Source organism: Saccopteryx bilineata, chromosome 9 (genome assembly GCF_036850765.1).
Source record: "Saccopteryx bilineata isolate mSacBil1 chromosome 9, mSacBil1_pri_phased_curated, whole genome shotgun sequence".
Taxonomy (NCBI): Eukaryota; Metazoa; Chordata; class Mammalia; order Chiroptera; family Emballonuridae; genus Saccopteryx; species Saccopteryx bilineata.
In genome coordinates, this window is record NC_089498.1 from 46,475,078 (window position 1) to 46,742,116 (window position 267,039).

A 267,039-nucleotide genomic window follows, 5' to 3' on the forward strand; every position below is an offset into this window, starting at 1 on the left:
ATATGTAAGTAAGGCAGATTTTCTGCTTTACTATTTGGGACTCTGGAGGTGTGTAGGTAGGGCCTATCTTCTGCTTTGCTGTTTGTGACTAGTCAATCTGGATCTACTTCACAGGGATTGGATGCAACCTTACTTGTGAAGTGGGCAATCTTACTCATGAAGTGGGCTCTCCAAAGACTGAGATGTCGGTGGAGAGTTTTGGGTCCTGCCTTAGGCTTATCTGGAACACATCTGGTTGTACTCTGGAAGAGACGTCCATTTGTGTTTGCACATTTATTCGTGCTCTAGGAAGACCATTAGTGGGAACTGAGTTGACCAGGTCAATCAGTTCTGTCTCGGGCTTCCAGAGGCGTCTGTTTGTGTTTGCACATTTGTTCGTGCTCTAGGAAGACCATTAGTGGGGACTAAGTTAACCCTGAACTTCCGGAGACATCTGGTTGTACTCTCAGAGAAAAACCTGAGTGGAGACATTGGTGGTGCCACATTTGGTGGTGCTCTCAGGAAGAGACGTGAGTAGGGACTGAATTAATACTGAGCTGATCAGTCCTGTCTCAAGACTTCCAGGGACACTTTTGTGTTTGTCAAGATCTCATTCTTTGTTTTTATTATTTGTCTAAAACCCCTGAGTCGGGCGCATGCGGGAGTCTGTCTGACTGCCTCCCCGTTTCCATTTTGAGAAAAATACAAAAAAAAAAAGAAAAGAAACTAGTTTCAGATATTCAGATATCCACCTACAGACCAAAAGAAGTTTTACCCATTTGGACTAGTGTGTGAGTAGGAATCTCTGGTGCCCAAGCCTAAGTTCCAGGAACGTGGCTAAAACACCTGAGAGGCCCCTGAGTGATAGGTGTGGGAGTGGGAATCTCTGGAGCCCAAACCTAAGTTCCAGGAATGCGGCTAGGAGAACACCTGAGAGGCCCCCGAGTGATTGGTGTGGGAGTGGGAATCTCTGGAGCCCACTAAGTTCCAGGAATGCGGCTAGGAGAACACCTGAGAGGCCCTGAAAGTGGAACCCCTGCCTTTGACTACTGCGCTGGCTGTGTGCTTAACTAGTAAGTAATCTGTTTTGTCTCTGTTTGTCAGAAAAACCTGTTATAATTTTAATTGGAATAAATAAAGCACACTCATTTAAATTTCTTAATTTGTGTATGTGAAGTCTTTGTTAAATGTCTAAATGTGTCTGTCTTTCTGAGTACTAGTTAATTATCTGTCTTATCCTTCTTACTTTTATTAGTGTGCTGATTCCTGCATTCTTCCAGACAGTTTCAATTTTGTAAATCAGCGCCCCAAACATCAAATATGGGAGGAGAAGGCTGAGGAATGTGCTCCAGGAAGTATTTATCCAGCCTCTGGGGGCAAAGGGCTGGCAAGTAAGCGGTTTGGGTGAGAGAAGAGTGGAAAGCAAGGCTGGGACATGCTATGTGTGGAGCGGCGGGGGGAGGGCGCTAGAGTAAGGTGGCAGGGACAACTAAGGATAGGGTGACTAGAGGAAGTATAAAATAGAAACTAGTTTCAGGGCCCTGGCCGGTTGGCTCAGTAGTAGAGCGTTGGCCTGGCGTGCAGGAGTCCTGGGTTCGATTCCCGGCCAGGGCACACAGGAGAAGCACCCATCTGTTTCTCCACCCCTCCCCCTCTCCTTCCTCTCTGTCTCTCTCTTCTCCTCCCACAGCCAAGGCTCCATTGGAGCAAAGATGGCCCGGGCGCTGGGGATGGCTCTGTGGCCTCTGCCTCAGGTGCTAGAGTGGCTCTGGTTGCCAAAAAAATGCAGTCTTGCCTGACTAGTGGTGCAGTGGATAGAGCATTGACCTGGGACGTTGAGGCTCTGGTTGCAACAGAGCAATGCCCCCTGGTGGGCATGCCGGGTGGATCCCGGTCGGGCACATGCGGGAGTCTGTTTGCCTCCCCATTTCCAACTTCAGAAAAATCCAAAAAAAAAAAAAGAAAAGAACTAAAAAAGGTGAGGCCAAACTCTTACCCCAAAAATGCAGAAGCCTGCTCCCCTAAAATAGTGGTTTTTCATCCACTGATCAGGACACCAAAGGAAGGGAGGCTCCCTAGAAACTCAGGAAAAACAAACCTGACCAGGTGGTGGCGCAGTGGTTAAAGCATCAGACTGGGATGCAGAGGACCCAGGTTCAAGACCCCGAGGTTGCCAGCTTGAGCACAGGCTCATCTGGTTTGAGCAAAAGCTCACTAGCTTGGACCCAAGGTCTCTGGCTCCAAGGGTTACTCGGTCTGCTGAAGGCCCACGGTTAATGCACATATGAGAAAGCAATCAATGAACAACTAAGGTGCTGCAATGCGCAATGAAAAACTAATGATTGATGCTTTTCATCTCTCTCCATTCCTGTCTGTCTGTCCCTGTTTATCTCTTTCTCTGACTCACTCTCTGTTTCTGTAAATAAATAAATAAATAAATATTAAAAAAATAAAAACTCAGGAAAAACTAGGCAGCTGAAGATGCTACCTAAAACCACTGGGGTTTCTAGAAAATTTTAATAACTACTAAGACCCCTGTTGCTAGAGGGTTTTTTTGTTTTGTTTTGCTAAAGTTTTATTTGCAACCAATTAGAAAAAGATTTTGCCAGCAGGAAAGGAATAATTAAAAAGGCCAGACTTAGAATCTATTATAGAAGGCATAATATCTGAGTGTTTAGTTTATGTTCAAGTAAATACTAAGCAAAGTAAGGAAATTGTGAAAAGAAACAGAGAAAGAGGAACTTTCCCAGGTAAACATTTAGAACCAGACCTTAATGAAATAATTAACAGATAAATAGAAGCTTTTCCTACTGGGAGTAGGGCCACAGTGAGAGTTGTTAAAAAGTTGCTGTGTGGAATTCTTTCCAAATTTAGCTTGCCCATTCTTTATTTTTCTTTTTTTTTTTTATTGATTGAGTTTTAGAGGGGTTAGGGGAGAGAGAGTGAGAGAGAGAAAGGGGAGGAGCAGGAAGCATCAACTCCCATATGTGCCTTGACCCGGCAAGCCCAAGGTTTCGAACCGGCAACCTCAGTGTTCCAGGTCGACGCTTTATCCCACTGCGCCACCACAGGTCAGGCAGCTTGCCCATTCTAATGTTAGGCCTGCATTTGTGTCCAAAATCTCACAGCTAGTAGGAAGGGAACCCAATATTAATTAGAAATGAATTTGAAGTTACATTGTGCCCACAGGCTCCAAAGGTTCAGGGCAAATAGAACGCATAAATCAAATCATAAAGGAAACGGAACCACTCCTTCCTTAAATACTTGCAGGGTCTGCAAATTACTCAGCAGGCTGTTCAAAAGACTGTGCAAGAGGCACTTCCAGCACTGCCAGGAGATCCAGTGCATCCTTTTCAGCCTGGGGACTCAGTCCGAGTAAAGAAATACATCACCCAAGGAATGACTTTCATGTGGACAGGTCCACACACCGTGATCCTGACCACTCCCACTGCTGCCAAGGTAAAAGGCATGCCCGCCTGGGCCCACCATCGCCGATTGAAGCCTGCAGTCCCAACAGAGACACCTTCGTGGACAGTGGAGACTGACCCCACCAACCCTTGTAAATTAATGCTGAGAGGGACGACATGCCCTGCTCCAGCCACAAACCGGAAGCTGGTTGTTCTACGCATGGTTAATGCATTAAGAAATTCACTGAGGACCTCCTTTTAATCAGATTTTGAGGAAAAAGGGAAGCAGGGGTAAAAGAAAAGCCAGCCACATTGTCACTAAAGGTTAAGATTTTTTTAAAAATTCTGACTAAAAAGGAAGTGTAGGGCAGATAAAATATGTATTATGCTCACTTTGTTAAAGTGGCGCTGCCCACGTAGAGGCCGTTGCCCAGGTGAAATTAATGTGTGTCTCTGGGCAGGCAGAATCCTTGTAGCCTGGGGCTTGGTTTTGGGATTAAGCCTTTCCCACCCTTTTTGATGTGGGGTGGTACAATCCAATCATGCCTCAGAGAAGTGACTTTGTATTAGAGACTTCCCTATTTTGTATATTGGATTAAGGGTTTGGATTTCTACACTATAAAATGGGGACGGAGCGGGAGCTTGCGCTCTTGGTTCCTGAGATTAGCATTAGAGAGCAGAGAGCAGAGAAAGGCCATGTGGAAGAGGCCAGGAGAAGCAGCCAAGATGGCGGAGTGTTGAGTCAGAGGCCAGTTTGTGCAGTTTGACGCTGGAGAAGGAAGGAGATGGGGAACAGAGGTGAATAAGTCTGGTGAGCTAGAAACCTTTGATTCTAGGAAACTCAGATAAGTCAGTAGCTTTGTGAGCACTGAATGTGAATGGGTTTTGGAGCCCAGTGTGTATTTTTACTTGCCCGCCAGGTGCAAGCTAGAATTAAAGACTATGGCCCATCAGTTTTTGGCTCCACTGTTTCTTTACCGACTGTCCGAATCCAATGCAAACCTGCGTGAGCCAGGCTACTGTGATGGTGGCCGTGGCTTCTGGCTTTACAGGAAATGTATAATTTCAGTAACTAAAAGTATAGAATATGGCCTGACCTGTGGTGGTGCAGTGGATAAAGCATCGACCTGGTACCCTGAGGTCGCTGCAAACCCCAGGCTTGCCTGGTCAAGGCACATATGGGAGTTGATGCTTCCTGCTCCTCCTCTGTTCTCTCTCTTTCCTCTCTCTCTCTCTTTCTCTCTCCTCTCTCTCTAATAATAAAAATGAATAAAAAAAGTATAGTATGTGAAAACACTTTTGAAAGAGAAAGGAAGAAAATTTATAAAATTAAGAATTTATATAAATTACAGAAAATTTGTGCAGGTTGTAAGAAATAAATCAATAGCATGTTTCTTCAGTAGACTGTATTACTATTAATAAAAACATCAAGTCTACCTGATAAATATCTGTTGCATGTTATAGGCTGACATTCCTACTCAACAGCCTCATGCACCTCGTTAAAATGAGTCAAGTGCCTGACCTGTGGTGGCGCAGTGGATAAAGCGTCGGCCTGGAAATGCTGAGGTCGCCGGTTCGAAACTCTGGGCTTGCCTGGTCAGGGCACATATGGGAGTTGATGCTTCCAGCTCCTCCCCCTGTCTCTCTCTCTCCTCTCTAAAATGAATACATTAAAAAAAAAAAAAAATGAGTCAAGGATTTGACTCAGGATATAAAACCAGTGGGGAATGTAGCAAGGTGCCAGAGAACTGTAAAACTTAGTATTGGCAACGCCATTTTAAAGAGGAAAAGTCAGGCTTTCTGTCCCGTCCTTTCTTTGGAAAATGGAGGGAAAAGAATATGAAAGTCTCCTGACTTACAAGGACAACTGGGTCATTTAGTTTTAGTTCTCTGAAAGGATTAAGGTTAGCTGAAGAACTTCCTTTCCCTTTCAATGAGAGACAAAATTTACATACCACCCTACACTGATTTTAGCTCTTCCTCCCTTCCTGGAATCCTGAGATTAACATGTACCTCTAGGCAAAGGAGGAGAGATAGACACTAAAAGGTTTATGAATGCATTTTAATATGTAAAATGACATCACCATTGTGTTACCTTGAAAGTTTTAACGTTTTTTTAAATCCCCTAGGCCAGGGGTAGTCAACCATTTTATATCTACCGCCCACTTTTGTATCTCTGTTAGTAGTAAAATTTTCTAACTGCCCACTGGTTCCACAGTAATGGTGATTTATAAAGTAGGGAAGTAACTTTACTTTATAAAATTTATAAAGCAGAGTTACAGCAAGTTAAAGCATATAATAATAATTACTTACCAAGTACTTTATATCGGATTTTTGCTAAGTTTAGCAGAATAAATCTTTATAAAACAACTTATTATAGTTAAATCTATCTTTTTATTTATACTTTGGTTGCTCCACTACTGCCCACCATGAAAGCTGGAATGCCCACTTGTGAGTGGTAGGGACTGGCCTAGACAAATGTTATAAGTTTGTTAATGATTGTGTCATGCTGTCATGCTCCCCCCAACCTGTGTGTGGTCAAAGGGTATATAACCAGCCTCTGAGATACATTTGGGGCTGCATGATTTGGGTCAGATATGCCCTGTGTTAGTCATGTTATAAAGTACTGAACTCCAGATTCTGAAAGGCACTGTACCTCACTTCATTGAGTCCACGTAGAGACACCCAGTCTAGATGAATTTTGAAGAGTTTTATTGAAGGAGGAGATTTGTTAAATATGCCAGCCACATATGGCTAACACGGGGCAATTGCAGACCCAAATCGTGCGTGCTGAGTATATTTCAGAGGCTGGTTATATACCCTTTGACTACATACAGATTGGGAACATGACAGCATGATATAATCATTAACAAGATTAACATTTAACAAGATTTACGTTACATTAACAAGATTAACATTTGTCTAGGGCAGTGGTCTCCAACCCCCGGGCCGCGGACCGGTGCCGGTTCATGGGCCATTTGGTACCGGTCCGCAGAGAAAGAATAAATAACTTACATTATTTCCGTTTTATTTATATTTAAGTCTGAACGATGTTTTATTTTTTAAAAATGACCAGATTCCCTCTGTTACATCCGTCTAAGACTCACTCTTGACTTGACGCTTGTCTCGGTCACGTGATACATTTATCTGTCCCACCCTAAAGGCCGGTCTGTGAAAATATTTTCTGATATTAAATCGGTCCATGGCCCAAAAAAGGTTGGGGACCACTGGTCTAGGGGATTTACAGAAAACATTAAAACTTTCAAGGTAATACAATCAAAGACATTCACAAATCCTTTCAGTATCTATCTCTCCTCCTATGCCTAGAGGTACATGTTAATCTCAGGATTCCAGGAAGAGAGGGAGAGCTAAGATCAGTGTAGGGTGGTACGTTAATTCTGCCTCCTATTGAAAGGGAAGAAGTTTCTTGGTTAACCCTAATCCTTTCAGAGAACTTAAGACCAAATGACTCTAGTCGTCCTTGTAAGTCAGGAGACTTCTATATTCCTTTTCCTCCATTTTCCAAGTAAAGGACAGGAAAGCCTGACCTTTTGTTCCTAGAATATCAATATTAATTTGCAGCTTTTTGGTACCTTACAACAGTGGTCCCCAACCTTTTTTGGGTCATGGACCGGTTTAATGTCAGAAAATATTTTCACTGACCGGCCTTTAGGGTGGGGCGGATAAATGTATCATGTGACCAAGACAAGCGTCAAGAGTGAGTCTTAGATGGATGTAACAGAGGGAATCTGGTCATTTTTAAAAAATAAAACATCGCCCAGGCCGAGGCTTCCACGGCCATGGGCAAGTGTCGGTGCAGCTTGGTCTGGGCCATGTCTGAGTGAAGTCACCGCTGCCGCCGCCCCTACCCCCGTCCCACCGCGGCCCCGGCCCGGCCTGCCCCGCCACACACCATGGGTTCCATCCTGAGCCTCCGGATCACAGGCGTGAAGGGCATCGACATTCAGGCGAACTCGGCCTATCGCTACCCCCCGAAGTCCGGGCTAGGCTGGGGAAGCAAGAGCCTTGAGGAATGACTCTGACATCGGAACGTGTATCTATGTGTCTTGAAGAACACCATTTTCTCAGGCCTTCATCTTGTTGACTTGGGTCCTCCCCCTTGGTGCTGGGCATTCCTGGGCCAACCTCCCAAGGTGGGCAGACCACCGTGCTGGCTTGACCACTGTAGCTTTCTGTTATTTAGATCTCCTACCCTATGGAATTCATGTTCACTGTGATGTCCTTGAGTGACCAGATTCCCCAGGAAGCCTTTAGGGGGAGTGGAAGGAAGGGCTTGTCCATAGTTCAGTGTTTTAAAAAGTGAATGTGTTCTCTGGCTGGATAGCTCTGTTGGTTAGAGCATTGTCCTGAAGCTCAGAGGTGCCGTTTTGGTCCCCAATCAGGGCACATACAGCAACAGATCGAAGTTTCTGTCTCTCTCTCTCCCTTCCTGTCTCTCTAAAATTAATAAATAAAAATTAGAAAAGTCAATGTAAAGCCAGCGGCCAGGGCCACTATCACAGCCGCCCGGCCCATGCAGGTTCACATTGGATTTGGACAGTCTGTAAAGAAACAACGGAGCCACAAACTGGTGAGCCATCATCTTTAATCCTAGCTTGCACCCGGCGGGCAAGTAAAAATACACACTGGGCTCCAAAACCCACTCACATTCAGTGCTCACAAAGCCACTGACTTATCCAAGTTTCCTAGAATCAAAGGTTTCTAGCTCACCAGCCTTATTCTCCTCAGTTCCCCATCTCCTTCCTTATCCCAGATACAAACTGCACAAACTGGCATCTCACTCAGCACTCTGCCATCTTGGCTGCTTCTCCTGGCCACATGGCCTCTTTCTGCTCTCTGCTCTGCTCCCTCTGCTCTCTCATGCTAATCATCCCAGGAACCAAGAGAGCAAGCTCCCATTCTGCCCCCATTTTATAGTGTAGATTCAAAACCTTTAATCCAATATACAAAATAGGGAAGTCTCTAATACAAAGTCACTTCTCTGAGGCATGATTGGATTGCACCACCCCACATCAAAAAGGGTGGGAAAGGCTTAATCCCTAAACCAAGCCCCAGGCTACCAGAATCCTGCCTGCCCCCAACACACATTAATATTACCTGGGCAACGGCCTCCACGTGGGCAGCGGGCAGCGTTATCTTTTACAAAGTGAGCATAATACATTTTATCTGCCCAACAGTCAAAAAATAAAAAATAAAATAAAACATTGTTCAGACTTAAATATAAATAAAATGGAAATAATGTAAATTATTTATTCTTTCTCTGCGGACTGGTACCAAATGGCCCACAGACCGGTACTGGTCCGCGGCCCAGGGGTTGGGGACCACTGCCTTATAACAGTCATATGCAGCTGGCATATTAATAAATCTCCTTCTTTTAATAAAACCCTTCAAGGCCCTGGCCGGTTGGCTCAGCGGTAGAGCTTCGGCCTGGTGTACGGGGGACCCAGGTTCGATTCCCTGCCAGGGCACATAGGAGAAGCGCCCATTTGCTTCTCCACCCCCCACCCCCTCCTTCCTCTCTGTCTCTCTCTTCCCCTCCCACAGCCAAGGCTCCATCGGAGCAAAGATGGCCCGGGCGCTGAGGATGGCTCCTTGGCCTCTGCCCCAGGCGCTAGAGTGGCTCTGGTCGCAATAGAGCGACGCCCCGAGGGGCGGAGCATCGCCCCCTGGTGGGCAGAGCGTCACCCCTGGTGGGTGTGCCGGGTGGATCCCGTTCGGGCGCATGCGGGAGTCTGTCTGACTGTCTCTCCCCGTTTCCGGCTTCAGAAAAAAGAAAAGTTAAAAAAAAAATAAAATAAAATAAAACCCTTCAAAATTCATCTGGACTTGGTGTCTCTATGTAAACCCGCAGAAGTGAAGTACAGTACTTTACATTTGGGGTTCGGTACTTTACAACAAGGGAGGCTCTACTGTGACCCTGTCTTCATGTTACACCCGTTTCCTCCTGAATGCTGCCCTCCCCATCCCCATGGAGGGTCCACTCAGACTCCCTTCTCCTCAACGTTTTTGCCTGGTCCCCCTGGACTCCCAGCCTCCATTCTTGCCCCCTCCCCACCTTCACACAGTAGAGAGAGATAAAGAGAGAGAGAGAGATGAGAAGCTTTAGCTCATAATTGTGGCACTTTAGTTGTTTATCGATTGCTTTTTATACGTGCCTTGCCTGGGGGACTCCAGCTGAGCCAGTGACTCCTGGCTCAACCTGGCAACGCTGCGCTCAAGCTGGATGAACCTGCACTCAAGTCAGTGACCTTGGGGTTTCAAACCTGGGACCTCAGTATCCCAAGTCAATGCTCTGTACACTGCACCACAACCAGCACAAAGGGATGCTTTATAAGACCCAAACCTGACTGTGCTCCACCTCTCACCTCTTACCTGCTCCACTTCTTACATAAAACCTCAGAATAAAGCTTAAACTTTTAGCCTGACCAGGCGGTGGTGCAGTGGATAGAGCATTGAACTGGGATGCAGAGGACACAGGTTCAAAAACCCTGAGGTCACTGGCTTGAGCTCAGGGTCGCTGGCTTGAGCATGGGATCATAGACATAACCCTATGGTTGCTGGCTTGAAGTCTAAGGTCACTGGCTTGAGCAAGGGGTCACTCATTCTGCTTAAACCCCCTGGTCTAGGCTTATATGAGAAAGCAATCAATTAACAACTAAGGAGCCGCAACAAAGAATTGATGCTTCTCATCTTTCCCTTCCTGTCTGTCTGTCCCTATCTGTCCCTCTCTCTGTCTGTCTCTCTCTCTCTCTCTCTCTCTCACACACACACACACACAGCTTAAATTTTACAATGACTGCCCGATTTAACATCCATGGAACAGCTTCTTTGGTTGACCACTCTGCACCTCTGAGAAAAGTATTATGAACTACAGGGGACAGATTTTAGTTCTTCATGTGCTCTCCAGCCTCTTGGCCTTTGTTCATATGGTTCCTTCTGTCCAGAATGCTGTCAAGCTTTAGGACCTCCTGGCTCATTCTTACCAAACCAGGTTTCAGGCGGGAAATCCCCTCTTCACCAGAGCCTGTTTGTTCCCCAAGTTATGTCAGGTATCCCCTCAGGGTTCCCACATCCCTTCCCGCATCACAGCCCTGGCCACTGTGGGTCATTCTCAGACTCTGAGATCTGAGAAAGCAAGGCTCACAGCTATCTTGGTTACCACTGCATCCTCCAACAGCACTAGTTCCCGAGTACAGCGTAGGTGCAGAACAATGACTCACTAAACTGTGAGAAATAAGGGAATATCCATAAAAATATTACACATAGGGCAGAGATACTGATACACAAAGCCAGAGTTGGGCCTACTAGTAAAATCCTTTTTTTTTTTTTTTCCAAATTATAAGTGATTTTATTTAGAGTTACAGAAGTAGTAGAAGTTAGCCAGCTGGGTTGTGTAGGCCCAGGAAACAAGTTACAGAAGCAGAAGGGTCCTTGGAGGTTAAGAGAGAGAGGGCAAAGGTAACGCACCTGAGGGGAAGGAGAGGGGGAAGGGAAAGGCGCGGTGGAGGGAGAAGACCTTAATTTGAAGCTCATGGCTCAAGATTTATTTCTCTCTTTGTTCCACATTTCCCAGGATGCCGTTCTCCCAAACAAGGACACGGCCCTAGTCGTAACTGTGGGAAACATAGGTGCTATGCCCGTCATACTCATTGGTGGTGAGGCAGCGCAGCATGAAGTGGCCTAGGTCATGTTTGGAGATGACTCTTGAGGGCCCTCGTCCATCCAGGGTCACTGAGTAGGCCCCTGTCAGTGGCTGGTCTCCTGCGAAGTAAAAGATAGAGAGGCCGGGTAAAGATGTTCTTTCTCCATTCCCCAACATATGATCACTACAATGGCGGTCCCAGGGGCCTACAGTGGTATGGTGTAAGAGCAACGATGTGTGAAAGCCTCTTCACATGCAGGGCACTAAGCTATACCCTTTAATGTCTTTTATCTGACAAATCCTTATTGATGTCCTATTATGTGTCAGGAGCTGGGCACCCAGAAATAGACAAAACAGACATGAATCCCCACTCTCAGCATGCAGACATTCGCTAGGTAAAGGCAATTGATAAGAAAGTACAACAGACTATATAAAGCAGAGAATGGGCTAGGAACTACTTATTAACTCTACTTTACAAATAGGGACACTGAATTTTGGAGAGGAAGTCACTCCCCAGTGGGCCTCTCCATCTGGATGCTTTCTGATCTCTGAACCCTTCTGGGAGGACTGAGTGACATGTCCCAGGCATGGGTCTGCATTTTAGTGGAAGAGCACATTTTCCTGACCTTGTGAATATGGAGTTGGTGTGTACTGATGCCAGGGGTTCAACTAGGTTGTTCTTTGACAGACAGGCACTACCTGGCTGTTACAGGGCATCTAGTGGATGCATTAAAATAATTTTATAGGCCTGACCTGTGGTGGCGCAGTGGATAAAGCGTCGACCTGGAAATGCTGAGGTCACCGGTTTGAAACCCTGGGCTTGCCTGGTCAAGGCACATATGGGAGTTGATGCTTCCAGCTCCTCCCCCCCTTCTCTCTTTCTGTCTCTCCTCTGTCTATCTCTCTGTCTCTCCCTCCCCTCTCTAACATGAATAAATAAATAAAATAATTTTATAATAATATCTGCCAGTGACCAACTTAATTTAGGTATCAAAGGCAGCATACTAGTACAGGAACAACTTGGAATTGTGTGCAGTAAGAAACATACACCCTTATCTTTGTGACATTCTGACCAAAAAATGTTTAATCTGCGTCTGTGAGAACACACCAGAAATCTAAAATGTGGGGGATTTAAAAAGACACCAGGCCTGGTTAATATTACAAGAAACATTAAAAAAAAAGAGCTATGAAGGACTGTTCCCGATTTAAGGTGACATGGCAACCAACCACAATGGGTGGTCCTCAGTTGGATCCTGGTTTGGGGGGGAAGAGAACATTAGAAGATGTTTTTGACAATTGGGGAAATCTGAATATGACATGAATACTAAATGATAGGATAGAGTTCATGTCAGTTTCCTTGGTTCAATAATGGTCCTGTGGCTTATACACAAATAATTTTCTTCTTGGGACATGTCTATTGAGGTTTTAGGAGTATACTTTCGAAAGGTTCAGTCAAAAATACTATTTTATATAGATATATAAACATTATATTTTATATATATATATATATATATGAAACATTATATACATACATAGATAATTGATGGCTAGCCAGTTAGCTATAGAAAGATAGGGTAAAATACAAAGAGGGCAAAATGGTAGAAACTGACCCTAGCCCTGGCCAGGTAGTTCAGTTGGTTAGAGCACTGTCCTTAAGTGCAGAGGTTGCCGGTTCAATCCCCGGTCAGGGCACATACAGGAACAGATTGATGTCTTTCCTGTCTCTTCTCTATCTCTTTCTCTCCTCCCCTTCCCCTCTCACTAAAATCAATAAATAAACATTAAAAAAAAACTCACCCTAAATGAAGATTTTAGGTATTCATAAATTTTAATTCCTTCAACTTTTCTGGAGGTTTCTAAGTTTTCATACACATACATTAGGAAAAAAAAACACCTTTAAAATATTCTTTGTTAAATAATTTTTAGGCATGACGTCTCTGGGTACCTGCTCCAAATCTAGCAGACCAAGAAGTAATATGATGAGCCCTGTTTACAGATGAGGAAACTGAAGCTCAGAGGCCAGGTGCTAGAGTTTTCACCCAGCTTCTCCACTAGGCAGCTTCTCCATTGATTCAAAGCTCAGGATCCTCATACCAATAGGGTCATGATACAACCCCTTCATTGAATCTAAACACTGAGTCTTATTTGAACCTCTAGGGTGTGTTGCCCCCATTCCTGTCAGGTACCCCAGAAAGCAGAAGGCAAAACAAAACTATTCTTCCCATGGGCAGGCAAATGTGAAGGAGTCCAAGTGTCTGGCCCTCTCGTCTTTGCATTGCTGTTCCATTATCCCAGTCCTCTCTTCCTCAGACCTCCACCTGACTCCCTCCCTCCCTGCATGAAGCCATCTCCTTAGAGAGCCTATGCTTCATAAAAAGCATTCCATTACTACTCCATTCTGTGTTTGTTTCTTCATTCACTGTAGTACTGCCCACTAGTAATGTCATCATCGATCTTAATCTCCCCTGCTAGAAATTTAAGGCTCATGAGAGCAGAAACTCTATCACCATGCTAGTAATGGTGGGCAGGCCCACAGTTCAAATGCAAGAGACATCTGTTGAATGAATGGCTCTCTCCTTATGTCTGACTCTGTCTCTTGGTGTGGATTTCAGACCTGGGAGGATGAAGGAGGGTACAGGTGATGTTTACTGGTTCTCTCCACAACACCATCTGAGAGGTGGTGCCCTTGTATTAGTTCATCTGACAAATATTTACTGAGCATCTACTATATGTAGGCCCTGTTCTAGGAACTAGGAACACAGCTGTGATCTAAACATAAAAAGATCCATGCCTCCAAAGAGTTGACATCCTAGTGAGGAAGACACACACTAATAAAGATAAAGAAATTATATGACATGTGGTCAAGTCTAAGTCCCCTTCCCCTGAATCTGGGCTTGTCCTAGGAACTGGCTTCTAATAAACAGAATGTAGCAGAAGCAGCATCAAGAGATCTGGCCTGGGGGATGCTGAGTACAGGAGTTGTAGCGACACTGGCATTAACCACCAATGTCCTGGAAGAAGCCTTCTACATGATTCCACTCCCAGCTACTCAGCAACCTTAGGCACAAGCCTCCCCCAGAGCCTAGTTAGCTCCAGGTACTGAGACTGATGGTCTTAATAAATGACAGTGGTTTGTTCAAAAGAGATAACTGAAAAGTATGTTAGAAAAGAGAATAAAGTCAAGCAGGAAAGATAACAAAGTGTGGGGGGAAGGTTTGCAATTTTAGATAGGCCAGGCAAGTCCTGGCAGATGATCCCAGAGGCCAGCAGGGGGCAGGCTAGTGGAGACCTTGACCTTGTCGCTGGGTCCCAGCCCCACTCACCTATGTGGGGAGGCATCACAGCCACATACTTCAGACCTGAATTCTGCAGCACTTTGTGCATCCGGATGTGGTCATCAGTCACATCTTGTAGTCGTGGGGGCACCTTCGCTGGGTCCCATAGCAGGAAGGCTGGGGGGATACAGGGCAGGATCAGCCAAGGCCAGAGGCAAATTTAATGGCGGGCACACCAGATGCACACCGTGGGCCCTGAATTCTGATGGGCCCTGCAAAACTCCAACTTTACATATTTTTCTGACAAGGGGCCCAATATTTTCTTCTGTGCCCAGGGCCTCAACTGACTTTTTTTTTTTTTTTGTGACAGAGACAGAGAGAGACGGACAGATAGGGACAGACAGACAGGAACAGAGAGAGATGAGAAGCATCAATTCTTCATTGTGGCATCTTAGTTTCTCACTGATTGCTTTCTCATATGTGCCTTGACCAGGGTACTACAAGCAGACTGAGTGACCCCTTGCTCAAGCCAGCGACCTTGGACTCAAGCTGGTGAGCCTTGCTCAAATCAGATGAGCCTGCGCTCAAGCTGGCGACCTTGGAGTTCAAGCCTGGGTCCTCAGCGTTCCAGTCTGATGCTCTATCCACTGCGCCACCACCTGGTCAGGCTCAACCGACCTTAATCTGCCTCTGGCCAAGGCACGAGGACTGCCAGGCCAGGCCCTCAGTTTGCCAGTCTTACATCAGGACAAAACCCTGCAAGGGCTCACCGCTGCCTTCCAGTTGCTCCAGGCTCAACTGTCTTTTCTCACAGCCCACATAAGAGCTGACCACTTTCTACCCCACCTGCTTCTGTCTGCTGTTACTTCCTGCCTGGACCATGGCAACCTCCTCCCTGGTCTCCTTGCCTCTGTCCCCACAATCTGTTCCCTCAATGCAGCCAGATGGGGCCTGTGAACTCCCAGAAGGGTTGGAGCTCATCCCTGGCTCCATTTCACTCAGGGTAAAAGCAAAGTTCTCCTCAGGACTCACAAGGCCCCACCTGATCTGGCCCATCAGCCCTCTGACTTCACTACCCAACACTCTCCCCTTCACTAGCTCTGCTGAAGCCACACCCTGGCATCATAGCCTTCACACCTTTTGATCCCTCTGCCCAGCATCCTGTTATCTTACCATGCAGCCTACCCTCATTGCATTTCCCTTTCTGGGAGGCAACTGATGTGAGGGAACAGGTGAGGAGTGTGGACAGTGGAGACAGACAGTCAGGTTTCACACGCCAGCTCTGCAGGCCCAGCTGAGTAAACTCAGGTAAGCCGATAGGCCACCACTGCCTCCACCCATTCCCTTAGCTATACAGGGTAGACAACAGCTACTATTTACTGAGCACCTACTATGTGCCACCATGATTATAAGTACTCACAAGAGTTTAGTGAGGATGAAGTGGCATTCATCCCTAAGATACTCAGATGGTGCCTAGCACATAGTCAGTGTTTAATAAATGCTGTTGGCTTTTTCTTTTCTTTTTTTTTTTTTTTTGTGCTGTTGGCTTTAACTGCTCCTGGTATGTACCCTGTGGCCATCTTTTTGGATTATTTGATTTAAAAAAATTGTTGTTTTTTTTTCAGAGACAGAGAGAGTCAAGGAGAGGGATAGTTAGGGACAGACAGATAGAAATGAAGAGAGATGAGAATCATCAATCATTAATTTTTCATTGTGACACCTCAGTTGTTCATTGATTGCTTTTTCACATGTGCCTTGACTGCGGGCCTTCAGCAGACTGAGTAACCCCTTGCTTGAGCCAGTGACCTTGGGTCCAAGCTGGTGAGCTTTGCTCAAACCAGATGAGCCCGCGCTCAAGCTGGCGACCTCGGGGTCTCGAACCTGGGTCCTCCGCATCCCAGTTTAATGCTCTATCCATTGCGCCACCACCTGGTCAGGCATTGGGGCAACTCTTAAACAAATCATCTGCATAAATGGGAGCTCTGTGAGTGCAGAGACTTGATCTGTGTATCCACAGCTGTTTCTTCCCCTAGAAGGCTCTTTCTGACCTCATCTTAGGCTGGGTTAGGTGCCTCCTCTAGGCTTCCCCCCATCCTGGCCCTGACCCCTCTGTTTGGGCCCCCCATCTTGGTCCTGACCCCTCTGCCTGGGCCCCCATCCTAGCCCTGACTGTTCTGCTGAGCCCCAATCCCATCACAACCCTGACAACTGTGGCCTGCCACTGTTTGATGATGGCTCTGTTTGCCACGTCCCTGTCACCAATGAGATCCTTGAGTGTAAGACCCAGTGCTGTTTTGGTCACCACCATGTCCCTGGCATCGCCCTGCAAGGTTCAGGAGTTCAACTGATGTTCAATAAATGCAAAGTAAATTGGGTGGCTCCAATGCCACCTTGCAAAGATATTGGGCTGCCAATCCAGTTACTAACCCCCCATTCAGCCCCACCCCTATGACCCCACCACCCACCCGAGGTGCAGGCCACGACCTTTTCCACGCCATGGGCTTTCATGGCCGCCACGATATTCTGGGCACCCTCGGACATCACTGTGGTAGGACCTTAGAGGGGACAGAGAGTGGCTGTCACTGGCGGGCGGTGGCGGTGGCGGGGGTGGCAAGGGCGGGGCTGGGGGAGGGGGTGGTGCTGGGGGCCGAGGTGCAGGTGGGGGCCGTGGGCAGAGAGGGGGCCCAGTACTGAGGTCATTGCCGGTGCCCAACAGCACGATGACAGCGTCCTGCCCTGCCACGGTCTTGTCCACATCGGCTGCCTGCCGAACATCACCCACGACCACGTGGGCCGGCTGGGGCCCCTCCGAGGGCAACCTGGAAGGATCCCGCACCAGCACTGTCACCTCATAACCTGTAGGCAAAGAAGGGCAGAGGGGCAGGTAAGTAGGCTGTTTGGCTGGCACTCTTCAGCTCCAGGGGTTGGGTCCTGGAGGGTGCTGTGAATACATCCCTCTGGTCCCCTGTTCTGAGGCATTGGTCTCCAAACATTTATTTATTTATTATTATTATTTTTTTTTGTATTTTTCTGAAGTTGGAAACGGGGAGGCAGTCAGACAGACTCCCGCATGCGCCCTACCGGGATCCACCCGGCATGCCTACCAGGGCGCGATGCTCTGCCCATCTAGGGTGTCGCTCTGTTGCAACCAGAGCCATTCTAGCCCCTGAAGCAGAGGCCACGGAGCCATCCTCAGCGGCCGGGCCAACTTTGCTCCAATGGAGCCTTGGCTGCGGGAGGAGAAGAGAGAGACAGAGAGGAAGGAGAGGGGGAGGGGTGAAGAAGCAGATGGGTGCTTCTCCTGTGTGCCGTGGCCAGGAATCGAACCCAGGACTCCTGCATGCCAGGCCGATGCTCTACCACTGAGCCAACCGGCCAGGGCCTCCAAACATTTTTGATGGCATACCCACAGTTGATGTTCAGCTGGTTGTTAAAATTGGGCCATTTCTTCATGCTGGTTCATAACCTGCACTGATGCTTCCAAGGGCCTCCCTGGACGCCCTGGACACAGACTTCTCCACCCTCTGGCTACTAAAGGGTTAACTCATTTAATGCTCAAAGTAACCTTGGATTTGAATTCCCTACCACTAGCAAACTGAATTAAATTGGGCAATTCATGTAAACTCTTTGGGCCTTAGAAACTTCATTTATAAAGTGACACAAATAATAGTCTCACCCTTATAGAGTTGTTGTAGGTTTTAATACTATAACTAAAAGCTTAATGTAGACCGTTGATTTTTGATAAAAGTGTCAAGACCATTCAGTGGGAAAAGAATAGTCTTTCAACAAATGGTGCTGGGACAACTGGATAACCACATGTAAAAGAATTAAGTTGGATCCTTACCTCATACCATATGTGAAAATTAACTTAAAATGGACCTAAATGTAAGAGTTAAAACTATAAAACACTTAGAAGAAAATCTAGGCATAAATCTTTGTGACTTTCATTTAGACTCCTAGATATGACACCAAAAGCACAACCACTAACAACAACAACAACAAAAAACATAGATACATCCTCATAATTAAATACTAATGTGCTTCTAAGAACACCATCCAGAAAGTAAAAAGACAACCCACAATGTGGGGAGAAAAGTTTGCAAATCATATATCTGATAGGAGACTTGTACTTAGAATATATGTATAAAGACCATCTACAATTTGATCAAGAAAAGACAACCCAATTACAAACTGGGGAAAGATCTGATATTTCTCCAAAGTAGATATTCAAATGGCCAATAAACATATGAAAAGATACTCAATAACATTAGTCATCAGGGAAATGCAAACCAATGAGATACTACTTCATACCCACAAGAATGGCTATAATCTAAAAGACAGATAATAAATGTTGGTGTGCATGTGGGGAAATTGGAACCCTCATACAATGCTGATGGGAATATAAAATGGCACAACCACTTTGGAAAACAGTCTGGCAGTCCCTCAAATGGTTAAACATAGAGTTACTACATAACCCAGGCATTTCACTTTTAGTTAGGTATATACTCAAGGAAAATGACAACATACACACACACACAAAACCTTGTATACAAATTTCCATAAGAAGCATTATTCATAATAGCCAAAAAATGGAAATAATCCAAATGTCCATAAAATGAGTGGATAGATAAAATGTAGTAGATACATACAATGCATTCAATAAAAAGAAATTATATACTGATATATGCTACAACTTGGACAAACCACCTGACCTGTGGTGGCACAGTGGATAAAGCATCAACCTGGAATGCTGAGGTCGGCGATTTGAAACAAGGAGTGTTTACTGAGTATCTACTACAGTATATGCTGGACATGGTTGTAGGCATTTTCCATATATTATCTCATTTAATCATCACAAGAGCCCCAGGGCAAATACTACTAGTTTCATCCCCACTTAACAGATATCTAGGTACACAGACAAGAAGACATTTGGCCACACAAGTGGTTTAAGTGGCAGAGCTGGGGTTTGAATGTGGGCAGGATAGCACCAGAGTCCACTCCTGTTGGAACTCAACCCAGTTCCCCAGGGTGCATTCTGAATTATGACCTGCAGGTGGATGAGCAGAACTCTGTAGAATTCAGATTAAGGAAAATTAGTAAGTAACATGGGAACCCGGATACTCAGGGTGACTCAGCACTTCTTAACTTCTCCTTCTTACCTTCTCCCCCACAAATGTTTATCAGCAAATTTGTTTCTCCCCTCTCAAGATCCAAACTAGGTCTAACTGGGGAGGGGGAGAGCAGTGGGCCTAGTGGAGAACTTTCAGGCAGTCTCTTCAAGGGAGGGCTGGGCTAGGTGACAACAGAGAGTGGAATCCTGGTGGCCTCCTCCCTTTTGGGGCACTCAGATAGTCAATATCTTCAGAGTTACCAAGACCAGTAAGGGTGGGGTCCTATATCTGGAAGTCCCAGGACTGGCTGGGTGTTGATGAATTCTGGACAGCAGGAACAGAAGGCTGTCCAACTATGCCCTTTCTTGTACCCTTTACTGGGGCAACTATGTATTTTCAGCCTCATTCACTTTCCAGGGTCCCCAAGTCTTCACCCATGTCTCTGTGATCCTCTCTCCATTTAATGGTCACAGGATCCTGTCCCAAAGACTTTTTTTTTTTTTTTTTTTTTTTTTTTTTAAGGGAGAGAGACAAACAGAAACATTACTACTGTTCCTGTATGTGCCCTGATTGGGGATTGAACCGGCAACCTCTGTACTTCGAGACACTGTTCTAACCAACCTATCCGGTCAGGACTCTTTTTTTACCTCCCTCAAGACTTTTCAATGTCTAGCCTTAGTGTCCAAGCCAAGATCCGGTGGGCTTTTGGCGGTTAAGAGCACAGGCTGGGTTCAACTCCCAGCACACCTTCCAGCTATGAGACATTGGGCAAGTCATTCTCCTGGCCTCAGTTTTCTCATCTGTGAAGTGAGGTGACACTAGATTCCACCCAAATTGAGTGCTGTGAGAATTTAACACGTGTGAAGATAGGGTGGTGCTGGGAGGCAAGTGTTGCCTGACTTAGTAAGCCCCCTCTGAATGTGCTACCACCACCACCAGGGCCGCCACCAGGGCCACCAACACCACAATAACAGCACGTGTCATAAGCGCTTGGATTAAAACCCCTCATTGGAGTCTCCCCAGCTTCCCAGGGCCAGTTCCTATTCCTTGAACTACTACATAATTGGCTCTTATTGCGTCCCCTACTTCTGCCCCCATGGCCACCTGCTTTGCCCTCAGTCCTTCGGCTGAGACCGAAGGCACTGAAGGCTGCTATCGGTCTCAGCCCGACCCCACAATGCCCCTTCTAGTGCTCTGCTTGTGCACCCCAAGACATCTCCCTGCCCGCCCCAGCTCATGCCTGTTTTCACCGCCTGAGCCAGCGTAGTAAGCCCGGTCCTGCCGGTGGCACCAAAGATGGCAATCTTCTTGACGGCCATGCTGCGAGATATTAGGAGTGAGAGGCCGTGGAGTGTCAGGACGCGCGAGAACGAACTGGCTGGTGTGCCGCGCTCTGCATTCTTCTATAGCGGGAGGGACGGGGTTGGACCGCTCAGAAGACCACACCTCAGCCCGCCCCTGGGCTCCCATCTCAAGGCCAGGGGCGGGGCCAAATAGGCCGCCCCTCCAGCTAGAGAAAATAGGGTGGGCGGGGCAGGAGTCAGTTCACCACCTCCTGCCTTCCAGCACCGCCTCCTCCACCCGCCACTTAGGCTGGGAGGTGTGGCCGTATCTGAGGAACAGGAAAAGGTGGCTACAGTGCCTGGCCTCCGTTCTCGACCCCAGCGTGGGGCGGAGCGAAAACGGGCCACGCCCCCCGGCCTCTCCTATCTCACGCCCCCTCTCCCAGTGTCTGAAGGTAGCTCCGAACTTACACTAAGCCCCAGAGCCTCCACAAGGGAAGAAAGGGTGGGAGGACAGTGTGGTTGTGCAGGTGTGACGCTGTGTAACTGCGTGTCTATGTGTCCGTGTGACTGTGTGACTGTGAATAACCCCAAAGAAAAGCATGATTGTGGTGATACCGTTTGCCATCCTCTGTGTGTAATACCGTGCATTACGGTGAGACATTGTGTGTGACACTACATGTAGCAAGAATTGATGCTGTTCTTGTGTGACCTTGGGGTGACACTCTGGGGTGTCAGTCTGTGATGCTGTATGCATTGACGACTCTAGGGGAAATGGTGTGAGCGTGGGACACGTGAGATGTTATAAGAGTGTGTGACTGTTAGATTATGACAGAGTGACACTGCGTGTGTCATATGAGGATATGTGACACTGTGACCCCATTTGAGTGTGTGGCTGTGGTTGTTACTGTTGTGATGCTGTTTGTGACTTCCTGTGATGCAATGTATGAGTGTGTGATGGTGCAGGATGTGTGACCCCCACATGAGTATGACTGATGTGACAAGTTTGAGTATGGAAAAAAGTATGTGATACTGTGAGATTGTGAAACTGTGTGTGTGATGTGTGAGTATATGGTACTCTGTGACACCCACAAGAGTGTGGGATAGTGTGTGATATGTGTGTTTATGTGACACACCGCATGGGTGGTGGTGACACTACTTCAGTGTCACAGTGTGTGATGCTATCGGGCACTGTGCCTGTGTGGACCTAGTGTGGGCATGTGATTGTGTGTGAGTTTGCATGTTTGAGTTTGTGTGACCCAATGTTAGGGGGTGACATTGCCAGTCTGTGAACATGAATAATGTTTGTGATACTGTGTGACCCTGTATGTATGACAGTGTGGGAGTATGTGACTGTGTGTGATGCTACCTCTGGACCCCGCGAGTGCATGTATCACACGCCGCGGCCGCGTGTGTGACCGCGTGTAGAACCACGCTGCAGGTGTCCGGGGCGGCGGGGGACGCGGGCGGGAGGGGGGTCCCCCCGGCGCGCGAGCGCCGCGGCCGCGCGAGCGGGGGAGGCGCGGGGGCGGCGGCGCATGCGGATCTGATTGAGCAGCGGGGCCGGCGAGGCCCAGTAGAGCCAGGCAGCTCCGGGCCGGGCCGCGGACGCCGACAGGGAGGGCGGTCAGGCGCCGCAAGCAGCGGGGACAGCGGCACCGGCTGCCGCGGGCCCAGGTGAGCGACATGGGGGATGATAGCCCCTCCCTGCAGCATCTCCCCACCTGCCCGAGCATCCCTCCCCCACGCGGAGGAGCGTTGGCTTGAACCCCCAGGGTCTCCCGGGCTGTGGGGAGGCGAACGGTCGAAGGCAGAATGAGCCCCCACCTCCCAACCCAGTCCAGCCTCCACGCCATGCTGCATGGGTCTTCCACCCAGGCCTTTTTCTTCCTTGGCCCCCCTCCTTGGTAATGGTGACTAGACTGCAGAGAGAGAGAGAGAGAGGCGCGGCCTCTGAAAAATTAAAGCATCTGCTCCCACCGTCAGCCTTGCACTCCACCAGCATTTGCTGAGGCCACAGGACACCAGTTTCTACCCTTCACCCTCCATCCACCGCCTTCTTCTTTCTTCCTTCTCCATTCAATCATGTAATGGCCAGAGCTGTTCCCCGCGGTCTGAGAGCTCATGAAATGCTAAGTGCCTCCCCATCCCCAAGTGCCCTCCATTGAGGAAACAATTATGTTCACTATTTAACAGGGAGAGAAACTGAGGCAAAGAGAGGGCAAGCTAAAGATATTGGGTTAAAGATACAGCAAGAATAAAGCAGGACTTGAACTCATTTCTGTCTGACTCCAGTACAAGCCCTTTGATTTACTAAGGTATGTGGCCAGAGGCTGAGAATACTAGCAAGCACCAAGTTTTGAGGTCTCGCAGATACTAGCTATCATGTTCCCTGCATTATTAACTCATTTCATCTTTAAACACCCCTAGGAAGTGGGTACTATTATCATTACCATTTTACAGATGAACAAATTGAGGCAAAAAAGAGGGGAAGTTATTTGGCCAAAGTCACACAGGTGGTAAGTAGCCATGTGCCCACTTACAGCTTTCCATGGAAGAGGGGAAGAATAAAAATGGATTTTGGAGAGTCCATAAAGAGAGACAATCTCCACTACACTGACCAAGACCTAGACCCTGCCTTCCTAGAATCTGGTAGGTTGGCAACTGTCTGAATCTTCTGAGAAGGAAGACATAGATTTCCTCCCAGTTCCCTCCCTTCTTAGCCTGGGGACCTGGAGAGTAGAGATGTATCTTATCTCCCACCCCCTTAAATTTCAAATATACAATCTGGCAGTGTTCTAGAACATATCTCTGGAGGCAGACAATATGTCAGTTAGCTATTACCACAATAATGCTGCATAAGAAACCACCCCCAGCCTGACCTGTGGTGGCACAGTGGATAAAGCATTGACCTGGAATGCTGAGGTCCCTGGTTCGAAACCCTGGGCTTGCCTGGTCAAGGCACATATGGGAGTTGATGCTTCCTGCTCCTCCCTCCTTTTCTTTCTCTCTCTCTCTCTCTCTTCTCTAAAATGAATAAATAAAGTCTTAAAAAAATAAAAGAAACCATCCTCCAAATTTAGTGTGTTAAAACACTTAAGTATTTATATAGCCATGGAGTCTGAGGTCAGTGACTTAGGTTAGGCTCATCTGGCTTATTCACGTTAGGGTGGAGAGAGGGTTGTTGACTGTTGGCTGCCCTAGTTGATCTTGGCTGAAATACCCAGGCCTTTGGCCATGGACTAGCCTTGCAGTGTTTTTCTCATGGCCACAATCAAGTCCAAGCAAAAACCATGCAAGGTCTCTAGAGTCCTAGGCTCAGAACGCATCAGCACTTCCCCATAATTTTGTTCATCAAAGCCCTGTGGTGAAACCCAGAAAAAGGAGGTGGGGCATGTCCCCTTACCCACTCTTCTACCCCTCCCATTGCCACAGTAGGAGAACATTGAAGAGTTATATGACAAAGGGTGTGGCTATAAGAAAGAATTAGAGCCATTAATGAAATCTTTCGATCACAGTGCCGACCTTTTGGATCCTGTCTACTTACTAGGTGTGTGACCTTGGGAAAATGAGTTCACCCCTCTGTGCCTCAGTTTCTTCCTCTGTATAATAGGTTTAATAATAGCCTATTTTTAGGAAATTTGTGGGAATTAAATAAGATAATGCACATTAAGTACTGAGTACAGTGCAAGTGCTCAATAAATGTTAATTATTGTTATTATTGCATTATACATTTCTATTGATAACAATGTTATCAGTCTATCAACAATAACTCACAGTTTGCCAAGTCCCTACCCTGTACCAGCTAGGCAAGGGCCTTTACCACAGTCTTATGTCATGGTTGGTGTGAACATTATGGTCATTATTATGTTCACTTTAAAGATAGGGAAACTGAGCACAAGAGAGGGGACAGGACTCGTAGCCAGTCACTGTTAGAAGTGGGATCTCTGAGCTCAGGGCCTGCTTCCTGCCCTAACCTGCCTTTGCCCATCCCTAGGGCTTACCTTCCCTGATGGCACAGGTACCAGGGGAAGTGGACAACATGGAGGGCCTGCCGGCCTCTAACAACAACAACAACCCTGCAGTCCGCTGGGAGAGCCCGGATCGGGGCTGGGAGAGAGAGCAGCCGGCGGCCTCCACCGCAGCCGCCTCGCTGTTCGAGTGCTCTCGGATCAAGGCCTTGGCAGGTACCTGGGAAAGGGCTGGGGCTGGAGAGAAGGAGAGAACAGCAGAGGTCTGCTGGGGTGTCATCTGTGTACCTCAATGTCTGAGAACCTTGATGGCCTGGAGGGTGGGAAAACAGTTATAGACACTTAGAACTTGAATTTTTAGGCCAACACTGTCCAGTAGAACTTTCCATAATGATGAAAAAATGTTCTCTACCAATGATGTCTGATATACTAAGCACTAGTGCTTGTGGTTATGAGCACTTAAAATGTGGCCACGCAGCTTTGAGCAGTGGCAGTATCGTAGCCAATGAGGTTTATCAGAGGCGCGATTATTGCTAATTGAAAATGTGGCCACGGCTACCTGAGGGATTGAATTAGTAATTTTATTTAGTTTTTATTAATTTAAACTTAAATAGCCACATGTGGCTTGTGGCTACAGTATGGAGCAGTGCAGCCTTAGAGATGCATACAGTCTCAGAAATGTGGAATTTTGTAAGCACGCTTCCTTAGAATCCTGAAATGCTGAAATGCCAGATTTTCGGGTCTTAGAATGTCAGATTTAGATTCTTTGAATCTGAGATTTTTAGAAATTGAGACTTTTATTTTAAAGTGAATTTATTGGGCTGACGTCAATTAAAATAATTATACAGGTGTCAGGTGCCCAATTCTACAACATGGAGACTGTTGTAAATAGAATTTTATAATCATAAACCTTAGAAATTTTAATCATTGGCTCCTAGGATCTCAGAAACTAGAAATCTAAACTTGAATACACATAGATCTTTGGGGCCTTAAAATCCTGTTCCTTTAGAATTTCTGATTAGAAATGTGGATCCTGAGAACTTTGTGACAGAAAGATCAAACTTTCTTTTTTTTTAAATTTTTTTTAATTCATTTTAGAAAGGAGAGAGAGAGGGGAAGAGAGAGAGAGGAGAGAGAGAAGGAGGGAGGAGCAGGAAGCATCAACTCTCATATGTGCCTTGACCAGGCAAGCCCAGGGTTTCGAACCGGCGACCTTTATCCAGGTCGATGCTTTATCCACTGCGCCACCACAGGTCAGGCAAGATCAAACTTTCTTGCTTTAGCACTGAATCCCTCAGGGACAGCTGGGATGCTTATTCATCTACTTGGATGTTTTAGAACAAAATAAGCAAAGACCACATAGAGTTATAGAATCTTAGAACCTTAGACCTTCGGAATTGTAAACCCTTGAACCTTAGGATTGTGTATTCATGGGGCTTTAGAACCTCAGAAAAGTTTAATCATCAGCCTTAAAACTTTCTGAGTAAAATGACCTTTCAGAGATGTGTAACTTAATAATCATAAATCTTGAAAATATCAGACCCTTAGAATCTTTGGCTCTTGGGATGTTAATATCTCAGAAATATGGAGTGTTATACACATAAAATATATAGTTATAATCATGATATCTTGGAACCCTAAAGTCAGAATCAGTTCCCTCAGAATTTCAGAATTTTAGTAACTCAGCATTTGACAATCATGGGATCTTCAGTACTAAGATTTTTTGGAACTTTATAATTATTTTTTAAAACTTTTATTTATTGGTCTTTTAGAGAGAGAGGAAGGGAGACAGAGAGAGAGAGAGAGAAAGAAAGAGAGAGAGAGAAACATTGATTTGTTGTTTCACTTATTCATGCCGTCATTAGTTTATTCTTGTATGTGCCCTCACTGGGGACCGAACTGCAGGATCGATGACCTTGGCATGTCAAGATGATGCTCTAATCAACTGAGCTACCCAGCCAGGGTTTGAAACCTTATAATTAAAAGATGTAGAGCACCATGTCACACTCAAGGACCTCTGGGAAAACAAGTGACTTAAAGGGGTGAGTGGACTGGGGATCATGGTCAGCTGGTGAACAGTGCTCTGGACACCAGCTCTCGCCATAGGGAAATGCAGTCCTAAAGGTGCTAGCTTTGATGTTTAGCTGTAATTTCCCAATTTAAATATACTCTCTCCCCGCTTCTCTTTCTCTCTCTCTCTCTCTCTCTCTGTATATATATCACAAAAATTAGGAAATATTTCAAAATTAATATGAAGCAATAAAAAGGAAGCATTTGATTTTATTTATTAAATAAGAACATTAGAAAAGCAAACGACAAGTCAAAGAAAGTTGTTCGATTATGCAAATGAGATACAAAACCAACTTTTATTTCATTGGTGAAAATGCACTGTACAAAAGGCTGAAAGTAGTGAAGTATCTTCATGTTCCCTGATCCCCTAATTTTTGTGAGCAGTATATCTATCTATCTATCTATCTATCTATCTATCTATCTATCTATCGGCCAAAAGTATGAACCGATTGCCAGCTTCTCCTGATTTAGAAACCTAGAATAGTACAATGGGCCCTGGCCTGTGGTGGCCAGTTGGCTCAGTTGATAGAGCATCAGTCTGGCGTGTGGATGTCCTGGGTTCAATTCCCAATCAGGGCACACAAGAGAAGCGACCATCTGCTTTTCTCCCCCTCCCTCTCCCTCTACTCTCTTTCTTCCTCTCCCTCAGCCAATAACTCAATTGGTTCAAATGTTGGCCCTGGGCACTGAGGATAGCTCAATTGGTTCAAATGCAGTCAGCCTCAGGTCCTAAAAAATAAGTTGGTTGATTTGAGCATCTGCCCCAGATGGGGTTGCTGAGTAGACCAGTCTCACTATCTCCCCTCCTCTCACTTAAAAAAAAAAAGAAAGAAAGAAACCTAGAATGATCTAAACATCTACTCATGGAAACTTAAAATCATACCTTCAAGCCTGACCTGTGGTGGCACAGTGGGATAAAGTGTTGACCTGGAAGTGCTGAGGTCGCTGGTTCAAAACCCTGGGCTTTGCCTGGTCAAGGCACATATGGGAGTTGATGCTTGCAGTTCCTCCCCCCTTCTCTCTCTCTCTGTCTCTCCTCTCTCTCTCTCTCAGTCTCTCCCTCTCCTCTCTAAAATGAATTTAAAAAATATTAAAAAAAAATCAAATCATACCTTCAGGTTCTTAGAAGCTTAAAAACTTGGGAACATACCAACTTAAAATTCCAGAAGTTATTATTTCATCCACAAAATATTTATTTGGTGCCTGCTCTGTGCCTGGCCTCTGCTGAACAATATGAGGAGCGTAGTGGCGACTGAGCCAGCTCCAGTCCTGCTGGTCCAGTGCAAGAGTTAGATTCAGTCAGATAGTGAAGAGAAGGACGGGGGAGAGCCAGGATGGGGGAGGCACAGGCACAGGGCTGTGATGGGGAAGCCCTGGGTGTGGTAGGAGTCCAGATGAAGTGCCTTATTGAGTCTGGAGAGTCAAAGAGTGCTTCCTGGAGGAGGAGCTGTCTAAGTTGAGGCCCAAAGGATAAAAAATAGTGAAACTCTGGTGTGGAGAGTGAGAGATTATTCCAGGCAGAGGAAACAGAGCATGCTTTTGAGAGTGACTTGAGTGATGGATGGAAGGTAAATGATGATGGGAAAGGAGCCAGTAGGAAAATATTGAAGGGCCTTGTAGGCCATCATGAAGGGTATGAGGACACCAGGAAACTGTAGTAAGATTTCAAGCAGAAGTGGGATGTGGTAACACGAAGATCAAGGACTCTTCAAATCTTAGGACCACTGACTCAGAATGTCAGCGCTGGACCTCAGAGAGCATCTAGTCTAGAGAAATGTAGAGATCTCCTTTTAGAAAAAAATATTTTTCATACACTCCCTGTATCTACTTAGGTTATGATAACCGTAGCTTCTTAAATGGGCACAAACACCTGATTCTGTTTATATCTTTTATGCCTACAGTTCTCTACAACTAAAACGCATAATATTGGACTCCAAACCTCAATCACAAAACTGGTATCATTCATATTAATAGTAACTTGGGGCCGCTGCTATTCTGTAAAACCATGTTGCTGCTCAAAATGTTAATATGGGGCCTGAGCTGTGGTGGCATGGTGGATAAAGTGTCGACCTGTAACGCTGAGGTCGCGGGTTAGAAACCCTGGGCTTGCCTAGTCAAGGCACATATGGAAGTTGATGCTTTCTGCTCCTCCCCCCTCTCACTTTCTTTCTCACTCTTCTCTCTAAAATGAATAAAATCTTTTAAAAAATTATTTTTTAATGCTAATTGACCTAGACTGCTAGGATGCATTTCCATTTGCATCCTGCTTCTCTCATTTTTTTTGTCCATTCAAACTAAGGCAAAATCTTTGAGCAGTCCTCCCTAACATGCTTTTGCATGAAGACAGTTAAGAAATTGGATTCATTGCTTGGAGAGTTTTCTTTTGTGTGTGTGTGTGTGTGAGTGTGACAAAGACAGAGAGAGGGACAGATAGGGACAGACAGGCAGGAAGGGAGAGATGAGAAGCATCAATTCTTTGTTGCAGTTCCTTAGTCTCCTTAGTTGTTCATTGATTGCTTTCCCACAAGTGCCTTGATGGGGGGGGGCTACAGCAGAGCGAGTGACCCCTTGCTCAAACCAGCAACCTTGGGCTCAAGCCAGCAACCATAGGGTCATGTTTATAATCCTACACTCAAGCCAGTGACCCCTCGCTCAGGCTGGTGAGCCTCGGCTCGAGCTGGCGACCTCGGGGTTTTGAACCTGAGTCTTGTGCATCCTAGTTCGATGCTCTATCCACTGCACCACTGCCTAGTCAGGCTCTAGTACATAGTTTGTTTTTGTTTTTTGTTGTTGTTTTTTACAGTGACAGAGAGAGAGTCAGAGAGAGGGATGGACAGGGACAGACAGACAGGAAAGGAGAGAGATGAGAAGCATCAATTATTAGTTTTTTGTTGCGACACTTCAGTTGTTCATTGATTGCTTTCTCATATGTGCCTTGACTGCGGGGCTGCAGCAGACCGAGTAACCCCTTGCTCGTCAAGCTGGTGAGCTTTGCTCAAACCAGATGAGCCCACGCTCAAGCTGGCTACCTCGGGGTCTCAAACCTGAGTCCTCCACATCCCAGTCTGACACTCTATCCACTGCACCACCACCCAGTCAGACTCTAGTACATAAGTTTGATGACATCCTTTTCTTCACATGTAGATGATTTTATAAAATGTGCATTGCTAATTAGTGTGCCTGCAGACATATATTTAACTCTTTATTAAAGTATTACAGGCATGCAGAAAGGCAAAAAATCATGAATGTCCAGCATTTCCACAAATGAGCATCCTCTTTCAACCAGCCCCCAGATAAGAAAACAGAATATGACAGCCCAGACAGGCCCCTCTCAGCCACTGTCCTCCCTTCTAACAGCACACATTCCTTTTTGCTAGTGTTTGAACTCCATATAAATGGAGTCATGCAGTGTGCACTGTTTTGTGTCTATCTTCAGTCGCACAACACTCTGCCTGTGAGACTCATCCCTGTTTGCCTGTACTTTTAGGTGTTCTTTCATTGCTGTGTAGTATTCCACAGTATGACTATGTCACAGCTCATCCAGGGACCTGTTGAGGGGCATTTGGGTTGCTTCTAGGTTAGGGCTCTCACAAACTAGACTATTGCAAACTAGTAATTGCTAGTATTGAAAAGGCTCTAATACATCACTGCTCTAAAATTTCTAGAACATGTTTTTGGTGGGCATAAGTGCTCATTTCTGATTGGCTTCGACCCACCCCAGAGTGACAGTGTTGGGTCATGGGGTAGGTGTATATATAATTTAAGTAGAAACTGCCAGGTTATATTAAATATATAGCATTATACACTCCTCCCTGCAGTGTATGAGAGATTGAGTTGGTGTACACCCAAACCTTGCTATGGTCATTTTTTTTACTTTTAGACTTTCTGGTGGGTGTGCTTTCTGTTGTGGTTTTAATTTGCATTTTCCTGATGACTAATAACAACTAATGAGGTGGAGCTCCTTTTCATATGTTTATTATCTATTTGCACATCCTGTGAAGTGCCCATTCAAGTGTTTAGCCTATTTTCCTGCTTTTTTCTGATTATTTTAAGGTGTTCTTATATATTCTGGATCCAAGTCCTTAGATATATGTGTTGTGACTATTCTCTCCCACTCTGTGGCTTGTCTTTTCATTCTCTTAATGTAAGGTGACCAACTTTTTTACAACGAAAAGGAGGACAAAAATAAATGGAAGAAAACAATATTGTAAATAAAAGAAACATTTTATTCATTGCAACAATACACTATAATATGATAAATGCATAATAAAACATTTGTAATATTTTATATTATAATTATGCTTACATGCCTATTAATTTTAATAATAATTCTAAGAAAAAAGTACTCATTTAGATACAAATACGTCACATCATATGCAATGGATCGACTCTGCATCAATCAAATATAGACATTTATAGATTAGTCTTCCAAAATCAAAAAGGAGGACATGTAGGAGGACACTTTTTGAGGGAGGACGGAACTTATGAAAGAAGGACTGTCCTCCCTAAAGGAGGACGATTGGTCACCTTACTTAATGGTGTATTTTGATAAACAAAATTTCTTCATTTAAATGTAGTCTGATTTAATAATTATTTTCTGTATGGCTAACATTTTGTGTTTTCTTTAAGATATATTTGCCTACTCCAATGTCATGGAGATATTCTTTGATGTTTTCTTCTAAAAGCCTTGCTGTATTTCTTTCACATTTAAACTTATTACGCAAATGATATATATTATATTTACTATTGTGTACAGTGCATATGGGTCAAGGTCATTTTTTCCTCCCAAATGGATATCCAGTTGACTCAGCTTCTTTTTTTTCCCAATTTTTTTTTATTATTATTATTATTATTTATTTATTTATTTTTTACAGAGACAGAGAGAGAGTCAGAGAGAGGGATAGATAGGGACAGACAGACAGGAATGGAGAGAGATGAGAAGCATCAATCATCAGTTTTTCGTTGCAACTCCTTAGTTGTTCATTGATTGCTTTCTCACACGTGCCTTGACCGTGGGCCTTCAGGAGACTGGTCATGCCAGTGACCTTGGGTCCAAGCTGGTGAGCTTTTTGCTCAAGCCAGATGAGCCCACGCTCAAGCTGGCGACCTCGGGGTCTCGAACCTGGGTCCTCTGCACCCCAGTTCGACACTCTATCCACTGTGCCACCGCCTGGTCAGGCAACTCAGTTCCTTTTATTGAAAAGACTTTCCTTTCCCTCCTTCTTGGGCAAATAAGTTTGTGAAATTTGTGTTGTTTGGTTTTGCTTACTTTTATCAGAAATGGTGCTGCCCACATTGGGTGGCTAATTGCTTTCATGCTTGGAAAAGGGCTTGGTTATGCTAATGTGTGCTGGGGGAGGGCTTTTGTACCATAAAGTTTTAAAAGGGGAAGAGAGGCCACGTGGTTGCAGAGGAGGCAGGGAGCAAGATGGAGGTGTGCAGAGGGGACTGAGTGAGGCCTTTGATTCTAGGAAAAAGCTGGAGAAAGTCAGTGGCTTTGGGAGCCCTGAATGGAAAGGGAAGTGTTTTCCCGCTGTGTGTATTTTCTCACCCGCTGGTTACGAGCAGGAATAAAGGATGGCCCACCAGTTCTTGGCTCCGTTGATTCATTACGATCTGCCTGAATTAAATGGGAACCTGCAAGAGCCAGGTGGTTGTGATGATCGCCGCGGCTACTGGCTTTACACTCCTGAACTGCTATGTCACTTTGTGATAAATGTGGAAACCTTACATGCATGGGTTTGTCTGTGCAGTTATTACTGACTATTGCAAGTTTTGTCATATTCTAAATTTTTATTTGTTTATTTTTTTTTACAGAGACAGAGAGTGAGTCAGAGAGAGGGATAGACAGGGACAGACAGACAGAAATGGAGAGAGATGAGAAGCATCAATCATTAGTTTTTCGTTGCGACACTTTAGTTGTTCATTGATTGCTTTCTCATATGTGCCTTGGCCGTGGGCCTTCAGCAGACCGAGTAACCCCTTGCTGGAGCCAGCGACCTTGGGTTCAAGCTGGTGGGCTTTTGTTCTAACCAGATGAGCCTGCACTCAAGCTGGTGACCTCGGAGTCTTGAACCTGGGTCCTCTGCATCCCAGTCTGATGCTCTATCCACTGCGCCACCACCTGGTCAGGCTTTTGTCATATTCTAGATTGCATTTTCTGCATGATTTTTCTCACTCATCCTTGTGGTTCTGTATACATCTAATCTGTTATTTCTCACTGCGTGGAGTCCATGTTGTCCATTCATCATATATGACGCATCCCCTTCCAAGTGATGGACAACCAGGCTGTCTCTGTTATAGGGGGAGCAATGAGAACTTGACTTTTTTTTTTCTTTGAGAGAGACAGACAGGAAGGGAGAGATGAAAAGCATCAACTAGTAGTTGCAGCACTTTAGTTGCTCATTGATTGTTTCGTATATATGCCTTGACCAGGGGTGCTCCAGAAGAGCCAGTGACCCCTTGCTCAAGTCTGTGATCTTGGGCTTGAAGGCAGTGACCTTTGGGCTCAAGCCAGTGACCATGGGATTATCTCAGTGATCCCATGCTCAAGCTGGATGAGTCCGAGCTCAAGCCAGATGAGCCCACGCTCAAGTCAGTGATCTCAGCACTTCAAACCTGGGACCTCAGTGTCCCAGGTCAATGCTCTATCCACTGCACCACCACTGGTAAGGTGAGACCTTGATTCTTGTCTTCTTAAGAGAAAGAATTCAGGCCCTGGCCAGTTGGCTCAGCGGTAGAGTGTCAGCCTGGCATGCAGGAGTCCCAGGTTCGATTCCCGGCCAGGGCACACAGGAGAGGCGCCCATTTGCTTCTCCACCCCTCCCCCTCTCCTTCCTCTCTGTCTCTCTCTTCCCCTCCCGCAGCGAGGCTCCATTGGAGCAAAGATGGCCTGGGCGCTGGGGATGGCTCTGTGGCCTCTGCCTCAGGCGCTAGAGTGGCTCTGGACACAACAGAGCGACACCCCAGAGGAGCAAAGCATTGCCCCCTGGTGGGCGTGCTGGGTAGATCCTGGTCGGGCGCATGCGAGAGTCTGTCTGACTGCCTCCCCCTTTCCAGCTTCGGAAAAATGAAAAAAAAAAAGAAAGAAAAAAAAGAGAGAAAGAATTCAGTTTACAGATAAGTGTAGCAAGCAAAGAAAGAATATTGGCCATGCAAGAAGAAAGTTAGAAAAAAGTGGACCTTAGAGACAGGATCAGAGGATTAGCCTGGGGTGAGCTGCTGTTGCCCACTGCTCCTTTGGTTGCAAGTCTCATAGGTTCCCTTAGAGCTTAAGAGGAACAGAGGGGCAAGGAAAACATGCCTGGGGAGAAGAGAGGGGGACGGTATGGCTGTGCTCCCAGAAGGGAGAGCACTCTGGGACCTCAGTCCTAAGGAATTTTAAGGGTGGAGATTTTAGGGGAGAGCCCAGGGAAGGGTCTCAATAGACTATTCATCAGCTCTCCAGGTGTGTCTTTTAGGGTCATGTTCTCCACTGATTGGTCAGCGCCAAGGCAGGGGGTTATTAGTCCATGTAGCTGGTCCTGAGGTCAGCTGTGGATTTCCAGTGTCTGGTTTTGCTGCTTTTCTGGGCCTGGAGCTGAAAAACTTCTGAGGCCTAGATGTTATCTCCAGGGGTTAATGCTGAATTGCTGTTCTCTGGATTTCTTGTTTGTTCCTCCTCTAACGGGTCTAAAACCACATGACTACCAATGTGCTAGGGGAGGAGAGGTCAGAGGAGTGTCTGAATCCCATGACCAGAGATATGAAATCAAGGCATCTAAACTGCATGACCCACTAAGGGGGGAAAGGTCATGCCGGGGGCGAGGTCCTTGTTTTCCCAGTTTTGCCCTTTGTTAGGCACCTGGGGCTCTCTGCCCTGGTGGCCTTTTCTGCCTGGCCTATAGTCCTTGCTCTGCTCATGTCTGTCTACACCTCCAACCCCGAATCTGTTCCCCGCCACCCCATCCCCAAATAGCAGTGCGTTAGACATTCTCCTTCATGCAATGAACCAGTGTAAAAAAGTTTTGGGGCTCTGATCGGTTGGCTCAGCGGTAGAGCGTCGGCCTGGCGTGCGGGGGACCCGGGTTCGATTACTGGCCAGGGCACATAGGAAAAGCGCCCATTTGCTTCTCCACCCCCTCCTCCTTCCTCTCTGTCTCTCTCTTCCCCTCCCGCAGCGAGGCTCCATTGGAGCAAAGATGGCCCGGGCGCTGGGGATGGCTCCTTGGCCTCTGCCCCAGGCGCTAGAGTGGCTCTGGCCGTGGCAGAGCTACGCCCCGGAGGGGCAGAGCATCGCCCCCTGGTGGACAGAGCGTCGTCCCTGTTGGGCGTGCCGGGTGGATCCTGGTCGGGCGCATGCGGGAGTCTGTCTGACTGTCTCTCCCCGTTTCCAGCTTCAGAAAAATACAAAAAAAAAAAAAAAGTTTTGGGAACACATAGGGAAAAGAATTACTGGGTCATGGGGGTGTGCACTAACTTAATTTGATTCCGATTATTTTCAGAATGGTAGTGCCAGTCTATAGCTTGCATCAGTAGGCATGCCCTCATGATATTCCTGTATTTATGATATTCCTGTAGTCCCACCAATACTTGGTATTCTCCAGCTTCCTAACTATTCCCAAACTAAGATTGAAATGTATCATTTACATATTAAGTGTCTCTATATTCTTTCTCCTTTATCAGTAATGGATAAAGGAGTAGTTCTTTCTTTGCTCTATGAAAATCTCAATGTATTAAATATGTGAATAAAGTCTTACTCTAAGGACATGTACTTCACTTGTAATTGGTGATTGCCACAGTGGAGAAGCATATACAAATGATAAAATAACTCAATATGAGCACATAGCAGAGGTAGGACAGTTGTCATTTGGCTCAGAGTCTTGACAGCTAAAGGCATCTGTGCCAGCTAGAGCCCTAACAGGAAGCAGGTGGCCCCTCAAACATCAAAGGGACAAAATAGAGAAGTTTAATAAAGGGGCTATTTATGGAAGTGTGGGCAGTGGGGATCCCTAGAGGCTGAGGCAGGGCAGGTACTGGTGAGATGGGAGAGAGCCTTTCCCAGAGGGAGCAGGGGATGCAAGAGAGGAGTCAGACACCACTGGAAGCTGGTCAGGCAAGGAGGGAATACATTTCTTGGTCTTCCTTCTCTCCTCTCATCTGCCGTCTACATCCAATAGAAAGTCTGAGGCTTTTTTTTTTTTAAGTTTTTGTTTATTCTTTTTAGAGAGGATAGGGAGAGACAGAGAGAGAGAGAAGGGGGGGGGGAGCTGGAAGCATCAACTCCCATATGTGCCTTGACCAGGCAAGTCCAGGGTTTTGAACCAGTGACCTCAGCATTTCCAGGTCGATGCTTTATCCACTGCGCCACCACAGGTCAGGCCGAAAGTCTGAGGCTTTTGAGGGCTGGGGAGCCCCTTCATACAATCTATACAAGAGCAGGTGCAGAAGAGTGGCAGGTAGTGCTAGAAGGGCAAACAGAAGACTCCTTGCACTCTAGCCAGACACACTTACCAATGGTAAACACTTAATGTCATCTTAGGTTAGAAGTGGCACTCAGGGACATGTTTGGTTTCATTTCTGCTGTGTTTTATAAAAGCATAAATCAGTTGCCAACATTGAAGAACCCGGAGATTTTGCCTGACTGGGCAGTGGTGCAGTGGATAGAGCATCAGATTGGGTGCGGAGGACCCAGGTTTGAAATCAAAGGTCACTGGCTTGAGCGCGGACTCACCAGCTTGAGCAAGGGGTCACTGGTTTGAGCGTGGGATCATAGACATGACCCCATGGTCGATGGCTTGAGCCCAAGGTCGCTGGCTTGAGCAAGGGGTCGCTCACTCTGCTGTAGCCTCTGGTCCAGGCACATATGAGAAAGTAATCAATGAACAACTAAGGCAGTAGTTCTCAAACTTTTTAAAGTTGGGCACATTTAATATCCTACAAATAATTGTAGGTGCACTATATACAAATTTCTGAGAAATATGTTATAATAATTAAGTCAAATATTAAAGAAAAAATATAAAGTGCTTTTATGGTAATTAAACAAAATAAATACGACAAAATTAAATTTATTCTGACGTTAAAACAATATTTTTCTGTTACATTTTTTGAGTTATGCTTTTTAGAATTCGTAAAAAAGAGGGATTAAAAAAATGAAAAAATGACAAAAGCCTGGCCAGGCGGTGGCGCAGTGGATAGAGCATCGAACTGGGATGCGGAGAACCCAGGTTCGAGACCTCAAGGTCACCAGCTTGAGCGCGGGCTCATCTGGTTTGAGCAAAGCTCACCAGCTTGGACCCAAGGTCGCTGGCTTGAGCAAGGGGTTACTCTGTCTGCTGTAGCCCCACAGTCAAGGCACATATGAGAAAGCAATGAACAACTAAGGTGCCACAATGAAAAACTGATGCTTGATGCTTCTCATCTCTCCGTTCCAGTCTGTCTGTCCCTATCTGTCCCTCTCTCTGACTCTCGCACTGTCTCTGAAAAAAAAAATGACAAAACAGTTATCTTTTTATATATGTATATACATTCTTAGTAAGATTTAGTAAATTCGGCAGGTCTCGGTGCAAATGTGTTAAGTTTTTTTTATTCTTTTTTTTTTTTTTTTTACAGAGACAGAGAGAGAGTCAGAGAGAGGGACAGATAGGGACAGACAGACAGGAATGGAGAGAGATGAGAAGCATCAATCATAAGTTTTTCGTTGCGACATCGTAGTTGTTCATTGATTGCTTTCTCATATGTGCCTTAACCGTGGGGCTACAGCAGACAGAGTAACCCCTTGCTCAACCCAGCAACCTTGGGTCCAAGCTGGTGAGCTTTGCTCAAACCAGATGAGCCCGCGCTCAAGCTGGCAACCTCAGGGTCTCGAACCTGGGTTCTCCGCATCCCAGTCCGATGCTCTATCCACTGCACCACTGCCTGGTCAGGCAAGTTTTTTGATTCTTGTGTTGATGAGAAACATGAGCCTGATGTGTCCTAGCAATTTCTTCAATGTTTGGGCATATATTTGAAAGGCAAACTCATTTCCTTGTCAATACATTGAAGAATTCCTCTCTTTTTTTTCTTAATTGTGTTGAGTGCATAAAACCCCCACCATACATATCATCTTAACTACACCAAACAAAGGATAGAAGAAACTTGCCTCCAGTCTTTCCAGGGAACATGGCGGGTAGTGTCAACAATCCAGCACCACAGCTTAGCAGCCTTTTGCAACCTAATCAGGCAAGTGAGGTAGGGGGTTGGACAGACTGTTAACTTTCAGTCAATTCCCCACACCTCTGTCCCCCCAAAATCTAAACTCCAAAACCCTCTTGGTTTTTTGGTCCCCAACAGGCACATATTTCTCTGGAAAACCATAGGGCGCACCTGGAAATCTTCTAGGGTGCACCAGTGCAACCTGACACACACTTTGAGAACCACTGAACTAAGGAGCTATAACTAAAATTGATGCTTCTCATCTCTCTTTCTTCCTGTCTGTCTGTCCATATCTGCCCCTCTCTCTGACTCTCTCTCTCTGTCTCTGTCAAAAACAAAACAAAACAAAACAAAAAACAGAACAGGGAGATTTTGTCTTTTTAAAAATCCAGATTTTTTTTTTTTCTTTCTGAAGCTGGAAACGGGGAGAGACAGTCAGACAGACTCCCGCATGCGCCCGACCGGGATCCACCCGGCACACCCACCAGGGGGCGATGCTCTGCCCCTCCGGGGCGTCGCTCTGCCGTGACCAGAGCCACTCTAGCACCTGGGGCAGAGGCCAAAGAGCCATCCCCAGCTGCCAGGCCATCTTTGCTCCAATGGAGCCTTGGCTGCGGGAGGGGAAGAGAGAGACAGAGAGGAAGGAGGGGGTGGGGGGTGGAGAAGCAAATGGGCGCTTCTCCTGTGTGCCCTGGCCGGGAATCAAACCCGGGTCCCCCGCATGCCAGGCCGATGCTCTACCACTGAGCCAACCTGCCAGAGCTCTAAAAATCCAGATTTTTTTTTACAGAGACAGAGAGTGAGTCAGAGAGAGGGATAGACAGGGACAGACAGACAGGTACAGAGAGAGATGAGAAGCATCAATCATTAGTTTTTCATTGCGCGTTGCAACACCTTAGTTGTTCATTGATTGCTTTCTCATATGTGCCTTGACCACGGGCCTTCGGCAGTCTGAGCAACCGCTTGTTGGACCCAGTGATCTTGGGTTCAAGCTGGTGAGTTTTTTGCTCAAACCAGATGAGCCCGCACTCAAGCTGGCGACCTTGGGGTCTCGAACCTGGGTCCTCTGCATCCCAGTCCAACACTCTATCCACTGCGCCACCGCCTGGTCAGGCTAAAAATCCAGATTTTTGACTCCTTGTGGAATATCACATGAAATGGAAGCACCAGGCCACCATCTTTAAGGCTCCGGGCACAGGGGACATGTGGCCACTGACTCTTTGAGGAGGGGCTTGTTTTTTCCATTTCAGAATTTGTGGCCCCTGTGGGCATTTCAGTTCTGGAAATTCCAGTTCAGCTCCATGATAACAAGATTGTAATCACAAAAACTGAGCTGTCACTACATGGTCCTTTATGAAGTTGCCATTCAGTTGGTCCAGGAAGTGTTTCTTTGAATTTTTTTCAGGTATAATCAAAATAAAATATATTCTTATGGATCCCTGTCCTCCAAACGTGAGTCCTAAATATGCAGGCTCTCCCAGGGCCCACTGAAGAAACCCCGATTTATTCCAAACCCCTGTTAGCAATGAGAAAATAGAGGCCTAAAGTAGGAAGATGACCTCACCATGTCCCACAGTCGGTCATCAGAGGCAGAGCTGAATCCAGTTGTCCTCATTCAGGCACCACTCTGGGAATGCACTGAAATTCCACTTTGGTGTCAGCATTGGGCAAATCTACTGTTGACATGGGCGTCAGTGTTGTAAGGCAGGATAACCAGATTCCCAATTCAACGTCTTTTCCATCGTCACTTCCTCATGTGTGATCTTAAAAGTGTGACTACTGAGTTATTTAGTAACAAAATGTAAATAATATCCCTAAGGCTAAGCTGCTGTAACAAAGAGACCCAAGTAATACAGTGGCTTAAAAGAATTACAAGCTTATTTATTTATTTATTTTATTTTTGTATTTTTCTGAAGCTGGAAACGGGGAGAGAGTCAGACTCCCGCATGCGCCCGACCGGGATCCACCCGGCACGCCCACCAGGGGGCGATGCTCTGCCCCTCAGGGGCGTCGCTCTGTTGCGACCAGAGCCCAAGCTTATTTTTCCCTCTTAGCTAGTCCCTCAGTGAACAGCCTAGTTGGCAGAGTGGTGCCATTCCAAGCTGTGAATGTGGATCCCAGGTTCTTCTTCCATCCTGTGCTCTGTGGACCTTGATGTTCAAGCCTGTGGGAGTCAGGGGAAGAGGGAGGAAGGGTAGGCAGCAGTTTCCTTTTTTGGTAAAACTTAAAATTATGAAATAATTATAGATTCACAGGAAGTAACAAAGAGTACAGATAATAAAAAGACAACCCAATTAAAAGTGGGCAAAGCTTCACATAGCTATTTATCCAAAGAAGAAATACAAATGGCCAATAAGATTGTGAAAAGATACTCAACATTGTTAATCATTAAGGAAATGCAAATCAAAATCACATTGAGATTCTATCTGTGTACTCAGTTGGTTAGAATGTTATCCTGACGTGCTGAGGTTGCAGGTTCGATCCTTAGTTAGGGCACATAAAAGAATCAACCATTTGTGGCTTGAATAAGTGGAACAACAAATTGATGTTTCTCTCTCTCTTTCTCTCTCTGTCTCTCTCTGTGTCTCTCTTCCTTCCTCTCTCTCCAAATATCACTTTAAAACAATCACATTGAGATACCACTTCATACCCAATAAGATGTCCATTAAAAAAAACCCAGCCTGACCAGGTGGTGGTGCAGTGCATAGAGCATCAGATTGGGACACGGAGGACCCAGGTTTGAAACCCCAAGGTCGCTGGCTTGAGCGTGGGCTCATCTGGTTTAAACAAAGCTTACTAGCTTGAGCCCAATGTCACTGGCTTGAGCAAGGAGTCACTTGGTCTGCTGTAGCCCCCTGGTCAAGGCACATATGAGAAAGCAATCAATGAGCAACTAAGGTGCCGCAAAAAAGAATTGATGCTTCTCACTTCTCGCCCTTCCTGTCTGTCTGTCCCTATCTGTCCCTCTCTCTGTCTTTCTCTGTCTCTGTCACACACACACATAAATAAAATAAAATTTATACATAAGAAACCCCCAGAAAATGCCCTGGCTGGTTAGCTCAGTGGTAGAGCATCGGCCTGGCGTGCGGGAGTCCTGGGTTCGATTCCCAGCCAGGGCACACAGGAGAAGTGCCCATCTGCTTCTCCACCCCTCCCCCTCTCCTTCCTCTCTGTCTCTCTCTTCCCCTCCTGCAGCCAAGGCTCCACTGGAGCAAAGATGGCTCCCGGGTGTTGAAGATGGCTCTGTGGCCTCTGCCTCAGGCGCTAGAATGGCTCTGATTGCGGCAGAGCCTCGCCCCAGATGGGCTGAACATCGCCCCCTGGTGGGCGTGGTGGGTGGATCCCGGTCAGGCGCATGCGGGAGTCTGTCTGACTGCCTCCCCATTTCCAACTTCAGAAAAATACAAAAAAAAAAAAAAAAAAAAAGAAAAAAAACAGAAAATAACAAGTGGTAGCAAGGATGTGGGGAAATTGGAACCCTCATACATTGCTGATGGAAATGTAAAATGGTACAGCCCCTTTGGAAAATAGTCTGGCAGTTTCTCAAAAGGTTAAACATAGAGTTACCATATGACTCAGCCATATGTATATACTCAAGATACCTACCAAGCATATACTCAAGATAACTAAAAACATGTGTCCACAAAAATACTTGTACCTTAACGTTCCTAGCAGCATTATTCATAATCGCCAAGATGTGGAAACAACTCAAATGTCCCTCAACTGATGAGTGGATAACTAAAATGTAGTATATATACACACATGTAATATCATTTGGTCAGAAAATGGAATAAAGTACTGATACATGCTACAACACCTATAAACCTTGAAAACATTATACTAAGTGAAAGAAACCAGACACACACAAGGACATATATTGTGTGATTTCATTTATGTAATATGTCCAGAATAGGGAAATTAATTGAAACAGAAAACATGGCCCTGGCCAGTTGGCTCAGAGGTAGAGCATCGGCCCGGCATGTGGAAGTCCTGGGTTTGATTCCCAGTCAGGGCACACAGGAGAAGTGACCATCTGCTTCTCCACCCCACCCCTTTCTCTCTCTCTCTTTTTTTCTCTCTCTTCTCCTCCTGCAGCCATGGCTCAATTGGAGCAAACAAGTTGGCCCTAGGTGCTGAGGATGGCTCCATGGCCTCGCCTTAGGCATTAAAATAGTTCAGTTGCTGAGCAGTAGAGCAGTGGCCCCAGATGGGCAGAGCATCACCCTGTAGGGGGCTTGCTGGGTGGATCCTGGTCCTGGTGCATGTAGGAGTCTGTCTCTCTGCCTCCCCACCTCTAAGTAAAAGTTAAAAAAAAGAGAACGAAACAAAATATGTTAGTGGTTGCCTAGGGCTGAGAGACAAGGTAATGAAGAGTGACTTCTATTTGGGACAGGATCTCTCCTTAGGGTGTTGAAAATATTCTTATATTAGATAGTGGTAATGGTTGTACAACTCTGTGAATATACTAAAAGCCACTGAATTTACACTTTATTTACATTTTAAAAGACTAAATTTTATAGTATGTGTATTATAGCTTGTACTAAAGCATTTATTTAGAAAAAGAGTAAGAGAGCTCCCAAACAATTTCTCTGTAAGCAAGTGAAGCAGAAGTTGCACACATTCTTCCACTCCCCACCCAATGGTAAATGAATCAGGAGACCTCACAAAAATTATGTGACAAAGTTTTATTCAAGGGTCTTTAAGATTTACAATTCTTGAAACACTACTAGGTGACACTTAGAGTTCCAAAGAAAAGAAAAAGTTGAGCCTGACCAGGCAGTGGTGTAGTGCAATAGATAGAGTGTTGGCCTGGGATGCTGAGGACCCAGGTTCAAAACACCAAGGTCATGGGCTTATCTGGCTTGAATGCAGGCTCACCAGCTTGAACACAGAGTCACTGGCTTGAGCACAGGATTGCCGGCTTGAGCATGGGATTATAGACATAACCCCATGGTTGGGGGATTGAAGCCCAAATGTCCCTGGCTTGAAGCCCAAGGTCACTGGCTTGAGCCCAGGGTCGCTGGCTTGGCTGGCCGGAGGGCCCCCCCCCCCCATCAAGGCACATATGAGAAAGCAATCAATAGATAACTAAAGTGCCAGAACTCTTGAGTTGATGCTTCTCATCTCTCTCCCTGCCTGTCTATCCCTGTCTGTCCCTCTTTCTGTCTTTCTCTCTTGCTTAAAAAAAAAAAAAAAAAAGAATAAAAGAAAAAAGTTGAGTGAAAAGTACGTTCTTGAGAAGAATCAGTCCTGTCTTCTCAGCTTCTGTATTGGTCTAAATTGGTGATCTTCCAGATGTCAAGTGTCTGGACACATGAACATCATTTTCCCCTAAGTTCTCATGAACATTCTTTTCCAATTTTTTAGAGGTTATTTATAGGATTTATATCTATTTCTAGGCATTGATGCATAGCTGAAAACTTCAAAAAGTTAAGTCCTCAGGCTAAAGTAAAATAAAATCTATTGTTGCCCCGGCCAGTGGCATAGTGGATAGAGTGTCGCCCTGGAGTGCCAAGGTCACTGGTTCAATCCTGGGGTCACCGGCACAATCCCAGGGTTGCTGGCTTGCCCCTTGGTCATAGGTTTGAGCCCTGGCCAGGGCACATGTGAGAAGCAATCAATGAGTGCACTACTAAGTAAAACAATGAGTTGACGCTTTTCTCTCTCTCTTTCAAAAAAAAATCTATTCTTCATATTTGAGCCAATTTAATTTAAATAATTTTGTTAGCTTGGCCGTTGTGACTTCATTTTGTTTTTTTACTCTTTTCTTAGTAGTAACCTGTCTACACCTTGCCCTAGGGATGTGGGACATGCAGTGTCTAGTTAGCAGTCCAGGTGCTACATAGCAGTAGGCAGGGTTCCTGCCCTCAGGGAGCATTAAGTCTAGCATATTCCTTCCTCTTCATTCCCCACAGCCTGTCAGTTGCCAGGTCTTACTTTTCCATCTCTCAATATGCTCTCTTCTCCCATTTCTTCAGCTCTGCCCTCCTCCTGCCTTGTCCTTTCTCTCCCCAGTGCCTTCCGCAATCTCCTCCATGGTCTCTCTTTTTTTTTTTTTTTTTTTTGTATTTTTCTGAAGCTGGAAACGGGGAGAGACAGTCAGACAGACTCCCGCATGCGCCCGACCGGGATCCACCCGGCACGCCCACCAGGGGGCGATGCTCTGCCCCTCCGGGGCGTCGCTCTGCCGCGACCAGAGCCACTCTAGCGCCTGGGGCAGAGGCCAAGGAGCCATCCCCAGCGCCCGGGCCATCTTTGCTCCAATGGAGCCTTGGCTGCGGGAGGGGAAGGGAGAGACAGAGAGGAAGGAGGGGGGGTGGAGAAGCAAATGGGCGCCTCTCCTATGTGCCCTGGCCGGGAATCGAACCCGAGCCCCCCCGCACGCCAGGCCGACGCTCTACCGCTGAGTCAACCAGCCAGGGCCTCCTCCATGGTCTCTTGGCTGCCATTCTTGTCCTCTCTGACCCACTCTCCCTACAGCAGCCAGAGATATTCCTGAAACACAGATGTCATCCTTCCCCTCCCCCATGGGTCCATCCCTAGCTCTCTAGTATATTATCTGCTCCCCAGCTAAACTGAGCTCTATGACAGAAGAACTCTACCTGTATTTAGAACCTAGAACATTGAGGGATACATAGTAGGTGCTCAAATATATATTGAATGAATGAACAGAGCCAACTGAGGTAGGAAACAGGGAAGGCTTCTTGTGGAAGTGATATATCGGGAAAACTTGAAAAGACAAAGGAAGCTTCAGGTGGGCAGCGGAAGGTAAGGGAAGGCGTCCCAGGTAGAAGGAGCCGACTACACAAAGATCTTGTTGCGCAGATCTAGGCCTGAACTGCGGGAGGTGGGGGGCTGGGGTGCAGCTGGAAGGGGTAGTTCCAGGGGAGGTTCCTCGGGGAGGCTGGGGCTCATCAGAACCTGTCCTTCAGATGAGCGGGAAGCCGTGCAGAAGAAAACGTTTACTAAGTGGGTGAACTCGCACCTCGCTCGCGTTGGCTGCCACATCGGGGACCTCTATGCCGACCTCCGCGATGGCTTCGTGCTCACGCGGCTCCTGGAAGTGCTGTCCGGGGAGCAGCTGGTGAGACCTGTGGGGCTGGGGGCGGGAGTGGGGTAGGGGAGAGGATTGGCCCTGGGGTCTTGGGCTGGGCTAGGATAAAGCCTGGCTCACTGCTGGGTCCCTTGCTCCGGTGGGCGGGGCTATAGCATATGGGTGGAGCTTGGTTGTGAGGAGCCCGGAGGCGCCTCTTCGAACAGGATTCTGCCTTGGTTGGGGCGGAACTCTGAGCTCGAGTGGGGCTCGGTTGGAAGGGGTGGGGCTATGAGAAAAGGGAGGAGCTTTATTAGAAGGGCCTCCTGGGTGGTAGCAACAGGCAATGGCTATAAAACGGGGCAGAACTCTTAACAGGGGGTCTGTGGATGAGGATGCGGTTGTCATTGTTGTCATTGGAAGTGGAGGCCTTGGTCGTGGGATTCTTAGGGACCAGACAGAACTCTTGTATGTGTGTGGGTTGTTGTGTGCGTTGCAGTTGTATTTTTGGGCTCTGATGGGGCTTCATCAGGAAGGATGGGGTTCTGATGGAGCTAGAGATTCATTAATGGTCCAAAACCTGGAGCTTAGAAGTCGCGAGGGGCATGGCTATAGAATAGAAACAAACGCCATTGGAAGGAATAAACTACATATAAAAAACCGGAGAGTCTTTGGATGGGGCGGGACTTGATAGGAATGGGCGAGGATCCAGGCAGGGGTCTGAAAGGATGTGGTTATGGAACTAGTGGTTTGGTTTTGGTAGCCTAAGACAATGTTCCAATGGAAGGGCAGAACTGTGGCTACAGGCAGCGGGCGGAGCTTAACTGTGAGAGGTATAGTTATCAGGCCGGAGGGGAACCTTTGGTAGAAAAGATGGGGACTAGGACTTGGATAAACCAAGAAAGGGACCGCCTCCAAGGATTGGGTCTTGGGTCTGAAGGGTGTTGACTGGCCTTGTACATCCAGAGGGTGTGGCTATGGGGCGGACGTCTTCAGAAGGGGTGAAGTCCAGAGCACAGGTGAGGCCCTTCATCTCTCAACACCTGGTGCCCTAGCCAAGGCCCACGCGCGGTCGCATGAGAATCCACTCGCTGGAAAACGTGGACAAGGCTCTCCAGTTCCTGAAGGAGCAGCGTGTGCACCTGGAGAACGTGGGCTCGCATGACATCGTGGATGGGAACCACCGGCTGACCCTGGGGCTGGTCTGGACCATCATCCTGCGCTTCCAGGTGATCCCCAAGTGTGCCCTACCCGGCCGGCCTCCTGCGGTGGGGCCTTATGCGGGTCTCCCCCGCCCACTCAACCATTCGTTTATTCATTCATTCACTCCAAAAAAATTCTAATATGCTCCAAGAACCTTGTTTCAGGTGGTGGAAATGAAAATAATGATAAAAATAATAATCATCACCAGCATCACTATGATCATCATTTATATATTCCAGGCACTGTGTTCCAGGCACTGTTCTATGCACATGACATTTACTTTTATTTATTTGTTTGTTTGTTTGTTTATGACAGAGTTAGAGAGACAGAGAGAAGGACAGACAGGCTGGAAGGGAGAGAGATGAGAAGCATCAATTCTTCATTGCGTCTCCTTAGTCTCTTTTAGTTCATTTGATTGCTTTCTCATATATGCCTTGGGGGGGGCTACAGCAGAGCGAGTGACCCCTTCTTGCTCAAGTGAGCAACCTTTGGCCTCAAGCCAGTGACCACGGGGTCATGTTTATGAACCCATGCTGAAGCCAGCGACCCCTCGCTCAAGCTGGTGAGCCCCTGCTCAACCCTGATGAGGCAACCTCGGGGTTTCTAGCCTGGCTATTCCACATCCCAGTCTGATGCTCTATCTACTGTGCCACTGCCTGGTCAGGCTAAGCACGTGACATTTAATACTCACAGCAACCCTATAAACTAGGTACTATTTATTTAAAAAAAATTTTTTGTCTTTGTTTATCCATTTTAGAGAGGAGAGAGAGAGAGAGAGAGAGAGAGAGAGAGAGAAGGGAAGGAGGAGCAGGAAGTATCAACTCCCATATGTGCCTTGAATAGGCAAGCCCAGGGTTTTGAACTTGCCACCTCAGCATTCCAGGTTAAGGCTTTATCCACTGCGCCACCACAGGCCAGGTAAACTAGGTACTATTTATTACTTCATTTTACCAGTGAGGAAATGAGCCCAGAGGAAATCAGCTCTAGGCTGAGAAGTTAAAAGAACTATGCAGAAGATATTATGATAAATTAGTAGAAGGGATATAAAATGTTAGGTTGATAGTATTGAGATTTTAGACTGGGTAATCAGCCCCTTTAGAGGGGGCTCTCTGAGAAGCTGATTGCTGAATGACATAGGAAGATAAAGGGAAAGAGCATTCCAGGTAGAGATACTACAGATAAAAAAGCCCTGAGGTGTGAATGAGGTTGACATGCTGGAAGTAAAGAAAGACCAGTATGGCTAAAGAAGAAGAGGCAAGGGGTGACAGAGGAGATGAGGTCAGAGTGGTTGCCAGGGCCCAGGTGATTTCTGATAAGCAGTTTGGCTTTTTTTCTATCTGATGTGGGGAAAGATTGAAGAGTTATCAAGAGGAGTGACATAGCCTGACCAGGAGGTGGCACAATGGATAGAGCATTGGACTGGGATGCAGATGACCCAGGTTTGAAACCCAGAGGTTGCCAGCTTACGTGTGTGCTCATGTGGTTTGAGCAAGGCTCATCAGCAAGGTCTCTGGCTTGAGCAAGGGGTCACTTGGTCTGTTGTAGCCCCCCCCCCCCCCCCGTCATGGCACATATGAGAAAGCAGTCAACAAGCAACTAAGGTGCTACAACAAGGAATTGATGCTTCTCATCTTTTTCCCTTCCTGTCTGTCTGTCCCTATCTGTCCCTCTCTCTGTCGCACACACACACAAAATTCACACACACACAAAGAGGAGCGACATAATCAGATTTAGAGGAGTCACTCTGGATTGGGGGTGGTTGTCAGAATTGAGGACTGGGAGCCCAGGGAAGAGACAGGAGCTGTACCTTGCGATGGGGCAGAGAGAAGTGAAGAGGAGGGCAGATAGGAAAGAAGCTCAGGAGGAGAGTGGTCATGCCTTAGGGGAAGGATGGGAAGGTGTCCACTGGATCCTGTGTGGAGCTCAAGAGAATGGTAAAGGCTGGAGACAAGGTATGGGCATTGTCAGTACAGAATGAGGAAAGGAGACCATTAGTTTGGGGGTAGTGGCTGGTAGCTGTAGCCTTAAACCAGGGGCTGAGGCTTCCTGGGAACCTAGTTCTCTACCTCATACCCAAATACCAAACTCAGCTCTTGGTCTAGGAACCAAGTATCAAACACCCACCTGAGGCTTTCAAATCTGCTTTAAATTCTGAGTCATTCAGAACTTTACTGAACGCCTACTATATGTAATTACATGTAGTAGAAACAAAATAGACATTTGTTACCACAGAAAACAAAACAGATAAACAAAAACGTGGTCCTGGAACTTGTACAGGGTAGTGAGTGCATTAGTCTACTAGGGCTACTGTAACAAAATACTATAGACCAGGGGCTTAAAGAACAAATTAATTTTCTCATAGTTTTAGAAGCTAGAAGTTCAAGATCAAGGTGCCAGCAGGTTTGGTTTCTCCTGAGGCCTCTCTCCTTGGCTTGTCAAAGACCATCTATCTTCTCTCTATATCCTCATATGATCTTTTCTTTGTGTGCTTGTCCCTAGGGTCTCTTCCTCTTCTTCTTTTTTTTTGTCTTTTCTTTTTATTTTTCTGAAGCTGGAAACGGGGAGAGACAGTCAGACAGACTCCCGCATGCACCAGACTGGGATCCACCTGGCACGCCCACCAGGGGCGACGCTCTGCCCGCCAGGGGGCGATGCTCTGCCCCTCCGGGGCGTCGCTGGAGCGACCAGAGCCACTCTAGCGCCTGGGGCAGAGGCCAAGGAGCCATCCCCAGTGCCTAGGCCATCCTTACTCCAATGGAGCCTCGGCTGCGGGAGGGGAAGAGAGAGACAGAGAGGAAGGAGAGGGGGAGGGGTGGAGAAGCAGATGGGTGCCTCTCCTATGTGCCCTGGCCGGGAATCGAACCCGGGTCCCCCGCACACCAGGCTGATGCTCTACCGCTGAGCCAACCGGCCAGGGCCTCTTCCTCTTCTTATAAGGAGACCATTCATGTTGGATTAGGGCTTTACCTTTATGACCTCATTTAATCTTAACTAACTTCCTAAGGCCCTAGCTCCAAATAAAGTCATATTGGGGGTTAGGGCTTCAACTTATGAATTTGGTGGTGGTGGTGGTAGGGCACAATTCAGTCCATAACAGGGAGACAGTAAACCAAATGAATAAGTAAAATGTATAGGGGATGATAAATGCTGAGGAGATAATAAGGCAGGGGAGGAGGATGTGAAAGTTAGGTGTACATATTGAGATTTAAAATCAAGTGGTTCAGCAAGTCCTCACTGAGAAGGTGCCATAAGTACAGACCTCAAGGAGGGGTAGAACCTTATGGGGACCTGGGGGTAGGATGTCCCAGGCAAAAGGAACAGCCAGGACAAAGGCCTTGGGGTGGGAGAACACTAGTGATTTGGTGCAGAGGACGGAGGTCTCTGGAGGGGTGTGAACTGCTGAAGATGAGGTCAGAGATAATGAGAGGTGACAGTGAGGACTATTTTTCCCCAGAGTGAACTGGAGCCATGTTTTGAGGATAGGAGGCATGTGATCTGATTTGGGTGTTCACAGGGTCCCTCTGTTACTCAAAGAACAGACTGTGGGGGCAGGGTGGGGAGACCAGCGTAAAGGCCACTGCAGCTGACTCAGGCAGGAGGTGATGGTGGCTGGGGTCAGGGGAGGGGCCCAGACACCAAGGATAGTGGCATCCTTGGAAACTGAGACCCCAATCCACCACTGCCCCCCAACCCGTGTGGATGCTCGGGCCCACTCATGAGCCCACGCCTCAGCCTGAAGCTGCCTCTCCCATCTCCTCTGCCGCATACTACCCTTCCGGGCAGCAGGGAGGGGGTGGGGTCTCCCAGCCTCAAGCCCTCCAGGCCCCAGCAGCTGTGTTTTGTATCCTCACAGATTCAAGTCATCAAAATTGAGACGGAAGACAACAGAGAGACCCGCTCTGCCAAGGATGCGCTACTCTTGTGGTGTCAGATGAAGACAGCTGGGTAAGCCCTCCACTTCCCACAGGCTGGGTCCTAACTTTGGGAGTTTCTTTGGGGATAAGTGCAAGGGGCAGCTGAAATCCTAAGTATCAAAAAGTTAATATAGAATTAATAAACTGGTAAATAAAACACATCTATTCTTCTGACCTTGCCAAGTACACCTGTCTAACAATTTGGAAGGCCAGGTTTCAATTTAGAACTTGAATTTCTCAGAAAGCAATGCTGGAAGGTGGTGGACTGTCCCTAGCCTGCTCCCTTCTCTCTTTCCCAACTCATCCTGCACATCAAGAGGCCTATGTGTACCTTTGTGGATCCTCCAGCTCCGGGTTCCAACCACCTCCCCCTCCACAAACAGCCACCTGTCAGTCTGGCAGGGAACACACCAGGGCTCGAACAGCTTGTGTAGGAAATTCAGGGTCCCGGGTGCCTTCAGTGGGCATGTCTCCTGGACTCCCAACTCTGCCTTTCCGGGCAGTCCCTGGCCTGAAACTCAGGTGCTCTCTGGAGAACAGCTTCTGGGAGGAAGGAGGGAGACTGGGCATTGCCTCTCATCCTCTGGGACTGTCTGTCTCGCAATGTAATCTGTTTCTCCTTGTGTCAGTCCTTACCTCTACATCTGCTTTTCTTTGTTTTTATCCCTCTTTCCCCTTCCCTCTATTCTCTGTCCCCTCCTTTATTTCCCCATCTCTGCATCTTGCTCTCTCTCTATCCCTCCTTCCCTCCTTTCTTTCTCTTTGTCCCTCTGACTCTTTTTTTTACTCCTCTCCTTTATGTCTCAATCTCTCTCTGTCTCTGTCTCTATCTCCCTGACTCACTGTATCATCCATCCATCCATCCATCCATCCATCCATCTATGTCTGTCTCTCCCTCCCTCTCTCTTTCCTCCTGACTCTCTTCATCTCTGCCTCTGTCTCTCCCTTCCATGCTGTTAGTTACCCTGAGGTAAACATCCAGAATTTCACCACCAGCTGGCGGGACGGCTTGGCCTTCAATGCCCTCATTCACCGGCACAGGTACCACGTGGCTTGGGCCAACCCAGCCCTGCCCTCCCCCCACCCCCGTGTCCCTTAGGTACATACTTGTACACATATGTATCTAGACAGTTCACATAGACACAGGACCTAAGCTTCACCTCTGTGCACATATATACACTTCCCTTCATACACACAGGTGCACACACCCACAGAGACCTCTGTCCAGGCCACATACGCTGTACACACATGGAAACTTGTGCCTTCACACAGATGTGTGCACACAGACAGATACTCTTGCACATACACAGCCCGTGCCTGCTCCTTAGATGTCCCAGAGCGGGGAGTACATTTCCCTGTGGATGGTCCACTCAAGTGTGTACATAGTGCCTCCTCTCATCACAGAGTTCTTCCTCCTGGTACACTTCCAGAGCCCCCTTCTGGCTCCCTGCACACCTGCCTAGTCATACCTCAGAACTTGGCACTGACCTGGCTGAGGGGTGGGCACCCAGACAAATCACATTCACATCATTATCGTCCGCATGATAGTTTCAGGAAACTGAGGTCTAGAGGCTGGGAAGGACTTGCTTTGGTGTGGCAGAAGCCAGAACCCATGCATACATACTCATACACACATGGGGAAACCTAGCCACACCTATACACTCTGAAACCCACAAGCTGTAATGGGGTCAAGCTAACAATGGTCACATGTGTTGAGTGCTTTCTGTGGACCCAATATTGTTCTAAGTGCTTTCCAGTAAGTCATTGAATATTCAATGGCCCCGTGAGACAGATGCTATTATTATCCCCATTTTACAAATGAAAATGAGGAAACTGAGGCACAGAGAGATGAAGTAGTTCACCCAAATGACAGCCAGGAAATGGCCTAGCTGGATAAGAGCCAGGCAATCTGGCTTCAGACCTCACACTTCTAATTACTACATAGTACTGAATAGAAACACAGCCGCATAGACTGTGTACATCCAAAGTCTGACGTACACATGCCCTCACACCCACAGAAGATGCTGCACAGACATGTGCCATGACACAGAGCTTTCTGCTTGGTGGGGTCCTGCCCCTCCCACCCCTTGCCCTGGGTGGGGCTCAGACAGGATGACTTTTGCCCGTTTGCCCACTGGCTCTGGAGCCCGCCTGCTGCCTACCCACTCTGTGCCCCTGCCTAGGCCCGATCTCGTGGACTTCAGCAAACTCACCAAGTCCAACGCCAACTACAACCTACAGAGAGCCTTCCGCACTGCTGAGCAGCACCTGGGGCTGGCACGTCTGCTGGACCCTGAGGGTGAGCCTTGCATGGTCCCAGCCCTGACTCCCTCTTTGGGGCTGCCAACCCCAATACCATCCCAAACTCAATTCCATTCTATCCCAACACCATCCCAAAACCCAAAGCCATTCCAAACCCCAGCTCCCTCCCAGCCCCTCCCCTTCTTCATCTCCAATCCCTCCCCCTTCCCATTTTCGTGTCCCTTTCTCTGTCTCCATCTCAAATCCCAACCCATTTCCATTTCTATCTCCAACTTAAGCCCCGCTCTTCCCCAACCCCATTTTAAATCATGTCCCCCAAAACCCACTCCCTCTCTCCTTAACCCCAGCCCCAAAGTCAACACATGCTCCCATCCCTAATCCCAGTTCCCTTTCCAACATTATCTCTATCCCCATCTCCGAATCCCATTTCCAACCCCATTCCTATCCCCAGCCCGTACCTATGTCTGTCTCCATCCACCACTGTCCTCAGCCCCACCTGTTTCCCATTTTCAGTTCATCCCCAGACCCACTGTCTTCAGCCTCATTCCCACCCCTGCTCACACTCCACACCAATCCCTCATCCCTGGACTGCTCCCTTTTTCTGAGAATCTACTATGTACCAAGCACAAAGCTGGGATTTGATCAAAACTGTTCCCTTTCATCCTCACACTGACATAGTTGGATAGGATTAATCAACCCTCTTTTAAAATGAAAACAAAGGCTCAGAGATGTGAAGTCACTTCCCCAGGGTCACACTGAAAACCAGTAAATAAAATAGGACTTCTGATTTCAGCATTCATAGTCTTTTTTTTTTTTTTAAGCGTGAGAGAGAGACAGGAAGGGAGAGAGATGAGAAGCATCAGCTCATAGTTGCGGCACCTTAGTTGTTTATTGATTGCTTTCTCATACGTGCCTTGACCAGGGAGGGGGCTCCAGCTGAGCCAGTGACCCCTTGCTCAAGCCAGTGACCTTGGGCTTCAAGCTAGCAAGCATGGGGTCATGTCTATGACCCCACACTCAAGCCTGTGACCTCTGGATTTTGAACCTGGGTCCTCAGCATCCCAGGTCAACACTTTTATCCACTGTGCCACTGCCTGGTCAGGCCCACCCAGCATTCACGGTCTTAAACATTCCTCTACCTGCCTCATGGAGCTATATGCTGTACTCAGTGCCTGGCATAGGGTAAGCGTTTAGTACAGTGGTTCTCAACTTTTTGAAGTAGGGGCACATTTAAAATCCTACAAATTTGCCCTGGCTGGTTGGCTCAGCGGTAGAGCGCCGGCCTAGCGTGCGGAGGACCTGGGTTCGATTCCCAGCCAGGGCACACAGGAGAAGCGCCCATTTGCTTCTCCACCCCTCCGCCATGCTTTCCTCTCTGTCTCTCTTCCCCTCCCGCAGCCAAGGTTCCATTGGAGCAAAGATGGCCCGGGCGCTGGGGATGGCTCTGTGGCCTCTGCCTCAGGCGCTAGAGTGGCTCTGGTCGCAATATGACGATGCCCAGGATGGGCAGAGCATCGCCCCCTGGTGGGCAGAGCATCGCCCCTGGTGGGCGTGCCGGGTGGATCCCGGTCGGGCGCATGCGGGAGTCTGTCTGACTGTCTCTCCCTGTTTCCAGCTTCAGAAAAATGAAAAAAAATAAAAAATAAATAAAATAAAATAAAATAAAATCCTACAAATTTGTATATCCTACAAAATTGTAGGCACACTATATACTAATTTCTGAGAAATATGTTATAATAATTAAGTCAAATATTAAAGAAAAAATATAAAGTCCAAGCATGTTTTTATGGTATTTAAATGAAATAAATATGACAAAATTAAATTTATTCTGACATTAAAAAACATTTTTCGGCCCTGGCCGGCTGGCTCAGTGGTAGAGCGTTGGCCTGGCGTGCAGGAGTCCCGGGTTTAATTCCCAGCCAGGGCACACAGGAGAAGTGCCCATCTGCTTCTCCACCCCTCCCCCTCTCCTTCCTCTCTGTCTCTCTCTTCCCCTCCTGCAGCCGAGGCTCCATTGGAGCAAAGTTGGCCCGGGCGCTGAGGATGGCTCCATGGCCTCTGCCTCAGGCACTAGAATGGCTCTGGTTGCAACAGAGCAAGGCCCCAGATGGGCAGAGCATCGCCCCCTGGTGGGCATGCCAGGTGGATCCCAGTCGGGCGCATGCGGGAGTCTGACTGCCTATTTCTAACTTCAGAAAAATACAAAAAAAAACAAACCCCAAAACAAACAAACAAACAAACAAAAAACATTTTTCTGTTACATTTTTTGAGTTATGCTTTTTAGAATTCGTAAAAAAGAGGGATTAAAAAATGAAAAAACAACAAAAAAGTTATTTTTTTATATATATAGATACATTCTTAGTAAGATTTAGTAAATTCGGCAGGTCCTGGCGCAAATGTGTTAAGTTTTTTGATTCTTGTGTTTATGAGAAACATGAGCCTGATGTGTCCTAGTGATTTCTTCAATGTTTGGGCATATATTTGAAAGGCAAACTCTCATTTCCTGGTCAATACATTGAAGAATTCCTCTTTTTTTACTCTTAATTGTGTTGAGTGCAGAAAACCCCCACCATACATATCATCTTAACTTTATATCAAACAAAGGATAGAAGAAACTTGCCTCCAGTCTTTCCAGGAAACATGGGGATAGTGTCAGCAATCCAGCACCACAGCTTAACAGCCTTTTGCAACCTAATCAGGCAAATGAGGTGGGGGGTTGGACTGTCCGCTTACAGCCAGTTCCCCACACCTCTGTCCCTCCAAAATCTAAACTCCAAAAACTTTGTTGATTATTTTTGGTCCCCAATAAACACATATTTTTCTGGAATACCATATGGTGCACCTGGAAATCTTCTAGGGCACACCAGTGCACCCTGGTGCACACATTGAGAACCACTGGTTTAGTGGATGTCAGTTTCACTAGGTGGGCTGAGTATAATATTGTGTGTTCAGTGGGTAAATTAAAATGGTCATTAATATTTGTTGAGTTTCTCCTCTGTACCAGGCTATTATTTTTGTTTTGTTTTGTATTTTTCTGAAGTGAGAAGCAGGGAGGCAGAGGGACAGACTCCCACATGTGCCCGACCAGGATCCACCCAGCATGCCCACCAGGGGGTGATGCTCTGCCCATCTGGGTCGTTGCTCCGTTGCAGTTGGAGCCTTTCTAGCGCCTGAGGCGGAGGCCATGGAGTCATCCTCAGTGCCCAGGCCAACTTGGCTCCAATGGAGCCTTGGCTGCAGGAGGGGAAGAGAGAGATAGAGAGAAAGAGGTTGAAGGGTGGAGAAGCAGATGGGCACTTCTCCTGTGTGCCCTGGCTGGGAACTGAACCCAGGACTTCCACATGCTGGGCTGACACTCTACCACTAATCCAACTGGCCAGGGCCATTTTTTTTTTCTTATTCTAAGTGAGAGGAGGAGAGATAGTGAGACAGACTCCTGCATGTGCCCCAACAGGGATCTACCCAGCAATCCCATCTGGGGCCAATGTTTGAATCAACTGAGCTATTTTTAGCACTTGAGGCTGATGTGCTCGAACCAACTGAGCTAAGTGCCCAGGGCCACTGCTCAAACCAAGTGAGCTACTGCTTGTGGGAGGGGAAGAGGGAGAGAAAGGGGTGAGTGGGGAGAGAAACAGATAGTCACTTCTCTTGTGTATCCTGACCAGGAATCAAACCCCAGATGTCCATACGCTGGACTGATGCTTTATCCACTGAGCCACTGGCCAGGGCCAGGCTATTCTTTTGTAATACAGTGTTCTTATGTGGCAAGCACTGTGATTATCCTGGCTGTAATAGGGGGAAACTGAGGCTCAGAGAAGTTAAGTCTGTTTTCTAAGGATGTGCACAGAGGCGGATTTAAGGTGGCCACATTGGGTGCGCGCCCTTGGCCCGACTTCTGAAGGGCCCCACAAAACCCCAACTTTTACACTTTTTTTTAATGACACCAAGTTTGGTTTCATATGTGCAATTTTAATACTAACAGTACATAATATTTTTTATTTATTTAAAAGTATGGTTAACGTGTATTTTTATTTTCCCTGTCTCTCTCTCTCTCTCTCTCTTTTTTTATTCAGAGAAAGAGAGAGAGAGAGTCAGAGAGAGGGATAGATAGGGACAGACAGACAGGAACGGAGAGAGACGAGAAGCATCAATCATCAATTTTTTTGTTGCGACACCTTAATTCATTGACTGCCCTCTCATATGTGCCTTGACCGCAGGCCTTCAGCAGACCGAGCAACCCCCTGCTCAAGCCAGCAACCTTGGGTCCAAGCTGGTGAGCTTTTTGCTCAAGCCAGATGAGCCCGCGCTCAAGCTGGCAAGCTTGGGGTCTCGAACCTGGGTCCTTCGCATCCCAGTCCAACGCTCCATCCACTGCGCCACTGCCTGGTCAGGCCTCTCTCTCTTTTTTAAGGGGCTTAATATTTTCTTCTGTGCCCAGGGCCTCAACTGACCTTAATCCGTCTCTGGATGTGCAGTAAGTCAGTGGTTGAGGTTGGATTCAAGCTCATGCTGCCTCCAAATCTTGTGTCCTTGACCTCACACCTCATAATCCACTCATATTCTTAGTAAATATTTATTGAGCTCCTGCTGTATGCTGGGCATGGCAGGAAGAGTGGTGAAAAAGACAGGTATAGTCTGACCTATGGTGGCGTAGAGGATAAAGTGTCAACCTGGAATGCTTAGGTTGCTGGTTTGAAACTGCCCAGTCAAGGCACATGGGAGAAGCAACTACCTATGAGTTGATGCTTCCAGCTACCCCCCCCCCACCTTTCTCTCTCTCTTCTTTCTAAAATCAGTAAATACAGTGGTATCTTGAGATACGAACAGACCAACATACCAAAAAAAATTTTAAGATACGAGCTGCAACTCGGTCCGTATTTTTGTTCGAGATCCGAGTGAAATTCTGAGATACGATTTGTGATTTGGGAAGCTGCCGCTAGTTGGCGCATTGGCGCACGGGTCCAGTATCAGCAGTTTGATATATGAGTTGACTGACTTATGAGCTCGGTTACAGAATGAATTAAATTCGTATCTCAAGGTACCACTGTAATATCTTAAAAAAAAAAAAAAAGACAAGGCCTGACCAGGCAGTGGTGCAGTGAATAGAGCGTCAGACTAGGATGTGAAGGACCCAGGTTCGAGACCCCAAGGTCGCCAGCTTGAGCGCGGGCTCATCTGGTTTGAGCAAAGCTCATCAGCTTGGACCCAAGGTTGCTGGGTTGAGCAGGGGTTACTTGATCTGCTGTAGCCCCATGGTCAAAACATATATGAGAAAGCAATCAATGAACAACTAAGGTGTCGCAAGGAAAAACTGATGATTGATGCTTCTCATCTCTCTCCGTTCCTGTCTGTCTGTCCCTATCTATCCCTCTCTCTGACTCTCTCTCCATCTCAGTTTAAAAAAAGACAGGCTTAGCTCATTTCTTCATAGAGATTGAAGTGTAAATAAGGACAATCACATAAGTGAATATCTAATTACAAATTATGATAAGAAACTTGGAGCAACTAGGAAGAAATGATAAGATGCTTTGACGAAAGAGTAACAGGAGGAAACCAACTCTCTACAGGGTGAACAGGGAGGTTTGTCTGAGGAAATCTGAGTTGAGCCCTGGAGGATGAGTGGAAGTTAGGCACACAGAATTGGGTACAGTATTTTAGACAGTAAGAACAGTGTGTGCAAAGGCCCTGAGGTAGAAGGTTGATTGGTGTGTTAAAAAATAATTATAAGCCTGACCTGTGGTGGCGCAGTGGATAAAGCCTCGACCTGGAAATGCTGAGGTTGCCGGTTCAAAACCCTGGGCTTGCCCGGTCAAGGCACATATGGGAGTTGAAGCTTCCTGCTCCTCCCCCCTTCTCTCTCTCTCTCTCTCCTCTAAAATGAATAAATAAATAAAAATAATTAAAAAAAAATAATTATAATTTCTCTATTGTGGTCTATATGTGTCAAGCGCTATTTAATCCCATGAGGTAGATCCCCATTTGGCAAATACAAAATTAAGGTACAGAGAGGTTGGCTATCTTGCCCACGGTCACACAGATAATAACAATACCTTCAATCCCTCTGCCCAAGTGCTCACCATTTGCTCCCCTACTTTCCCTTACCCCCCAGATGTCAACATGGAAGCTCCGGATGAGAAGTCCATCATCACATATGTGGTCTCTTTCTACCACTATTTCTCGAAGATGAAAGCTCTGGCTGTGGAGGGGAAGCGGATTGGGAAGGTATGAGGAACCAAGGAATGGGGTGGGTGGGAGCCCGGGAATCACGTGAGAGCATGCCTGGGGTGAAGCTGACCCCAACTTCCTGTGCCGGGCCAGGTGCTGGACCAGGTTTTGGAGGTGGGGAAGATCATTGAACGCTATGAGGAGATGGCAGCTGAGCTGCTGACCTGGATCCACCGCACCGTGGGCCTCATCAGTAACCAGAAGTTCGCCAACTCACTGAGTGGGGTGCAGCAGCAGCTTCAGGCCTTCACGGCCTACTGCACACTGGAGAAGCCCGTCAAGTGAGGTCCTGCTTGGGAGGGAGGGCAGGAGGTGGAGGTGTGGAGGTGGGTTCCTGAGCTCAAGCACCCTCAGGTTTCAGGAGAAGGGGAACCTGGAGGTGCTGCTCTTCAGCATCCAGAGCAAATTGCGTGCCTGCAACCGTCGCCTCTACATGCCTCGGGAGGGCTGTGGCATCTGGGATATTGATAAGGTGAGGGTGAGGATGTGGGGGAGGCAGGGTTGCTCTGTGGGGCTTTGTAGGCTGTGCAGTGCTCAAGGGAGCCATTCCTATGGTAGACACTGTGGACTGGATGTTTATTCTGACAGTTTTCCATCAGTAAAGTGTCATGAGGAAGCAACATGTTTTTCCCAATTTGCACAAAAGTGCTGTTAGTCCTGGGAATGACCTTAGAGAAGCCAGGGCCATTAAACTAGGAAAGTTATTGGATTCTGAATGCTCCCTTCTGTGTCCCTAGGCCTGGGGTCAGCTGGAGAAGGCAGAGCATGAGCGGGAGGCTGCCCTAAGGGCTGAGCTGATCCGGCAGGAGAAGCTGGAACTATTGGCTCAGAGGTTTGACCACAAGGTGGCCATGAGGGAGAGCTGGCTGAATGAGAACCAACGCCTGGTGTCCCAGGTACTGGGCATAGGGCTTGGGAGGGAGGGGGAGTTAATGCTCTGGGACCAGGCAGGGAGACTTGATAAGTAGCCGGTTAGGTGACAAGAGGGTGGGAAGGAGGAATTATTCTTCTAAGTGATTGGTGATAGGGGGAGGGGGAGGGGACCTGATTTCCATGGTAACAGGAGAGTGAAGCTGGTCTCCAAGGTATCTAGAGAAGACAGAATTAGCTTTTTTTCATAAATAGGGAGAATATTTAATTATCTCTTAAGTGACAAAGGAGGTTGTACCTGGTATCCAGGGTAACACAGGAGGATAGAATTGGTCTCTTAGGTAACAAGATAGACTAGACCTGGTCCCCATTCTCTAGGGAAATGGAAGGATGAGGTCTGTTTCCTAGGTAACATATTGGTAACAAGTTTAGGGTTAGAGATGTAAAAGGGAAGAGTGGGGCTGGTCTCCAGGGCAACAGGAAAAGGTAGAGCTAGTCTCCAAAGTAACTGAAGCATGGCAGGCTGGTCTCCAGGGTAACAGTGGAAAGTAGGGCTGGTCCCCAGGGTAACAAGCAGATGGGGGAGTTTTCCAAGTTCACACAGAGTCAAGGTAACAGGTAGTCTGTTGACGCAGCGTGGGTGAGTGTCTGCGGTCTGCCCTGCTTCAGGACAACTTTGGCTATGAGCTGCCAGCAGTGGAGGCAGCCATGAAGAAACATGAGGCAATTGAAGCAGACATTGCAGCCTATGAGGAGCGAGTGCAGGGTGTGGCAGAGCTGGCCCAGGCATTGGCAGCTGAGGGCTACTACGATGCCCGGCGGGTCGCAGCCCAGCGTGACAGCGTCCTGCGCCAGTGGGCCCTGCTGACCGGGTTGGTAGGTGCGCGGCGGACACGGCTTGAGCAAAACCTGGCCCTGCAGAAGGTCTTCCAGGAGATGGTGTACATGGTCGACTGGATGGAGGAGATGCAGGTGGGGGCCAGATTGAGGCCAAGGATGGGTGTGGTGTGCGGGAGGGGAGAGAGACAGAGAAAGAAAGTGACAGAGACAGAGAAATAGATTAAAAAGAGACAGAGACACAGAGACAGAGAAAGACAGGGACAGACCTAGAGAAAAAGATTATTGCAGAGGAAGATGATGATAGTTCAAGAGAGAGAAGGGAGAGGTAGTGCATGCTAGACACAAAGTTAGCAATGGGAATCTGAATGGCTACAGAGAAGGACACATAGAAAGATGGAATCCACTTGAGAAAGACCAACCATAGATAGATAGATAGATAGATAGATAGATACAGAGAGAGATGGAGAAAAGAAGAATGGAAGCAAAGAGAGTGAGGTACAGACACAGAGAGAAAGAGGGATAGAGATGGAGATAGAGAGAGGGGGAGACAGGGAAGTATAAGCGAGATAGAGGTGGAGGCAGAGAGAGGTGGAAGACCATAGAGATGGAGGTATAGAGTAGGAAACACTGTGATAGAGCCCAGAAATGTGGAGCTGATGAGCAATGGAATAGTCAGAGATTCAAAGAGAGACAGATAAGTACAGAGACAAGGAAACTGAGACAGAGATCACTGTTCAAGTAATGGTGTACAAAAGCAGAGGGCTGGTTTGGGCAGTGGGGGTGGGGAAGTAGCCTCAGGGCCAGTGCCAAAAATAATTTTAGTGCTGCCCCCCTTTATAGGCTCAGCTGCTGTCCCGGGAGTGTGGGCAGCACCTGGTGGAGGCCGAGGACCTGTTGCAGAAGCACGGACTGCTGGAGGGAGACATCACTGCCCAGAGTGAGCGGGTGGAGGCCCTCAATGCTGCTGCCCTGTGTTTCTCCCAGCTGCAGGGTGAGTCTGGCATTGGGGCTCAGGGAGAAGACTTTCACGGCTGATGCTATTAGAAGCAGAATGACTCCTGAGAGAGAGAAGGAAGGAGTGAGCTCCCTGTGTTTGGAGGCATCTAAGCACAGATTAGGAGCCCACTCTGTCAGGAATCTATCATCAGAGAAATTAGTGCCTTGACCAGAAGGTTGAACCACATGACTTCTTCCAGCTTTTAGAGTTTGTAGCAATGGCTCCCATTTATCGAGCACTTGTTATATACTAAGCCTTTACAGCTGAATCTCAGTGAATATCATAAAGGGACTGTAAGGTAATGATTTGTCAGGTCCTATTCAGCAGCAAATGATGAAAACTCAATTCAATTAGCATATGGAGGAAGGAGGAATGTATTGGCTGATGTAACTAAAATTTCCAGGGAAGGGGAGTTTGGCTTTAGGAAGGGCTAGATCCAGGCATGGTTGAATGATGCTTTTAAGACTATCTCTTTCTGATTCTAGTCTATGTGTTTGTGTCACTGTTGGGTACTCCCTTCCCCTGTGGTGTAGACCTGGGGTCATTCAGGCCCATCTTTACATCTCAGCAGCCCACCGATCCAGAGGAGACAGATCCCTTATTCTCAATAGTTCTGACAAAAGGTCTAGGGAAAGCCTTCATTAGCCCACTGGGGGTTCCATCCCCATCATTCAGTCAAGCATCATGGCCCCAGACTATGCAGTGATTTAATTGGCCATATTTTTGTGATGGATGTACCCAGGGCCAAGAGTGAGGTCAGGTCCCTCCAAAGACATGGACTGGGAGGGAAGAAGTAAGCTGCCATTACCAGAAACAGGGGCATGGATGCTGACAGGCAAAATAAAGGCTGGCTCTACTAAGGTTCTCATTTTACTGATGTCATTCTCCTCCAGCCAAAGACCACCAGGAACCCCCTGTAGTCAAAACAAGCTGGGTTTGTTGGCTCTTTGTACATACCTTGGGAACCTCAGTAAGAGGCTGTTAAGAAGGGCTTGTTATAGGATGTGGGCTTGTGTCAGGTGACTTGGGGATGATTTTGTGCCTTGCTGCAGAGTGGAGGCTGTCAGGAAGTGGGGGCAATGAGATGATGGCACATCTTAATCATTTTTCTCCGGATGGTCGGAGGAACAGGAATCTGCAGCAGTCATACACCAGCTGAGTGAAGGGTTCACATTTTTGTGGTTGGCAGTGGCTGTGTTTTGGTGTGCCCAGATATCACAATGGTGTGATCTCATTTTGTCCCGCTCTGTCATGGTGGCAGAGCCCTTGTCTGATGTAGTGTCCTGTGGGACTGTGTGTGCTAGTTGTGTACTAACAGCGGTCGGGGCTGCTCTTTTCTTTTCTTTTTTTTTTTAAAAATCCTTTTTTTATTTAATTTTTTTAATTTTATTCATTTTTAGAGAGGAGAGGGAGAGGGAGAGAGAGAGACAGAGAGAGAGAGACGAGAGAGAGACAGAGAGAGAGGTGGGGGGAGGAGCTGGAAGCATCAACTCCCATATGTGCCTTGACCAGGCAAGCCCAGGGTTTCGAACCGGCGACCTCAGCATTTCCAGGTCGACGCTTTATCCACTGCGCCACCACAGGTCAGGCGGGGCCGCTCTTTTCTTTTGTTCTGAGGCCCAGAGCTGCAGAGTGATAACAGTTTTGAGGCTGGTCTGTCTCATGCCTTTATCCATAGCCAGCACCCTTTGGAATCCTAAGGACTTGTTAGAAAAGGAAGAGCCGATTGGCTTGAAGGATGATGGGGAAGTTTCTCATCCTCATAGACTCGGTCATGTCCTAAGAGCAGTGAGGTCTCCTTCCAAGCCCTGGTGTGGATATCTCCATCCGGCTCAGCCCCTCCCATCCTCACCAGAACTGCAGAAGAAGTTGTGGGGACTCTCTCCTGTACCTTAGGGATGTTTGTACCAGGAGGCTCCCCATCTTCTTGTGAGGTCTTGGTGCCTGGTGACAACCAGCAGCACCATAAAAACAGCAAACAGGCTAGTGTGGCGTGTGTATAGTCATGGTGACAGGAGGCATCACTGCCAAGTTGTTCAGAGTGTGGCCTCCAGATCCACTGTGTCATAGCTGATCCTGGGCACAAAGCTTCCCTCCCCGAGTCTCAGTAGCTACATCTGTAAGATGGGCTAGTAAGGATGCTGACCTCAGAGGATGGCTGTGAGGATTAAATGGCATCATGACATCAACCTGGATGCATGGTTGCTGTTTATTACTCAGTTGGATGCCTTGGTATTTGGGTCAATTTCAGTAAAGGTCTAGAATTACAGAAATCCTATATTCCATCTAGGGTAGTGTTGTGATCTGGTCAAAATACATTTACTGCCTGACCTGTGGTGGTGCAGTGGATAAAAGCATCGACCTGGAATGCTGAGGTCGCTGGTTCAAAACCCTGGGCTTGCCTGGTCAAGGCACATATGGGAGTTGATACTTCCTGCTCCTCCCCCCTTCTCTCTCTCCCCCCCTAAAATAAATAAATAAACATTTAAAAAAATACATTTACTTATGACCTAGAGTTCACACACACATGTTTTACACACACCCACCCAATAGCAACTTTTTTTTTTTTAATCAAACAATGCTTCCCCTTACCTGGTGTGTTGCATTCTAATGTTTTCTATTTTGCTCCATTAAAAAAATGCTGGCAGCAGCTCATTAAGTTAAATACACAGTTTTGGCATCACAGACTAAAGGTCTAGTAGGAAAGTGAAATATTTGAAGAAAAAGGGAGTTCAAGTCATTACTGGGGGTTAATAGGTAAGGCACAGAGAATGAGAGAGAACCCAGGAAATAGCTTAAGAGTAGAGTAGTTTCATTTGGTCTAGTTCTGAAGGAAACACAGTTTACACTAAAATATAATGATTCTAGGATCTTCTGAATCTCAGTTTCCATTAATCATTCAGTCAATAAGTCATTTTCATTAGGCTCTGGGTTCCACCCTGTGCTGGACAATGGTGAGTACATGTGTGATGGAGACAGCCCCAGCCAGGCCCTCCCATCAAGGGGCTCCCAGTCCAGAGGGGAGACAAATCAAGCAGTGATAGCCCAGAGGGGTCAGGGCCGAGATGGGGGCAGAGAAGCCTGGGAGAACCAGAGAAGGCGCCTTCTGCAGACTTGGGATGCCAGAGAAGGCTGCCTACAGGAGGGGACTCATAACCTGGCCCGGATGAAGCCTAGCCAAGGGCTGGTCAGGTACTCTGCACCGCCCTCTCCTGGGAGCCTCCTTTCCCGTGCCCAACCTGGGATCCTCCCCTTCTCCTGGCCCAGGCTACCAGCCCTGCGATCCTCAGGTCATCTGCAACCGCGTGAATCATGTGCACGGCTGTCTGGCGGAGCTGCAGGAGCAGGCGGCGCGGCAGCGCGCGGAGCTGGAGGCTTCGAGGAGCCTATGGGCGCTGCTTCAGGAGCTGGAGGAGGCCGAAAGCTGGGCCCGCGACAAGGAGCGCCTCCTAGAGGCGTCGGGCGGCGGCGGCGGCGGGGCGGGAGCGGCGGGAGGCGCCCACGACCTGTCCAGCACCGCGCGTCTCCTGGCGCAGCACAAGATCCTGCAGGGTGAGCTGGGCGGGCGGCGGGCGCTGCTGCAGCAGGCCCTGAGGTGCGGCGAGGAGCTGGCTGCGGCTGGCGGCACGGAGGGCCCGGGAGCCGAGACCATGCACGTGGCGGGCTTGGCGGAGCGCGCAGCAAGCGCGAGGCGGCGCTGGCAGCGGCTGGAGGAGGCGGCGGCGCGGCGCGAGCGGCGGCTGCAGGAGGCTCGGGCTCTGCACCAGTTCGGCGCGGACCTTGACGGGCTCCTGGACTGGCTGCGCGACGCCTACCGCTTAGCAGCTGCGGGTGACTTCGGCCATGACGAGGCGTCCAGCCGCCGCCTGGCGCGCCAGCACCGCGCGCTCACTGGAGAGGTGGAAGCGCATCGCGGAACCGTAGGCGGCCTGAGACGTCAACTGGCCACACTGGGGGGCGCTAGCGGCACGGGGCCGCTGGTGGTGGCACTGCAGGTCCGCGTGGTGGAGGCCGAGCAGCTCTTTGCCGAGGTGACCGAGGTAGCTGCGCTGCGGCGCCAGTGGCTGCGGGATGCCCTCGCTGTCTACCGCATGTTCGGCGAAGTGCACGCGTGCGAGCTGTGGATCGGAGAGAAGGAGCAGTGGCTGCTCGCCATGCGCGTCCCTGACTCACTCGACGACGTTGAGGTGGTGCAACACCGGTAAGTACGCACTGGTGGGACTCCAGAGTTCCTTCCCTCACTCACAGTTTCACCTTCGTTGGTTCTACAGTTCCTGTATTTGCTCAGCTGGAAGCAAGGTTCCAGTACCATGGGAATGATATTAATCCCAACCTCACAGGCTTGGTTGAGAATGAATGAGCAAATAAATAAGTATAGAACATTTAACAAATGCCTGGGGACAAGGAGCAGTCTGGGAGCTTTTATCATTATTACCGTGGGGCTTATATTCAGCTAGCACAAAATTAACCTAAGCTTTTCCAGGGACATCCCAGACTAACCTCTCCTCTGGGACTCCCACTACCATGTACACATGTCACCTCCCTCTCTAATAAATTAGCTTTAGCCCTTATCACTTTGTCTTTTCCCTGCTTTATGTTTCTTCAGAGAACCTACCACCCTATCACATTAGATACTGGTTTGCCTTTTGGCTGCTTTAGGAATAAATTAAATTAGTGGATGAACCCCCTGCACCTCTTTCTCTGAGCACCTTGTTCATCCATTTATTCACTTGGCAGGTACTTACTGCACTGCTGCTCGGTTCTAGGTCATGTGCTGGGATTTGCTGGGAACACAGGTCTGGCCACTGTCCTTACTGTGCTCACAGTTACCTAAGCCACAGCTTTGGGCATGCATTATCTTAAACAAGGGAGGACCTGCCTAGCTTTAAAAAGATCTCCTGGCTGCTGTGTGGAGGGTAGGTTGGAGGGGGTGGCAGTGGTGGCCAGGAGCCCAGAGAGGCAGCTGCGTTGGAAACCCGGGTAAGAGGGTACAGGACTAGACTAGGGCAGGGGACCAAGTGGACAGGCCAGAAGTGGGGAGTTGTCCAAAACAGGGCCCAGGGCTCTGGCCTGAGGGAGAGTGGGGCTGTTTCTGAAATGGGGACCCAGAGGAGAAACAATTGGGGGGAGATATTGAAGCCAGTTTGAGTCACACTTGGAGTGAGGAGGCCCAAGGAGGTGGACAGCAGGCTCTGAAGTTGGAAACAGCTTAAAAGAAAAGAGGTTATGGCAGGAAACTGAGACGTGGGGTCATATGTTCAGGGATGAGGGTTGAGACTGCCGGGACAGGTGGGATGGCCCAGTCACGGTGTGAGGGGAAGCTCAGAGGACCCAGGACAAAGTTCTGAAGAATCTAACATTTAAATAGCAGGTAGAAGGAGGAGGAGCTGGCAGAGGAGCCTGAGAAGGTGAGGTTGGAGAAAGTCCAGGAGAAGAAAGTTTCATAAAGGTAAAAAAAAGTGGGCAGTCTCCAGGGTCCAGGCCTCTCTGAGAATGTCCATCCTTCTGCAGATTTGAGAGTTTGGACCAGGAGATGAACAGTCTAATGGGCCGTGTTTTGGATGTGAACCACACGGTCCAGGAGCTGGTGGAAGGAGGCCACCCCAGTTCAGACGAGATTCGCTCTTGCCAGGACCACCTCAACAGCAGGTAGGTGGAGCCTGTGGCTGGAAGTCCTTCTAGGTATCTCACAACAGTTCTTTCCATCATTCTTTTCCTCATTCACTCAACTGTGAACATCAAGAACATGCAGTTTCAACCCCTTGAGATAATAATGGCCACCTGATAAATCAGCAGTCTAATAAGTTGGAGTCAAACTCAGTTCTGTCTAAATTCAGAGCTGGGGCATATATCAATCTTCCCAGCAATCTTGCGGGGTATAAATTACCCCATGATATAGAGGAGGAAACAGGCTCAGAGAGATGAAGACACTGGCCCATGGCATGGCCATACAGCAAATAAGAGTCAAGCCTGGATTTGAAATTGGATTTGTCTGATTCTAAAGACAGACAAACTAACTTAACTACTGTGCTGTAAGATCCCAATATGCAGTGACTTTACAGCCTTTGTAGCCTTGGCAGTGTCAAAGCATCAGGGCGGAAAATGATACAGCTTTAGTGAGATTATATGCCAAGTGCTTTAACAACATGACTTCCTTAAACACTCGGTGAAGTAGACGTTATTATCCTGATTTTCCAGATGAGGAAACTAGGGAGGGAAATGATTTCCCCAAGGTTACATGGCAAGTCTAGCCAGAGTAGAACTTGAACTTGGGTCCTTCCAATGTCAGAGTTTCAACCTTTGCCCTTGGGACATGTCCATTCTAGAGGGAGCAGAGAGACAGTTAACAAATAAACTAATAAATGAACAAGATACTGTATTCAGAGAATTAGAAGGACATGCAGGAATTAGAGGATAGTAACCTGGCAGTTAGCACAGCTGAGGCAAAGTCCTGAGACAGAGAAAGGCTTGATCTGTTCCAAAGATAATCTCCACTCAGTAAGAGTAGTGAACAGGTACTGTTTGAAACATTTCATAAATCAGAAATCATTTGACCCTTGGAGCACCCCTGTGAAACAAGTGCTATGCTATGATTCTGTCCATTTTACTGATGGGGAAACTGAGGCACAGAGAAGGTTACTAGCTAAAGGGTATCCATTTCAGATTTGACTCCAGGCCTCCCTGCTAGGATTCTATGCTTGTAACCTGGACTACACAACTATAGTCTAGGAAGGGGAACTGAGGCCTAGCATAGTGTCATTATTTGCCCAAGGGCACTGAGCAATACATAATCTTTCCATTAATTTATTTTGGAATAAAACAGGTTTGCCTTTGCACCACTCTGTCCTCGGTATCTGGCTCATAGTAGCCGATCGATTACTAATCGTTGAACCTAACATATTACCTGATGTTGTCAGCTAGCATTTTTCATACTCTTTGATCTCAGAACCTCTTTACATTCTTAAAAACAAGGACCCCAAAAAGCTTGTTTCAGTGGGTTATAATATCAATATTTACTATATTAAAAATTAATAAGTTAAAAATAGTCATTTAAAAATAATCCTATTATGTTAATATTTTTAATGAAAATAACTATTTTTCAAAACAAAAAGTAGTGAGAAGAGTGGCATTGTTTGGCATTTTTGCAAATCTCTTTCACATCTGGCTTAGAAGAAGGCAGCTGAGTTTTCAGATCTGCTTCAAGCACTGGGTCTTTTTCACACAGCCTCTGGAAAACTCCACTGTACACTCTAGAGACAATGAGAATGCAAAGGCAGATGGCATCTTAGCATTATTATGAAGATAGTTTTGACCTTGCTCAGATTTCATTCTGAGAACCACTGCTCTAAGCAAACGTGCAGGTAGGGCTCCATTTTACACAGGCAGAAGCTGGGGCTCAGTAATATAGTCTTAACAATATAGTCAATCAATGGCTGGGTTCTATCCTGGGTGGGTGAGCCCTCCACCCCCAAGAGGAGGCCCTGTCCTGCTCAAGCCACCCTCCTTCCTTTGGGTAGGTGGAACCGCATCGTGGAGCTGGTGGAACAGCGCAAAGAGGAGGTGAACGCGGTGCTGCTGGTGGAGAACCACGTGCTGGAGGTGGCCGAGGTGCGAGCCCAAGTGCGCGAGAAGCGGAGGGCTGTGGAGAGTGCGCCCCGCGCCGGCGGCGCCCTGCAGTGGCGCCTTAGCGGCCTGGAGGCGGCTCTGCAAGCGCTGGAGCCGCGCCAGGTGGCCCTTCTGGAGGAGGCAGAGCTGCTGGCCGCACGCTTCCCGGCGCAGGCTGCGCGGCTGCAGCAGGGTGCAGAAGAACTGGGCGTTGAGTGGGGCGCGCTGGCCAGCTCAGCTCAAGCCTGTGGCGAGGCGGTGGCGGCGGCCGGACGCCTGCAGCGCTTTCTGCACGACCTGGACGCTTTTCTGGACTGGCTGGTGCGCGCCCAGGAGGCCGCGGGCGGCGACGAGGGGCCCCTGCCAGGCAGCCTGGAAGAGGCAGACGCGCTGCTGGCGCGCCACGCAGCACTCAAGGAGGAAGTGGACCAGCGCGAGGAGGACTATGCGCTCATCTTGGCGGCCAGCGAGGCGCTGCTGGTGGCGGACGGCGCAGAGCTGGGTCCAGGCCTGGCACTCGACGAGTGGCTGCCGCACCTCGAACTTGGCTGGCACAAGCTGCTCGGCTTGTGGGAGGCACGCAGGGAGGCACTGGTCCAGGCGCACGTCTACCAGCTCTTCCTGCGAGACCTACGCCAGGCGTTTGCCGTGCTGCGCAATCAGGTGCTGGCTTGGGGTTCACGCGGATTGGGGACTGCTGGGCAGGGAAATGAATGGAGATATGTTTGCGAGGACCGCTGGGTTTGTGGCTTATCGGAGGTGGGTGGGAGTGGGGAGGGTATCTGGTATAGATAGTTGCATTTGTGGATCATCCATTGTAAACATGTGTGGGCATGTGTGTAACAAAATTTGAGGGTTAGGATGGGAAGGTTGGTGTCTTTGCTGATGTGACCAACAGTTTGTAGACCACCCCAAGTGAGTAATGCACTTGACTCTTCATTGGAGTGGCTGCCTGGGTTTGTGAATTACCTGAAAGGAATCTGGTGATGGTCAGTGAGGTTCAAAGAAAATTCTGGTGTGGATAATCTCTATCCCACCAGAGGGCAAAGATTATGAAAGTAGGTAATTCAGGCTGAGAGGTTATTGGGATCAGTAAGGGATTAGGGATTACGAGCTTGTGGGTGCCTAAATTAGCAGATGATCTTCTTATTGGGGCTGGCAGTTTACAGATTCTCGGAGGGGTTGACTGAGTTTGTGGCTTGAGGAATCACATGTGGTGGTTCTCTGATAAAAGCTTATCCATTTTGGAGATCATTCTGGCTTGGGAACCAAGTTTTGGATTTGGGCAATATAAAGCACCCAGTTTTCAGATTGTCCAAGAGTAGGAATCAACTTTTCAAAATCATTTGAGAGAGAGTGACCACCAGTGCTACTTAGAGAGAGCTGAGTCAGTTTGAGGATTATCTGGCAAGACAGACAGGGGAGCCCGAGAATCATGAGGTTACTAAATATCGGAGCTGAGGTGGCTTTGAGAGAGCCTTTCTGACCCACTCATTTTACCAGTTAGAAAACTAACCCCAGAGAGGGAAAGAACTTCTTTGAGGACACACAGGACCCAGTTTAGTCTTTATCAATTAACTAAGTATTTATTGCCTCCTCTGTGCCAGGCACTACTCTGGGCTGAGCACAAACAAGAAAACAAAACACAGAACCTCACTCTCCTGTAGCTGGCATTTTAGTTTGTGTGTATATACATACGGGGGGAGGAGACAATAAATGAGTAGATGCATATATGATGTCAGATATATGCTATGAAATATAACAAAGTGGGGGAAAGGGATATGGCTGGGGTGGAGGGTGATATTTTTGGCAGGATGGTCAGAGATCTGAAGAAAGTGAAGGAGCCAAGCGTGGGGATATCTGGAGGGACAGACTGTTAGGCAGAGGGACCTGATGGGACGAGGCCCTAGTGTGTTTGATGCTAGAAGCAAGGGGGGAAGAAAGTGGTGTGGCAAGCCAAGCTGGCTGCCTTTCCTAGGTCCTGGGATGGGGGGGGGGGGTCTGACCTGTTCACCACCCACCCCTTCCCAGGAGATGGCACTGTCCGGTCTGGAGCTCCCGGGCACAGTGGAGTCGGTGGAGGAGGCATTGAAGCAACACCGGGATTTTCTCACCACAATGGAGCTGAACCAGCAAAAGATGCAGGTGGCCGTGCAGGCTGCAGAGGGCCTGCTGAGGCAGGGCAACGTCTACGGGGAGCAGGCCCAGGAGGCTGTGACCAGGCTCCTGGAGAAGTAGGTCCCTCAGTCCCCAGGGGCACAGGCGAGCGGCGAGGAGACCAGGGTTCTGCTCCTATCACAATTTCTGCTTCTCTGCCTCTCTCTGATTTCTACTTAATTCCACACTGTTTTAGACTTTATTTAAATTGGCATTTTGTGAAAAGGTAACTTGTGGTTGTCAACCCCAAATATACAAGGAAATATGATGAAAAGTTTCTCTCTGGAGCTCCACCCTCAGCCTGGGCTAGCTGGACTGGTTGTTAAAATGTTACCATATTTTCTTGGATGCCCCTCATCTGTTCTGCTGTTCTGTCCCTTCCCTGGAAACCCCAGGACACCCCCAGATCCCCCAGCTAATAGCCAGACACAGGTTCTATTCCAGATTTCCAGGTGGAATGTGTCCCTTGCTGTGCTGATTGTCAGATATTGGGAATGAACATCTCTGCTGGGCCCCAACCCTAGTGCTCTAAGAAGTGGTATGAAGAGTGTATGTTTGTGTCACCATCTGCTTGTCACCACTGCCCTGTCTCTTGACTGTCCCTGTACTAATCAAGCAATGGCATGTTTTGAGCATCTATTGTGTGCCAGGTACTATACTAGACCCTGAACGAAATAACAAAATCTCAGCCCTTAAGTAGTGCCCTTCATAGGGTTTCTTCCAGACCCACTTTGTCACTCATTTTGTCTACTCCTCCTCATGACCCCAGCTTTCCCTTCTGCCCGGAGCCAGGCTGGGAGAGAGCCCCGCACCCCTCCCTGTGTCTTCCGGTCTCTTTTAATAGAAAGCACAGCTGGTTACTCTACCACCGTCCATACCCTATGACCCCAGCCCTTTTCCAGGAGGAAGAGGAAAATTTTATGGGGATTCTGGTGCTGAGGCTGCAAACTCATGGTCTAGTGTCCCCAGCTCCAAGCCTGGACTCTTTCTTCCTTTGTCCCATATTTCTTGAGTTCCTGCAGAACAAGGAGGAGAAGCCTGGAGAACTGGTCATTCTTTGATTCACTCCGCTCATTTTCAGTCATTAGTTGCTCCCTTCATTCTATTGTTTATTCATTTATTCTTCAGCCAATTAAACAGGGAGAGGCTGTACTCTCTTCCAGGCCCTGTGTGGGCAAGAGCAGTGACCAGGACAGGACATGATTGCCATCCTCACAGAGCTTGCATGCTGTCTGACAAGACTGGCCCAGGGTGGTCGGGGCTGGGATGAGGGATTTGCAGGGGGATGTGGGAGCCCAGAGGGTGTATCTGTCCCCGGCTTGTGCTGAGTGAGGCTGGGAACACAGCAGGAATTGAGACAGACCCAATTCTTACACAGCACCGCACCCCCTACCCCAGGTCCCAGTTACTCACTCATCTAGGATTGTTTTCCCACCTGATGAAAGTAATACAACATTTAATGGGGGTGTGGGGGCGGGGAGTGTTGCTGTCCACACATGCAGGGGTATATAACCATGCCGAGTTGGGAGCTGGGCCCTTGGGGGAGACAAGGCTAGGTCCTAGTCCCAGATCCACCCCTCAACCTGTTGAGATTCACGGCAAGTTACTTAAAGTCTCTGTGGCCTTGCTTACCCTGGAGCCTGGCCCAGTCTGTGTGTCACATGCTCTTCTTATCTGCATTTTGCACATGAGATGCGGAGAGGGTCACTGACTTGCCCAAGGTCACAGCCAAGAAGTGGCCCAGCCAGGATTTGAACCCTGCCATTTTTCTCACCCTCCTGGAGATGTTCCTTATCTCAAGGACTGATGCTCGACAAGTTGGCTGGTGAAGGCCTGGAGGGATTGTTTTCAGTTCATTTTCAGAGCCATTTCCTATTTTCTGGCATGAGCTGAGTCAGAGGAAGAAGGAGTCAGTCCTTTGCTTGTCTCTGAGCCTTCCTGTTCCTACTTCCAGCTGTGCTTTGGCTCTCTAACTTCCTCTCAGCCTCTCTGTCTCTTGGCCTCCAGCCTCCATCTATCTGTGTATCTCTGTCTCTACTTCCTTCTGTCTCTGCCTCCATCTGTTCTCTTCTGTTTCTCTGTCCATCTCTCTTTCTAGGACACATTTTTTTTTTTCTAGTGTGTATGTGGGGGAGAGCGACAAGAAGGGAGAGAGATGAGAGGCATCACCTCATAGTTGTGTCACTTTGGTTGTTCATTGCTTGCTTCTCATATGTGCCTCGATGGGGGTCCAGGGGGACTCTAGCCAAGCCACTAACCCTTAGCTCTAGCCAGTAACCTTGGGCTCAGGCCAGTGACCTTGCGCTCAAGCTGGTGAGACAGCGCTCAAGCTGGATGAGCCCACACTCAAGCTGGTTTTGAACCTGGGACCTCAGCATCCCAGTCGATGCTCTATCCACTGCACCACCACTGGTCAGGTCCTCACTTTATCTTGGTTTCTGTCATCTCTTTTTCTCTCTGCCTCTATGCCTCTTGCATTCATTCATTCACTCATTCATTCATTCAACAAATATGTATTGAATACCTACTGTGTGCCAGACTCTTTTTCTAAGCAGCTGAGAACAAACCAGACACAAATTACTGTCCTTGTGAAATGACATCCTGGGGGGGGGGGGGGGCGGGGGGGAGACAGACAAGATAAACAAATAGTATATACATTGTGTTAGATAATGTTAAGTGAGAAGAAGAATGTTAAAGAAGGAAAGAAAGTCAGAAAGTGTTTGGGAGTGGTCAGGAAGGGCCTCACTGAGAAGGTGATATTTGAGTAGATGTCTGGGAGAAAAGCATTTCAGGCCGAGGAAGCAGCCATTGGCAGGCCATGGAGTGGGAGTGGCTTGTTCAAGGCACAGTGAAATAAGATGCTCCCAGCCCCCTCCACCAGGCTTCTTGGGCACTTTGCCCTGCACTGTGGGCCTGGGACCTGGGTCCAGCCTGGTTAGTTCACTCAGACCAAGCATCTGTCCCTCCTTGCTGGCACACCTGCCCACGCTCCCTGTGGCTCTAGCCTCTTCTCTCCCTGTGCCCTGCCTGCTCTCCTCCCTCCCTCCAACTCTGTCATACCCTCTGTCTGTCTAGTTGGCTGTGTCTTTTACTGCCATCTTGTTCCTTCTTAGCCTTTCCCTCTCTGGGCTGTCCCTGCCCTGACCCTGTCACTTCTCCAATTCCTCTTCCACGGCCTTCTCCCCTCCACCCCCACCACCACACACTGCTCTCTGTTTCTGTCACTCTGGCAGTACTGCAGCTTCATTTCTTTCCTTCTCTTTCCCTATTTTCTCTCTACCTGGGTCTCTTTCTCTTTGTCTCCAGGTCTCTGTCAGCCACTCCCTCTTTAGGTCTCTGCTTATGTCTCTGTCTCTGGTATTGTGTATGTGTGTGTCTGTTTATCTGTCTCTCTAGGCCTTTAAAACATTTCTCTTTCTCTCTGAGTCTATCTCTCCCTCTTGATCTCTCTCTAGTCTCTCACTCTCTAAGTTTTCTGTTATCTCTCTTTCTGTGTCTGTGTCTTCCCAGATGCCTGTTTGTCTCGCACCTCTCCACCTCTGTTCCTGGCTCTGATCCACTGATGTTTCTTTGCCTCTCCCCCATCCCCACCTTACTCTCCTTCTCCTCGCTTTTACATATGTCCCAGGTGTCTACTCCCTGCCAAGCACGATGCCCTCCCTCAGAGCCCTACTGCCCGCGCCCCTACTCAGGCTTCCCCCAGCCTCTATCTCTCCATCCCCAGGAGCCAAGAAAAGCAACTTCGGGCCCATCAGTGGATGCAGAAGCTACACGACCAGCTTGAGCTGCAGCACTTCCTCCGAGACTGCCACGAGGTAGGAACTCCAGCTGTGCTGGATACAGTGATTTCTTTCCTAGGGAGGTAAGTGCTCCAGGGCCAAAGGGTAGGGGAGGCGGGGACACCCTAAGTGGGTCGCAGTACGATGTTCACGCCACGCCGCCAGGAGGCGCGCGGAGCCCGGCCTCAGTGCGCATGCTCCTCAGGTTTAGACCCGGGCCTACACTGACATTGGGAATAGAGGGAGAGGCCCTAGGCGCCCCGCCCCTGGCAACGGCGCGCGTCCGCGTGCCTACAGGTCCCGCGGGAAGCGTGCAGGTCTCACTTTTCCTCCGGTGATTTGCGAGAAGCTCCCAGCCGGGGAGAGGAGCCGGAGACTGGAGGTGGGGGGCCCGCGGTGGGGGCGTGAGTGGACCAGCAGCCGGAGCACAACTTCAGTCACAGATTGTCCAAAAACAAGCCTTCGCCCCTTCAAAAGTGTCCAGGAATCAAGCTCTCTCCTTTAGACTTGATCGCCCCAAATCAGATCCCTTCCCCTTCAGAGAAGGTTCAGGAGTCACACTGCTTCCCCCTTCTTCCCCTGCATCCCATAGAGACTGTTCTGGATTCTGACCACATTAAGAGATGGCCCATTTTAGAGATAGTCCAGAAAACATTTTCCTGTGTTTTGGCTAACTTTCTCTCAGCCTCTCTGTCTCTTGATGAAAGTAATAAAGATGGTCCCAGGCTTATCTGTCTACTTGATCCAAAGTCATTGTTCCACCCCCTCCCCAATGATGACCCAGAACCTAACTTTCCACCAACCAAGGATGGTTCAGGAACTAGACCCTGATCCCCCCATTAAAGATGGTTTGATTCCCTCCATGATAAACCTCCATGGGAAACTCTTCTCTCACCATCGAAATGGACAAGGGCCGTCATACCCCCCACCTCCACAGAACTGAAGCCTATTAGAGATGGATCCAGGACTCAAGAAGATCACTAGAAATGGACCCAGGGACTCCCTGTCCCCGTCTTTCACACTGTAGATTATTCTGGACTAAAGTTTTATAGATGTTCCAGCTCCCCCACTTCCCCCCCGCCGCCCCCCCCCCCCCGCCATTTCCCCTACCCCTGTGGCTGAGGTATACAGGAATCTGAGAGTCTGAGCCCCTTCCCCTTAGAAGTGGTTCAGGAGCCCGTCCACCACACTCCCCACCTTCACATAGAGAGCTCAGGCCTCAGATCCCCCTCCTGCCATTTGATTTGGTCCAGGAGCCCCTTCCCCTCTCGTCCTGAGGTTGTTCTGGACCAAGTGGCAATCATCTGAAATGGCGCGGAACCCTCACCCCCACGCTTTAGTGAGGGTGGTGATTCTTCCTCCACCCCCAACTGGGACCGGGCAAGGAGGCGGGCATGAAGGCAGGCAGGGGGCGCACGCAGGCAGACAGGCGGGCGCGTTGCCGCGGCGCGGGGGCAGGGGCGCGCGCCCGCCAGAGCCTCTGCCGTCGCCACGGTTGCCGCCGCCGTTGCAGTGAAGGGGCGAGAGCCCGCCCGCTCGCCGCCGCCGCAGGGACGCCTGCCTACGCCGCTGCCACTTCAGGTCTCGGGGGCTCCTGTGGGGAGGGGGCTGGTGCGCGCCCCTGCCGAGGCGGGAGGGGACTTGGGCGCGTGCTCGTTCTTCAAAGCCGCAGGAGGGAGGGATCCGGGGCAGGTTGGCGGGAAGCCGAGACCCTAACCCTGCGGAGGTGTAGGGACGTCAGGAGCTGTCCGCGGTGCTGCTGCGGGCGAGACTTAGGGGTCGGGTCCCAAGGGAGGGAAGCGGAAAAGGGGGTATACTTTTAAAGCTACTCTTGGGGTAGTGTGGATTTGCCCTGGAATTTAAGGAGGTCTTAGCCTCTCTAAGGGGCTCTTTTTGCGGAATGGAGACTCTGAGATTTGCCCTAGGATTGGGAGACTCTCAACCTTTTTGGGGGGATGGGGTTCTTTTCTTGGTTCTTGCGACATCTGTATTAGCTTTAAATGATGGGGCGAATCACTTTTGCGGAGGTGTGTTGTGGATTATGAGGATCTTGGACTTGCTCTGGTTTTTAGAGGCTCTGATTTGGGGGGGCTTACCTCTGGTTGTTGGGGTCTCTGACACGCCCTTAGTGAGCGTGTCAGCCACTATTGGGGGGCTTTATCTTGATGACGGAATACCATCTCATTTAGGGGCTTTGCCTTCACTGGGAGCTGTGGCTGCTATTGGCAAACTCTTTCCTGTGTGTGGGAACCTGTGAATTGAGTTGGGGGTTTCAGCATTTGACCTCTAGTGTGTGTGTGTGTGTGTGTGTGTGTCTGTCTGTCTGTCTGTCTGAAGCTCTCCTGGACCTCTGGGGAGTACATGCTGGGGAATACGGACTGGGGTTTGACCAGCTGGGGATTTGTCCTTGCCTATGACTGCATTTGCCTCCGGGGACTGCTGAGCTAGAGTCCATGTTTTTTTTGGTGTTTTTTTTTTTTTCAGGAGGCAGGAGGAGAATCTTGTGACTGGGGGTTGGGAGAAGGGGGAGGAGCAAACTGTCTCAGGTGCCAGGTTTGGTCATGAGTGGGGAGATTGGGGGTTGGGGCTTGAGGGACAAGTTTTATTTGGGGGTTCAGAAAGCAGCCTTGTGTTTGGTCCTGCTCAGGGTAGTGATAGGGGCCCATTTAGTGCTTGCATTTTGGATGACTGATCTTATTGGTGAGTGGGGGGAGGGCTAGAACTGGCTTTAGTTTGGAAGGGGGGCTAGTTGGGGAGGTTCTGTGTGGTCCATCTTGAGGAGTCTGGGGCTAGTTTTTGGGGTAGGTTCATTTAGGGAGCCAGAAGGCAGCCCTGTGGCTTAAATTTGAGGGGTTGGCTTTGGTAGGGGGCTAGAACTAGTCATGGTTTGGGGGAACTGTGGTCTTAGGCTGGATCCTCATGGCTGGATTTAGGGAGTCCTGTGGGCTAATTGGGAGGCCGGATCTGAGTTTTGGGAAATGGGTTTACCCCAGATTAGAGGGCTGTTTTGGAAGGAACTAGACTTGGCATCAGTTGGGAGATTGTTTAGGAGTTCATTTGGTCATATTGGGGGCTGCAGCTAGGTGTGGGGGCCTCAGTTGATACCCTGAGAAGTGGGTTAGGGATCTTGAATTGGTTCTAATTGGAGGTGGCTGAGACTGAATCAAGGGGGCTAAGAGTTGCTATAGGGATTAGAAGTAAACTAAATTAGGTTGGAGGTCTTTTTTTGGAGGCTTAATTTGGGCATGAGTAGGACTAGGCTTACTGGCCCAGGAGCCCTGTCTTGAGCCTTAGGGCTTGTAGGATGTTGAGAAGGGCTGGCCTGAGGACAGGTGAGCTGAGGGATGGGGCATTCTGGGACCCTTCCATCCATCCTCCACCTCCTAAGAAAGAGTTTGAGCTCCCCCCGACCCCATACACATATAAAGGCCTCACTTGCAAAGGTTTTCCATCCCTTCCTCCCCTGCCCCAAGCCTAGCAGTCTCAGCCCTGAACCTGCACTTCTGGAGGGGTGGAGGCTGTGCCAGGCTGGGGGAACCTGCTGAGCCCCTCCTCCTGTCCTGCACAGCTGGATGGCTGGATCCATGAGAAGATGCTGATGGCGCGGGATGGTACACGGGAAGATGGCCACAAGCTGCATAAGAGATGGCTCCGGCACCAGGCATTCATGGCCGAGCTGGCTCAGAATAAGGAGTGGCTGGAGAAGATTGAGAGGGTGAGGATACAGAAGGCCCCTCTTCCCGTGCCAGGTGCTGGAGGCCTCCAGGGAACCCACTTCTCACGGCCAGCCTGCTGTTGTCACATCTCTGAACTGGTTCAGATCATTTCTGAGTCTGTTTCTAGCTATGGGGCCTCAAGCAATTCATGTAACCACTGTGAGCCTTGATTTGTCCATTTGTAAAATGGCCAACTTCTCTTCTAAATGGTGCCTATAACCTTCTCACTGTTAAATACAGGGGTTGGCAAAAGTAGATTTACAGTTCCTATGGAAAAAGACATGAAGGTTATGGTTATTATAATAGCTGTGTTACCTAAAAGATAAACCATAAGTAAGGATACAAAGTAATAACAATAAGAATACAAATAGAGACTATAATAATTAATAATAATATAAGAATAAAAAATCTCTTTCATGTACTCAAAACTGTAAATCTGCTTTTACCCACTCCTGTGTTTCACCCCTTCCTATTACCCCCTCAACAGGCTTTCTTCCACACCATTTGGAGCATCTAAGATGGAGTATGAAGTAGACAGGCTGGGGCAGCCCTGAGAAGCTAGGGTTAGAGTGAACTTTGCACTCCTACAGCCCTGGATTCTAACTGTGTCTATTCCTGTCACCAACTGGGTGTGCGGCCTTGGGGAATTGTGTTAAGCTCTTTGAGCCTCGGTTGGCTTTGCTTTAAAATTATGGAAATTATGAATATAGCTACTTCCCTGGGCTCTTGTGCACATGCAGTGCTTTACACAAGGCCCAGGCACCTAGGAGCTGTAATTGCTCTGGTATTGTTATTTTTAATATGCTCTAGGCCAGGGGTCCCCAAACTTTTTACACAGGGGGCCAGTTCACTGTCCCTCAGACCGTTGGAGGGCCGGACTATAAAAAAAAAACTATGAATAAATCCCTATGCACACTGCACATATCTTATTTTAAAGTAAAAAAACAAAACAAAACAAAACGGGAACAAATACAATATTTAAAATAAAGAACAAGTAAATTTAAATCAACAAACTGACCAGTATTTCAATGGGAACTATGCTCCTCTCACTGACCACCAATGAAAGAGGTGCCCCTTCCGGAAGTGCGGCAGGGGCCGGATAGATGGCCTCGGGGGGCCGCATGTGGCCCGCAGGCCGTAGTTTGGGGACCCCTGCTCTAGGCCAACATATATTGAAGTTTGACTTCTGACTTGGAGGGACCCAGGCAGAATTTTGCTCCGAGTCTCAACCCCCAAAACTGCCCCCTACTCTGATTAAACCCCTAGACCTACAGCCCTTGATGCCCCTACTCTTCTGACTCAAATGGAGACACCCAGGTGGGCCTTAAACTCTTAAGTGGCCATACATGCCAGTTCACTGAGGGACAGTGAACTGGCCCCCTGTGTAAAAAGCCACTCTTCTTGACTTTGAGTTTAATGGAAGCTAATTCTTTCTAACTCTCTCTCTCTCTCTTCTATCTTTGTTTCTCCCTTCTTGTCTTTTTGACAATACTTTTCTCATGTTTCTGAATTTATCTGAATGTCTCTGTATCTATCCCTCTATGACTGTCTCTCTCCATGTCTGCTTCCCACATCTCTATGTCTGTTTCCCTCCTCACACCTCTCTCTTCCTGCCTGCCTGCCTGTCTGCCTGCTTGTCTGTCTCCTCATCTCTATTCCTACTTCTTGGTTCCTTCCATCTCTGTGCCTATCTCTGCATCCATCCCTCATGTTTCTGTCTCTCTGTGTCTCCAACTCCTTGCTGGTCTCTCTCTCCACATTTCTTCCTGTGTCCTGTTGCTCCTGTATTTCTCTGTCCCTCCTCACCATCCACCCCATCCCCTCTCTTCCTGACTTCCATTGTCTGGGGCAGGAGGGCCAGCAGCTGATGCAGGAAAAGCCAGAACTGGCAGCCTCGGTGAGGAAGAAGCTGGGTGAGATCCGGCAGTGCTGGGCCGAGCTGGAGAGCACCACTCAGGCCAAGGCACGGCAGCTCTTCGAGGCCAGCAAGGCGGACCAGCTGGTGCAGAGCTTCACTGAGTTGGACAAAAAGCTCCTTCACATGGAAAGCCAGCTGCAAGATGTGGACCCTGGCGGGGACCTGGCCACCGTCAACAGCCAACTGAAGAAGTTACAGGTATGGCGGACCCAGATGAGGGCTTTCTGTACCACAGTGGGGCCTGAGTCAGAGTCAGACTTCACTTGAGGTATTCAAACAGGGGATTCAATAGAGGCATTTATCTCAAACGTGTTAGGGTGACTGCAGGCAGAAAGGGGCTACTGGGGCAATCCAGCTAGTAGCAAGTGTTGGAAGCCGTCACCACCCCTATGATGTGGGTTACAAAGGGGAGAGGAAAGAGTAGGTAAATAACTAGTGCACTGAGGGTTTCACGGGATCCTGACACCTGCTTCCTGGACAGAGAAACCAGGCCTGAGGAAGGGGAATGGCTTTGCACAGAATAATATTAACATTCGTGTAGTGCTTCCACTACCAGTCTCTGTGCCAAGCTCTGCTGACACCTCCTACCAACTCTAAACGATTGCTATTAGTATTATCCCCCATGTTACCAATAGGGAGACTGAGGCACAGAAGGGAAAGCACCTGGCCCAAGGGACACACAGCTAGCCAGTGTCTCCTTTATGAAATGAGGGAGTGGGGGAGGCGCTAGAGAACAGACACAGGTAGTGGATGCTCAGTATCTGACCATGCGATGTAATTGGCAAGAGGATTATATAGGTGTGGTGTTTCACCTCCCACGGTGTGCAGCTCCTACCTTTGCATGCCAAGAACAATGCCTGTGATTGAAGAGAAACTGAGGCTTTGAGAGGTGAATTTATTGGCCTAGCATAGCAAGTGGTAGAGGCTGGATTCAAACTCAGGTCCCTGTACTCTTCACACTCCTTGTGATCCGCCTTCTGCATAGTATGCTTTTGGAGTGGTTTGCATAGGGTCTGGAAGAAAAAAGTTGACTCACAATAAAAGCATAATGACACTAATTAGTATGTATTCTTTTTTTTTTTTTTTTTGTATTTTTCTGAAGCTGGAAACGGGGAGGCAGTCAGATAGACTCCTGCATGTGCCCAACTGGGATCAACTCGGCACACCCACCAGGGGGCGATGCTCTGCCCATCTGGGGTGTCACTCTGTTGCGATCAGAGCCATCCTCAGCGCCCAGGCCAACTTTGCTCCAATGGAGCCTTGGCTGTGGGAGGGGAAGAAAGAGACAGAGAGGAAGGGGAGGGGGAAGGGTGGAGAAGCAGATGGGCGCCTCTCCTGTGTGCCCTGGCTGGGAATCGAACCCAGGACTTCTGCATGCCAGGCTGACACTCCACCACTGAGCCAACCGGCCAGGGCCTGTATTCATTTATTGAGGCAGCAAATCTTTATTGAGCACTCAGTGCTTTTCTAGGTGCTGGAATGCAGCAGTGGGCAAAACTGACAAAAATCTGCCCTCATGGGGCTCACATTCTGGTAGGGCAGACAGGCAAAGGAGCAGAGACATATGATAATGCCAGTGGTGTTGCTTTTTGTGTGTGTGTGTGAAGAGAGAGGGACAGATGGGGACAGACAGACAGGAAGGGAGAGAGATGAGAAGCATCAATCATCAGTTTTTCGTTGTGACACCTTAGTTGTTCATTGATTGCTTTCTCATATGTGTCTTGACGGGGGGACGGGGGCGGGCTATAGCAGAGCGAGTGACTTCTTGCTCAAGCCAGTGACCTTAGGCTTCAAGCCAGCAAACATGGGGTTATGTCTATGATGCCACTCTAGTGAGCCCATGCTCAAGCCAAATGAACCCACGCTCAAGCCAGTGACCTCGGGGTTTTGAACCTGGGTCCTCTGGGTCCCAGTCCGATTCTCTATCCACTCTGCCACTGCCTGATCAGGCCCAGTGGTGTTGCTTTTTATACACCAATGAGTCTTAAATGCCTTGGTTTCTAGGAATACTGTACCTCTCACAAGTCACTGAGATCCCCAATGAGCTTTTGTTTGGGTGGATTATACCTATTTGATATTTACTATATTAAATATTAAAACAAATATTTAAATTATTGATTCATTTAAAAACAACAATAATTAACTGATCAGTTATTAACCCAAAAGCATTCTCTTATGAAGAATAGCTATATTTTTCTAGACAAAAGAAAATGTATTCTGAAGACTGGCATTGTTTTCAATGTTGCAACTCTCTTTTGTATCTGGCTTAATAGAAGCTAGATTCTCACCCCTGCTTCTGCATTCATGCCGCTGTAGGAGCATGGTCCCTGCAAAACCCAGCTATACAATTGGGAGAGAATAAGAGTGATAAAGGCAGCTTACACTTTAATGTTTTTATGAAAAGAGTTGTAATCTTGCAGACCCCTTGAAAGGATCTTGGGGTCCCCAGGAGTCCCTGAATCACGCTTTAAGAACCGTTCATTTATGCTCTGTGCCAGGCACATATACCTCTTCCTCTCCAGTAGCTCTGTCAGGGAGGGGCTGTCTGTGGCTTGCCCAAGGTCACACAGCCACCGAGTGGCCATTCAGGACTGCCTCGTTCCTTTCCACTCTCCTTCCTTGATACTCCCAGGCCACAGCAGGGAGGGAGACCCTCTCACTGACCTCTGAAAAATTGATCACTGCCTGAGGTCCAGACTCTGTAGGGATGACTCGGCCCCAAGTTTGCTCTGAGAGATCACCCAAAATATAGGCAGTGACAAGTGGTGGCCTAGGTGGTCAGACAGAGGAGGGAACTGTCAGTATAAGTAGCTAGGGGCAAAGTGACAAAAGCTTGGGCAGGAGAGGCTGATGGGCTTGGCTTTAAGTGCCAGCCAGGGCACATGTTCTGTCCTTCCATGAGCCACTGTCATCCCACATCAGACTGCGTCAGCTGGGCCTATCAGGGTCAGCTGAGGTTCTGCACTGAAATGGCACCTGGGATGTGGTGAACTCCCAAGAAATGGGGGGAGGGGAGTTGTGACCGTCAGGGTCCTAACTGGGGACAGAAGCATGCTCCACTGAGGACAGTTTGAGGAGGGCTTATCAAGGGTCTTGACAAAGGTGTGGGCAGGGGATGGAGAAGCCACAGGGAGGGTAGCCAAGTGGGGCTCACAACCAGAGCCTTTATCTCCCCTTAGAGGACCAGGGAGGAGAGGGAGGAGAGAGCTACTAGGTGGGAGCTGGGACCCTGAGCCAAGAAAGGCAGCCAGTCCTTGTCACTGCTGCGGAGAGAAGCCGGAAAATGCCCATTGTGCGTCTCTCCCATCCAGTCTCCTGCTGGTGTCCCTTAGCCCGATGAGGGCGTCCTTCATGGGTGCGTGCGGTCCCAGAGAGCCCCACACTTGGTTAAATGCTTGCTGTCATTGTCTTGAAATTCTTAATATTTGAACAAGGGGCTTTGCGTATTCATTTTGCACTGGGCCCCACAAATTATGGAGCCAGTCCTGAGTCCAGCCCACCTAGAAGCCAGAAGACAGGATCCATTCAGGTCAGCCCATGGGGCACAGAGCAGGGTGGAGAAGCTTGATGGTAGGTCAGGAGCGGCAAAGACATCCAGCTCAGCAGCAACCATTACTAGGATTGTTAATGGCCTTATCATTGTTACTAACTTCCTAGGCAGCTTATTGCGGTGGATAAAGGCACAAGCTTAGGACTCAAGCGGATCTGGGTTTAGGCTACTTACCAGCTGTGCGATGTTAGCCAAGTGACTTCGCTTCTCTCTCTGAGCCTCAGGTGCCTCTCTGTGCCCTGGGGAGGACCCTAATGCTAAGCTACTTCTTCTTCTTCTTTTTTTTTTTTTTTTTACAGAGAGAGGGATAGACAGGGACAGACAGACAGGAACGGAGAGATGAGAAGCATCAATCATTAGTTTTTCATTGAGTGTTGTGACAACTTAGCTGTTCATTGATTGCTTTCTCATATGTGCCTTAACCATGGGCCTTCAGCAGACCGAGTAACCTCTTGCTCGAGCCAGCAACCTTGGGTCCAAGCTGGTGAGCTTTTGCTCAAAACAGATGAGCTCACGCTCAAGCTGGCGACCTCGGAGTCTCGAACCTGAGTCCTTGGCATCCTAGTTCAATGCTCTATCCACTGCACCACCGCCTGGTCAGGCTCTAAGCTACTTCTTTTTTTTATTTTTTTAATTTATTTATTTTTTACAGAGACAGAGAGTGAGTCAGAGAGAGGGATAGACAGGGACAGACAGACAAGAACGGAGAGAGACGAGAAGCATCAATCATTAGTTTTTCATTGCGCGTTGCAACACCTTAATTGTTCATTGATTGCTTTCTCATATGTGCCTTGACTGCAGGCCTTCAGCAGACCGAGTAACCTCTTGCTCGAGCCAGCAACCTTGGGTCCAAGCTGGTGAGCTTTTGCTCAAAACAGATGAGCTCACGCTCAAGCTGGCGACCTCGGAGTCTCGAACCTGAGTCCTTGGCATCCTAGTCCAATGCTCTATCCACTGCACCACCGCCTGGTCAGGCTCTAAGCTACTTCTTGATAGCAGGACTGTAGGAGTCAGTATAGTATCATGGTCAAGGCCATGAATGCTGGAGTTTGGCTGCCTGAGTTCAAGCCCTGGCTCTGTGACTTACCAGCTAGATAACTTGGAAATTTCTTCTTTCTTTGTGCCTCAGTTTGTTCTTTAGTAGAATGGGCCCAGTAACAGTATGGATCACATTGTGGAGGATACAAGACATAATGCATTGAGTGATTTCAGAATTGTTGACCCAACAAATCTAGGATTCAATATTTGTTTATAGCAAGAGAACAAGAGAGACAGACACACACACACACACACACACACACACACACACACACACGAAGGAAGAGAGGTGAGAAGCATCATTTCTTTGCTGTAGTTCCTTAGTTGTTCATTGACTGTTTCTCATATGTTTCTTGATCAGGGGTCTACAGCAGAGCAGGTGACCCCTTGCTTAAGCCAGCGACCTTGGGCTCAAGCCAGTGACCACAGGGCTTAATCTGTAATCCCACGCTTAAGCTGGCAACCTCGGGGTTTTGAACCTGGGTCCTCAGTGTCCCAGGTCAACACTCTATCCACTGCGCCACTACCTGGTCAGGTTTGTTTTTCACTTTTGTCTTCAGCCAGAAGAGATATTACTATACTGTGTTCAAAACTTATTTGGGCCTGACCAGGTGGGGGCACAGTGGATAGAGTGTTGGACTGGGATGTGGAGGACCCAGGTTCGAAACCCCGGCTTGAGTGTGGGCTCACCAGCTTGAGCATGGGTTCACTGGCTTGAGTGCGGGATCGCTGGCTTGAGCATGGGATCATAGACATGGCCCCATGGTCGCGAGCTTGAGTCCAAGGTCACTGGCTTGAGCCCAAGGTCACTGGCTTGAGCAAGGGGTTACCTGCTCTGCTGTAGACCCACGGTCAAGGCACATATGAGAAAGCAGTCAATGACCAACTAAAGGAGCCGCAACAAAGAATTGATGCTTCTCATCTCCATTTCTGTCTGTCTGTCCCTATCTGTACCTCTCTCTGACTCTCTCTCTGTCTCTGTCATAAAAAAACAAACAAAATTTACTTGGGTTAGTTATTTCTTCACCTTCACTGTGGTTATGTTATTATGTAAAAGAGTTGTTTCATTTCTGTTTGTTATTCTGTGTGGGCACAGAAATTCCCCAACCAATATAGCTTTTTTCTTTTCTTTCTTGTTTTCTATTTCTTTTTTTTTTTTTTTTAAGCAAGAGAGAGAGATGGACAGACAGACAGGAAGGGAGAGAGATGAGAGGCATCAATTCTTTTTTGCAGCATCTTAGTTGTTCATTGATTGCTTTTTCATATGTGCCTTACTGGGGGGCTACAGCAGACCGAGTGACCCTTTGCTTGAGCCAGCGACCTTGGGCTCAAGCTGGTGAACCTTGCTCAAATCAGATGAGCCTGTGCTCAAGCTGGTGACCTTGGGGTCTTGAACCTGGGTCCTCCGCATCCTAGTCTGATCCACTGCACCACCACCTGGTCAGGCTGATTGCTTTCTTATATGTGCCTTGACCAGGGGCTCCAGCAAAGCCGACAACCCTGGGCTCAAGCTGGTGAGCCTTCACTCAAGTCAGTGACCTCAGGGTTTGAACCTGGGTCTTCGGCATCCCTGGTTGATGCTGTACTCACTGTGCCACCACCTGATCCAGCCAGCTGTTTTCTTTCTCTCTCTCTCTCTCTCTCTCTCTCTTTCCCTTCCCTTCCCTTCCCTTCCCTTCCCTTCCCTTCCCTCCCTCCCTCCCTCCCTCCTTTCTTTCTTTCTTTCTTTCTTTCTTTCTTTCTTTCTTTCTTTCTTTCTTTCTTTTTTATTTTTCCCCACATGAAAGATGAGAGAGAGAGAGAGAGAGAGAGAGAGAGAGAGATGGAGAGAGAGACAGACAGATAGGAAGGGAAAGAGATGAGAATCATCAACTCAGTTGCGGCACCTTAGTTGTTCATTGATTGCTTTCTCATACATGCCTTGACTGGGGAGCTTCAGCCCAGCTAGTGAGCCCTTGCTCAAGCCAGTGACTATGGAGTCATATCAATGATCCCACACTCAAGCCAGTGACCCCGTGCTCAAGCTGGTGAGCCCGTGCTCGAGCCAGCGACCTTGGGGTTTCGAACCTTGGGTCCTCAGCATCCCAGGCTGATGCTCTATCCACTGCACCATTGCCTAGTCAGGCCCATATAGTGTTTTAAAAATGTATTTGTGGGGGTGATATTATGGAACATTAATATAGTGCCCAAAGGTAGAACTATCTTCAGTTCACTGATCTTCCCAAATTGCATGCTCAGGTCCTGATGCTAATTAGGAACTCCTGCTTCCTCCCAGCTCTGCAGCACCTGGTGTCGTCAGACGTTTTAGACTGTGGCCTTTGTGCTTGCATCTTTTTCAGGGAACTGGTGAGCTTGGGCATCCTTGTCTCTTTTTGACCATTCAGATTTCAGAGGGAGGATTTGGGGCCTCTTACTTTAAAAGAGTCAGCTCTTCCCTACCTGTGGGGAGGTTAGGCCCACCAAGCCCAGGAGACCGTGAGTTGGGGTCCCACTGTTTAAGGGACAGACTGAGATGGGGGAGTGTGGGCACGGGGCGGGGAGGAACAGCCAAGGCACTGGCACTCTAGGTCACAAAGCAATGGGCGGCCGTGCCAAGCTTCAGCAGAGAAATCCTAGCCTTATTTTCCAGCAGAGGGAGCCTGAGCCCCAGGTGGAGAGTGACTCAGTCTGGCCATGGTCCCCAGATGGAGTCCATCTGGGCCTCAGGAGTTGCCGCTGGGGAGGGGACGGGAGAGGCCTTCCAAGGCCCATTGTCCCCTGCGGCCCTCTGGAGAGCCCAGACACTGGGCATATGCAGGAGGAAAGGAGTGGTCCAGCTGGGCACACATTTTGGCTGGTGCTCCCCCCTCAGGCCCTGGGGCCAGGCTGGGCTGGGGGCGGTCCTAGCGCCGGGGCATGGATGTGTGAGTGGTCTGTCTCCCCTCTGACTCTATCTGGGCCTGTCTCTCAGTCCTGCTCCCCTAGTTCTTCTGTGTCTGTTTCTCTTCATTTCTGTCTCTCCCATCTCAGCCTCTCTTCCTTGATCTCTTACCCCTGTGTTTTCCTTGGGTCCTCCCCATCTCCCTGCCCCAGCCGCTGCAGCAGGCTTCCTGGGACCCCACCCTCTAGGTCTAAGCCAGAGTTCTCTCTCAGCACCTTCTGCCCAACTGTCCTTCTGGCTGAGGGGCCAGATGGTAGAGTTCCAAGCCCCCACTTTCCCAGTCCTCAGGGGCCTGGCCAGCTGGTTTGGCTCAGCCGCTGGCTCCTGCTTGGGGAGGGGGTGCGGGTGCTGGTCTCCTGCCATCTGAGGGGAACCGCCAGGGGAAAATGCACTGGAGGCTTTGCAGCTGCTGGGCTGAGTCCCTGAGGACTCTTTACTACCCCCATCCTAAGCAAGGCTCTTTCTCTGGCCAAGGAAACATCCTCCTCCCCTTTTTTCATTTTTTTTGTGCCACATTTCTTCATCTAGCTCAGCATGGCCTATGGGAAGAGGCCAGATTCGGAAGCTCCACAGTCCATTCCACGACCATGTGACCAAGGGCAAGTTACCCCATCTTTCTGAGCCTCAGTGTCCCCAGTTAGAAAGAAGCAGAGTGACTGAGAGCTACTAGGGTTTTGTGCTCACATGCCCTGGTTTCATATTTTGGCTCTGGCAGTTTTTACTTGGGGTCAGGGACTGCCCCTCTGTGAGCCTCAACTTCTCTGTCTGGTAAATGGGAAGGCAGCAAGGTAGATCTGAGTAGCAATCAGGTTGATCTGGGGTCAGGGCTGGCTGTGTCATTAGCAATCATGTGGCCAGTGCCTGAAGCTTTTTTGGAAGTAGGGTCCTCTGGGTTTTTTTTTTCTTTACCTTTAATGTCTACATTATTTCCTTTTTTTTTTTTTTTAGGTTTTATTATTTATTTTATTTTATTTATTCATTTTAGGGGGGGGAGAGAGAAAGAGTGAGAGAGAGAGAGAAGGGAGAGGAGCAGGAAGCATCAACTTCCATATGTGCCTTGACCAGGCAAGCCAGGGTTTTGAACCGGCAACCTCAGTGTTTCCAGGTTGACGCTTTATCCACTGTGCCACCACAGGTCAGGCGCTTATTTCTTTTTTTGAAAAATTGACATTTAATTCTATACCATAAAATGCACACTTTTAAAATAACAATTCAGTGTTTTTTAAAAAATGTATTTGCAGAGTTGAGCAACTCTAACCACTATCTAATTCCAGAATATTGTCATCAACCCAAAAAAATCTTCGTACCCATCAGCTCCCTGTACTAATCTACTTTCTATGTCTGTAAATTTGTCTATTTTGGACATATATAAGGGGAATCATAAATATGTGCTTCTTTGTGTCTGGCTTTTTTAACTTAACAGTGTTTTCAAAAGCCATCCATGTGTGGTACGTAGCAGTACTTTATGGCTCCTCTGGTTTTCATGTTTAAAGCTAGTTTAATTTCTTTTAAATTTTTTATTTATTAATTTGAGAGAGAAAGGGAAGGGGGAGAGAGAAAGAGAGAGAGACAACATTTGTTGTTCCACTTATTTATGCATTCATTGGTTGACTCTTATGTGTGCCCTGACCGGGAATCACACCCGCAACCATGCCGCCTTGGGACAACACTTTAACCAACTTAGCTACCCAGCCAGGGTGCTAGTTTAATATTTTTAATGTTAATCTTGTAAGGTATTTTTCCCCCGCCGAGAAGGAAGGAAGAGGCCGGAGCCACCAAGTGTGGAATAGTAAAAGGCTTTATTGAGTACAGAGCGCACATCCCGCCCCGCGAGGTTCCCTGGCCCCGAGGAAAGAAAGATGGAGGTCAGGGAAGTCGCCGATGGCGGTCAGGCAAGCTACTGCCCCCTGGGGGGCAAAGCGGATCTTGACGAAGGGCCGGGGTGGAACATGCTCAGGAGCCGGTGGATGATGACCTCCTTGCCCTTGGGTGGCGGTGGGTAGAAGCAGTGTTGGACAGATAGCCGGTGAAGACGCTCAGCTCGCTGGGGGCGACCCACCAGGGCTCGCCCAGCTCCACCTGGCCCCCAGGGGGAAGGAAAGGCTGGAAGTGGCGGGCGGCAAACAGTGCACTTGGCGAGGCTGCGGTTGTCCAGTTGCGGAGGCCAGCCAGGGCCAGGCGGGAGACCCCTAAGGACCCATCTTTGCTCTTGGTCATGGACTCCGGGAGCAGAGGCTGGAATCGGGCTTCTCTGGTGAGCGTCTCCTCGCTGGGGTCTGGGGGCAGCTCCTCCTCATAGCTGACGGCAGGAGTTGACCCTGTCAGCTCCTCCACGATGGGCCTGAACTCCTCAGGGCTGATGTACGAATCCTGCTCCCTGTCCAAGGAGGAGAAGAGAAAGAGGCCTGTCCCCAGTGCCTTCAGCGCAGACTCCTGCCGCGCGGCCGCCTGGGCCTCGGTGTAGCGGGCGAGAACCAGAGGGGAAGTCAGGCGGCTCGCTGAGCTGGAACTCGGCATGGATCCGGAACATCACAGTGTAGTAGACTTCCCTGGCCTCCATCTCCTCCATCTATCTTTCCTCGGGGACAGGGAACCTTGCTGGGCGGGACGCGCTCTGTACTCAATAAATCCTTTTGTTATTCCACTTTGCGGCTCCGAGCCCTCTTCCTTCCTTCTGGGCGGGGAAAAATACCTTACAAATCTTTAATATGGTTCAGGAAAGAGAAGCAGAACAGCAAGGTGATTATTCAAACAAAGTCAACACATTTGCGGAGACCTACACTGTGCAGGTACAGTGCACTGGGATCCAACTGTGAAAAAAACATATGTCCCTGTCTTCCCTGTCCCCATAGCTGTTGTGAGGATTAGATGAGTTATTCCTTGTCAAGCATCAGGATGTGTTACCTATTATTGCTGTTACAATAAGAACTTCAAACAGAAGGGTAAAAAGGAAAAAGGTCTTCCTTCCCTCTGCACACACAGTCCCATCCTCCAGGGGTGTAACTGTTCTCGACAGTTTCTTCTCTATCCTAGAAATATTGTGTGTGGCCCTGGCCGATTGGCTCAGTGGTAGAGCGTCGGCCTGGTGTGTGGGGGACCCGGGTTCGATTCCCGGCCAGGGCACATAGGAGAAGCGCCCATTTGCTTCTCCACCCCACCCCCTCCTTCCTCTCTGTCTCTCTCTTCCCCTCCCACAGCCAAGGCTCCATTGGAGCAAGGATGGCCCGGGCGCTGGGGATGGCTCCTTGGCCTCTGCCCCAGGCGCTAGAGTGGCTCTGGTCGCAACATGGCAACGCCCAGAATGGGCAGAGCATTGCCCCCTGGTGGGCAAAGCATCGCCCCTGGTGGGCGTGCCGGGTGGATCCCGGTCGGGCGCATGCGGGAGTCTGTCTGACTGTCTCTCCCTGTTTCCAGCTTCAGAAAAATACAAAAAAAAAAAAAAAGAAAAAAAAAGAAATATTGTGTGTGTGCGCGCGCACACACACATATACACACACACACCATACTGAAGCTTGCCTTTTTACTTGACAAAACACCCTCGGCATCCTTTCTTGTCACCAAATCTATGGATATACCCTGTCCCTTTAAACTGTTGCATGATATTCCATGGGCTGGTTTGACAGTCTATCTTTAATCAGTCTTCTGTTGAGAGATCTTTGGGTTGTTTCCAATCTGCTAGCACAAATAACACTGCAAAAGACATCTTCGTCTATATGTATTTGAGCACATGTGCAAGTATTTGCAAGTATTGCAAATAACACTGCAAAAGACATCTTCGTCTATATGTATTTGAGCACATGTGCAAGTATTTCTGTAGGAAATGGTTCTCAAAGTGCCACTTCTGGGCCAAAAGGTATATGCACTAAAGATAGCTATAGCCATATCTCCTCCTGAAAAAGCAGTGGAAACACCTGCAATGTGACTGTCAGCATCCATCACCCCTGTGACCAGCATCATTAGGTATTGTCAAGCTTTTTCATCTCTGCTAATCTGGAAAAAGTGACAGATACTGTCTTATAGTTATTTTAATTAGCAGTTTCCTGAACATTGAAAGAGGCTGAACATCTTGTTGTTTAATGACCATTTTGCTTCTGCACCCTTTGCCCATGTTTGCAGAAAAGGATATACATTAAATGGGTGTTCAAAATATATGGCATTTTTGTAGAAATAGAAAAGTGTCAGTGTCTTAATTATTCCATCTTGGGTCATATGGCCACTTCCTGAAGGTTGTAAAGGGTTTTCATGTAGTGGCAACTGGAACTTATAATCTTAACGTTTCAGACTATATTTAAGAGTTTCCTGAATTCTAATGCATTTTCATTTTCTTAATGAAAAAGGTTTTGGGGTGATTTTTCTTTTTCTTTGATTTCTGTAGCTTATGAATGTGCCTTTAAAAAATTTCCATCTTACATGGTTTTGACGTTACAGTTTTATTTTTACCATTTTATGACCCCACAGAATGTGAACTGTATCAGTTGGACTCTTTGGGGTGCAATTCATAGCACTTAAACCCAAATTAACTTAGGCTAAAAAGGGACACTGTTGGCTCAGGTAGCTAAAAGATTCATGGGTATGCAGCTTTCTGCATGGCTGGATTAGTTACTCAAATTATGCCCTCAGCCTGACCAGGCGGTGGCGCAGTGGATAGAGCATTGGACTGGGATGCAGAAGACCCAGGTTCGAGACCCCGAGGTCGCCAGCTTGAGCGTGGGCTCATCTGGTTTGAGCAAAATTCACCAGCTTGGACCCAAGGTCGCTGGCTCAAGCAAGGGGTTGCTCGGTCTGCTGAAGGCCTGTGGTCAAGGCACATATGAGAAAGCAATCAATGAACAACTAAGGTGTTGCAATGCGCAGCAAAAAACTAATGATTGATGCTTCTCATCTCTCCGTTCCTGTCTGTCTGTCCCTGTCTATCCCTCTCTCTCACTCTGACTCTGTCTCTGTAAAAAAAAAAAAAAAAAAAATGCCCTCAGGAATCTGTTTCCATTTCTGCACCCCGTTTGCCTCTGTGTTGGCAAACGTTGTTTTGTCTGTGTTGTTGGGAGCTTGTTTCCCTGCAGTGTCAAGATAGCCCCCAGTACCCTAGGTCATCAGTTTAGAAACCCCTAGGAAAGAGGGCATCCCTTCCAGCTCACACTTTTCCAGCAAAAATGGGAAGAGTTTTCATTGGCTGATTTTAGGTCACATGCCCTCTCCTGCCCAATCCTTGTGGCCACAGTGATTTAGTGTTCTCATTGGCAGGCCTGAGTTATATGGCTATTCTTGGGCCGCTGGATTTCAGTGGCCCCTCAGGAAGCTAGAAGTGTTTTCATTGGCCCAGCTTAGGTCATATGACCATCCCCGACCCAATTCCTGTGGTCAGGGTGTTTTCAGTGTTCTGGGCACTCTAGGTTTTATTAATCTCTCAAGAAGCTCAGAACCCGAGAGTGGCGTTGGAGTTACTGCTAAGTAAGGGATGGTTGTTGAACAGGCAAAACCAACAGCTCTGCACTAAAGAACCTTGGAACAAAAGTCTTGACTTGGTTCTTAAGTTTTGAGTTCTGGCTTGCAGTCTCTTTCCTTAGTCTGTTACCACTTAAATTCATTGTTATTTTGTTTTCTTTTCTAGCTTACTCCCATCTGTTTAGAATCACACAAGTAAATATATTTTTTGGGTAAAAAATATTACTAACCTAGAAGTCTTCAGTAAAACAAAGCCTCCCTTCTCTATACTTCCCAGCCTCATACCCCAAAGAGAACCTCAATTATTATTTGGTGTGCACCCTTCTAGACCTCTTCCTATGCATTTACAAATGTACCTATGTAAATTTTTTTTTTTTAGTGAGAGAGAGACAGGGAGAGAGATGAGAAGCATCAACTCATAGTTTTAGCACCTTATCTATGGCCATACCACCCTGAACATGCCCGATCTCGTCATAGTTGTGGCACTTTAGTTGTTCATTGATTGCTTTCTCATGTGTGCCTTGACCAGGGGTCTCCAGCCTGAGCCAGTGACCCCTTGCTCAAGCCAGTGACCTCGGGCTTCAAGCCAGTGACCTTTTGGGCTTAAGCCAGCAACCATGAGGTCATGTTTAGGATCCCATGCTCAAGCTGGTAAGCCCGTGCTCAAGCCAGATGAGCCCGTACTCAAGCCAGTGACCTCAGGGTTTTGAACCTGAAACCTCAGCATCCCAGGTCAGTGCTCTATGCACTGCACCACCATCTGGTCAGGCATGAATTTTTAATATTTTTTATTTTATTTTTAAGTTTAATTTAAATTTTTGAATAAATAAATTTTATGGTTCAGACATCAAAAATCATATAAAAACCCTATGTGAAAAGTCTTGTGTTCATCTCTGTCCTCATTCACTAAATTCCCACCCACCGAATAGGTACTATCTGTTATTAATTTCTCGTCTATTCTAGGGAAGTTTTATGCATGTGCAATCCACAACAAATATATATTAATATGTATGTTCAAAATTGCTTTTCCTCTTGACAGTAAATCTTGGCTATTATTCAATACTGTTATGGATTTGTTTAACTGTTTCACTCCTAATGGGCATTGAGGTTGTTTCCAATTTTTTCCCATTATAAATTCTGCTACAGTGAGATCCTTGGAGACATCTCTGCTACAGTGAACACCTTTGGACAAACATCTTTGTGAATATGTGCTAGTATTTATTTATTTATTTATTTATTTATTTTTTTTTTTTTTTTTTTTTTTTTACAGAGACAGAGAGAGAGTCAGAGAGAGGGACAGATAGGGATAGACAGGCAGGAACAAAGAGAGATGAGAAGCATCAATCATCAGTTTTTTGTTGCGACACCTTAGTTGTTCACTGATTGCTTTCTCATATGTGCCTTGACCGTGGGCCTTCAGCAGACCAAGTAACCCCTTGCTCAAGCCAGCGACCCTGGGTCCAAGCTGGTGAGCTTTGCTCAAACCAGATGAGCCCGCACTCAAGCTGGCGACCTCGGTGTCTCGAACTTGGGTCCTCCATATCTCAGTCCGACACTCCATCCACTGCGCCACTGCCTGGTCAGGCTGCTAACACTAGATATTGATTTTATGTTTTTACCAATCTGATGAATAGAAAACTATACCTTGTTTAATTTGTATTTTCCTGCTCATTAGTGAGACTGGGGATCTTTTCATGCACTTATTTTTTCTTCTGTGTGTTGCCTGTTCACATGTAATGCCAATTTCTCTTTCTCTCTCTCTCTCTCTCTCTCTCTCTCTCTCTTTTGAGAAAGAGACAAGAAGGGAAAGAGATGAGAAATATCAACTCGTGGTTATGGCATTTTAGTTGTTCATTGATTGCTTTTTATATGTGCCTTGACCAGGGGGCTCCAGCTGAGCCAGTGACCCATTGCTCAAGTCAGCAACTTTGGACTCAAGCCAGTGACCATGGGATCATGCTGATGATCCCGTGCTCAAGCTGGCGACCTCGGGGTTTTGAACCTGGGACCTCCGCATCCCAGGTTGACTATCCACTGCACCACCACTAGTCAAGCCCCACTTCTCTTTTGGGCAGTCTTTCCTTGACAAATAAATGATGTCATTTATTTGTACCATGAACAAATCACAACTGAAGGCCTATTACAAGTCAGGCACTGTTCTAGTAACTTGGGAATACAGAAGTGGATTGACACTGCCTCTGCCCTCATGAAGCTCACATTCTAGAAACAAGAGACCAATAAAAAAAAAACTATAAGTGCCTGACCGGGCGGTGGCACAGTGGATTCAGTGTCAGACTGGGATGCGGAGGACCCAGGTTCGAGACCCCAAGGTTGCCAGCTTGAGCACAGGCTCATCTGCTTTGAGCAAGTCTCACCAGCTTGAGCCCCTGGCTCGAGCAAGGGGTCACTCAGTCTGCTGTAGGCCCTCCGGTCAAGGCACATGTGAGAAAGCAATCAATGAACAACTAAGGTGCTGCAACGAAGAATTGATGCTTCTCATCTCTCTCCCTTCCTGTCTGTTCATCTCTCTGACTCTCTCTGTCTCTGTCACAAAATAAATTAATTAATTAATTAAAACAAAACAAAACAAAAAAACCCTATAAGCAAAGTCAGTTACCTGATGGTGGTCAGTGTTGTGGAAACAGGAAGCAGTATAAAGGCAAATTCTTTGATTGTTAAATAAACTAATTCTTTGCTCTAATATGTGTTAAATATTTTTCCAGTTTGTTATTTGTGTTTAACTGCATCTAGAAACTTTGGTTGGTGTGAAAGTATTTTATGTGGCCAAATTTGTAAATCTTTCCCTTTATGGTTTTTATGCTTGGAAAGATTTTCTCCATCTCAAGATTATAAAAGCATTTGCCCAGGTTTTCTTCTAGTACCTTATGGATTTACTTATTCCATTTAATCCATCTGGAATTGTTCTCAGCATGAAGAGTGAGGAAGAGATCCAGCTAAATTGGTTAGCCAGTTGGCCGATGACCATTCGTTGAATAATCCATGTTTTCCTTGGAGATTTGAAATGGCATCTATAAAATATATTAATCTCCTGTGTGTTTGGGTCTGCTTTTGCACTTTGTGCCTATCCCTATATCAACCATTTAAATCACTATAGCTTTGTATTTATTTTTGCTATTTGGAAAGGTTGTCTCTTTAGACAAATTACCTAACTTCTCTAGGCGTCAGTTTCCTCCTCTGTAAAACAGGGATACCACCAACTGTGAAAGGTTTTTCTGAGAACTAAAAAATTAATGGACCACTTTAGTCCAGGGGTCAGGTAAGCCTCTTTGGGAAGGTAATATCTAAGATGAATTCTAATTGACAAGGAAGCTCATTCTTGGCAGAGGGAATAGCACAGGCAAAGGCCCTGAGGCAGGAACTGAGAGTGTTGCCGAATCAAAGAGGTGAGGGCAGCGCTGTAGAGGGAATTGTGCAAGGGGAGAGTGGAATGGTGGGCCGCGGTGAGGGGTTTGCTGTCACCACGGAGATACTGGAGCCCACGGAGCCTGCCCCTCTTTCCACAGTCGATGGAGTCACAAGTGGAGGAGTGGTACCGCGAGGTGGGCGAGTTGCAGGCGCAGACGGCGGCGCTGCCGCTGGAGCCCGCAAGCAAGGAGTTGGTCGGGGAGCGGCAGAACGCCGTGGGCGAGCGCCTGGTGCGCTTGCTGGAGCCGCTGCAGGAGCGCCGCCGCCTGCTACTCGCTTCCAAGGAACTGCACCAGGTGGCGCACGACCTCGACGACGAGCTGGTGAGGCCCGGAGCGGGGATCTGGGGTGGGACCAAGGTAACGCCCCGGGGGGAGGGGTAGAGGCTGGGGGCGGGGCCGGGGCTGTGGGTGGAGCTGGCTAAGAGACCTGAGAGACCCAGCTGTTCAATCCTTCACTTATTCATTTACTCATTCACGCACTCATTCATTCATTCATTCTTTCTTTCTTTCACATTCATTTACTGTTTCAGTCATTTATTCATGACTCATTCTTTCCTTCCTTCACCCATTTATTTACTTGTTACTCATTTATTCACTCATCACTCATTCATTCATTTCCTCATTCAGTCATTCACTTCCTGATTTGCTCATTCATTCATTTATTCACTAATTTGATCATTTATTTGATCAAATCCTGGTTCCAGCCCTGGGCTTGAATGATACTGGAGTCACAGGGGAGATCAAGGCAGACCCCATACCTGCCCATAGACTCTTTGGCATAGAGGACTGAGAGTCTAAAGGGAAGACATTTTTGTCCCCAGATAGTGACAATCCAGGTTGGTTAGGACTGTGATGGGGCAGGTTAAGGGGCCGTGGGAGCTCAGAGGCAGCAACTCCTCAAGGTCCAAAGTCAGGGAGGGTTTCCTGGAGGAAGGTGTGTCTGAGCTGAGAAGTGAAAGGAAAAAGAGTACACATGAACTTGCTGAGGGAGTAGGAAAGGAATGCCAGGAAGCAAAATCTGCCTGTGCAAAGGCCAGAGGTAAGCATGAGCCTGGCTCGAGTGTGTAGAGCATGTCCAGCACAGATGATGATCCTTGAATGCCGTGCGGGTGGCTTACAGTTTAGTTGGGATGCAGAGATCCATGGATGCATTCTTCCCTTGACCTGCTCCCTGTATCCCCTCCAGGCATGGGTCCAGGAGCGGCTGCCACTGGCCATGCAGACGGAGCGAGGCAATGGCCTGCAAGCTGTCCAGCAGTACATTAAAAAGAATCAGGTGAGCAGATTCTGGGCGAGGGAGTGGGTTAGGACATACAGGTGGTTAAAGCCAAAAAGGGGAATTAATTCGCTCTTGTCTTTGAAAAGACAGAAGGTACCGATGCATCCAGGTTCTTCCATGACATCATAAACCACTGTTTCAGATCCATTTTTTGTTTTTCCTGCGTTAGTTTTGTTATAGGGCAACTCTCCTCTCCTAGTGGTAAAAGACCTCGACCTCCATCAGATTCAAATTTACATCTCAACTTTAGTATATGTGCTGCCAAAACGAGCACCAAATTGACATCCCATCAGCAAAACTAAAGAGAATTTCTCTCTTCAAAAAGATGCAGTCTCGCCCTGGCCGGTTTGCTCAGCTGTAGAGCGTCGGCCTAGCGTGCGGAGGACCCGGGTTCGATTCCCGGCCAAGGCACACAGGAGAAGCGCCCATTTGCTTCTCCACCCCTCCGCTGCGCCTTCCTCTCTATCTCTCTCTTCCCCTCCCGCAGCCAAGGCTCCATTGGAGCAAAAGTGGCCCGGGCGCTGGGGATGGCTCTGTGGCCTCTGCCTCAGGCGCTAGAGTGGCTCTGGTCGCGACATGGCGACGCCCAGGATGGGCAGAGCATCGCCCCCTGGTGGGCAGAGCATCGCCCCATGGTGGGCGTGCCGGGTGGATCCCGGTTGGGCGTATGCGGGAGTCTGTCTGACTGTCTCTCCCTGTTTCCAGCTTCAGAGAAATAAAAATAAAAAAAATTTAAAAATGCAGTCTCACTAATCAGCAGGAATAACTCTTATTGGCTCAACTTGAGTCATATGCCCACCTGATTTAATCAAGGTGGCCAAGGACTTAGACTGTTCTGACTGGCTTGGTTCCAGCTAAGGGCCCACCCTTGGAACAGCAGGTGAAGTCAGCCTTAATTTAATTACCTGTGATGAGATGGAGGCAAAGAGGTTCCCCAAAAGAAAGTCAGAGTTCCTTCACAAGAATTAAGGGGAATGATCGTTAGTCCATGAAAAGTAAAAACAACAAACAGGTAAAAGCTTGAAACACACACAAGGAGTGAGAATAAAAAGGATCAGAGAGAGTGCTGACTTCTAAGCTGAGTGCTGTTGGGGGCATTTGAGCCCCTGAAACTGCTAGATCTCCATTCTGCTCTCTGGATCTGCCTACACATCTAAACAGTAGAGAATTGGCCTAGAGCAGTGGTTTTCCGATTGCTTAGCAGAGGAACTCTTTGGTCAAAGCAACTCTTTCACAAAAGCTCAAAGTAAGGCACATGAAAGAGGAATAACAACAATAGCAAAAATGTATTGATTAAAGATTATGTAACAATACTGTAGCATAATACTGCGAGGAAGTCATAACAGTTATTTCATTTAATCCTCACAATAACTCTGTCTGGCAGGTATTGCCATTATCCCTCCTTTTTTTTTTTTTTTTTTTTTTTTTAGCGAGGTAGAGATGGACAGACGGGGAGAGATGAGAAGCATCAACTTGTAGTTGCGTCACTTTAGTTGTTCATTGATTGCTTCTCGTATGTGCCTTCACTGGGGGGGTTCCAGTGGAGCCAGTGACCCCTCGCTCAAGCCAGCAACCTTGGGCTCAAGCCTGCCACCATGGGATCATGTCTGTCATTACCCCTTTTAACCAAAATTAATAAGTTCGGAATATGGGGAACTGAAAGATGGTGGGGAGGTGGGTACGCAAATTATTTTGAAAGGTTCGTGATCATGCTGCACTAGATGGAGTTCTTTAAGAGGCTGGAGTTTTTCTCAGATTTTGTTTTCTCATCTTGATGAAACTACTCTTGTCTGTGGACAATGTTGGGGGCAAATAAAGCTGATTCATCATTTTTATGGTTGAGGAAAATGACCAAGTACACTTGATGTTTAAAAGTGGGGGAGCTAAAAAAAAAAAGGGAGGGAGCTGCCTGACCAGGTGGTGGCGCAGTAGATAGAGCGTCAAACTGGGATGTAGAAGGATCCAGGTTCGAGACCCCAAGGTCACCAGCTTGAGCGCAGGCTCATCTGGTTTGAGCAAAAAGCTCATCAGCTTGGACCCAAGGTCGCTGGCTCCAGCAAGGGGTTACTTGGTCTGCTGAAGGCCCATGGTCAAGGCACATATGAGAAAGCAATCAATGAACAACTAAGAAGTCACAACGCACAACGAGAAACTAATGATTGATGCTTCTCATCTCTCTCCGGTCCTGTCTGTCTGTCCCTGTCTATCTCTGCCTCTGTAAATAAATAAATAAATAAATAAAAGTGGGGGAGCTCAGCTGGGTGTGAGAGTGTTGGATCCAGGGGCTGTTAAAAGAAAAATTGCTGCTGAGCCTAACCAGGCAATGGTACAGTGGATAGAGTGTTGGCCTTGGACGCTGAGGACCCTGGTTTTGAAGCCCTGAGGTTGCCGGTTTGAGCGTGGGCTTGCCAGCATGAGCACAGGGTTGCTGACTAGAGCGTTGGATGCTGGACATGACCCCAGGGTCGCTGGCTTGAAGCCCAAAGGTTGCTGGCTTGAGCCCAAGGTCAGTGGCTTGAGCAAGGGGTCACTGGCTTGTCTGCGCCCCACCCCCCATCAATGTATGTATGAGAAGGCAATCAAAGAACAGCTAAGGTGCCGCAATGAAGAACTGATGCTTATCTTTCTCCCTTCCTATCTGTCTGTCCCTATCCCTCTTTCTTTCTGTCTCTCTCTCACTAAAAAAAAAAAAAAAAAAAAAAAAAAAAAGATTGAAAGAAAAATTGCTGCTGATAGTGACTGAGTATCTACTGCATTCCAGGCACAATTCTAGTACAGCATCCCCACAGAGTAGACGTCAGCATGAGATCAGTAGACATGTAACTTTGGCAAGTTTCTCAGCCTCTCTGTGTCTCACTTTCCTCATCTGTAGAATGGGAATGATGGTGTCTGGCTTCTGGGGTTGGAGAGAAGACTAGGTGAATGGCTACCTTATGCAAAGCCCTTATTTAGCAAAGTGTCTGGCGGGTAGCAAGCACTCAGTAAGTGTTGACTTTCCGTTTGCCAGTTGAGGAAATTGAGGCACAGGAGAGGTTAAATAAGGTGCTCAGCAAGTACAGAGCTGGTTGAAGGAAACTTCTGGGGTGATGGAAGTGTCCCATATTCTGATCCGGGTCCAGGGGGGTGCCCCTAAGATTCGTGCACTTTGCTATGTATAAGTCATACCCCAACTGCCCTTTAAACACCCTGATGATTCTCAGGCCTATTTCAATGATTAGGGGGGATCTTGTGTCACTATGTGTCTTGGTTCCCAGTCTCTGGAGACAGCCTCCTGTTTTCAAATCCTGTCACCTTCTTACTCATTCTCGTTTTTGGGGCGACGTACTTCGCCTCTCTAAGCCTGTTATCCTACATGCCACACGGGATATGAGTGAGTGAGCGAGTGAGTAACGGCAAATAGTTACGTAGGACTGGGCACTGGTTGGCCGATGTCCGGATGTTTGCCGGTCTCTGAACGCCCATCCTCATGCACACCCCCACGTCCTGTCCCCAGGGCCTGCGGCGGGAGATCCAGGCACACGGGCCGCGTCTGGAGGAGGTGCTGGAGCGCGCGGGGGCGCTGGCTGCGCTACGCAGCCCTGAGGCCGAGGCGGTGCGCCGCGGCCAGGAGCAGCTGCAGGGCGCCTGGGCCGGACTGCGGGAGGCGGCGGAGCGGCGGCAGCAGGTGCTGGACGCCGCCTTCCAGGTGGAGCAGTACTACTTCGACATGGCCGAGGTGGAAGCGTGGCTGGGCGAGCAGGAGCTCCTCATGATGAGTGAGGACAAGGGCAAGGTGCGCCTGGGCTGGGGTGTGTGGGGGCGTCTGGGGTCGCTGGAGCCCGGGGCCGCCCGCTGCCGCCTCATCGCGGGCGCCGTGTGCCCCCAGGACGAACAGAGCACCCTGCAGCTGCTCAAGAAGCACCTGCAGCTGGAGCAGGGCGTGGAGAACTACGAGGAAAGCATCGCGCAGCTCTCGCGCCAGTGTCGGGCGCTGCTGGAGATGGGGCACCCGGACAGGTGGGAGGGCAGGGGGCGGGGCTGGGGATGGGAGTGGCTTGGGTCAGGAGGGGGCGGGGCCCATTCTTAAGGAATGGTCTGGCGAGATCTGCAGCTTTCCCTGTTTGGAAACTAGGTAGGACAGGGCTAGAATTGGCCATTGAGGGGAAGGGGCCTTTATTGTCACGTGCTGGAGCCCTGGATTTTGGCAAGTGGTTAGGGCCCGCATTGAGGGGCACTGGCCAGGGTTGGTTGAGGGGGTGGTACCAGGAGCACTGCGATTTGAGTGTAGGGAATAGGGAGGGGGCATGTCTAGGACTGAGTAGAGAAGTAAGAGCTTTGGACAGTGGAGGGTTGGTTCACTTCCTGCCCAGTGTCTAAACAGTGCCTGGCAGGACAGAAAGCTTGTAGTGCTGTGAGTAGGCATGGCCTGAGAACTCCTGGATGGCAGGCTGTAAGAGCCATATCTGTGAGGCCTGTGCCAGGGGCGAGATCTGAAAGGGGGCACAGGGCTAGACTTCCATCCACCCAAACCTAGAGACTGGGACTGGTGGTGAGGCAGATAGCCGATGGACCCAAGCAGGGAGTCAGGTGCCCTCCCAAGTCACTAGAGGGGAGGAGCATGGGGCTGTAGATAGAAAGGTGCAGGAAGAGGGGTAGTGAGCTTATCAAGCTTATGGAAGCAGAGTGTTCCCTGAGTACTGAGATATAAGTACTAGGTTGACTGACTCCAAGACTTGCAGAAAACAGAGTCCTGCATGGAGGAGTCCCAGGGGACACTTCCCTGCCTGAAGGTTAAGAGGAGACACAGCCATTCCCTGAGAGGAAGTGTCAGGGGGCCCCAGCTCTGTCCTTCGAATCTCAGGGGCTCCACCTCTGCCTCTCCCTGTCCCCTGTCAGCGAGCAGATCAGCCGGCGGCAGTCTCAGGTGGACCGCTTGTATGTGGCGCTCAAGGAGCTGGGCGAGGAGCGCAGAGTGGGCTTGGAGCAGCAGTACTGGCTGTACCAGCTCAACCGCCAGGTGGACGAGCTCGAGCACTGGATTGCAGAGAAGGAGGTGGTGGCTGGCTCACCTGAGCTCGGCCAGGACTTTGAGCATGTCACGGTTAGTAATAATAACATACCAGTGGCTACTGTGTATGCTGCTGAGGTTCTCTGAGCCTGAGTTTCACCATCTGTAATATGAGGATGATACTAACACTCACCTCATGGCTCTATTGTAAGCCGAATGAATTAATATGCAGTAGTTCCCCTTACTGATAGAGGATACGTCCCAAGATCGCAGTACATGCCTGGAACTACGGATAGTACTAACCCCTACATATACTATTGTCCCCTATACACATACATATTTGGCACCTCCAAATTGCCAGCAGTCGTACTCTTGAGGTTTGGGACCATTGTTAGGCAAAACGAGGCTTACTTGAACACAAGCATGGAGATGACATGAAAGTCGATCTGATAACCTGGTACAGGAGATGGCTACTAAATGACTCAGGGGACAGGCTGGACGAAGGGATGATTCACATTCTAGGCAGGACAGAATGAGATGGAATGAGATTTTATCACGCTACTCAGAATGGCACACAATTTAAAACTTATGAATTGTTTATTTCTGGAGTTTTCCACTTAATATTTTTTGTACCAGTGTTGACTGCAGGCAACTGAAACTGCGGAAAGTCAAACCGCAAATAAAGGGGGACAACTGTAATGTGAGCTACTTAGGACAGTACTTGGCACACAATGCCTAACACAGTGTTAGTTATTATCCCATTTTATTATTGTTGTCACTATTATTGCTACAGAGTAAGCGCTCTGTGTTAGATGTTACTTTTTATTACGATTGTCATTATTATTATTATTACTCTTACCTGCCACAAGATGGTGGGCTGGAGGCCCCTCGGTGTATACACCTTTGCCCATGCTGTGTCCCCCACTGCCCGGCGGCAGGTGCTGCAGGAGAAATTCTCAGAGTTTGCCAGTGAGACTGGAACAGCAGGGCGGGAGCGGCTGGCAGCCGTGAACCAGATGGTGGATGAGCTGATTGAGTGTGGCCATACAGCAGCAGCCACCATGGCTGAGTGGAAGGATGGGCTGAACGAGGCCTGGGCTGAGCTGCTGGAGCTCATGGGTACACGGGCCCAGCTGCTGGCTGCCTCACGGGAGCTGCATAAGTTCTTCAGTGATGCTAAGGAGCTTCAGGGACAGATTGAGGAGAAGCGGAAGCGGCTGCCCTGCCTGACTGCCCCGCCTGAGCCAAGACCCAGTGCCAGCTCCATGCAGCGGACTCTGAGAGCCTTTGAGCATGACCTGCAGCTCCTCGTGTCCCAGGTGGGATGCTGGCAGTCAGGAGGGAAGGGGGGAGGGCCTGGGCAGAATGGGCAAGGGATGTGGGCATAAGAGCAGGCAAAAATCAGACTGTAGAGCATGTCAAAATTAGACGGTAGAACAGATAGAAAACAGACCACAGAACAGGGAGAAGTTAGATAATGGGGTAGGTAGAAAATGGACTGATTGCACAGTGCACAGAAATCAGACAGTGGCAGAAAAATGTAGTGCCATTGTCTGATAGAAATTCATTTATTTTAGAGAGAGACAGACAGGAAGGGAGAGAAATGAGAAGCATCAACTGATAGTTGCGGCACCCTAGTTGTTCATTGACTGCTTTCTCATGTATAACTGGACTGGTGTTGGGGGGGGCCTCCAGCTGAGCCAGTGACAACTCCTTGCTCAAGCCAGCGACCTTGGGCTTCAAGCCAGTGACCTTTGGACTGAAGCCAGGAACCATGGGGTCATATCTGTGATCCCATGCTCAAGCCAGCAATCTCACAATCAAGCTAGTGAGCCCACACTCAAGCTGATGAGCCCACGCTCAAGCCAGCAACCTCAGGGTTTCGAACCTGGGTCCTCAGAATCCCAGGCCAACACTCCATCCACTGTGGCACCACCTGGTCAGAAAGTACTTTATTAACTTAAAATGTTTTCCAGCCCTGGCCAGTGGCTCAGTAGATAGAGCATCAGCCTGGTGTGTGGATGTCCTGGGTTCGATTCCCGTCAGGGCACACTGGAGAGGCTACCATCTGCTTCTCCTCTCCTCTCTCTTCCCCATTTCCCCTCCTGCAGTCAGTGATTCGATTGGCCTCAGGCACTGAGGATAGCTCTGTCAGAACTGTACAGCCTCAGGTGCCAAAAATAATTCAGTACTCCAGCATTGGCCCCAGATGGGGTTGCCGGGTGGATCCTGGTTGGGCACATGTGGGAGTCTGCCTCACTATGTCCCCTCCTCTCACCTAAAAGAAAGGGGGGGGAATGTTTCCCATTGATTCAAAAGCGAGAGCAGAAGGGAGGGGAGGGGAGAGAGAGAGAGGGAAGCATCAATTTGTAGTTCCACTTAGTTTTTTCATTTAGTTGTGTACTCATTGATTGCTTTTCGTATGTGCCCTCACTGGGGATTGAACCCATGACCTCAGTGTGCTGAGAGAATGCTTTATTCACTAGCCACCCAGCCATGGTAAGACAGTACATTCAATGCAGGTTGGGCAGAGAACTGCAAAGGAAATCTTACCCACATTTAGATAAACATCTAAAGGGAATTGCAGGAGGGTTAAGAGAAATTGGGTTGTGGGGCTGATAAGAAATTATACAGGTCTCTGACAGAAATGAGTTCCCTGAAAAAAATTTGATGGGGCGGATTTAATGGAAATTCCAATGGAGCTAAGCAGGCAGTGGGTCAGGTAGAAGTTGGGAGGTGGAACTGAGAAATCAGATAGAAACGAAGCTGGGGGCCTCGTAGAACTCAGGCAGTGGGAATGAAGGAAATTGTGTTGCAGGTCTAATGGAAGACAGAAATTGGACAGTTATTTTTATATAAATCATATCGATGACTGTTAGAAATCAATGGAGAGATTTATAGTGATGTGGTGGATCTGATAGAAATGTGGTCACTCTAAGATTGAATCAACAGAATGAGCAGTGGGTCCCATAGAACTCACACAGTAGAACCAGTAGGAATTGCGTAGGGGATGTGATACTAATCAAATAACCATTCTGAAGGAAATTGGACACGAATGGTAGATAGTGGGTGTGGAAAAAAATTGGAAAGCATGTTTCATAAACATCAGGATGGAAGGAGGTTTCCTGAAAGAAATCAGTGTTGGTCTGAAACAAGATAGAAGTGGGCCTGAAAAAATGAGGTGACAGACCCAGCAGACACAGAGCCTTGGGCCAAAAGAAATCAGGAATGGACTGAAAGGAATCTGGTAGTAGGTGTAAAAGAAGTCAGAATGCAGGTAAGTCAAAGAAAAATCAGGCAGCAGACGTGAGAGAAATACGGTAGTGAGGCTAAAGGAAGCCAGAAAGTCGGCAAATCAAAAAACAGTATTAGGCAAGCAGATAAGGAAAACCCAGCTGTGGGATCACCAGGGTGCAGGCTTCTTACACGGTTAAGTTAAGCTCTGTACCCAGCCAGCAGATGGGGGAGAAAGGGGGCAGAGTCTTGATCGCATGGAGGGCTGGTGCGCTGGTCCCCACGGAGGGCTGGTGCTCCACCTGGCGTGCCCCTCAGGTACGGCAGCTGCAGGAGGGGGCAGCACAGCTGCGGACGGTGTACGCCGGTGAGCACGCGGAGGCCATCGCCAGCCGGGAGCAGGAGGTGATGCAGGGCTGGAAGGAGCTGCTGGCAGCCTGCGAGGATGCCCGCCTGCACGTCAGCTCCACCGCCGATGCCCTGCGATTCCACAGCCAGGCCCGGGACCTGCTCTCCTGGATGGATGGCATCTCCGGGCAGATTGGGGCAGCTGACAAGCCCAGGTGCTTCTCATCCCACCTCAGGCTTCCTACCTGCTTCTGGGCAGCCACCCCGAGCCCATCAGCAGTCCCGTTCCCATAAGAATCACGTTAGCCAATACCTGCACGACATTTCTATGTGCCAGGCACTGTTGAAATGCCTCACGCTTATTAAGACGCCTTGTCAGGTTTTAGGGGCTCAGAACATGGGGCATCCTCTTGCCTTCTGTCCTTCCCAGTTGCCCACTACTGTCCTCCCTGTGGGATGGCATGGCATGGGATGGGCTGCAGCCAGGATAGGGACAGGGAGGTGTGAAGCTGTCTTGTGGTTTAACCTAGTAGACATTGACTTATTGCTTCCATACGGTTCAGTGTGGGTGTGCGGAGAAGCCTGAGCCATGGGGATGGGGAGCTAGGTCCTTCCATCACTCTTTGCTCTGTGAGTCATTTGCTGGACCCTCTGTGTCCAGCTGCAGATGAGAAAAGGAGGATCACACCAGCGGTTTTAGGAACTACATCTGCACTCACATAGCATTTTTTTTCTGTGGCTGTGAGGCCTTGAGTCTACGTTCATTTACTCAGCGAATGTTTAGTGAATGCCTACAGTGTGCCAGTGCCCCGATCCAGCTTACATTCTGAGCGTGGGTACAGGCAACAGATAAGTAAACAAATATCTAATTTTATTTCACATAGTAATAAGTGCTCTGAAGAAAAATAAAGCAAAGTTAGGGGATGAGGTGCTAGCTGGCAAGACTTCTCTGAGGCTGTCAAGTGTGAGACTGAATGAAGTGATAATGAGTTGGGTAAAGTTTGGGGAGAAGGGTTTTCCAGGTGGAGGGATAAGCAAGTGCGAAGGCCCTGAGGTAGATTGTGGTTAGGCACATCTGAAGGAAAGCTGGACAATCATTGTGGCTAGATGGGAGGAAGTGAGGGGGAGAGTAGAAAGAGGTAGGAAATGAGGTTGGAGGGGCAATAGGATGTGGTGAGAAGTTTGCCTTTTCTCAGAGTGAGATGGGAGCCATGGGAGAGTCTAGAGCAGGGGAGTGATGTGATAGGATGTACATTTGAAAAAGATTACTCTAGGTGCCTTGTGAGAAATAGGGTGTGGAAAGCAAAGATGGAAGCAGGTAGACCAGTCAGGAAGCTGCTGTGAAAAACCAGGCGAGAGATGGTGGCTTGATCCAGTGTGGTGGTTGTAGAGATGGAGAGGAATGATTGGTTTTAGGAATTTGCAAAGTCTTTTTCTTATGAAAAAATGTCAAATATACACAAAAGTAGCCATAAGAGTATATAGTGAACCCACATGTGTATAGTGAACACCTGGCTTGAACAACCATTAACATTTGGCCAATCTTTTTTCGTCTATACACTCCTTCCCCTGCCCCTTGCTGAGTTACAAATCTCATATCATTTCATAAGGTATGCCTTAAAATTATAAATGTCCAGTTTTGACTAACAGATTAGCTTCAGGGGCTGAAGGGAAAAGTGGGTGAATTTACTGAGATAGAAAAGTTCAGGGGAAAATCTCATTGTTCTAGATGGTCTAAGTCTTAGGTAGAAACCATTACAATATGAAACCTTCAGAAATAAGTGTGGACATTTTAAGTCTTCTAAAGCTATACTTGCTGACTGGCAGAACATTCAGAAATTTGGAATTTGTTTTGGCCACGTGACAGTGAGAACAGCGCTGTCCAGTAGTTACACAAGGCAAGCCACAAATGTGAACCACATACATAATTTAAGATTTTGTTGTAACCACATTAAAAAAGTAAAAAGAGCAAGTGAAATTAACTTTAGTAATTTATTTTATTTAACCTAGTAAACCCAATATATTATCACTTTCAACATGCAGTCAGTATTTAAATTATTGAGATATTTGATGCTTTTTTATACTAAATCTTCAAAATATGGTATGTACTTTCTACCTCAACACATCTCAATTCTGACTAGCTACATTTCCAGTGCTCGTTTGCCACCATGACTGGTGGCTACTGTATTGAACAGCACAGACTTAGAAGGTTAAAATCACTGGCTGGAGGAATCTTCAAAAACATAGCTTTAGAAAATTGGATCTTGAAATCCTATCTTAGAATCACAAAAGTGTGCCATTTTAGCACCCTGGAAAAAGTTGTGATCGTTGAATCAATGGAGAACCTTGGACCTTCAGAACTTATTCATAGGAGGTGGGAGTCCAAAGATGGTGTGGAAATGTGGCCTCAGGAATGTGTGTATATGGTGTGGGCTGAGGGAGGCCGCCTGTGGCTCAGGTCCTTGCCACCTCTCACTGTAGGGACGTGTCGTCTGTGGAGGTGCTCATGAACTACCACCAGGGCCTGAAGACCGAGCTGGAGGCACGGATGCCCGAGCTAACAGCCTGCCAGGAGCTGGGCTGCTCTCTGCTGCTCAACAAGAGTGCCATGGCTGATGAGGTGGGGAGGGGTACAGGGGGTCCCCCTCTGCCATCTGTGCCCATTGGGGTGCGAGCCACCCTTGATGCCTCTCCCTCACCCATCCATCACTCTCAGATCCAGGCACAGCTGGACAAGCTGGGAAACAGGAAGGAGGAGGTGTCGGACAAGTGGGACCGTCATTGGGAATGGCTGCAGCAGAGTGAGTGGGGGCCCAGACACACATGGATCAAGGGCACAGTGACCTTCTTGAATGTGTTTAGAAAGGCCCAGAGAGTGACACAAGCATGCTTTGCATACCTCTCGTGAGCCTCCAGTAACAAACCCAAAGGCCTGGCAGGGCGGGCGAGGGGGCTGCCTTGCGACTGAAGCTCCCTTGTGGCAGATATTTAGAGACGCTGATGCCCTCAAAAGTAGCCCCAGCTTCTCATTCAGGCCGAGCTCAGAGTGGTCCAGGCTGACACAGAGGAAGCCAGGGAGTGTGGAAGGCCAGAGAAGATATCCATTGCCCCATGAAGGGCCCACAGGCATCCCAGCACCCTTACCCCACGTGTCTCCTCTCAGTGCTGGAGGTACACCAATTTGCCCAGGAGGCGGTGGTGGCGGACGCCTGGCTGACAGCCCAAGAGCCACTCCTGCAGAGCCGGGAGCTGGGCAGCAGTGTAGACGAGGTGGAGCAGCTTATCCGGCGACATGAGGCCTTCCGCAAAGCAGCCGCAGCCTGGGAAGAAAGGTTCAGCTCTCTGCGGCGTCTGACCACGGTCAGCACCCAGATCCTGCCCAGGCCCCCACCCCCAGCCTCCCACCCCTCTATATAAGACAGACAGACATACTGGACCTGACCAGTGGTGGCACAGTGGATAGAGTGCCAACCTGGGACTCTGAGGTCCCAGGTTTGAAACCCTGTGGTCGCCGGCTTGAGCTTAGGCTCATCTGGCTTGACCTGATGGTTGCTGGCTTGAGCCCAAAGGTCACTGGCTTGAGCAAGGGGTCACTGGCTCAGCTTGAGCCCCCTCCCCCAGATCAAGGCACATATGAGAAGCAATGGACAACTAAAGTGATACAACTGTAAGTTGATACTTTTCATCTCCCTTCTGGTTTGTCTCTGTCTATCACTGTCTCTCTCTGGCCAAAAAAGAAAAGACAGACATGCTCAGACTTGGCACTCAGGGCTGTGTAGGTGAAACAGACCTCACTGGGTTCCCATCCTGTGGGCGGGGGAATCAGACCTGACACCAGACAGTGACAACCCAGTACTGGTACGGGGAAGCACAGGAGCTGCGGGAGCCTGGGACCCTGTAAACTGGCCTGGGGGGATCAGACCCGACACCAGACAGTGACAACCCAGTACTGGTACGGGGAAGCACAGGAGCTGCGGGAGCCTGGGACCCTGTAAACTGGCCTGGGGGGATCAGACCTGACACCAGACAGTGACAACCCAGTACTGGTACGGGGAAGCACAGGAGCTGCGGGAGCCTGGGACCCTGTAAACTGGCCTGGGGGGATCAGACCCGACACCAGACAGTGACAACCCAGTACTGGTACGGGGAAGCACAGGGGCTGCGGGAGCCTAGGACCCTGTAAACTGGCCTGGGGGAATCAGACCCGACACCAGACAGTGACAACCCAGTACTGGTATGGGGAAGCACAGGGGCTGCGGGAGCCTAGGACCCTGTAAACTGGCCTGGGGGGATCAGACCTGACACCAGACAGTGACAACCCAGTACTGGTAAGGGGAAGCACAGGAGCTGCGGGAGCCTAGGACCCTGTAAACTGGCCTGGGGGGATCAGACCCGACACCAGACAGTGACAACCCAGTACTGGTACGGGGAAGCACAGGAGCTGCGGGAGCCTGGGACCCTGTAAACTGGCCTGGGGGGATCTGATCTGAGACTGAGAGAATGAGGAGGAGAGCATTGTAGTCAAAAGTCTTAAAGTCCTAGGAGGGGACCTTTAAGGATGGAGGCAATGAAGGGCAGAAAGGCATCTGGAGAAAATGATGATTTAGCTGATTCTTAAAAGAACACTAGGTATTTGCCAAAGAAAATGGGAATGAAGTTCCTAGAAGAGAGCAAAGCATGGGCGCAGGCCTTGACAAGCTCGCTTTTTCACACGTACAAAAAAATCTAATAAACTAGGTGGTGAGACAACTCAGAATTGCCTCCTCCCACCCCCCACCATGTCTTTCTACTTGACCCTAGTCCCTCTGTCCACAGATCGAGAAACTCAAGGCAGAACAGAGCAAGCAGCCACCCACCCCTCTGTTGGGGCGCAAGTTCTTTGGGGACCCCACAGAACTGGCAGCTAAGGCGGCACCTCTGCTACGGCCAGGGGTCTACGAGAGGGGCTTGGACAGCCTGGCCCGCCGGACCTCGGACACGCTGTCTGCCGAGGTGCAGACCCGGGTTGGGTATGTGCGCCAAGAGCTCAAACCCGAGCGCCTCCAGCCGCGCATCGACCGGCTGCCCGAGATCCCGGGGAAGTTGGAGACCAAGGCCCCACCAACTGCACCAGAGGACGCCGTGGAGGCCCTCGGGATCCCGGTAGCAGCCGAGCAGGTCCGGCTGAGGCCAGAGCGCCAGGAGTCGGCTGATCGCGGGGAGGAGCTGTCCAGAAGGCGGAGGTCGGAAAGGCAGGAATCAGCAGATCAATCCGAGGAGGCTGCACGGAGGCGACGGCCAGAGCGGCAGGAGTCAGTGGAGCACGAGGCGGCACACAGCCTTACCCTGGGCCGCTATGAGCAGATGGAGCGGCGGCGTGAGAGGCGCGAACGGCGGTTAGAACGGCAGGAGTCCAGTGAACAGGAGACGCCTACCAGAGGAGAGCTGATCAGAGGGTAAGGCCCCATGTGTCCAGGGAGTAAGGAAGGGAGACATGGAGAGGTACTGGAGCCACGCAGGCAGAGTGGAGAGGACTTCCATGCTCAAAATTGCCTAAGGAGGGAGAGAGAGTCCATTTTGCAGAAATGTAAACTGAGCCTGAAAGAGGGTAAGTGACCTGCCCGTTGTCCCTCAAGCGGCGGTTCTAACCATTGAAGGACAGGATAGGACCAGAGTGTCTTGTGCAGATCAATCAGTTGTGCCCCCAGAAAGAGGCCTTTGGGTGAAATACATTTCAAGGGGGCTCACAGTCCAGTGGGTGAAATAGACTTGTCACCAGTGATGATGACCCAAGATGATGGATGGAACAAGGGAAGTCCAGTGGACTTGGGGGCTCAGGGGTGGGTGGAAAAAAGGCAACAGTATGTTCAAAGGCTTGAAGGCACCAATTTGCATTTTGTTCTTTGAGTTGCTTAAAACTCAAGAGGGAAAGAGTTTCCGTCCTCCACTTAGCAGCCACATCCTGAGAACCTGTGGTACAGAAGGCCAACAGCTGAGAGGCAGCTGTAGAAGTGGACAAGGGCCTGGTGTCTTGGGCTAAGAGGTGGAGACAGCTCCAGCCAATGAGGCTGGTCCCTGAAAGAAGGTACTCCAGTTCCACTGGGTCTTTCTGTCCCTACCCCCAGGAAGGCCACCCTGGCTGACATTGTGGAGCAGTTGCAGGAGAAAGAGGCAAGCCCAGGTCTCCCTGCTGGGGTGGTAAGTTGAGCCTCCAGATGGGTTGAGAATGGGGAACTCCTCAGAGCTGTATTCAGGGTCCCAGAAACACCAGTGCCTAGCCCTGGGTATCTCCCACATTTAAACCGTGCAGAGGATCTCAGGGAATAGAGAGGGCCCCCAGATGCAACCCTCACCTTAATTCTCCCTTAGAAAGATGAGGCCACAGACCTTAGACTCCTCCCTTCTACAGACACACACTCCACATCTGCCCTGGACTATTTCTCCAGTCCAGTGGGAGGGGGGCTCAAATTTCCTTATAGACAGCCACACACAGAGAAGGAAGCCTAGATTCCTCCTATAGACAGCTGGGACACCTACCTGCCTGCACCCCACCAGCATAACCTCTCCTCCCCAAGATGGAGAAGTATTTCAAACCTAGGAGTCCCGGCAGACTCATTCCCAAAATCAGTGGGGCCCCTAAGAGCTAGGCCTCCAGCCCTGAGGTCCTCCCATACTCCCCTCGAAGACAGATGACCCTGTAGACAGATGGGCCCCCCAGACCTGTTAGTTCTCCCAGGTGGCACCCACACCCCACTCTGGACAGCACCCCTCTTCTTTGCTCCCTTCACACAGACATCATTGCCTCAGCCTCGGGAGCTTCCCCCCGGTCGTCTGCCCAATGGGCTTGAACCGCCTGAGCGGACACCTCGGCCGGACCGGCCGAGGGCGCGGGACCGGCCCAAGCCACGACGGCGGCCACGGCCCCGAGAAGGTGGTGAAGGCGGGGGAAGCCGGCGCTCGCGCTCGGCCCCGGCCCAAGGTGGATCCACCCCCGCACCTCCGCCCCCGCCCACTCATACGGTGCAGCACGAGGGCTTCCTGCTGCGGAAGCGTGAGCTGGACGCTAACCGCAAGTCGTCTAACCGGTGAGCGTGTGGGTGGGGCTTTTAAAGGCGGGTCCCAAGCTCAGGATGTCCAGTAAGCCAATAGGTAAGCGTGAAAGTAGGGGGTGGAGCTAAACGTCAGAGTGTCCAACCGGTGATGGGGTGGGCTGGGCCTGGAGCGGAGCGGGACTTAAAGAATGACCAATGAGTGAGCCGGTGAAGCTTTGATGGGAGCGGGACCTGGAGAAAGTGCTCCAGACATGAATAAATTGCGACCTAATCTCATTGCAACCAACCCAGGAATTAAGTAAAGCTAATAGCAAATTGGATGTGGGGGTCTAATTTAGAGAGTTTCAATGGCTCGTGAGGTGGAAACTGGAGAGGACTATCTAACCAATGTGTTATACCCTCGAAGTTTTAAATTGGGAGAAGATCTGAGAAGGGCGGAGCCCAAACTCTGAGGACTGAGGTCACCTCATATCAGTGTTTAAATGGGGACCTAATAGTGATGTCTTTATTCTTGGAGTCCAGCTCCTGGTTGTTTAACACTTTTTGTCCAACTGGGAGGCAGAATCTGAGAAGAGATGAAGCCAAAAAGGGTAGCAACGCTGGCCGATGAGCAGAGTGAGGTCTAGCTAGACTCATGACATGAAATGGGCAGAACAGAGTGAGATTGCCTGTGGGGTCTCAGGTAGTCTTTCTTTTTTGTGCTGAGGCCAAAGTGGGATAAACAGTGGTACTTTGGTGTAATTTGGTCTTGGAGGACTTCCTCTTCTCCGGTTGGGCTTTGGCCGAAAGAGGAGATGAATTCCTCATTCCAGGCAGTGCACCAATACCACTTCTTTCAGGAGATTCTGTGGGAGGTAGAGGAGTGTCAAGGAACATGCCCAAGCAAAGGGCTTATAGAGGAGACAGGTTAAGTCATTTCTTCTAGAAATCTGCGTGACAGTGGGTGAAGAAGGGCAATCCCAGCAGGGCCAGTCTAGACAAAAACTGAGTGAGAGATTTAGACCCTGCCCTCAGCTCAGGAACACCCATGGCATATGGTCCCAATAGAGCAAAGGCCCCGAGAGAGGAATGCTCAGGTAGATTCAGCTCATGAAAGCTATTGGTGAAGAGTACCCAGGCAGAGTGCTTCAACTCTGCCTTGAGCCCTGTCTCATTGTCCCAGGTCATGGGTGAGTCTGTACTGCGTGCTCAGCAAGGGGGAGCTGGGCTTCTACAAGGATGCCAAAGGCCCAGCATCTGGGGGCACACACAGTGGGGAGCCACTGCTCAACCTGCACAAGGCTACCAGCGAGGTGGCTAGTGACTACAAGAAAAAGAAGCACGTCTTCAAACTCCAGTGAGCCCCCCAATGGGCAAGAGGGAGGGATCCAAGTCCCAGCAGCTCCCTCCTGACAATCCCCTGCTTCCCTAGAAAATGGTTGGTGGAAGGATGGGCTAGGCCTCTGCCCCAGATCTCTCAAGTTCTGTGTCCCTTCCTACAGGACCCAAGATGGCAGTGAGTTTTTGCTCCAGGCTAAAGATGAGGTGAGATCTGGCCCTTTCTCTTCCCTATTTGAACCTCAGGAACCACCTGTCTGGCTGATTCATGGCCCAGAGTGTTGGGGGAAGCACAAGCCAGAGTTACCAGAGCTGTAATGGGAAAGGCCATAGGCAGAGAAGGCCAGAAGTTCCTAACCTAGGCCCTGGCTGGGTAGTTAAGTTGGTTAAAGTATCATCCTCATACACCAAGTTTGTGGGTTTTATCCTTGTTCAGGGCACATACAAGAATCAACAAATGAATGCATAAATAAGTAGAACAACAAATTGATGTTTTACCCCCCCCAAGTCCATCAATTAAAAAAAAGTTCTTAACTAGCTGGGGGGGGGGGCAGTGAGTGAGGGGAGAAGTGGAGGATCAGGAGGGCTACCTGGAGTCCAGCCTCCTTGCCTAGGCCTATAAGGTGAGATGGAAAAGATAGGAGGAAGTAGTTAGTTTTTTAAAAGGGGGCAGGGGGAGCAATGATACAGGTAAAGGGAGCAGCAAGTACAAAGAACTAAAGTGCAGAATTGCAAAGTGTTAACTGCTTGAAGAGAGTTAAAGGAAAATGGTTCCTAGAGGCTGGATCTTGAGAGCCAGAAGAGGTTGGGTTTGTCCTAAGGGCACTGGGGAGCCAAGGCAGAGTTTTGAGCAAGGAAGGGTTACTGTGATGCATAAGAAAGATCCCTTTGGATACCATGTGTATGTAGTAGGGTCGTTTGGAGAAGACAAGAGTGGAGGTGTGGAGCCCAGGTGGTGGCCAGGGCAGAGATTCAAGTGAGAGAGCACAGGCTGGATCTGGGCAGGCTTGTGGGAAGGGGAGGAGGAAGTAGGTGAAAAAAGACAGGAATGAGAGTGGACCTTGGGACTAAGGCTAAGAGGAAAGATCAGGGGAGGAGGAGCAGACATGGAGGTGGTTGAAGAGATGTTGAAAATAACATTTTATTTCATTCATCCTCACAAGAGGCTATGAAATAGGTCTTTGTTCTCTCCATGACTTCTTAACTTTAAAATGAAGATAAAAATAGTTTTTCATCATAGGGTTATTGTGAAAATTAGATAAGTTGATATATGTAGAGCAGTGGTCCCCAACCCCCGGGCCGTGGACCGGTACTGGTCCATGGGCCATTTGGTACTGGTCCACAGAGAAAGAATAAATAACTTACATTATTTCCATTTTATTTATATTTAAGTCTGAACGATGTTTTATTTTTAAAAAATGACCAGATAGATTCCCTCTGTTACATCCGTCTAAGACTCACTCTTGACACGTCTAGGTCACGATACATTTATCCGTACCACCCTAAAGGCCAGTCCGTGAAAATATTTTCTGACATTAAACCGGTCCGTGGCCCAAAAAAGGTTGGGGACCACTGATGTAGAGTACTTACAGGGCCTGGTAAATGCTCTCTAAATGTCTGCTGATATTATTATCGTTCTATAAGTGTCTGCTATAGTAATCTGTCTCCTGTCTTCCAAATACGAACTCTGTGCCTTGTTTCCTCTCTTCAGGAGGATATGAATGGCTGGTTGGAGGCTGTAGCTGCCTCAGTGGGGGAACACGCTGAGATTGCCCGTTGGGGACAGACACTACCCACCACGTCGTCGACAGACGAGGGCAACCCCAAGCGGGAGACCGGGGAGCGCAGGGCCAGCGGGCGCCGGAAGTGACTTCTCACCCCCAGGGCCTGACACAACTCCCCACCCCTCCTATCCGCACTGTGGGCACAAAGACACTTTCTCTTCCGCAGGGGCCGGAGCCCCTAGTTCCACCAACACTTGGACGCGCCATGACGGGCACTGGAAAGGAGGGCACTTTTCCTGCACCCCAAAAAGTGGTGGAGGAACTGCTGCCCCTATAGCCATATCTCGGCCCCTTCTGTCTTGCCATCCCCACCCCAGGTGCTGGGGCTCCATTATTTTTATGCAATAACTGAGCTTTGGGGAGCGGGTAAGGGGCCCGTTGAGCCAAGGCCCCTGCCCGGATCTCCAGATCCTGAAGCTGGGGTGGTAGGGGCGATCATTCCTGTCCTCCCCGCCCTAGGGATGGGTATAGGGGCGCTGGTGAGGTCCCCTGGACCATCCAGGGTGCTAGGGGGTGGGGAGGGGACATCCCCTCCCCGCCTTTACCTCACTTCCAATGCTGCCTTGATCTCTGTCTGGGAAGGGGGAGTAAAGGGGCTCTAGCCCCCGCACACCGCCGCCTCAGAGCCATGAGGTTAATTCTTGACTTTATTTTTGCAAAACGTCGACTTCCTCCTCTCCCCCGCCCGCATCGCGAAGGCTTTTAAAAAGGGAGGGACGTCAAAGCTCAAAACTGTCTTCTCGCCTCTCCCTCCAGCTGTACATGCCACTTCGTGAGGGGAGGAACGACGAGAAGGCTTCCCCCTGCATGCTTCAGGCTGGAGCATCTCCTAGGGAAGTGGGGGAACCGAGTGGTGGGCAGCCCCCATGACCGCCGGGAGAAGCCGCTGGGGCCCCAGTGTGTGGGGCGGTGTGGCAGGCGCACACTCTATGTACCTATAATAAACCCTTCGGCTTTGACGTACTATGCTAGTTTGTTCGCGTTTCATGGGCTGTGCCTGGAAGGTTGGGGGGCGGGCAGAGACTGGCTGCAGAAAACGTTTAAATATCCCCCTTTGTGTGTACTAATTTCGGGGTCTAAACAAGTGCCCCGGAAAAGCACCTAGATGCCAATGCAAAATGGGAACTTCAGAGGGTTGGAAAAATGTTATGCTATCCTCCCTAACTAAAAGTTCCCCGAAGGAACCGTGATGTCCACTCCCTCCGAGGCAGGATGGCAAGCCCCTTTAAGGGGAAGAGCATTTAACTGAGACGGATGAGTGCTTTGTCCAATCGCCGGTGGATCCGGGAGTTTCTAGCCCAATGAGCACACGGTGAGGGCGGGGCCCGGGAGCACACCCGGAAGTGGGTGCTGGCCTGCCGGCTTGCCCTGGGGCCATGGCAGCTGCTGCTCCCACAGCGGAGCGGGTCCCAGGTCGGGGGCCTCCTGGGGAAGTGATTCATCTGAACGTGGGAGGCAAGAGGTGAGTGAAGGAGATTCCTGAGGGCACTCGCCTCTCCGGGAGGAACCGCGTCCTCAAGGATTGCTTCGACCTCCGCGGGAGACACGGGAGCCTAGACTGGCGCCCGCGGAGGGTAGGGAATTCACTAGGTGTTGGGAGGGGGCCGTATTCCTCAACCTCCCTACTTCGTTTCGCGTCCGCTCACCTTCCCCGCACAGATTCAGTACCTCTCGCCAGACTCTCACTTGGATACCAGACTCCTTCTTCTCCAGGTGATTGGGAGAGCCAGTTTGGGGCGGGAGAAGGTATGGGGAGACCTTATCCCGCCGCCCCGCACGCACACACCCTGGCCCATGATACCTGCTCTGTGTCCTCTCCCTGCAGTCTTCTGAGCGGACGCATCTCGACACTGAAAGATGAGACCGGAGCCGTGAGTAGAACAAGATCTGAAATGGGGCGGTGGGTAGGAGGAGTGAGAGGACCCCTTCTCAGCTCCTCACTTTGCCCCATCCATTCTCTGCACCCCTTCCCGGCAGATCTTCATCGACAGGGACCCTACCGTCTTCGCCCCCATCCTCAACTTTCTGCGCACCAAAGAATTGGACTCCAGGTTGGCAAAGAGGGCAAAGGGGAGTCCCCCACCGTCTTCACCCCTTAGAACCCTTTCTTCGCTTCAGAATGTTCACTTAAGCTGTTTGGTGTTTTGTTTGTTTGTTTGTTTTAAGCGAGAGGCAGGGAGGCAGAGACAAATTCCCGCATGCGCCCAGATTAGGATCCACAGGGCAAGCCCCCTAACAGATGATGCTCTGCCCCTCTGGGCAGCTGCTCCGTTGTTGCTCAGCAACTAAGCTATTTCAGAGCCTGGAGCTAGGCCATGGAGCCATCCTCAGCGCCTGGGGCTAACTTTGCTCCATTTCGTGCCTTGACTGGGAATGAAACCAGGACTTCTACATGCCCAGCTGGCCAACACAATACAACTGAGCCAACTGGCCAGAGCCACACTAAAGCTCTTTGATCATGTTTAAATTGTGTCCTTATGGTTCCCCAAAACACACAAACATTTTCACCGGCCATGTTGTCACTCTTTATAATCTTGAGCCCGTCAAAATTTGCCACCTCTTGGGATTCTCTGTGCAGTTTTGAAAACTTCCTCTCAGAATTCTCTGCCCACTACCACTGACTTATAGTCATTTCTACTACCTAGGGGAGTCCACGGTTCCAGCCTCCTCCATGAAGCCCAGTTTTATGGGCTCACTCCTCTGGGTAAGTGGGAGCGCCATTAGCATCCTCATTGCATAGAAAACCAGCTCTCTCGTGTTCCTTCATCCCTCTTATGAAAGAAGGCTGAGTTAGAGCTGATAGCACTGGGTTTTGTCCTGGGTCTCAAGTGAATGGTGGTATTCTGTGGAGAAAGAGATGGGGGAGGGGAGGAATAATAGGCCTCAGTATCCCTCAAGTCCCATCTTTTGAGTCCTTCCGCCTCAGTTCGTCGTCTGCAGCTGCGGGAGGAGTTGGATCGATCTTCTTGTGGAAACGTTCTCTTCAACGGTTACCTGCCTCCACCAGGTGGGCACTACTAAGAGATGGAGTGGTGGGTGGGTAGAATGAAGACTACATTTCCCATAAAACTGCAGTTCTTGGGTGCTGTGCTGTGAACCCTGAGACACTATGGGAATTGTAGTTCTATATCAGATTCTTGGCATGATTATAAAGGAAGTAGGAAACCGCATTTCCAATGAGGCATTGGGCCACCTTGAGGCTCCATTGCATGCCCTGGCCTGCAGTGCAAGCAGAGTTGTAGTCAAGGTTTGATTTCTTTGTGGTAAGGCTTAGGAAGAACTTGGATCCTTTGCATTGAAGGAAGAACTATTAAAGGGGATGTATTGACTGTAATCTCTGTGAGACCTTGGTGCAGCCATCACCCTGGCCATGGAAAATATGCCCCAGTGGTTATTGGAAACTAGTCCATTAAACTTTGCTGATTGGTAGAAGGAACAGAGTGGGGAAATTTAATTTAAGGCTTTATTTTCTAACCTTAGTCAATACCTACCATCTACATGAAGTTTGCCAAATATGAAGACCTATATGCTATTTTTTAACTTATCTGTACTGTTTACCCTGTTTTATAAAAAGTAATTTTAAATGGAAGCTTTATATTACTATAACTAGGTAAACATGAAAATAAGGCCCAAACATAACAGTGTTATTTTATTTATTTATTTATTTATTATTATTATTTTTTGTATTTTTCTGAAGTTGGAAACGGGGAGGCAGTCAGACAGACTCCCGCATGCGCCCGACCGGGATCCACCCGGCATGCCCACCAGGGGCGATGCTCTGCCCCTCTGGGGCGTTGCTCTGTTGCGACCAGAGCCATTCTAGCGCCTGAGGCAGAGGCCAAGGAGCCATCCTCAGCGCCCGGGCCAACTTTGCTCCAATGGAGCCTTGGCTGCGGGAGGGGAAGAGAGAGACAGAGAGGAAGGAGAGGGGGAGGGGTGGAGAAGCAGATGGGTGCTTCTCCTGTGTGCCCTGGCCGGGAATCGAAACCCAGGACTCCTGTACACCAGGCCGACGCTCTACCACTGAGCCAACCAGCCAGGGTATAACAGTGTTATTAAACTCTGGTTAGATGCTGTTGCTTGTCAAGAGGACAGGCTTCCATGTATTAAAAGGGAAGATAGAAAATATTGAAGTAATAATCAATATTATGGCATCACCAAACTGATTCTTCCTTTGTGATGGGGTGAAAGGAACTGAAAAGGAAGTAACTTGTTTAGTGATTCAATTTCACTTAATGCCATGTCCCTGTACTACCTAAATTCTCTTCCTCAGAAGACATGATGGGAAATCAATATCTTGCTATGTGACCATTATTACTTATTACAGTTATTGTAATTTGCTCCATCTCCCTGCCGTAGTGTTCCCAATGAAGCGGCGGAACCGGCACAGCCTGGTGGGACCCCAGCAGGCTGGGGGGCGCCCAATGCCTGTTCGAAGGAGCAATACCATGCCCCCAAACCTGGGCAGTGCAGGGCTGCTGGGCCGAATGCTGGATGAGAAACCCCCTCCTTCCCCATCAGGTATATTTCTGTCTCCTGAAAGGCTGGACAGCCAGTGGAGCCCCTGTGCCCCTGCCCTGATCCTTGTTCTTCCCTCTAAGGGCTACTGGAGGAGCCAGGGATGGTGCGCCTAGTTTGTGGACACCACAACTGGATTGCCGTGGCCTACACCCAGTTTCTTGTCTGCTACAGGTACTTGGAGAGGGTAGTGGCAGGAGGCTTTGAACCCTGTTGACGGGGAGGGTTTGGGGTGAGAATTGATGATGTCCCCCAATCTTCCAGGCTGAAAGAAGCCTCTGGCTGGCAGCTGGTGTTTTCCAGTCCCCGCCTGGACTGGCCCATCGAGCGACTGGCACTCACAGCCCGCGTGCTTGGTGGGGCTTTGGGTGAACATGACAAGATGGTGGCAGCGGCCACAGGCAGTGAAATACTTCTGTGGGCTCTGCAGGCGGAAGGCGGTGGCTCTGAGATAGGTATGGCCCCAAGCTTTTTCCAGAAACCTCTGCCCTTTAGAATTCTATTCCAACCTGTGGTCTATTAGAATTTTCTACCTTGTTAGTATTTTTGGCCTGTTAAAATACCTCCACTATACAATTCTCACACTCATAAAAATTATTTGCATTATTTCTTTTTTTTTTTTTTTTTTTTTTATTTTTTATTAAGCTGGAAACAGGGAGAGACAGTCAGACAGACTCCCGCATGCGCCCGACCGGGATCCACCCGGCACGCCCACCAGGGGCGACGCTCTGCCCACCAGGGGGCGACGCTCTGCCCATCCTGGGCGTCGCCATGTTGCGACCAGAGCCACTCTAGCGCCTGAGGTAGAGGCCACAGAGCCATCCCCAGCGCCCGGGCCATCTTTGCTCCAATGGAGCCTTGGCTGCGGGAGGGGAAGAGAGAGACAGAGAGGAAAGCGCGGCGGAGGGGTGGAGAAGCAAATGGGCGCTTCTCCTGTGTGCCCTGGCCGGGAATCGAACCCGGGTCCTCCGCACGCTAGGCCGACGCTCTACCGCTGAGCCAACCGGCCAGGGCTATTTGCATTATTAAGGTGCCCCAACCCTTTAGAATTCTGTATCCTGTTCAAATTTCTTGGCCTGGTAGAAGAATCCACCCACATATAATTCTATCTTCTTGTCATAATTCAGTGCCCTATTAGATTTCTTTGCTTTGTTGGAATTCTTCATGCCAGTAGAATCCCGAGCCTGTTAGACTCTGTGTTTTCATTGGAAATCTCTGACTTGTTAACTAATCTGTCCCTAACTAATGTCAGTCCTCAGGAGAACCCCTGTAACTCCTGTTGGAATCCTCTATGTTGTAAGGATTCCATGGCCAGCTGACTCCTCTGGTCCTCAGAACTCTTCCTGCCATCCCTCTTCTCCCCCGTGAAGCAGGGTCTTCCTTTCCCTCAACAGGAGTCTTCCATCTGGGGGTGCCTGTGGAGGCCTTATTCTTTGTTGGGAACCAACTCATCGCTACAAGTCATATGGGGCGTATCGGGGTGTGGAATGCTGTCACCAAGCACTGGCAGGTCAGAGTGCAAGCTGTCCCTTTCCCAGGTGTCCAGACTGTACAGACCCAGAGAGGGTTCCTTTGTGCCCCAGCCAGCTGGCCCAGAAGTGGGCCAGAGTCTGGGATAAAGGCCTAAGAAGCATCAGGGAGGCCTTCTTGAAAGAGGGACTGCCAAGCTACAGAAAAGATGATTGGTTTTAGAAAGGAAAGAGGATTCTCCAGGCACTGAATGGGGAAGCAAGTGAGGGGAGATGGTGTGGAAGATAAAACCCAGAGAGAGATGTGCATTCTCTCTGCACCTACCCCTAGTCATGTCCAAAATGTAAAAAAAATAGAGACTTGCAGTGTTTTCTTCTGCTAGAGTGTGAGTGTTTGAGAGAGAGATAAGCAGAGAAAGGAAGAAGGAAGAGACAGACGGGGAGAGAAACAGACAAATGGAAAGAGAGTGTGTGAGAAAGAGGTGACGTAGAGAGAAGGGTGGACAGGGAGGAAGCAGGCCTGAACACCTGTGGTAGATGATAGGACCCAGAGAGACAGGCAGAGATGAATAGAGAAGTGTCAAATACAGTGTGAAGGCGAAGCTTAGAGACAGGCGCAGATCAAGACAGGCCCAGAGCAGGCGAGGCTGGAGAGAAGTGGGCCTAGAGACTGCCAGTGGGTTCTGGAGCAGGGAGGAGAGGGCATGCCAGGAGTGGGCACTGCAGAGGCACAGGCAGGGAAGGGCTGCCCAATGAAGCAGCGGAACCGGCACAGCCTGGTGGGACCCCAGCAGGGTCCCACAGCCTGCTCTGCCCACCCTCAGGTCCAGGAGGTACAGCCTATTACCAGCTACGATGCAGCAGGCTCCTTCCTCCTCCTAGGCTGCAACAATGGCTCCATCTACTACGTGGGTGAGCAGCAGGTTCCCGAGAGCCTCTCATAGGAAGTGGGAGTGGAGGGGAGAGGCTGCAGCACCTTAAACAAACCCTCTCTTCCCTCCCTGCCCACCACAGATGTGCAGAAGTTCCCCCTGCGTATGAAGGACAATGACCTCCTTGTCTGCGAGCTCTACCGGGACCCAGCAGAAGATGGAGTTACAGCTCTCAGCGTCTACCTCACACCCAAGACCAGTAAGCTATGACCTGGCTCCCCCCTGCCGTCAGCAGCCAGCCCCAGCCTGCAGCTGTCTCCCCACTGCTTGTGTAGCGTGACCCAATGAGACTAATGGGAGAGGAAACAGATTTACCTGTCTTTTAGTCATTCAACAAATACTCACTGAGCACCACTTGTATATAAGCCCTGTTCTAGGTACTGGACCATGGTGGGCCTCTTCACCAGGAGAAAAATTGACTACTAGCCATTCAACTGTAGGTTTCTTTTCCATCTCTGCAGTTAGGGCATGATGCTTGCATGCCTGTGGAACAACAAGGAGGCACGTTTTTCAGGGGACCAAGCTGAGTTTTCTCACTTGAGACAATTTTTGTTTTCTTTCATTGAACTCAAATACAGAGAAATAGCTTGATTTTTATTTGTTTTTTATTGAAATATCATTCACATTGGCCCTGGCCTGTGGCTCAATGGATAGAGCGTCAGCTGGCATATGGACATCCCGGGTTCAATTTCCACTCAGGCCACACAGAAGAAGTAACCATCTCCTTCTCCCTGCCTCCCTCTTCCTCTTCTCTCTTTCTTCCCCTCCCGCAGCCACTGGCTCAATTGGTTCAAGCATGGCCCTGGCGTTGAGGATGGCTCTGTTGAAGTGCATCAGCCTCAGGTATTAAAAATAGCTCAGTACTCGAGAATCGGCCCCTGACAGAGATGCAGGGTGGATGCCTGTTGGGCGCATGCCAGAGTCTGCCTCACAATCTCTCCTCCTCTCACCAAAAAAAAAAAAAAAAGAAGAAGAAGAAAAGAAATATTATTCACATACCATAAAATTCACCATTTTAAAGTGTACAATTTGATTTTTTTTAGTAGATTCACAATGTTGTGCAACCATCACTACTGTTTAATTTCAGAATATGATTTTTATCACCCCAAAAAGAAATCCCGAACTCATTAGAAATCATACCCCACTCCTGCTTCCTGACAGTCCCTGGGCACCTAATCTACTTTCTTGTCTCTAGAGATCTGCCTTTTTTTTTTTGGAAGATTTTATTTATTCATTTTAGTGAGGAGGGAGAGAGATTGAGAAAGAGAGAAAAGGGGGAGGAGCAGGAAGCATCAACTTCCATATGTGCCTTGACCAGGCAAGCCTGGCAACCTCAGCGTTCCAGGTAAATGCTTTTTTTGTTTTGTTTTTGTTTTTGTTTTTTCGTTTTTTTCTTAAGCTGGAAACGGGGAGAGACAGTCAGACAGACTCCCGCATACGCCCGACCGGGACCCACCCAGCACGCCCACCAGGGGCGACGCTCTGCCCACCAGGGGGCGATGCTCTGCCCCTCCGGGGTGTCACTCTGCCGCGACCAGAGCCACTCTAGCGCCTGGGGCAGAGGCCAAGGAGCCATCCCCAGCGCCCGGGCCATCTCTGCTCCAATGGAGCCTTGGCTGCGGGAGGGGAAGAGAGAGACAGAGAGGAAGGAGGGGGGGTGGTGGAGAAGCAAATGGGCGCTTCTCCTATGTGCCCTGGCCGGGAATCAAACCCTGGTCCCCTGCATGCCAGGCTGACGTTCTACCACTGAGCCAACCGGCCAGGGCCCAGGTAAATGCTTTATCCACTGTGCCACCACGGACCAGGCGGGATTTGCCTTTTCTGGACATTTCATGCAAAGAGAATCATACACTGTGTGGCCTTTTTTGTGTGTGTGAGAGGAGAGGGGATAGTGAGACGGACTTCCACATGTGCCCTGACAGATCCACCCGACAACCCCTGTCTGGGGCCAATGCTCAGATCAACCCAGCTATTTTTAGCACTTGAGGCCAACTCACTCCAACCAACCAAGCTATCCTCAGCTTCTGGGCTCACCCTCCAACCAATCCAGCCACTGGCTGCAGGAGGGGAAGAGGATAAGAAGGGGGAGGGAGAGAGGGTGAAAAGCAGATGGTCACTTTTCTTATGTGCCCTGACTGGGAATTGAACTGGGATGTTCATATACCAGCTGACGCTCTATCAACTGAGCCAACTGGCCAAGGCCCTGTGTGACCTTTTGTGTCTGGCTGTTTTCACTTAGCGTAATGGTTAATCTTTTTTTTTTTTTTTAAATTTTCTGAAGCCGGAAACGGGGAGAGACAGTCAGACAGACTCCCGCATGCGCCCGACCTGAATCCACCCGGCACACCCACCAGGGGCGAAGCTCTGCCCACCAGGGGGCGATGCTCTGCCCCTCTGGGGCATCGCTCTGCCAGGACCAGAGCCACTCTAGCGCCTGGGGCAGAGGCCAAGGAGCCATCCCCAGCGCCTGGGCCATCTTTGCTCCAATGGAGCCTTGGCTGCTGGAGGGGAAGAGAGAGACAGAGAGGAAGGAGGGGGGGGTGGAGAAGCAAATGGGCGCTTCTCCTATGTGCCCTGGCCGGAAATCGAACCCAGCTCCCCCGCACGCCAGGCCAACGCTCTACTGCTGAGCCAACCGGCCAGGGCCTTGTTTTATTTTTTGTGCTTAGTGTTTTCTGGATCTTAAGATATCTTTCCTGCCCCCAGGTTGTGAAGATATCTCCCTATATTTTCTTATAGAACTTTGTAGTTTTAGCTTTTACACATAGGTCTCTGTTTCACAGTAAGGGTCACGAAACATTTTTTTCTAATAGGAATAAATTAATGCTACACTTAACTTCACAGATTGTCATCATGTAAAACCCCTTTTTGTTTAAATTTACATATAGTTGGTATATTATATATTAGTTATATTAGTTTTAGGTGTACAATATAGTGATTTGACATTCTTATACTTTACAATGTGATCACTCCACTAATTCTAGTAATCATTTATCGTCGTGTAAAGTTATCACAGTATTATTGACTATGTTGCCCTTAACCTTTTCACCCTTCCCTCATCCATAAGGCCCCTTTCTTATTTATTTATCCCTTTCCTCCCCACTTCCTCCATCACCATATGCCACTGTTCTGTCATGATTAATATTTATCTTTTCCTGTGTGTGTGTCCATCATAATGAGCATCCTGGGGAAGTTTTGAATTTGTGTGAATGGTACTGGGTATCTATTTCAGCTGTCCTCTTTTTTTTTTTTTTTTTTTTTTTTTTTTATTTTTCTGAAGCTGGAAACGGGGAGAGACAGTCAGACTCTCGCATGCGCCCGACGGGGATCCACCCGGCATGCCCACCAGGGGGCGATGCTCTGCCCCTCTGGGGCGTCGCTCTGTTGCGACCAGAGCCACTCCAGCGCCTGAGGCAGAGGCCAAGGAGCCATCCCCAGCGCCCGGGCCATCTTTGCTCCAATGGAGCCTTGGCTGCGGGAGGGGAAGAGAAAGACAGAGAGGAAGGAGAGGGGGAGGGGTGGAGAAGCAGATGGGCGCTTCTCCTGTGTGCCCTGGCCAGGATCGAACCCAGGACCCCTGCACGCCGGGCCAACACTCTACCACTGAGCCAACCGGCCAGGGCCTGTCCTCTTATTTTGTTTGCCTTGCCCTGGGTTTAATATCCATCCATGTGGTAATGTATTGCTTTTAACTGCTGCACAAAATATTACAACCACATTTTTCTTACACCCAGTCTTTGAGATGGTCCTTGGAGCTTCTGACATTTGCAAAATAACTTTTCCCCTCTGGAAAGTTGGCGATGGCGGGGAGTCCCTTAGACACATTGGGTTGTACTTTCTTGTCTTGCTGTCCATCTGTTTATATATGTCTTTAGGGTTTTTTGTCTTTCTCTATAATTCTATTTCTGTCTGTGTCTGTTTTTCTCTGTCCCTACATCCCTCCCCGTGACTCATTTTCTCAGTTCCTGTGTGTTCCCATTTCTCTAGTTTCTCTCTCTTCCTTCTCATGTTATTTCTTCATTTTAAATTGTCTCTGGTTCTCTCTTTTTCTGATCTGTCACTTTTTGTCCTCGTTTCTCCATCTCCATATCTCCTCACCACCTTATTATTATCTGTTCCTCTCTCCTTACTTTCTGACTGTCTCTGTTCTTCATCTGTCTGTCTCTCTCTGCCTTGGTTTCAGTCTCTCTGTGACCCTGTCCCTTTCTTCCTTCTTGGTGCCTCATTAGGTGACAGTGGGAACTGGATTGAGATTGCCTATGGCACCAGCTCAGGGGGCGTGCGGGTCATTGTGCAGCACCCCGAAACAGTGGGCTCTGGGCCTCAGCTCTTTCAGACCTTCACTGTGCATCGCAGCCCTGTAACCAAGATCATGTTGTCGGAGAAGCACCTCATCTCAGGTGGGCATGCCGGGCTGCCCCAGGTGCCCATCATCCTGCAGGAGGGGTGGCTCGGATGGAAGATGAAACTAGGTGGATGAGAGTTTCCATGGGGGGGGGACATTGTGTAGGGAGAGACCTCTACAGGGAAGAAAAGTTTGACCTGGGACAGAATCACGGAAGTGAAAGGATACTATGAAAGGGGGCACCAGGGTAAGGGAGAGTGAATATTTCATCAACTCAACAAATGTTTTTGAGCACCTACTGTATACCAGGTACACAGGGGACACAATGATGAACAAGACAGGCCAAGTCCCTACCCTCATGGAGCTGATGTTCTAGTAGGGACAGCGGACAAATTGATAAAAATATAAATCGATATCAGACAATGATGAGGGCCATGATAAAAAAGCTGTGTGAGTGGCTAGAGAGTGTCAGGGTCTCAGGAGAGTGCATGGTTCCAGAAGACCTTTCTGAGGATGGATCTTTGAGCAGAAATGAGGGAATGAACAGTGTAGGTCAGTGGGACAAGCATTCCAGGCAGAGGAAACAGGTATGGCGAAGGCTTTATGGTGGGAGGGTGTTTAATGCATCTGAGGAAAAGCAGGGACCCCCCTGTGCCCAGGGTGCAGTGGGCGACAGAGAGGGTGGATTGATGGGGCAGGTCGATAGGACCTTGTAAGCGCTGGAGAAGACTGTGTCCTTGAGCCTGATTGAGATGGTGCCACAGGAGGGCTCTGAGAAGGGGGACTGTGACCTGATGTTGGTGTGCACAGGCTCCCTCTGGCTGTGAGTGAGACAGCCTGTGGGAACGGGGCAGGAGCAGGCAGTGGACGCAGGAGGCTGCTGCAACGGTCCAGTTAGATGAAGTGGACAGGATCCGCTCGAGGTAGTGGACAGGGTATGGTGAGATCAGGCTCTGAATGATTTTAGAGGTAGAATCAACAGGATTTTTGACCATTTGGAATTCTGAGGGACCTGAATCTTAACACCTTTAAAAGTTGTCCTCTCGGGGCTGGGAAAGGTTGGGCAGCAGCAGCCCAGCCTGACCGGCTACCCTCTGCCCCTCAGTCTGTGCTGACAACAACCACGTGCGGACATGGTCTGTGACTCGCTTCCGTGGCATGATTTCCACCCAGCCCGGCTCCACCCCACTCGCTTCCTTCAAGATCCTGGCGCTGGAGTCAGCCGATGGACATGGTGGCTGCAGTGCTGGCAATGACATTGGTGCTTCCTAGCCCCTGGCCACCCACCCCACAGACCCTCATTGGCCTCCACAGACCCCTTATCTGAACCCCATTGACCTCTCTTTACTCCCTGTTCCCAGTGTGGAATTCTGTTGCCCCTGCTGATTCTTGCTGTCTGCCACCTGACCTGGGACCACCCCCATCCCTGTGAACCTCAACCCGGTTGACTGTTGCTGATCCCCAACCCATTCTGACTCCACCCAACTTCAGCAATCGGGATGGGGACCTGGTCCTGGGACGGGACAGAGCCTTGGGGTGTGGAGGTCCTAGGGACCTAGGAGGCCTGACCCTCACCCCTGCCTGGCCCAGGCCCCTATGGCGAGCGGGATGACCAGCAGGTGTTCATCCAGAAGGTGGTGCCAGGTGCCAGCCAGCTCTTTGTGCGTCTCTCATCCACTGGTCAGCGGTGAGGACACCTGTCAAGTGGGGAGAGTGGTCAGAGGAGAAGGCAGAAAGCCAGCTGGGATAAGGGGGTCCCAGCCAAGGGGCACTAAAGGAGCAAGGCCTGGGAGGGAGCATGAGTCTGGTCCAGATTTGGAGGCTAGAGGTATCAAAGGTGTGACACACAGGGGTGGGGGTGAAGCTGGCACCTGTGGAGGACTTCAGACCATAGAGACCACCCAGTATAGTCAGGGTGGGAGAGGGGGCCCAGGCAGAAAGGTCAGAGCTGGGATGGGTAGGTAAGCAGAGAGGTCAGCATGGGATGCTGGGGGCCTGGAGAATATAGAGGAGGTGTTGGCTTCACCCTGGGAAGGAAGCCTGGGAGGGTTTTCTTGAAGGTGCAACTGAGCAGAGACCTTAATGATAAACAGGAGTGAGTGTGCCAGGCTGAAGGGACAGAATGTGCAAAGGCTGGGAGTAGCAAAATAGGTCTCTGGGGCCAGAGCACGGAACTGGAGGTGAGCAGTCCGCTGCATAGGGGCAGGGCCTTGTCGATTGAATGGAAGAGCTGAGATGGTCCTGCGTGGACTGGGAGCCATGGCTGCTGTGATGGGGAGGAATTGGAATTTGGATTGGAGGCCAAGAGCTCAGAAAGGCGGCCGGAGAGGTGCCTGGCCAGAGAGTAGGGCTCGACCAGGGTAACACCTTAGGCAGAGGGGAGGGACCGTGGAGGGACACTGGAGGCCCAGGGACCGCCATGGCAACAGTGAGATGAAGGAGGCACTGAGATGACACTCAAGCCTTCCCTGAGGTGGAGACAGGGAGTAGCAGATTTGGGGGAGAGTCCTGAGACCCACTAGGGACACATGGCATGTATGCAGGCAGGGGACATCTAAGAGGCTGCTGCCCACTCTCAGGACTGGAACCCAAGAGATTAGATTGGGGAAGGATAGAGAAACTTGGGGGTAGAGAGGTGGGAATGAAGCCATAATGGTGGGGACTGTGCCCCAGGAAGGGTGTAAGGATGAGAACAGAGATGAGGCCAGGCCCTGCTGCAACCAGTGACCCTCTTCTCTCCCTCCCAGGGTGTGCTCGGTGCGCTCCGTGGACGGCTCGCCCACCACTGCCTTCACGGTGCTCGAGTGTGAGGGGTCCCGGCGGCTCGGCTCTCGGCCCCGGCGCTACCTGCTCACCGGCCAGGCCAACGGCAGCCTGGCCATGTGGGACCTGACCACTGCCATGGATGGCCTCGGCCAGGCCCCTGGTACTCCCCACCCCACCCCAATCCTGTCCCAAGCTGCATAGACTCACCCTGAACTCCTCTTCACATCCCCTTCGTCACAATCGCCCTTCCCGAGTCCTTGCCCCTCTCACACTTCTCTGACCTCCAACCCTTCTTTGCCCTTGCTTTTCAACCCCTCGCAGTCTCTCACTGTTGTCCATTGACCTCCTCATTTTTCTCCTATCCCAACCTCAATCTTTCACATGACCTTTGTCCCTAGCCCTGTAATCCTTGTCCTGCCCCCTGACCCTGCTTCCTTGCCCCCCCCCCCAGCAGGTGGCCTGACAGAGGAGGAGCTGATGCAGCAGCTGGAGCAGTGCGACTTGGCCCCGCTAACTTCCTCTCGGGGCTCTCTTCCCAGCCCCTCACCCCGCACCTCTCTTACTAGGTAGGCATGACTCCACTTCCCTTTCTGCGAGGTGGGGAGGACAGAATATGGTGGCCTTGGTGGGGAGAGCGGGGGGGGGCAGCTGCCCTTTGATGGCCTGCATTGACCCTCATCACCCCCTCAGTCTTCACTTAGCCTCCAGCAACACCTCCCTGTCTGGCCAGCGCGGGAGCCCCAGTCCCCCACAGGCTGAGGCCCGGCGCCGTGGGGGAGGCAGCTTCGTAGAACGCTGCCAGGAACTGGTGCACAGTGGGCCAGAGCCCCGAAGACCACTGACACCAGCCCCCCGGCCCACCATGGGTCTTGGGGTCCCCCTTGCACCCCCCAAGACGAAGCTTAATGAAACCTCCTTTTGAACACACTGCCATGGTGCCTTTAGATATCCAGGTCCTGGGGACTTGCGTGCTTCCCTACTTCCTGTCAGCACCCTGGGTTCAGGGCCAGGACCTCCTTGGAGTGGTCACTGTTACTAAGTTCTCCCAACCCCCTTTTCTGGAGCCAAAGTCACCCTACCCTAATAAAATTCTCACTGCCAACACCTTCCTTACATTCTTACAGGATTTGGGAATACCCAGGGAAAGGGTGGAAGAGATGTGGGGCCCAACTAGGTCCCTGACTAGAGATTCAGAGACATCTGTCTCCTGGTTGAACCAAAAAAAGAAAATGTACAGGTTTACAGTCAGCTTCAGGCATGGCTGGATCCAGGGGTTTTCAGTCAGGTTTCTCCCTCTCTGTGTCAAGATAACTCCAGATGATTCCTTAGCAACTTTATTCTCTCTAGCTGCTGCAGAAATCACAACTGATTCTCACTGGGTTGAATTGAATCAGATGACCATCCCTAAACTAGTCATTATGGCCAGTGGATAGAGGTGTTCTCTTGTTTCACGGAGCCAGGAGGTGAGGTCAGGCCTGTGTTGATTGGGTAGAGAAGAAGTTCCTGAAAAGTGAATAAGGGTTTTGTTACCACAAATGGGGATGAATGGCTACAGGTTGGCAGAAACACAGGTGTTGTTGCCACATCCTTAACATTTGTACCCCAGACATCACCACTGCAGACACCTTGCCCACTTCCCTGGCTACCCGGCCTTTCACCTCTTTCCTGCCCACACCTGAGAGAGTGTGTGGGATGAGTTCAGCTCACCCCAGCCTGGCATTTTTGGGATTTTCTCCTAAATAATACTTGTTGCTATGGCAACTCCTTAGGAAAGTCTTCAGGATCTTTTCCTTGGACCAATGAAGAGAGAAAATTGGCCAGACTAGCAACAAGGGATTTTTGGATATGTTGATTATAGATTCTCAGAGTTTCTGGAATGCCAAAGTTGTCTGTAACATGGTAGAGAAAGATCTAGATGTTAGGAAATCTAGAACGAATATTCTAGTGAATGAGCAATGTTAAGGTTCTCTCCCTTGCCATTTCAGCAAATCCAGATATAGAAGCTTCTTGAGGCCCTGGCTGGTTGGCTCAGTGGTAGAGCGTCGGCCTGGCGTGCGGGGGACCCGGGTTCGATTCCCAGCCAAGGCACATAGGAGAAGCGCCCATTTGCTTCTCCACCCCCCCACTCCTTTCTGTCTCTCTCTTCTCCCGCAGCCAAGGCTCCATTGGAGCAAAGATGGCCCGGGCGCTGGGGATGGCTCCTTGGCCGCTGCCCCAGGCGCTAGAGTGGCTCTGGTCGCAACAGAGTGACACCCCGGAGGGGCAGAGCATCGTCCCCTGGTGGGCGTGCCAGGTGGATCCTGGTCGGGCGCATGCGGGAGTCTGTCTGACTGTCTCTCCCCGTTTCCAGCTTCAGAAAAATACAAAAAAAAAAAAGAAGCTTCTTGACCAAAGGACCTGGAAAGTCAATAATTCTAGAACAGGAATGTTCTAGAAAGTCTATGAATCTACACCAGAAGGAATGTTTTACATTCCAGGAATTATGGAATTCTGAGAATTATAAAACAGGAAAGAATCTGGATTACTAGGAAATATAGAGCACTGAGATATTCTGGAATGTCAACCCTTCTAGACCACTAGAGGATTTGCATTCCAAGAAATCCATGATGATGGGATTCTAGATTGTCAGAGAAACTAAAACATGAATGGGAGGTCTAAACAGTGAGTGATTCTAAAACATGAATGTTCTGGAATGCCTGTGATGTTCAAACATGAAATGTTTTTATATGCCAGGGCATTCAGAACACTGGGGGATGTCTGAATGTTAGGAAGTCTAGAATATAGGGGGGGTGTCAGGGAATCTAGAAGATGAAGGTATTTTGTAATGCTTGCAGGTCTGGAATATTGAAGTAGCTTTTCTATGCCAGGAAATCTAGATCATGTATATTTGTGGAATGCTGGTGATTCTAGAACCAAGAGGAAATGTCAGAAAATCTAGAACACGAAAGAGATTTTTGTTTCTTTGTTCATTAATACAAGAGATAAAACAGTGTGTCTGAGTGCACACTGGGAGGAAGCTTTGGGATGCCAGGACTCCAGAACTCTAGGAGTTCTGAAGGGTTGAGATTAGATCAAGGTCCAAGGGATGGCATAGAAGTGACCCTGAGAGGAGCATTTGAGATTTTGCTTCCTAGCATGTTATCAGTTTGACTCAAACACCTAAAAGTTTACCAAAAAAATGACCCTGGGAGATAATGGCATTGATAGAGATTGACAGCTGGGGACTCCAAATGCTGGGGGCGAGGGGGGGTATTAGGGAAGTGGGGCTGATGCCATTTCCGGAAGTTGCAGTTGTTAGCTAGAGGCTGTTGCCTAGCAACGAGCATTGAGGATGCCCTAAATCACAGGCAGAAGGGAGAATTTCCGGCAGTGGTCCCAGCAAATGCTTCAGCCACAGGGTAGGAGGTAGGGAGAGGGGCAACGGGGCGGGGACATGCATGCTGTCTTGCAGAGCTATGTTAGCAGGGATCTCGGGAGCTTCACAAAGATAGGGCACGGAGCACATTCAGTGCGTAGAACCAGACACGCCATCATTATGCTGAACACCCACGAATGCCTGTGAACGGGGCCCAAGTGCCGTCGTTACTGCTTCAGGGGGCTGGCTGGCTGTCTCTGGACAGTGGGTGGGCCCAGAGTCCAGGCATCAAAGTAGGATGGAGGCGTGGGTTGCAGTAATCGTGTGTGTGTGTGTGTGTGTGTGTGTGTGTGTGTGTGTGTGTGAGAGAGAGAGAGAGAGAGAGAGAGAAAGAGAGCGCATGCCAGTCTGGGTGCCTCACTGTAAACAGGGAAGATGAAGGGATCCCTCATGCTTCCTGTACACCTTCTATTGGAAGAAGTAGCAGGAGTTGGAGATGAAGTCAAAACTGAATCTGTTGCTGTGTTAGTGTGAGGTCAGTGGGGTCAGCCCTATGGTCAGGGCAGGTGGCTAAGTATTCTGTGTAGGTGGAGCCTTGGGGCGGAGCTAACGCTACAACACTGGAAACCTTAAAAATTAAACAGTTGAGCCTGACCTGTGGTGGCGCAGTGGATAAAGTGTGGACCTGGAAATGCTGAGGTCCCCGGGTAGAAACCCTGGGCTTGCCTGGTCAAGGCACATATGGGAGTTGATGCTTCCAGCTCCTCCCCCTTCTCTCTGTCTCTCCTCTCTCTCTCTCTCTCTCTCTCTCTCTCTCTCTCTCTCTCTCTCCCCCTCCCTCTCTCTCTCCTCTCTAAAATGAATTTTAAAAAAATTAAACAGTTGAGATGGGGTCTAGAAACCCTGGAGGTGGGGCAAACGTGAAAGGAGTGGAGCTTGGGATGCTAAGTGTGGAGTCACTCCCCAATTCTCTGTGGGAAGGAGTGTGGCCTGAAACTTAGAGAAGTGGGCACCTAGAAGGGTGGCCCTATGGCTTTGGGGCCGCACCTTGGGGAGAAGAGAGGCGGGGGCTTGTAATTTCAAGGAAAAAAGGTGGGGCCTTTAAATTTGTAATAAAAGGAAGGGGCTGGGCTTGACACCCCTAAGCCCTGAGCAAGGTTTGGAGCCTGGAACCCTTTAAAGGAGGTACAAGTGGGACTAAGGTCTTATGTGGCTTGGGGTTCTTAAAGGTAAAAGTCCCTAGGAAGGGAGCGGACTGGAATTCTCTAGGGAGAGACTGCAATTTTGGGAATAGGAGGGGGTACTCTTGGGAGTCTTTAAAGATTCAGGCAGTGAAAGAGATCTGGTAGCCCTCTAGGGGAGCCAGTGAAGAAGGGTTCAGTGAAGAGCAGAGCCAGGAGCTCAGGAGCAGAGCCTGAGTGCTCTGAGGGGCAGAGACTAAAAGGCTTCTGAAGAACCAAGCTATTGCTTGTTGAGCCCGGAATTCATGAAGCACAGGGACTATAGAAGGGGTGAATCCTTCGGGAATGTCCAGAATCGGCCTGGAACCCTCAGAGGGGCCAGACCTGGGGCCCAGTGCAGAATGCTCTGTCCCCAAAATCATGTGTCTCTCACATGCGAAGTGAGCACCTGTAGGGGCTTCCAGCATCTACACCAGTCACAGAGCAAATTCTGATCAAATTCTCCTACAACTGTTAGCTGAGGGATGAGGCCAACGAGTGGAAGTCTAGTTTGGGGGACCCTGTCCACCTACACATTCCTCCCAGTCGTGGAAGGGGTCACAGCACCTCCATAGTTGGGCCTTTCTTTCACCATAGGGTTCACTGAGTCAATAACCAACTCCCGATTTTCCCCTAACAGCACTGAAAACTCCAGGCAGGCCTCAGAGCCCCCCGCCCAACACCTGTCCCTCTAACCCCGCCCTTGCTACCTTCTGATTGGTCACTCGGGCAGCGCCCCTGGAGGCACTGGCCTCTGATTGGCGGGAAGTTCGCAGCCCGCGACTGGGACAGTGGAGAAAATGAGTTGGCCTCGGGCGGGGTAGTGGGGCAGGGAGGCGCCGAGCCGGACTCGCTGGACAGACAGCCGGCCTGGAGCGGGACTTAACGCGGGACATGATGCAGCGGCCTGGCCCCAGCGGCCACTGCCCCCTCCCGCTGGTGCTGCTGCTACCGCTCCTCGCAGCCACCGCCTCCGCCGCCATCCCTAGCCCCAGCCCCAGCCCCAGCCCCGGCCAGGCCGTCGAGGCTGCGGTGATCCCAGGCCACCCGGCTGGGTAAGCCCCACTGCAACCTGCTCTTTCTTGTGCCCTCTACACCCAATAAGTGTGGTGGTCCGGGAGGCCAAGGACTTTCTGATATAGGGGAAGTAGAACTCACTGCTTTGGGTGGGGATAAAAAGGCCCCTATTTTGTAGGGATTAGAATCCGGGGAGAACTGAGGTTTTGATGGGAGGGACTCTTCTGGTGTGTGTAATGTAGATAGATGTGGCTCCAGATAATTCTAGGTGTGTTTTTTTCAGAGAAAGGTCCCAGTTTATAAGGGGGCGGGGCTTTAAGTTCTCCTTAGAATGATAGATGGGTGGGGCTCTTAAACTGGAATTGGGTTCCCCGAATTTCTTGAGTGCTTATGGAGGAAGAGTATGGCAGGTTATAAAGGGATTTTATGAGGGAGTTAAGGTGTCCTGGTTTTCTAGGGTTCGGGGCGCCTGTATTAATTAAAAGAGACATTTGGATTTTTCTAATGAGGAAGACGTGGACTTTTGGGTAGATGGCGGAAGGGTTTGCGGAGAATTGTGCCCGCAAGGGTGTTCCTCAGGTTTCATGAGGGTGGAAGATGCTCTAGTGTCCTAGAATTAGAAGATTTCAGGCTTGAATGAGGTACCAGTGATTTCGCGGCAGAAACCCAGAATTCCCTGTAGATTTAAGGGTTGTAGCCACCCTTCCTGGCTACGGCACCGAGATCAAGGAAGCAGTCAGCCCAGACCCCCCCCCCCCCCTCCCCGGCCCTGCAGCCCAGCGCTTCGTTACAAAGGCCCCGGGCTTCGCTCCCGCCTCGGTCTCTGCGAATACGTTTAGTAACCCGAGCCGCGCCGGGGGCGGGGCCGGGAAGGGGTTAACCCGGAGAAAAAGCGGGAGGGATGACGGCAAGATCCGGGGTCCCGGAGGTTCCTACCCGGAGGGCTCCTTCCCCACTGGGCCCCAACCGTCTGGAAAGAGTTCATGCGCCCGACCTCCCCTTCTCAGAATCCCCCCATTGCCCTTCTCTTGAGGCCTGCGGGTGCTCCCTTGGCCCTCGTCCCCCTTATCCTGGGGATAATGGATTTGTCTAGGGGGCCCCTTGGTTGCGACGCACTTGCATCTGAGCTGAGGGCTCAGCTACCCAGAATCTGAGACCCTCTGGCGCGAAGACTCCTCCAAGAACGACGTTTACCACCTGATCAGGCGGGAAACCGACCAGGAGACGCTGGCTCCGGGAAACACGAGCTTACAAGGGCAGAAACAGGCTAAACCTCGGGTCTCAGGATTGCCAGTCCTGGGCTGGGCTGTGCCTCTTCTGTATCCTCGTCCACCTCAGCACCCTGATGGACCCACAGTCGAGGGACGACCTCCTTTCCCAGCCACTGAAGTCTGTGGAAGTGGCGCCACCTTCCGGCCACGTGCGGGATGACGGCCCTGTCCAGGACAAGGTTATGCCGCGGGGCAGGGTTCTAGATTCCCAGTAGGAGCTGGGAAATGCGCTTAGAAATCTTTGAGTCGTTTTTAAAAATTTTTAAAAAACATTTTAAAGTGCATTTTTCGATAATTCTTTACCTCCAAACACTTCAGAAGATAATAAAAAATAAGGTTGCTGTGATCTTCATCCCTGGGAAGGCTAAACCAATTTGCCTCCCATTATAGATAGGGAAACTGAGGCATCGAGTGCAGTGTTTCAAACTGGCCATACATGTGTTTCCAGCACCCTCAAGCCTTATTTAGCGTTTCCTCCCCTATCTCCATTGCCCTCCTTTGGGTAGTGTTAGAATGCTAGGGACTTGAGAGACTTCCACCTCTCTGTTTATAGTGTTGCTGCTTGTCGCTGCTGCCCAGCCCGGTCACCCAGCAGGAGCCGCTCCTTCAGAGGTGGGTCCTCCTAGGTAGGATATATGTAGGGGGTAAAATGGGGTAGGAGCAGAGGGGCTGGGGACTCCCTTCCCCACTCATCATCTCAGCTGGAGCTCTGGATGCACTTGGTGGCAAGAGGGACTCCATCTGTCCTTTTCCACTTAGTCCCTGGCTGTCTCTGAAGCCTCCTGCAGGGTCCAGAGTTGCCCGCCCGAAAAGTGTGTAGGCCTTCAGCTGTGCCTGACACCAGTGCCCTCTGTGCTGCCGAGCCCCAGCTCCAGCCCCAGCGTGAGGAAGAGACAGGTGTCCCTTAACTGGCAGCCACTGACGTGAGTGTGCAGTCCCTACCCTACCAAATGTTCAGGAGCTCCCCACTCTGCCATCATTTCTGGCACATCTTTCACTCTGCTCTCTGGGTCTCCTCCTCTCGTTCTCTCTCCCTCTCTCTCCTCTGATTATCAACTTGTATCTGATTCTATTTCTCCTTTTCCTGCCTATTGCAATCTCTGAGACTTTCGGTCTCTATCTCTGTCTCTGCCCCCTCTGTATTTGTTCTTTCCTCTTTCCACTTCTGTCTCTTTCTGTTACTCTCATTGTTACCTGTCTCTCTTCTTTTGGGCCTCTCTCTTTCCCTTTCTCCCTTTTGCATCCCTTTTTCCCTACCGTCTTTGTCTCTGATTCTCGCCAAGCCTCTAAAGAATTCTCAAGGCTTGGTCCTGTAGTGGGGTGAAGTGTAGTTGGGTGGGCAGACCCGCTACTGGAAGACCTGGCGGGTACAGCTCCTTTTCTGGTCCTTCCCACACAGGCTACAGGAGGCCAGAGCTCTGCTGAGGCGACTGCGGCCCCGTGGGCCGGGGGGCCGGGCACTGCTGAGAAGGAGGCCCCCACAGCGCGCCCCTGCCGGCCAGGCCCGGGGTAAGAACATCCGCCTTTCCTCTGCCGCCGGGGGCGGGGGGGGGGGGGTGTTCCGGGCCAGATAAAGCCGTCTGGTTCCCACGGTCCAGCGGCTGCCTAGCCGCCCCCCATTATAGCTCAGCACCCCACCCCAGGACACGGCCCCCTCGAGGGACCCCGGCGTCCGGCCTAGTGAGGTGAGCCCGGGACAAGACCAGACGTCGGCCAGAGGCTCTGACCCGCGGGGGTGGGGCCGGGAAGCCAGGCGTCCCGGCTCCCCGCGGCCAAAGAGGGGGGCGCTGTCCCGGCAGAGAGCGCAGCTGAACTAGCCCAGACAACAAAAGCGATTGTGCGGGTTGGCGCCTGCCCCGTCATCGAATGCCCAAAATTGCGGGGCGGCTAGAGGCCAAAGGCCTCCCCCTGCTTCCCTTGCTCTCCTCTCCTCCAGCTCTCGCCCCAGGGCTAGCACACCCCCTAGTTTTAACCACACTCAAAAGTCTCCCCCTGCTGTGGCCTTCAGCTCAGATGTGTCCCCTCCTCCCTAAAGTCTTCCAGATGTGGGCCTTTGGCCAGATGTAAGGACCCCCGCCCACATCCTCAGTCCACCGTTTCCCCTTATCCATTTTGACTTTTCCTACCAGGTGTGGGGTGTTCTGGCCAGATGTGAGTGTCTCAGATGTCCCCACGCCATCGTCCTGACCACCATCCAGACCCCCAATTTCTTGATATGCCCAGGTGCACTGACCCTTCTTTCACCCAGATGTGCCACCTGGCTGCCCAGATGTGCCATGACAGTACCCTATCCATATGAAGCCCTTTTTTTTTTCTGTACCTAAGGCAGAGAATCAGCCCTTAGCTGCCTCCCCAAACACGGCCCCCACTTCTCCTTCCTCTGTATGGATTCAGCCCTGTCTGGGGGGGAAACGGGCCCGCCCCCACCTGTTCCCTTCCTTGCCGCTCCTCTGAGGGCCTCATTCACTTGTTGATGTGAGGGGCAGAGGGGGCGCTCCCCTCCCCCTGTGAGTCTAGCGCCCAGCCTGCGCGCCTCTGGCTGTGCGCCCAGCCCCACGCGCCCCCGCGCGGCCGCCAGGGAGGGAGTGGTGGTGAGGGGGGGGGGGCCTAAGCGGGGGCGCGGCCGTCCTCCCCCGCGGGCGGGCGGGTGCGGCCGGGCCCCTCCGGCGGGCTGGGGCGGCGGCGCGGCGGAGCGCGGCGCTGCAGCCATGGCGGGCGGCGCGCGGCTGCTCTGGGTGTCGCTATTGGTGCTGCTAGCGTTGCCCGGGCCACAGCCCGGACAGAGCCAGCCGCGAGAGCGCCTCCGCGTGCGCTTTACCCCAGCGGTGTGCAGCCTACGCTGCGTCCATGGGCCCACCGGCCCTCGCTGTACCCCGATCTGCGCGCCCCGCAACACCACCAGCGTGGACAGCGGCGCGCCCGGCGGGGCGGCCCCGGGGGGACCCGGCTTCCGCGCCTGTGAGTGCGGGTTGGTAGTCCCGAGGGAGGTGTTCCCAGTGGGAGGAGGAACACCCGGGGTTGGGAAAGACAGTCGCCCAGGGAGAGGGAGCCCAGGTTCCTTGTGCTGAGAGATCCCTGGTTATGTAAAAAAGAGCTTTAAATTCCTGGCTTTTGGGGTTGGGTCTTGAGGGTCCTGATTTTTTAAGCAGTGGGGGTTCTCAGTAACCTGCGATGTCCTATTTGAAGGAATTGGCACCGACTTTCGAGCCTTTGAGTCAAAGTTGAGGATACCAGAATGGAGGGGCCTGGGAGCTTGGGGAAAGGGTGCCTGAATTCTGAGACTGTAATGGGTCCCTAGAGCCCAAGGGAGAGTTTCAGGGCCCTGGGTGGGGGTCCCAGTTTCTGCGTCTATAGGTGAGAGGGATTAGGAAAGTCCAGGATGGGCGTGCCTATGTGGAAGGGGGTTGGGGTGAGGAAAGTGGATCCGAAGAGCTGAGAGGGAAAGGGTCCGTAGGAGGGTTTCTGCAAGACCTTGAGTTGCAAGAATCACACGTGGGAGAGAAATCTAAATAGGAGGCCTAGGGGATGGGGCGCCCCCTAGGGGCAGAAGAGACAGGAGGAGGGTGCGCACCAGGCACCCCTAGCGATGGGGAGCTCCCCCTAGGGTTCAGGTAAGGTGGAGAGAGCGGGCCACCTGTTTGCCCCAGGATAAAGGGATGGGCAGACTCTCGGGGCCAGAGCTTACTTGCCCCCAACCCAAGAGGCCCTCTGGAGTGGGGAGTGGGGGCCCCTGGCGCCGAGAACTCGCCCAGCCTGGCCCCCAGCCAACCCAGCCCCGGCAGCGTGAGCTCATCTCCCGCCTAAGCCCCCGCCCGCTGCCACTCCTTCTCTCCTCCCCTTCCTCCCTCCTTCCTTCACTCCCTCCCGGCCCAGCCCCAACGTGCCCGTGCCAGGCGCCGTGCCCAGGCGGGTGCCAAGCCCCTGGAGGCACAAGGAGGGGCATGTGAAGGGGGGCTGACCTCAACAGGACCCTGATGTCCTCAGCTCCTTACTTCTCCAGGGGTGTGGGGCATGGAGTTGGCCATGCCCATCTAGCCGCTTGCCCTGGCACGAGAGCCCTCAGGGAGCTAGGCTGAGGAACTGCATTCAGGCCAAAAGAAGGTGGAGAAAAGCTCTCAGGGGCCGGGAAGTGCCTCCAGACCTAGGTGATTACCACAACCTAGGCAGAGACCTTTCCTACTTTGGAACCTTGATTCCTAGTTAAGTATCTCCTAGGCTTGTCACCCACTTAAGGTCCCCTATTAGAGCACCCTGGAGTCCTGGCCTGGCTCCCCTAACTAGGGCAGCCCAGAGTCTCTGTCCTCAGACCCTAAGCCTGTCCCCCCCCCATCAATAGACTCTAGAGAACAACCCCACCAGTGAAATTCCCTCTCTCCCATTTTTCTGATGTAATCCCCCAAACTTTGCCCCTCACCAGAGAAGGCTGTAGTACTGTCCCTTAGCTACTGCTCCCCACTTTTTGGTGAAGCCCCGGGTCACAGCCTTATAACTGATAATTCGACTTCCTAGCTGAATTCTCTTCCCACAAAAGACTGTTTTCTTTTATGCTTCCAACTGAGTCCCATCAGAGATTCTTAATTTCTGTCTTTCCAAGTCCTGCTCTTCCAGCTGACCCCCACCCCAGGGACTTCTGATCCACCTATCATCAGAGAACCCCAGAGTTGGTCAGTTCTCCCAAGAGGACTCCAGACATTGTGCTCTCCCCAGGCAGCCATTAAACAAAAGATTTAGGCATTTAATCCCTTAGCTGGAAGGGGGCAGGGGGAGTCCACAGTATCTTAGAGCCTTCCCAGACTACTGAGGCTCTCATGTGCTGGGGACTCCCAGAAGCACCCTCAAACTGGCCATCCCCTAGAAGGGCCTTTTTTTCTAGGTGATTCTCCCCAAAAGGATTTAATGGAATCTTGTTGAATGGATGCCTCAGTTCCTCTGAGCTAGGCTTGTTTCCTCTGAACTGTCTTTGAACCCAGAACACTGCCCTTAGCTGATCTTCTCCCAGGAATCTAGTGTCTTTATTGTAAATTGAGAGGGTTCTCTCTAGGCTTTCCTCTCTCCAGTGTGTGGCTCAGAATACCACACACGCCTTCCTGGACGGCCCCGGACGCCTGCCCTCTTCCTCCCCTCTGCACAGCTGTCTCCAGCTGTTCTCCTTCGCCCCTGGGGAGAAAGGGAGGGGGTGCCCTCGAAGCGTATGGCCAGCCTCCTTTGGCTCAGCGGGTCGGGGCTCCCCAAGGATCCGGAATGCGGAGCCACCGCCCTACCCCTGCCGCGCCCCTCTCTTTGTTTACCCCGCAGCACAGCTGGCAGTGCCCCGCCCAGAGGTGGCCTGGGGCCCAGCGAGGGTGCGCAGAGAGAGGAGGCCCGTTCTCGCTGGTGGCCCCACCCGGGGAATACTGGAGGCAGGATACTGGAGGCGGGAAGGCAAATCTAGAACTCGAGCCTGAGCCAATGGGGAGGTGGGCGGAGACATAGCGCAGTGGGAGGGGCTAGGACACCCAGATATCTGGGAGGTGAGGTGGGAGGGGCGTGAACAAGTGAGTCCCGGCAAATTAGTGTGAGAGGACGTGGGCGGAGCTAAAGGTAGAGAGTTGGGCTACTTGATAGGCGGAGTTTAGGGCTGCAAGGGGGTTAGTGGTGCCAGGAGAGACTAAAATGTGGTTTTAGTCAATGCAAAGAACTAGCTGGGTCTTTGGGTCTGGAACAGCAAAACTCCCAGTCAGACGATGAGGTGGGCGGGGCTAAATGAGGGGGTCAAATATATAGTGACAGATGATTTGACCTTGGGTGGTGGGCACACAATGCAATATATAGATCATGTATCATAGAAACGTACACTTAAACCTACATGGTCTTATTACCAATGTCACCCCAATACATTTAAGTAAGTAAGTAAGTAAATAAATAAATAAATGCTTACAGCAAACTAGAGTGAGTGGGGTGAGCCAAAGGGGCAAGGATAGTGCTGTGTGGGTAGTAGGGCTAGTACGCTGGACCTCAGAAAGTGGGACTCTAGAGGGAGGGTGGTGTTAACATGAAAGTGAACGAAGAGCCGAGGGAGTGGCAAGTTGACCCAGTAGGTGAAGCTGTACCACAGCGGTCTAGGCCTGGACAACTGGACCCAGCCAACACAGGTGGCCAAGGATTGGTGGTGGCAGAAGACAGCTCAAGGTGTAAACAACTTAGCCTAGGGAAGTCTGTCAGAAGGGTTGCTGGCTCTGAGTGTGCTTGCTCTCCCCCCAGTTCTGTGTCCCTTGATCTGTCACAACGGTGGTGTGTGCGTGAAGCCTGACCGCTGCCTCTGTCCCCCGGATTTCGCTGGCAAATTCTGCCAGTTGCATTCCTCAGGAGCCAGGCCCCCTGCCCCAGCCATGCCAGGCCTCACCCGATCGGTGTACACCATGCCACTGGCCAACCACCGAGATGACGAGCACGGTAAGGAGAGTGCGGCCAGGGTCCTTTCCTACCCCTCTGTCCACCACCTTGCCATTCCTCTGACCCCTATCTTTCCTGCCTTCTCCTAAGTACCCTTCCCCAGTGCTCCCCGCCTCCCATTCCTAGGCCCACTCCGTAAGAACCCAGGTAGACACTCCTTTGCTCTGGGGTGCTTCCTTCCAGGCGTGGCGTCGATGGTGAGTGTCCACGTAGAGCACCCGCAGGAAGCGTCTGTGGTGGTGCACCAGGTGGAGCGTGTGTCCGGCCCTTGGGAGGTGGCAGACGCGGAAGCAGTGGCAAGGGCGGAGGCGGCAGCACGGGCAGAGGCAGCTGCGCCCTATACTGTGTTGGCACAGAATGCTCCCCATGAGGACAGCTACTCAGACGCCTCGGGCTTCGGTTACTGCTTTCGGGAGCTGCGTGGAGGCGAAGTGAGAGGAGGCTGGTGGGGAGGGGTCTCGATCCTGCTATAGCTCTGGGGAGCGCTCACCCAACACTTTCCTATAGTGTATGTCCCCACTGCCCGGGCTCCGGACGCAGGAAGTCTGCTGCAGAGGGGCCGGCGTGGCCTGGGGTGTTCATGAATGTCAGTCGTGCTCCGAGCACTTGGGTAAGCTTCAGGACGTCCCCGAGGTGTTTGGAGCTATGGAGGGGTGAGAATCTCGCCACCCCTCAAACTCTACACATAGATTACCCCAGTTCACAAATTAGCCACACCTACTCAGTTGTGGTGATCACTTCCAGTCTAGACCTGACCATATCATTCTGGGACCGTGCTCTCACTCTGACTTTGTACCACGGCCCCAGTCATGCATTTATGGAATTTCCTATGTTGTCTTTTGTCAGACCCCAATTTAACTTCGACCCTAAACTCAAACGACACCCAACATCTTTTAATGCCTTCTACCCCACTTTTGTCCCCGCCCACTCTATTTTTCCTCCTCTCTCCTCTGGCCAACTCCTCTCCTCTCTCTATAGGGAACGCCCACCGAGTGGGAGCCCCAGATAGTGCGTGTCCAACTGGCTTTGAAAGAATTAATGGGTCTTGTGAAGGTGAGCTGGGACAGGGGTGGGAGGGGCTTGGCCGTAGGGGCGAGGCCTATAGGGTGGTTGTCCCTGATACCACCTGGACCATTCCATTTCCCCTCACAGATGTGGATGAGTGTGCGACCGCAGGGCGCTGCCAGCATGGGGAGTGTGCGAACACACGTGGTGGGTACACATGCGTGTGCCCTGATGGCTTCCTGCTGGATTCATCTCGCAGCAGCTGCATCTGTGAGCCACCAAGTGGGAGTTGAGGCTGGGTCCCACGTCCCACTCTGAGGAGACCTCGTCCCAAAACATCCCTGGACTTTTAATTCCCTTAGACACCCCTAGATCCTCCAAGACTCCCAGGTCTTTTATTAGATCATTCTTGGACTTCCTGGACCTTCTACAGCCATTTCTAAGAATCCCTCATACCTTTTGGATCCAGATCCTTTCAGATCCCGACTTTTATTTTCTTTTTCAATAAGTGAGAGCAGGGGAAGACTCACACATTCTCCCCAACTGAGATCCACCTTGCAAGCCCCCTATGCCATGCTCTGTTGCTTGGCAACCAAGCTATTTTTAGCGCCTAAGGCCTGAGGCCATGGAGTCATCCTCAGCATCCAGGAGCCAACTCGCTGGAGCCAGTCAGGCCATGGCTGCAGGATGGGGTAGAGAGAGGGGGGATGGGGAGGGGTGGAGAAGCACATGGTCACTTCTACTGTGTGCTCTGACTGGGAATAGAACCCAGTACATCTATAAGCCAGACTGACACTTGACCACTGAGTAAACCAGCCAGGGGCCAGATCCCTAAACTTTCTTCAGCTCCTTTCAGCCTCCCAAATCCATTCACATCCCCCCCCCCCCCACAAAACCTTCTTCAGACCGAGATCCATCTCAGATTGTCACTCAACCCTCAGACTCTCCTCAGGCTCCAAACCTTTCTCAGACCTCCAGACCTCTCACCCTCAGCCCTCTTTGACCTCTCCTGAATGTCCCTCACACCCACCAAACTCTCCCTGGGTGCCCTATCTCTAAGATCCCAACCCTCTGAACCCCTCTCTGAAAAATTTCCTCCCGTCCCCAAGCCCAACACGTGATCTCGGAGGCCAAGGGGCCCTGCTTCCGCGTGCTCCGCGATGGCGGCTGCTCGCTACCCATTCTGCGCAACATCACCAAACAGATCTGTTGCTGTAGCCGCGTGGGCAAAGCCTGGGGTCGGGGCTGCCAGCTCTGCCCACCCTTCGGCTCAGGTGAGCGCCTCCTGTGGGGCCTACCCCTAGACTTATTGTACTTTGTGCCAGCTCTAGACCCAGCCCCAAACCCTACCCTCAGGCATTAAAGCTAACAGACCTCAAACCTTGGCCATTGTCCTAACCTCTGAGACCAGCTACCCTCAGAGTGAACTCCACCCCAGGCCACACTCATCCTTTGTCACCGCCTACCCCAGAGACACACTACCTATTAAAGTTAAACTGTGGCCTCTGTCCCATGCTTTATTTAGCCAAGGCCCCAGCTCCTGAGACAATGCCTTCAGAGTAGGCTCCACCTTGGGCCCTGACCCAGACACAAATCTTCCTGAGGCACTTCCCTGGAAATCTAGCTTCTGTCTAAAACCAGACCCCACAAGGGACCTATTTCCTGGCCTTCAACCTAGTTTCTGAGGACTCCAAACCAGACCCCGACACCATCCCAAATAGGGAACACTATCCTTGGTCCCACACCTAAACTCTAAGACATTCCATTTTTTGTCTAGGGTACCACTCCATCCTAGCACTTAACCCAAACCCCTGTCACATTCTCAGGCCAACCCCCACCAAGGCCAGAAACTAGACTCCTCCCCCCTATTATTCCTGGCTTCCATGCCTTCGCTCTGCCTTTCCCTTCCTTTTCTGTTCCCAGAGGGTTTCCGGGAGATCTGCCCTGCTGGCCCTGGCTACCACTACTCGGCCTCTGACCTCCGCTACAACACCAGGCCCCTGAGCCAGGAGCCACCCCGAGTGTCCCTCAGCCAGCCCCGTGCCCCACCCTCCACCCCTCGGTCACCCACAGGTGAGCTGGCTTCCAGAGGAGGGAGTGTTGTCTGTAAGGGGCTGCCCAACCCCATGGGGAACGGAAAAGAGAGGAATGGGGACAACCAAATCCACTCAATGATAGCTTTTCTTTACCAGGCTTTCTGCCCACCCATCGCCCAGAACCTCGCCCAGAACCTCGCCCAGAGCCTCGCCCAGAGCCCCGGCCAGTCCCTGAGCTTCCCTCACCGAGCATCCCAGCCTGGACTGGTCCTGAGGTTCCCGAATCAGGTTTAGTAGAAGGAATCCAGGGCATTGATTGGGCTATTACAAGCGGGGATCTTAGGGGAAAATTTCAAGGCTAGAACAAGCAGGAAAAGGAAAAGAACAAGCAGGGATGCTGCAGCCAGCCAGATAAGGAGGGTAGGAAGAGATAAAAGTATGGAGGGTTGGGTCGTGGTTACCTCAAGAGCTGAGGTCCACAGGCTTGAGCTCAACATCTCTGTTAATTGGGCAAGTCGTTGAGTCTGTTTCCTCATCTGCAAAATGCCAATCATTGTGAGGATTCAGTGAGCTGTCTCTGAAGCATCTGGCACATAGTAAGTGCTCAGTTAGTGTTAGACAAATAATTATTTTCATGAGGGATCTAAGAACATATCTGAGGCAGAGAATTGGAGACCAAAATATTTTTAAATGAAGGCTTTAGTGTGGAATTTGGGGAAATTCGAGAGGTTCTGATGAGAACTTCCCAGGATAAGAGAAAGGATGATCACAGGTGGAAAACTGGGCTTGGGGAGGGACATCTATGAAGGTGTTTTAGGCAGAGAATCTGAGGGTGTTGTACTGGGATGAACGGGTCAGAGGATTCAGAGATGGAGGGATCCCGGTGACTGGACCCCCCCCCCCCCCCGCCCCAGGTCCCTTTGCAGGCCTGTGTCAGCGCAATCCCCAGGTCTGTGGCCCAGGACGCTGCATCCCACGGCCCAGTGGCTACACCTGCGCCTGCGATTCCGGTTTCCGGCTCAGCCCGCAGGGCACACACTGCATCGGTGAGCTAGGCAGGGTGAGTAGACGGAGGCGGGCGGGGGACTGTGCTGGGTCCCCTTCTAACCTGCCCCTTCTGTGCCCTCAGACATGGACGAATGTCGCCGCATGCCCCCGCCCTGTGCTCCGGGGCGCTGCGAAAATACGCCAGGGAGCTTCCGTTGCGTGTGTGGCCCTGGCTTCCGAGCTGGCCCGCGGGCCACGGAGTGTCTGGGTAAGAAATCTGCCCCACCGGCTCCAGGCTTCACCTCTGTACGGATCTTGCTCCAGTAGTCCCTCATTCTCACGCTTCCCCATGCTCCTTCTACTGCTGCACCGGCCCCTGGCCCCGCCCCGCCCCTTGACTAGCTCCCGCGCTCCCTTCTGCACCTCCACTGACTCTTCCCGGCCCAATTGCCCCTCGGGTCTACTATAGTTCAACTTTACTCTCGGACCTGGTCAGAGTTCCGCCCTCCCTTGACCCTGCGCGTCCCGTGTTGCACATCCTTCACCGCTTCCATCTGCTAGACTAGCTCCTGCCCGCCCGCAAGCCCCGCGCCTACCTTGCAACTTCCGAAATCTATCTACTGACCGTGACTCCTTGACTCCCACCCTGACACACCAGTGCCCCATTCCAAGACCACGCCTTCGCTCTCTCCTGCTACCCCTTTGCTCAGTTCCCAAAGCTTTTCCTCCCTCCCTTGCCCTGCTCAGCCTCTGCTCTTCCCACTTTGGCCCCTTCACGGTTCACCTCGTAGCCTCTATCTTGGTGAGATCCCCAGTGTCCTTCTCTCCCCACTCAAGACCCGCCTTCGTCTTAAGTCTACCGATTTAGAATCCCTCCCTTCCGCCCGTCTCCCGCCCATTCTGGCTCAGGCTCAAGCTTGGCTCCGCCTCTGCGCCGCCCCGCCCGGCGACTGCGGGGCGTTGGGGAGGGGAGTGTCTGCCCCAGCTTCAACCGCAGGGTTTGTGCCCGTAGATGTGGACGAGTGCCACCGCGTGCCACAGCCCTGTGACCGCGGGCGCTGTGAGAACACGCCAGGCAGCTTCCTGTGCGTGTGCCCTGCTGGGTACCAGGCTGCGCCCCATGGAGCAAGCTGCCAGGGTGAGGAACTGGAAGGAGCAGAGGAGACGGGGACTTCAGGGGTAAGGCAGAGCGGCAGTGATGAGGATTGAAGAGACTGAGCCAACTAATGGTAGACAGAGGCCAGATTCTGAGACCCAGAGGTGCAGCCTGGTGGCTGTAGAGACTGTGACATAGGGATAGAGAGGCCAAGTGATGGGAAACAGAACGATTGAGTCATGGAGGATGGATATGTCAGTTATGGGAGACAGGCAGCTTTTAATAGGGACTGAAAACAGAGGGATGGAGGATGGAGAGTTAGAATGATAGGGTGGCCAAATGATGGAGGCACAGAGGAAGAGTAATGAAGGATGCTGTTTAGAGTGATGGGGACAACATGGTAGAGGGCGGAAAATCGAAGTGATGGAGGTCAGAGGCAGAGAATAGTATGGGGGGCATGAAGGAGGTATGACACAGGTTCCCTGACTGCCCCCCACCCCACCCCACAGATGTGGACGAATGTGTCCGGAGCCCCGGGCTCTGTGGCCGAGGGGTCTGTGAGAATCTGCCCGGCTCTTTCCGTTGTGTTTGCCCGGCTGGCTTCCGGGGCTCAGCGTGTGAAGAGGACGTGGATGAGTGTGCCCAGGAGCCACCACCCTGCGGGCCAGGCCGCTGTGATAACACGGCAGGCTCCTATCACTGTGCCTGCCCTGCTGGCTTCCGGTCCAGAGGACCAGGGGCCCCCTGCCAAGGTATGGGTGCTGAGTCCAAGAGTACTCCATTCCCCTTTTGCTGTGGGGACTGGAGAGAGACATGCTTGGGGGGCAGAGAGGCAGGGTGATGGAACTCAGTGGTGGAAGACAGGGACAGAACTCTGGTAGAGAGACTGAGAGGTGGGGAGGTGGGGAGGATCTGACTCTATAGTCTTCTTCCCCTTCTCTAAATATGAAGGTATTCTCCATTTTACCTTCCTTTTTGGATGATACTCTTGTGCTTGTGGGATCCCTGAGGAGGGGACAGCTCTGAGGCAGGAAGGCCACATGCAGGAGGTGGTATCCAGGTCTTACCCTGGCTGCTATGGAGGAACCATTAATGGGGAAACGGGGAAAGAAGGAGAAGCCCAAGCGAAGTCCAGGAGGCTGCCTTAGACTGGAATTCTGAGGTGAGCAGTGATGGCAATGGGAATGGATCCAGGTCCTTTCCTTAGTTCCATTTGTCCCCTCTACCCTAGATGTCGATGAATGTGCCCAGAGCCCCACGCCCTGCGCCTATGGCCGCTGTGAGAACACAGAAGGCAGCTTCCAGTGCGTCTGCCCGACAGGTTTCCAACCCAACTCTGCTGGCTCCGAATGCGAGGGTGAGGCCAGGGAGGGAGTGAAGGGAGGGAGGACTGAGCGTGAGTGAGGGGGCTGTTGGGTCACTCTTTGAAGGCCTTACTATCCCCTGCCCCCAGATGTGAATGAATGTGAGAACCACCTAGCATGTCCTGGGCAGGAGTGTGTGAACTCACCTGGCTCCTTCCAGTGCAGGGCTTGTCCTGCTGGATACCACCTGTCCCGTGGCCGATGCACTGGTGAGATCAGGTCCTTGTGACCTTGGGCTTGCATTATAACTTCTGACCTAGATGGTGACCCTTGTCCCAGACTACAGCCTAGACCTGGTCCATAACCTCCTGACCTGGACTTTAATTCCCTTACCGGAACTACAACCCTCAAAGTTTGACTGCGACTTTTAACACAGACTATGGACCCCTGACTCAGACTGCAGTTCCCGACCTGGACCACAACCCTTGACCCTGAATATGACTTCTTATTTTGTGAACCATGAATTTTCAACTGGATATTTGACCCTAATCATGATCCTTGCTAAAAACCCCTAACCACAACTCCATAGCAGTTGTAACCCTCCTAACCCTGTCTGTCCCTGGCCTGTATATGACCTGTGACCCCTGAACTTGACTGACATCTGACCTAACCATAACTCCTGACCATAACCCTGACCACAACTCCTGACTGTGACCCTTGATCCTGTCTCTTTCACTGTCCCTGTCCCTTTTCAGAATCCCTTCCCTGAGGCCTGATTGGGTTCATAATCCCTGGCCCCAATCCCTGACTAGAGGCAGAATTCTGGACCCTAACTATAACCCCTGACCCTAATTGGTGTCAGATCCCAGTCACTGACTCTGACCCCTGACTCAACAGAATAGCTTCCAGTGGTCCTGGTTTACAATACAGGGGGTCCTCAGGTTAGGACACAGTTCTGTTCCTGCAACAATTATGTAACCTGAATTTTGGTGTAAGTTGAAACACAGCCTAGCCTAAGTCACCTATCCTATCACAGTTGTAAAATCATAACCTAGAACATAAAAACACAAACACACAGCTTTACTGAATACTCTTCCAAGGCGTACAACTAACCTAGTTTGCCCACATAGTCCATAAGTAAGAGGCTAAGGGCATAAGCCCAAACACTCATGTCTCAACTTTTTAAAGTTTTTATGGGAGTGACCATCGTAAACTCAAAACGTCATATGGCGAGACTGTTGTAACCCGAGGACCCCCCCTTACCTGACCCATTATTCTAATTAATTTCTGACCTCTGTATCAGTCCAGAGTCCCTTCACCTGACCCCTGGGTCCTGGCATAGGGAATTCCCAGAAACCCAGACCCACTGGACCCCCAATCATGGTCCCCAGAATCAGAAAATCCTGGTCTCCTCAACCCACTTCTGCCATTGAGCCTTCACCTCCTATTCAACCCAAGTCAATTCCCACCATCCTTCCAGACTCTTTGTCCCAAGGGGATCAGTCTGGTGTGTCTCTAGACTGCACCCCTTCTGAAAATCTCCATTCCCACAGATGTGGACGAATGCAGTTCAGGCGCCTCTTGCGGCCCCCACGGCTACTGCACTAACACCGAAGGCTCCTTTCACTGCAGCTGCGCACCTGGCTACCGGGCACCGCTTGGCCGGCCCGGGCCTTGCGCAGGTGGGCAGGATATGACAAGGACTGGAGAGCCTGTGAGATGGCCCTGGGTTCCTGCGCGAAGCCTACTAGGGAGATGGAAGTTGGAGTGAAGAGCTGTGGGTGGAGCTTAGAAACCTGTCTTCTGGTGCCTCTTGGGGGCAAGCTTGACGCTTTGTGGGCGGGGCTTGGGTCTCGGGGGCGGGTCCAGTGGCCCCCAGCTCTATCTCTCCTGTATCCTAGACGTGAACGAGTGCCTTGAGGGCGACTTTTGCTTCCCCCACGGCGAGTGCCTCAATACCGACGGCTCCTTTGCCTGTACTTGTGCCCCCGGCTACCGGCCCGGACCCCGCGGTGCCTCTTGTCTCGGTCTGTACCCAGGCTGGGCCTGGACCCGGAAAGGGTGCTCTTATACCAGGAATATACCAGGAAAAGACAAAACAAGTAGTCCGAACCCAAGGGCGGAATGGGGAGTCTATATTTTGGACTGGAGTCTTGATGCATCTTGGGGGCAGGGTTTGGAGGAGAAAGAGTTGGGGCTGAATCTGGATAGCTGGGTAGTGATTGAAAAGAACAAGGTGTAAACTCGTCGGGGTGGGGCTTGCAGGAAAGGGAGGAGTCTGAGACAGATCGGGAAAAACTATTGATTGCTTTGGAGCCAGAGGGGCGGGGAGAGGGCTGTGAAGGGGCGTGACTTGGGAGGTTAAGCGGAGGAGGATGTCGGCAGGATACTGGTTACTTCCCGCAGACGTCGACGAATGCAGCGAGGAGGACCTTTGCCAGAGTGGCATCTGTACCAACACCGACGGGTCCTTCGAGTGCATTTGTCCTCCGGGACACCGCGCTGGCCCAGACCTCGCCTCCTGCCTCGGTGAGATGCCCTGCCACGGTCTGATCTCTCCCTCCTATCCTTTGACTCCTGTCTTTCCTCTTCTACCCTGTTGCTCTCTTCTCTGCGTCCCTGCCTCCCCCTCTTGGCTGTCTTCACCCCTCCTTTACCCCCTCTATTTTTTTTCTCTTTTGCCTCCCTATCTCCCCTACTTCCACCCTGCCTCACCTGCTTCACCCCTCAGATGTGGATGAATGTCGCGAGCGTGGCCCAGCCCTATGCGGCTCCCAGCGTTGTGAGAATTCCCCTGGCTCCTACCGCTGTGTTCGAGACTGCGACCCTGGCTATAACGCGGGCCCTGAGGGCACCTGTGACGGTGAGACTACTGCCCTTGCTTTTATTTATTTTTTATTTGTTTTACGGAGACAGAGACAGACAGACAGGAAGGAAGCATCAGTTCTTCTTAGTTGTGGCTCCTTAGTTGTTCATTGATTGCTTTCTTTTCTCATATGTGCCTTGAGTGGGGCTACATCAGAGTGAGTGACCCCTTGCCCAAGCCAGCAATCTTGGGCTTCAAGCCAGCGACCCTGTGCTCAAGCCAGCGACCCTGTGCTCAAGCCGGTGAGCCTATGCTCAGGCGGGATGAGCCCGTGCTCAAGCCATGATCTCGGAGTTTTGAATCCGGGTCCTCCGTGTCCCAGTCCCACACTATATCCACTGCACCACCGCCTGGTCAGGTTGCCCTCGCTTTTAAATTGATGGAGTTACTTCCCTTGGGGACTGCCTGCCTCACGGACTTGTGGGGAGAGAAAGGACTTCAACCAATGCATTTAAGTCTTTCCCCATCTCTGTACTGGAAATAAGCCACCAGTGTGTCTTTTTCATTTTCTTTAAATTCTTTTTATTTGTGAATTACAGTTGATATTCAATATTATTTTAATTTTATTTTTTAGCGAAAGAGACAGACACAGGAAGGGAAAGAGATAAGAAGAATCAACTCATATTTGTGGCACTTTAGTTGTTCATTGATTACTTGGGGGTGTGCTGCAGCCGAGCCAGTGGCCCCTTGCTCAAGTCAGCAATCATGGGATCATGTCGATGATCCCACGCTCAAGCCAGTGATCCACACTCAACCTGGCGAGCCTGTGCTCAAGCCAGCGACGTCAGGTTTTGAACCTGGGACCTCAGCGTCTCAGGTCGATGCTTTATCAACTGCACCACCACTAGTCAGGCATTATTTTAATTTTTTAAATTTGTTTTTTTAACTTTTCCATTGTTTTGAGAGAGAGAGAGAGGAAGGGAGAGAGGAAGGGGAAAGGAGAGAGAAGAAAAGCATCAACTCGTTTCACTTAGTTGTTCCATTTAGTTGTGTATTCATTGATTGCTTCTTGGAACCTGTGATCTCTGGTGAGCAGGGTCAATGCTTTAGCCAGGGCTAATTAAAATAAATTTTTTATTTACCGATTTGAGAGAGAGAGAGAGGAAGGGAGAGAGAGAAACATCATTTTGTTTCTCTTTCACATTTATGCATTCATTAGGTGATGCTAGTAGGTGCCCTGACTGGGTATAGAACCCACAACCAAGTGTATGGGGATGACACTCTAACACCTGAGCTACCCAGCCAGGCTCTAATATTATTTTAATTAAAAAAAAAATTTAGTGTGTCTTGTATTTTCTTGTAGAGGCAAAGTGGGAGGGTGGGGGGTATCACTACTCTCAGGGACCAGGCCAAGCCTCGCTTTCAGAAGCAGCCCATACCCCATCAGCAGGTTGAGTTATCCCAATAAGATAACTCCTCACATAAGGACAGTTATCCTCCCTCCCTTTTGTCAGTCTGATTAAAACTCCCTGTTTCTCCCTCTTCAGGCCCCTTCTCTTTGGACCTGCACTTTTTCTACCTTCCACCATTCGCTCTCTTTCCAGCTGTCCCTCCAAAGAGACACAACCTTCGCTGTCCTGCTCCCCAGCCTTTCCCAATGTGACATTCTTCAGGTTTCCCCAAACACTGGCCCTTGCCCACTTAACCTCTGCCCTTCAAAGTGCTATTTGTCTCTCCAGATTAGTTCTTTTGCTTTTCCTCGGACTTCTCCAGGCCTTGGGAACTACATGTCTATACTTTTCTGTCTCTGCTCCGCCTATAGACTACCCCTTGCCTACTCTTCTCATTTCCCATGCCTTTCCAGCCCTCCATAACCGCACCTCACCCTTCACCCTTCACTTCTCACCTCTCACCCCTCAGCCCTCTTGCCCCATTTCCCCAGCAGGCTCTGGCAGGCTGCTGGCTGAGACGAGGCTAGGACTAATCTAAGATTTTTTTTTTTTTTTTTTGGATGGAATGTGGGTCAGCATTTTGTGGAACAGAAGAAATTACTGTGGGCCCTGGCAAGATAGCTTGGTTGGTTAGAGCATCATCCCGAACTGCAGAGATTGCTGGTTTGATCCCTGGTCAGGGCACAGACAGGAACAGACTGATGTTCCTGGGTTTCTCTCTCTCTGTCTCTCATTTCCATTCCTCTCTTGCTAAAATCAAGCAATAAGTGTTGTTTTTTTTTTTAATTAAAAAAAGAAAGAAAGAAATGGCTGTGGGCTGGCTGCCTTGGCTCTCTGGTTGCCAGACCTCTGACTCATGGAAACCTAGTTTCAGGGCTCATTCACTAATTCCACAAGAATGCAATAAGCACCTGCTGTGTGCAGGATACTGGGGGCACAACAGGCAGTAAGTTAAACAAAATACCTTCATGGAGCTGGTGTGTATGGGGAGGACAGATGATAATGAGGTAAATTAATTTAAAACTTACTCCGCAAACAACCTGTGGTACCTACTGTATGTTATATATGTTATGTAGTGTACCATGCCCAGGGAATATAGTGGGGAACAAGACAGACACCCTGCTGTGTGGAGTTTGCATTGTAGGGGATGGCTATAATATGTCAAATTTAAAAAGGAAATTATAGCAGGATAGGCCCTGACCAGTTGGCTTAGCAGTAGAGCGTTGGCCTGGCATGTAGAAGTCCCAGGTTCGATTCCCAGTCAGAGAACACAGGAGAAGCAACCATCTGCTTCTCTACTCCTCCCCCTCTCCTCCCCCCTCTCCCTATCCCATAGCCATAGCTCAAACAGTTCAAGCAGTTGGCCCAGGGCACTGAGGATGGCTCCATGGCCTTACTTCAGGAACTAAAAATGACTCAGTTGCCAAGCAATGGAGCAACAGCCCAGATGGGCAGAGCATCCCCAGCTTGGGGGCATGCCGGGTCGATCCCAGTCTGGGTGCATGCGGGAGTCTGTCTTTCTGCCTCCTCGCCTCTCACTTAATAAAAAAGGAAGGAAGGAAGGAAGGAAGGAAGGAAGGAAGGAAGGAAGGAAGGAAGGAAGGAAGGAAATTATGGCAGGATAAATGGACAGAGATGACAGGGCAGTGGGGGAGGGGTGCTAGGAAGGCTTGACTTAGACACTTGAGTGAAGTGAGGGAGGAAGCCATGCCAATAGCTGGGGAAAGTGTTCCTGTCAGAGGGAACAGCAAGTGCAAAAGCCTGAAGTGGGTCCAGGCTTGGGCTATGTGAGAAATGGCCATGACACCGTAGGGAGTTATCACCTGTCAATCTTTAGAAGCTCAGACTCCTAGAATACCAGATTGATAGAGGCGTCTCAGTCATGAGAACTAGAAGTGGCATCAAGAACCTGTAAATCCAGGCCTGTGACTCTCCTCTCCTTCCCTTCCCTTGTCCCCACTCTTGCAGATGTGGATGAGTGCCAAGAATATGGCCCTGCAATTTGTGGAGCCCAGCGTTGTGAAAACACCCCTGGCTCCTACCGCTGCATGCCAGCCTGTGACCCTGGCTACCAACCCACGCCTGGGGGAGGATGCCAGGGTGGGTGTCCGTCAGGCATTGGGTGAACTGTGGAGGAGATAGAAGGTCCAGCAATGGCCTGACTGTCTGCTGGTTGCAGATATGGACGAATGCCGGAACCGGTCCTTCTGCGGGGCCCATGCTGTATGTCAGAACCTGCCCGGCTCCTTCCAGTGCCTCTGTGACCAGGGCTACGAGGGGGCACGGGATGGGCGTCATTGCGTGGGTACGGGGCTCCAGGGGGTGGGTGGGGCCACGGGGTGGGAAAGAGGTGGGTCAGGCCCAGCCCTTCTTCATAGATTTGAACAAGTAAACTTTCGGGATGTGGAACTTAGACCTTGGGATATAAGATCATCTTTATGTCAGGAAACTCTCTTTGTTTAGATTTTATTTTGGGAATGCTTTTAAAAAATCACACATAAAGTATGTAAAATGCGCTAATCTTAAATGTATATAAACGTGCTTTATTTTTCCCCATCATTTTATGAAGACATTTTCCAAATATACAGTATGACCTGTATTCTGTTATTATCATTTTACATATATCTATCCATAAATCCAGTTAATTTTTTGGGATAGATTTAAAATTAAATTACCGGCATCAAGTACACTTCTTTCTAAATTCTTCAGTATGCATATCATTAGCCAGAATTCAGTATGTATTTACAAATATTTTTACATGTAGATCAATTTATATACAGTGAAATGCATAAACCTTCATTATACATTCCCTAAGTTTTGACAGATGCCAACACAACAGGCTCTATTTCTTTAAAAGGGATTGAAACTGTGGAGTCCTGGGATATAGGTGAACTTCAGGCATGCTTGGACCCAGGAAGGCTACCTGCCTTCCTCTTTTAGCTTGCTTTCTTCTACTACATTTATTTTCAGCAGACTATCGTTTGACAGTGACAAAGGTGGCCCATAGCACCTCCAGCTAACACTGTCCTCAGCTAGGCAACTCTAGCTACAGAGGGAGGCTCTTTCTCAGTATTTCCAGGCAAAGTCCCGGAACTGAATTTGATTGGCCTAGCTTAGGCTCCACCTGCCTCTGAACCAGAGAAATGCGCAATCTGGTTGGCCATACCTGGGACCTATTCCCAACCCTAGAGTAGACGGAGCCCTGCTCAATACACATGAGCTAAAAATAAAGGAGCAGAAGGCTCGGAAGAGAAATTCAGGGTTTGTCACCAGAGGAGATGACGGGGTCTGGGCCATTAAAAATATCCATTATATTTGAAAGTTCAGACTTTTAGACCTTCAGAATCAGAATTGACCACCACTGACTTCCTCTCCCCTGTTGTCTCCTGCTCACAGATGTGAATGAATGTGAAACACTACAGGGTGTGTGTGGAGCTGCCCTTTGTGAGAATGTGGAAGGCTCCTTCCTCTGTGTCTGCCCCACCAGTCCTGAGGAGTTTGACCCCATGACTGGACGCTGTGTTCCCCCACGGACTTCTGCTGGTAAGACTATGTGTGTCTATTTAACTGAGGGCTGCTTGCCCCACGGAAAGATGATGTGGTCTAACCATTCCAGAGGTGGACAGCTGCCATCAGTTACATGCCATTGTTTTGTTTTATTTATTTATTTTGAGAGTACATTTATTAAAACTGGGAACAGTGAAACAGGAAGGGTTTAGGATAGAGGAAGCCACAGGAGAGCCTAGGCGGGGCTGCTTTGGCTCACTCGGAAGTAAGAGAAAAGGAGACCTTGGGGACAGATTCTGGGGGTTAACCTGGGATGAGCTGCCACCGCCCATTGCAAGTTGCTAGTCTCATGAGGACCCTTAGTGTTTAGGAGATACACACACCTGTGGGGGAAGAAGGGGGAACGGGAAAGGCTTGTGCTTGCTCCCGAGAGGGAGAGCATACCAAATGCCATTATTTTAAACGACAAAAATCTTCAGAACTCGAGTTAACCTGGGTAGTGGGATTCAGAGTCAGAAGAACAAGATCTTGGCTCTGCCTGAATTTATCAGATTCCCTAATTCAACAAATGTTCACAGGGCATCCACTGTCTTTAGTCCCTATTCTGGGTACTGGGAACACAATAGTGAACAGGGAAGACCACTCTGTCTTGAAGAGATTCACAGTATAGTGGGGGCTGGCAGAGATATCACTAGATGGTGACAATCCAGAGAAATCAGGGCTGGGATGAGAAGCACAGGCCAGAGAGAATAAGCCTGTCTTGAGGAAAGGCTACTGGGTTGTGGTACTCCAGAGGAAGTGCTCGCCCCAGCCTGGGAGAGGAGTTAGGGAGAGGAGTTAGCTTCCTGTAGGAGGGGATGTCCGAACTCAGAACAGTAGGATGAGTAGAAACGAGCCAGGTGAAGTGGGTAAGAATGTGAGGATGACATTCAGGTCAGAGAAAGCAAGATCTGGCAAAGCAAGAGAGGGCCTGGCATGTTGGAGAAGCTGAAGTAAGTTCAGGGAGGCCGACTGTACAGAGCAAGGGAAGGAGTAGGGAGAGAAGCCACAGAAAGAGGCCGGTGCCAGGTCATACTGACTCACTGTGGTCAGGAGGCTAGACTTGTCCCGAGGTTACCCTGGCACCATGGAAGGGTTCTGAGCAGGAAGGGAAGTATGATCAGATATTGAAAGCTTTGGCTGCCATGTGAAGATGGGTTGGAGGAAGTAACCCTGGCATTGGGAGACTAGGCAGCAAGGTGGGGCAGGAACCAGGCAGAGGACAGGACTGGATCAAGGCAGCAGCTATAGGAGGGAAGAGAGGGCAGGTGGAGAGAAACACTCAAGAGGCCTAGTGGACAAGCTGTAGGGGTGCCTGGATCTGGAAGAGGTGCCCTAACCCAGGCCTAGGTTTGGGGGTGAAGACTCCAAGGCCATTTGGGAACACACTGGATATAAGAACCCAGGGAGGCATCCAGGAGGTCAGGGAACTCTTTCTTCCTACCCAAAGTGCAGCTGCAATGATGGCCAGATGTCTGGGAGAGTGTGAGGTGGGAGTCATAGGATATGAGACTAGGAGAAAGGGACAATGACAGAGTGGAGTCTAGTTCTGCCACTAATGGCTGGGAGCCCTTTGGGCCCCAGTTTCCCCATTTATATTATGGAGGCTGAAGGCTCAGCCCACACTGGTTAAAGCCTCTTGTCTCCCCAGGCATATTCCCAGGCTCCCAGCCCCAGGCACCTGCCAGCCCTGGTCTGCCAGCCAGGCCACCACCCCCACCCCCGCCCCACCGGCCCAGCCCACCAAGGCAGGGACCTGTGGGCAGTGGGCGCCGGGAGTGCTACTTTGACACAGCAGCTCCAGATGCATGTGACAACATCTTGGCACGGAATGTGACGTGGCAGGAGTGCTGCTGTACTGTGGGAGAGGGCTGGGGCAGCGGCTGCCGCATCCAGCAGTGTCCAAGCACTGAGACAGGTGGGCGTGGGTTGCGGGGTGGACACAGGGCTGAGGGTTTGGGTAGTGGGCATGAGGTTGGGTTGGGCACAAACAGGCATGAGGGCCGGAAGACTAGGGTGGAGGGTGGACACGGGGCCAGAGCAAGCACTGAGACAGGTGGGCGTGGGTTGCGGGGTGGACACAGGGCTGAGGGTTTGGGTAGTGGGCATGAGGTTGGGTTGGGCACAAACAGGCATGAGGGCCGGAAGACTAGGGTGGAGGGTGGACACGGGGCCAGAGCAAGCACTGAGACAGGCGGGCCTGGGCAGGCCCAGGGTGGGGCTGGGATGCTGGGGTCTGGGCTTAGCCTTGTCTCTGTGTGCAGCTGAATACCAGTCACTGTGCCCCCATGGCCGGGGCTATCTGGCACCCAGCGGAGACCCCAGCCTCCGGAGAGGTGAGGCCAGACTTAAGTCCCCCTTACCCTTGGCCCCCAGGCCCAGCTCCTGCCCACCCTGTCCCTGTTTTCTTTCTTTCCCTCTCTCACCCTATCCGCTTCTCTGTTTCCTCCCACCCATCCCACCCCCTCAGTCTGTCTGTCTCCATCTTCCCCTATTCTATCTCTGGGTCTCTATCACCATCTCTCTGTCTTCCTCTTCCCTGGTCATGCCATACAACCACACACACCCTGCCCCCCATCCCCGTCCACTTATACCCTGGCCCACACCCATCTCTTTTGGTGGGGCATCCTTCTGACCATCCTTCCTGCAGATGTGGATGAGTGCCAGCTGTTCCGAGACCAGGTGTGCAAAAGCGGTGTGTGCGTGAACACGGCCCCAGGCTACTCGTGTTATTGTAGCAACGGGTACTACTACCATGCCCAGCGACTGGAGTGTATCGGTAGGAGCCCCACCCCCACCACTCCCCAAAAAACTCTCCTGAACCTTCCAGTACGACAGCCTCTCTCTGGAATGTGGCCACTACTAGCAGGAAGCCCTTCCTGAAGTCCAGACTCCATCTATCACTGTCAATGCACCAGGGAACTGGGAAAGGACAGAGGCCTGCTTCTTAACCACTCCCCATGCCACCTTAGATAACGACGAATGCGCAGATGATGAGCCGGCTTGTGAGGGCGGCCGCTGCGTCAACACCGTGGGTTCTTATCATTGCACGTGCGAGCCTCCACTGGTGCTGGACGGCTCACGGCGCCGCTGCGTCTCCAACGAGAGCCAGAATCTCGGTAACCGCCTCAGGCCCGCCGCTCCCCACCTAGCCGATTACGCCCCGCCCAGTCTTTCCCACGCCGCCCAGCCCTTGGATCCCAGTGTCTTTTGTGCATATTGGGTGAATTGACGGTAGCCCTAACTTATGAGACTGTTGAGAGGAATTTTATTTTAAAGGACAGAACAGGGCCTGGTCCAACTGCTTGCTAAAGGCGTTCTCCCTGTTATTTCCCTGTGTAACTCTGACTCCTTCCACCTTTCTGGGGGTTTCTGTCTTTAGGTTTTTCTCTGACACTTTCTGGGTCTTTTGTTGTTTCTGGGTCTGTTTCTTTCTGTCCCTCTCTGCATCTTTGCTTACCGGTTTCTCTTAAAATCTCTGACTATTTGGATGTGGTTGTCTCTATCTCTTTGAGTTCTTTCTTTCTCTTTCTTTTGCTCACAGACCCAAACTCTGTTCCTACAACATCCCCAAACACTTCACTCCAACAATGCTCAGAGAGGGAAATCAACTGCTGCTCCAGAAGCCGGGCTTGGACAGAGCTTTCTCAAACCCTCTCTCCCAGCCATTGGAACGGCCCTGCTCTCTCCTCCTATGACGGCCTCATGCCAGACCAAGCCCTGTCCTCATATCAGAACCTTGGAATATATCTCAGAGGGCTTCTGGGTGTCAGATCACAGCTGATGAGGATTTGTGATAGGCAGAGGAGGCTGGGCTGCCGCAGCAGGAGAGGAAGCTGAGCATTTGGGAGGATCTAAGTGTCAGCCCCACCCTGATGTATGTCTTCTCCGCCCTCAGAGGACAACCTGGGAGTGTGCTGGCAGGAAGTGGGGGCTGACCTCGTGTGCAGTCGCCCACGGCTGGATCGTCAGGCCACCTACACAGAGTGCTGCTGCCTCTATGGGGAGGCATGGGGAATGGACTGTGCCCTCTGCCCTGCCCAGGACTCAGGTATTGCCACCTTCTTGGGCTGCACTCAGAAGCCTTGCCTCTCAGGCTCCAAATCTAGGCCCCTAACTCTCTTAGATTGAGACCCAGTGATTAGACTCCCAAATCTCCCCGAACTCAGCTACTCAGACCCCTATACTCTAGCCCATCCCTAAATCTTGGTCTCTTACTCCCCAAGTCACATCCCAAGATCTCCCAGGCTTAGCAGCAGGGACCATCATAGTGGCAGCTGAATAGAGCCTTGAGGTCTGCCCTCTCAGGCCCTCAACTCTTGATCTTCAGAACTTCAAAACAGCCCATGAGACCCAGTGCCCCAAATCCTGGACTCTTAGACTTCCAATGCCAGTTGCTCAGACCCCACCATCCCGGCCCGTAGACTCTCTGATCATAATCCACAGGCCTCCCAAGTTCCAGTGCCTTGGACCCCAACATATAGCCCCAGAGATCCCCAGGTCTTGGCTCTTAAAGCCCTTGATTCCTTTCATCCTCAGCCTTGGGAACCCAGCCCAGCCCCAGGCCCAAAGACCCCATCCTCAGTCCTCAGACCTCCAGGTCCTGTGGCTCAGATCTCCTCCCATGCATCCTGGTCCCTCAGACCCCCAGTAGCAGTTTCTGGGAATTCCTAGTCCTGGTCATTAAAACACTAGAATACCATTTCTGTCGGCCCCTAGTCTGAGTTCCCATGGGTCCTCCTAATTCCGGCAAGTTGGACCATAACTTTCAACTGCAGTCCTTACTCATCCTGACCCCCAGCACCTTGGAATCCTAGTCTCAGCCTTTGGACCCTCAATCCTGGCCCCAGAACCTCTGATCCTCACCCTGCAAGCCCAGCCTCCTCCTCTGAAGCCCCTTCCATTCCTCAGCCTGAGGCCCTCCCACCTCCTCTGGGTTCTAACCACAGGGGGGACATGAATGGTGGGTGCAAGACAAGCAAGGGATGACTGTTAGGCTTGGCTCCTGTTCACAGATGACTTTGAGGCCCTGTGCAATGTGCTGCGACCCCCTGCATATGGCCCCCCACGGCCAGGTGGCTTTGGACTCCCCTACGAGTATGGTCCAGACCTAGGTCCACCTTACCAGGGCCTTCCATATGGGCCTGAGTTGTACCCACCACCTGTGCTACCCTATGACCCCTACCCACCACCACCTGGGCCCTTCGCCCGCCGGGAGGCCCCCTACGGGGTGCCACCCTTCGACATGCCTGACTTTGAGGATGATGGTGGTCCCTATGGTGAATCTGAGGCTCCTGTTCCACCTGGCCCGAGTACCCGCTGGCGCTATCGGTCCCGCGACACCCGCGGCTCCTTCCCAGAGCCTGATGAGCCACGTGAAGGTGGAGGCTATGCTGGTGAGCACTGAAGGCTTATGGGATCTGAGATGAGGACCGAGCTGTACAGATATTGAGATAGGAAGGAGGGAGAGAGATGCAGAAACAAGCCAGGGGGAGAGCCAGGATCAGAGAGATGGGAAAACACAGATGCAGTCGGAAAGAACAGAGACATACCTGTAGACCCACCAAGAGGTGCAGACAGAGGGAAAGCTGGGGAGAGCACAGTGAGATACACCTCCTGGCCCAGCAGGGCCGCCTGCAGAGGGATAGACCATTTAGTAAGGACATTTAGAGCCAGGGGCACACCCTGCCTTGGGGAAATAAGGGAGAGAGGGTGCAGACCCTGAATCAAGGAGTTGGTGCATTCTCTTCAGGCACCCTGGCTGGGCCCTACCAGGGGCTGGAGGCAGAGGAGTGTGGGATCCTGGATGGCTGTGCCCACGGCCGCTGCGTGCGTGTCCCCGAGGGCTTCACCTGCGACTGCTTTGATGGCTACCGCCTAGACATGACCCGCATGGCCTGCGTTGGTGAGGGGCTGGCTGGGGCCAGTGGGCATGGGTAGAGGGTTGAAGCCCTGACTAAAGGTGGGTGCTTAGTGACGACTAGTGAGGAGCCAGCCAGGAAGGAGCAGCCTGATGAAGGTGAAGTCAGGCTGCCAGGAAAACAGAGCTTGACCCCTGGGCCGTGGCTGGACTTGAAGCAGGGTAGAAGAATGAAATCCTGTGGTTGTGATATCTACGGATTCCCATTGCTACCTTGGTTAATTGGCTTGACCTCTTTGGAGAGCTTCAATCTTCCTGTTTGTGCAGTGGAAATATAAATTGTTTGCCTATTTTAGACAGTAGTAACACAGGACTCTGGGGGAGTCACAAAGACCTCATACTCAGTCCAGCAACTTGCTGTGTGACCTGGCCAGGTTACTGTCCCTTGCTAAGGTTTTCTCATCTGAAGTGACCATAGTCATAGAACCTATTTCAAAGAATTGTGAACATCGTTAATACCGATTAACAATGATACTGAGGGCCCTGGCCGGTTGGCTTAGCGGTAGAGCGTCGGCCTGGCGTGCGGGGGACCCGGGTTCGATTACCGGCCAGGGCACATAGGAGAAGCGCCCATTTGCTTCTCCACCTCCCCCCCTCTTTCCTCTCTGTCTCTCTCTTCCCCTCCCGCAGCCAAGGCTCCATTGGAGCAAAGATGGCCCGGGCGCTGGGGATGGCTCCTTGGCCGCTGCCCCAGGCGCTAGAGTGGCTCTGGTCGCAGCAGAGCGAAGCCCCGGAGGGGCAGAGCATCGCCCCTGGTGGGCGTGCCGGGTGGATCCCGGTCGGGCGCATGCGGGAGTCTGTCTGACTGTCTCTCCCCGTTTCCAGCTTCAGAAAAATACAAAAAAAAAACAACAACAACAAAAAAAAACAATGATACTGAGGCCTATATGTAAACTGAGGCTCAGAAAAGAATTGAGTTCCCCAAGGTTTTACAGCCAAGAAATAGCAGGGGCTGGACACTCAGAGCCTTTGAGAAGTGGTCTGAGCATCCAATGACAGGGTGTAGGCTTGCTGTGTGAGAGTGGGCAAGGGGCTGACCCTGTGGTGGACCCTACTTCACAGAACCTACTTCATAGAGTTACTAGGATGGTAAGTTTAATGCAAGTAATGTGGGGTTTTTTTATTGTTTTTTTTTGTGTGGATGAGCAAGCAAGAGAGAGACAGACAGATAAGAAGCATCAACTTGCAGTTGTGACACTTTAGTTGTTCATCGATTGCTTTCTCATACAGTGGTACCTTGAGGTACGAGTTTAATTCGTTCTGTAACCGAGCTCGTAAGTCAGTCAACTCGTATATCAAACAAATTTCTCCCATTTAAAATAACTGAAATAAATTTAATCCGTTCCATCCTCAAACTACCCAAATTATGAAAAAAGACATGTTTTTAATTAATAAACAGACATGTATACTTTACCAATGCATAACAAAATATATGAAATAAAAGAAAATAGTGTTATTTAGTACTGCATTCTTACTTGGAGACAGACGAGTGCGGCTAACGGAGGTGAATGGTGGAGGAGGAGGGAGGGAGGAAGGGATGCAGGCACTGTAGACACGTAAACTAAAACTGCACTTTCTTAACACTAAATATAAACTAAAACTGCATATTCTTTACTTTAAACAAAACTAAAACTGCACTTTCTTTACTTAAAATAAAACCACAAAAACTTAATTGTAAAATAAATGCACTTTCTAACTTTAAACTTAACCTAAGCTTAACATTATGTATTTTTCATTTAATCATCACCTGTTTTTGCCTTTTTGGCTACACTTTCGACACTTTCACTTGCAGGACTTTTGAATAAAAATCTATCCAAAGAGGTTTGCTTTTGCCTGCCTTTTAAAATGTTATGGAAATGTGACAAACAAGTGTCATTAAAAAATGCTGAAGCACGACCAGTTGAAACTTTTTCTGGGTGTTTCTTTTCAGTGAAACTTGAAAGCTTCTCCCACATTGCCAGCATGTCTTTAATTTCACTTGTAGAAATCACTTCCTCCGACTCTACCTCCTCCTCACTACTAATCTCTTGCAGAAGCTCCGTATGTTGCATCATCTGTAGCTCCTTCAACTCCTCAGTTGAGAGTTCCTCCTCATGTTTCTCGACAAGCTTGTTTACATCACCCTCATCTACCTCCAGACCCATCGACTTTCCGAGGGACACAATCTCCTCCAACGCTTCTACCTCGGTCTCGGTCTCTGGTTCGAATCCTTCGAAGTCCCTGTCTGCAACAGCATCAGGCCATAACTTTTTCCATGCCGAGTTCAAGGTTCTTGTAACTTCTTGCCATGCCAAGTCAATAATGTGTAAACATATCACGATGTTGTAGTGATCTTTCCAAAACTCTTGAAGGGTTAGAATTATATTCTCAGTCACCTCAAAGCAGCGGTGGAACAAGTGCTTTGTGTAAAGCTTTTTATAGTTGGAAATGACCTGCTGATCCATAGGTTGCAAGATTGAAATCATGTTAGGTGGGAGGTAGAGGACTTTCACGAATTTGAACTCATCGAGAATGTCATCTTCAAGACCTGGTGGGTGGGCTGGAGCATTATCAAGGATTAGCAATGCTTTCATCGGGAGTTTATTTTCTTGAAGATATTTATTCACTGCAGGACCAAAAACGAGATTTACCCATTCAATAAAAAACTGCCGCGTAACCCATGCCCTAGCATTGGCACACCACATAACCTGCAGTTTTTCTTTAAGAATCTGTGAGTCTTAAAGGCTCGAGGATTTTTGGAATGATACACTAGCAGTGCCTTTACTTTACAGTCACCAGATAGCTAGCATTTGCACACAATGCAAGGGTCAGACGGTCCTTCATAGGTTTATGGCCTGGCAGCTTCTTCTCCGAGGTGATGAAAGTCCTCTGGCGTATTTTTTCCCAAAACAATCCTGTTTTGTCACAGTTGAACACTTGTTGGGGGATGTAGCCTTCCTTTGTGATAAGCGCAGCAGAACGTTAGATGTACTCCTCAGCTGCCTTAACGTCAGCACTCGCAGCTGCACCAGGCCTCACCACCGAGTGGATGCCAGATCTCTCCTTGAAATTTTCAAACCAGCCGTGACTTGCCTTAAACGTATCTTCTGCTGCCTCTTTTGAGGTTGATGGTTCTTTATTCTTCAAGTTGCTATAAATAATACATGACTTTTCGCATATTACAGTCTCTGTCACTGTATCTCCTGCCAGCTTTTTCACCCACACCAGCAGAAGCTTCTCCATTTCTTCACGGATAGTTGTCCTTAATTGGGACAGAATTGCAGTTCCTTTCGCTGGATTTGCGTTTTTGATGGCATCTTTTTGTTTAAGGATGGTACAAATTGTAGATGTATTGTGGTTGTACAGCCTTGCCAGTTCAATCACTCTTACACCACATCACTCTCATGTCTCATGTTTTTCTATTATTTCTTGCTTTACTTCTATCGACATCATTCTCTTCTTCTCACCACTGTCCTTAAACTCCCTTTCTTCAGCCCCATGATAGCACACAAAAAAAGTTAGTAAAAAGTGCAAAAATGATGCAAGAACAAGTACAGCACACGAGATTCGACTTGATTCTGTGGGTAACATGTGAGAAAGAATGAGATGGTGGTGTTGTGCTGCCAATACTAGACCCGGGCACCAATGCGCCAACTAGTGGCAGCCTCCCGAATCACGACTTGTATCTCGGAATTTTGCTCAGATCTCGAACCAAAATATGGACCGAGTTGCAGCTTGGATCTTAAAAAATTCATGTGTTGGTCTGCTCATATCTCAAGATACCACTGTATGTGCCTTGACTAGGGGGCTCCAGCCAAGTCAGTGACTCCCTTGCTCAAGGCAGCAACCTTAGGCTTCAAGCCAGCCACTTTGGGGTCATGTTTATGATACCACACTAAAGCTGGTGCCACCACGCTCAAGCCAGGTGACCTCGGGGTTTTGAACCTGAGTCTTTAGCATCCCAGGCCGGCATTCTATCCACTGCACTACCGCCTGGTCATGTAAGGTAATGTGCTTAACACATGTCTGGTTGGAATGTGAATTTACTGTGGTTGATATCATCATCAATATTATTTTCCTAACAAAAACCTAGTGACTTAGGGGCTACTGGAGTCATCTTACAGAAAACAAAGCTGAGGCACAGAAAGGTTAAGCTACCTGTCCAGGCTCACACAGGCAGCAGATGGTAGTGCCTGGGCTCAAGCTCAATGGAGAGGTTCTGCATGGGCTCCCCTCTGTTCCAGGAGCCTCAGGGAACAGGGAGCTGGACACCCCGATTCCCAGCCTGAATAGCACTCCTTGTACCCTCCTCTCCAGATATCAACGAGTGTGATGAGGCTGAGGCGGCTGCACCACTCTGTATCAATGCACGCTGCATAAACACCGATGGCTCCTTCCGCTGTATCTGCCGCCCGGGGTTCGCACCTTCGCACCAGCCCCATCACTGCACGCCCGCCAGGCCCCGGGCCTGAGCTTGGACAGCCCCCAACGCCGTCCAGTGCCTGCACATGCAGGCTCCCAGGGGCACCCTTGCTCCTGCCCTTTTGTGCGCATGAGCACAGGGTGGCCGAAACAGAGTGGACGACTGAGCGACTGAGCGACAAATGGAGGTGGGGCCGCCCTGCACTGCTCCCGCCATCCCCTGCCCCGCCTACCGACGCTACAGGCCCGGGCCTAGCCCGCGGTCCCCTTCATACTTTTGCGCCTTTTTATAAAAGTTTTCAATTAAAAACCACCTATTTTGTATCTTCTGCCTATGTTTCTCAAAATCTAGCTCCATAGTTCTTTGAGCCACTAAATTACATCTTCCCATCCCAGCCACATCTGTTTCTTAATTTCCGTGCCTCCGTCGCTTAGTTTATCTCTGTCTTTCTTGGTCTCCATTTTTCTTTTTGTTCTCTCTTCTTTCTGCTTCATTTCTGTCTTTCTCTTTTTCCTGTCTGTTTCATTCTCTAATCTCGAGATCTTGCCTCTAGATCAGCGGTTCTCAACCTGTGGGTCGCGACCCTGGCGGGGGTCGAACAACGAAAACACAGGGGTCACCTAAAGCCATTGGAAAATACATATTTATTATACAATACATTTTTAAATAAAATATGTATTATACAATACATTTTTAAATAAAATATGTATTATACAATACATTTTTAAATAAAATATGTATTATACAATACATCTTTAAATAAAATATGTATTTCCAATGGCTTTAGGCGACCCCTGTGTTTTGGTCGTTCGACCCCCAGCCAGGGTCGCGACCCACAGGTTGAGAACTGCTGCTCTGGATTTTTACCTACAGCACTGACCCTCCCAGTAAATCCCACCGGAGCTGCTGCTTTTCCCTCCCTGTGTAGGGCGCCAGGAAGGAATGGACCGGGTTGGCCTCTGTTCAGGGCACTCCCTCTTTTCTCAGCTAGAGGGTACCCCAGATTTCCCCATAGACCTCAGAGAAGTCAAAAGCTATTCTGAGACTAAGTGGGACACGGTGGAGGCAGGGGCAGGGCAGGAGTGCCCAGAGGGGTAAAGCCAGGCCTGGGCCTTTAGATTTCGCTAGGCCTAAGCAAGGAGTGGCAGTCCTTGGTGGAGGCTGGCATGAGCTGTGTGTGACGGTAAAGTGCCCAGCATTGAGTCCCCAGTGCCTCTTCCTGGCTACGTGGGGAGTCCAAAATATACCCCCCAAAACATAAAATAGCCTGCTGGGTATAAGCTCAGGGGATAGGGGATGGTCAGGAGTGGAGGGCTCATTGGCACAAAACAAAAGACTACTGTGTCATTCACCCGACTGTTATTAGGATCTCAAATGCAAATACTTACAGGACCAGGTGAATGAGGTTAGAGGGCAGCGGGTGCAGGATAATAAAGTCACAACACAAAGGTGAGGATACAGTACATGACCTGTTTAAGGGTTGGGGCAAAACAGAGAGGGAAGTCTCTCTATTTCAAATAATGATTTTTTTATAACCACCCTGTGGGTCATCTCTGGCCCATGAGCCACCAGTTTTAATCTTTCAGGTACAGCTGAAGTTGTGTAAACAGGGGACAGAGGCTCCTTCTTGCACAAAACCCCTGTGCGCCTCCTGAGCGTCAGGAGGGTCGCGTCACCACTGGGCCGCATAGAGGATGATACTGATAGTGCCAACTCTACAGGTGTGTTGGTGGCAGTTAAGTGAATTGTTCCCTATGTCAAGTACTTAGAACTGCACTTGGCACACAGCAAGTGCTCAGTGATTGTTAGCATAACCCTGGGCCTTCCTGGAAATGCTGAGCCATGGGGTTGGGGGTTGGTGAGGGCAGATAGTTAGGTATTGCTCTTTCCCCAATCTCCCTCCTAGGGTGAGGGAGGAGTCAGACTCTGTTCCCTTCAATGGCACAGCAAGAAACACTAGCATAGGGGCTGTCGTGTGGAGGGGTCAGACCACAAGAAGCTCACAGCTCAACAAAGGAAACTACTATACAATTGTACTAAAAACCATTGAATTTTACACTTTAAATGAGTGAGTTGTATGGTATGTAAATTATAGCTCAATAAAACCATTTAAAAGAAAAAAAAAACACTCTAGAAAGAAGAGTCAGAAAGTGACGCTCCAGCTGATACAGTAAACCTGGCCCAAATATTGACCCCTCAGTCATTCATTCAACAAATATTCTCTACATCTACTTGGTAATAAGTGAGTGTTGGGAACATAAACTTTAAATCAGCCTTGGGGGTGAGAGCTAGGAAGGGCTCATGGTGGAGGAGATGTCTGAGCTGAGACCTGAACCGTGTGGGATAATGAGCCAGATGAAGTCGTGGAGAGGGGTGTTTAGGTGGAAGGAATAGCATCTGCAAAGGCCTATAAGGAGGGCAAATATCTTTATTTTATTTAATTTTTTCTATTTTTCTGAAGTTGGAAACTGGGAGGCAGTCAGACAGATTCCTGCATGCGCCAGACCAGGATCCACCTGGCACACCCACCAGGGGGTGATGCTCTGCCCATCTGGGGCGTCGCTCTGTTGCACCCAGAGCCATTCTAGCGCCTGAGGCAGAGGCCACAGAGCCATCCCCAGCGCCCGGGGCATCTTTGCTCCAATGGAGCCTTGGCTGCAGGAGGGGAAGAGAGAGACAGAGAGGAAGGAGAAGGGGAGGGGTGGAGAAGCAATGGGCGCCTCTCCTGTGTACCCTGGCCGGGAATCAAACCCGGGACTCCTGCACGCCAGGCTTGTTTTGGTATGTCAGTCCCTGCATTGGAAAATGCAGGTGACATTTTTTTGTGTGTGACAGAGACAGAGAGAGAGAGACAGGGAGAGGGACAGACAGACAGGAAGGGAGAGAGATGAGAAGCATCAATTCTTTGTTGCAGCACCTTAGTTTTTCATTGATTGCTTTCTTATATGTGCCTTGACCTGGGGGGCTACAGCAGACCGAGTGACCCCTTGCTCAAGCCAGCGACCTTGGGTTCAAGCTGGTGAGCTGTGCTCAAACCAGATGAGCCCATGCTCAAGCCAGCAACCTCAGGGTTTTGAATCTGGGTCCTCTGTGTCCCAGTCCCACGTTCTATCCACTGCGCCACCACCTGGTCAGGCATTTTTGATGCATAATAAATCCCTGGTCCCTGCTTCATGAAGCTTCAGTGAACGACATAGATACATTGCCAGACATGATCATCTGTGGTGAGATAGGGAAAGCACAGGTGGAAGGGTCAGGGAGGAATGGGAAAGATCAGAAGAGGCACATGACCCAGACTGAAAACATCTGGGAAGGCTTCCTGGAGGAAGAGATAGAATTCCAAACAGTCTCTGGAGTTCTAGACAATGTGCTGAAAGCTCTGGACATTTACAGAAGGAAAACACACAAACACTGTAGGAAGTTCCAAATATTCCCATTCCCCCAAGCACCTATGTCTGGGAATTGTGGGCATCCCAAGACCCCCTTGCTGTGTAAACATCTCAGGAACGGGGCCAGGGTGGCCAACAGTGCTGTAAAATTTTGAGGTCGAATTTAAGCATCCTGGGAATGGGGTGGGGAGGGGTTTTGGGAACCCCCAACAACACACACACACACACACACACACACACACACACACCACCCCGTTTTGGGTGTATCAAGAATCTAGTTTTTATCCCGCCTACACCCTCCTCACTAATCCCCAGTCCGGGTGCTGTAGTCCCCTTGGCACATGCGCGGACCAATGTGTTTTCCTCTGGAATGTGCAGAAGGAAACAGTCCAGGAGGTCGCCGCAATCTTGAGACAAGCTCCGCAGCGCCCCCTGACCATCACCATGCGCTGGTGCATTCGAAACCGCCCATGTGCCCCTAGTGGCAGATACAGTCATAAGCAAACACCAACTGCCACTTCCAGCCTTTGGTCTGCTAAGATCATCACCATAGTTATCATCATCGTCATTGTCATCATAGCTAATATGTAAATAGCACTTCCTATGTGCCAGGCACTATGCTGCTTTATATTATATATATATATGATTTTACTTCATTTTATCCTTATTCCAGTACTATGAAATGGGCATTATTGACATCTCCATTTTCCTCATTTGAAGCACAGAAAGGTAAGGAAACTTACCCAATATCACACAGCCACTAAGTGGCAGAGTCTGAATCGAACCTAGGCATTGGCTCTGGAGTCCATTTTCTTTTTTCTTTTCTTTCCTTTTCTCTCTTTCTTTTTTATTAAGTGAGAGGCAGGGGGGCAGAGAGAGAGGGACTCCCCCATGCGCCCCCACCAGGATCCAGCCAGCAAGCTCCCAATGGGGTGATGCTCTGCCCATCTAGGGCCATTGCTCTGTTGCTCAGCAACCCAGCTATTTTGCCGCCTGGGGCAAGGCTATAGTGCCCTCCTTAGCATCCCAGGCGAACTTGCTCAAATGAGTCATGGCTGCGGTAGGTGGGGGAAGGGGAGGGAAGAAAGAAGGAAAAGGGGGAGGGGTGACGAAGCAGATGGGCGCTTCCCCTGTGTGCTCTGACCAGAAATCGGGAACCCTGGACTTCCACATGCTGGTCCAACACTCTACTGCTGAGCCAACAGGCCAAGGCCTGGAGTCCATTTTCTGAACCATTCAAAAATAATCATGAAGTGGTCTGACCTGTGGTGGCACAGTGGATACAGCGTCGACCTGGAACACTGAGGTCACCGGTTCAAATCCCTGGGCTTGCCTGGTCAAGGCACATACAGGGAGCAACTACTATGAGTTGACGCTTCCTGTTTCTCCCCCCTCTTTCCTTCTCTCTATCTCTCTCCCCCCTCTCTCTAAAAATTAATAAATAAAGAAAAATTTAAAAAAATAATCATGAAGTGAAATAATATAGTTGTTGGAGATTGCTTCAGAAATAATCCTACAGAACAGCCTAGTCAAAGTGGAAAGAACTAGGGTCCCACGATCACCACGCTGCCAACCTAAATTTCACCTCTGGAATATTATGTGAAAATAAAATTCTTTTTTAGTTAAGCCGTTATATTTTGAAGTCTCTTTGTTATAGTGACTTAGCTTATCCCCTAAAACTAGGGCATCAGAATCACCTGAAGGGCTTGTTAAAAGATTGCTGGGCCTCACTCCCAATAAGTCTGGGAAAGGGGCAGATAATTTGTAATTAAAATAAATTCCCAAGGACAGCTGCTGATCTGGGGACCACACTTTGAGAACCAGTGTCCTAAATAACGCAGGTCCTTACCATGTGTTTTATATGCCCAGCACTCATTCTTTCTCTTTGGGAAAATGGCCTCCTTCACTTTATGACAGAGACAGAGAGAGAGAGAGAGAGAGAGACAGAGACAGAGAGAGGGACAGATAGGGACAGATAGACAGGAATGGAGAGAGATGAGAAGCATCAGTTCTTCGTTGTGACACCTTAGTTGTTCACTGATTGCTTTCTCATATATGCCTTGGAGGAGGGCTACAGCAGAGCGAGTGACCCCTTCCTCAAGCCAGCAACCTTGGGCTCAAGTCAGTGACCATGGGGCTAGATTTTGAGAAACATAGGCAGAAGATACAAAATAGGTGGTTTGCATAAACACCGATGGCTCCTTCCGCTGTATCTGTCCCCCGGGGTTCGACCCTTCACACCAGCCCCATCACTGCGCGCCCGCCAGGCCTCGGGCCTGAGCCTGGACAGCCCCCAACGCCGTCCAGCGCCTGCACACGCAGGCTCAAAATTAAAACATTATTGGATCAATGACAAAACTAGAACCCAATAGTAGACTAGAAAAATTTTGTGTATTAATTTACTAAAGTTAGTCATTGTACTGTGGTTATTTAAGAAAATGTCACTACAATTAAGAAATATACACTGGCCTGACCAGACGGTGGCGCAGTGAATAGAGCATCATACTGGGATGCAGAAGACTCAGGTTCGAAACCCCGAGGTCGCCGGCTTGAGCATGGGCTCACCAGCTTGAGTGTGGGGTTGCTGGCTTGAGCATGGGATCATAGACATAACCCCACAATTGTTGGCTTGAGCTCAAAGGTCTCTGGCTTGAGCAAGGGGTCACTCACTCTGTGGCAGGCCCCATCCCCACCCCCCTGTCAAGGCACATATGAGAAAGCAATCAATGAACAACTAAGGTGCCACAACAAATAATTGATGTTTTTCATCTCTCTCCCTTCCTGTCTGTCTGTTTCTATCTATCCCTCTCTCTGTCTTTCTCTCTGTCACACACCCCCCCAAAAAAAAGAAAGGAAAAAAAAAAAAGAAAGAAAGAAAAATATACATTGAAGCTTTTAGGACTAAAAGGTCATGGTGCATGTAATTTGTGCAAGAAAAAATGAGAAGAGAAAGGAGAAAATGAAAAAATAAATGAGGCCCTGGCCATTTGGCTCAGTGGTAGAGCGTCAGCCTGGTGTGCAGGAGTCCCGGGTTCGATTCCCGGCCAGGGCACACAGGAGAAGCGCCCTCTGCTTCTCCACCCCTCTTCCTTCCTTCCTTCTCTCTCTCTCTCTTTCTTTCTTGGCTCCTGCAACTATGGCTCAAATAGTTCAAGCAAGTTGGCCCCAGGAGCTGAGGATGGATCCATGGTCTGACCTCAGGTGCTAAAAATATCTTGGTTGCCAAGCAACAGAGCAGCAGCTCCAATGGGAAGAGCATTCTCCAGTAGGGGCCTTGCCGGGTGGATTAGAATCAGGGTGCATGCAGGAGCCTGTCTGCCTGCCTCCCTGCCTCTCACTTAATAAAAAAATAAAAAATAAGTAAATGAAAATCAAATTTGAGTAAAAAGTGTATGTGTTGTTTGTACTATTTTAGTCTTGTATTTTTTTTTGGATAAATTTGAAATTATCTCCAAATAAAAAGTTATTTTTTTAAAAGAAGAAATAAGAGTTGTAAAATTTTGGACAATCTCAATATAAGAAGAACTGGGTAAAGAGCAATACAATTCAGGTAGTGTTTGGCATGATGAATCAACTATGGATTAAACTTCACACATGATTTTCAAAATTTATTGATTTTAGGCCCTGGCCGGTTGGCTCAGTGGTAGAGCGTCGGCCTGGCGTGCAGAAGTCCCAGGTTCAATTCCCGGCCAGGGCACACAGGAGAAGCGCCCATCTGCTTCTCCACCCCTCCCCCTCTCCTTCCTCTCTGTCTCTCTCTTCCCCTCCCGCAGCCAAGGCTCCATTGGAGCAAAGATGGCCCGGGCGCTGGGGATGGCTCCTTGGCCTCTGCCCCAGGCGCTAGAGTGGCTCTGGTCGCAACAGAGCGACTCCCCAGAGGGGCAGAGCATCGCCCCCTGGTGGGCAGAGCGTCGCCCCCTGGTGGGCGTGCCGGGTGGATCCCGGTCGGTTGGGTGCATGCGGGAGTCTGTCTGACTGTCTCTCCTGGTTTCCAGCTTCAGAAAAATACAAAAAAAAAAATTATTGATTTTAGAGAGAGAGGAAGGGAGTGAGGGAGAGAGAAGGAAAGAGAGAGAGAGAGAGAGAGGGAGAGAGATGAGAAGCATCAATTCTTCGTTGTGGTTCCTTAGTTGTCCATTGATTGATTTCTCATATGTGTCTTGATGAGGGGGGCAGGGGGTGGCTACTGCAGACTGAGTAACCCCTTGCTCAAGCCAGCGACCTTGGGTCCAAGCTGGTGAGCCCTGCTCAAACCCGATGAGCCCACACTCAAGCTGGCGACCTCGAGGTCTCGAACCCGGGTCCTCTGCGTCCCTGTCTGACGCTCTATCCACTGCGCCACCGCCTGGTCAGGCTCCACTTCAGGACTTTTGCTCTGGCTGTTCCCTCTTTCCACTTGGCTCACTGCCTCACCACCAACAGAGAATGGATAAGTAAATTGCGTATAATCACACGGTAGAATCATGCACCACCATGAGAATAATTTATAACTACACATGATAACAGAAATGAGTTTTACACTGTGTTGAATTATAAAGGCCAGACACAAAAGAGAATATATTTTCTGATTCCATTTATGTAAAATTCAAGACAGGAAAAACCAATCTGTGCAGCCAGAAGATAGAATAATGGTGACTTTGAGGGGAGAAGGGACAAATTGAAAGGAGCCATGAGGAGGCTTTCAGAGGGCTACAAATGTATCTTGTTCGAGAGTTGGTGGCACAAATGTGTTCAGTTGGTGAAAATTCACCCCACTGTACACTGTGGTTTGTACTGGTTTGCATGTGTATCTACTTCAAGAATCAGCCTAGAAAATAAAAACTCCAAATGAAACTCCACGTTCTCACCACCCCAACTTAAGAAACAGGATACTCCTAGCACTCCTGCCCCTCTCTCCCATCACGGTGTGCTTTTACAGCTCACACCTCACTGCCACCTCAGTTCCTCCCTCCAATTTGTAAGCACATCTCAAAGTGCGTGTTTCAGACAGCCTGCCCGGTTCCAGGAGAGAACTCAGGTGGCCGCTGGGGGGAGGGATGGGAAGTACTTCCTCAAGGAGCCAGAGGAGGGGGAGGCAAGATTTATTTGATGCCTTTGCGCTAAATCTTGATGGGGAAGCTTTGTAGGGCGCCACCCAAGTGTTCAGGACCCAATGTCTGCAGGTGGGACTGAGCCCTCTTCTAAAGTAGCCATCGGAAATGCGACTTGCTGGCATGCACACTCTCTGTCTTCATCTTTCCCCTTCCTCCCTCCTAACCTCCCTCTCCTCAAGGAGAAAAAAAGTCACAATTATTTACATAAAGTTTTATTACATCAGATTGTAACCAAAGGATCCAAGTTCAAACTGAATCTTTCAATAAACTTTGAATAAATAGTAGCACATTTTTTTCTTTTCTTGTACTGTAATGTTTATTTTTAAATTCTTTTTTGCTGGCATGATTTCATACACATGAGGTTCAAGAAAAGAAAATGTTGCTTGACCAGGCAGTGGTGCAGTGGATAGAGCGTCAGACTGGGACACAGAGGACCCAGGTTTGAAACCCCGAGGTTGCCGGCTTGCGAGCAGGATCATAGACATGGCACCATGGTTGCTGGGTTGGGCCCAAAGGTCGCTGGCTTGAAGCTCATGGTTGCTGGCTTGACCCAAGGTCACTGGCTTGAGCAAGAGGTCACTCACTCTGCTGGAGCCACCCCCCCCCATCAAGACACATATGAGAAAGCGTTCAATGAACAACTAAGGTGCTGCAATGAGGAACTGATGCTTCTCATCTCTCTCCCTTCCTGACTGTCCCGATCTGTCCCTCTCTCTGTCTCTCTCTCTCTCTCTCTGTCTCTCACTAAAATTTAAAAAAAAAGAAAGAAAGAAACTGTTCACTGTTTGCATTTTTCTGGCCATTAATATTGTTGATTCCTGAAAATAATTTTGTCATATAGGGAATGGAAGGGCTTGGCAGACCTCATGATATCCTGATAGATATGGGAAGGTGTGGTGAGATTTAGGAAGCCCCTTGGGTGGCTGAAGGGGAATGCTTCCGGAGGACACAAGGGGAGGCTGGAGGCCAGGGACTCAGGCGGGACAGGCCCTGGGACTCTAGGCTGGGGGAGGGGGCACTGAAGGTAGAAACCACAGAACTTAGTGTGGAGATGGCTGTAGAGGAGAGGGAGGGAAGGGGACATGGAGTGCTGGCCGCTCTGTGTGGGCCTGGTGCCTGGACAAGGAGATGACTCAGCTTAGGGGACTGTAAATAAAGAAGAAAGAGACCAATTGTTGTGATTGAGAAGTTCCTGGGCATCCTTCTTAACTCACTGGGTCCTCAGTGCACCCACCTCACAGATGAGGAAACTGAGGTTCAGAAGAGGAGGCCCCAAGATAGAAAGGGGGACTGGAGCTCATGTCTTCTACCTAACCCGTGCTTCACAATCTTAAATAAGTTCAGGGTGTAAACCACCTTTGATTATTGATTTTTCTCTCATTAGAAAAACAAATACAGAAACATAAAAACCAAACACATGAAACTACAAAGCCCAAGGAAATTTTGAGAGTGACAGAACTGCCATGAATGTTGCTTGTGATGGTGGTTATATGGCTCCATGTATTTGTCAAAACTCAGAGAGCTGCACACACACATGCAGATGCACATCCAAAACTTCCGCTGTTTGTAAATGAGAATAATAAACAACCAAAAACAATGTAATGATTATACTTTGGATCCCAATTCAAAAAAAAAAACTGTAAAAAGATTTTTTTGAGACAATGGGAGAAATATCAATATGCCTTAGGTATTAGATGATATTAAGGAATTTGTTAATTTTGTTCAATCTGATAAGGCTTTAGTGTGGTTATGCAAGGAAGGCAACTTCACCTTTTTAAATTTTTATTTATTTATTTATTTATTTATTTATTTACAGAGACAGAGAGTAAGTCAGAGAGAGGGATAGACAGGGACAGACAGACAGGAACAGAGAGAGATGAGAAGCATCAATCATTAGTTTTTCTTTTTTTTTTTTTTTTAATAAATTTTTATTAATGGTAATGGGATGACATTAATAAATCAGGGTACATATATTCAAAGAAAACATGTCTAGGTTATTTTGTCATCAAATTATGTTGCAAACCCCTCGCCCAAAGTCAGATTGTCCTCAATCATTAGTTTTTCATTGCGCGTTGCAACACCTTCAGGGGTCCCCAAACTTTTTACACAGGGGGCCAGTTCACTGTCCCTCAGACCGTTGGAGGGCCGCCACATACAGTGCTCCTCTCACTGACCACCAATGAAAGAGGTGCCCCTTCCAGAAGTGCAGCAGGGGGCTGGATAAATGGTCTCAGGGGGTCGCATGCGGCCCGCGGGCCATAGTTTGGGGACGCCTGCTAGTTGTTCATTGATTGCTTTCTCATATGTGCCCTGACCGTGGGCCTTCAGCAGACCGAGTAACCCCTTGCTGGAGCCAGCGACCTTGGGTTCAAGCTGGTGGGCCTTTTCTCAGGGGGTCGCATGCGGCCCGCGGGCCATAGTTTGGGGACGCCTGCTAGTTGTTCATTGATTGCTTTCTCATATGTGCCCTGACCGTGGGCCTTCAGCAGACCGAGTAACCCCTTGCTGGAGCCAGCGACCTTGGGTTCAAGCTGGTGGGCTTTTCCTCAAAGGAGATGAGCCCGCACTCAAGCTGGTGACCTCGGGGTCTCGAACCTGGGTACTATTCTGCATCCCAGTCCAACGCTCTATCCACTGCGCCACCACCTGGTCAGGCAACTTTGCCTTTTTAGATGTTCATTTAGTATGTAAGAATGAACACAATGTCCATCACTTTTATTTTTTCAAGTTCAAATAAATGGGGAGGGGAAAGACACTGAAATGGGAAAACGTTGATGGTTCTTAAAGGTGTGTGACGGGCCCATGTGGGTTTATTGCCTCTTTAGTTTTTATTAATAAATCTATTTGGAAACGTTCCTCATCTCACTGAAATGTTTTGAAAATAAAATAAAAGAGAAGAGGTTATTGTTTGTTAAGCACAATTTGGAAAATACAGAAAACTAGAAAAACGGTATCTCTGTCCCCTCCTCCCTCACCACATGGTCCCCCAGTCCCACATCACTATTGTAGTTAACATTTTGATGTATTTCCATTCAGCCTTTTCTATTCTACTCAGGCTGTTAAAAATGTGTGTGTGTGTGTGTGTGTGTGTGTGTTATAGAACTGTGTGAGCAAATTGTTTATACAGTCCTGCTTTTTCTCTTCTTAAAACGTAAGCTGTTCTCCTGCTCCCCTGTCCTCTCTGTGTAAACACAATCTCTAGTGTTTGCATGATGTTTACTCAACTGGGCAGTGTTGCCAGACGTTGAAGCTGTTTCCAATTTCCTCCCATTATAAATAATGCCTTGATGCACATCCTTCTGTGTCCCAGAGGCGGGATTCCTGGGCCAAAGGGTGCGGACCCTTTGGCAACTCACAGTCAAAATTGCCTCCGAGTTTCTGCCCGACCCAAAGCTGAAATGACCTCATACAGTTAAAGTGAGATTTCACTGCTATTTGTTATTTCCTAAAGGTTTGATTCATGACTCACATTCATGAGAGGATGTCTCCCCCCGCCCACCCCCCCTTTATAGGAAACAGAAATCCATTCACACTAGTGCATGTTAAAAGGGGGTTGAATCAGTCAGGGACTAAGGCTAACATTTAGCTTGTCGATTGTTAAAACACTACAATATTTCTATGTTGCCTGGTAAATTATGGTGTCTCTAAGGCCGCAAATGTCCCTCATCATGACTTGCCAGGACTTCTCAGACCTTCCCACCATGCAGCAAGAGAAGTGTTAACATCAGGCACAGCAATGAACTTTTTGATTGCTCAGTGCCCAAAGTACTGGTTGTTAAATATGTTCTTTAGTCTCCGATACAAGTAACAGAAAAGCTGACTCAACTGGCTTAAACTCTAAAGGGAATTTGTAACTGAAAAACAACAGTTCAACAATAGACACCAAGGTCCCCATTTCTTTTCATCCTTTTGTCAACATTAAAAACAAAATAGCCAGTTATTTTAAAAAGCAAAATTAGTTTATTCGGGAATAGGAGAAAAATTGCAATTCAGAACATGCAAACTATGATGAACCACAGGCAAGTCTAGAGAACAAAAGAGAGGAGCATTATTTTATAGAAAAAAAGGAGAAGCCCCCGGTCACTGGCTTGAGCAAGGGGTTACTACCTCCCCCCAAGGCACATATGAGAAAGCAATCACTTAACAACTAAGGAGCTGCAATGAAGAATTGATGCTTCTCATGTCTCTCCCTTCCTGCCTTTTCCTGTCTGTCCCTCTCTCTGACTCTATCTCTGTAAGAAAAAAAAAAAAAAAAAAGGAAGGAGAAAATTGGGAAGGATGGTTATGAACAGAAGTCCTTAGTCTTTGTTTGTGGGGTGAAAAAGAGAGAGTGCTTGTGGGGGGGTGGCGGCAGTGGCTTCTCATTGGCTGAGTGTTGCTGGGCGAGAAGAAAACCTTCCTTTTGCTGGAGTAGTAAAGTAAGCTTCTTCTGGCACCAGTTTATAAATTCAGTTGCCACAAGTAGTACATGAGAGAGAGCTAGCTTCTTCAGGGCTTCCCGACTCCACTTCTAATAAGATGGTTTTTGGGGGTTTTTCCCCTAAATTTTCACAACTCTGTTATATCTTTTCCAGTGGCAATTCCAAGATGGCTGCCATCAGCTTTATGGCCACATGTAACCTCATTCATATATCACAAGTAAAGGAGATTAACTTTTTTCTCAGGTTTTCCTGTCAAAGTAATGGGGTGCCAGAGCCAATCACTGTGGTCTGGGGGAAGCCAAATGCCCTGATTGGCTGAGCCAAGGCACATGTTCCTCACTGGTAAAATGATTAAAACAAGCTGCTGAAGCCTCAGTGGAGTACAAATTCGATTCTTAGCCAATGCTGCAGTCCTCTCTGCCCTGTTTCCCATCCATAAAACAAAGATAATAATGACACACCTCCAAGACTTGCTGTGAGAGCTAAACGAGTTGCTTAATACCAAGCACCTTAGAACGGTGCCCATACACAGAAAGCACTTACATGTTAGCTGCTCCTGTTGGCATTACATGATCATCCTCAGCTCTGGAGGCTGTGCTTCTCTGAAAGCTCCTTATTTTTTTGCAGTCCATCCTCTTTCTAGTTAGTATTGCCGTGTAACAAGTCACTCTGAAATATGGTGACTTAAAACAACAAAGTCAGCCTATTATCTCTCCCCATTATTGTGGTCAGATTTCTGGGAAGGGTCTAGTGGACGGTGGTTGCAACAAGCAGGTGGCTCAAGTCGGAGCAGTGAAGCAGTTGAGGGGGGAGGGGCTTGGTGTCTCTCTCCAGGTTGTGTCCCAGCTTCTTCGCATAGTCTTTACACGTGGACTAGTTTGGACTTCCTCTCACGGGGGTGACCTCAGGCAGTCAGACTTCTTACATGACAGTTCAGGTCACCAGTGCCTGTGTTTCAAGAGGCAGAGGTGGCCTCACCTCTTCTGATGTAGCCTTGGGAGTCAGGTAGTGTCATTTCTGCCACATACTATTAGTTATAAACAATGCAGAAGCCCACCAGATGCAAAGAGAGCACATACAAACCTCACTTCTCAATGGGAGGGGTGTCAAGGTTCTAGTAAGATATGTGGGGTGGGAAACATTATTGCAGCCATCTTTGGAAATCATAGTCTGACTCCTCTTGGTACTAATGTAAGTCCCACCTCTGTATGATCAGTGCCCTACCTGGGTCACGTGCTACAAATACCAATTCTAGATGGAAATAATTTACTGACAAGTCTCACCTCCTTGGGATAGAAAACATAATAGAGTAGTTCCCATTTTCCATGGTTTCGATTTCCATTGTTTTAGTTACCCGCAGTCAAACGCGATCCAAAAATTAAATGGAAAATTCCAGAATTTAGCACTCATGCTTTAAATTGCATGCCATTCTAAATTATGAAATCCCTTGCCATTTGGCTCTGTCCTACACAGTACATGAATCATCGCTTTGTGCAGCATCTCCGTATTTTATACACCAGGGTTTTCAACCGCCAGTCCATGGACCCGTGCGGGTCCCCCAGAAATGTCGAGCTGATCTGCAAAAGAGTTAACCACCCTAATGCTGTATGAGACTATAGAGCAGTGGTAGTCAGCCTGGTCCCTACCGCCCACTAGTGGGCGTTCCAGCTTTCATGGTGGGCAGCAGCAGACCAACCAAAGTATAAATAAAAAGCTAGATTTAACTATAGTAAGTTGTTTTATAAAGATTTATTCTGTCAAACTTAGTGAAAATCAGACATAAAGTACTTGGTAAGTAATTATTATTATATGCTTTAACTTGCTGTAACTCTGCTTTCTAAATTTTATAAAGTAAAGTTACTTCTCTACTTTATAAATCACCATTACTGTGGAACAGGTGAGCGGTTAGAGAATTTTACTACTAACAGAGATACAAAAGTGGGCGGTAGGTATAAAAAGGTTGACTACCCTGCTATAGAGTCTCATCAGGGTGGTTAACTCTTTAGCGGACTAGTGGTTGAAAAACACTGATATGCACTACCCACCTGTTAGTCATTTAGTATCCCTTGTGGTTATCAGATTGACTATCGCAGTATCACAGTGCTTGTGTTCAAGTAACATTTATTTTACTTAATAATGGCCCCAAAGTGCAAGAGTAGTGGTACTGGCAATCCAGATATACCAAAGAGAACTTGTAAAGTGCTTCCTTGAAGTGAAAAGATATGTATGTACATATGTATATCTGTATAAGAAAAACAAAGTAAATACATTTAGAGTTTGGTCCTGTCAATGGTTTTAGGCATTCACTGAGGGTGCTGGACCATATTCCCTACAGATAAGGGGGCACTATTATCGTTTCCTTCTGTTTTTAAGTCACTGCCCCCACCTTCTCTCTATGTGAATTTTCTTTTTTTTTTTCTGGATAAAGGCTACAGGGAACCTTAATGACAATTTCACCAGATTCTCATTTTCATTCTCTCTTTTTTTAAAATGTATTTATTTTAGTGAGAGAAGAAGGGAGAGAGAAAGAGAGACAGAGACATGTGTCTGTTCCTGTATGTGTCCTGACTGGGGATCTAACTGGCAACCTCTGCTCTTCCGGACGACGCTCTAACAACCGAGCTATCTGGCCAGGGCATCATTTTCATTCATTTTTAAATGTAATGTTGGATACTAGATAGCCTTTGAAATTATTGCTCCTGTTCTTAGGTGTAACAATGGTATTGTGGGGAAGTGGATGGCCTTGTTAGGAGAGAACACATGCTGAAGTGTTAAGAGCCAAGACTCAGGATGACTCAGCAGATATTGGCCTGAGTGCGAGCGCATGCGTGTGTGCATGCGTGTGTAGGCATGTGAGTGGATTCTGAGAGAGACAGAAAACAAACAGCATGAAGTATTAACTGCTGATTCTAGGTGGAGGGTATGTGAAGTATATTGCACTATTCTCTCAATTTTCCTATAGCTTTAAATTTTTTTCACAACAAATATTTGAGGAAAAAATCTGCTGAAACCTGATTCAAGTTCACAGAGGAGGGAAAGATCTCTTGAAAACTCTACCCTCTGGCACTTCCTTCCTCCTCCCCATCCTTTTCTAAGGGGGTTGAGGGGCAGCAAATGATGAAAGTTGGGCTGGCTTTGTGTTCTCTCAGTGAGTTTTTTGTGTAGCTGGCTGGGTTTCTATCACTGTGACCTTGAACTTAGGTTATGGGGTAGTTGGTCCCTTTTTTTTTTTTTAAATTTTAGAGAGAGCAAGAGAAACATGGGTTTGTTGTTTCACTTATTTATGCATTCATTGGTTGATTCTTGTTTGTACCCTGACCAGGGATCAAACCTATAATTTGGCATATCGGGACAATGCTCTGAGTACCTGGCCAGGGCAGTTGACCACTTTTGTCCTCAGTTTTGGCCCCACTAGCAGTTCTGGAGGTCCTGTACAAGTCCAGTTCAACATCCTATTACAGAATTCTGAAGGGCAGAGGCTCCAGTTGGCTCCCAGCAGCCGATGGCTGTGATTCTCTCCCAGGCGCGGGGCCTGGGAGACCTTTGGGAATGCATGGAATTGTTTTGTTATTGTCACTGTGACTTGGGAAAGGGTTGCTTTGGGCAGCTGTTCTGTAACTTTTTTACTTCATCTCAGATTGCATTCCTCATCCCTCATGACACTCCAGCCCTCCGTCCTGCACTTTGTTCCCACCTCAGGCCCTTGCCCTAGCTGTTAACCCCTGCCAGTGTCACTGTTCCCTCAGATATGGGCCTGCCTGCAGTCAGATCTCTGATCTAATGATCAGGTTTCTCTTCAGAGAGGTGCTCTCTGACTACCGCCTAAAGTCATACCCACCAACCATCAACAAAATGAAAAGACAATCCACTGAATGGGAGAACATATTCACTGATACATCACATCTAGTAAGGGCTTAATATCCAAACTTTACAAGAACTTATAAAACTCAACACAAAAAAACCCCCAAACAATCCAATTAAGAAATGGGCAAAGGACCTAAGTAGACACTTCTCCAAAGAAGACATATACATGGCCAACAGGCATATGACAAGATGCTCAACATCACTAATTATTATCAGGGTATGCAAGTTAAAATCACAATGAGATATTATCTCATACCTGTCAGAAAGGCTATCATCAGTAAATCAACAAACAACAAGTGTTGGCAAAGATGTGGAAAAAAGGGAACCTTGTGCACTGTTGGTCCAAATGCAGATTGGTGCAGTCACCGTGAAAAGCAGTATGGAGTTACCTCAAAAAATTAAAAATGGAATTGCCTTATGACCCACCAATTCTACTTCTGGGATCATAGTCAAAGAAACCCAAAACACTAATTCAAAAGAATACATGCATCCCTATGTTCACTGAAGCATCATTTATAATAGCCAAGATTTGGAAGCAGCCCAAGTGCCCAGTAGATGAGTGGATAAAAAAAGCTGTGAGTCCTGGCCAGTCGGCTCAGTGGTAGAGCAACGGCCCAGCATGTGGAAATCCCGGGTTTGATTCCCGGCCACGGCACACAGGAGATGCACCCACTGCCCTTCCCCCTCTCCTTTCTAACTCTTTCTCTTCCCCTCCCGCAGCCAAGGCTTCACTGGAGCAAAGTTGGCCTGGGCGCAGAGGATGGCTCCATGGCCTCCACCTCAGGTGCTAGAATGGCTCTGGTTGCAATAGAGCAACGCACCAGATGGGCAGAGCATCGCCCCCTAGTGGGCTTGCCGGGCGGATCCAGGTTGGGTGCATGCGGGAATCTGTCTCTTTGGTCTCCCTGCTTCACTTCAGAAAAAATACACACACACACACAAAAGCAGTGGTACACTCCTGTTAGATTAGCTATTATCAACAAGACGGGTAATAGCAAATGTTGGAGAGGCTGTGGAGAAAAAGGAACCCTCATTCACTGTTGGTGGGACTGTAAAGTAGTACAACCATTATGGAGGAAAGTATGGTGGTTCCTCAAAAAACTGCAAATAGAATTACCTTATGACCCAGCAATCCCTCTACTGGGTATATACCCCAAAACCTCAGAAACATTGATACGTGAAGACACATGTAGCCCCATGTTCATTGCAGCACTGTTCACAGTGGCCAAGACATGGAAACAACCAAAAAGCCCTTCAATAGAAGACTGGATAAAGAAGATGTGGCACATATACACTATGGAATACTACTCAGCCATAAGAAATGATGACATCAGATCATTTACAGCAAAATGGTGGGATCTTGATAACATTATAAGGAGTGAAATAAGTAAATCAGAAAAAAACAAGAACTACATGATTCCATACATTGGTGGAACATAAAAATGAGACTAAGAGACATGGACAAGAGTGTGGTGGTTACCAAGGGTGGGGGGGGAGGGAGGACATGGGAGGGAGGGAGGGAGAGAGTTAGGGGGAGGGGGAGGGGCACAGAGAACTGGATGGAGGGTGACGGAGGACAATCTGACTTTGGGCGAGGGGTTTGCAGCATAATTTGATGACAAAATAACCTAGACATGTTTTCTTTGAATATATGTACCCTGATTTATTAATGTCATCCCATTACCATTAATAAAAATTTATTAAAAAAAAAAAAAGCAGTGGTACATTTACACAATGGAAAACTACTCAGCTATATAAACAGAAGGAAATCTTACCTTTTAAGACAGCAGGGATGGACCTGGAGAGCATTATGCTGAGTGAAATAATCCAGACAAAGAAAGACAAGTACCATATGATTTCACTTATATGTGGAATCTAATGAACAAAATAAATTAACAAACAAAATAGAAACGGATTCACAAGTATGAGAACAGACTGACAGCCATCAGAGGGGATGGGGGTTAGGGGACTGGGTGAAAAAGTTGAAGGGGTTAAGCCATTAAAACCCTTATATTGTAGATAGACAACAGTATGAGAATTGCAGGAAGGTAAGAGGGGAGGAAGAGGAGGAGGGTACAGGGGAGACAGATGGTGATGGAGGGAGACTTGACTTAGGGTAGTGAACACACAATGTAATATACAGGTGATATATTGTAGAACTGTGCACCTGCAAATCATAATTTTATTAACCGCCTGACCAGGCGGTGGCGCAGTGGATAGAGCGTTGGACTGGGATGCGGAGGACCCAGGTTCGAGACCCCGAGGTCGCCAGCTTGAGCACGGGCTCATCTGGTTTGAGCAAAAGCTCACCAGCTTGGACCCAAGGTCACTGGCTTGAGCAAGGGATCACTCGGTCTGCTGAAGGCCCGCGGTCAAGGCACATATGAGAAAGCAATCAATGAATAACTAAGGTGTTGCAACAAAAAACTAATGATTGATGCTTCTCATTTCTCTCCATTCCTGTCTGTCTGTCCCTATCTGACTCTCCCTCTGTCTCTGTAAAAAAAAAAATTTATTAACCAATGTCACCCCAATAAATTCAATAAAAATTTGTTTTTTTTTCAGGGACAGAGAGGGAGTCAGAGAGAGGGACAGATAGGAACAGACAGAAACAGAGAGAGATGAGAAGCATCAATCATCAGTTTTTCGTTGCGACATCTTAGTTGTTCATTGATTGCTTTCTCATATGTGCCTTGACCGTGGGGCCACAACAGACCGAGTAACCCCTTGCTCGAGCCAGCAACCTTGGGTCCAAGCTGGTGAGCTTTTGCTCAAGCCAGATGAGCCCATGCTCAAGCTGGTGACCTTGGGGTCTCGAACCTGGGTCCTCCGCATCCTAGTCCGACACTCTATCCACTGCACCACCGCCTGGTCAGGCAAATTTAATAAAAATTTAAAAAACAATAACATCTCACTCATCACTCTATCCCTTCCTCTTTGTTTTTTCCTTTAAAATTCTTATCACCAATAGCCATTGTATCACATATCTTCTTGTTTCTTTATTTTTACCCTTTCCTTACAATATCAACTCCAGCAGAGCAGGATTTTTGTCCTTTTTCCCCATTGCCATATCCCTAGGTCCTAGAATAGTGCCTGCCACATCAAAGTGCTCAATAATTATCAAAAAATATTTTAAAAAAATTTTTTTTAATTCATTTTTAGAGAGGAGAGAGAGACAGAGAGGAGAGGAGAAAAAGACAGAGAGAGAGAAGGGGGGAGGAGCTGGAAGCATCAGCTTCCATATGTGCCTTGACCAGGCAAGCCCAGGGTTTCGAACCAGCGACCTTAGCATTTCTAGGTCGACACTTTATCCACTGCGCCACCACAGGTCAGGCTCAAAAAATATTTTGAATGAATGAATGAGTGACTGAGTGGACATATTTTACCATTAGCCAAAGCTCCTACCAGACTTTGAGGTCCCTGAAGGCAAGGGCTATGTGTGTCACTCTGCATCCTCAGTACTAAATATCTGATAGAAGCAAGTATTCGGAAAATGCATGTAAAATGAAGAAAAAGAATACCTACATGATGGAAAGTAGATCAGTGGTTGCCTTGGGCCAGAGTCGGAAGAGGAAATGACTGCAAGTGGGCACGAGGTCTTTTTTAGGGTGATGCAAATGTTCTAAAATTGATTGTGGTGATGGCTATACTCTGTAAAATCACTTCAAATCATTAAAGCACTTAAAACAGCTGAATTTTATGATATGTACATTATTCTTTAATAAGAGTATTAAATAAAACAAAGCAAAATATGAGCTGAGGGAGTAAATGAATGATCCCTAGAAGGTGCCCTGCAGGTCGTCTGAACCTTACTGTGTGCCTGGCCCTGGGCGATCCTGGGGACAGTGGTGACCAAGACAGCCCTTGTCCCTGACCTTACATGCCTACAGCCAGCCCAGGGGGTGGAGCCGCGATGGGAGAGGCACAGGCAAAGGGGCCGGGGCCAGAATGGGGGACACAGAGACAGAAGGGTCAGGGCTGCGATAGGGAAACAGTTGGATTGCAGGAGCCCAGTGCAGGCTTCGGATCCAGACGAGAGGAGTCAAGGAGGACGTCCCAGAGGAGCGAGCGCTGAACCCATCGTGTTGCACATCATTGAGATTCCAATTTTAAAAAATCACTTTTTCTGCCTTAGCATTGGTCTGGCGGGCTCTTGTCTGGAGCTGCAAATGGGACACTTCCGAGTTCCCAAGGACAGGGCCACAAGGGGGTGCTGTTCTACCGCGCTCGCCCAGCAGTGACCCATGTGGCCTGGCCAGAAGGCCAGGGGTTGTTTGTGCAAAGAATGTTTTTGAAGTGAATGCGGCCACGTGGGCGGCGAGTAGCCCCATGGAAGGCGGTGGGGCAGCTGATCTGGAAAGGTGGAGCTGAACCTCCCTGAGCTAGACGTCCACCCAAAAGTGACCTCCCTGAGGTTGGGTTGGGAGTGCGGTACATTGCGTTGGTAGCACAAGGTCACAAAGTAGGCCGGGGACGTAATTAACTCAGGGTAGGAGGGTAGTTGGGGACAGAGGTGGATTGAGGTTGGTTGTGGCCCCAGGCACTAAAATAAATATTGGGCCCCGTAAAAAAAAAGAGAGAGACAGGGAAAATAAAAATACATGTTAACCATATTTTTAAATAAATAAAAAAATATTATGTACTATTAATGTTAAAATTGCACATGTGAAACCAAACTTGGTGTCATTAGAGAAAAGTGTAAAGTTGGGGTTTTGCGGGGCCCAGGGCACGCGCCCTGTGCGTCTGCAGTGAAATCCGCCTCTGGCTGGGGAACCTGGCTCAGGGCAGCCCTAGAGGTCTTGGGCAGTCCGGGGCTCTGCAGACCGGAATCTGCACCTACAGGAATGTGGAGAGGTGGGGATGGGGGCTCTGAGAAACTGCTCTGGACACAGGGAGGAAGGTTTTGTGTAAATATTAGCCTTTGGCAGAGAGGAGTATCTTGCCTCTGTCCCTGATATTCTGTGTGCTGTGTGGCCTGTTTCCCCACCAATTCAATAACTGGAATCATCTCTGGCCAAGTCTGAGGCCTTTCTGCCCCTCACTCACCAGCAGTTTGCAGAGGTGAACTGTTGACACTGCCTCCTCTGTACTTGGCCCTGTGTTGGCACACTGAGTTGACCGAGAGACCCCCAGAACCACCCCTCATTCAGTCCGGTGGGACAGCAGATAGTGACGACCGCGGATGGGTCCAGGCTGGGAGCGGGGAACAGAGGGAGAGGAGTCAGGGCCTTGTAGGATTGAAGTTGGGGACAGTGTTCCTGACTCAGCCTGAAGGGTCTAAGTTCTTCCTAAGTTCTGAAAGGACTGGGAGTAAGGCCCTTGAAAGAGAGTCCACTTGTAAGAAGAGATACTTGACCCGAGGCCTGAAGAGTGAGTGGCATTCTTCTGGAAGAAGGTTCAGTGTCAGAAAAGGGTGTTCTAAGAAAAGGGGCTGGCACGTGCAAAGGCGTGGAGATGAGAAAGTGTGCTCGTTTCCAGCAGAATCCCTGCTCCCCCACTAAGCAGGTGTGTGGCCTGGGGCAAGGGAATCAACTTCCCCATCCATCAAATGGGGATATAACCTTGGGTTTCATCAAATCAACCACCTCGTTTTAAAGAGCTATAGAGAATTAAGGATATAATTTATGTATTATATAAAAATATGTAACGTGTGTTATATCAAGGGGCCCAAGAAACAAGACAGACTTAAAAACATGTTGCCACATCTTTGGCCTAAGTTACACAGAATACAACTGATGACACAAGAATTTGCCAGCTGAAAGATATACTATTCCAGGTCCTGGCCAGTTAGCTCAGTCAGTTAAGAGCCTTGTCCCAAAACAAGGTTGTAGGTTCGATCTCCGGTCAGGGCACACATGGGAAGCAACCAATGAATGCATGACTGAGTGGAACAACAAATGAATGCTTCCCTTCTCCCTTCCGCTCTAAAAATCAATCAGTCAATCAAACCCTGGCTGGATAGCTCAGTTGCTCGGTTGCAGCATTGTTTCAGCACAGAGGTTGCTGGTTCAATTCCCTGGTCAGGGCACTTACAGGAGCAGCTTGATGTTCCTGTCTCTCAATCCCCGCCTCTCAAAAAAAAAAAAGGAGAAAGATATATTTTAAGCCTCATTATTAGAAGGGATTTTTTTTTTTTTTAGATTTTATTTATTTATTTTCAAAGACAGAGCTAGAGATGGAGGGGGAGGAGCAGGAAGCATCAACTCCCATATGTGCCTTGACCAGGCAAGCCCAGGGTTTCGAACCAGCGACCTCAGCGTTCCAGGTTGACGCTTTATCCACTGCGCCACCACAGGTCAGGCCTAGAAGGGATTTTAATACTGAACTTATTAGCAGCAGATTCGAATTTTAATTCCTTAGTTCAAAATCTGTAAGAATCAGAAATGAGGTGATTAATTTGGGGCACCCTTTACTACTCACCTCTCTAGTGCCAGGTCAGCTGTTACTTGCAGCTATGTTCTGACTCAGGTTGTTATGCAGGGAAACCCTCCTGTCTTAGGGGATGACTCAGGGAGAAAGGCTACGTGACCTCACCATCCCCCCCTGGACACACACCCCGCTTTCCTGAGGGGCACTATTATATTCTTTCTTTATTGGCTGTCCTGGTATAATACAAATCTGCAAGTTTAGATACAAAAGAATCTGGAAATAAAAGATAGAAAAGTACCCACCAGGCACCCCACCCACTTCTTCCGGACCCCTCCCCAACGGACACCAATGTGAGGTAACTGAGCATCTCCTTCCCCTTCCTCCTACCCCACTTCCTGGGCCCCAAACTTGGCCCCTGCCCCCAAGAGACCTTGGCCCAAGGAAGATATGGGCTCCCGAAGGGGGACGGGGTAATAGTGGTGAGCACAGCATTGGCAGTGAACGCAGAGGGTGGGCAGAGGGAAGCCCTTTGCTTGTGCTGTGTATGGGGGAGGTGACCGGTGCAGGGCTCAAGAGGGCCCCTAAGTGGGCATCCCTCCCCCATCCCACCCAACACTAGAAGGTGGAAGGTCAACAACAGAAACTGGAAAATGTAGCTTGAACTGAGAACACGCACTGGGACTGTGGCCCTTCCCCATGTCTCGGGTGGGGAGAAAGGGGCATTGCCAGCCTAAGTCTGGCAGTGAAATGGATCCCTTAGCCAGGCTGGGTACATCCCTGAATTCCGTCCTGCCGCAACCTGGGTGTCACAATGTTGGTTCTGTAGTGGCTGTGGGGGTGGCTGAGAGAATGGACTAGAGGGTATGTTGAGGGGCACAGCCCCAGGGAGCAGGATGAGGGGAGAGGTTGGACCTCCACTCCCAGGTGTGGGGCACCTGGAGATTACGGGGTGGGCAGGGCAGCCTGGGCTACAGTTCAATCTCGAAGGTCTTTTGCAGGTCACCCGAGAAGGGGTTAGAAGGCTTCTCTGCAGTGGGTTTGCCTTCTAATGCTGCCCACTGCGCCTCAAAGGGGTCCAACTCCGGGGCTGGGGCAGGTGCTGGCTCTGGGGGCCAGGTTGCCTCATTGGGGCTTGGGCGGGCCTGGCCCCCAGGGGCACTGGATGCAGCTGGGGGTGGGAAGGCCCCAGCTTTTCCGAGCAAGGTGGCAGGCTGGGGCTGGAGTTGGACAGCTGAGCAGAAGGCATTGGCCACCATTTGTGAGGGTGTGATGCCCACCACAGGCACGCGGGGCATGGGTGGGTAGCCCAAGCCCGGGTAGGTGGGCACAAAAGGTGGCTGCATGTGTGGGGGCGGCAGAAACAGGGCCACCTGGGCAGGTGCAGCATCAAAGGGCCCCATGGGGGCCGGGAAGGGATGCAGGGGAGGCGGTACGGCAGGCACCGAGGACACGTGCTGCTGCTGCTGCTGTGCTCTGGCCACCTGGGACACCTCTTCCAGCCACCTCTCGGCCTCTGAGGGGGTCCGCTTGTGCCCAGGCTGGAAGGCAGCTGCTGGAGACACCGAGGGCTCGCCCCAGGCAGAAGTCCCTGGACAGAGGAGATGGCAGGTAAGGGCATGGGCTGCGTGGGGAAGAACCCGAGGCTGGGGTCAGGCTCTGGAGCCAGGCCACCGTGCAGTGGTTCTGCAGTGCTAACAAAATACAGTTCTGAGACTCCAAGGCCCAAGATGGAAACGTATAGGCCAGACTGACAACCACCCGGCTGGCTTCGCTTCTGGTGGGTCAATGCCAAACCTGTTATTAATGATTAATATCACCCTTGCTTCTAATATTTTGAGAATGTTTTGTTTTAGGAGGCTCAAATTCTAAGACTCCATGGATCTTTCTCAGACTGTCCTATTCTAACATAAAGAGCAAGGTTCGATGGTTTTAAGTTTGTGTTTTCTAAGATTCCAGAGTTTTTAATTTACATTGTTTGCAATTCTAAGGTATTCCCATGTCCTTAAGGTAATTCCATGGTGCTGTTTCTAAGTCAGCCCTCTTCTAAAGGTCTGAGGTTCCAAGGTTTTATGGTTCCAAATTTGTTAGATTCAAATATCCTGTGATTCTAAGAATGTAGGTTTCTAAATTTTATTATTGTTTTTAATTTTATTTATTCATTATTAGAGAGAGACAGAGAGAGAAGGGGGAAGGAGCAGGAAGCATCAACTCCTATATGTGCCTTGACCAGGCAAGCCCAGGGTTTTGAACCAGCAACCTCAGTGTTCCAGGCCCATGTTTTATCCACTGCGCCACCTCAAGTCAGGCTCTAAATTTTATTATTCTAAGACAGGAAGGTTTAAAAAATAATACCGGTGTCTAAGATGATCCCATAGCTCTAAAATGAATCACAGTTCTAAAATGATCCCATAGCTCGAAGATGATCTGTAGATCTAAAGTGATCCCATAGTTCTAAGATGACCCATAATTATAAGATGACCCATGGCCTGGCCTGTGGTGGTGCAGTGGATAGAGCATTGGCCTGGAGCGCTGAGGTCACCACCCTGGGCTCACCCACCCAAGGCACGTACGACAAGAAACAAGCAAGCAATGAGCAATTAAACTGAAGCAACTGGCCCTGGCCGGTTGACTCAGCGGTAGAGCATTGGCCTGGCGTGCGAGGGACCCAGGTTCGATTCCCAGCCAGGGCACATAGGAGAAGCGCCCATTTGCTTCTCTACCCCCCCCCCTCCTTCCTCTCTGTCTCTCTCTTCCCCACCCACAGCCAAGGCTCCATTGGAGCAAAGATGGCCCAGGAGCTGGGGATGGCTCCTTGGCCTCTGCCCCAGGCGCTAGAGTGGCTCTGGTCGCAACAGAGCAACGCCCCCTGGTGGGCAGAGCTTCGGCCCACCGTGCCGGGTGGATCCTGGTCGGGCGCATGCGGGAGTCTGTCTGACTGTCTCTCCCCGTTTCCAGCTTCAGAAAAATACAAAAAAAATAAAAATAAAAAAAAAATAAACTGAAGCAACTATGAGTTGATACCTCTCGCTACCCCCCACATCACCTCCTCTCTCTGTGAAATCAAATAAAATCTTATAAAAGAAGAAAAAAGAAAAAAGATGACGCATGGTCCTAAGCTTGTAGGATGGCCCTCCACGAAGCCAGAGAGCGCAGGACCGGAGAGGGGCCTCAGCGTCTGCCCCAGGAGAGGGCGGGGCTTACCTGCTGAGGCCGGAGGTGGCGGCCCTGGTGCACCAGCACTGGCGAACGACGAGCTGATCTGTGTGCACAGAGCACTGATGCTGTCGCTGTCACTGGTACCAGGAGGCTCCATCTCAGGCACTGGAAAATCCGGGAAAGGCGGCAGTCAGTGGACAGGCCCAGACCCTGTTCTTGACCCCTTCGCCCTCGAGTGACCCTCTCATAAGGTGTGTGGGTCAGCGGGTCCACTCTGCAGTAACTAATTGGCCACGCTCACAAAAATGTTAACTGTGCATATATGTGTGAGAATTTGAGTGGTACAAGTAGTGTATGACACTGGTGGAGACAAGAGACTATTCCATGATGTGACTGCTGCTGGATCCACAAGCTAAATCAGGACAAAACAGAGATTGCTTCCTGTAAATCCCCAGAGACTGTCCGACTGGCCCGTCTCCTATGCCCCAGGTGTGCTGGTCCCTGGAACAGGTCCCTGCTGAGCCCTGGGTAAGTATGTAAGGTGCTTCTCCTTATCTGGGGTGGCCAAGCCCTAGTACTCCATCCATCTTGGCCTGTCCTATATATGACCCCTTAGGGCCTGCCACGTGGGCAGAGGATACCCATGTTTTCTTGTCGCTGCCCAAGGTGTGCCTCATGTGTAAGTCCCCTTAATAAACTCTGTTTGTTTGTTTGGTTTTTTGTGTGACAGAGACACAGAGAGAGAGACAGAAAGGGTACCGACAGACAGGAAGGGAAAGATAAGAAGCATCAACTCTTTGTTGCAGCACCTCAGTTGTTAATTGATTGCTTTCTCATATGTGCCTTGACCAGGGGGCTACAGCAGAGCGAGTAATCCCTTGCTCAAGCCAGAGACATTTGGCCTCAAGTCAGCAACCATAGGGTCATGTCTATGACCCCACACTCAAGCCAGTGACCCCAAGCTCAATCCAGGTGAGCCCACGCTCAAGCCGGATGAGCCCGCACTCAAGCCGGATGAACCCATGCTCAAGCCGGCAACCTCGGGGTTTGTTTTTTGTTTTTTGTTTGTTTGTTTTTTATTCATTTTAGAGAGGAGAGGGAGAGACAGAGAGAGAGAGAGAGAGAGAGAGAGAGAGAGAAGGGGGGAGGAACTGGAAGCATCAACTCCCATATGTGCCTTGACCAGGCAAGCCCAGGGTTTCGAACCGGCAACCTCAGCATTTCCAGGTCGACGCTTTATCCACTGTGCCACCACAGGTCAGGCAACCTCGGGGTTTTGAACCTGGGTCCTCCTCCTCCCAGTCTGATGCTCTATCCACTGTGCCTGGTCAGGCAATCCCCTTAATAAACTCTTGATGTAGTGAGGGAATTGTCAGTCTCTTTCTCTGGTCTCTTGGCCCCGGGAAATTTTCCCAACAATTGTATGGCAGACAGTCACAGGGAGCCCAAGTCAAGAAGAACCTGAAGGAGGACCTGTTTGTAGCCACAAACTAGAAGAAATATTTAACGATATATATTAAAAATGTTTAACTATATGGAAAGAGCACTGACCAGTCAGAATGGATGTTGGCTACACTACTGTTCACCAGCTGGGGATCATGTGTCTTGCTTTGGGTGGCAAAATGGGGCCCTGTCCACCTGACCTGGACTGGCCTATAACATATATCCTGAGGGCAGCGATGCATCTGCCAGGAAGACACTGAGCAGGTATGGTGGCCTCATGAGCACTTGGGATAAGCAAAGGTACCATCTGAATAAACAGCAGAGGACCACCAAGTATGATGTGTGACAAGTGCCTGTGACATCCAGCAAGTGTCTGTCTCCAAGGACGCATGTGTAATGCTCCAACGAATATGAGGAAGAAACTGACTGTAGGAGTCAGCAGGTGTGACACAGGGATGCACAGGTGGGAGAGTACCTGGTTTCCACGTCAATCATAGATGATGTGTGTTAGTTAGTCCAAATGAGTGTGCAGCTCCTGAGGGTGTGGCATTTGAGTGTGACTAAAATCTAGGTGTGGTGACCTGATTGTGATTCCCAAGTGTGAGCCAATCCACCTGTGTGATAGACAAGTCTGTTTGCAAGCCTGAATGAATTTGCATGAGTGACTTCCAAGTTTGCATTAACCCAGGTGTGTGGCTTGTGAGTGTGTGTAAATCTGGGTGTGTGACTTCTGGATGTGTGCTTTCTAAGTGTGTGTAATTGTAACATCTGATTGTGCCACTTTTAAGAATGTGAATTTGGTGTGCACATGACTAAATTTGTTACTGCAGAGAGTGTGTGAATCTTCAGATTGTGACATCTGTGTGAGCTGGTGAAATTTCTGTGGCAAAGCACATGCAAGCAAGTGAGCAACTGGCCACAGGAGAGTGAGGCTTCCAAATAAAGTCTGGGGAGCCTGCCACCTCTCAGGAAGCATGTGTGACAGCGCTGGGGGGTGTGCTTAAAATCAGGTTGCAAGAGGACAAGCACTGGCATCTGCTCAGCAGTCACCTTCTGGAGTAGCCCAGCCTCCTAGAGACAGATCACCATCTCCCACACCGGTCCCCGGGGCCATGGAGAGGTGTCTCAGACTTGGTGTCTGGAGGCAGGAGAGCAGGCCAGACCACATGGCTTCACTGACAGCGGGGAGGAAAGGCAGCCCTCCTGCCTGTCTCCCTCTGGCAAAGTATGGTACTGTGGCCCATGTCTTCTTCCTTTTCCATGGCAGAGATTGCTTTCGATCATGACATATACTACCTCTCTCCTTTCCCCAGCCCATGGCAGACATTGGTAATCAAACATGATGCTTTTTTTCCCCACTGAACTCTTTGCTCACCTCACCCTTCACCTGGCCTGACCTCATGGCCCTATTGGCCAAATGCTAGAAGACAGAACTGGGCTTTGTAACTCCATTTTCCCTTTGAGCAAAACAAGCTATTTACACTGCCTGTTTCCAAGCTCCACCCACGGCAGACATTGCTAATCAATGATGGTCTAGTCCTCTGCCTACAAGTGACATTACCAATCCACCACCACGCCCCCTGACCCTGTGATTCCCGTGCTCACTTGTGCTCTTCATCTCGTGTTTCCTCTGGCCGAATCCTGGCAGTATCACCTTGGGTGAAAACGTAACACTCCTATTGCTCTCTCTTCTCCCTTGCCCACGGCAAACTTTGCTAATTACTCATATCGTATGCCACCTGCTTTTCTTTCTTGTTCATGGCAGACATTGTAAGCCATCGCTTTATTCTCCTTGCCCTAGGCAGACAATATTAATTCATCACAATTCTCCATTATTCTCAGCCTGAATTCTTCATCTAGCCAGATCTCATGGCTCTGCTGACAAATGTTTCCCTGTGGTGTCTCAGTCTCCTCCTGAGCAAAATCCTGGCATCGGTGTAGCCACCCTCCCCCCTTGTCCATGCCAGACTTTGCTAATCAATCATGTATGCCAACTCTCACATTACCCTACCCACAGCGCACATTACTAATTGATCATGACTTGTGCCACCTTTATTTTACCTTTTGTCCATAACAGACATTGCTAATAGATCATGATTTCTACTACCCCTCTACTCTCCCTGCCAATTGATCCCTTGCCTCCTTGATGAATTGGCAGACACTGCTAATTGATCACAATGTGTTCTACCTCTCTCACCTTTGCACGTGGCAGACAGTGCTAATTAATCATGGTGCCTGCCACCTGTTCTCTATCTCTTGTGGCACAGACAGTGGTATTGATCCCAGAGTTCCTGTCCACTGAGCCCGGGGCTCACCTGTGCTCTTCACCTGGAAGTCAGTGCGGCGCTGCAGCGTGGATGGCAGCTCATTCAGCCGCAGGCTCAGCTGCCGTTTGAAGGGCGAGTTCTTCTGGCTGAGCGCTGGGAATCCGCGGAAGGAGCCCTGGCGGACCAGCTGCTCCAGCGGGGCATGGCGGCGGGGGATGGCGGCTGCCGTGGTGCCTGCGGCCACGGGGGTGCCTGCCTCCCCCTTCTCACCCGGGGATGTGGTAGCTGGTGTCGGGGACATGTGCCCAGGCTGGGCAGGGCCAGGCGCCACGGTGGGGGCAGCTGCTGCCTCTGCTGGAGACATGGGGGAGACAGGTGGTCAGATATCTCACCTTGGCATTGGAGGCTCTCCCACCTGGCCCCCTTGACCTTTCCCCAAGGCTGCCCTCCTTACCCAATGTACTCGGCTCTCAAGACAGGCTGGTCAGGGCCTTGAATGTCCCTCACCCCCACCCAAATCAAGACCACTTTCTCCAGGAGGCCCTTGAGAAACTGTCCCCCAGTATGACCTTCTGTGTCTCTCTAGCTTTCTGCCAATGTTTTCCTCTGCTGTTCCCGATATTTCCCTTATGAAACCCTGTTTCCTTTTCTGATTAATTTAATGTACACATTTGGTGCATGACTAAGTCGTCAGGCCTTATTCCAAGTGCTTTGCAATCGTTAACTCATTCGATCTTCACAGCTACCTAATGAAGTCAATACTACCAGGATCCCCGTTTTACAGATGTGGAAGCTGAGGCCCAGCAACAGTGAGTGACTTGCCTAAGCCACAGTGCTAGCAAGAGGTAGGCTGACTCCGGAGTTGGAAGTCCAAATGATTACCCTAATCTGTCTCTCCCTCTGGCTTGGTCTGTCCATGTAATGCTGTTTTTGTCTGTCATTCTGTCTGCTCCTCTCTCTGTCTTTCTACCACCCACCATTCTTCCCACTTCAAGCACCTCCTCCCTTCCTCAAGTTGCTACCCATCCTTCTAGATGTAGCTTAGCACACTTCTTCATCTGGGTAGCTTTCCAGGTCTTTCCAGCCCCTCAGCCTGGGCTCCCTCCACCCTGGGACTGTCCTCTGTCCTCTGAGGGACACCTGTCCTCCCACTCAGCACAAGACGTACTCTTCAATGGCAGGGTCCCCTCACTACTGCCAAAACACCCCGTCCCCGGTCAGGGCCTCATCCAAGCTGCAGCATGAATGATGCTGAGGTTAAATTTGGGCCCAGAGAGGTCAGGGAGGTCACCCAGCATTTCTTTTCCCATCTTCCAGGTTGAGACAGTGAGGCTCTCTCCCAGGCCTGGCTCAGGGCCATGGAAACAGTGTGGGACAGGTTGGGACCAGGAAACCACCTCTGCACTCCCCTCACCCCCTTCACTGTGTGATCTCAGGAGTCCCCTCCAATCTCTGGGCCCCAGTTTCCGAACTGTAAACCTGAAATAAACATCCCTCTGCTGCCCCCTACCCCTCCCAGGCCACATGAAAGGGTCAGTTGAGGCAGTAAATGTTCCATGCTTTGCAATCCGACAAAAGCTAGGGAAAAAACTTCATGGGAAAGCACACTGCTGCATTCAGAAAAAGGCTCCTTGTACAAGTGTAGTGCCTCGAGACTGGGACTCAGTGCGCCCACAGCAAAACTCTATGTGATCCTTTCAGCAAATCATAATGCACTTGGAGACTCTCATTTTGCTGTGCAAGCTGTGAAATACTTTCTACAATGCAAAGTACCTGAGTCCTGTACTATCAGAGGTAGATTTAACGGCGGGCGCATCAGGCGCGCACCCTGGAACCAACTTCTGAAGGGTCCCGCAAAACCCCAACTTTACACTTTTCTCTAATGACATCAAGTTTGGTTTCATATGTGCAATTTTAACATTAATAGTACATAATATTTGTTATTTATTTAAAAATATGGGCCTAGTCCTGGCCAGCTAGCTCAGCAGTAGAGCGTCGACCCAGTGTGTGGAAGTTCCAGATTCGATTCCCAGCCAGGGCACACAGGAGAAGTGCCCATCTGCTTCCCCACCCCTCCCCCTCTCCCTTCTCTCTCTCTCTTTCTCTCTGTCTCTCTTCCCTTCCTACAGCCAAGGCTCCATTGGAATAAAGTTGGCCCAGGTGCTGAGGACGGCTCCATAGCCTCCACCTCAGGTGCTAGAATGGCTCCAGTTGCAACGGTGCAACACCTTGAATGGGCAGAGCATCGCCCCCTAGCAAGTATGCCGGGTGGATCCTGGTCTGGTGCATGCGGGGGTCTGCCTCCCCACTTCTCATTTCAGAAAAAATAATATATATATATATAAATATATATAAATATATATATGTATATATATGGGTCTGACTGGGCAGTGGTGCAGTAGAGTTGGTAGTCCAACTCCAGAGTGTCAGACGCCGAGGACCTAGGTTCGAAACCCTAAAGTCGCCAGCTTGAGCATGTGCTCATCTGGTTTGAACAAGGCTCACCAGCTTGAGCTCAAGGTCACTGGCTTGAAAAAGGGGTTTCTTGGTCTGTTGTAGCCCCCTGGTCAAGGCACATATGAGAAAGCAATCAATGAACAACTAAGGTGCCACAACGAAGAATTGATGCTTCTCATCTCTCTCCTTTCCTGTCTGTCCCTATCTGTCTGTCATACACACACAAAAATATATGGTTAATCTGTCTCTCTCTTTTTTTTAAGGGACCCAATATTTTCTTCTGCGCCCGGGGCCTCAACTGATCTTAATCTGCCTCTGTATACTATCTTTTGGAAATAGCAAAACCCTTTGCAACCTCTAAAGCAGGGGTTGGGAACCTATGGCTCGTGAGCCAGATGTGGCTCTTTTGATGGCTGCATCTGGCTCGCAGACAAATCTTTAATAAAAAAAAATAATAACGTTACAAATATAAAACATTCTCATGTATTACAATCCATTCATTTCCTACCGCTCATGTTCATGGTTGCGGATGGCTGGAGCCAATCACAGCTGTCCTCCAGGACAACACCAAATTTTTATTGGATAATTCGTAAAGTACACGGGTTGTTGTATGGCTCTCATGGAATTACATTTTAAAATATGAGGTGTTCATGGCTCTCTTAGCCAAAAAGTTTCCAGACCCCTGCTCTAAAGCATATGACAACTGTCTTTGTGAACTCTAATCTCCTATATTAACAATAAAGAGAAACCTGTAGCCTGACCTGCGGTGGCGCAATGGATAGAGTGTTAACCTGGAATGCTGAGGTCCCTGGTTCGAAACCCTGAGGTTGCCTGATCAAGCCACATATGACAACCAATTAATGAACTGAAGTGAAGTAACTATGAGGTGATACTTCTTGTTTCCACCCCCCTATAAAATTGATAAATAAAATCTTAAAAAAAAAAAAGAAAACATCTGTTAATGTGAAGGACTGTGTAAGTACTTAGTGTGTTCTTTGTAAACAATAACACAACAAAAAACCAGGCCCTTTGTTAACTTCCTTTTGTAATCTGCTTTGCTGATGATTAAATTCTTTGCAGATTCTAAATAGATAATGTAAACAGTGAGATATTTTGTAAGCTGTGAAGAACTGTAAATGTGTCAAGGTTTTATTTTTAAAAACATTTTTAGAAGACTATTCATTTTAGAGAGGGGAGAGAGAGGGAGAGAAAGAGAAAGAAGAGAGAAAGGGAGGGAGGAGCAGGAAGCATCAACTCCCATATGTGCCTTGACCAGGCAAGCCCAGGGTTTCGAACTGGCAACCTCAGCATTTCAGGTCAATGCTTTATCCACTGCGCCACCACAGGTCAAGGAGATTTAAAAATGGTCACGTAGTTTACACATAAAAATATACTTTGTAAACTCTAATATTTTAGTGAGTGATAAAAATTTCTGTTTTCCTAACATTTCAGTTAGAAATATTTTAAACTTACAGAAAAGATATAGTAATGGATCAATGAGCCTGCAGGTTCTCTTAACCTCCAGTCCCACAGTGTTAACATGTTACCATTTTCTCTCTCCCTCCTTTCATAATTCTTTTCCTACCATTTAAGAGGAACTTGCAGCCTGACCAGTGGATAGAATGTTGGACTGGGATGCAGAGGACCCAGGTTCGAGACCCCGAGGTTGCCAGCTTGAGCACGGGCTCATCCAGTTTGAGCTAAGGTTCACCAGCTTGAACCCAAGGTTGCTGGTTTGAGCAAGGGGTCACTCGGTCTGCTGTAGCCCCCCAGGTCAAAGGCACATATGAGAAAGCAATCAATGAACAATTAAGGAGACTAAGGAGCTGCAACAAAGAATTGATGCTTCTCATCTCTCTCCGTTCCTGTCTGTCTGTCCCTATCTCTCTCTCTCTCTCTCTCTGTTTCTGTCAAAAAAAAAAAAAAAAAAAAAGAGAGAGGAACTTGTAGACAACTTAATGCCAAAACCATGAACATATACCTCCTAAGAACAAGGACAGTCTACACCAGGGGTCCCCAAACTGCGGCCCCCTGAGGCCATTTATCCGCCCCCCCCCCCCCGGCACTTCTGGAAGGGGACCTCTTTCATTGGTGGTCAGTGAGAGGAGCATAGTTCCCATTGAAATATTGGTCGGTTTGTTGATTTAAATTTACTTGTTCTTTATTTTAAATATTGTATTTGTTCCCGTTTTGTTTTTTTACTTTAAAATAAGATATGTGCAGTGTGCATAGGAATTTGTTCATAGTTTTTTTTATAGTCCGGCCCTCCAACGGTCTGAGGGACAGTGAACTGGCCCCCTGTGTAAAAAGTTTGGGGACCCCTGGTCTACACAATTACAATATAATTTCTCACTTGGGAAATTTAACCTGGGTACGGTGCCATTAGCCAATCTACAGTCCATATCCAGTTTCTCCAACTGCCCCAATCACATCCTTTTTTATGTACATCCAGGATCCAACTCAGGACCACACACTGCATTTATCAATATGTCAGATCTCTTCAATGTCCTTCATCTGGAACGGTTCCCAATGGTAAGTTTTAGTCAATGTTAAGCAGTATTTTAATTAATGAATTTATTTATTTATTGTGACAGAGACAGAGAGAGGGACAGATAGGGACAGAAAGACAGGAAGGGAGAGAGATGAGAAGCATCAATTCTTTGTTGCGGCTCCTTAGTCTCCTTAATTGTTCATTGATTGCTTTCTCATATGTACCTTGATCAGGGGGCTACAGCAGAGCAAGTGACCCCTTGCTCAAGCCAGTGACCTTGAGCTCAAGCCAGTGACCTTGGGCTTCAAGCCAGTGAGCTTCGGCTCAAGCCAGTGACCATGGGGTCATGTCTATGATCCCATGCTCAAGCCAGCGACCTCACACTCAAGCTGGTGAGACCCCCACTCAAGCTGGATGAGCCCGTGCTCAAGCTGGCAACCTTGGGGTTTTGAACCTTGGTCCTCCGGGTCCCAGTATGGCGCTCTATCCACTCCACTGTGCTACCACCTGGTCAGGCCAGTATTTTTATTTTTTTAATGTTTATTTTATTGATTTTAGAGAGAGGGAACGAGAAGAGACACAGGAATATCAATCTGTTCCTGTATGTGCCCTGACCAGGAATCGAACTGGCAACCTCTGTACTTCGGGTCGATGCTCTAACCAACTGAGCTATTCCACTAGGTATTAAGTAATGTTTCTAAAAAATTAAAAACTAGATCTTCAGGAAAAAAAAATTAAATTACACTGTGATTTGCCCTGGCCGGTTGGCTCAGCGGTAGAGCGTCGGCCTAGCGTGCAGAGGACCCGGGTTCGATTCCCGGCCAGGGCACACAGGAGAAGCGCCCATTTGCTTCTCCACCCCTCCGCCGAGCTTTCCTCTCTGTCTCTCTTGTCCCCTCCCGCAGCCAAGGCTCCATTGGAGCAAAGATGGCCCCGGGCGCTGGGGATGGCTCTGTGGCCTCTGCCCCAGGCGCTAGAGTGGCTCTGGTCGCAACATGGCGACGCCCAGGATGGGCAGAGCATCGCCCCCTGGTGGGCAGAGCTTCGCCCCTGGTGGGCGTGCTGGGTGGATCCCGGTCGGGCGCATGCGGGAGTCTGTCTGACTGTCTCTCCCTGTTTCCAGCTTCAGAAAAATGAAAATAAAAAAAAATAATAAAAAAAAATAAATTACACTGTGATTTAGCATATAATATACTTATGTATAAAATACCAATTTTTTAAGTTACATAGGTATTTACCATTAACCTAGAATGTTAGTTTATCAGATATTTTTCAAACTTTCTTGATGGCAACCCAGAGTAAGAAATACCTTTTACGTGGTAACCCATTCCACATACACACAAACAAACATACCCACATGCAAATATATATAATAAAAGTATCATTATATTATACTTAACTTTAGTACATTTGATATTCTGGTATTTTCTATTTCATTATTTTCATACACAGTTTGAAAAGCCTGGGAAGCTATCTGCATTGGCAGGTAATAAGCACTCTGTGAGCTTTGCTGGGTTTGTGGTCTACAGAATACCGCCCAACGAACTAAAGTGAGCTTTATAAACTGTAATCCAACTTTGTGCTTAGTGCTCTGCTCTGTAAACTGGAGAGTCCCTGCACCTCTGCTGCTTTCCCTGCAAACCGGACCCATGGCCCCACCCACGCCCCCTCTGTGCCCAGCCCTGCCCTCTAGGTAGCACCCACCTTTCTTTTTATCTGGGGCCTCTCGCTCAGCGGGCCGCCCACCCCCAGACAGGCGGAAGGAGCCCTCGCGGGCAAAGCTGGTACGGCTAGCATCAAAGGTAGCCGTTACCCCACATTCCTTCTCCCGCCGCTGTTTCCTCTCCAGGCAGGCGGCAAAAGCACAGCCCACAGCGTGGCTCAGCCTCTCGCCCTATGGGAAGAGGATGGGGGTGGGGTTAGACATGCTGAGTTGTGCAGACTGGATACCAGGAGCCCTGGGCTCCAGCAGCTAGGTCTTGGGTTGACCCAGGACAATACCTCCACACAACCCAGCTATTCCACTTCTGGCTATTTATCCAAAGAATACAAACACATTCATTGGGAATATATATGCTCCCGTATGTTCCTTGCAGCATTATTTACAAAAGCCAAGATCTGGACGCAACCTAGGTGTCATCAATAGATAAATGGACAAAGAAGATGTGGTATATAGATACAGTGGAGTATTACTCAGCCATATAAAGTGAAATCTTGCTATTTGCAACACGGATGAACCTAGAGGGCATTGTGTTGAGTGAAATAAGCCAGATAGAGAAAGGAAAACCATACAATTTCACTTATATGTAGAATCTAAAAAACAAAATAAATGAGCAAACAACAACAAAAAAACGGGGTGGGGTCTCTCTTGGTTCCTGAGATTATCATTAGAGGAGAGAGCAGAGCAGAGAGCAGAAGGAGGCCACGTGGAGTAGGCCAGGAGAAGCAGCCAAGATGGCGGAGTGTTGAGTAAGAGGCCAGTTTGTGCAGTTTATGCAGGGAGAAGGAAGGAGATGGGGAACAGAGGTGAATAAATCTGGTGAGCTAGAAACCTTTAATTCTAGGAAACTCGGATAAATCAGTAGCTTTATGAGCACTGAATGTGAGTGAGTTTTGGAGCCCAGTGTGTATTTTTACTTGCCCGCTGGGTGCAAGCTAGAATTAAAGAAAATGGCCTATCAAAAAAACAAACAGGCCCTGGCCAGTTGGCTCAGTGGTAGAGCGTCAGCCTGGCATGCAAGAGTCCCGGGTTCGATTCCCGGCCAGGGCACACAGGAGAAGCGCCAATCTGCTTCTCCACCCCTCCCCCTCTCCTTCCTCTCTGTCTCTCTCTTCCCCTCCCGCAGCCAAGGCTCCATTGGAGCAAAGTTGGCGCTGAGGATGGCTCTGTGGCCTCTGCCTCAGGCGCTAGAATGGCTCTGATTGTGGCAGAGCGACGCCCCAAGATGGGCAGAGCATCGCTCCCTGTGGGCATGCCAGGTGGATCCCAGTCGGGCGCATGCGGGAGTCTGTCTGACTGCCTCCCCATTTCCAACTTAAGCTAAACAAAACAAAAAACAAAAAACAAACAAACAAACAAACAAAAAACGGGGTGGGGAGAGGTGGAGGAGGGTAAGAGGGGGGTAGATGGTGATGGTAAAAACTTGATCTGGGATGGTGAACACACAGTGCAGTGTACAGATACATGATGTATTATGGAGTTGTACACCTAAAACCTATGTAACTTTGTTAACCAATGTCACCCCAATAAATTTAATAAAAACAACAACGAAAAACAGAAGCAGGTCAAAAGATACAGAGAACAAGCTGATGGTTGACAAAGTGAAGGGGATGGGGGAATAAAAATTATTTTTTATTTTCTTATTTAGAAATTAAATTTAAAGGAGTGACATTAGTCCATAAGAATACGTAGATTTCAGGTAACCATTTCTATAGAATTTCAACTGTTGATTGCATTATGTGCCCACCACCCAAAGTCACATCATTTTCCATCACCATGTATTTGTCCCTCTTTACTCCCCTCCCCGCTCCTTTATCCCCCTCCCCCCTGGTAACTACTTCACTTTTATGAGTGGATGGGAATTAAAAAAAGAAAAAAAGAGTAAAATACTCGCCCTGGCCAGTTTGCTCAGTGGATAGAGCACTGGCCCAGAATATGGATGTCTCAGGTTCGATTCCTGGTCAGGGCACACAAGAGAAGCAGCTATCTGTTTCTCTCCCCCTTCCTCCCTCTCTTTTCTCTCTCTTCTCTTCCCACAGGCAGTGGCTTGATTGGTTCAGGTGCTGAGAGTAGCTCGGTTGGTCTGAGCATATCAGCCTCAGGTGCTAAAAATAGCTTGGTTGATTTGAGTATTGGCCTCAGAAAGCAGTTGCCAGGTGGATTCAGGTTGGGGCGTGTGCAGAAGTCTGTCTCACTATCTCCCTTCCTCTCACTTAAAAATAAAAGAAAGAAACAGAGTACAATACTGTATGTTTCCATTTATATGAAGTTCTAAAATAGGCAAAACTAATCTATGGTGAAAAAGGTCAGAATAGTAACTGTTTCTTAGGGGGTAGGGTGGGGATTGGCTGGGATGGACTGGGATGGTGGTCATGTTCTCTAGAGCTTGACAGGGGTTTGGGTTATATAAGTGTATGCAGTTGTCAAAATTCAGCAAAAGTATACCTAAGATTTTTGGACAGTACATGGTTTTTCAAACTAAAAAAGCTGGGCGGGAGGCGCTTCCGTCTCCTTCAGTGTCTGAGTGTATGCTCAACACAGCACCACAGGGAAGGGGACAACCACGGGGCTTATGATCCCATGAGCAATGGTCAGATCAAAGGGTTCAATCCAGCCCTGGCCGGTTGGCTCAGTGGTAGAGCGTCGGCCTGGCGTGCGGAAGTCCCGGGTTCGATTCCCGGCCAGGGCACACAGGACAAGCACCCATCTGTTTCTCCACCCCTCCCCCTCTCCTTCCTCTCTGTCTCTCTCTTCCCCTCCCGCAGCCAAGGCTCCATTGGAGCAAAGATGGCCCGGGCGCTGGGGATGGCTCCATGGCCTCTGCCTCAGGCGCTAGAATGGCTCTGGTTGCAACAGAGCAATGCCCCGGATGGACAGAGCATCGCCCCCTGGTGGGCGTGCCGGGTGGATCCCGGTCGGGCGCATGCGGGAGTCTGTCTGACTGCCTCCCTGTTTACAACTTCAGGAAAAAAAAAAAAAAAAAGGGTTCAATCCAGTCTTCAGGGTCAATGATTTAAGATTAATTACATGAATCAACCAAGGCCTACATGGGAAGAAGTGAAAGAACAACTAGAAAAAAAAAGGCTCTAAGGCATTGGATGAACTTGAAGTAAACAATGAATGAGAACTGGAAGAAAGACCCTATAAAAACACAGGGAGAAATTTTTAAGTGGAAATGGAAGCTCACTCAAAAAAAGACAGAAAGAAAAAAGAAAAAAAGTCTGGTAGATATTCTTTCTTTCTTTCTTTCTCTTTCTCTCTCTCTCTCTCTCTTTCTTTCTTTTTGGTGACAGAGAGAGAGAGAGACAGAGAGAGGGACAGACAGACAGGAAGGGAGAGAGATGAGAAGCATCAACTCTTTGTTGTGGCTCCTTAGTTGTTCATTGATTACTCTCTCATATGTGCCTTGACTGGGAGGCTACAGCAGACTGAGTGAGTCCTTGCTCAAGCCAGCGACCTTAGGCTCAAGCTGGTGAGCTATGCTCAAATCAGATGAGCCCACGCTCAAGATGGCGACCTCGGTGTTTTGAACTGGGGTCTTCTGTGTCCCAGTCCGACACTCTATCCACTGTGCCACTGCCTGGTCAGGCTAGATATTCATTTTCATCAATATCCGATTCTTCCAGCAGTTCTTTAGATTCTGAAGATGCAGATAAGAAACAAGGAAAAAGGGAAAGAACCATTCACACAAATCTTCAGAAAGCTCCATGTAAGAACCAAATCAGACAGTAAGGAGAGTTAAAAAAAAAAAAAGTAAAAAGACGCATTCAAGAAAGGAAAGGACATTATAGGACTTGGCAAATAGAGAAAGAGGTATCGGAAGGTAAACCTTTATCACCTGAGTCCTTAGCAGAATCAGATAATATGGAAGAGGTAGGAGGAAAAAAGAAGAAAAGCAGTGAACCAAAAAAAGCAACAGAAAAAAACAAAAAGAAAAAGAAGCATAGGAGACAGTATAAAAAAGAAGGCTACTAGTTCAAGTCCTGACTCACTGTGACATTAAGAAAAATCAGACCTGACCAGGTGCTGGTGCAGTGAATAGAGCACTGGCCTGGGACACAGAGGGTCCAGGTTCAAAACTTTGAGGTTGCCGGCTTGAGCGCAGGGTCACTGGCTCGAGCTTGGGATCATAGACATGACCCCATGGTCACTGGCTTGAAGGCCAAGGTCACTGGCTCAGCTGGAGCCCCCGCCACCCCCCCACACCCATCAAGGCACATATGAGAAAGCAATCAGTGAACAACTAAGGTGCCACAACGAAGAAGCAATGCTTCTTATCTCTCTCCCTTCCTGTCTGTCCCTATCTGTCCCTCTCTCGTCTCTTGCTAAAAAAAAAAGAAAAAAGAAAGAAAAATCAGGATCAAAGTGCAACTGGAAATTTCAACTGTAAAAATTATAACATATTTACTAAAATTCTTAAGTTTTGTGGTTTTTAAAATTATTTCTGGACTATTCAGTAGCCAGAGATGCCACTGTGTGAAGGGCCAGCTGCTTGAACAACTTTTTCTCTTCTTTTGCTTAATAATTCTGGGAGATAATACACTACAGGCACACTTAATGGTTGATATTTAGGAATAAAATTAATATATATATTTTAATTTTTCCATTGATTTTAGAGAAAGAGAGAAGCATCAACTCATTTCACTTAGTTGTTCCATTTAGTTGTGCACTCACTGGTTGCTTTCCTAAGTCTCCTGATCAGGGGTTGAACCTATGACCTCTGGTGCGCTGGGTCAATGCTTCATCCATTGAGCTACTCTGCCAGGGCCTAAAGTTAATATTTTTCACTAGAAGTATCTAATGATAAATCAACAGGAATCGAGTCGGGATACATCATAAAGATGTAAACAGAAGTGACCAGGTGATTCTAGTTAACATTTCTTTTTTTTTTTTTTTCCTGTATTTTTCTGAAGCTGGAAACAGGGAGAGACAGTCAGACAAACTCCCGCATGCGCCCGACCGCCCGGGATCCACCCGGCACGCCCACCAAGGGGCGTCGCTCTATTGCGACCAGAGCCACTCTAGCCCCTGGGGCAGAGGCCAAGGAGCCATCCCCAGCGCCTGGCCATCTTTGCTCCAGTGGAGCCTTGGCTGCTAAGGGGAGAGAGAGACAGAGAGGAAGGAGAGGAGGAGGGGTGGAGAAGCAGATGGGTGCTTCTCCTGTGTGCCCTGGCCGGGAATCGAACCCGGGACTTCTGCACGCCAGGCCGACACTCTACCACTGAGCCAACCGGCCAGGACCTAGTTAACATTTCTGAAGTAAGAAGTACATTATATTTCAAAATTCTTACTCTGTAGATAAGTGAGTTTTTGTTTCTTGGTGGTTGTTGTTTTTGTGTGTGAGAGAGAGGGACAAACAGGGACAGAGAGACAGGAAGGGAGAAAAATAAAAAGCATGAATTCTTCATTGTGACACCTTAGTTGTTCATTGATTGCTTTCCAATATGTGCCTTGACTGGGGGCTATACTGAAGCCAGTGACCTTGGGTTCAAGCCAGTGACCTTGGGCTTCAAGCCAGTGACCTTTGGGCTCAAGCCAGTGACCATGGGGTCATGTCTATGATACCATGCTCAAACCAGCAACCCCATGCTCAAGCTGGTGAACCTGTGCTCAAGCCAGTGACCTTGAGATTTCTCACCTAGGTTCTCAGCGTCCCAGGTTGACGTTCTTCTATCCACTGTACCACCGCCTGGTCAGGCTAGATATGTGTATTTTAAATTTTTTTCCCTCTGCCCTGGCTGGATAGCTCAAGTTGGTTAGAGCATCATCCCGAAGCACAGAGGTTCCCGGCTCGGTCAGGGCACATACAGGAGCAGAGTTACGTTCCTATTTCTCTTTCTCTCTCCCTTCCTCTCTCTCTCTAAAAAGAATCAATAAAATATACATTTAAAAAAAATTTAAAAAAAAATTTTCCCCCTTGTATACTTTTATTTGCCTGGGAAATGAGCTTTTATGGTTGAGGAGAGTGGTTTGCTCTTTCTTCAGCTAGCAGAATATGGTGCCTTTTATAATCACACATCCTGTTTGGGGGACAGAGCAGTCATGCTTCAGGAGGAGGTCAGAGCTGGTATGGCAGTCTGGTACCTGGCTGAGTCTGGCTCAGCAACATCCTTGGACTCTGCAGTATGCTGTTTTCAATGAACCAGAGAAACAGCTTTTATAGCACAAGAAAGCCCCAGAACCCCTGGGATTTACCTCCAATTCAAAAACACTGAATGATATTTAGCATTGGAATGTGTTACAACATTTGAATTAATTTTTGTGTGTGTGTGTGTATTTTTCTGAAGCTGGAAACGGGGAGAGACAGTCAGACAGACTCCACATGAGCCCGACCGGGATCCACCCGGCACGCCCACTAGGGGCGATGCTCTGCCCACCAGGGGGTGATGCTCTGCCCCTCCGGAGCGTTGCTTTGCCATGACCAGAGCCACTCTAGCGCCTGGGGCAGAGGCCAAGGAGCCATCCCCAGCGCCTGGGCCATCTTTGCTCCAATGGAGCCTTGGCTGCGGGAGGGGAAGAGAGAGACAGAGAGGAAGGAGGGGGTGTGGAGAAGCAAATGGGCGCCTCTCCTATGTGCCCTGGCCAGGAATCGAACCCGGGTCCCCCGCACGCCAGGCTGACGCTCTACCGCTGAGCCAACCGGCCAGGGCCACTTTTTTTTTTTTTTTTTTTTTTTTTACAGAGAGAGAGAGAAGGATAGATAGGGACAGACAGACAGGAACAGAGAGAGATGAGAAGCATCAATCTTTAGTTTTTTGTTGTGACACCTTAGTTGTTCATTGATTGCTTTCTCATATGTGCCTTGACCGTGGGGCTACAGCAGACCGAGTAATCCCTTGCTCGAACCAGCAACCTTGGGTCGAAGCTGGTGAGCCTTGCTCAAACCAGATGAGCCCGTGCTCAAGCTGGTGACCTCGGGGTCTCAAACCTGGGTCCTCCGCATCCCAGTCCAACATTCTATCCACTGCGCCACCACCTGGTCAGGCAACCTTGGTACTTTTTGAACTTGATAGCTAAAGATTCTAAATGCATGTTTTATACCGTTAAGTTTTATTTTATTTATTTATTTATTTATTTATTTATTTATTTATTTATTTATTTATTTTTAAGTGAGACAAGGGGGAATAGAGAGACATCTTGTATGTACCCCAACCAGGATCCACCTGGCAATCCCCATCAGGGGCCGATGCTCAAATCAACTGAGCTATCCTCAGCACCTCAGGCCAATGCTCAAACCAACTGAGCCACTGTCAGAGAGAGGGGAAGAGAGGAAGGGAAAGAGAAGCATGGTCACTTTTCATCTGTTCCCTGGCCAGGGACCAAACCTAGGATGTCCGTATACTGGGCTGATGCTACACTAAGCCCCTGGTCGGCAAACTGTGGCTCACAAGCCACATGCGGCTGTTTGGCGCCTTGAGTGTGGCTCTTCCACAAAATACCACGTGCAGGCGCTCCCTCAATAAGGAATGTACCTACCTATATAGTTTAAGTTTAAAAATTGGCTCTCAAAAGAAATTTCAATCGTCGTACTGTTGATATTTGGCTCTGTTGACTAATGCGTTTGCCGTCCACTGCACTAAGCCAACCGGCCAGGGCCTACACTGTTAAGTTTTAACCAGCCAGGAAACTTTTATGTAACCAATAATAGCAATATTTGTATGGCCCTGGCCGGTTGGCTCAATGGTAGAGCGTCGGCCTGGCGTGCGGGAGTCCCGGGTTCGATTCCTGGCCAGGGCACAGAGGAGAAGCGCCCATTTGCTTCTCCACCCCCCCCTTCCTCTCTGTCTCTCTCTTCCCCTCCCGCAGCCAAGGCTCCATTGGAGCAAAGATGGCCCGGGCGCTGAGGATGGCTCTGTGGCCTCTGCCTCAGGCGCTAGAATGGCTCAGATTGCAGCAGAGTGACGCCCCAGATGGGCAGAGCATCGCCCCCTGGTGGGCGTGCCGGGTGGATCCCGGTTGGGCGCATGTGGGAGTCTGTCTGACTGCCTCCCTGTTTCCAACTTCAGAGAAATACAAAAAAGAAAAAATATATATTTGTATGAATTTAATTTAGGCTGTAATGTTTAGCTTTTATTAACTTTATTTTTATTTATTTTTCAAATTTATTTGAGAGAGAAAGAGAGTAAATGAGAAAGAGACAGGGAGGGCGAGAAGCATCAACTCGTAGTTGCTTTCACTTTAGTTGTAAGTTGATTGCTTCTCATGTGTGCCTTGACCTGGGCCTTGCCAGTGTCCCCTGGCTCAAGCCTGCAATCATGGGCTTTTCATCCCAGTGACTTTTGGTCACAAACTGGTAAGCTTTGGGATCATGTGGACAATGCCCCCGATCAAGCCAGTGACCCCATGCTGACAAGCTAGCGCTCATGAGCTCATGCTCATGCTGGTGACCTTGGAGTTTGGAACCTCAGTGTTCTGGGTTGACACTTTATCCACTGCACCACCACCAGTCTGGCATGGCTTTTTTTTTTTTGGTGACAGAGACATAGAAAGGGACAGATAGGGACAGACAGACTGGCCGGGAGAGAGATGAGAAGCATCAACTCTTTGTTGCGGCACTTTAGTTTCTCATTCATTGCTTTCTCATATGTGCCTTGACTGGGAGGCTACAGCAGAGCTTGTGACCCCTTGCTCAAGCTGGCGACCTTGGCTCCAAGCTGGTGAGCCTTGCTCAAACCAGATGAGTCCACGCTCAAACTGGCGACCTCGGGATCTCGAACCTGGGTCCTCCATGTCCCAGTATGATGCTCTATCCACCGTGCCACCGCCTTGTCAGGCAGGTATAGCTTTTTATTAACTTTTTATTATTGCTATCTTAAATTCCTTAACTTTTTATTATTGCTATCTTAAATTCCTTACTGCATTTAATGGCATTCTTGGCAAGATATTTAGCTTGTGTAAAGCAGGTTTTAGGGTTCTTTCTTTCTTTTCTTTTTGGTAATAGCTTCATATTGAAGCAGAGACATCATATACAAATTGAGTGGCAGACCTGGTACGCTATATAAAAGCTGTTGCCAGAATCTTAGTAAAAATAACATTTTAAAAGACTGTCTTTGTATATTCATAACAAATGACAAGTTACACTTCAGTGAAAATTGCATGATTGCTCTGTGTCATTTTACTATGATTTTATGTCTCATATCTCCTGCTAAATTGGTTACAAGTTATGTTAAAAGAAACTGAAATCATTTTCACTTTGCATTTTTATATAATCAGGTAGCATGAAATATAATTTGATATACAACTTTGCCTGTTATAGAGGGTGTACTCAGTATAGTAGTATACGCACAAAATATTTATATTTTGGCATGACAAGAGGCTGAATAACAAGCTATTGCACTTTTTTTTTTTTTTTTGTATTTTTCTGGCTGGAAACGGGGAGAGACAGTGAGACAGACTCCCGCATGCGCTCGACCGGGATCCACCCGGCACGCCCACCAGGGGCGACGCTCTGCCATGACCAGAGCCACTCTAGCGCCTGGGCAGAGGCCAAGGAGCCATCCCCAGCGCCCGAGCCATCTTTGTTCCAATGGAGCCTCACTGCGGGAGGGGAAGAGAGAGACAGAGAGGAAGGAGAGGGGAAGGGGTGGAGAGGCAGATGGGCGCCTCTCCTGTGTGCCCCGGCCGGGAATCGAACCCAGGACCTCTGCACGCCAGGCCGACGCTCTACCACTGAGCCAACCGGCCAGGGCCACAAGCTATTGCACTTTAAAAAAGAGCTGAGCCTGGGCCCTGGCCGGTTGGCTCAGCGGTAGAGCGTCGGCCTGGCGTGCGGAGGACCCGGGTTCGATTCCCGGCCGGGGCACATAGGAGAAGCGCCCATTTGCTTCTCCACCCCCCACCCCCTCCTTCCTCTCTGTCTCTCTCTTCCCCTCCTGCAGCCAAGGCTCCATTGGAGCAAAAGATGGCCCGGGCACTGGGGATGGCTCCTTGGCCTCTGCCCCAGGCGCTAGAGTGGCTCTGGTCGTGGCAGAGCGACCCCCCGGAGGGGCAGAGCATCGTCCACTGGTGGGCGTGCCGGGTGGATCCCAGTCGGGAGCATGCGGGAGTCTGTCTGACTGTCTCTCCCCGTTCCGGCTTCAGAAAAATACAGAAAAAAAAAAAATCCTCAACAAAATACTAGCAAACTGAACCCAGAAGCATATTAAAAAGATTATGCACCATAATCAAGTGAGATTTATCCCAAAAATTCAAGGTTGGTTCTACACATAAAAAGCAATCAGTGTAATACACATTAATAGAATGAAGGGAAAGAAACACATGATCACCTTGACTGATGCAGAAAAAGCATTTGACAACAATCAACAGTCTTTTGTGATGAAAAAAACACACCACACTCAACAAACTTGAAGCAGATGGGAACTACTTTCAACCTGACAAAGAACATTTATGGCCCTGGCCGGTTGGCTCAGCGGTAGAGCATCGACCTGACGTGCGGGGGGACCCGGGTTCGATTCCCAGCCAGGGCACATAGGAGAAGTGCCCATTTGCTTCTCCACCCCCCCTCCTCCTTCCTCTCTGTCTCTCTCTTCCCCTCCCGCAGCCAAGGCTCCATTGGAGCAAAGATGGCCTGGGCGCTGGGGATGGCTCCTTGGCCTCTGCCCCAGGAGCTAGAGTGGCTCTGGTCGCAGCAGAGCAACGCCCCGGAGGGGCAGAGCGTCGCCCCTGGTGGGCGTGCCGGGTGGATCCCGGTCGGGCGCATGCGGGAGTCTGTCTGACTGTCTCTCCCCATTTCCAGCTTCAGAAAAATACAAAAAAAAAAAAAAAAGAACATTTATGAAAAAGTCACAGCTAATATCATATTCAATGGTAAAAAACTGAAAGTTTTTCCCTAAGATGAGGAACAAGACAAGAATAACCATTTTCATTACTTTTAGTCAACACTATTCTGGAAGTACTAGCCAGAGTAATTAGACAAGAAAAAGAAATAAAAGGCAACCAAATTAGAAAGGGAGAAGTAAAGTTATCTCTACTTGCAGATGACATTATCTTGCATGTAGAATCCTAAAGAAGCCACAAATTATTAGTGTTAATAAATAAATTCAGCACAGTTACAGGATACAAGATAAACAAAAATCAGTTGCATCTATATAGACTAGCAGTGAACAATACAAAAATAAAATTAAGACAACAATTTTATTTACAATAGCATCTAAAAGAACAAAATCGTTAAAGAATAAATACAATAAAAGAAATGAAAGACATATATAATAAAAACAAAACATTGCTGAAAAAAATTTTAAAAGAACTAAATAAATAGAACATCTTGGATTCATTAATTGGAAGACTTCATCTTGTTAAGATGACAATATTTCCCAAAGTGATCTACAGATTTGATGCAATCCCTATCAAAATTCCAGTGGACTCTTACAGAAATAAAACAGCTAATCCTAAAATTTATATGGAATTGCAAGGGACCCAGAATAGCCGAAACAAGTTTGAAAAAGAACAAAATAGAGGCCCTGGCTGGTTGGCTCAGTGGTAGAGCGTCGGCCTGGCGTGCAGCAGTCCCGGGTTCGATTCCCGGCCAGGGCACACAGGAGAGGCACCCATCTGCTTCTCCACCCCTCCCCCTCTCCTTCCTCTCTGTCTCTCTCTTCCCCTCCCGCAGCCAAGGCTCTATTGGAGCAAAGGATGGCCTGGGCGCTGGGGATGGCTCCGTGGCCTCTGCCCCAGGCGCTAGAGTGGCTCTGGCCGTGGCAGAGCGACGCCCCGGATGGGCAGAGCATCGTCCACTGGTGGGCGTGCCGGGTGGATCCCAGTCGGGCGCATGCGGGAGTCTGTCTGACTGACTCCCCGTTTCCAGCTTCAGAAAAATACCAAAAAAAAAAAAAAAAAAAGAACAAAATAGAATAACTTACACTTTTCAATTGCAAAGCTACAGTAATAGTACTCAAAACAGTGAAACTGGCATAAGGATAAACATATAGACCAATAAAATAGAACTAAGCACTCAGATATATACCCACACATCTACAGTCAACTGACTTTCTTGGCGATATGAGTGCTAAGGCTATTCAAAAGAGAAAGGACAGTTTCTTTAACAAAAGGTGCTGGGACAACAGATACACACATTAAAAAAAAGGAAAATGGATCCCTATTTCAGACAACTTACAAAAATTAACTCAAAATGGATCAAAGACCTAAATGTAAGAGCTAAAACTATAAAACTCTTACAATGAAACATGGGGTTTTATAAATAAAACATGTATTCTTAGATATGATCAAGAGGATATAAAAAAGAAGAAAAAAAATAGGTAAACTGAACTTCATCAAAATTAAATTTTTTTCTTTTTTTTTTAAGATTTTTTTTAAATTTTTTAATTTATTTATTTATTTTTAGAGAGGAGAGAGAGAGAGAGAGAGAGAGAGAGAGAGAGAGGGAGGGAGGAGAGAGAGGAGAGACAGAGAGAAGGGGGAGGAGCTGGAAGCATCAACTCCCATATGTGCCTTGACCAGGCAAGCCCAGGGTTTCAAACCGGCGACCTCAGCATTTCCAGGTCGACGCTTTATCCACTGTGCCACCACAGGTCAGGCCATCAAAATTAATTAAAAAAATTTTTTTTCAGTGAGAGAGACAGATAGACAGGGAGAGAGATGAGAAGCATCAACTCATCGTTGCAGCCCCTTAGTTGTTCATTGATTGCTTTCTTATATGTGGCTTGAGTAGAAGGCTACAGCTGAGCCAGTGACCTTTGGGCTCAAGCCAGAGACCATAGGGTCATGTCTATGATACCATGCTCAAGCCGATGACCCCACACTCAAGCCAGTGACTTTGGGGTTTTGAACCTCGGTCCTCAGTGTCCCAGGTTGATGCTCTATCCACTGCACCACCACCTGGTCATGCAAAATTAATAATGTCTTTTCATCAAAGAACACTATCAAGAAAGTGAAAAGACAACCCTAGAATGGGGGAAAATTTTGTGAATCATATAATTGAAAACAGTCTAGAATCCAGATTATATATATAAAGAACTCTTACAATTCAACAATAAAAAGACAATTAAAGAATGGGTAAAGAGTCTGTCCAAGTGGTGGTGCAGTGGATAGAGCGTCAGACTGAGATGTAGAGGACCCAGGTTCAAGACCCTGAGGTCGCTAGCTTGAGCACAAGCTCATCTGGTTTGAGCAAGGCTCACCAGCTTGGACCCAAGGTCGCTGGCTCAAGCAAGGGGTCACTCAGTCTGCTGTAGCCCCCCGGTCAAGGCACATATGAGAAATCAATCAATGAACAATTAAGGAACCGCAACGAAGAATTCATGTTTCTCATCTCTCTCCCTTCCTGTCTGTCTGTCCCTATCTGTCCCTCTCTGATTTTCCCTGTCTCTGCCACAAAAAAAAACAAAAAAAAAGGGTAAAGAGTGGTTTTCAGTGGATACAGTGAAAACCTGGTACACTGAGGACCCAGGTTCGAAACTCTGAGGTTGCTAGCTTGAGCATAGGCTTACTGGTTTGAATACAGTCTTGCCAACTTGAACGTGGGGTCCCCAGTTTGAGTGGGATCATAGACATGATCCCATGATGACTGGCTTTAGCCCAAAGGTCGCTAGCTTGAAGCCCAAGGTTGCTAGCTTGAGCCCAAGGTCGCCTGCTTGAGCAGGGGTCATTGGCTCGGCCTGAGGCCCCCAGTCAAGGCACATAAGAAAAGCAATCAATGAACAACTAAAGTGAAGCAACTATGAGTTGATGCTTCCCATCTCTCTCCCTTCCTCTCTCTCACTCTTGCCAAAAATAAAAATAAAAAATAGAAATTAAAAATAAATTTTAAAATATATGTAAAGAATTTGAAAAGCCATTTCTCCTAAGAAGATGAAAAACTGTCCAGTAAATACATGAAAAGCTACTCAAGATCATTCGTCATTAAGGAAATGCAAATTGCCTGACCAGGCAGTGGCGCAGTGGATAGAGCGTCGGACTGGGATGTGGAGGACCCAGGTTCAAGACCCCGAGGTAGCCAGCTTGAGCACGGGCTCATCTGCTTTAAGCGGGGCTCACCAGCTTGAGCCCAAGGTCGCTGGCTCGAGCAAGGGGTCACTCAGTCTGCTCTAAACCCCCCCAACTAAGGAACCGCAACGAAGAATTGATGTTTCTCATTTGTCTCCCTGCCTGTCTGTCTGTCCCTATCTGTCCCTCTCTCTGACTCTCTCTGTTTCTGCCACCAAAAAAAAAAAAAAGAACAGGAAATGCAAATCAAAATCTCAATGAGGTCCTGGCTGGTTTGCTCAGTGGCAGAGCATGGGCCCAGCGTGTGGAAGTCCGGGTTTCGATTCCCAGTCGGGGCACATAGGAGAAGCGCCCATCTACTTCTCCACCTTTCCCCCTCTCCTTCCTCTCTCTCTTTCCTCCTCCTGGAGCCAAGGCTCCGTTAGAACAAAGTTGGCTCAGGCACCAAGGACAGCTCCATGGACTCCGCCTCAGGCGCTAGAATGGCTCTGGCCGCAACAGAGAGATGCCCCAGATGGGCAGAGCATCGCCCCTGGTGAGCATGCCCGGTGGGTCCCAGTAGAGCACATGCGGGGGAGTCTGATTGCCTCCCTGCTTCTAACTTCAAAAAAATACAACAAAAAAAATCTCAGTGAGATAGCTATTTCATACCTAATAGGATGGCTATAATAAAAAAAAATTAAAAATCAATGTCAATGAGGATGTGGAGAAACTAGAAACTTTGTATATTGTTATGTAAAATAGTGCAACCAGGCCCTGGCCGGTTGGCTCAGTGGTAGAGTATCGGCCTGGCGTGCAAGGGATCCCGGGTTCGATTCCCGGCCAGGGCACACAGGAGAAGCGCCCATCTGCTTCTCCACTCCTCCCCCTCTCCTTCCTCTCTGTCTCTCTCGTCCTCTCCCGCAGAGAGGCTCCACTGGAGCAGAGATGGCCCAGGCGCTGGTGATGGCTCCTTGGACTCTGCCCCAGGCGCTAGAGCAGGGGTCTGAAACTCGCGGCCCGCCGAACAATTTTGTGCGGCCCGCAGACTAATCCACGAAGTTCAAAATATTTTGGATAAAATTAAGTAAGCCTAGGGGCCTACTTGTATTTTTCATTTCTCTAGCATCCTAGCTAGATATTAGCTTAGTTAACAGCAGTTGTGATGCGAACTACAGTTTCTGGTCGTTTTGTGACACTGAGTAAACTGCATGTACGATTGTGCTTGTTGTACTGATTTTTTTTTTTTTTTTCCAACTGCAGTGAGAAAAGTGTTGCGTAACAGTTGCCTTTTGTAGACCTAGTGCGGCCCGCCCTACAGCTGTGATCTTGCTCTGCGGCCCACATGCTGAGTTGAGTTTGAGACCCCTGCGCTAGAGTGGCTCTGATCCCAATAGAGCAGACGCCCCGGAGGGGCAGAGCATCGCTCCCTGGTGGGCAGAGCATCACCCCTGGTGGGCATGCCGGGTGGATCCCGGTTGGGCGCATGCAGGAGTCTGTCTGACTGTCTCTTCCCGTTTCCAGCTTTGGAAAAATACAAAAAAAAAAAAAAAAAAAATAGTGCAACCACCACGGAAAACAATTTTGTAAGCCCTGGCCGGTTGGCTCAGCGGTAGAGCGTCGGCCTAGCGTGCGGAGGACCCGGGTTCGATTCCCGGCCAGGGCACACAGGAGAAGCGCCCATTTGCTTCTCCACCCCTCCGCCGCGCTTTCCTCTCTGTCTCTCTCTTCCCCTCCCGCAGCCAAGGCTCCATTGGAGCAAAGATGGCCCGGGCACTGGGCATGGCTCTGTGGCCTCTGCCCCAGGCGCTAGAGTGGCTCTGGTCGCAACATGGCGACGCCCAGGATGGGCAGAGCATCGCCCCCTGGTGGGCAGAGCGTCGCCCCTGGTGGGCGTGCTGGGTGGATCCCGGTCGGGCGCATGCGGGAGTCTGTCTGACTGTCTCTCCCTGTTTCCAGCTTCAGAAAAATGGAAAAAAAAAAAAAAAAAACAATTTTGTAATTCCTCAAAAAATTAAACATAGGTTTATTCTATGGCTCAGCAATTCCACTCCTGGGTATATACATACCCCTCAAATTAAAAAGAGTTACTCAAGCAAATACTTGTACATGAATGTCCATAGCAGCACTATTTACAAGAGACAAAAGGTGGAAACAACCCAGATTGCCATCAATGGATGAATAAACAAAATGCACTCTATTTATTTTTTTATTTTTATTTATTTTTTGTATTTTTCTGAAGCTGGAAACGGGGAGATACAGTCAGACAGACTCCCGCATGTGCCCGACCGGGATCCACCCAGCACACCCACCAGGGGGCCACGCTCTGCCCACCAGGGGGCGATGCTCTGCCCCTCCGGGGTGTCGCTCTGCCGCAACCAGAGCCACTCTAGCGCCTGGGGCAGAGGCCAAGGAGCCATCCCCAGCGCCTGGGCCATCTTTGCTCCAATGGAGCCTTGGCTGCGGGAGGGGAAGAGAGAGACAGAGAGGAAGGAGGGTGGGGGTGGAGAAGCAAATGGGCTCTTCTCCTATGTGCCCTGGCCAGGAATCGAACCCGGGTCCCCCGCACGCCAGGCCGACACTCTACCGCTGAGCCAACTGGCCAGGGCCAAAATGCACTCTATTTATACAACGGAATATTATTCAATCATAAAAAAGAACTGATCCATGCTACAACATGAATGAACCCTGAAAACATAATGCTAAATGAAAGAAGCCAGACACAAAGACCACATACTGTATGATTCAATGTGTATGAAATGCCCAGAATAAGTAAATCCACAGAGACAGGAAACATATTACAGGGTGCCAGGCGATTAGAATGTGTGAATGGGGGGTGACCGGGAATGACTGCTTATTGGGTATGAGGTCTCGTAGGAGTGATGTAAATGTTTGGAACTAGATAGAGGTGATGGTTACTGTGAATGTACTAAGTGCCACTGAATTGTATTTTTCTTTTTTTTGTAACAGAGACAGAGCCAAAGAGAGGGACAGATAGGGACAGACAGGAATGGAGAGAGATGAGAAGCATCAATTCTTTGTTGCGGCACTTTAGTTGTTCATTGATTGCTTTCTCATATGTGCCTTGACCAGGGGGTTGCAGCAGAGTGAGTGACCCCTTGCTCAAGCCAGCAACCTTGGACTCTCAAGCTGGTGGGCCTTGCTCAAACCAGGTGAGCCTGTTCTCAAGCTGGCGACCTCAGGGTTTCAAATCTGGGTCCTCTGCGTCCCAGTCTGATGCTCTATCCACTGCGCCACTGCCTGGTCAGGCTCTCACCAGGTTTTGAACCCAAAGCGTTGAGAGGTAGGTTCATCTCACAACAATGCCCTGAAGGAACTGTCCCCAGGTGCACTGTCTCCAGGCTGCCCGGCTCTCTGACCTTTCTGATGTTTAATGCTCTGACTACCCTTTGATTTTTTGAGATTCCTCAGATCCTTCCACAAATTTTATTTTCGATTTAAATTAGCCAGATTAGTTTCTATTGCCAGCAACCAAAGAACTGACTAATGTAGGAGGCTGAGACTGTGGCTTCCTACCAAGTTGCGTGGAGGACTAAATTCAGGGTCCAGGGGACAGGGAAGAATAAAGACTCTATTTTCTGTAGCCCTGGCCGGTTGGCTCAGAGGTAGAGCGTCGGCCTGGCATGCAGGAGTCCCGGGTTCGATTCCTGGCCAGGGCACATAGGAGAAGTGCCCATCTGCTTCTCCACCCCTCCCCCTCTCCTTCCTCTCTGTCTCTCTCTTCCCCTACCGCAGCCGAGGCTCCATTAGAGCAAAAGATTGCCCGGGCGCTGGGGATGGCTCCTTGGCCTCTGCCCCAGGCGTTAGAGTGGCTCTGGTCGCGACAGAGCGACGCCCCGGATGGGCAGAGTATCGCACCCTGGTGGGTGTGCTGGGTGGATCCCGGTCGGGCGCATGCAGGAGTCTGTCTGACTGTCTCCCCGTTTCCAGCTTCAGAAAAATACAAAAAAAAAAAAAAAGACTCTAATTTCTGTTATCTTTTGCAGGTCCCTACCTGCATGTGACTAGGCTCTGACCAATGGGATGCAATTAGAAATTATACACAGCTCCCAAAAAGGAGAGGGCGTGCCTCTCTTCATTCTGTGGTTGGAATGAAGATGTGAAGGCTGGAGCATGTGCATCCATCTTGGATCAGGAAGTGGAGCCATACTTCAGCATAACTCCAAAAGGAGCCGTGGCCCGTGATGAATGGAGGTGAGCCACACCAATGCTGCACTGCCTACCTCTGGATGTCTTTCACATGAAACAGAAGCAAATTTCTATTTCACTAAAATGACTGGTATCTAGGGGTTTTCTGCCACAAGCCTCAGAGTCCTGTGAGAATGCTTCTAAGAAGACAGCCCATTTTTTGCTTTCATCCAGTTCTCAGAGGGGACTGTGATCCCCTAATATATAAAGAAACACAGCCAAAATGAATCAAAGCTGAAGGAAGAGTAGATGGTATTTGAGAGGGGCCCCAGGGAGCCTGCTGGGGCAGGAACTTGACCTGGATGTGGTTTATCCATAAGAAATTTTTGGAGTGCACATGACTGTATGTACATGATCCTCAATTAGAAAAGATAGAGAAACATGAAGAAGTACTGATAATAAGGAAGAGGATGATAGCTAATGTTTTCCTGAGTGCATTCTATGTGCCAGGCATTATTCTAAATCCTATGTATTGACCCACTCAAGCCCGCAATAATTCTCTAACGTAGGAGCTCTGAGGACAGTCCCTTTTCCAGATGAGAACACCGGCCTGGAGAGGAGAGGTGAGTGGCTTGTCAGACTCCACTCGGCCGGCCAGGGCTGGGGCTGGAATACCAGAAATAGGAGAGAAGAGTCAGCAGGCTCTGGCGATACTCACCGAGTCCTTGAGTGCCAGGAAACAGTGGCAGATCCAGCGGCGGGTGGTTCCATCACGACAGATATAAGAGAAAGCCTTGTCCAGGTTGCGGTCAGGAGCACAAAAGGAGACCTTCTCAATGGTCTGGTCCACCAGCAGGTCCTGGGAGCGATTAGGGAGGCCAGGAGAGTAATGCAAACTCTTTCATGTATTTATTCAACATTCCCTTGGTCTCTGCTCTGTATTGCATCCTGATTAGAGTAGGCACCCAGCAGTCATGTGGATCCTGCTGTGGGCCCTTCTGCCATGGAGCACCCGGTTTAGCACAGAATCAGACCCCTCACCAGGAGAGAGCCCAGAGTCACAGCCAGGCTGTAATCAGGGAGGCACAGGCAGAGGTCAAGGGTGGGATGGGGAAGGCCAAGGGTCTTCAGGAGCCAAGAGGAGGTGCCTGATCCAACTTGGGTGGGAGTGGGGGGTGGGGTGGATCCAGGCTAAGCTTCCTGGAGGCAGAAGGCAAGGAACAGTATTTCAAGCTGAAGGAATTCAGTCTGGAAGGTGTTAATATTTTTCAGTATTAACCTAACTCTCATAATGTGTTGGCTGCCTCCACTGGTAGTCTCTGGGCTGGAGGCAGAGACTTCAAAAGTGAGTGAACAGGCCCTGGCCGGTTGGCTCAGCGGTAGAGCGTCGGCCTGGCATGTGGGGGACCCGGGTTTGATTCCCGGACAGGACACATAGGAGAAGCGCCCATTTGCTTCTCCACCCCACCCCCCGTCCTTCCTTTCTGTCTCTCTCTTCTGCTCCCGCAGCCAAGGTTCCATTGGAGCAAAGATGGCCCGGGCGCTGGGGATGGCTCCTTGGCCTCTGCCCCAGGCGCTAGAGTGGCTCGGCAGCCCCGGAGGGGCAGAGCATCGCCCCCTGGTGGGCAGAGCGTTGCCCCTGGTGGGCGTGCCGGGTGGATCCCGGTCGGGCGCATGCGGGAGTCTGTCTGACTGTCTCTCCCCGTTTCCAGCTTCAGAAAAAAAAAAAAAAAAGTGAGTGAACAGATTCCCAGATCCTGGCTGCATGGCACTGCTGTGGGGCTGGGTAGGGGGACAGCAAACTCATGACAGCTAACATTCCTGAGCTGAAGCTTATGCTATACCAGGTGACAAAGGCTCATAGCAACTTTAAGCAAACATAATCAGTCCGGAGGGGCTATGGGAGGAGCTGGGACTTACGGAAGTTCTTGCAGTCTATGTAATCACAAGAACCCTATACAGGAGAACCCTACAGGAAGAACTCTATGTTTATAATAAAGCTCTATGGTTCTAACTTCCCCTGCCTTTAAGAGCGCAGACTGTGGAGCAGCCACCCCAGCTCCAAGCCCAGCTGACCCCCTCACCAGCTGGGTGACCCTGGGTAGGAGATACAACCCTTCTGCACCTCAATTGTATCATCTGTAAAATGGGGATAATAACAGACCTACCATTACCTGAGAAAGTATATCATATAGTTTAAATCTATGCCTATGTTAGCCTGACCAGGTGGTGGCACAGTGGATAAAGTGCCAGACTGGGATGCGGAGGACCCAGGTTCGGTACCCCGGTGTCACCAGCTTGAGTGCGGGCTCATCTGGTTTGAGCAAAGCTCACCAGCTTGGACCCAAGGTTGCTGGCCTGAGCAAGGGGTTACTTGGTCTGCTGAAGGCCTGCAGTCAAGGCACATATGAGAAAGCAATCAATGAACAACTAAGGTGTCACAATGAAAAACTGATGATTGATGCTTCTCATCTCTCTCCGTTCCTGACTGTCTGTGTATCTGTCCCTCTCTCTGACTCTGTCTCTGTAAAAAAAAAAAAAAAAAAGAAAGAAAGCATTAAAAAAACCCCAAAAAAACTAGGCCTATATTCTTTTTTCCTTCTACAAATACCCCTGCAGCCTGGCCTGTGATTGCACAGTGGATAGAGCATTGATCTGGAATGCTGAGGGCCTGCCCAGTCAAGGGCCACACAAGTAACAGGAAGCAATGAACAACTAAAGTGAAGCAACTATGAGTTGATACTTCTCTTTCCTCCATACCCCTCCTCTCTCTGTAAAATCAATAAATAAAATCTTAAAAAAAGAATACCCCTCCATCATGACACACAGGCCAAAGTGTACATGAGGCTTGCAATGCCTGCACACAATGGGTTGCAATCCTTTCTTTCTCCCAAATAAATCATTTTTGGTGACAAAAAAAGTTAGTTGAGATTATTTTTCAATCAATATAAGCATAGTTTTAAACTATGAGATATACTTTTTCAGGTAACGGTAGGGTCTTTAATTATCCCCATTTTACAGATTACGCAACTGAGGCGCAGAAGGGTTATATCTCCTACCCAGAGCCACCCAGCTGGTGAGCAGGTGAGCTGGGATTGGAGCTGGGGTGGCTGTTTCACAGTCTGTGCCCTTACGCACTACCTGTGCCAGCTCACAAACAACCACATACTCAATCCTTAATTATGACTGTGAGGTGTGCCAAGATGTTACAGGAGCACAGGCCCCTGAGGGAGAGACATTCTAGAGTGGGAACGCATCCTCAGGGCCATTCAAGCAGGGTGAGGAGAGGGGACCTCTGGTGCCCTCGCCCATCCCCATGGGCCTCCTACCTTGGTCTTGTCATCCACCACTCGGAGACCATCGGCTGACACCCACAGGACCGACTTCACGGACTTCCGGCCCATCTTGAGGAAGAGGTGACAATAGAGGGCATTATCAGGGCTGCCTTTCCAGGTCTGACCCAGCCCGCACACGGTGCCAGCTCCTCACTCACCGCCTTCAGCTTCTTCACAGCATCCTCACACACGTGCATCCCCCTGGACTCCTCCACCTCCACGTGGCCGAGGTACTGGGGAGGGAGGAAACAGGAGGACAGGAAATAAGCATAGTAGTCAATAATTCTTAGTGTCTCGAGCAGCTGTGATGCATCACACAATGCCCTAAGGACATCATATGTATTAACTCATTTACTCTGCACCTCAACTCTACAAGGTGGCTCCCCCATCCCTTTCCCAGATATACGGAGGAGAAAACTGAAGCACAGTGTGCAGCAGAGGTTCCCATCCTGCCTCTGTGGCCGGGTTTTACCCTGTCATTGTTGTCCTTCTGAGTACCAGCACCTGCATCTCTGCCCGGCATCCAAGGACTGGCCCAGCAATGACTAATGGGACTTGAGGTACACATGCCCCAGCTCCCTCGCCCTGTAGGCGGGTGGCTCTATTTCCCGGAGCCCCTGTGGCTTTAAGCTCAGTTGCCCACAGCTGCAGTTTAGTAACATACCATTGATTGGCTGCCTTCCCTTCCTCACTCCCATCAGCATTTCCCGCACCTCCCAGTGTGGACCCTTCACACTCAAGGTCTGCATCTGCAGTAAGGGACCAAGTTGGGATTTGAACCTGAACTTGCTGTCTTCTTTATAAAAGTGTAGGGTCACATTGTAAAGGGTCACAGAGGGCTTTGCAAATGCTACAGAATTTGTGTGACTTTCCAGTACCCTCTGGGGTAACCAAATGGGGTCATCCCATAATGGGGTGACCCAGGTGGGACATCCCCCAAGTAACTGTCCTGGTACAAAAGAACGTTATGTTGGTTTCTAATCCCACCTCTGAAGGACTCAGGCTGTGGGGTCACGCTTCGGCAGGCTTCACAGTTCTCTGTGGATGCACTGTCTCTGCCACACAGGACGGAACCTCACCCCACCGATCCCCACGTGTGCACAGCCCCTGCCCACCCCGCTCACTCACCCTGACCGCAAAGCTGCACGTGCCTTTGCGCACCGCATCCTCATCAGCCTGCCACTGGTGCGGGCGTGACGCCTCGGGCACATAGGCTGGCTTCCGCCGCCGCAGGCTCTGCCGTAACTTGTTCATGGTGCCTGCCCTGTCTGGTGACACGAGATCGGGAGTGGGTCAAGGACCGGGGTCTCAAAAGAAACAGACACAGGGCTCAGGGAGCATGGCGTCAGATAACGAGGGAGTAGGGTTACAGGGTTAGGGGTTTACTGGGTCAGAGGGCATGAAATTCATTAAACTTATATCAACAGCAGTCAGGGGACACAGGGAAATGGGGTGATATAAGGAAAGAGTGTAAGAGTCAGTGAGGGGACAGAAGACATGGAGCTAAGGAACAGGGAGGTCTGGGATAGGGGTCACAGCGTTTAGGGGTCTGGAGATTGGGGATGTCACAGTCTAGGATCCATAGTAATGGAAAGTTAAGGCTTTGGAGCAGAGGGTCCCCAAACTTTTTACACAGGGGCCAGTTCCCTGTCCCTCAGACTGTTGGAAGGCCGCCACATACAGTGCTCCTCTCACTGACCACCAATGAAAGAGGTGCCCTTTCCAGAAGTGCGGCGGGGGCCGGATAAATGGCCTCAGGGGGCCACATGTGGCCCACGGGGCCATAGTTTGGGGATGCCTGCTTTGGAGGTACCAGGATTACAGGGCATGAAGTCAAGGGTCACAAGGTCAGGGCTTTAGGGGAATGAGGTGGTCAGAGGGCACAGGAGTTGTGAGTTGCATGCATTTGACACACAGGGCATGGGTCTAATGTGGGGCCACAGGATATGGAGAACAGGGGCTTGTCTCTGTGCCTGAGATTTGCCCCTCTGACAATTTTGTCTAGTCTAAGGCAGGGGAATCTGAGGCAGTATGCACCTGTGACTGTCAGGGGTAGGGACAGTGGTGAAGGTGGCCAGCTACCAAGTTTTCATTGTCCCCTCTTCACTGACTGATAAGCCATACTGATAGTCCCAGGATGAGGGTGAGGGGACACCCAGGTCAGAGCACCAACAGCAAATGGGGACTGAGTGTGTGTGTGCACAAGCAAGTATGCTGCTGGTGTGTTCCTGAACGGTGTCTGTGAGGTGTCTAGAGCTGAACACGCAACTGCTGTGAGTGTGTGTATTTCTGAAGGCTGTACGGAGGACATGGATCTGAGTGGTTGTTTCTTTGAGTGTGTGTCTGTGCATGCTGTCTGTGAGGGGATCTATGTCCATGAATGTGGTTGTTGTCTGTGAGTGTAGGTCCTTGAGGGTTTTGCTGAAGGGTATCTATGTGTGAGACTGGTTATGAGTGTGTGTCTCTGAGTATAAAGCTGTTGTCTTTGAAACCATGTGTCCCTATGAGGGTGTGGCTATTTTTGTTGATGACTGTTACCATCTATGACAGTGTATAATATGAGAGTTACCAAGAGTCCATGTCTATGTCCAATACTGCAGCTATTGTGTTTGCGAGGGTGTATCTGTGTCAGAGCATGTGGATGTTGTAGAGTTGGGTCCGTGAGTGCTCTGAGTCAGTATGCACCCATGCATCTGTGAGGGTGTGAGAGAATGTGAGGTTGCTGTCTTTTAGAGTTGTCTGTGATTGTTATTTGTGAGGATATGACTTTTGAAAAACATGGCTATTGTCTATGAGAGTGCTGGGTATTAGATGTTTATGAGAGAATGGGTCCACAGGTGCTGTCTGTGAGGCAGTGTCTGCTTTAGAAAGTTCAGCTGTTGTCTGTAAAAGTGACGGTGTGTACATGTTGTCTGGATGACTGTGTGCAAGTGCATCCCTTGAAAATGTGTATCTAAGAGTCAGTATCTTCTTAGTGTCTGTAGTTACCTGTCTGAGGGAGTCTGAGTGTTGTCTGGGGATGTGCCTGCATGTTTGTATGACCCTGCACTTGTGTGGGGGGGAGGTCAATGTATGTCTGAATGTCCCAGTTTGTGTGACAAAGGCTAGGTATGTGTGTCTGTGCACTGAGTATACAGGGAAGAGGTCTGAGGTGTCCATTCATGAGTGTGATTAGGCCTGTGTGATTGCAGGGACAGTTCTTCTACTTACGCTAGGCAGACCCACCCATTCACTCAGTCCCTGTCCTGTTCCCAGCTGGTCACTCACCTGGCTCCGTCCTGGAGGTTTCAGGGGGCCCCAGGACCCCGCAGGGAGTTGGGGACAGATGTTGTTCAGGCCTTCTGGGTCCGCCCTGCCCAAGGGACAGAGGAGGTAAGAGGCTGACTTGGAATGGGCTCAGTCTTCTACCTCACCTCCTCTTTGGACATCAGCCAACACCCTTCCATTTTTGGCTCCCTAATGAGAGCCTGGTTGTCATAGCAACTGTTACAAGATATATGAGCCACCTGGTTGCAAGGGCCCAGGAACAAGTAGGTGTTTTGGGGGTATATATTAGGGGATATCCTGGCCTCAGGAGGTCCTGAGTTCCCACAGGGATGGTGTGAGGAGGGAGGGATACACAAACATACAGTCACATGTACACACACAACTACACAACTCATACCTACAGTTGTCCCTAGCACCAGGTCACAGCTCTGTGCATTTAGTTATACACAGACACAACCCTAACTATACACACCAGGTCACACAATACACCTGAACAGTCACAGCCACTACAAATATATGTCTGCATGCATATAGAGAGTCCCAACCTGCCTAGGCACTGACACAAACACTTGATCACATCAGCTACTGATATTTGGTCACCCATATTTTCTCAGTCACATGCAAAGAGCTGAGCCCAGGCATACCTACCAGAGTAGCACACATATGGCCACACCCAATGATAGTTATGTTTCTTTAGGTAGTCACCCAAGATACGTCATAGCATAGACCCACCCACATAGAATCACACCCCGTCTCACAGACACAATCATAGAGATAAACACTTGCCACATCTAGCTCTGCTGCTGTGTGTTCACATCTGGTCATTGATGCATGCAGACACACACACATTTGGTCATACACAGCCACACCCAGTTACAGCCACATGTGTTTAATCATCTACAGGCACACAGCTGCACATGGACACTCAACTCCTTTTTCAGTCACACCAGTAAACCTTTTTGTTCATACATTGTCACTAAGTCACACATACCCAGTTATAGGGACTTACATTTAGTAACACTATCAACTAACCTATATGGACAGTCCTCTACCCCCAATCACACAGAGACACTGATGGCCATGGCCCATGAATGATCGAGAAACAGGATTGCACACTCAAGACATATATACAACCGCCCAGAGACAACTATCCCCAATGATGGCCACACTCAGACATCCGGCGGTTCAGAATCACAGCCATACACATCTCAGAAGTGGTCGTACATGCAAAGTCATACAACACCAGTGTCCATATTACCCAGCCAGATATCAGTCATAATACTGTCACCCAATATCCTATACTCAGCTGTCCCACATCATAACATCACAGAGAAATATAGTCTTGCCTGACTTGTGGTGGAGCAGTGGATGCAGTGTCAACCTGGAATGCTAAGGTCACCGGTTCAAAACCCTGGACTTGCCTGGTCAAGGCACATATGGGAAGCAACTACTATAGGTTGTTGCTTCCCACTTTTCCCCCCCTTTCTCTCTCTCTCTCTCTAAAAAAAAAACACAGTCTCTTTTTCTCTTCATGCAAACACATAAGTCACACAAACAAGTGGCCACATACAGTTACAGCCCTATGTGGTCAGATACATAATATCTCACACATAGACACATCAGCACACAATTTCCATTTCACACACACAGGCACACAGTCAGATGCATGCTCAGAAATGCAGTGACCCAGACATGGTATTTATAGGTGTGTTTATGCAGAAGACACAGTCCCTGACAGTCACCCTGTCATCAAATCACACACTCAGACACAAGCAGTCTAGTACACACACAGACACACACATACTAAACAGCCACACAGTTACAGATACACTCTCACAGTCTATGACATGGACACAAGTACATATAGTCACTTAGGGTCATAGATATGCAGATCACATACAAATGTAGAAGACCCAGTCACTTACATGTCCCCCAACACACAAAGTAAGCTGGTGCCACCACACATAGACACACCTAAATCTTCAGTCAGTGAAATAATCCACCATTAATGGTCAGCCAGAGCTTCAGACCCCAAGTCAAGTATATAACCCAAATCACACATCACAACTATAAATGCACACAGTCACTCAGAATCATCACAGAGCTTGATGTAATTATTATACAACCCCAGTCACACACAAACATGGCTCTAAACACACAACCAGTCATACAAACATACAAGTCACAGTGCCATCACACAAGCCCAGTCACACAGATACAATGTGACTGACTTCATATACAATGGCAGTCACACAGCCAGAGTTGCACGGACATTTGTCACAGACCCATGTGTGACACAAATATAAAATCAGTCATAGACACAACCACAAATGTTCACAGTCATTGGGAGTTGCCCATGGACAGAGTCATAGACAAAACTCCACTTAAACACAATCACAACTCCACCCACATCTTCAGTCAGCCACACATGCCCAGCCCCAGCCCCAGACTCAACACATACACTGTCACTTACTCAGTTACAGTTACCAAGGCACATGAACACAGGATCATTAAAGATGGAAACAGACACAACCCCACAGTCACAACCATGCACACACTTAAACATAGCTAAAAAATACAGGGTTCTTGCACAGTGAGCAGATGTCATACATATATAAACAGCCAGACAAATGCTGGGGTCACTCACAGACACCATCAGAGACAACCAAAACAGAGACACACACACAGGATTCCTCATACTCACCAGCTGTATTACAGACACAAACACAACCAATCACACAAACACGGGGTCACACTATTAGCCACTTCCCCATGGCTTGCTTCCCCCCTCTTCCACAGGTACCACACACAAAGCCACCATCACCTCAGATGCTGCAGACAGACAAGGCTGCACTGGGTCTCTGGGGAGCCACCCCCACTCCCAGCACCAATCGTGGAGCCTGGGGGGGGCAGCGCATTATCTAAGGATGGGGCCACTCCCAGACAGCTGGGCAGCCCCAGGGACAAAGGGGATAGCCTAGGAGAACTGTGCCCTGTGACCCTTGACCAAAGGGGGGGGGGTGCTTGCAATCTCTCTAATTTTATTCAGGCTGGGATGGGGTGGAGTCCCAGGCACAGGGATTGTGTTTTGATAAGGGTTGTTCCTGGGACGCTGCCCCAGGATTGGGGGGGATGCTGTGCCCAGGATACCTCTAAGGCCTGGGGAGAGATCGTGCCTGGAATCCCCCCAGGCCTCAGCTTGGTGGGGTAGCTGTGCCAAGGGACCCCATCAAGACCTTTCGTAGAAGGCTGTTCTGCTCAGAGACCCCTCAGTCAGGATGGCGTCTGGTCTGGAATCGTCTCCCGGAGGCCTTGGCTTCATCTAGGGGTTGTGTCCGGGATCCATCCCCAAAACCTTGCCTAGGGAGTTGCACCGAGAATCTGTCCCACTGTTTTTTATTTTTCTGAGTGGGAGTTCTGTGTCTAGGATTCCTATCTCTAGGGCCTTGGTAAAGGAGGGCCTGTGGCGAGACCCCTGTCTTCCAAGCTTTGACTTGGTCGGGGTCTGTTTGTGGCTCCCCCCCCCAAGACCACCCTCGCCAGCCTTGGCACCCTCTCTCCATCCGGGCGCCGCAGCCGCCTCCCACCCTCCGCCACATCAGCAGCGGCGCCGCCCCCCACCCGAGCCCCACTCTCCCGCCCTTCTTACGCTAGCCCCGGCGCTGCGGGACATCCAGGGCCCGGGCGCCCCCGCCTCCCGCGGACCCGGATTCCCGAGTGCTGTTGCTGCTGTGGAGGCAACGGCGACAGCTCTGTCCGACGATGGTCGAGGCTGGAGACCTAGGGATGGTGCGGGATGCACGAGCGCGAGGCTGCTCCGCTCCCCGAGATTTCCGTTCCGGGGGCGGGGAAGAGCCCCTCCTGCTTTGCCTTTTTGCCCCGCCCCGATCCCGCCTACTGGCCAGCCGCCTGCTGGATGTAGAGAGAAACCCCGCCCCAGCCCGGCTTTAGCCTTGTACCTTTGCCCATAGACCACGCCCATATGCAAATATAATACCGCCCCCTCCAGTGCGGCCACCACCCCGCCACGCCCATTTGCTCGTCCCTGCTTGAGCGTGCTTAGAAACCTCGCTGACACCCCCCCACCCCAGCTCCTTCCAGGCCTGGACTCCCTTCTTCTCCGTGACCCCTGACCTCAGATTTCCAGTTCTGCGTCCAAGTTGCCTGGGGAATCGCTTCGTCCCCCACCCCTCCCACCCTGCCTGTCCTCAAATCTTCCAGCTAACTACTGTTTTCCCAGTCCAGCGGGGCGGACAGAAGCAGTGACGAGGCACTTTTTGCAAGGAATGAGAAGGGGATGAACAGACCCCTGCGTCTTGGTGCGCAATCGGTTTTGGAAAGGTGATGGGGGCGCCGGGTTGGGACTAGGGTGCCGTTCTGGCCACCTCTGCGCCCCAGGCTCCAGCATGATCCTGTGGGTTTGGCAAAGCAGCTGGCAGGGGCATTAAGGCCCATTAGCAAAGGCCAGGTTGCTGGGAGCCAAGGCGTTGGGGTGGTGGTGGGGAGGAGCCCTTTTCAGCAGCCGCAGTCTTTCGAGCAGGTGGTCAGCACGTGCGGGAGGGGTTGGAATGGGAGGGAAAGAGGAGAAGGAGGTTCCTGGCAACAGATGGCCCGGGCGGGACTGGGGCTTTCAGACAAGAGGGTGGGAGGGGGCTGGCCATCTGCACCTGGAGGCTATCCGGGAACTCCTTCCCCGCAACCCCAGGGCAGAGAAAAGAGCTGGGGAAGGGGAGGGCAGCTTTTATTCAGACTGAAGGTTCAGACACCCCCACCCCCACCCCCAGCCCACACAGGATGGACAGGGAGAAGGCAGCTGGTGGAGAGAGGCAAAGGTGAGGGCTGCCTCCACTGCCTCCCCTCTCACTGGCCAGTTCTGTGGAAGACCTGAGACACAGGCGAGGGGCTCCACTCTAGATGAGTTTGCATTTCCATCTCAGCATGCAGGAGGCCTGAAGCTCTCTCAAATATCGGCAGAAATAAATTAATCCCTGGAATAGAGTTCCCGGATGCCCACTTTGGGGTGGGGAGAACAGGATATGGAAGAGTGAAGTGGGGAGTTCCCTAGCCCCAGTTCTCTCCAGTCCCCAGGGAAGGATGCTAGGCAAGGCTGGGAGGCCCAGGGCGGGTCCCCAGACTGGAGCAGAGTGGGGAGGAGGCATCACGGCAAGGATGGCTTTCTACTGCCCAGATTCTCCAGAGGGAAGCTGTCTGAGGCGTCTGACTGGACCTCCCCTTGTCAGGACTCTTCAGGCAATGGCTGACCCTGGCGAAGGGCCCAGTAGCGGTGGTAGGTGTCCTGGAAGAGGTCCCGGCAGTCGATGCGGGCACGGAGGCGGGAGCAGGCCAGGAAAGCCCCTGCCAGTTTGCGGTGCAGGGCATAGGTCTCCTCTGGCGGTGGGCGGAGACGGTGCTGCAGCAGCACAGGGATGAGGCCCTGCACACGGCGGGCAGTGTCGCCTGCCCCAAAGTCATATGGGCCCTGGGTGGCAAAGGGCTCTCCCAGGATCATCACAGCTTCCACATGAGCATCGGAGAATGCCTGGGGGTGAGGGAGAAGAGTAGCAGCACAGCCTTCCACTTAACCCAGAACTGACAAGCAGCCCTCAGCTCCTTCAGTCTCCTGTATCAACACACAGCCCAGACTCCTTCCAGAGCCCCCAGAAGACAAGCCACTCCCTATTCCTCCCAAAAGAAATGGCCCTTGACTCCCTCTCAGAGCCTCCAATAAACAAGCAGACTTCACTCCGCAGAACAGAGAAGCAGCCTCCATTGCCTCCCTCCCTCTCTCTAGAATAGGTATGTAGTGCCCATTTTCCCAGGGTTTCTGAGTGCCCAAGTAGGCCCCATTCCCCACATTCCTCCCCAGAGCCACCCCCGCCCCAGTATACATCAGCAGTTCCCACTCGCCCAGAGTTCTGCCAGTAGAGTTAAGCAGGCCCCATGCCCCCCCAAAAGATACCAGCCCCTACTCCCCCAGTGTCTCCCAACCTTGGTTTCAAAGCCTGTGAGGAATTTGAGATCCTGGGATTTTTGCAGGACCCGGTCTCTGTCTCCATTGGCTGCGGCCATCACCACCTGGGGAAATGGGTGTGGGGCACAGGGTCAAAGGCCAGCAGGATTCAAGGGTTCAAGGAGGGGTCTGGGGGACTGGAGACGAGGTGGTACCCACTTCCGTTCTCATCTGCCTAGGCCCTCTCACCTAGAAGCCTCTCCCACCTCACCTTGCCCAGCTGTGTCTCAAGACTGTTCTAAAACCTGGGGTGTGGGGGTGGTCAGGTGTTCTGCCCACCTGGCTGGGAACACAGAGCCTGTCTGGAAACTAAACAGTGAAACAGCACAGAGGAAAATGTCAAGTGCTGCTCGTGGGCCCAAACACTCGTGGTCAAGCATGTGACCGTGAGCCAAAACTGCATGTGAGGTTGCCACTGGGTCTCTGATCACCTGGTTGATGTATGCTGATATTTGTCTCTTGCACTAAGTGACTTGGAGCCCTGAAAGAGTAGGAATCCTAGATGGGTTCAGTCCCATGTAGCACAGCTCTGGCACTCAGTACTTTGATGATTCTTTGTTTAGCAAATTAGTGTGTGGAGCTAAGCACCCCTCCAGCCATGATTGCACAAGTGGCAGTGAGAGTTGAGGGCATGTGGACAGACAGACAGAAGCAAAAGCCATCTGCCTGGGCTCAGTCCCAGCTCTGCCACTTGCAGACTGACTCTAGGCAAGTTGCTTTGCCTCAAGTCTCCACTTTCTCATCTGTGAAGTGGGCATAATTAAAGTATCTTCCGCCTGGGGTTGTTGTAAGGATAAAGGAGGAAATAACTGTAGTGCTGAGCACTGTGCCGGCAAGTAGGAAGCACCATAAATATTACCAGCTACTATTATTATTAAGGGGTGGATATGGGTTGTGACTTCACAGAAAAGAAAACAGGCTCACAGTGGGCAATAGAAAGGTGAGGAATGAAACCTGGGCTATCCCTTAACCAATGAGTTGCCCTTTCTTGGGAGGAAGAAGCATAGAAGATTAAATCTGGCAGCTCCATTCTGTCTCAGCTCCTCTGACCAAGCCTGTCTGGCCACTGATCAGGCCTATGGTCCTTGGGGGCCGGTGTAACAGGGTTTTTTGTTGTTTTTTTTATATCTTAGAAAAATTTTCTGAAGCTGGAAATGGGGAGGCAGTCAGACAGACTCCCGCATGTGCCCGACCGAGATCCACCAAGGAATGCCCACCAGGGGGCGATGCTCCGCCCATCCGGGGCATCGCTCTGTTGCACCCAGAGCCACTCTAGCGCCTGAGGCAGAGGCCATGGAGCCATCCCCAGCGCCCGGGACATCCCTGCTCCAATGGAGCCTCGGCTGCAGGAGGGGAAGAGAGAGACAGAGAGGAAGGAGAGGGGGAGGGGTAAAGAAGCAGATGGGTGCTTCTCCTGTGTGCCCTGGCCGGAAATCGAACCCAGGACCTCCACACGCCAGGCTGACGCTCTACCACTGAGCCAATCGGCCAGGGCCTGTAACAGGGTTTTTTTTTTGTTTTTTTTTTTTAACTTTCTCACTGATTTGAGAGAGAGAGAGAGAGAGAGAGAAGCATCAACTCGCTGTTCTACTTAGTTGTGCACTCACTGATTGCTTCTTGTATGTGTCCTGACAGGATCAAACCCATGACCTCAGTGTGCTGGGATGATGCTTTAGCCACTGAGCTACCTGGCCAGGGCTAACAGGTTTGTTTTTTTAACGTGACAGGAGAGGAGATAGAGAAACAGACTTCTACAGGTACCCCAATTGGGATCCACCTGGCCACCCCCATCTGGGGCCGATGCTTAAATCAACGAAACTATCCTCAGTGCCTGAGGCCGACACTTGGACCAACCAAACTATCCTCAGCACCTGGGTTCAACGCTCAAGCCAATCGAGCCACTGGCTGCGAAAGGGGAAGAGGGAGAATAAAAGAAGCAGATGGTCACTTCTCATGTCTGCCCTGAGCAGGGATGAATCTGGGATGTCCACACACCGGCCCAATGCTCTATCCACTGAGCAAACTGGCCAGGGCCTGACAGGACTTTTATAAATTGGAAAAGGCTGAGAAGGGCCATGCTAAACAGTCTGGGGGTGAAGGGCACGAGATGTCCCAACTACTCAGGGAGGCCTCTGCTTGGTACCTCAAGGGGCCTGCACAGAGGGCTGGTCCCAAGGGGCCTGTATACATGTGGGAAGGGGGCTTTACCAGCTCCTCCTTCCTGTCCCCATATCAAGGGTGACCCTACCATGCCCAGTACCCAAGCCAGAGCCCTAGGCCTTCTCCCAGATATCATTCTTCCCCTCCCCACAGCCTCCCTGGGCTTCCAGCCCCTTGTCTTAAAGACCACTTTTTATTCAGAGGGAATTTCCTAATTCTGACTGTGCCCCTTTCCTGCACATATCTCTCCCATGGCTCCCTAGGACATCCATATAAAGTACGAGATACAAAGCATGGCTTCTGAGACCCAGAGTGATTTGGCTCTAATCGCATTGCTGGCTCCTGCTCTGCCCCTCACCTGTCCAACCAGTCAGACCTTCTCAAAGTGTGGTTTCTGTACTATGGTTCCTGTATGGGTAGCTTTGGCATCACCTGGGAGTGTTAGAAATGCAGCATCTTACCTCACCCCAGACTAGCATCAGCATTTTAAAAGAGTCATAGGGCAGGGGGTTTCACATGCACAATTCAAGTTTGAGAAGTACTGCTTTAATGGAAATATCCCTTCTCATCTCTTGGTCTTCCTACCTGTTATCGATCTGTGTTATCCTAGCTTTTTCTTAATTGGTCTCCTCATCCCTCAGGTATTAACTTTCATGTTTCTCCTCCTTTAGGAAGCCCTCTGTGACTTCCTAGGCTAGGCCAGGTTCCTGAGCTCCGACATCCCAGACCTGACCACTCACTATCTGTTCCCTCACTGGACTTCCAAGGGGGGAGTGAGTTCTTCCAAGGGGGTTACCTGGATTGTATTGGTCACTATTATCCCAAATATTACCCAGAATAAGGCTTAACAGAAGTGGTATCAAAGATTGTTTGAACTGATGACTAAACGGTTAGAAAAACTAGGTTGAATGTCCTATCTCATCAATTAGTGAGACGGTCTCTGAGACAAATTGACCCCTTGGTGGGACAGTGGGAGTGACAGGCAACAGGTGAGGAAGTACTTCCTGAGGACAGAGCTTCTCCCTAGGGAGCATCCTCCTAGAGGACAAGGCTAGACACCATGATTCTGGACAGCATGGGGTGTGCAGAGGTGACAGGATGGCCATTATGGGCCTTTCTCTTAGGAGGAAGCTAGTCAAGGTTAGGAGCATGGGCTCTAGACACAGACCACCTGAGTTTGATTCCCAGGTCTGCACTCTCTGAGCCCACTATTCTTCTGTTAAACCGGACAAAAAAGGGTCCTTAGCCCATGGAGTTGCTGTATGGTTCAAATCAGTTACTACCAACAGGAGGATATAACCATTGTAAATATCTACGCACCTAATATAGGAGCACCTAAATATATAAAGCAGATTTTGATGGACATAAAGGGCGAGATCAACAGCAATACTGTAATAGTAGGGGATTTTAATACCCCACTAACATCAATGGATAGATCAGAAAATTTACAAAGAAACAGTGGCCTTAAATGACACATTAGATCAACTGGATTTAATAGATATCTTCAGAACCTTTCACCCCAGAGCAGCAGAATATACATTCTTTTCACATGCTCATGGTACATTCTCTAGGATAGACCACATGTTAGGACACAAAACGAGTCTCAATAAATTTAAGAAGATCATATCAAGGATCTTCTCTGATCGCAATGGCATGAAACTAGAAATCAACTACAATAGGAAAACTGAAAAACATTCAAACACTTGGAAGCTAAATAGCATGTTATTAAATAACAAATGAGTTAAGAATGAGATCAAGGAAGAAATAAAAAATTTCCTTAAAACAAATGAAAATGAACATACAACTCAAAATTTATGGGACACAGCAAAAGCAGTCCCGAGAGGGAAGTTCATAGCATTACAGGCATACGTTGAGAAAAAAAAGCTTAAATAAACAACTTAACCCTATATCTAAAATAACTAGAAAAGAAACAACAAATAAAGCCCAGAGGAAGTAGAGGGAAGGAAATAATAAAGACCAGAGGGGAAATAAATGACAAAGGCTAAAAAAACAAAGCAGAAGATCAATGAAACCAAGAGCTGGTTCTTTGAAAAGGTAAACAAGATTGATGAACCTTTAACCAGATTCATCAAGAAAAAAAGAAAGAGGACTCAAATAAATAAAATTAGAAATCAAAGTGAAGTAACAACTGACACCGCAGAAATACAAAGGATTGTAAGAAACTACTATGAAGAACTGTATACCAAAAAATTGGACAACCTAGGCGAAATGGACAAATTCCTAGAAACATATAATCTTCCAAAACTCAATCTGGAAGAATCAGAAAACCTAAACAGACTGATTTCAACAAATGAAATTGAAACAGTTATCAAAAAACTCCCAACAAACAAAAGTCCTGGGCCAGATGACTTCACAGGTGAATTTCACCAAATATTGAAAGAAGAACTAACTCCTATCCTTCTCAAGGTATTTCAAAAAATTCAAGAGGAGAAAAGACTTCCAAGCTCCTTTTATGAGGCAAGCATAATCCTCATTCCAAAACTAGGTAAAGACACTACAAAGAAAGAAAACTACAGGCCAATATCCCTGATGAACTTCTATGCTAAAATTCTCAACAAAATATTAGCAAATCGATACAGCAATACATTAAAAAGATCATACATCATGATCAAGTGTGATTTATTCCAGGGAAGCAAGGCTGGTACAATATCTGCAAGTCAATAAATGTGATTTATCACATAAACAAAAGTAAGGATAAAAATCACATGATAATATCAATAGATACAGAAAAAGCATTTGATAAAATCTAGTATCCATTTATTATCAAAACTCTCAGCAAAATGGGAATCCAGGGGAAATACCTCAACATGATAAAGGACATCTGTGACAAGCCCATGGCCAACATCATACTCAATGGGCAAAAATTAAAAGCAATCCCCTTAAGATCATGAACAAGGCAGGGTGCCCCCTTTCACCACTCTTATTCAACATAGTTCTGGAAGTCCTAGCTACAGCAATCAGACAAGAAGAAGAAATAAAAGGCATCCAAATTGGAAAAGAAGTAAAATGATCATTATTTGCTAGTGACAGGATACTGTACATAGAAAAATCCTAAAGTCTCAGTCAAAAAACTACTAGACCTGGCCCTGGCAAGTTGGCTCAGTGGTAGAGTGTCAGCCCGACGTGTGGAAGTCCTGCATTCGATTCCTGGCCAGGGCACACAGGAGAAGCGCCCGGTGTGTGGAAGTCCCGGGTTTGATTCCCAGTCAGGGCACATAGGAGAGGCGCCTATCTGCTTCTTCACCTTTCCCCTCTCCTTCCTCTCTGTCTCTCTCTTCCCTGCCTGCAGCCAAGGCTCTATTGGAGCAAAGTTGGCTCAGGTGTTGGGGGTGGCTTCATGGCCTCTGCCTTAGGCACTAGAATGGTTCCTGCCACAATGGAGCAACGCCCCAGATGGGCAGAGCATCGCTTCCTGTGGGCATACCTGGTGGATCCCAGTCGAGCGCATGCGGGAGTCTGTCTGACTGCTTCCCGCCACTAACTTTGGAAAAATACAAAAAAAAAAAACAAACCAAAAAACCCCACAAAAACACCAAACCAAACAAACAAAAATAAACTACTAGACCTGATAAATGAATCCGGCAAGGTGGCAGGATATAAAATTAATATTCAAAAATCAGTGGTATTTTTATACATCAACAAAAAACTGTCTGAAAGAGAAACTAAGGAAACAATTCCCTTCACTATTGCACCAAAAGATGAAGTATCTAGGAGTAAATATAACCAAAGAGGTAAAAGGTTTGTACTAAAAAAATTATAAAACATTGATAAAAGAAATCATGGAAGATACAAACAAGTGGAAGCACATATCGTGTTCATGGATAGAACGAATAAACATCATTAAAATGTCTATATTACTCAAAACAATCTATAAATTCAATGCAATTCCTATTAAAATACCAATGTCATACTTCAAAGATATAGAACAAATATTCCAAAAGTTTATATGGAACCAAAAAAGAACATGAATAGCCTCAGCAATCTTGAAAATGAAGAATAAAGTAGGAGGTATCACACTTCCTGATATCAAGTTATACTACAAGGCCATTGTACTCAAAACAGCCTGGTACTGGCATAAGAACAGGCATACAGATCAATGGAACAGAACAGAGAACCCAGAAATAAACCCACGCCTTTATGGTCAATTGACATTTGACAAAGGATGTAAGAACATACAATGGAGTAAAGACAGTCTCTTTAATAAATGGTGTTGGGAAAATTGGACAGGTACATGCAAAAAAATGAAACTAGACCACCAACTTACACCATTCACAGAAATAAACTCAAAATGGATAAAGACTTAAATGTAAGTTGTGAAACCATAAGCATCTTGGAAGAAAACATAGTCAGTAAACTCTCCAATATCTCTCGCAGCAATATATTTGCTGATTTATCTCCACGGGCAAGTGAAATAAAGGACAAGATGAACAAATGGGACTATATCAAACTAAAAGCTTTTGCACAGCTAAAGATACCATGAACAAAATAAAAAGATAACCCACACAGTGAGAGAACATATTCACCAATACGTCTGATAAGGGGTTAATAACCAAAATTTGTAAAGAACTTCTAAAACTCAACACCAGGAAGGTAAACAATCCAATTAAAAAATGGGCAAAAGGCCTGACAAGGCAGTGGTGCAGTGGATAGAGCATTGGATTGGGATGAGGAGGACCCAGGTTTGAGACCCAGAGGTCGCCAGCGTGAGCATGGGCTCATCTGGTTTGAGCAAAAAGCTCACCAGCTTGGACCCAAGGTCGCTGGCTTGAGCAAGGGGTCACTTGGTCTGCTGTAGCTCCCTGATCAAGGCATATGTGAGAAAGCAATCAATGAGAAACTAAGGTGCCACAACAAAAAACTGATGATTGATGCTTCTCATCTCTCTCTCTTCTGGTCTATCTGTCCCTCTCTCTGTCTCTGCACCAAAATAAAATAAAATAAATTTAAAAAATCCACAACACACAACAAGTGCTGGCAAGGGTGTGGAGAAAAGGGAATCCTCCTGCACTGCTGGTGGGAATACAGACTGGTGCAGTCACTGTGGAGAACTGTATGGGGTTTCCTCAAAAAATTAAAAATGGAACTGCCTTTTGACCCAGCTATCCCACTTTTAGGACTGTATCCTAAGAACACCAAATCACTGATACAAAAGAAGATATGTGCCCTCATGTTTGTGGCAGCATTGTTTACAATAGCTAAGATCTGGAAACAGCCCAAGTGTCTGTCAGTGGACGAGTGGATTAAAAAGCTGTGGTATATATACACAATGGAATACTATGTAGCCATGAAAAAGGAAATCTTACCCTTTGTGTCAGCATGGATGGACCTGGAGATTATTATGCTAACTAAAATAAGCCAGGCAGAGAAAGAAAAAATGTATGATCTCACTTTTATGTGAAATCTAATGAACAAAGTGAACTGAGGAACAGAATAGAGGCAGAGGTCACAGGGACCAGAGGGAAAGTGGTCAGAGGGAAGGGGGATGAGGGGATGGGATTAGAGAAGGTAAAGGGATTAGAGAAATTATATATACATAACATAGAGATATAGATATTAGGACAGCAAATCCTAGAGGAAGAAGGGAGGGAGTCAGGGGGGGCAAAGGGGGTATAAAAAGGGACATGGGTGGGGGTTGGGGTGTGAGGGAGTTATATTCAGTGGGACACTTGAATCCATGTAAATACAATCAATTAAAATTAATAAAAATTTAAAAATATCAATTACTATATGTACTGTATAGCACTGGCAATGGTAGGGTCACCCTTGAGATGGGGTATTTGTTAGCTGCTATTAATATTACTATCATTTCTTTTTTTATAGAAATACTTTCTTTTTAGAGAGAATTGGAAGGGAGAGACAGAAATGGAGACAGGGAGGAAGGGCGAGAGAAGCATCAACTCATTGCTCCACTTAGGCATTTATTGCTTCTTTTTTTTTCTTTCTTTTTTTGTGACAGAGACAGAGAGAGTCAGAGAGAGAGACAGATAGGGACAGACAGACAGGAAGGGAGAGAGATGAGAAGCATCAATTCTTCGTTGTGGCTCCTTAGTCTCCTTAGTTGTTCATAGATTGCTTTCTCATATGTGCCTTGACCAGGGTCACTGCAGCAGAGCAAGTGACCCCTTACTTAAGCTAGTGACCTTGGGTTTCAAGCCAGCGACCTTTGGACTCAAGCTAGTGACCATAGGGTCATGTCTATGATTCCACACTCAAGCCAGCAACCTCATTATCAAGCCAGGTAAGCCCAAGCTCAAGTGGATGAACACAAGCTCAAGCCAGTGACCTCGGGGTTTCAAATCTGGGTCCTCTGTGTCCCAGTCCGATGCTCCACCACCACCTGGTCAGACTGCATTGATTGCTTCTTATATGTGCCTTGACCAGGGTTTGGACCAGCAACCTTGGGCTCAAGCAGAGCCAACAACCCCTTGCTCAAGCCTGTAACCTTGGGCTCAAGCCAGCAAACTCAGAATCATGTGGACAACCCCATCCATGTTCTGGGTCATTGCTCTATTCACTGCACCACCACTGACCTGGATGTATTACTACTACATTATTTAATTTCAGATACTATATTTCTTCTTCTCACTCTTGCCTCAGTATCTGGCTTGAGCCTTGGCCCTTCAGACCCCAGTGTTGGGGGTACTCACCTCAATGTAATGGTCAGTGAATTCGGTCCCAAATTCCCGGCTTGCACCAAAGTCCAGCAAGGTTACCTAGGAACAAGAATGGTGAAGGGGATGCTGGGAGTCCACCAACGCTCCCCATTGTCTACTAGGGGTGGCCAGCTCTCCCTCCCTACACCATGATAGTCCAGCTCTCCCTCCCTACACCATGATAGTCCTTCTCTCCCTCCCTACACCATGGCTCCTTCTGCTAGATTCCCTGCCCATTGTCCCCCTGCCTTCTAGTCTCCAGAAGTTCAATCCACCCCAACATGAAGCTGAAGAGACCTGGCTTTTATTTATTTGGTCCTGTTTTTATTTATATATTTTTATTCAGAGAGAGGAGGGGAGGCAGAGAGACAGACACTTGCATGCACCCCAACCAGGATCCACCCGGCAAGCCCACCAGGGGGCGATGCTCTGCCCATCTGGGGCCATTGCTCCATTGCTCAGCAACCAGAGCCCTTCTTAGTGCCTGAGGCGGAGGCCATGGAGCCACACTCAGCGGCTGGGGCCAACTCACTCCAATTGAGTCATGGCTGCAGGAAGGAAAGAGAGAGAAACAAGAAGGGAAGCAGATGGGCGCCTCTCCTGTGTGCCCTGACCGGGCATCAAACCCAGAACATCCACATGCTAGGCTGACACTCTATCACTGAGCCAACTGGCCAGGAAAGTACTATTTTTATAACATGTTTTGGGCATGGAAAAAGAAATCCAGAGAATATATGGGAGAGTGAACACAAACCTCACTACCCAGCCTAAAATATAATAATACCAATCCAGGTGGGACCTCCCTAGTACCCCAGACTAATCCTTCCTGCCCATGTCCCCACCCTCTTTTCAAGGGCTACCACTTTCCTGAAATGATTATTAAGTTATTATTTCCTGAAATTACCATGTGTGTATTTCTACATTTTCTTTATGTGTGCACTCCTGAATGATAGTCATGTTTTGTGTATGTCTGCTTCACATAAATGGTATTTATGATAGTTATCCTACAACTTATTCCTTGTGCCCAACATGATTTTACAATTTATCCCCACTGCAATGTGCAGCTCTGGCATTCATTTCTTTTCTCACAGCTGTGTAAGAACTTCATTACATGAATATATCACAGTGCATTTATCTGGTTGATAGACATTGTAGGTGTTTCTGGGTTTTGTTACTAAAAACAATGATCCATGAACATGTATGTGTAGGAGTTTCTTTCTCTAAGATAGTCGAGTTCGGACTATTGCTCATAACCCATAGTAAGAAATGTGGATTATGGGCACCAGTGCCAATGCCACCGCCACATCAAACGAAAGCCACATCAAATGAAAGTGTCCTGAAATATTATAGCTCCCCCCTGTCTGTGACACACTGATACTTTCTATTCTATGCCTTTAAAACAAAAAAATGCAGTTGAGATCTAATAAATTGACATCAGGACTCAGGAAGTGTATCACCTCCCAAGGAAAGAAAACCCCTCCCTGGGCTGGCAGCCTAGGAGGGATGCAGGGCGTTTGTGCACTTGGGGGAAAGGCAGTGATAAGGGACTGAGGCTGGAGACTCAGTGGGACCACTTCACATTTGGCAAAGGGCTTGGACTCAATCCTAGCAGTGCTGAAGTGCTGTAAAAGGGACAGTGTAGCCAGATTTGTGTCTGAGAAAGATCCCTCTCAGGATAGACCACATTGAAAAGCCATTTGGCAACCATGCACGCTGAGAATCTTTCCATACAAACTCTCATCCCCAGTACTTTGGACACACTGTGTTCTCTGTTAGGAACACTCTTCCTGGCTCTTTAGATGGCTGTTCTCTTCTTATCTTTCTGGTTTCACCTTTAATGACATTTCCTTTAAGAAGACTTCCTTGCCTCCACCCACTGAGACAAGTCAGCCACTTTTCCTGGCTTCCCACAGCCTCACAAGCCTCCCCCATCTCTGACAATTCTGGCCTGGGCTTCTCCACAATAGTTATCAACTACTCTTAAGTCACCACTGCCTAGTGACGGATCCCCGACTGAACCAGGAACTCTGACAAGGTGCGGATCAAAGTTGCCTTGGCATTGTAATCAAGAGGCAGCAGGTGACTGGTGTGTTCTAAGTGAGTGATAAATGTGGTAGTGATGACCGTCTTCCAAAAGTTTGTGTTCCCTCTTCGATACTGTCACATTGCCTACCTAGCCAGTGACTCCATTTCTCAGCATCCTTTGCACCTAGACTAGTTATGTGAACAGTTCTCATCAAGAGAATGGTGAAAAGAATGATGTGTCTCTTCTGGTCAAAGCAGCTACAAGGGGATTGCACTCTCAATCTCTCCTTCCCTTCTTGGGATGGCATAATCATAAAAGGGAAGGAGCCTCAGCCCCAGAATCACCACATGGAGGAGGGCTACCCCAGCCTGCCATGTGGGTAACAAACTACTATTGTGTTAAGCTACTGAAACATCAGAAAATATCTGTCGGAGCAGCTAATGTATCCTGACACATCACAAGGAACCAACCTGGTGGCTGGAGACGTCATACAGGAAGTTGGCCCAATTGGGGTCTGTCTGCATGAATCGGAACTCAAACAGCTCTCTCAGACACAGCCTCAGGAGCTGGAAGCAGATCTGGGTGGGGAGAAGGAGTAACAGACATCTCAGGGTCATTTCCTGCGAAGCACTCTATGCCCGGAGAAGGACTGTGGTTCTGGCCAGTCCTGCTGGCTCTGCCCTGGGCCAGCACCTCCCTACTGTCTCATGAGACCATGTACCTGGTTCCGGATTTCTTGACTCAGGTTCTGGCACTGGTCCAGGGGGACCCCTCCAGCCAGCTCCATGCCCAGCACCCGTGTTGTGCAGAGGTCTTTAATCACTGCCGGCACCCGGAAAAAGGGATCATCTGACAACAGCTGCCTGGGTCAGAAGGTAGAGGAGGAACTGGGACTTAGCTATTCAGGCCCCACTGACACGAACAGTCTATGAATTGCCATCCCTCCTGCCCTTCTCTTGTTTTTGTGTACCCTGAGTGATGGCCAATACCTGGCTGGACTGACATTCATTCAGACCAGGGGTCCCTAAACTACGGTCCATGGGCCACATGCGGCCCCCTGAGGCCATTTATCCGGCCCCCGCTGCACTTCCGGAAGGGGCACCTCTTTCATTGGTGGTCAATGAAAGGAGCACATTGACCATCTCATTAGCCAAAAGCAGGCCCATAGTTCCCATTGAAATACTGGTCAGTTTCTTAATTTAAATTTACTTGTTTTTTATTTTAAATATTGTATTTGTTCCCGTTTTGTTTTTTTACTTTAAAATAAGATATGTGCAGTGTGCATAGGGATTTGTTCATAGTTTTTTTTATAGTCCGGCCCTCCAACGGTCTGAGGGACAGTGAACTGGCCCCCTGTGTAAAAAGTTTGGGGACCCCTGATTCAGACGCTTCATTTATTCATTCATTCACCTTCACAGAGCCTACTCTGTGCCTGCCCCTAAGCCGGCTGCTGGATACCTAGTTACCACTTCCCTCCCAGAATTACTTCCATGATATATGGTTATCCCATGGTGAGCTCAATGTATTAAGCTCCATGAAAATTACTTTAAAAAATTTCTTTAGGCCCTGGCCGGTTGGCTCAGCGGTAGAGCGTCGGCCTGGCGTGCGGGGGACCCAGGTTCAATTCCTGGCCAGGGCACATAGGAGAGGCGCCCATTTGCTTCTCCACCCCCCCCCCTCCTTCCTCTCTGTCTCTCTCTTCCCCTCCCGCAGCCAGGGCTCCATTGGAGCAGGGATGGCCCGGGCGCTGGGGATGGTTCCTTGGCCTCTGCCCCAGGCACTAGAGTGGCTCTGGTCGCAGCACAGCAACGCCCCGGAGGGGCAGAGCATCGCCCCCTGGTGGGCAGAGCTTCGCCCCTGGTGGGCATGCCGGGTGGATCCCGGTCGGGCGCATGCGGGAGTCTGTCTGTCTCTCCCCGTTTCCAGCTTCAGAAAAAAAAAAAAAAAAGAAAGAAAAAAATTTCTTTAGCCTGACCAGGTGGTGGCGCACTGGATAGAGCATTGGACTGAGACACAGAGGACCCAGGTTCAAAATCCAGAAGTCAAAAAAATAAAAAAATAAAAAAAATAATAAATCCAGAGGTCACCAGCTTGAACACAGGCTCATCTGGCTTGAGTGCAAGCTCACCAGCTTGAGCATAGGGTCACTGGCTTGAGTGTGGGATCACAGACATGACCCATGGTCACTGGCTTGAGCCCAAAGGTCTCTGGCTTGAAGTCCAAGGTCACTGGCTTGAGTAAGGGGTCACTCACTCTGCTAAAGCCCCTTAGTCAAGGCACATATGAGAAAGCAATCAATGAACTAAGGTGCCACAACAAAGAATTGATGCTTTTCATCTCTCTCCATTCCTGCCTGTCTGTCCCTCTCTCTGCCTCTTTCTCTGTCTTTGTCTCTCTCACTAAAAATAAAATTTAAGCTGATATTAGAGAGAGGAACATCAATTTGTTGTTCCACTTATTTATGCAGCCATTGGTTGATTTTTATTTTTTGGAAAATGGGGAGAGAGAAAAAGAGACAGACAAAGACAGACAGATAGAAAGGGACAGAGATGAGAAGCATCAACTTGTAGTTGTTCACCGATAGCTTTCTCATGTGTGCCTTGCTCGGGGGGCTCCAGGAAGCCAGTGATCCCTTTCCCAAGCCAGCGACCTTGGGTTCAAGCCAGTGACGTTGGACTTCATCCAGTGACCATGGGGTAATGTCTACGATCCCACACTAAAGCTGGTGACCCCTCACTCAGGCTGGTAAGCCCATGCTCAAGCCAACAACCTCGGGGTCCCTAGGTCCTCAACATCCCAGGTCAACATTCTATCCACTGTACCACCACGTGGTCAGACCACTGGCTGATTCTTGTATGTGTCCTGACCAAGGACTGAGCCTGCAACCTTGGCATAGAAGGACGACACTAACCAAATGAACTACCTGCAGGGCCCGAACATTACTTTTTCATCATCTTATTAATTCATCCAAAAAACAGTCACTGATATACAAATCTCCAAATCCATTGTGATATTCACTGGCCACTCTTGGAGTCATTTCTGGGAACACTGGTTAATAAAGGGAAGAATCCTTAGTGTCTGTCCCTGTGCTGGAATGCTGGGTACAGAGCGGTGGATGAGCCCGAAGCCTGCCTGTTACACACACCAGAGACCACAATCTAACAAAACAGCCCAGTAGATTGAGGTAAGTATGTCATTGAAAGATTTGGGAAGCAGAGAATACTGGCAAGGCCTCTGATTGGGGACCTGTGGGATGGCTGGAGTAGAGTAAGGCAGGGGGCAGGGGGCAGGGAGATGGGGAGGGGCTAGGGGAAATGATGTAGGTTTTATTCAAAGAGCATTTAGAAATCCTGTCTGGGAGGGTTCTTCCCAGATCTCCCACAGGGAGTGCTCTGACCCAGCCTACTCTGCATCGTCCTCCAGGTTCTGCTTCAGCCTTGTATTTTAATTGTTTATAAAATCTTTGATGTTGGAACCACTCCTGTGGGCTACTTCCTGTGCTAAGCATTTAGCACAATTCCCTTTTCACTCTCCTGTGAGGACACATGCCCAAGGCCACTGTGCAAATTCAGGCTACCTAGCCTGTCAAGGGCTGACCGGGCCTGGATGCTATATCTGTCTGTCCAGGCCCATGCCCCTAACCACTGCTTTCTACTGCTCTTTCTCTCACTCTTTATTTATAGAGCTTGGTTCAATAAACATGTGGCTACACTGTGGAGGATCTCACTGAGGTATAACCAACTGCTGCATATCACGATGCTTCTTAGATGCAACCACATTGTCCCCGTAGCTGTAGTTCACTCATTTTCGCCGCTGTATGATAGTCCACTGATGAATATACCATAATTTATTTTTCCACCCTGCTGGATGAATTTAATAGATTTGGGTTGTTTCCAACCTGGCGCTATTGCTGCTCTGAACATTCTGGAAAAGTCTGATGGTGTATACTGCCATAAGTGACCCTAGAGCATTTAGCCAGGAGGGCAAATATTGGGTTGTATGTGAATATCCAGCCTTATTATATAACCCCAAACTAGTCTCCAAAATGTTTATCTCAACATCTCCTGCCCACAGTGTATAAGGGATGCCCTGGAGCCCTGTTTTCTCCAACTTGATCAGACTGCTCAAGCTTTGTCAGTGTGGCAAATGTAACTCATTATGTGACTAAGTGCCTGTTGACAAAATCATCTTCCCCACTGGACTGAGAGTTACCTAACCCATTGCACAGATGAGGAAACTGACACTCAGAGAGAGGAAGTGACATGCTCAAGCTCACAGAGGACACAGGGGGTAAATGAAGTAATGAGTGAAGGCACGAACAGATGAACAAACGAATGAAGAGAGCAAGAGTATGCAAGCCCCACCCCAGGGCTCCACTTCCCACTCAGCCTGGAAGGGAAGGAAGGAGGGAAGCTGGAAGGAAGGGATCTTCAGAGGCCTGCCAGGGGAGGCTCAGCTCACCTGAAGTTCTGGGCACAAGCCGCCTCACGCCGGTAGTCACACTCCCAAGTCAGCTCCTGCAATAAGGCCTGCAGGCTCTCCTTGGCAAACAGGCCTGAGGGGACAGCCGTGCCAGCCAAGTAAGACAGCCTGTCTGCCCCCATGACCTGCCCAACCCCTCAGGCTTCCCCTTATGAATGTCTTCTCTGGCCAATCCTGTCTGACTCTGTCCCTCTCGCTGTCCCTCACACCTGCTCCAACCCTTTTACCCCTCTCACTGTCTGTCCACACACCTCCCTTCAGTCCTCATACAACTGTGGGCTCTTCTTAGTCTCTCTCCCGGGTATGTCTCCTTCACATGCAGGCACATCAGTCCACAGGTATCTCCTTCACAGTCACACATGCCACCTAGTCTGTCTTCTTCATACTCTCTCACATTCTCTCTGAATCTTATTTCTGCCTCTGCCGCACGCGCGCACGCGCGCGCACACACACACACACACACACTCTGCTCCACCTTCCTCACGTGCTTTAACACAAACACGAGGTCCCACTTACACTTACTGCTTCTGAGGCTCTTTTGCAGACCAACAGTCCCCCTCTGCATACCTCTGTGTGTCTGTTTCTGGGTTTTGGTCTGGGCTTCTGTCTCTCTGTTTCTGTCAGAATCTCTGTTTCTCTTTCATACATGCTTGTACTTTGCACTCTCCCTCCTTGGTGTCCCTACTTTCTGTCTCAAATACACTCCCATCACTCACGGGCAGGCACACCCTGCCCAAGGGGGTCCTCTCTGGGCTCTCCCTACTTTCTGTCTCAAATACACTCCCATCACTTACGCGCAGGCACACCCTGCCCAAGGGGGTCCTCTCTGGGCTCTCCCTCCATCCGGCCCACTTTCTCTCTTCAGGGTACCCGCCCTACAGTGGGTGCCTCACCTTCGGGCAGGGCCACACTCATCTTGAGCACTGCCAGCAGGTTCTGAACATCGCTCTGGATGCTCTGGGCAACGCCCGGGTACTGTACCGGAGGAGTGAAGGGAGGGGAGTCACTCTTCCAGGACAGCAGGGTGCGCACCACCCTTCCACCCTCCCTCCCCTTTTACCTGGATCTTCACAGCCACCTCCGTCCCATCCCTCAGCATTCCCTGGTGCACCTGCCCAATTGAGGCGGCAGCAAAGGGCACCTCCTCCAAAAAAGCCACCTTGGCCTGCCAGTCCCTGCCGAGCTCCTCTTCAAGGACTCTCTGGGGAGAGAGGTGGTAACAATCATCACCATGATTACAGGCAGCTAGCTGAGTTTATTCCCTGTGCAAGCACTTTACAAGTTAATAACTTCACCATTTACCACACGCTAGGCTCTGGGCTAAGCTCTTGGCTGCGACCCCACTTTATAGATGAGGAAACTGAGGCTCAGAGAGAAGTCTCCCAGCCAAGGTGAACCAAGCACTAGAGGACTGGGAGGCCCAGCCCAGCTTGGTATTAAATTGAAGTTAATGTGATAAATAAGAGTTAAAATTAACCAGGCGGTGGCGCAGTGGATAGAGCATCAGACTGGGATGCAGAGGACCCAGGTTTGAGACCTTGAGGTCGCCAGCTTGAGCGCGGGCTCATCTGGTTTGAGCAAAAGCTCACCAGCTTGGACTCAAGGTCGCTGGCTTGAGCAGGGGGTTACTCGGTCTGCTGTAGCCCCACAGTCAAGGCATGTATGAGAAAGCAATCAGTGAACAACTAAGGTGTCGCAATGAAAAACTGATGATTGATGCTTCTCATCTCTCTCCAATCCTGTCTGTCTGTCCCTATCTATCCCTCTCTCTCTGTCTCTGTAAAAAAAAAAAAAAACACAAACAAACAAACAAAAAAAGAGTTAAAATTTATGGAGGGCTTCCTGTGGACTAGGTCCTATTCAGAGTGGCTCAGAGAGCAGCAATAACTGCCCAGGGTCATATGGCGAACAGAAATGACCTGCTACCTCCCAGGTCCCTCATTGGGCACTCACCAGCATCTGCCAGCGGGGCATGAAGTCGGCGCTCTGGCGGACCCGCTCAAAGATGCGCTGCAGCTGGGGGCTGATGAAGCTGTTGTCTTGGAAGGCAGGGGCACAAGGGAAAAGGGGAACTTGAGGGAGGAGGCAAGGGGGCCTCTATGGGAGTACCTGAAGTTGGGGCTTGTTGGTGGGTGGGGTAGGATAGAAGTGAGATCAGGGGTCGAGAGTCATGCTGTACCCTGGATGCTGAGCATTTGGCCAACCTTGAGGGCGGCTCCCCGAACTGTACACAAGGTCTGCACGATCCGCTCGGCATTGGCCTCTGACAGGAAAGGGCTGGAGCTGGGCTGGGAGCCACCCTCTGGAGTAGAGAGAATGATTATTAATATTACAACCACAGACACCCACTGGAATGGCGAAAATGAAAGAGATGCCCTGGCCTGACCCGTGGTGGCGCAGTGGATAGAGCGCTGACCTGGAACTCTGCAGGCACCAGTTCGAAACCCTGCGCTGGCCCAGTCAAGGCACATAAGGGAGCTGATCCTTCCTGCTCTATCCCTTCTCTCTTTCTTTCTCTCTCATCCTCTTCTCTAAAATGAATAGATAAAATCTTGAAAAAAAAATTGAAATAAAAAAAAATTTTTTAAAGAAAAAGATAACCTGGCCAATTGGCTCAGTGGATAGAACATCAGCCCAGCATCCTGACATCTCAGGTTTGATTCCCGGTCAGGGAACACAAAAGAAGCAACCATCTGCTTCTCTCCCACTCCCTCACCCCTTCTCTCCCTCTTCTCCTCCCACAGCCAGTGGCTCAGTTGGTTCCAGCATCAGCTCTGGGAGCTGTGGATAGCTCAGTTGATTAGAGCATGGGTCCCAGACAGGGGTTGCTGGGTAGATCGTGGTTGGGGCACATGTGAGAGTCTATCTTCCCTCCTCTCACTTAAAAAATAAATAAATAAAATTAAAAAGATGATGCTAAGTATTGACAAAGACGTGGAGCAGGCTGACTGCCAATACTGCTCATAACAGTGCCATGGCACAAGCCTTTTGGAAAAGAGTTGGGAAGTTTCTAGTAAAGCACATACCTATACTGGATGCTATTTCCCTTCTAGGTATGTATACCTAGTGAAATGCATCAATGTGTCCACTGACAGATATTCCAAGAAGGGATACCATAGCATATCCCATAGCACTATTCATAACAGTCCCAAACAGGAAGCATTCCAAATGACCATCAATACAATGAACAGAGGAGCTGTGGAACAGTCACAAAGTGACTACTACAGTATGGAATACATTACCTACATCTACTCAGAGCAACATGGATACCTCTTTTTTTTTTTTTGTATTTTTCTGAAGCTGGAAACGGGGAGAGACAGTCAGACAGACTCCCGCATGCGCCCGACTGGGATCCACCCGGCACGCCCACCAGGGGCGAAGCTCTGCCCACCAGGGGGCGATGCTCTGTCCCTCCGGGGCGTTGCTCTGCCGCTACCAGAGCCACTCTAGCGCCTGGGGCAGAGGCCAAGGAGCCATCCCCAGCACCCGGGCCATCTTTGCTCCAATGGAGCCTTGGCTGCAGGAGAGGAAGAGAGAGACAGAGAGGAAGGGGGGGGGGTGGAGAAGCAAATGGGTGCTTCTCCTATGTGCCCTGGTCGGGAATCGAACCCGGGTCCCCCGCACGCCAGGCCAACGCTCTACCGCTGAGCCAACCGGCCAGGGCCTGGATACCTCTTACAAACAGAAGACATGGATTCAAAGAACCAGAAATATACCAGAACACACTGTCTCATTTCACTGGTATAAAGAGCCCACACTGGCAAAAGTAATCTCAGGGTCAGAAGCCAAGGTTACCCTTGGTGGGGAGTGGCCAGGACAGGCATGAGAAAAGCTTCTGGAGAATAAGGGCAGAAAAATATCAAAATGTGGTCAGGGGAACCCTGAGGATCCCTGAGACCCTTCAAAGTGTCTGTGAGATCAAAAATACTAGCATAGGCCTGACTGGCGGTGGCGCAGTGGATAGAGCGTTGACCTGGAACACTGAGGTCGCCAGTTTGAAACCCTGGGCTTGCCTGGTCAAGGTACATTTGGGAGTTGATGCTTCCTGCTCCTCCCCCCTTCTCTCACTCTCTCCTCTCTAAAATGAGTAAAATATTTTAAAATTTTTATCATAATATTAATGATGCCTGACCAGGCGGTGGCGCAGTAGATAGAGTGTCAGACTGGGATGTGGAGGATCCAGGTTTGAGACACTGAGGTCGCCAGCTTGAGCGCAGGCTCCTCTGGTTTGAGCAAAGCTCACCAGCTTGGACCCAAGGTCGCTGGCTTGAGCAAGGGGTTACTTTGTCTGCTGAAGGCCTGCGGTCAAGGCACATATGAGAAAGCAATCAATGAACAACTAAGGTGTCGCAACAAAAAACTGATGATTGATGCTTCTCATCTCTCTCCGTTTCTGTCTGTCTGTCCCTATCTATCCCTCTCTCTGACTCCCTGTCTCAAAATAAAAAAAAAAATAATGTTATTTGCCCCTTTTTACTCCTACTTTCCTACAAATGTTCAGTAGAGTTTTCCAGAAGCTCCATGATCTGTGATGATACCACTGTTCTCATGGCTGATGGAAAGTATTCATGTGTTATAAAATTTCTCAATTTTAATCTTTACACAGTAAATATCCATAAATATAACCCACACAAACAAGCTCTTTGAGGTCCTCATTCTATCTATCTATCTATCTATCTATCTATCTATCTATCTATCTATCATCTCTCTATATATCTATCTATCTATATATATGTATTTTTAAGGGAAGAGAAAGCAAGAGAGAGGAGAGTAAGAAGCATCAAACCCCCCATTTTTTTAGTGTCCATACATGTGTGAGACAGAGAGACAGACAGGGACAGAGAGATGAAAAGCATCAATTCTTCATTGCAGCACTTTAGTTGTTCATTGATTGCTTTCTCATTTGTCTTGACCAGGGGGCTACAGCCAAGCAGTGACCCCTTGCTCAAACCAGTGACCTTGGGGTTCAAGCCAGTGACCTTTGGGCTCAAGCCAGTGACATGTGGTCATGTCTATGATCCCATGCTCAAGCCAGCGACCCCGCGCTCACACTGGTGAGCCCACCATCAAGCCAAATGAGCCCACGCTCAAGCTAGCGACCTTGGGGTTTCGAACCTGGGTCCTCATTGTCCTAGGCTGACATTCTATCCACTGCACTACCTCCTGGTAAGGCAAAAAGCATCAACTCTTAGTTTCTTCACTTTAGTCGTGCGTTAATTGTTTCTTATATGTGCCTTGACTAGGGGGCTCAAGCTGAGCTAGCAACCCCTTGCTCAAGCCAGTGACCTCGGGTTTCAAAGCAGAGACCTTTGGGCTCAAGCCAGCAACCTTGAGATCATGTTGATGATCTCACACTCAAGCTCAAGCTTGACCTCATGCTCAAGCTGGCAAGCCCTTGTGCAAGTCTATGAGCCCTCAGTCAAGCTGGTGGCCTCGGGGTTTCAAGTCTGGGTACCTCAGCATCCTGGGGTGATGTTCCATCCACTGAGCCATCACCAGTCAGGCTACTTTAAAAAAAATATTTTAGACATTTAAGGTATACAACTCAATAGCTTCTAGTAAATTGAGAGTTGGACAATGATCACCACAAATAATTCCAGAATATTTTCATCACTTCAAAAAGAAACCTCTTCCCCCCATTTTCTCCAACCACATGCCCCCATTAATCTACTTTCTGTCTTCACAGATTTCCCTATTCTGGGCATTTCATATAAATGGAATCATACAATATGTGGCCTTCTGTGTCTGGCTTCTTTCACTTTGGATAATGTTTTCAGAATTCATTCATACCATAGCATGGATTAATATTTCATTCCTTTTTATGGCCAAATAATTTTGCATTATATGGACATAGCACATTTTTCAAATTCAGTCCTCAGTGTAGGAGTCCTGAGACCAAAATGATTGAGAAATGCTGTTCTAGGTTTTTTTTTTTAATTTTTAATTTTTATTTTTGAGGCTGAGGTGGTTCAGAAGGTAGTGACTGGAAAAGAGATTGGAAGGTGGTCGAAGGCTGGAAGAAAGGATGTCCAAGGGTCTGCTCCGTCCAAACACTGTTGAAGCCAGAGACAGATCCACGGACCGTGGTGAGCACTGTCTTTCTTTTTTTAAGACTTTATTTATTGCCTGACCTGTCATGGTGCAGTGGATCAAGCGTCAACCTGGAACGCTGAGGTCGTCAGTTCAAAACCCTCGGCTTGCTTGGTCAAGGCACATATGGGAGTTGATGCTTCCTGCTCTTACCCCCCCCCCCCCTCTCTCTCTCTCTAAAATGAATAAGTAAAATCTAAAGAAAAAGCCTGACCAGGAGGTGGCACAGTGGATAGAGCATCAGACTGGGATGCGGAAGACCCAGGTTCTAGACCCCAAGGTAGCCAGCTTGAGCACGGGCTCATTTGGTTTGAGCAAAAAAGCTCACCAGCTTGGAACAAGGTCGCTGGCTCGAGCAAGGGGTTACTTGGTCTGCTGAAGGCCCGCAGTCAAGGCATATATCAGAAAGCAATCAATGAACAACTAAGGTGTTGCAATGCGCAACGAAAAACTAATGATTGATGCTTCTCATCTCTCCGTTCCTGTCTGTCTGTCCCTGTCTATCCCTGTCTCTGACTCTCTCTCTCTCTGTCTCTGAAAAAAAAAAAAAGAATACACCAACAAGTGCATAAATAAGTGGAACAATAAATCAATGTTTTTAAAAGAAAAAAAAAGGCACATATGAGAAAGCAATCAATGAACTAAGGTGTTGCAATGAAAAACTGATGATTGATGCTTCTCATCTCTCTCTGTTCCTGTCTGTCTGTTCCTCTCTCTGAATCTCTCTCTGTCCCTGTTAAAAAAAAAAAAAAAAAAAAAAAAACCTTTAAAAAATAACTTTATTGCTTGACCAGGCGGTGGTGCAGTGGATAGAGCATAGAACTGGGATGCAGAGGACCCAGGTTCGAGACATCGAGGTCGCCAGCTTGAGCGCGGGCTCAACTGGTTTGAACAAAAGCTCACCAGCTTGGACTCAAGGTCGCTGGCTCAAGCAAGGGGTTACTCAGTCTGCTGAAGGCCCATGGTCAAGGCACATGTGAGAAAGCAATCAATGAACAACTAAGGTGTCGCAACGAAAAACTGATGATTGATGCTTCTCATCTCTCTCCATTCCTGTCTGTCTGTCCCTATCTATCCCTCTCTCTGACTCTCTCTCTGTCTCTGTCTCAAAATATAAATAAATAAATAAAATGACTTTATTTATTGATTTTTAGAGAGGAGAGAGAAAGAGGAATGGGGAGGAGCGGGAAGCACCAACTCCCATATGTGCCCTAACCAGGCAAGCCCAGAGTTTCAAACCAGCAATTTCAGCATTCCAGGTCAACACTTTATCCACTGCGTCACCACAGGTCAGGCCCAATGTCTTAATTTTTAAGGTGAGGAAGCAAGAAATTTAAAGAGGAACACTGCCCAACTTTGAGTCACACAGCACAGATGTGGCAGAGCATGGTATAGACTCAGTTTGGCTTTATCCTAAAGCCTAATCCTCCACCTACCTCCAACTTTATATATATATGGTTTTATTTACTGACTTTAGAGCAAAGAAAGAGAGAGAGAGAAAGTGGGGGAGGGGAGTGAGAAGCATTAACTCATAGTTACTTCTTGTACGTGCCTTGACCAGGCAAGCCTGGGGTTTCAAACCTGCGACCTCAGCATTCCAGGTTGATGTTTTATCTACTGCACCACCACAAGACAGGTCCTCAACATTTTATTTTAGAAAAAACCCAAACAGATAGCAAAGCTGCATCATGAACACCTGCATATCTGATTCAAACATTTTAATATTCTGCCTCTTTGGCTTTATCTGTGTGCATGCACCCAAACACTGAATATTATTTTTTGCTGACCCACTTGCATGGAGTTGTACTCAATCTGTGCTAAGAAGAGGGATATTCCCCCACACAATCATAGTGCCATAATCACACCTAAGAAAATTACCATTAATTCTTGCCCTGGCCAGATAGCTCAATTGGTTAGAATGTAGGCCCAATATGCATAGGTAACATATGGAACGATTGATGTTTGTCTCTACCTCCCTCTCTCTAAAATCAATAAAGTGAATTTTAAAAAGAGTAAAAAAAACAAAAAAAAAAAACAATTAACACTAATTCTCTAGCATCAACTATCTAGTCCATATTCAGATTTTCCCACTTGTCTCCAAGTCTTTTATAGTTCTTGTTTTATTTCATCAATTTTTGTATTGATTTTTAGAGAGAAAAGGAGGAAGATAGAGAAAAAGAGAGAGAGGAGCATTCATTTGTTGTTCCACGTAGCTGTGCACTCATTGGTCACTTCCCGTATATGCTCTGACTGGGGATCAAACCCACAACCTCGGTGTTGTTACAGGATGATGCTGTAACCAACTGAACTAACCAGCCAGAGCCTATAGTACTTCTTTTCTTTTTTACCTTTCAATTACAGTTGACATTCATTGTATTAGTTTCAGATGCACAGCTTAGCAGTTATACACTTACATAACTTACAAAATGATTACCCCATAAGTCTAGTACCTACCTGTCAGAGCATATAGTTATAACATTATTGACTATATGCTGTACTTTACTTCCCTGTGATATAGTTATTTTTTTCAAACTGACATCCAATCACGGATCAGATTCCATCTGTCAGTTATCATCTCTCTAGTTTCTTTTTAATCTAGAATATCCACACCTCATTTTTGCTTCAGCGATTGACTTATTGAGGAATCTTACCCGAGGTTGATCTCTATCCACCTCGTTCCATCTCTGTTGGATGAGACCCCACTGGCACTCCTATTTTCAGCCTTCCTCTCCTGCTCAGAGTTAGGGACTTGACTTGGGAAGGCTTAATTTTTTTTCTCTCTCACATGATCTGCTTCAATCCATCAGGCCCTTGACAGTGCCTCCACCCTGTTCTGAATGCTTCACAGTGACTTTCAGAGCTAAGTATATTATCATCACTTCCACTTTCCACATGAAGGTACTGGGGCTCTGAGAGGCCAGGCCACTTGCCCCAGGTTACATAGCTAAGCCAGGGTCTGAACCCAGGCACTGTGGCTAACTCACCTGACTGTAGATATCCTCCTGGCAGGGACTTCTTGGCCACCTCAGCCAGCACTCCCAGCCCCAAGCCCACAGCCAGTCCTGCGGAGTAAAAGAGGAAGGAGTCTGAATGTCCGTCTGCCTGGGGCGGTCTCCACTGACCCTCCCTCTTTTGTCTCTAAGCACATTTGTCTCCCAGCTCTCCGTAGCCAACTCTCTGTATATCTCTATCCCTAACTCAGTCTCCTCCTCTCCCAGCTTGCGGTTTCCTTCCAAGTGAGGCTGCCTCTTTTTCTATCCCTCTCTCCAGGCCCACCTCCAGTGCCGGCAGTTCTCACCCCTGGCTGCACGTCTGAGTCACCTGAGAAGCTTTTGTAAATACAATGGCCAGATCTACCCCTGAAGTTCTGAATAAACTGGTCTGAAAAGAGTCTTCAGAATGTTTTTTGTTTGTTTGTTTTTTTGAGCATCCCAGATGATCCTAGTGTACAGCTAAGGGAAGGAAGGCTCCAAAATGATCCCCCCAAGTCTCACTGTGACTTCCTATGACTCCTGTTTCTCTGTCCACACCTCCTCTTCTTCATAACACCTTTCCTAAGTCAATTATTTCTCCATCTTTCCCTTCCCCTACACTTGGCATATCTACATAGGCCTCTTTCTGTTCGTCCTTTTGAAGTCTTTACCAACTGACTTCCTCTGCCTCCTTGTTTCTTTTTATTAGGATTTTATTCTATTGATTTTAGAGACAGGAGAGATATGGGGAGGGTGGCAGGAAGCATCAACTCATAGTAGCTGCTTCCTGTATGTGCCCTGACTAGGCAAGCCCAAGGATTCGAACTTGTGACCTCAGCATTCCAGGTCCACACTTTATCCACTGTGCCACCACAGGTCAGGCTCCTTCTCATTTCTTTGTCCCTAAAAATAACTTGATTCTCTCTGCCTCTTTCTCTGTCACCATTTCTGTAAATAAATGGTAGCTGGCATTTTCTGAGTACTTTCTACATGCCAGGAACCATTCCTAGTGCCTTATATGCTTTTTTTTTCTAAGCAAGAGAGACAGGAGAGAGATTAGAAGCATCAACTCATTGTTGAGGCACTTTAGTGCTCATTGATTGCTTTCTCATATGTGCCTTGACCAAGGGGCTCCAGGTGAGTCAGTGACCCATTGCTCAAGCCAGCAACCTTTGGGCTTAAGGCCCAAAGCAACCATGGGGTCATGTCTATGATCTCATGCTCAGGCCGGCAACCCTGCGCCCAAGCTGGTGAGCCTGCACTCAAGCTGGATGAGCCCAGGCTCAAGCTGGTGGCCTTGGGGTTTTGAACCTGGATTCTCAGCATCCCAGGCCTACGCTCTATCCACTGTGCCACCACTTGGTCAGGCCCTACTGCCTCATATGCTTTAATTCACTTTGTCTTGACACCCTTGTGAGATAAGTTTTACAGGAAAACTTCCATTTTACAGAAAAGAAAATTGAGGCTCAGAGAAGTTAAGTAACTCATCCAGAGTGAGGATGCAGCAGAATCGCCCCTTGAGCCCTGGCAGCCTGGTGTCAAAGCTCTAACCACTTCATTCAACTTCTTTATACTGTGATCATCATCTTGAAAGCTTGAACTAGCTGACCTGTGGTGGCGCAGTGGATGAAGTGTTGACCTAGAACACTGAGGTCGCTGGTTCAAAATCCTGGGCTTGCTTGGTCATGGCATATATGGGAATTGATGCTTCCTGCTCCTCCCCACCCTCTTCTCTCTTTCTCTCCTCTTTAAATAAATAAGTAAAAATCTTAAAAAACAAAACACTTGAGCCTGACCAGGCGGTGGCGCAGTGGATAGAGTGTCGAACTGGGATGCAGAGGGCCCAGGTTCGAGACCCTGAAGTCGCCAGCTTGAGTGTGGGCTCATGTGGTTTGAGCAAAGCTCACCAGCCTGGACCCAAGATCACCGGTTTGAGCAAGGGGTCACTTGGTCTGCTGTGGCCCCTCGGTCAAGGCACATATGAGAAAGCAATCAATGAACAACTAAAGTGCCACAACAAAAAATTGATGATTGATGCTTCTCATCTCTCTGTCCGTTCCTGTCTATCTCTATCTATCCCTCTCTCTGACTCTGTCTCTGAAAAAATAAATAAATAAAATAGTTGTTGAAAACAAACAAACAAACAAACAAACAAAAAACACTTGAACCATGATGTGTGGTAAGGAAGATATCTGCATTATAACCAATAGAGACCAATGTGTATATATTTTCCCCAACTAAACAAGTGCATTCATATTTTCCATTCCATCCTTCTTTTTAAAGCTGTTTGCAGCCCAATAAATTATTTCATGTAGACTGTGACCTTACATTTGAACAATTCTGCTGCTAACCTGGGATCATTTCACCTCCCTTGGCCTCCATGTCCTCATCTTTAATAAACAATCATCAATTTGGTGTGTAGAGATCATGAATATGGGGCCTTGCAAATTCTTCCAAGTTCTCATTAAATGTTACCTTCCCCCTATTTCTCTTGGTTTTGCAGGCCTTTGTTTTCTTTTTATTCCATCTCTCCCTCCTCTCTGTCTTTGATGTACTCTCTCCCTTGATTCATTTGTAAATGTTACTTCCTTTGATCTAGGTCACAATCTCCCACAGTCACACCTACCCCCAAAGTTAGCCAAGCGGCTAATGCGGGAGGCAGGCACCTTGCGTTCTCGAGAGCGGTCACTCAGCTGGAAAATGGAGAGAAGGTCTGAGGGTGGGAAGGTGGGTATATGCCACCATACCCTTCCCCAAGCTCAGGAGCAGCTGCTTTAATGGCATGCTGCTGGGTGGGTGGGAAGCAATGATACCTGGGGCCGAGCAGTCTTCTTGAGCCGGGCCTCCCGGGCCTTACAAATGTCCTCCTCAGTCAGGCCTCTGCCTGGCCCACCATGATGAAGCTTTTGGGCCCAAGAATTCCAACATGGCCCCTGCAAGAGATGTGGACATTGGTCAAGAGTGGAAAATATGGGGTCTGCCTGGTCCTTTGGATTCCTCTTCGTCCCATTACTCACTGACACCTCCCTCCCTCAGGCTCTTACCCTTGGAGACAGCCTCTTACCCACCAGTGGGGGCCAGACCCCAAGGCCCCATAAGGCAAACCAACAGTCCGTCCCAGGTGTCCACAGGTCTCCCGCAGTAGGCCTCCCACCTCTAGCCACATTTCCTGGGGGGAGAAGAGGAGGAATTATTCGGGTAGGAGTTGTGGGAAGGACCTCCTGCTTTGCTTGCTCCACCCCAAGCCCTCACATTCCTCCGTGTTGCCCTAAGACTCCCACTCAGCAAAGACTTCCTTTGGGGCTTAACAGGGCCCCTTTAGTCTCTCCCGGTTCCCGCTATCGTTGCTAGGAACCTATCATCCTGCTCACCTCCCAAAACTCACTTTCCCCCTTCCACACTCCCCGCCGTTGCTACGTTCCTCTCCCGTTACTAGACACGATCTTCCAGGGCTCCTCTCCACTTCTGAGCGTCCCCTCGTTGCTAGGCGGCGCCGCCTTCACCTCTGTTGCTAGGCACCCACAATTCTCCCTGAGTACCCCTACCCCGGTACCGAACACCTCCTCAGTTGCTAAGCACCCACTACTTCCTGGAACCGAGTCCGCAACGCGCATGTACCTCTTGCGTTTCCGGGAGTTTCCGAACGCCCGCCCCTTGCGGTCAGCTCGTCAATGGCGGATCAGCAGCTCGCTGACGGGGTAAGAACTCTTCGCTGTGCGTAGGGGGCGGGGCCGGGGCGGGGCCTGTGGAAGGTGGTTGTGGCAAATTCCGTAGCACGCTTGTGCGTGGTTGTGCCCTTTCACTCATATGAAAGTGCCTGGTGTGCGGTGGGTCTTTCTGTTCTCTACACCGTCTTCTTTGCAAACATCCCTTATAAGCTCCACACCTCTCCTCTTCATGAGCATCTTGCGAACCTCCTTTCTTAATTTCTACCCCTAGCAGGCTCAACCTTTCTCCTTTGAATACACGTCTTCCCAGCAAACATTTCCCACGCACATGGAGCCGCTCCACCCTCTGCTTCAAACACCCACATCCTGACATCTACCCTCCTCCCTTGCACATATAACCCCCTTTCCTTGCTTGCTAATTGTCTCATTCTTGCATCCTCAACTCTCCCATTTGTACCTAAAACCCCTCACCCTCAGCATCTTGCACACTGGGCCCCTGTTTTCTCAAACTCTCCGCGCTATCTGCTCCCAGCCCACCGGCAGGATGACCCGTCTGTTTCCTGTAGGCCTGACATTTCCCAGAACACACTCCACGAAGATTCCCAGTGCTGCGTCAGGAACCTTGGCATCCTAGAAAACCAGCTCTCAGCCCATCTGGGTGTGTATGTCTTGGGGGTGGGGTGGGAGAGTGCAGGCTGACTGACTTAATGCCTGCTCCCTATCACACACAACAGGCTGACTCACCTGTATTTTCACAGTCTGGAATAGAAACAACTGTCTGGGTCCAATCTCCCACTTCTAGGAGGACGATATGACGCTTCCCCTAAAGACCTGCCCCTGTCCAACCCCTTTGTCAGGAATCAGATCTTCCTATTTTTGACTGTGCTATGTGACCTCAGAAGAACCTTGACCCTTTCTGGACCTCATTTTCTCAACCTGTATGTCATGCTAGGGGAGTTCCTGCTATGACTCTTCGTTGGTCTGTGAAGAAATGACTCATTTTAGAACTCTGGGCTGTGAAAAAATAGAGCCCAATGCCTCTCCCACAGGTGATTCAATTTCAAGACAGAAACCATTCCCCATCCTACTCCAGACATAGGGTCTGACTCAAGAGCTGGGTGACAGCTCACTTTTCAAGGTAAAATTATATAAAAAGTACCTATGACAACTAATTTACAGGACTATGGCAGATGGTGCCAAGCCTGGTGCCACATGCTTCACATGCATGAGATCATACAAACAAAGGCTGGTAGACCTCTGAGCATCAGAGCATTTCTTTTCTTTTCTTTTTAATGTTTATTTTATTGATTTTAGAGAGCAAGAACAAGAGAAAGACAGGAACATCAATTGTTCCTGTATGTGCCCTGACCAGGGATAGAATCAGGGTTCTCAGCATCCCAGGTTGATACTTTATCCACTGCGCCCCCGCCTGGTCAGGCTTATAGATATAGATATAGATATAGATATAGATATAGATATAGATATATTTTAGTAAGTTTCACTTACTGATTTTAGTGAGAAAGAAAGGAGAGAGAGAGAGAGACAGGAACATTGATCTGTCCCTGTACGTGCCCTGACTGGGGATTGAACTGGCAACTTCTGTGCTTCTGAACAATGCTCTAACCAACTGAGCCCTCTGGCCAGGGCAAAACAAGTTTTCTTTTCTTTTTTTAGCAAGACAGAGAGAGAGAGAGAGACAGACAGGAAGGTAGAGATATGAGAAGGATCAATTCTTTGTTGCAGCACTTTAGTTGTTCATTGATTGCTTTCTCATATGTGCCTTGACTGGGGGGACTCCAGCAGAGCGAATGACCCCTTGCTCAACTCAGCGACCTTGAACTTCAAGCCAGCGACCTCTGGGCTCAAGCCAGCAACTACGGGGTCATGTCTATGATCCCACGTTCAGCCAGCAACTCCGCACTCATGCTGGTGAGTCCATGCTCAAGCCTGTGACCTTAGGGTCTCAAACCTGGATCCTCAGTATCCCAGGTCAACACTTTATCCACTGTGCCCCTGCCTGGTCAGGCTTATTATTATTATTATTATTATTATTATAAGTTTTACTTACTGATTTTAGCGAGAGAAGAAGGGAGAGAGAGAGAGAGAGACAGGAACATTGATCTGTTCCTGTATGTGTCCTGACTGGTGATTGAACTGGCAACTTCTGTGCTTCTGGATGATGCTCTAACCAACCAAGCTATCTGGCCAGGGCTCCATTTATTTATTTATTTATTTTTCAAAGACTTTACTGATTTTAGAGAAAGGAGAGAGAAAAATGTGGAGAAGGAGTGAGAAACATCAACTTGTAGTTGCTTCTCATATGTGCCTTGGCCAAGACAAGCCTGAGGTTTTGAACCAGCAACCTGAGTGCTCCAGGTCAACCCTCATCTACTGCTCCACAACGGGTCAGGCAGTGTCGTGGCAGTGCAATCACTCTTGTTCAGTGTTAGTGAGAGAGAGACTCAGTGAAATAGCATCTGTAAAGAGCACCTGATACAAAAGAGGACCTGATACAAAATAAAAGATCTATACACAAGAGAGATTTCTTATGGAAAAATCATTCTTTTTAAACTTCTATTAAACATTTACCATGTGCTTTTCTACTCACTGGGGATATACAAGGAACAAAACAAGCAAAATGTTTGCCATCTTGGTTCTGGCTTCTGGTGAGGGGCACAATAAACAAAATAAATAAGTAGAGGCATAACTTGTTTTATTGTAGTTTGATTTATTGTGCTTTAAGATATTATTGCATTTTTTTTTTTTACAAATTGAAGGCTTGTGGCAACCCTACCTCAAGCAGTCTATAGGCAAATTTTTCCAATAGGCTCAGATGATGGTTAGCATTTTTAATCAATAAATAATATATTTTTGCCTGACCTGTGGTGGCACAGTGGATAAAGTGTCAACCTGGAATGCTGAGGTCACCA

The 267,039-nt window shown here is 49.0% G+C and overlaps 6 protein-coding genes, 1 non-coding gene and 1 pseudogene across 17 annotated transcripts; 5 read left to right on the forward strand and 3 right to left on the reverse strand.

The window, feature by feature from the left end:
* Nucleotides 1–10,928: 10,928 nt before the first annotated feature.
* BLVRB (biliverdin reductase B) lies at nucleotides 10,929–20,885 on the reverse strand. Its single transcript, XM_066242610.1, has 5 exons — nucleotides 20,676–20,885; nucleotides 17,016–17,180; nucleotides 16,790–16,879; nucleotides 14,373–14,501; nucleotides 10,929–11,168 (listed from the first exon to the last, which is right to left on the reverse strand). Exons 1-5 carry the CDS (start codon nucleotides 20,752–20,754, stop codon nucleotides 11,011–11,013), a joined length of 621 nt encoding a protein of 206 aa, XP_066098707.1. The 5' UTR covers nucleotides 20,755–20,885; the 3' UTR covers nucleotides 10,929–11,010.
* A 1,401-nt stretch (nucleotides 20,886–22,286) lies between these two features.
* On the forward strand, nucleotides 22,287–117,772 carry SPTBN4 (spectrin beta, non-erythrocytic 4). 3 transcript variants are annotated; one of them, XM_066242476.1, is made up of 36 exons: nucleotides 22,287–22,395; nucleotides 24,716–24,905; nucleotides 44,864–45,015; nucleotides 46,020–46,193; nucleotides 50,021–50,112; nucleotides 51,042–51,122; nucleotides 52,265–52,380; nucleotides 58,453–58,565; nucleotides 58,662–58,849; nucleotides 58,923–59,040; nucleotides 59,306–59,464; nucleotides 60,108–60,410; nucleotides 61,119–61,269; nucleotides 64,543–65,476; nucleotides 66,787–66,924; nucleotides 68,793–69,543; nucleotides 70,912–71,114; nucleotides 74,762–74,852; nucleotides 78,385–78,531; nucleotides 80,385–80,648; nucleotides 96,925–97,149; nucleotides 98,015–98,104; nucleotides 101,601–101,879; nucleotides 101,973–102,103; nucleotides 102,983–103,187; nucleotides 104,033–104,413; nucleotides 106,647–106,891; nucleotides 109,158–109,296; nucleotides 109,393–109,477; nucleotides 109,840–110,036; nucleotides 111,492–112,111; nucleotides 112,781–112,853; nucleotides 113,448–113,740; nucleotides 114,870–115,043; nucleotides 115,189–115,231; nucleotides 116,736–117,772. In XM_066242476.1, the coding sequence occupies exons 2-36, from the start codon at nucleotides 24,731–24,733 to the stop codon at nucleotides 116,892–116,894; spliced, it is 7,689 nt and encodes a 2,562-aa protein (XP_066098573.1). In that variant the 5' UTR covers nucleotides 22,287–22,395; nucleotides 24,716–24,730; the 3' UTR covers nucleotides 116,895–117,772. The 3 variants fall into 3 exon arrangements, with proteins under 3 accessions (XP_066098573.1, XP_066098574.1, XP_066098576.1); XM_066242477.1 differs by lacking the exons at nucleotides 22,287–22,395; nucleotides 24,716–24,905; nucleotides 44,864–45,015; ... (12 more) ...; nucleotides 68,793–69,543; nucleotides 70,912–71,114 and adding an exon at nucleotides 73,941–73,971; XM_066242479.1 differs by lacking the exons at nucleotides 22,287–22,395; nucleotides 24,716–24,905; nucleotides 44,864–45,015; ... (13 more) ...; nucleotides 70,912–71,114; nucleotides 74,762–74,852 and adding an exon at nucleotides 76,323–76,397.
* On the forward strand, nucleotides 25,166–25,300 carry LOC136313727 (U4 spliceosomal RNA). Its single transcript, XR_010727177.1, has one exon. It is a non-coding gene; the product is annotated as a U4 spliceosomal RNA (small nuclear RNA).
* A 341-nt stretch (nucleotides 117,773–118,113) lies between the features above and the next one.
* On the forward strand, nucleotides 118,114–131,940 carry SHKBP1 (SH3KBP1 binding protein 1). 2 transcript variants are annotated; one of them, XM_066243265.1, is made up of 18 exons: nucleotides 118,114–118,270; nucleotides 118,468–118,521; nucleotides 118,634–118,679; nucleotides 118,786–118,859; nucleotides 119,454–119,512; nucleotides 119,735–119,815; nucleotides 121,168–121,329; nucleotides 121,410–121,500; nucleotides 121,591–121,781; nucleotides 122,721–122,836; nucleotides 123,620–123,707; nucleotides 123,810–123,926; nucleotides 127,945–128,127; nucleotides 129,178–129,333; nucleotides 129,663–129,759; nucleotides 130,820–130,998; nucleotides 131,290–131,404; nucleotides 131,529–131,940. In XM_066243265.1, the coding sequence occupies exons 1-18, from the start codon at nucleotides 118,185–118,187 to the stop codon at nucleotides 131,758–131,760; spliced, it is 2,127 nt and encodes a 708-aa protein (XP_066099362.1). In that variant the 5' UTR covers nucleotides 118,114–118,184; the 3' UTR covers nucleotides 131,761–131,940. The 2 variants fall into 2 exon arrangements, with proteins under 2 accessions (XP_066099362.1, XP_066099363.1); XM_066243266.1 differs by having other exon boundaries at nucleotides 127,957–128,127.
* Nucleotides 131,941–136,295: 4,355 nt separating this feature from the next.
* On the forward strand, nucleotides 136,296–169,009 carry LTBP4 (latent transforming growth factor beta binding protein 4). Of its 3 annotated transcripts, XM_066242030.1 has the most exons (33): nucleotides 136,296–136,468; nucleotides 138,255–138,313; nucleotides 138,480–138,624; nucleotides 139,101–139,210; nucleotides 143,942–144,133; nucleotides 144,317–144,564; nucleotides 144,641–144,743; nucleotides 145,112–145,186; nucleotides 145,286–145,408; nucleotides 146,248–146,412; nucleotides 147,062–147,211; nucleotides 147,331–147,462; nucleotides 148,089–148,220; nucleotides 148,304–148,429; nucleotides 149,174–149,299; nucleotides 149,767–150,009; nucleotides 150,489–150,614; nucleotides 150,711–150,830; nucleotides 152,115–152,243; nucleotides 152,463–152,588; nucleotides 152,968–153,090; nucleotides 153,293–153,424; nucleotides 156,787–156,918; nucleotides 156,998–157,123; nucleotides 158,215–158,361; nucleotides 160,016–160,282; nucleotides 160,629–160,700; nucleotides 161,015–161,143; nucleotides 161,337–161,483; nucleotides 162,263–162,415; nucleotides 163,380–163,760; nucleotides 164,117–164,269; nucleotides 168,581–169,009. In XM_066242030.1, the coding sequence occupies exons 1-33, from the start codon at nucleotides 136,308–136,310 to the stop codon at nucleotides 168,733–168,735; spliced, it is 4,908 nt and encodes a 1,635-aa protein (XP_066098127.1). In that variant the 5' UTR covers nucleotides 136,296–136,307; the 3' UTR covers nucleotides 168,736–169,009. The 3 variants fall into 3 exon arrangements, with proteins under 3 accessions (XP_066098127.1, XP_066098128.1, XP_066098129.1); XM_066242031.1 differs by lacking the exon at nucleotides 156,998–157,123; XM_066242032.1 differs by lacking the exons at nucleotides 136,296–136,468; nucleotides 138,255–138,313; nucleotides 138,480–138,624; nucleotides 139,101–139,210 and adding an exon at nucleotides 140,358–140,659.
* Nucleotides 169,010–190,120: 21,111 nt separating this feature from the next.
* On the reverse strand, nucleotides 190,121–233,976 carry NUMBL (NUMB like endocytic adaptor protein). Of its 3 annotated transcripts, none has more exons than XM_066243852.1 (10): nucleotides 233,677–233,976; nucleotides 230,028–230,112; nucleotides 227,889–228,028; nucleotides 226,919–226,993; nucleotides 226,755–226,829; nucleotides 224,144–224,284; nucleotides 205,341–205,530; nucleotides 198,737–199,039; nucleotides 195,024–195,143; nucleotides 190,121–193,410 (listed from the first exon to the last, which is right to left on the reverse strand). In XM_066243852.1, the coding sequence occupies exons 1-10, from the start codon at nucleotides 233,698–233,700 to the stop codon at nucleotides 192,791–192,793; spliced, it is 1,773 nt and encodes a 590-aa protein (XP_066099949.1). In that variant the 5' UTR covers nucleotides 233,701–233,976; the 3' UTR covers nucleotides 190,121–192,790. The 3 variants fall into 3 exon arrangements, with proteins under 3 accessions (XP_066099949.1, XP_066099948.1, XP_066099950.1); XM_066243851.1 differs by having other exon boundaries at nucleotides 190,122–193,410; nucleotides 198,737–199,042; nucleotides 233,677–233,975; XM_066243853.1 differs by lacking the exon at nucleotides 233,677–233,976 and adding an exon at nucleotides 233,264–233,488 and having other exon boundaries at nucleotides 190,122–193,410; nucleotides 198,737–199,042.
* On the forward strand, nucleotides 206,763–209,331 carry LOC136313144 (protein FAM133B-like; annotated as a pseudogene).
* Nucleotides 233,977–234,304: 328 nt separating the features above from the next.
* COQ8B (coenzyme Q8B) lies at nucleotides 234,305–264,168 on the reverse strand. 4 transcript variants are annotated; one of them, XM_066243857.1, is made up of 15 exons: nucleotides 264,025–264,047; nucleotides 263,506–263,610; nucleotides 263,255–263,374; nucleotides 263,068–263,134; nucleotides 260,454–260,531; nucleotides 253,559–253,681; nucleotides 253,333–253,418; nucleotides 252,440–252,580; nucleotides 252,273–252,354; nucleotides 251,359–251,452; nucleotides 247,619–247,760; nucleotides 247,368–247,475; nucleotides 244,866–244,931; nucleotides 236,016–236,102; nucleotides 234,305–235,566 (listed from the first exon to the last, which is right to left on the reverse strand). In XM_066243857.1, the coding sequence occupies exons 2-15, from the start codon at nucleotides 263,605–263,607 to the stop codon at nucleotides 235,264–235,266; spliced, it is 1,599 nt and encodes a 532-aa protein (XP_066099954.1). In that variant the 5' UTR covers nucleotides 263,608–263,610; nucleotides 264,025–264,047; the 3' UTR covers nucleotides 234,305–235,263. The 4 variants fall into 4 exon arrangements, with proteins under 4 accessions (XP_066099954.1, XP_066099953.1, XP_066099951.1 ...); XM_066243856.1 differs by lacking the exon at nucleotides 264,025–264,047 and adding an exon at nucleotides 264,060–264,168 and having other exon boundaries at nucleotides 234,306–235,566; XM_066243854.1 differs by having other exon boundaries at nucleotides 234,306–235,566; nucleotides 263,827–264,041.
* Nucleotides 264,169–267,039: the final 2,871 nt, after the last annotated feature.

What these genes read in the sequence shown, in the direction of transcription:
- LTBP4 (XM_066242030.1), top strand. Translation starts at nt 136,308, where the DNA reads ATGATGCAGCGGCCTGGCCCCAGCGGCCACTGCCCCCTCCCGCTGGTG. An exon ending in GCGGGCCACGGAGTGTCTGG is followed by an intron (nt 148,430 to 149,173) that starts GTAAGAAATCTG and finishes TTGTGCCCGTAG; the next exon opens with ATGTGGACGAGTGCCACCGC. An exon ending in AGACCTCGCCTCCTGCCTCG is followed by an intron (nt 153,091 to 153,292) that starts GTGAGATGCCCT and finishes TTCACCCCTCAG; the next exon opens with ATGTGGATGAATGTCGCGAG.
- SPTBN4 (XM_066242476.1), top strand. Translation starts at nt 24,731, where the DNA reads ATGGCACAGGTACCAGGGGAAGTGGACAACATGGAGGGCCTGCCGGCC. An exon ending in TGTCAGATGAAGACAGCTGG is followed by an intron (nt 50,113 to 51,041) that starts GTAAGCCCTCCA and finishes CCATGCTGTTAG; the next exon opens with TTACCCTGAGGTAAACATCC. An exon ending in ACACTGGAGAAGCCCGTCAA is followed by an intron (nt 58,850 to 58,922) that starts GTGAGGTCCTGC and finishes AAGCACCCTCAG; the next exon opens with GTTTCAGGAGAAGGGGAACC.
- SHKBP1 (XM_066243265.1), top strand. Translation starts at nt 118,185, where the DNA reads ATGGCAGCTGCTGCTCCCACAGCGGAGCGGGTCCCAGGTCGGGGGCCT. An exon ending in TGAAAGATGAGACCGGAGCC is followed by an intron (nt 118,680 to 118,785) that starts GTGAGTAGAACA and finishes CCTTCCCGGCAG; the next exon opens with ATCTTCATCGACAGGGACCC. An exon ending in AGGCGGTGGCTCTGAGATAG is followed by an intron (nt 121,782 to 122,720) that starts GTATGGCCCCAA and finishes TTCCCTCAACAG; the next exon opens with GAGTCTTCCATCTGGGGGTG.
- NUMBL (XM_066243851.1), bottom strand. Translation starts at nt 233,700, where the DNA reads ATGTCCCGCAGCGCCGGGGCTAGC. An exon ending in AACCTCCAGGACGGAGCCAG is followed by an intron (nt 228,029 to 230,027) that starts GTGAGTGACCAG and finishes TCGTGTCACCAG; the next exon opens with ACAGGGCAGGCACCATGAAC. An exon ending in CTTCCAGGTGAAGAGCACAG is followed by an intron (nt 195,144 to 198,736) that starts GTGAGCCCCGGG and finishes CGGATTTTCCAG; the next exon opens with TGCCTGAGATGGAGCCTCCT.
- BLVRB (XM_066242610.1), bottom strand. Translation starts at nt 20,754, where the DNA reads ATGGCCGTCAAGAAGATTGCCATCTTTGGTGCCACCGGCAGGACCGGG. An exon ending in GGCTCAGGCGGTGAAAACAG is followed by an intron (nt 17,181 to 20,675) that starts GCATGAGCTGGG and finishes CTTTGCCTACAG; the next exon opens with GTTATGAGGTGACAGTGCTG. An exon ending in GGGCACCGGCAATGACCTCA is followed by an intron (nt 16,880 to 17,015) that starts GTACTGGGCCCC and finishes GTCCCCTCTAAG; the next exon opens with GTCCTACCACAGTGATGTCC.
- COQ8B (XM_066243857.1), bottom strand. Translation starts at nt 263,607, where the DNA reads ATGTGGCTAGAGGTGGGAGGCCTACTGCGGGAGACCTGTGGACACCTG. An exon ending in AGGAGGATATCTACAGTCAG is followed by an intron (nt 253,682 to 260,453) that starts GTGAGTTAGCCA and finishes TCTCTACTCCAG; the next exon opens with AGGGTGGCTCCCAGCCCAGC. An exon ending in TGCCCCGCTGGCAGATGCTG is followed by an intron (nt 252,581 to 253,332) that starts GTGAGTGCCCAA and finishes CTCTCTCCCCAG; the next exon opens with AGAGTCCTTGAAGAGGAGCT.